The sequence below is a fragment of the Mercenaria mercenaria genome, chromosome 5, assembly GCF_021730395.1.
Source record: "Mercenaria mercenaria strain notata chromosome 5, MADL_Memer_1, whole genome shotgun sequence".
NCBI lineage: Eukaryota > Metazoa > Mollusca > Bivalvia > Venerida > Veneridae > Mercenaria > Mercenaria mercenaria.
Window position 1 is genome coordinate 70,252,103 of NC_069365.1, and position 242,479 is coordinate 70,494,581.

At 34.5% G+C, this 242,479-nt stretch overlaps 8 protein-coding genes and 1 long non-coding RNA gene across 12 annotated transcripts; 3 read left to right on the forward strand and 6 right to left on the reverse strand.

Annotated features, from left to right (window-relative positions):
- Positions 1 to 3,220: 3,220 nt before the first annotated feature.
- LOC128557361 (melanopsin-B-like) lies at positions 3,221 to 12,862 on the forward strand. Its single transcript, XM_053544672.1, has 6 exons — positions 3,221 to 3,413; positions 7,360 to 7,479; positions 8,280 to 8,462; positions 10,023 to 10,130; positions 11,462 to 11,575; positions 12,762 to 12,862. The coding sequence occupies exons 1-6, from the start codon at positions 3,221 to 3,223 to the stop codon at positions 12,860 to 12,862; spliced, it is 819 nt and encodes a 272-aa protein (XP_053400647.1).
- A 2,892-nt stretch (positions 12,863 to 15,754) lies between these two features.
- On the reverse strand, positions 15,755 to 27,216 carry LOC123557545 (uncharacterized). 3 transcript variants are annotated; one of them, XM_045349059.2, is made up of 5 exons: positions 27,086 to 27,212; positions 20,912 to 21,005; positions 19,437 to 19,618; positions 16,983 to 17,207; positions 15,755 to 15,812 (listed from the first exon to the last, which is right to left on the reverse strand). In XM_045349059.2, the coding sequence occupies exons 1-5, from the start codon at positions 27,090 to 27,092 to the stop codon at positions 15,772 to 15,774; spliced, it is 549 nt and encodes a 182-aa protein (XP_045204994.2). In that variant the 5' UTR covers positions 27,093 to 27,212; the 3' UTR covers positions 15,755 to 15,771. The 3 variants fall into 3 exon arrangements, with proteins under 3 accessions (XP_045204994.2, XP_045204992.2, XP_045204996.2); XM_045349057.2 differs by lacking the exon at positions 27,086 to 27,212 and adding an exon at positions 23,375 to 23,511; XM_045349061.2 differs by lacking the exon at positions 20,912 to 21,005 and having other exon boundaries at positions 27,086 to 27,216.
- Positions 27,217 to 32,735: 5,519 nt separating this feature from the next.
- LOC123559111 (SCO-spondin-like) lies at positions 32,736 to 43,185 on the reverse strand. Its single transcript, XM_053544892.1, has 10 exons — positions 43,057 to 43,185; positions 41,793 to 41,834; positions 41,452 to 41,532; positions 40,063 to 40,130; positions 39,400 to 39,529; positions 37,477 to 37,599; positions 36,229 to 36,399; positions 35,481 to 35,651; positions 33,901 to 34,065; positions 32,736 to 33,399 (listed from the first exon to the last, which is right to left on the reverse strand). The coding sequence occupies exons 1-10, from the start codon at positions 43,178 to 43,180 to the stop codon at positions 32,996 to 32,998; spliced, it is 1,479 nt and encodes a 492-aa protein (XP_053400867.1). The 5' UTR covers positions 43,181 to 43,185; the 3' UTR covers positions 32,736 to 32,995.
- Positions 43,186 to 47,458: 4,273 nt separating this feature from the next.
- On the reverse strand, positions 47,459 to 88,391 carry LOC123557547 (serine-rich adhesin for platelets-like). 2 transcript variants are annotated; one of them, XM_053543867.1, is made up of 19 exons: positions 88,250 to 88,391; positions 86,851 to 87,045; positions 83,169 to 83,371; positions 82,064 to 82,156; positions 80,679 to 80,814; positions 77,666 to 77,795; positions 68,658 to 68,745; positions 68,148 to 68,225; positions 67,437 to 67,576; positions 66,688 to 66,737; positions 66,150 to 66,291; positions 62,108 to 62,272; positions 61,592 to 61,730; positions 60,845 to 60,964; positions 59,961 to 60,015; positions 54,002 to 54,169; positions 53,623 to 53,751; positions 49,155 to 49,283; positions 47,459 to 48,447 (listed from the first exon to the last, which is right to left on the reverse strand). In XM_053543867.1, exons 2-19 carry the CDS (start codon positions 86,966 to 86,968, stop codon positions 47,963 to 47,965), a joined length of 2,568 nt encoding a protein of 855 aa, XP_053399842.1. In that variant the 5' UTR covers positions 86,969 to 87,045; positions 88,250 to 88,391; the 3' UTR covers positions 47,459 to 47,962. The 2 variants fall into 2 exon arrangements, with proteins under 2 accessions (XP_053399842.1, XP_053399843.1); XM_053543868.1 differs by lacking the exons at positions 47,459 to 48,447; positions 49,155 to 49,283 and adding an exon at positions 50,167 to 50,514.
- A 14,719-nt stretch (positions 88,392 to 103,110) lies between these two features.
- LOC123557548 (mucin-22-like) lies at positions 103,111 to 150,645 on the forward strand. Its single transcript, XM_053543869.1, has 29 exons — positions 103,111 to 103,536; positions 105,394 to 105,574; positions 110,066 to 110,268; positions 111,300 to 111,392; positions 112,298 to 112,430; positions 117,673 to 117,805; positions 119,377 to 119,464; positions 119,867 to 119,944; positions 120,530 to 120,669; positions 121,383 to 121,432; positions 121,871 to 122,012; positions 124,426 to 124,590; positions 125,003 to 125,141; positions 127,242 to 127,361; positions 127,906 to 127,960; positions 129,514 to 129,681; positions 129,934 to 130,062; positions 135,441 to 135,569; positions 140,745 to 140,873; positions 141,673 to 142,583; positions 142,816 to 143,086; positions 143,972 to 145,947; positions 146,278 to 146,342; positions 146,740 to 146,903; positions 147,336 to 147,450; positions 148,928 to 148,944; positions 149,349 to 149,493; positions 149,850 to 150,073; positions 150,357 to 150,645. The coding sequence occupies exons 2-29, from the start codon at positions 105,457 to 105,459 to the stop codon at positions 150,392 to 150,394; spliced, it is 6,138 nt and encodes a 2,045-aa protein (XP_053399844.1). The 5' UTR covers positions 103,111 to 103,536; positions 105,394 to 105,456; the 3' UTR covers positions 150,395 to 150,645.
- Positions 150,646 to 158,484: 7,839 nt separating this feature from the next.
- LOC128557118 (uncharacterized) lies at positions 158,485 to 159,280 on the reverse strand. The gene is made up of 2 exons (XM_053543870.1): positions 159,070 to 159,280; positions 158,485 to 158,794 (listed from the first exon to the last, which is right to left on the reverse strand). The coding sequence occupies exons 1-2, from the start codon at positions 159,270 to 159,272 to the stop codon at positions 158,602 to 158,604; spliced, it is 396 nt and encodes a 131-aa protein (XP_053399845.1). The 5' UTR covers positions 159,273 to 159,280; the 3' UTR covers positions 158,485 to 158,601.
- Positions 159,281 to 159,629: 349 nt separating this feature from the next.
- Positions 159,630 to 163,789, reverse strand: LOC128557362 (uncharacterized). The gene is made up of 4 exons (XM_053544673.1): positions 163,595 to 163,789; positions 161,921 to 162,032; positions 161,219 to 161,374; positions 159,630 to 159,718 (listed from the first exon to the last, which is right to left on the reverse strand). Exons 1-4 carry the CDS (start codon positions 163,628 to 163,630, stop codon positions 159,630 to 159,632), a joined length of 393 nt encoding a protein of 130 aa, XP_053400648.1. The 5' UTR covers positions 163,631 to 163,789.
- A 1,253-nt stretch (positions 163,790 to 165,042) lies between these two features.
- Positions 165,043 to 186,826, reverse strand: LOC123557551 (potassium voltage-gated channel subfamily H member 6-like). Its single transcript, XM_053544675.1, has 9 exons — positions 186,482 to 186,826; positions 184,308 to 184,426; positions 183,153 to 183,522; positions 178,740 to 178,945; positions 177,644 to 177,888; positions 176,593 to 176,792; positions 170,839 to 170,938; positions 165,670 to 165,822; positions 165,043 to 165,062 (listed from the first exon to the last, which is right to left on the reverse strand). Exons 1-9 carry the CDS (start codon positions 186,533 to 186,535, stop codon positions 165,043 to 165,045), a joined length of 1,467 nt encoding a protein of 488 aa, XP_053400650.1. The 5' UTR covers positions 186,536 to 186,826.
- A 28,042-nt stretch (positions 186,827 to 214,868) lies between these two features.
- LOC128557119 (uncharacterized) lies at positions 214,869 to 219,806 on the forward strand. Its single transcript, XR_008371047.1, has 3 exons — positions 214,869 to 215,227; positions 216,022 to 216,118; positions 217,628 to 219,806. It is a non-coding gene; the product is annotated as an uncharacterized LOC128557119 (long non-coding RNA).
- The last annotated feature ends 22,673 nt before the right edge of the window (positions 219,807 to 242,479 follow it).

Sequence of the window (242,479 nt, forward strand, 5' to 3'; positions counted from 1 at the left end):
ATAAGCCGGGGCTAGGGGATGTGAGAAGTGATGTACATTACATGACCTCTCACAAACACATTTGTTTTTGTTTATGTTCTTATTACTTTGCTCCAAAAGGATCTTTATATACGTTTTACACAATCAGTTAGAGCCATACGGGGGCCTCTGTGGCCGAGTGGTTAAGGTCGCTGACTTCAAATCCCTTGTCCCTCATCGATGTGGATTCGAGCCTCACTCGGGGCGTTGAATTCTTTATGTGAGGAAGCCATCTAGCTGGCTTACGGAAGGCCGGTGGTTCTATCCAGGTGCCCGTTCGTGATGAAATAATGCACTTAGGAACAACTGGGGATTTCCTCCACCATCACAGCTGGAAAGTCGCCATATGACCTGTAACTGTGTCGGTGCGACGTTAAACCCAACAAAATGAATAAATAAATAAATGTCAAAACTGCATAAATGCTTTATTTTCAGTTTATAATGCACTCAAGAAAAGTAAAAACAAAACAATTCTTTTATTGTGATATTCGATACTGGTCTGTATCATGTGTAATTTTCTTACTTTCAGTCCACTAAAATAATTCTTTGCCATTTTCTTTAGCCAGAACAACAATGCAAATATTGAAATGTTCTCATTGTCAGAAAAGGAGTTATGTCGGTCTTTTGGGATATAAGGCCTTCAATTCATGGCATTAAGGCTCATTTGCAGACTCTTTCAAAACTATTCGTCGTATACTATGCCTACATGTTTGGTTGGTACAATTGATATTACGGTGAACATGACTTATTTCATGCATTAACATGTATACGCCATTGTAGTCACTCATGAGATTCTACCAAATTCGTGAGTTTTGTTGAGTTTAACGTCGCATCGACACGATTATAGGTCATAAACCAAATGGATATAATTATAATAACAAGTCAACGTCTCCTTACTAAAGTCAGAGTTATTCCCTCGGATACACTTAAAATGTCGTTGACAGGCTACAAACCGAGGAAAGTAATTAACTATAATTGTAGTCATTAACTCCTATGTGTGATACACAATTTACGTATATGTTTATGCTGTTCGAATATCCCAAACAGGAATAAAAACAATGAAGAGAAACTAGAGAGCTCAACATATGTAAACAGGAGCGAAAAAGGTTTCAAATTTTAATTGTTTTCATGCTTTCAGGCTTTGATCGATTTTCGTTTTCGTAAATTACATTAAATAGAATATAATGGATGTTATGAGAAAACAATATATACTCATCATGCTCATAAAGCCTATATGTCAAAGCAAGTTTTGAATTTCCCGTTGTTAGATGCAAAACAATCGACTTTCCTATAGACTTTTATATAATAGAATGTATTTATTACAACTAAAAACTAGACATGTACGTCTTACGTTGTTGTTGGTAAAAACCTATGAATAATATACATAAAAACAGCATATGTTTTTCTCTGTACACTTTACTTTCAGATGCTATTATTGAAGGTAGCATTGTAAATAAGATCTTTTGTCGTAAAGTGTTACCTTCAAGAAATAGGGTAATTACATGTATTATTATTATTGATATGATTATTATTATTATTTTATTATTATTATTATTATTATTATTATTATTTATGTATGTGCATTAATGTTACGGAAAACATATGAAAAGAGCGATATAAGGATGGAACTTCTGTGCCCTTTTTACTATTATATATATACAAGTGCGTGAAATTTAATGGTAGCCATTGATAGGCGCTGTCTTCTGATACCATCTATAATTGAGCCGTGCCATGAGAAAACCAACATAGTGGGTGTGCGACCAGCATGGATCCAGACCAGCCTGCGCATCCGCGCAGTCTGGTCAGGCTCCATGCTGTTCGCTTTCAAAGCCTATAGTAATTCGAGAAACCGTTAGCGAACAGCAAGGATCCTGACCAGACTGCGCGGATGCGCAGGCTGGTCTGGATCCATGCTGGTCGCAAAGCCACTATGTTGGTCTTCTCATGGCACGGCTCAATTTAGTCCGACCTGGACAAGTAGAATAGCAACCCCCAAAAAACTTTTTTGTCAAACCGGACCATTTGTAACTTTAGAAAGACTTTAATGTTTACACTGAAAACAATATAAGTTAAAACTTTTAATGATCAATTCGTAAAATTGTTCATTGACAAAAATGTATGATTCATACAGCTCTGGTGACTACTTTTTTGACATTTTGAAACAGCTTTTACCTGTGAATACCGTGTGCATTTTTACTCAGTTAAGTTTTTATTAAGCAAAATTATCACTTTAATTAATAATCACTTGATACGTTTAGTGGTGGAACGTTTTTTCAGTCCCTTCAAGTAAAAGCTTTCCAGTTTGACCAATTCATTTTCTTTGTTTTTTTACGTTCTCTTGCAAAACCTAACTAAAGGGCACTTATTAGCTCAATTCAAAAGCAGCAGCAAAAACATATTTCTATACTAATAACAAAAATGTTCCATGTATCTTCTTTTTCTTTTGATTGTTTACCAACCCATCTTTTCAAAACTTCCTGTGAACAGACATTGAGTAGGAAATATATAAACAAATTCGTGAAAAAAATGTAAATGCTGCCTCCAGGAGGAAAGTGTTGTTTTTTTAATGTTCAAGTGCATTTTGTTGTTTATTATTTGATACACCACGGTTCTAAATACAGATGCAACAGAGATGACTCATGAGCAGGGCAAAACAGCCTTAGTAATTACTTACTTCCAGGGTCGATCTTGTGATTCAGGTCCGAACACGAGATATGAGCCGTGCCATGAGAAAGCCAACATAGTTGGTTTGCGACCAGCATTCATCCAGACCAGCCTGCGCATCCGCGCAGTCTGGTCAGGACCCATGCTGTTCGCTAACGGCTTCTCTAATTGCAACCGGCTTTGAAAGCGAACAGCATGGATCCTGACCAGATTGCGCGGATACGCAGGCTGGTCTGGATCCATGCTGGTCGCAAATCCACTATGTTGCTTTTCTCATGGCGCAGCTCATATGAAGATAAGAAGTAAACTCACGAGTGGGCCACTTTAGTTAAGTATTGATAGCTTAACCGGATATGATATAAAAAAATCTAGGCAGACACATACCCATAGGAAAGCGAAACGCTCAACAGAAATATGTCATTTTACTAAATATTTTTATCAGCTATAAATGGAAACAAACAAAGGGGAACATGACAAAACCTATCTTTTCTCCGCCCTTACTTGAGCTTAGGTTTGAAAAAACAAAAAAAAAACAAGGATGTATATACAAGAGGTACCGCCACATTCAGAAACGCAGTCCTCCCTAAAGCGCAACTCACAGCGAGCGGATGTGCAACAGACTAGTATATACAGACAAACACACGCAAACACTGACACAGACAAAGACATAGAAAACACCCTAGGACAAAAAGAACAAAAAAATGAACACAGTGGGACACCGCCTTGGAGCGGTCAGCGGCATATCCACCATTTGGTAGCTTACAGCTGTTTATGGTGCACAACTTACCTAAAGCCTTCCTGAAAAATATCTGCTCTGCTTTTTTACACGTCCATGGACCTTGACCTTGAATTGCAGGGATGTAAACACGTGTGTTGATAACACAAGTCTTAGAAAGAAATGAAAACGTATCAGATTTCTTAAATAATGATGTTTACATCATTTCTGTTCCAGTTACATGTAGTGGATAGTAAAAACAGGATAATTCATGTTTACGTTAGCATTCTCTTCAATTTTTTTCTTTTCAAAATGTAACCTTATTCCATTTGAAACTTACGTGGGTCGGTAATTAGTCAGTTGTTTTCATCATTTACGTTTTCGTAATACAATTCTAGAATTTTCAAGACATTTCCACCGAACTGTCATTTATTGACAGAGAGAACTTAGAAATGTTTATAAGATTTTTAATGTTCTTGTACTACACTCTTATAAAGTTATTAGTAACATTATCAAGTAACATACATGACATTTTCGCTTTTCATAAAGTCTGTTATAGGTTTATTTAAGGAACTTAAATACCCATTACACAGTTTTACATCACTGTTACAAATATAAGTGTTATTGAAGTTTTTATCGAATTTTGCAATTACGCCTCTTTGGTGTGAAATTATTTAAAAAGCTGACTGTTTCTTTTCATTTCAATATAATGTATCTAGCTTTACATTCGCATTTGATAGATGTCGGGATATTTCAACCACCGGAACCAAAACACCAGTTCTAAAGCTTGGTTTAGTTTCAGAATCAATTTATTTCGAGTTTACTCAACCAAAATAGACGGATGGAGGTAATGATGATTTTGGAAACTTGCATTAAATTTTCTTATTAATTGTTAAATGCAAATCTGTTGACAAAAATAATATAGACTTCTAATACTCATATCATTCCTTGGACACCTAGTGGCCTCCGTGACCGAGTGGTTAAGGTATCTGGCTTCAAATCACTTGCCCCCTCACCGATGTTGGTTCGAGTCTCATTCGGGGTGTTGAATTCCTCATGTGAGGAAGCCATCCAGCTGGATAAAGGAAGGTCGGTGGTTCTACCCAGGTGACCGTTCGTGATGAAATAATGCACGGAGGGGTACCTGGGGCCTTTCTCTACCATCAAAGCCGGAAAATCTTCTTTTTTCCTGTAATTGTGTCGGTGCGATGTTAAACCCAACAAAATAAATAAATAAGACACAATTAACGAAAGTCTATCTTGCATTTAATGCTAAAGGAACAGTGTAAATAATCAGATGGAAAAAAATCGTACAGATCCGTTACTTTGCAAAAAATCTAATTAACCACCTTTAAAGTTTTCTCTTTTTGAAATTTAGAATTTTAGACATATTTTATTTTTACTTTTGTTCTATTTTTTGTGAAGTATTTCAACTACGTGGATTTAGATTTGATTTCAGCTCTGGAGAGTCAGATTAACTACTGTAACATTCGTTTTAAAGAAAATATTAATAGGATATTTTACATTATCTCAGCATCGGGGAAAATGCACTTGTTCCTTAGACTATTGCGCTCCTAAAATGACGCAATATTTCCTCTGCAGAACACATGCATATTTCCCAATACAAAGCTAATACCCTATAATTATTTGTATACGCAAGATACATTTTAAATATAGAATTCAAAAACAGTTCAGCGCAACTTAACATTTTTTACAGAAAAGTGGTATTTTTGCTTACACAGATTTGACCTTTGTCTTTCAATATTAGGTTTGCCATATTGCCTCTTCTTTGGTAGTATTGCCGAAGATATAAACATTTATTAAATGAATAAATATCAGTTACATAAAAAAGAGTTATTTTTACACGTAAATGACCACTGACTTATTCTAGCATAAACTAATGATTTTGTCGTATTGAAAGGGTATTTTCCAACCAAACATAAGACCTGTAAATCCCTCGGGATACTGTAAATATAATAACACGAATTCAAAAGAAAAGTGCGATATCCCTACATTCTAGCACGAAACGTTTATAAGGCTAAGAAATGAATATATTTTCCATCAACATCATTATCTTTTTATGAAATTCATTGTTTAAACAGACTGACGCCATTTCCTATGCGTTACAGGGCCGTTATACGCTTTTCACTGTGCAAAGGAAAATGCATACACAAACTTTTATAGAGTGCAATAATTGTGAGAGTTATTAAAATATACATGTATCATAAAAACTTTAACCCTTAGCTTGCTAAATTTCTAAAATGGACTGGTCAATCATTTAATTTGGGCAATACCATTTATTATTCCAAGGGGTGTTCACTGAAAATTTACAGACTGATTAGTGAACAGTGCAGACCATGATGTCTGGTCTTGGTCTTCACTGGTCGAAAAAAGGTTAAAAGAGAATATTAATTGTCATGTCTTTTCTTTTGCAATAATCGTCTTTGTCTTATCCCGTAGTTTTGCGATATTTTAATGATGTTAACTGAAAAGAAATGTAAATTAATTGCTGCCGTAATGTTTACCATGGACACTGAATTAAGATCTGTTTTAAAACAAAAGTGTTAGTATTGCCAATGAGTGCATTGAAATCACAGTTTTTTTTGTTTGTTTTTTGTTTTGTTTTGTTTTTGTCCTTGCTGAAAATTCAAGATTGGATAAAACAATAGCTCTTGATGAAAGGAACCTTGGGATTGACTTTTGGTTTTTAAGTCATTTCTGGCCAAAGGTGAAGGTTTTTTTTTCTTTGAACTGGAAATGCTCATGACAATTCACCATTATAAGTCCCGTATGATGTCACTCCCAATGGTAAGTCATCAAGTTACTCAAATGTGCAGTAGGAGACTGGCTGCTATTGGTTTATTGAGTCTGAAAGACAATATAACAGACTGCTAGGCTAATTCAACATCAGAACATATATTGTTTGGAGTCTGTACGTATAATACCAGTACGTATTGGATTATGATATTTTAACTTTTAATAATTATTTATTTTAATTATTATATCTGTGGACGTATTATATACTAAGATACTATTAACAAATGATACATCAGAATTAAAAAAAAAACAAAAAAAAAAAAAAAAAAAAAAAAAAAAAAAAAAAAAAACATGCTGTATGTACATATTTTTAATAAGAATTTGCTTGATTTTTCGACATTTTGCAGATAGAATGGCAAATACTTTAAGAAGAAATAATATCTACATTTAATCATTTCATCCTGAAATTTGCCAACATTCATTAAGATATGGGTGTTTTTTTCGACATATTCAAACAAAACAAAACAAAATCAAGTAATATAAATCTGGTATAATAATAATAATAATAATAAGTAATTCTCTAATACAACATTTCAAACAGAGACATAGACCTTCTATAATTTGGACAGCTTTTGGAGAATATTTAGGACTGTTTGAAACGTCCGTTATAAAGAGGTATCCGGTTAAGACGGGGCTGCATTTAGAGGAGTGCTACTGTAATTGTAGCCGAATTAAGTCAATCACGATTAAACCTAAATCTGAAGTTATGAACGATTCAGATAAATTTTCGGACTTATTTTAGCAGACATTAAAACTACTTATAAGGGTTTGTGAGATGTAGGTGTACTTGCACACGTCTTGAAATTTCAATCTACTTTTGACTTAAAATGATCTTATTTTCATTTACCACGGAACTTAAATACCGTGATGATTTTAATTAAGAAGAATTTCTTTAATGATAATCGTTTACCGAATAAGCAGTAAAGATCATTTTTACGTCAATTCTATTTTTAATCGTGGCAACTGCGAAATAACACAAATATTTCAAACGGAATTAAGTAAAACAGTAAAAGAAGTCCCAGCATAAATGACGTTGGGTTTTTATGTTTTGTTTATGAAAACTTAGTGTCAATTCAATGTCAAGTTACTCCTCAAGCAAAATTCAAGATTTCTTAGTACAATGTTGCATTTCTTTTTTAATTCAGAAATATACATAAAGTACAAGCAACGTTGTACGATGAATGATTCTCCATTTGATAGTGCATATAAATCTCGCCTTTCTGCCTGGGAGGATCTCGTTGTAGGAGTATATCTCCTTCTAATCGGTAAGTTAAATGCGTAACCCTTACCCTGCTGAATTGCTATAATGAACTTGTCCATCTTCCAATTTGGGCAGTACCATTAACTGCTAAAAGGGATGCTAACCAAACATATACTGACTGAATGGCGAACAGTGCAGTCTGATCATGATCTACACTGGTCGCAAAGGCAGTATCTGTCGTATCCAGCATGACAAGGGTTAAAAATGTGAATTTTGTTTTAAATCTTTACTTTCTTAAACGTCAATATTCTTTTATGTGGACGTCGTTTGTGAAGTCATTTTAATGCAAATCATCACGTTAAAATATTCATTTACGGTGATATGTTCAGTTTTACTCGGCTTAAGAGCAATTTCATGTAATTTATATAGCATTACTATTTCATGTAATTTATATAGCATTACATTCGCTAATGATACAGAGTTCCTAATATTTCCACTACAAAATTCATTTCAACATTGGTTATTTCTCGATCGTATCTTATGACCTAAAATTACTTACTCAGTTCCAAAAATTTACCTGTGAAAGGTTGCAGAATGGTAAGCTAATATACGGCTGGGGAAATACCACGCCTTAAAGCGACACCAACAGTCTGGCATGACTGGTTTGAAATAGAGTGTTGATAAAGCCTTTAAGCCCACCTCTAAATATTTTTTTTTTACATTTGCCTTTTGCCATGAAATCAAACTATAAGATGCAGCTGTCTCTTCATTACACGCGTTAACACAGCTGAATGTATCTTATACTACCAGAAATTTTAAATCTGTCTGCATTCAATTAACTAAATAGTTTACTCTTTTTTTCAGGAATTTTAGCGTTAGGTCTGAATACCCTTGTGATCTACACTTGTTTGAAACACTGGCGATCCCTCGTCTTATCCGACTACTACATTTTAAGTTTGGCGTGCTCAGACGTGATCCTTCCACTGAGCTCTTTCCCTCTTGCGATCATATCATCACTGTATCATGGCTGGATGTTTGGTGATACAGGTAAAAATAATCTTTCTTTCTCATAAGATTATTTTGAGCATGTGCGAAATTCACTCCAAATAATACCAGAAAAACATTGTTTTTACTGTTTCTAGTAAGGTATATACAAACAAAACTACTATGGATTGGATATTCTGAAATTTTTGGATTATATAGAGCCAAGACAACAAATATTTGCAGTAATAGTTTCCGAATTCGTTTTATCAGGTTCCTGCCAGTACAGTCACTGATATTTCGTCTGTTATAGAGCTTGAAACTCGTTATATTCTCTATTATAGAGCTTAACATTTGTGTTATCCTCCGTTAAAGAGCTTGAAATTCGTTTTTTTTTTCTTCTTTTTAACTGTTTTTAAAGCTTGAAACTAGCTTTATCTTCAGTTAAATTGCTCAGTGTTATTGTTATCCTCCGTTTCATTGCGGGTTGTGGGTCTGAAAGTCATGTTTATATCTTCTTCAAGCGTTTGAAATCCATCTTATCGTACATCAAACAGATTGAGACTTGTGTTATCATCTGTTAAAGATAATGAATCTCGAGTTCTTCTCAATTAAGGAGCTTGTTTTAAGTAAATGCGTGCATACGTTTCATAAAGCTCTAACTTCGTTGTAATTTATTAATTTACGTACCTAACACTTAATTTTAACCACCCTTTAGATTAATACCAATGCTCAAATTTCAAATAAGAAATAAGTTATATTGTGCAACTGGATGCAAAAAGCAAAAACGGTTCCAATTGTTGCATGTTACATAATCAGGCTGCCTTATGATGTTACTGACTTAATTTATAGACTTTAATAATGCTTCAAATGCTCGATTTCATCAAGAGTAAGAGGAATTATAATTCAAGAACCAATATTGATTTATCTTTTGCTTGGAATGTGTGATACTTTATTGATAAAGCTTCTTTTATATTACAGTAACTTTAATTTCTTATATATGAGTTTATCCGTGCATTGTCAAATGTTAAAGATATTCTTATCTTATTCTCAAAAATATCTTAGTATGTATATTTACCTATATGCTGAAAATCCTCGTCAGATGTATTTACATTGTAAATCGGCTGAGCATACAAACAAATACTGTGAATGTAAATCTACTTTCATATCTAAAAAACTGGCCGTCTATGTGTAATTTTTTTCATATATTTTTATCTTAACACACACAGCCGTAACATACATGCTTATTTCGTGCCCGTGTAGACAATGTGCAGTAAACTGTCATTTTTTAAGTTTGAAACTTGCACATATTATATCTTTAATAGTATGTAACTTTCCCGAACCATACGTGTTAACAATGCTGTAATAAATTACACAAACAACAAGATAAAGTAATAATTATACTTAAAGGTATGGTTTGGAGTTTGTAAGTATGTATATATGTATGTATTGCTGATGTTGCCCACGCATTGTGGGACTCATGTCAATCTGTAAATAAACGAATTGAATTGAATACAAAAACGGTGTTTACCTTTTCCATTATCACTTTATACACAAACTGTAACTATTTTATTTATATTTTTTTTATATTTGTATTATACGTGTTTTATATCGTACAAATTTCAGGTTGTAAGATGTATGGGTTCTTTGGTTTTTTCCTCGGCATAGGAAGCATAACCACAGTGACGGTTATGGGAATTATGCGTTACATAAGTATCTGCAAGCCTCATATCAGTAAGTACTTATTTCGTGCCTATCATGAACTAATTTAGCATTACCACAGTTACAGTTATGGGAATCATGTGTTACATAAGTATCTGCAAGGCTCATATAAGTAAGAACCGATTTCTTGCATTATATGAATTATTTTTTTAGCGTTACTACTTATTCCGTGTCCCTCATGAACTATTTAAGTATTTCCACAGGTATTGGTACGGAAATCATGTGTTACGAAAGTATCTCAGTATATGTCGGTCTCAGTTCAGTTAATAATTTCTGTCCATTAACTTTATTTCAGCATATATTATAAGAGTTTGTATCGTGCTTGGACCCATTTCCTTTCAAAGTAGGCGCACATCATATGTGTTTTTTCAGTAAAATGCGCTATAAAAGTATATGTTCTTAATCCTGTGCCCAAAGTAAGTATAGATATTATGCACACCATTTAAACTTGTAGGGAGCCTCTGTGACCGGGTGGTTAAGGTCGCTGACATCAAATCACTTGCCCCTCACTATGTGGGTTCGAGTCTCACTCGGGGCGCGTTTAATTCTTCATGTTAGGAAGTCATCCAGCTTGCTTACGGGAGGTCGGTGGTTCTACCAAGGTGCCCACCCCGATGAAATAAAGCACGGAGGGGCACTTGAAGCCTTCATACCACTATCAAAGCATGACCTATAATTATGTTGGTTCGACGTTAAACCCAACAAGTAAACAAACTTAAAACTTGTTTGTCTGGCATCTTAAGTGACATTTGTCCGGCGACCTAAATGGGTTTTAAATGCAATTGAAATGATACATTAACAACATTTTTAACTTAAAATTTGCAAAAACTTCAGATACTTATTAGAATATTTAACACCTTTTTCTGATTTTTGTCAAGTACACATGAAGTTAGGTTAATTTGTTAAACGATTTTAAATATGCAATTTCTGTCATCCCACAATGATGTTATTGTAAACACAATAATTCAAGAAAGGTCTACAAACTTGTTATACATTTTGCACAACCAACATCATGAACATAAACCGTTTAAGATTAGGCGTCCAGCTAAGACTTGATTTTGTGAAACTGTGAGTTTCCATTAAAATGTAATTCGAAAACGTTAATCTGTTTTATACATTAACAAACAAATCTGCTTTCGGTTTCGGATTTCAGTTGACATATATTATGGATAAGAGAAAAAAAAACAATGTGATGACATTTAAATATTTTAACGTAAGGACTGTAATGTGAAGGTAATTCTAAAATGAACAATCAATAATGTTTTATTCACTGTTAATGTCAAGGTTCATTCTTGAGGATAGACAAAGCAAAGTTTCTATACTGTGTATTTTTAATTTTTCAGAAATCACCAGTCGTAGATGTATAATTGCTTCCACAATATTTCCATATTTCTATGCGTTTGCGTGGTCTTTTCTTCGGCTGAAGTGGTTTGGCAGCTACAGGCTTGAGTGGGATGGTACGTCATGCACGGTGAATGGGGACGGATACAGGTCTTTCAATGTTCTCATGTCCATATTCTGCATATGCATCCCTCTGTCGGTGATTCTGTTTGCATACTGGCAGATAATATTTCGATACAGAAAAAGCACTCGCAATCTACGAAAACATGTTTCAAGAAACAGGAAGAAGGCCAAAAAAGATTCGTTTCTGATGAAGGTTCGTAATAAGAACTGTGTAATTTATAGATATTTTTCTAGCTCCAATCATATTCACAATCATCAATTTTTTGTAATGTCCTAAATATTTAATTCGAAGTTTCAACTTTCTGTTGATTTCTTCCATGTTCTATGATAAAAAGGGACTCGAGACATAACCTTAGATCAGCTTTATGCTATACCTTTTCAGCAATAGCCGATATCTATTTTTTTTGCATATAGATAAATATTTACATATCTTTCGAATGTTTAAAGTTTAAGGCGGCCATGTACATAGTACAAAACCGGATCCTGACTCTAAGCCAATACATTAAAGGTCATATGTATTAAGACATATACTTTTCCATATTCCAAAGAACATATTTAGTCCGAAGGAACATTAATATGTATCTATTCCTTCTATATTCTTTATCAACTGTCAGTAAATAGAAATTTAGGGAATGGGAACATTGTTTTACAAATATATGGGTCGTTCTATGAGAACCTGTATCAGTGACAAAAAAATCAAAATTGAGATAATAAAATATTTGCAATTCTTTTACCTTTCAAATCTGAAAAATCAGAAGTAATTATCTTCACTATTGCAATGATTTTAAGTAAGTCATCAAAGGCATTTTGAGACATGACGTTAAAAATGTCATGAAGCAGTATGACGTCATTTTTAGTTTAATCACAGTTCTTTTATCTACACATATCATCTCTATATTTTCATGTTGCATGGGTGCTTTGGAATTTCCGTTGCCATGACAACACAAATAACTTTTTTTCCCTTTGATTACTGAACTACAATTTACTTGTTTCTAGTTTCTGCATAAACATAAGAAAAACAATGATTTTTTTTCAGTATTTTAAACTACTTATTATGCAAAAATAATATCATGTCACTAATACTGGTATTCTCATGGAATTACCCATATGTATAATTTGTGTTTACAAATTCACAGTATATATAGGAATAAGCTGTAATGTGTCTCTTTTATATTTCAGATTACATTTGTCATGTTTTGGAGTTTCGTGTTGTCTTGGATGCCGTATATGATAGCCTCGTTCCATTCAGTATATGCTATGGACGGAAACCAATCTTCTAGATTCGCTGTGTTCGCCGCATTAATGTCAAGAACATCCACCGTGCTAAATCCTATAATATACTTCCTTATGAGTAAGAAATTCAGACCACTATTAAAGAATTCATGTACATTTCATAAATCGCATTTCTTTTCACTACGAAGATGGGATGAAATTCACTCGTGGAAAACGATCACCGAGCTTCTGAATAGACACAACGGGGTCATATCTTTTTCGGCAATTAGTAAATTAGAAAAGAAGTCATCCTCAGGAAAACGAAATGTGGAGATTCTGACAGGTGTAATTGAATCAGTTAAATTATGAAATAAAGATTTTTAATATTTTTCATTAAATTGATGTGTACTTGTTATTTATAAAAAGGCGTTTTTAAATTTCCCATGATAAGTATGTGTGCTGTACTCCTACTAAAATAAAAGGAAAAAGTTACACGATGCAAGATTGTAACGGTATGTTACATTCAGTAACGTTATGAGACGCAGTTGTTATATGACGATAACTGTTTTAAAGGCACATTTGGTAGTGTCCTTCCCCGCCTAAGTTTCTTTCGAAAAATTCCATTTGTGTTTAGATGGACTACTTAATAGTAGGTCAAAACAGTTACTAGTACTTAAGATTTATATCAGGTCAAAAGTAGCTTGTCACATTTTGAAGGTGACAGATTTTTTTTCCATATATTAACAGTAATTTTATAAATGGAAGTAATAATACATTACAACTAAGGTTCTGTTGCTGTTTTTCTGGACTTTCATACGTTGGCGTTATGATGTCATGTTAACTGACGTCATAACGTCATACATATGTTTCTATACGCTGTATGTTTGTCTGAAGAAGTATTTTAAAGGCACTGACTTCCAGATTTGGCTAAAAATAATCTTTCTTTCAAATTGAAGTTTGGTCATATTATGAACATTAGTTTATATATGAGTTTTCGTTCCTAAAATATTTTTAAAAATCCAAATCAAGAAAAGAAGATGACCGCGTAGGGAGTCGAACCCCGGACCGCCGTGGCAATAAAGACATTTTCCCGTCGTCGTAACCAATAGCGCTATAGCAGAAGCAGTGAATTATGACTTCAAAATATAGATATTTATAATGGAGACAGTTTACCTGGAGTAAAACGTGACAAACGCTTTTCGATTTTCATCGTAAAAAGTAGTAAAAACAGCCAATTCGCATGTGTTTCCGTAACATATAGAGTGTCAGTAATTAAGTTTTAAAGCCTTCTTAAGAAATATAGCATTTATTTCCAGATATCTAAAAAAATGCGTTGCAAACTTGGGTTGTCTTCTTCGTTAACCATATAATTAAATTTTAGACATAATTCTAACGAAAATTTTTATCATTATCTTTATATGTTTTAACAGACTGCAATGTTTTTAAATTAGGAGGGGGCCTCCGTGGCCGGGTGGTTATGGTCGCTGACATGAAATCACCGATGTGGGTTCGAGCCTCACTCGGGGGCGTTCAATTCTTCATGTGAGGAAGCCATTAAGCTCGGTGGTTCTACCCAGGTGCCCGCCCGTGATGAAATAATGCACTGAGGGGCACCTGGGGTCTTCCTCCACCAGCAAAGCTGGAAGGTCGCAATATGACATCTAGGGATTTATTCTGAACAAAATCTGTCTATACATTTCGTTAAAACATCAATTTGCAGAAATCATAAATTTGGGCATGCCTTTACTAAGAATGAAATTAAATCATTTTCAGTTAATTCTTTTAACCTCTCTAATTCTTTTCAAATCTGTTTTAGTATCCAGCTAAATTCTACAAAAAAGAAAAAATAAGGCTAAAATTTAAAAACAAGATTGAAACATTTAGGACATTTTTGTATATTTTTGTAGTTTGTGTTTGTAAAACATTATAGCATGCATTGAAGTTAAAACAACTTGATCTTTACTTTTTATTGATTTGGTAATTTGTAATTCGTTCATTGAAGTCAACAAACGAGCAAATTTCAGAAGAACCTGTATAATGGAAGGAAGCTATCAGATGTGATAAAGTATTTTGTATCTAAATCTGTTACACATTAAGCAATGACCTTGACATTTTCTTTCTGACGAATTAATACATATAGAGTATTTTATTTGCAATATTGTATATAAAGCACTGTGTAACTTAAAGGATATTAACATTGGTATCTTTGAATAATGAATTTATTAACCGAGTTGAGTAGAAAAATGCGGGGCTCTGCCTTTTCGCCATCTTATTACACCTTGAAGAACTTGATTTACAGTGGTTTCAATTTTCTACGGAAATTATTGCCATTTTAACTATACTATATGTAATGTTTATAGTCATATTTTATGCCGAAAGTTCGTATTTGAAAAATATGAACAATTAATGACTGCAGCTGTATCTATGTAAACATAAAATGAACACGTTTGTATGTGTAAACATGACTCTGTGTTGAGAGAAACGTATACTCACAATAAATGTATATATAAACACAGTACAAATATGCAATGCTACTATAAAACTGGATGTTTTAACCTTTAGCCTGCTGGCAGCAAGTGATTCTGCCTTTGCGACCAGTGCAGACAAAGATTAGCCTGCACATCCAGACAGACTGATCATAGTCTGCACTGCTCGCTAATCAGTCAGTTAATTTTCAGTGAACACCCAATCAAATAATCAATGGTATTGCCCAAAATGAATGATAGACTGGTCCATTTTACAAATTTAGCAGACTAATTGTTAAATGGTTTTTGACAGATGACGATTGCAGCTTCACATACACACATAAGTTTACATAATTTACCAGATGAGGATCAAATGACAATATATTGCAATGAATGTGGTGCAAATAATAGTGTAACATTTTTTATTGCAAAATGTGTCAACAGTTAGTCTGTCTGTATGCTGCTTATCATATGTCGGCTTAATTCCGCTCTGTATTATCCAGAACTTCAGATCACAGATGGAATGACTGATCATTTCCTACAATTCTCCATGCTGAAATAAAAAAAAACACATAGTTATACTTAACTAAGCATCAGATAATTTAAATAGTTTCCATAATTGTACAAGAAGCGAATTTTAATCGGTCTTTGAATGGGAAATTCACGTGAGCAATTACAAGTAGTTTCTAAAAATAATAACATTTCAAACCATTTCAAACCATTAAATAATTTAAGTATAAAATAAGCCTGGTAAAATGTTTGTGTGTTATTCCATTTATGGTTTATAGCTAAAAATATTCATAGAGGACAAGTTGTTTTAATCTAAAATTTAAAAAAGCCTCTTAACATTAGTCTCATCTATCCCTTTCGTTTACAGATAAATGGGACAATTTGTCATGTTTTTGCTTTGTCACACGTAGGCATAAACACATCCAACAACTTTTATTCTTTATTCAATTTACAATTTACACACTTGAAATGGCTACAACACACACCAGTACACATTTTTTAAATGTTTTTAACTTAAATTTTCTTGAAGAATACTATGAATGCTGAACAAAACTCAAAAGAAAAGTGGGGACCACATTTGATGCAAGTAAAAATTGTTTTTAGTTAAACGAAAACATCGCAAATATTTTAAACAAACTCAAAAACACGAGAACAAAAAATTGTAATGGTGGTGTATGACCTATGTTTCGATGACATGTAGCATTGCAATTTTTTGCTGACGAAGATGCAACTAAAATGCAACGCATAAAAATAACATGGTAGTTCAGAAAAAGAAAAAACTGTGGCATTATGTTTCAGGGAAAATTCACTACAGAAAACTAAAAAGTATTTTAATCAATTAACAATGTATGGGACTATCATTTTTCGCGACTATTTCCTCTTTAGTGTTTGTAAACCTTTAGCTATATAGCCATCTTTATTATGTAATCGATTGCGTAAAAAAGTAAGAATAAATAGATGTCTGACCAGTTCGTGAAAAATACATGAACAACTCCTTTACCAGTATTGAAAGCCACAAAGAGTCACGGTATAGGACTTGAATGTTAAAACGTGTAGAAAATCAGTAGCATCTTTGTTTCTATAAACGTGTAAATGAAACCTTCGAATTCTTTCATTTGGTCTGACGATGTAAAGTACTTCACGTATTTCAAATATAATATAAATAACAACTTAAGGTGCAAAAGAGCCGAAGCAAATTGATATTGCGTGATACCTTTATAATAATCTCCACCAAGATCTACTCCTGCACTTGATCGCATGCTGTCAGCATTTCGTTTCAAATATGCTCCATAAGATTCTCTTTTGCCAGCTGGAACAACGGTAGGGTTAACAACAAATTCAGAAATACCACTTAAGTCACCAATGTCTACGGATTTGCCGGAAATGGTGGAAATGCGCTGTGGCACCTCAATGGTATCATAAAGATGTTCATTGTCACCTTGAAATTTGAAAATATTAGAAAGACATCAGATTGAGAATTATACAGAACAAGATATATAAATTATTTGCCCAGTATATATATACAGTCAAATTTCGTGAGCATGAACTCGACGCGACCAGCAAAAATTGTTCAAGTTATCTGTTGTTCGAGGCATTGAAAAAAACATTACATATGAAATTTGACGGACCCGACGATAGGTTTGAGAGAAGGGCAGTGTTCGAATTATACGAATTCAAACAAACGAAGTTTGACTATATATCATTAAACTGACAACATCAATGAGCAAACATTTACTGCTGTAAGTAATTACTGTGAATCGGAAAAGAAAGACAGTAGCTTTACTATTTCGAGTGCGAGTCGAATATTTAAAACATCCATGAATAGTTCTCAGTATTCTGTATAGGAACATAATTGTAAAGTTATTATAAAACTTATTGCTCAGAAATAGTACCATTTGTCCAGGGAGCTTGAATGGCTGTTGTTTCATTGGTCAAAACTGATAGCATGGATGCATTTTTCTGTTGTTGTCAAAGGGAATGAAATAAAACAGTGTTTATAAAACTCCTCGCTATAATTATCAAATACATTATGCATATATGAAAGTACTGCAAGAGTATGTCAACGAACGCCAAACTCAGCAGGCAGAAAAAGGTGTTGGTGTCCTTAATTGTTCGGCTTAACGTCGCACGGACACACTTATATACAAGAAATATCTTTAAAAATGATGGTCGGCGAATTGAAATAAGGATAGAAGTTTATGAATTTTTCATCTAACATTTTTCAAATTGCTACACTAAACACCGCACTTTAACAATTTAAATGGTTCTATTTTAATTTTTCGCAAAGGTTTCGTAGGGTTGCAATTTTGTTTCGTTTATCCTTAGGCGAATAATTACAGCAGTAGTTTGATGAAGATTCATGATGCGAGGTCATTAAACGTGTTTATATTTTTAGCTAAATTGGCCCCTATCCCCATTTGTAACAAAATAGCAGGAGACCTTACGATATTGTTACACATCGAGTTTGATAAAAATCCATTACATTTTAGTGGTTAATACGAAGAAAGGCATATCTACTTTTAGCTATAGTGGTCCCTAATAGGGCCCAAGTTCCTATATAAATAAATTTGGAAGAGGACCTTATAATGATGATCCAGACCAAGTATGACAAAGATCCACCAAGCTGTTCATGAGATCATGAGACGCTGTATAAAGGCATTTCTAGTTTTAGCTCTAGCAGCCCCTAAAAGGGGTCAAATGTCCCAGCTGAACAAAGTTGGCTACAAATCAATTTTGATTAGAATACATGAGAAAAAAATCAATTAAAGGATTTTTTTATTTATTATTTTTATTTATTTCTAAAATAGGCCAACTGATCCCGCTTTAACAAAAGCATATTCGCTATTCACGAATCTTTGGACAATGACGTCACACCTATAAAAAAGTGAAGGTCAAGCAAAACATACAATTGTAATTATTTCAATATTTCTGTTTCATAAGGAAAGTTTGACCATAGTCATATCACATAGATAAACTGTATGCAGCGTACCTTCATTTCAGTGTAATGAGATTCAGTCATTATATAGCATATATATAATAAAACAGATTTCAACTGAGTTCAATATTTGCATACCGTACTAAAGAAAAATATTCATATATAATAAATCAGTTAAATAATTTATAACAAATATATCAAAGCAAACAAGTACTCATTTTAATATGCAATCTGAATAAGTCACAAAAGCAAGAAACCTTTTCATATACAGACGACAATTGTAACAAGGAAAATCTTTTAAAAAGCACTTCTCTACATAAAAGACTCTTATCACACCCTTATTCATGTGATACGCAGACCGTATTCAGCTCTTTCTTTAATTCGACATATGTTGGTATTTGAACAGGTTTTTATCATATTTATTAAACTTACTTATCATTTTGAGATATATCAATATTCTTGCTAAATAAACTTAGCCAAAGTTAGCTTTAAAACTGTGAACAGCGTCGTTTAGGATAAACGCTTTGTCTACATTTCACTCAGCGTATCACAATCAACAGAGTGAAAGAAATTGACACTCTCGTCCAATCAGGCAGAGTGTTACATAAATCTTCCATTTTGATAAATTATCTATAAAGCGTTATCAAGTAGTTTGATTTGCAAACTGAAGTCACGTGGCATAGGAAACGAAAACGAATTTAGACGGCGTTCGCCGAAAAAAAAAAGATATACCTTGATCATTTACAGGACTATCATCTGATTCGTCAGGAGCCAGATATGAGAACGTATTTGGAAACATATCAGGAAACTGTGTTCTGTTAGTTTGCTCCGGGCGTGTGAAGTCTGTTGTTTGTAATCCTGGACCAAATTCGTAATTGAATTTTAAGTCACGTTCCGCCTTTTCTTTTTGACATCTGTAAAAGAAAAAAAAAACATGTATCCGTGTTTAACCCTTAGCCTGCTAAATTTCTATAATGAACTTGTCCATCTTTCAATTTGGACAGTACCACTAACTGTTTAAAGGGGTGCTTACCAAAAAGATACTGACTGAATGGCGAACAGTGCAGACCATGATCAGACTGCACGGATGTGCAGGCTGATCTTGGTCTGCACTGGTCGCAAAGGCAGAATTACTTGCCGCCAGCAGGCTAAGGGTTAATATAAACTAAGATCTCTGTTCATATTGATGCATGTCCTTTGTCTGATATTTGTTGATCTTACTGTACTCATAACAACAAGAAACTCTTAAGATGAGTTTAGGTATACTAATATACAAGTTTAACAATAGTTAAAGACAGTCAAATATGGTAAACACTCGTGATATTCTGATAGGACTCATTTCTAACTAATTTTCTCGAGCACTGCTTTTTCAATCAATTTTGAACGTTCATAATTATCTGGATGGAATGGACTAACTGTAAATGTTTATCACGCAGGGTTAATCAAACTAAAATAAATTTCTGTCTCAATTTCTTGGCGTTATTTTTCTATATTCTGTTGGAGTTTCTCACATCTTTTGTCGATTTCTTTTGTTATTTTGTATGTTACTTAATTATACTCGTCCTCCTGCCTTTCATGTCATAATTTAAAATCAGATTTGTTTCGTTTAGTTTTGCTTGGTTCGTGCATTTAGACAGTATCACATCCTATGCTTTGTGAATCACTCGTTAGTTGCATTATGTTATTAATAATCAAAAGCCTTTGGTTAAACGCTTTACAACTTTTCTGTCTTTAAACTTATTAAAAGATACCTGTGTAGATTTATGCATAGCACTGGGGGAAATGTTTTTACACAACTTGTAACTGAATTTTGTTACCAAAATTATCCACAAACTGTAAGCGAATCAGGCAAGAGGTAATAATTGAAGCGGTATAGGCCTCCATGAAAGAATTAGTTAAAAACTGGTTAAAGTAATTTTCTCCAAAAACAAATATTTACCACGTTCTAAAAATATGTAACTGCGTTTGAAAGCCCGTGCAGTACACAATCCTAAAATGGATCACTGGCATTAGATTAGGATTGCATTATAGAACTCGGCTCAAAATGTAGATCTAAAGGTTATAAAACTGCGTTTAGAGACCAAATTTCAAGCGTATGATTGGTTGATTCTGAGGTACATTTTTGAAATTGACGAATGGCAATATAGCATTTTGAGACTGGTATCCAAACTCAGTTTCACAATTATCAAGGATCATTCAATACTCACCTGAAAATATGGGCCAATACGGTCAATAAAAAGACTATGAACATCACAACTGCGATAACAACCAGGGTTATCAATACATCCGTTGCATATTTATCTGGAAACAGACACAAACGCATCCGTTGCATTTTTTATGTACAAGCACATACAAGCATTACACATTTTTACATTTGAGCCGTGCTATGAGAAAACCAACATAGTGCGTTTGCGACCAGCATGGATCCGGAAAAGCCTGCGCATCCGTGCAGACTGGTCAGGATCCATGCTGTTCGCTTTCAAAACCTATTGCAATTAGAGAAACCGTTAGCGGAGATTTATTTATTTATTTATAATGGGTTTTACGGCGCACCAGCACAGTATAGGTTATATGGCGCCAAACAGGACTACAAGTTTTGGTTCCATATCTCATTTACATCGAAATAAAAACATGAGGTATGGAATCAAATTTTGCATACCAGCTGGAATTACAGAGTTACTGCAAAACCAAGTGTAAAGACCCTATTAGTCGCCTCTTACGATCATGCAAGGGTAAGGCAGTGGTTCCAATTCTTTTCATACACAGATCGTCCCAGAACCACATGGGGCCTAACCAGACTGAGCGGATGCGCAGGCTGGTCTGAATCAATGCTGGTCGCAAACACACTATGTTGGTTTTCTCATGGCGTGGCTCATTTTCTTTTGTAACAATTTTATAGGACACATTCGTTGCCTTTCATCGCGGAAAATAAAATACAGGAAAAAATCAACACATCCGTGGCCCAAGTTGTCATCTAAAAATTCGATATCTTAATGAATAACACATCCGTGGTCTTTCTAGATTTGAAAAAAAAACATAATATTTGTAGCTGGTTAGCGACACATCAGTTGCCTTTTCATATGATAAAACAACAACAGCAACACAGTATTAGGATAGCCAGCACATCCATTGCACATTCGTATGGAAAAGAACACCACTAGTAGGATAATCCGCATATCAATTCTCTTTTCCTAAGTAAACATACTTGGATAGCCGAAAAAAAATGTTGTATTTTAATTTGGAAACAACAACAAAATAATTAAAAAGTAATCAAATCTGCTGCCTTTCCTTTCTGAAAAACAAAACAACACGACACAAGGATGGTCAGCACATCCGTTGAGTTTTCATCTGGAAAAAAATACACAAAACAAACATATCTCGTTTCATCTGGAAAAACAATATTATGTCAAACAGAAGTAAAACATCCATTGCGGTTTTTTTTTTATATAGAAAAACACATCACACACAAACAGCACACCCATTCATCTAGTAAAACAAAAATCAAAGAGAGACAACTCGTCAAATTCCGTTTCATGGTTATATACCAATAGATGAAATTGTTCTTTGTTTCATATAAAATTCATCTACTTCAGAACAATTTTGATACAGTTTCTAGATTTCACTCCGTCGTAGACCTATTTGCCACAAGATGTCCATACATTTGCTTCAAGAAAACGAAAAGAAAAGGGGTGTTGAATAGTATACAGTGAAATGCCAGTCAACTGAAGTCAGGTACCCTCATATTGCCCCATTTCAGAAAGCGATCCGCAGAATAAACACCCTTCTTTCGTTTTCAAGTTTTTTTCATTTTTTTTTTTACTTTTCATTAGTTTCATTGCACCATTGTCCCCATTCAAAGTATTTGTATGATAGAGTTGGATTTAACTCGATTGCGAAATTGTGTGGGTTACTGTGCAAACTACATGCATCATGCACAGACTCGGTCAAAACGAGACTATATACTGTGACTTGGTTGTTGCCTTCTTAACCTTTATCCTGCTCAATTTCTAAAATGGACTGATCCATCATTCAATTTGGGCAATACCATTTATTATTTGAAGGGGACTTCACAGAAAATTTACTGACTGAATAGCGAACAGTTGCAGACCACGGATGTGCAGGCTGATCTTGGTCTGCACTGGTCACAAACTTTATGTCAGAATCTCTTGCTGCCAGCAGGCTAACAGTTAATACGCTTTCGAACAATTTTCTTAAAGATTTTATTTGTATCAGATATAAAAAGAATAGTACCGAAATAATCATAATAATAACCGAAAAATATAATGCAAATTATTGATTCATTTGTATTATCTATATAAATTATCTATATTAAACTCCAAAGCCACGGGAATTCATATAAAGCCACTTTCATTAATGTTTCCTGGTTATGAATAATAATTATCAGTTACAGGAAATAAATGTTGATCAATCTTTGAAGTTTTAAATCAAGTAAAATAAAATGAATGTTAATCCAGTTTCGAAACTTGAAATTAACAGATTGCAAAACATGACGTGAAGTTAACCCAATATTGGCCGCCTATTGTCTGAACATGAAAATCTAAATAGTTAACATTCTAGCATGAGGTAGAAATGTTATTACATGTGTCCATTACATACGCCTGAATCAAGAATCAAAGTAATTAACGTGAAAGATTAAGAATAAATCATACCGGTCATAATGTTTATCCTTCAGGTTTACTTTATTCGTAAAATAAATGTTTTTATACAAACATCCTGTTTGGTTTGTGCATGTATCTTTAATGTTTTCATAGTGAAATGTAATACCTCTTCCTTTATTGTGTATGTGGAAGATAACATTGAAATATGTGCATCGGATATTATATAGAATTTCACTGTTTTAATATTTAAGAAATACAATAGGGCAATTATTTTGAAATAAAAAATAACAGGAACTTAAAAATAACATACCACGTGTTAATTATGAGGCGGTCTTTCATTCAAATCCTATGCTTCATGTTTGTCATCTGATTATACCAAATTATTTTCTTATTTTCCTATGGACGTCGTACCATGCACAACCGCCCCCCCCCCCCCCCCCCCCCCCACACACACACAAAATATCTCTGTTAAAGATCTTTGTACCAAACTACTTTAACTCTACGGAAACGGTGAGGAACGGCGTCCTAAAATCTCAGTAATTCTCTAGAAGGGGATAAGTGAAAAGTAGTTGTGTTTGACTTTATTTTAGGATCCTGATTGTTGAATGGCCCAAGACTACCAAACACTTACTTACGTTACGATTTAATAGACAAGCCCTTCGTAAAGTTTTCAGTTTTCTTCAGAGAAATTCATTTCGTGTTTCTATATTTCTATATGCACATGCGGGTATCCTGTGCCTCGTCATTAGGAAAGATACCGTTTTGTAGCTAGTAACATGCACATACAAATGGCACCAAGCCAAGGTCTCTGGCGACTAAGTACTAATAAAGTATTTTGCTGCTTATTAAAAGTAATATCGGCCAAGAAAGGAAGGCACTAAAAAGATACTATAATGATAAAATTACATGTATCTATATATAAAGCACAGTACGTAAAACAAAATTTTTTAATGGCTCGATTTGATCGCAGTCAAGGTCTTCCTGTGGTATATCGTTTAATTTACCCTGGTTCTTCGTTCATATGCGTAGGCATTAAACCTTTTACAGTTCCTGCGCATCTAAAATCTGTGCCGTGATAAATCAGGCAGGCCTTGGGCTAACTGGTTGCAAATTTAAGTGGAAAACTTTAACGATAAACTGACAAACAATTTACGCACAATTTATTGTTAGCCTTTCGTAATAAAACATTGTTTCCTTCTTATTTCATACTGAAACATTCTTCTACAATGCACGAAACTGTCATACACTTCACAGAAATGTAATTTCAAAAATGGGATGTAACGGAATATGAGCGATTCATATCTAGTTTAAGAGAAATAAAGTGCTGTGCCCCAACGATAAAACGCACAGATCTCAAGACGTTTGTGCGAAAGCAGAAAACTGTTAATCTTTTTTGTTTGCATAAAAATGTTTATTTCATACTCTTTATGACACAACGAGAGAAACAGCCAATTTGGCAGATGAGAGAAATTTACTATCCTATCGAAGATATTAGTTAAATGCATGTGCTTGAACAGAAGGTGAATAATGAACATTACGCTATATAAAGACATGATTTTTTTATATGTAAATACAAACCATCAAATACAGAAACGAAGAATACGGGAATAGAATTGGAAAGGAGAAAACAAAACAAACAAACAAAAAATAATACACTAGTGTAATAAAGCTTTGACGTCCACGTCGTTTATATAGTAAAGTTGACGTTGGTCAAATTGACTTGTTTATATTATAAAAGAAAGTAGAATTTTTGATGTTTCGACAAGAAAGGCTAACATGTGATAAAACGAATATCACATTTGTGACTTTCCACATTGAATTTATTAACACTCGTTAAATAAAATTAATAAAATGCTCGGCAGAGCCTCGCATTTTATAATATTATTCAACTCGTTTAATAAAATCAACCTTTAAAAAGACTCTCGTGTAATATCCTCTATGAAAAACACATTACACACACACAAACGGAAAACAAAAATCAAGGAGAATCAGCTTGTCCGAGAAAAAGCATAAAACAACGACAGTGAACACACATGTTGCATTTTCATCTAGCAAAGCAGTTGCTTGTCATTCTTTCGCTCTCTCGAACTTTGTTAAATTTCATTTAGAAATTATGTACATTTACACCGCATTTGATATAAGCGTTAAAAGAAAAAGAAAAGAAATCAGCGTCAAAAGTAAATAAAATACCCATTCACTGTCTCAGTATAAGGTAGTATGAAGAAAAACAGAGCAATGTGTGGAGATTTATGCGGGTTTTCTATGACAGATATAACAACGTTTTTTCAACTGCGAAGTTCTGTTTCTATCTCTATTCAAACACTGATCATAAACAAAACATACAGATTTGACGTCGCAGACTTCACGTAGAAAATTACGTCAATGTATACATACAGCGTTAACGTGAATCGTATACTATAAATTGCCGACACATGTAGGCATCTAACATTACAGGAAGTACATATGACTAGCCATTGTGTTTTTATTTGTGAAATCGTTTTCATACATCAAACGTGCAGTTTCTTATGTACATCTGGTATACTATATTACTTTATGCACCGTAAGTATCTCAATATTTCAATATTTCATCAAGAAAGGGAGATTCTAAATCTTACTATCTGCTATTTCAAGTTTTGCGACCGTAAATATATCATGAACTTGGAATCAGTATTATATTTTCTGTTTGTTCTTTTTTTTTTCACCATTGTCCCCATTCAAAGTATTTGTATGATAGAGTTGGATTGAACTCTGTTTCGGAAGTGGGTGCATCATGCACAGACTCGATCAAAACGAGACTACTGTGTCTTGAGTGTTGCCTACGTAACCCTTAAACTGCTAGATTTCTAAAATGGAACGGTCCATCATTCATTTTTGGCAGTACAACTTATTACTCAAAGGGGTGTTCACAGAAAATTTACTGACTAAATAGAGAACAGCGCAGATAATGATCTTGGACTGCACTGGCCGCAAAGGCAGAACCACGTGCCGCCAGCAGGGCGAAGGTTAATATGCTTTCGAAGAATTTCCTTATATAAGCCGCGCCATGAGAAAACCAACATAGTGATTTTGCGACCAGCATGGATCCGCGCAGTCTGGTCAGAAGCCATGCTGTTCGCTTTCAAAGCCTATTGTTATTAGAGAAACCGTTAGCGAACAGCACGGATCCTGACCAGACTGCGCGGATGTGCAGGATGGTCTGGATCCATGCTGGTCGCAAAGCCACTATGTTGGTTTTCTCATGGCACGGCTCATATATTCTATTTTTATCGAATATAAAGAAAATACAGACACAATCATAATAATATCGAAAAATATAATGTAAATTATTAATTTATTTGTATTATCTATGCAACTTATCGATGTTAAACTCCAAACTCATGGGGATCATATAAAGTCAATTTAATTATTGTTTCCTGGTTTTGAATAATAATTATCAGTAACAGAAAATAAATGTTGATCAATGTTTTAAGTTTAAAATGAAGTATTTAAAATAACAAATGTAACTAAATACTAACAAAAAGTATGTGAAACCCAATATGGACCAACCATTGTCTGAACATTAAATCTAAATATAAAATTATCGTGATGTTCACCACTGCTGTATGTCTTGCATGATGGACTTTTAGCCTATATGATTCGCAATAAAATCTGTCTGTCTGTCTGTCTGTCTATTATATAATTATGTTTATACATGATAATAAACGCTTGAATTATAAAACAAAGTAATTAAGGTAAAATATTTTAAATAAAAATAAAACATACCGGTCATAGTGTATATCCGTCAGTTTTATAAAATGTATCGTTTTTAAATGTATCATAAAAACTTCCTGTTTGGTTTGTGCATGTACTTTTAATGTTTTAAAGAGAAATGTAATACATCTTCCTTTATTGTGTATATAAAAGATGACATTGAAATATGTGCATCGGATATATATAGAATTTCACTGTCTTAATATTTTAGAAATACAATCGGGCAATTATTTTGAAATAGAAAATAGCAGGTACATAAAAAATAACATACCACGTGTTAATTATGAGGCGGTCTTCATTCAAATCCTATACTTCATGTCTGTCATCTGATTATACCAAATTGCTTTCTTCATGGACGTCGTACCATGTGATGTTTGGCGCAACCCCCCCCCCCCCCCCCCCCCCCCCCCCCAACACACACACAAAATATCTCTGTTAAAGATCTTTGTTAAAGACTTGCTAGAACTCTATCAGCCAGCAAGAAATTTAAGATCCAAGAACAACTCAAAACAACTAGTTGTTCCAAAAAGCAAAACTGTGAGGTACGGTGATCGTAGATTTTCATCAGCTGCACCGAAGTTACGGAAAGCTCTACCGGCTACCCTAAGAGACGCTAAAAGCTTGCCATGCTTTCAAAAGATCATTAAAAACACACTTTTTCTTTAAGGTCTATTGAAACTAACTTTGCACTGGAAAACAAGCTGTATATGACTTTGCAATAGAAACTATTTACTGTTGTTTATCATTCTTTATAATATCCAGTACAATTTAAATGTAGAGTGAAATCTGATTCAGGCTAAATATCTTTTATTGTTGATATATATGATATATTTTTTGTGTTGTTTTGTATGTCCGTATCATTCTGTGATATGTAGTTTGTACAGCGCTTTTGAACGTTTATTTTATGGATGAAAAGAGCGCTATAAAAATCTGGTAATAATAATAATAATAATCTTTGTACCAAACTACTTTAAATTAACTCCACGGAAACGGCGAGGAACAGCGTCCTAAACTCTCAATATTTCTCTAGAAGGGGATAAATGAATAATAGCTGTTTTTGACCTTATTTTAGGATCCTGTTTGTTGGCCCAAGACTACCAAACACTTACTTACGTTACAATTTAACAGACAAGCCCTTCGTAAAGTCGTCATTTTTCTTCAGAGAAATTTATTTCGTGGTTCTATATTTCTATATGCACATGCGGTTTTCCTGGGCCTTGTCATAAGGAAAGATACCGTATTGTAGCTAGTTACATGCACATACCAATGGTACCAAGCCATTTGACAGGTAACATTGAACTGAGGTTCAGCATAACTACACTGAATATAGTTTCAATAATACGGGCAGTTTCTTAAAACTGTCTACATGTACGTAAAAATTAGCGGTTCTTCATTAAATTTTGGAACCCGACTTTGTTTTCCAAAAGACTCAAAGATGGTCTCTGGTGACTAAGTACTAATAAAGTACTTTGCTGTTTAACCGTAATATCGGCCAGGAAGGCACTAAAAAGATACCACAATGAGAAATTTACATGTATCTACAAAATTTAATAAAGAATAGTACATAGAACAAAATTCTTTAATGGCTCGAATTGATTGCGATCAAGGTCTTCTTGTGGTATATCGTCCAATTTACCATGGTTCTTCGTTCACATGTGTAGGTATTAAACCTTTTCAGTTCCTGTGCATTTAAAATCTGCGCCGTGATAAATCAGGCGGCAAACCACTCGAAGGCCTTGGAAAACTTTAACGACAAACTGACCAACACGCCTCAGTTTACGCGCAATTTAATATTAGCTTTTAGTAATAAAACATTGTTTGCTTCTTATTTCATACTGAAATATTCTTCTACAATTCACAAAACTGTAATACCCTCCATAGAAATGTAATTTCAAAAATGGGTTGTTATTGAATATGAGCAATTCATATTTAGCTTAAGAAAAATAAAGTGCTATGCCCCAACGATAAAACGCACAGATCTTAAGCCGTTTGTGCGACGGCAGTTAATGTTCTTTCCTACTTTTGCATAAGAAAGTTTCTTTTAATTTTCTGTATGACACAACGAGAAAAACAGCCAATACGGCAGATGAGAAAAGTTTGCTATCATATCGAAAATATTAGTTAAATGCATGTGCTAAACATATAAATAGAAAGTGAATAATGAACATATGTTTTATAAACATACAAAACGATTTGATCATTTGCTATAGATATTACATATACCTACAATGTTGTTTTATAACTATACTCCTACTATCTTGTTTCATTACAGTAACTATAATCCTAACTCATACGCAGTGATCTTCCTTGCCGTGATCTTCCTAAGATCACTACGTAGGAGTTTCACTATACTCGTGTGTATGACTTACAAAAATATCATGGTCACCAACAGTTTATCGTTAGAATTATATGGTTTCCTACAAGACCATCCACATTTTATGTGTTCATGTTGTGTTGGATGTACTTTGCACCTACTTGTTGTGTCATTAACCTGTACTGATGTGGCAGAAACCGTCTCATTCATTAGCGTTATATTCTCTTTCCCTCCCACTAAGTCTATGTTTGCCTTTGTAACTTCAGCAGCGGCATCCTCAGTGTCCTCATATTCAACCTCGTAATCTACAATCAGACTTCCACGCCTGCCAGGAAATACAACCATACAACATATTCATCTATAGCTGTAGAATATTTGCATTATTGTTTGTAATTGTTTGTAATGTTAAAGTAGAAATGTGTGAAGTTTTTGTGTGCTCTATTTATAGAATTGTGTAAGAGCATGCATACTACATGCAAGTAGTCCGGAAACAGAAGAAACATTAAGTACAATACGGACTTTTTTCTACTTGTTCATATTTTATTATGAAATACAAGGTGTATATTTGACAGAAGTCAAACAGGTATATAATAAGTAACTTTATAAACAAAAGCGGTGTTTAAAAATCTAGGGTTTTTTTTTTCTTTATTGATGTATGCGTGTCTAGTGAAGAAAAAAGAACACGTGCATACATCTACCTCATTTTGCCTTGGCAAAACAACTTACCGTAGGTTTCTAATATTTATACCCCTGCACCTAAATCCAAAGAAGCGTCGATAGTATATAAAAATCTGAAAATACATGTGGAAAAAGCACGAATAAGCTTAACTGTAATCGTTTGATATATTTTATTACCACCTGTTGACAAGCTAATAATTTTTCATTGACGTTTTATTCATAAGGTGTAAAAAAAGCTTTGCCGGCCATTTTTACATTATGAAAAAAAAAATCATTTTATACTGCAATAGAAGGATACGTGAGGCCACATTTCTTGAAAGAACAGACACTTGACCGGTCTTTTTATTGAAAGTAAAGCATGCCCTTTTATTTCGCAAGATAAGAAGATGTCGTCTCACAACAACTGCTATATTCTGTTGAACATTTGGGTCGTTGAGATCGGTGTTACCCGTACTGATCTGAAATATATGGAACGCCGGGACTGTCTGATGTGATCAACTAAAATTTCATTATGTTATTTACAGAATTAACTTGTCTATAGCCGTGTTATTTTGTCAGTGTGTTGTACTATCTTGTCTTTTGACCATATTTTCTTGTCAAACAGACATGTCATTATGTTAACATACAACTTGTTTAAATCTGTGTTATTTTGTCCATTTGCTATGCTGTCTTGTCTTCTGACAATATTATCCATTCAAAAGGACATGCCATTATGTTTACATACAGTATTAACTTGTTATGTCTCCACTCCTCTGGGGGAGACATATTGTTTTTGCCCTGTCCGTCCGTACGTACGTCACACTTATTTCCGATCAATAACTGGAGAACCATTTGATCTAGAACCTTCAAACTTCATAGGGTTGTAGGGCTGCTGGAGAAGACGACCCCTATTGTTTTTGGGGTCACTCCATCAAAGGTCAAAGTCACAGGGGCCTGAATATTGAAAACCATTTCCGATCAATAACTAGAGAACCACTTGACCCAGAATGTTGAAACTTCAAAGGATGATTGGCCATGTAGAGTAGATGACCTCTACTGTTTTTTGGGTCACTCCGTTAAAGGTCAAGGTCACAGGGGCCTGACCATGGAAAACCATTTCCGATCAATAACTTGAGTACCACTTGACCCAGAATGTTGAAACTTCATAGGATGATTGTACATGCAAAGTAGATGACTCCTATTGATTGTGGGGTTACTCTGTTAAAGGTTAAGGTCACAGGGGCCTGAACATTGAAAACCATTTCCGGTTAGTAACTTGAGAACCACTTGACCCAGAATGTTGAAACTTAATAAGATGATTGGTCATGCTGAGTAGATGACTTCTATTGATTTTGGAGTCACTTTGTTAAAGGTCAAGGTCACAGGGGCCTGAATATGGAAAACCGTTTCCGGTAAATAACTTGAGAACCACTCGACCCAGAATGTTGAAACTTCATAGATAATTTGACATGCAGAGTAAATGACCCCAATTAATTTTGGGGTCACTCTATTACAGGTCAAGATCACAGGGGCCTGAACATGGAAAACCGTTTCTTGTCAGTAACCTGAGAACCACTCGACCCAGAATGTTGAAACTTCATAGGATGATTGGTCATGTAGAGTAAATGACCCCTATTGTGTTTGGGGTCACTCCGTTAATGGTCAAGGTCACAGGGGCCTGAACATGGATAACCATTTCCGATCAATAACTTGAGAATCTCTTGATCTAGAATGTTGAAACTTCATAGGATGATTGAACATGCAGAGTAGATGATCTCTATCGATTTTGGGGTCACTCTGTTAAAGGTCAAGGTCACAGGGGCCTGAGTATGGAAAACAATATCCGATCAATAACTTGAAAACCACTTGACCCAGAATGTTGAAACTTCATAGGATAATTGAACATGCAGAGTAGATGACTCCTATTGATTTTTGGGTCAGTCTTTTAAAGGTCAAGGTCACAGGGGCCTGGTCATGTAAAATCATTTCCGGAAAATAACTTGAGAACCACTTGACCTAGAATGTTGAAACTTTATAGGATGATTGGACATGCAGAGTAGATGACCCCTATTTATTTTGGCGTCACTTGGTCAAAGGTCAAGGTCACAGGAGCCTGAACAGTGAACCACTAGGCCAAGAGTGTTGAAACTTAGCGGGATGACTGGACATTTCAAGTAGATGATCCCTATTGCAGCCAACCATCAGTGTCTCTTTGACTTTCGCTCCTGACCTCTATTGACTTCTTGCCTATACGACTTTGCATTGGGGGAGACATGCGCTTTTTTACAAAAGCATCTTCTAGTTTAAAGCTGTGTTATCTTGTTTGTTTGAACTGAATAACTTTTCTTCATGAAAGTTAATATTCTACTTGAATTGAGGATTGAATTGTATCTGACCTGAACGACAAAAAAATTGAGTCTGGCTTTCCGAAATCTTCTAAAAGAATTATTACACGCTAGCTGGTATCTGGATTAAAGAAGGATTCTTGTAATCTGGTGAAATGCGTTCTAGCTGTTGCCTGTTGGCCAGCTTGGTAGCACAAAAATATGCATAGAACCGTCTACTTTGGTGGAGGGACACCATGATCCAGTAGTGTTAAGCATGTGCAAAGCAACTAAAAAAAATTGCTCTTTGCCTCAGAGCGCTGAACATAATAACAGAGTCAAAGTCCTAACTTGGATAAATGAATGGGTCCTGTTTTAGTGAATTTTATTACGATTTAATATAAAGGTGCATAAAATGTCTATTTATGATTGTGCAGTGAATTTGAACGTATTTGTCTTTACCAAAAGTTTTTCGTTCAAGTATTTCTATAACGTACATGTATTACTAAAATTTGATAAATAAGCTTAACTACTTTTAAAGAATTTGTACTCATGTCTGTGAATATAATATGGACTTGAAAGAAATGGACAGTACAACTTGGAACATTTAACAACCTTCAAAGTAATTTATGCATGGACTAATATTCCCGTAAAGTAGTTCCTTAATGCATCACCACGCACTATATAGTTCCCGGTGTACGTGGTGTGTGTCCACTGCACAATCACTTTCTGGTGCTTCTTTACGGTGGCAACAGCCTGAGCCGTGGAACAAGAAACAGCATTAGCATCAAATGCATATGATGACGCGTATGTGATCTCCCCCACCTTGATGTCAAAGTACAAATTCAGATTGTTAGCAAAACACATTTGTGCACTGAAGGTGTATGTTCCATCCACAGGTGCCCTGAACTCTCCGGTAGAATTATTGTAAGCCCCTCCCTCATTCACTAAGACGCGAGTAAAAACCATAGTCTGGCCTGCAGCAGGACTCAAGTCGTCCACCCAGTAAGCGTTAAAGGCAACGTTAGGCACTGGAAAATATGATAAAAAGGCAATTTTTATCGCTTTTTTCTGAACGGTGTCTGTTAAATTTATTGCATAATGATGTCATCATCGTGTTATTGTAAGGATAAAATGTTTTTGCTTTCCTCGCGAGTGTGGTCTAGCGGGTAAATAGTAATGATAAGGACACATTTGTTTCTAAATGAGTATTTCATGCAAACAATTGTGCAATGATTTTATTCTTATATAGCAATGGTTAAAGGTGAGTCTATAATAGTAATCTAAATTTAAATAAAGTATGCTGAACATTACGACATTTAAACGAAAATGACCATTATTCATGTGTTTCAAGATGCAACATCAAAATGTTAATTTTCAGCCTTCATTGGTCATAAAATCATCTTACTTGAATCGTTCAGAATTCATACATCACACTTATTCTGTTACTAAATCCAACTGAAGCTCAAAAATAAGGCAATATATTCTTTACCCAAGAAACACAAAAATACCTTATTTCATTTCCTACTTACGGCAAACTGCATTGCCACAAGCTGTGACCTGGATGGGATCGCCTTCGCAGTCTTTTCCTTGTTCTGATGGAAGGGGATTCGTACATGTTCTTGACCGGGTCATTGTTCCACCACCACAGGCAACAGTACAGTTGCTCCAGGTACCCCAGCTTGACCAACCGCCATCTAAAATTTAGAAATTGCATTTCAAAATAAATTTGAAGCTTGATAATTGATTTTACTTTCAAAGATTGTTATGAAATTCAAATCGACGGTGTCGATAAAAAATCCTGAATAACGTAAATGCCTATTTTTTCTTCGCCGAATTATGTTCAGCATTTTCTCCATTGCGCACATTCTTTCCAAATCTGGGGAAAATTAGCCAATGGGAAAGGGGTGAAACATAAAAATATATAATACCGAATAATGAGATAGATAGAAAATGCAGAATGAATTTGCTGATTGGAAAAAAGCCGGATAGTGAATTTCAATTATGTTACAAGGTTCTTTTCAATAGTCAAGCATGTAACACATTCAAATATCAATCAGCATTGCAAGTATGGATATTTTGTGTTGTTAACTTTTTCAGTATTTGATCTGAAAAAAAAAAATCATTATTCGGTATTTTATGTTTAATTTGGAAAAGGCGGGAAACACTAAAAATTAGTGTTTTGCTTCTCATGAAAACCACCTTTTTATTTTCCGGGAATTTCGATAGACACCGTCGAAAGGTTTAATCAAAACACAACGCAACAGAATAGCACTGTAATAAAAGACGGTATACCCTATTAATATGTACTTTGATTGACATTTATTGAACATCGATGCAAAAGATTTTTCTTACTTTACAATAAATCAGATGTTATGTCTCCCGAACAATTATATACAATTATTTAAATCCACCTATCTGCCGTTCCTGAAAGTAAATAATTAATTTAAGTATAATATCTCAGAGGTTACTTTATCAAGAGTGATTAAATCTGCGAATAGTACGAAAAGTTTCTACGAACACATGGTCATGGCTTCACAACTTGATATGCTTGTTGCTTCTTGTACGAGTCAAAACAATTTTTATCGTTAATCAGGGGAATTAGACTAATAAATAATACTTTTCATTAACAAATAATCAAGGCCCTCGTGTGGTTTGTCCTCTAATTTATCAAAGTGTGCGGTTCAGATGCGCAGAAATTGGACCATGAGGACATTAGGTTGAGTAGTTTAATATTGAACTTGAACAAAGAACAAGGTAATAAGGCGTTTATATAAAAAAAACAACGAATATTCATTTAGGGCATATTGGCCTAATCAATAATGGTATTATTTTTTTTGCAAGAACGTCCTTTTTGCGCTCAGTGTACGTGCGAAATTAAGACAAATTTTACATTCATTATACATTTGAGTGAATAACGCCATAAAACATAACGCAGCAAAAAGCAGGACCACAGTCCATCGCACTCTGATAAACATGGCACCGGCTTTTACTCCTGGACATTTTTAGACATTTAGAACATACTTTATTTCATGTATGTACCTGTTCAAATTTTGCTTATACCATTTTGCCATGCCTTACACATTATGAACTTTACTTCAAAAAAACATACTTGCACATGGTCCTGGGAAACATAACCCGTCATCCATAGTATCTCCATAACAGTGATCTCCAAACCTTTCTGGCGCAGGATTAGAACAGGTGCGATGACGTCTTTGGATACCTATATCGCAGCTTACGGAACATGCTTCCCATTCTAACCACTCTGCCCATTGTCCATGAACTTAAAATAATCTTACATGATGGTAACCACATATACTAATAAAACCTGTTGACGCCAAGAAGTAGTTAAACATATATTAAGTTGTTTGTCATTTACATCTTGAAAACCAAAGTCAAAAGTATTCTCTTTGCTTAATATATAAGATTAAGATATAAGCTGTAATTGTAACTGGCAGACAATGTTTTTTATCATCTTTATATATGTAGTATTTTCAGCAATTTACCATCGAATTCTGTTAATACACAGACGTGTTTAATCTATGTATACATAGGCATTCTAGAATTATTTCATATAGCTTGTCACCTACTAGGTAGAACCAACCGCCTTCTACATGCTAGCTAGAAAACTTCCTTAAAAAGTAAAAATAAAAAGCCGAAGCAGAGCTGACAATGAATAGACCTTTTGATTTAAATATGGTGAACATACAATTAAACCTCTGGCTGTATGCAGTACATCTTTTAGTTTAACGCATATGACCTATGTCTATTTGAAGTCAAAGTAGACAACACCTACAGACATATTTGAACTTTTCCTCCTTACCGCCAATTTTATCGTAAAATTACAAAATTTAGCAAACCTGGACATAATTGTCTTTCACACATCCGAATTTCGTTGTCAATTCCGGTACAATTTGAACCACCATGTGCTGGAGCCGGATCGGTGCATGTTCTGTATCGAGACTGGGTTCCGTTGTCACATGTCACATCACAGCTTGACCAAGCAGACCAGTCTGCCCATTCTCCATCAACTGTTGATAATGAAATGCAAACTTCTATCCAATGAAAACAAAACACTGCAGTTCAATTCACAGTACCTGTATTGATTTATATTTGTATAGTTATTTGCTAGTCAGACCTTGCAAAAGGCTGTTTTGGGTATGTACCATTTATCTGCTTTTCTGTTGGTCTAACATAACTCTACTATGTGTGATTTATCTCACTTGAAGGCTTTTGTAACAAGTGTTGCAATAACAAGATAATATGCAAATCTTCAGTCATACAGTAGTCAGACGGCTGTAGTTGTCACGCGAAGCGCAAGCTACCATAAAATTATTTAATTTCGTGGGCATGTAATTTCACTGTAAGTTTCAGTCAAAACGGCAATTTCGTGAGGATATGAATTCATGATATTTCAACTCTTGAACATAAAATGAATGGAAGTTTTACTTGTTCGTTGGGATTAATTGTCATGAATTGACTCAATCGTGAAATCCATGAAAATAAGTCCCTCGTGAATATTTCTAATTTAACAGTATACAAATAAAATATACAACCGAAGCGGACAAGCGATTCTCGCAAGATGTATGCTAAATGAGACACGATATACGAGGAGTCGTATGCGAAGGTGAGTTTGTTATATTTCATGTGAGCCATTCCCTATCTGACAACAATTTCACGCCGTTTTTTTTCTTCTTTAGTTTATCTTGCCACAGTTTCTTGATTTGAAAACATTTTTTAATTGATTTACGCACATGTACGGCATGGCTTTTGTTATCTTATACTTGTAAATGTTAATATTTCCCTATATTTGTAGAAGCTGTTGTACGCTACTACAGTTCAGTCCCACCACCGGTATGGTAAGATCAAGTTCAATTCGTCCAAATTGCAAGACATCCTTAGTCCTCATGCTTGTCTGCTAAATGTCAAGGTCGTACAGTGATTTTTATGACAGATCATGGGTTTATTTGCGCCTAGTGAATTTCGTAAAAATTTCTTCCCGATTTTATATGAATGTATCATGAGGAATCTTATGATAACAAAGCTATTTCACGTGTGTAAACGACAGTGCTTACTGGCTGGTTCATTAATGACAAGAAGGACCTTACCAAGATCGCAAAGGTTACAGAAACGTGGACATATGGTTTTCGCATGCTGGATATCTCGACAAATATTTGCAACCGTGTTCAAAAATGCACAGTCGACCTTCTCACTGTCAATACATACAGTTGCTGAAACAAATGACATTATTTGTATATTTGTATGTTTAAGAAATTATAAATTGAAGAACAATATCTAATTTCATTATTAATACTTGCAGAAATTCTGTAAATAAAATCGGCTCGAATTTCACAATAAGATATGAACAGGCAGAAAAAGTGCGTATTATATCATGTAATTTCCTTATTGTACCTTTCGCGTAGTATTCTGCCGGACTACATTCATAAATATGCATGACTTGACACGGTACTATAAATAACGCTAAAAACTTCACTGGGTTCCATTTTGATATCGATAAACAGTTAAGATTTCATTTCATAACAAAACAATAAACAAAATGGTAGCGGTATATGACAAAAGGGTCATTATAACAGTGGCTAGATTTGCGGGCTTCGTAAAACCGATCTGGCAAAATCCACTCGAGTCAAATACAGCATGCAATATCAAGATTCTATTATCATAATCGTAATGTTTAATCGATTTTAAACACTCGCAAAATACTTGTACACCAAGTATGGTTCAGCTATTTTTTTTTTTTATATTCTCTGATGAAAAGAAATGTGGATGAAATTTGAAGTTTCATGACACCAAAAGATAGGTCAATGAGACCCGATTAAAACAGAGATAAATCAATGATGATAATTAAGAAGTATTTAGATTTTACCGATTCAGAGTGTGTAAATTAAGTGAAACATCATTTTGATTTTGAAATATTTTTATCGAAACAAGAACTGTTACCTTTTATCACAAATGCCCCCGAGTAATTTTAAAATTCAATTGTCGATGGCAAAGTTGTGGATGGGTTAAGAAACAGACCATTTTAACCTTTAACCTCTATGTGTGACAATGACCTTAGAGCTAGGGATATTGGTCTTGCTTTTGCAAATGACAGTCATCTCATTGTAGTGAACATTTATGTCAATTTATTTTGAAATTCCTTTATTGGTGGCAGAGTTATGAACAAGACACGAAACAGAACATGTTAACTTTTGACCTCTAAGTAAGACAATGATCTTAGAGATAGGGGATTGGGTCTTGTGCACGACACGTCGTCACATGATGTTGAACATTTAGGCAAAGTGATTTAAATATCCCTTAAGGGATGGAAGAGTTGAGGACCGGAAACGAAACTGACACTCTGTTAAACTTTACAGTCTAAGTGTGACCTTAAACTTGGAGCTAGGAGGTAGGGTCTTACGCGTGACACGTCGCCTCATTATGGAGAACATTTATGCCAGGTAATTTCAAAATCCCTTCATGGATGCTAGAGTTACAGCCCGGTAGAGAATTTCCACGGACGAACGCACGGACGGACGGATGACGAACGGACAATGCGAATTTTATGCTTATCTTCGGGGGCATAGTAAAAAGAAGATCTAAATATGGAAGTTTTCTTTTTGGGAGCCTTAATTCTAGTAATATGGCATCACTATTAGAAGAACCATATAAATATTAAAATTGAATAAACTGAACACATTTAATACGTGAAGGGTTAGACGACTAAGGAAAGACAATGTGCCATGCAGCTACATTGTTGTATCTAATGTTCAAACTCCAAACTTACATTAAATAAATCAATAGATATCTGTGGTTAATCATATTGCTTTATCGTGTTACAGGAATTTAAAAGTTGGTATTATTCACAATGATATGTAAAACTACAATCCTAACACGAACTTCAAATTTTCCTGGCGGGACAAACATTCTTAGAATACAGTTATATATGGTTTCAACACTTAACAAGTATATATATAAACTATGTGTGAACCTGATTTTTTTTTCTGATAAAACTTCGATATGAAATTACATACGTTTTAGATGTTCACAAAGGCCTTTATTACAATTGTCGGTACTGCAGCATTCGTGGCACGTTTTTAATTGTAGTTTATTGACATTTCTTCCAACCATACCAGGAGCAATGTCACCAATTGCCATACATTTCTGAAACATCAAATGCATGGGAATTACTTTCGAAAAATGTAATCACTTGGGCATATCTTATCAGCTTGCACTGGTTCGTAAAATATAATCCTATATGTTTAACTTAATATAAGACAGTATATTGCGAGATATTAAGATTTCTTTTCTACATAACTGCGGTACATCCATGTAGTTCATACATTATTCAATTAATTCTAGAGATACATTAATCAAAGTAACACAACTATGAGAGGCTGTCCTAGATAAAATCACAATTCTCTTTAAATGTGGCGATTTCCTATTTTTAAAATGAAACGATTAAGCAGTTGTCAGTTTCGCTATCACTATCACTACACAATAAACACAAAACTAGTACTGAAATAAGAATGATCTTGTAATTAAATTAATACTGAAAGATGTTATGGGTTTGAGCCAGAACTGAAATGTGTTTCTTGAACAGAAGTTATTGATCTTGAGAGGATAACGTACGAAAAAGACATCTGCTTTTATGGATTTTCACGTTGGAAGTGCTATCAGCAGAGGTTGTTGATTACCTGATTGTCTATGCATCCTAGATTAAAGACGCCTGTCTCTCCGGACGGAACAAAATCAAGGTAACAAGACTGCAAAACAGATGGAAAATAGTTAATTTGAGGAAACTTAATCAAGGTAACGAGACTGTAAAACAGATGGAAAATAATTAAACTAACAAAACTAAATAAAAAAATAAGAAAGAAAAAAAAATCAGATAAGAAAACATGAGGTAAAGACTAGTAAGTTCTTAGAATGACAAAACTAAATCTCGGCAGCATTGCTATACCAACAGATGGACATTTTTTTTGTAAATCTTTGCAGTATTGCGATCAATGTACTAGTATGTTGCACCAAAACGAATCTGAACAGATTATTCAACCGCTAAATTTGAGCGATGAAACAACCCGATTTTAAAAGCTGTCTTCTTTAGTTAACATCAGTTTTCCTCCAACATTATGACATTCTTAAAATATTCCCATGTGTAATAAGCCCTTTTGGAAACCGCAGAATAGATATCCTTCGCTCAATGTTGTACCATGTGTAAATATTGAATTGTGCTGTTGAAAAGACGTGAACGGCGTCTTTCATTTCCACTATCGTCCATGAACAGGCTCAGTCAAATCGAACAATTTCGTTTATATCCTATTACTTGCCTATGTTTTTCAATTTATTTTCTCCATAGTGTTGGCTTTCAAACTTGGAAGATTAGGACTAATCTACCAAGTTTACGGCATTACTTTTCACTGTCTAGCGCAAATTACGGAGAGCCAGTATAAAATGGCCCAATGCACTTGCGAACAAGTAAGTTTTGAAATCCTCTATTGTTACAAATGTCGGAAACGGTTCAATTATTAACTATATAGATATATACACACACACACGTTAAAATGTATTTCGTTCAATTAAAGGAATTTATTGTTTAAGATCTGCCTCGGAATAAGAAGAGTTATTCCGAGCTTCTATTGTCTTCCACCCAAAAGTCGGAGATGTTAGTCACGTGATGAAATTAAAGAAGCGATTCGACATACAAACCTTACAAACTGCGTGACAGAGGAAGAAAAGAAGGAATCCGATACATTTGATCACTTTCCGGTGGACGTCCGTTCGATTGGAATTTTCTTCTAAGCTTTTCTAAAGCTTATCAAAAGCCATTCTCTTGGAGAACGGGGGCAGTTGACAAACACGTCTGTCAGGTGAGTTTCTCGCAAAAATAGTAAAGTGCTAATTTGGCAGCTTTCACCTAGGCAAAGTTCAGTCTACAATCATTGCAGTGGTAGCAGTGTCTATGACCCTAATAGGTCATAGTGACCTGCAACAGGGAAACTGTTTTTCGTATAGCCTGACATGCACTGCACAAGGGATTCGTTTTTGGAACACTCTGTTCTTATCTTTTCCTTATTTCATACGTAACTGTCCATTTCCACATTGCGATATGTTTGTACAGTTGTTCACGTTTTCGATGTTGGTACAGTTGTAACACCCCAAAGATACTGTAAAGACAAAACGGGAACCATTATTTTAAAAAATAGCATTTACTCCAAAGTTATTGTAGGTAAAGTATTAGAGCGTAGCTTTGTTCTGCTGCTGAGTTGAAATAAATGTTATCAAAGATGCACTTTTCATTACCGCAGTATACACAGTGGCACCTCATCAACTCAACACAAGTTTAGCTGATGATGCATTTATTGTCATTAAACATGCCTGTCAGCTAAATCATAAAGAATTTCCTAATAGATTTTGTAATACTCACCCACAAATGATGTGTTGACCAAGCAGAGAAAAATGTTCAAAACTGAAACAAAAAAGTACATAAAATTAGCAATACCGTTAAAAAGTATGTATACATACACATATTAGCAGAGTTATCTCATGCGAGTAAGACTTGCTTCCTTAGACTAGCGTGTAACATGAAACAGTCACTTCGTCTTAATGTGACAAGCATTAAACCAAAGTTTAACAGTATTTATTTTTAGATGTTTACAAGGTAAGGTTTGACATGAAATCCAAGACTTACATTAAAACGTATACAGAAATACACTGTCACGTTATGAGGCAGCGTTTTGCTGTCCCGTCAGACGCCGTATTTCATTTGCGTATGCCGATTTTCAAAGTATTTTTGCGAAAAAAAAAAAAGAAGAAAAAGAAACACCGTGAACACTTACCCCTTTTTTAACGTATTTGATAAACAAAATGTAATACCAAAATATATATATAAAAAACTTTCGCCGTGCCGAAAAACAAATGATATAAGACGAATTATGCGAATTGAGGTGCACTTTTTTTAGTACTTATTTTGGCGTTCTGGCCATATTTACTTAATTTATTGCTTAGATACAGCTTGAAAATGTGTTCTTGAGTGTTTTTGTACTTGCAATATGAAGAAAAAAGAAACCAGGAGTAGTTGCGAAAAAAATTAATACGGACCATGATAAAAGCAGGTACCGCTAGGTAGTGCTGCAAATAAAACATTAAAACATTAAAAAAGGAACTGTGCAAAATAAAGAAGCATTTTCGAAAAATATGATCTTCAATCTCCATTGAGACCAGATTTGCTTAATGTACAATATTTTTTTTTTTACTTTTTTGAGGTATAGATTCACCTTAAAATACAGGAAAATCTTTGTTCTTCTTAAAATGTTTAAGAAGAAACTAGAAACAAGTATATTGTTATGCAGTTATGTAAGGGAAAATCAAATCTATATTTCACAAATAACTCTTACTTGTGTTGTCATGACAACGAAGTTCCAAAGCAATCAGGCATCATGAAAATTTAGAGGTGTTAAGATAAAATGCTCGTGATTATCCAAAAACATACGGTTAAGTTATATTTTAGTGAAATCATTTCAAACGCTTCTTGAAGATACTAATGACTTGTTAGTCATCGCACCCATTTGATGCACAAAACCGTAATAAAATTACAAATATAATAATATGATAAAACAGTTAAGACCTCGGACTTTAATACCATACTCATTATAATATTAACATGAAAGAAACAATATATTTTTACTTACAGAATGTGTACGTTTGTTTTCGAGTCATTTCGAGCCTTATCATACAATAGCTACGCTGAAATGTCCTTAAGATTTCAAAACCAGAAGTCAATTGAATGTCATCAGGGTTATCTGTAAATAGCATACTTCCTTTACAACTACAATTACCCAGCAAAAAATGACTAAATACAAATGTTTAATATATTTTATTTAATTAAAGACTGGCACAAAATTGTCATGACTGGATTAAGATTACTAGTAAATATATAGCTTAATAAATGCAGTTGAGTAAAAACTTGAATTGAAATTATTCAATATGAATCGACATTGTTTCTTGCCCTGTCCACGATCGCAAGAGTTTTATGATATTGAAAACGCTGAAACACAACTTTGTCCCGACACCGGCGACAAATGTTTAAAACAGTCTTTTTGTATTTGTACTTTGTTCGTCATTAGGATTCAAAGCATCTGGTTGTAAACCCAAATGTTTCTCTCTCCAGTCACGACGATGGGTGATATCCTGCAAATATAGAACAAACACGAGAAAAACGGGCAGGGTGGGGAGGGAAGTTTTTAAACTAAAATTTTTGTTTAAAGTATCAATGGCTCTACCTCGTTCAGTGGACTCAGAATTGAAAAGACTGGAATCTGGCGAGACGGGCGTTTATATACCTGACCCAGAATTCCCTGGTCACGTGAAGGTATGGTGTACAAGGGGAGTCATTTTGCCGAGTAAATAGTTTAACCTTAATTCGGTTAAACTGAATATTGTACCTGCAAAACAAAATGTGTAATCTGTCTGTGTCATAAATCATTGTGTCATATATACGAATAATCTGTGTGAGTTGTAACAATTATTTGTTTCGTAATTTTTGTAATAAGCAGAGGTTTAAAGTCGGAAACAGAAAAAACAATATCTTAAATTTGTTCATAACAGAAGATGAAATTGAGCACGTATATCAGGTTCATGATCCTCAGATAATTTTCGCGTCCTCCTAGTTATAGTATTGCTATTTTCTATATTTTTAAAAGTAATTTTTATCTTAATAAATCAAGCAATGTGGATGTAAGAAATTATATATATATATATATATATATATATATATATATATATATATATATATATATATATATATATATATATATATATATATATATATATATATAATCATTTGTTGCCGACGGCACATGGATAGGTCTAACCGATGAAGCTTCAGAGAGGATATTGGAATGATATGACACAACTACCTCCCCTATATTTACAGAATGGAATTCAAGAGAATCAAATTCTAATAGCGGTAACGAAGACTGTGTAGCAACTAAGGCAAAGCAAGACTTCCGATGGTACGAGGAAGTCTGCTTGGACAAGAAAATGCCTTTATAATAAATATGCGGGATCATGTACGTATACTTCCTGGTCATGCGTGGACCCAGGGGTGTAGTCCGGGTGTCCAGACCCCCCCCCCCCCCCCCTGGGATTTTGGAATTTAATGTAAATACCATTAATTTTAATGTTATTTTGTATAAAAGTGTACTAGGACCCCCTCTGGCAGAAAGCATAGAATTTGGACCCCCTCTGACAGAAAATGCTGGATCCGCATATGCTGGTGTTCACTTTCATTGTCTCATTGGTAGGAAAACCAAACTCTTAAGCTGTTCATATCTACGTATTAAAGGTTTTACTGAAATCTGTCAACATTCTATGGGCATTTTTATCAAAATATTTTATTAACTTTAAATACTGAAAAATCTCATCAAATGCAATTAACTAATAATCAATTGTGTCTTTTGTTAAGAACTGCCAATTTTGTAGTTGTTGCATAGATTTATGATATGGCTGGTAATCTATTGCAATCAAAACTTTTCATATCAAACTATTTATTCAACAGACTTGCTTATTTTGTTTGCATACTTGCCATGGAATGATTGGCCATTTATTTAAAAAAAATATTTAGGCATAAGATACTTTTGTTGTATCAATATACGGGCAGACTGAAAAAAAGTACAATAAAAAAACATTAAAGGTGAAATAAAACCCCAGCATAAAGTGCATGTAGGTAACAATGAAGAATATTAATTTTGTACATATCTAAAGGTCATGTGTCACTCATCATTCTTTCAAAACATATGTTGTTTTTTTTTTTTGTACTATACACTGATAAGTTGATTTTTTTTTTGGTTAGTACCAGAATACCGTGAACATCACACACCATTAACCTATGTGTAGAAATTTAAATTCATATCAAAATTGTGTTTAAACCTCTCACTCCTTTGTTTCAATTATAATTCGTGTCTGATAATAAATGCAGACACAAAAGGAGAAAAATGTACATTAGTACTTCATTTAGAGAGCAAACATTCAGTTTCGTTAAACGAAAGATTGGTCCTAAAATAGTGTTACTGGAGCCATGTATAATAAAAAGAAAACAACGAATTCTTACCCAAGTATCATTGGGTATTTGCAATACTTTTTTGAAACTATCACAAAAAAATATTGCTTACAGAGCGAGATATCGAGATTTACAGAAAGCATGTTAACGATCACCGTTGAACGTTCTTGATGTAAGAAATTGATATTTTTGTCACTAAGCAGTGAAATAAAGACCATAGCATTACACAACAGTCTTTAACCTTAAGAATGCCAATATAATTTTCACGGTTGACCGCTGAAAGACATAATAATTTCACATCATTTACTTTGTTATTTTGATATCAGCTGGTGATTGTCTTTGCTAGATCATTTAGTTCTGTTTATGAAAGTAACACTATTTTTGTGTGAGGCGAAACGCCGTCAAGGATAATCTTTGAAGTTTTGTCCATTTAAAATGAATCAACCCTAGGAATTAAAAGTTACCCATATAATCATAATTGAATAAGTATTCATTTTGATACAATTTCATTTACAATATGATGTGCTTTATACTGTGACATTACTTCTGGACCAATTCTCGTATTTTTCAGTAAAATTGTTACGCTTCTATCTTTCAGCGGCGAAACTGATGTGATCGGATGATGTTGTTTGAGCTCATATGTGCTTGGTCTTTTGTAAAATAAAGCATATTAGTTGAATATAATGTTGAGCAGTAGTCTCCTTATGTCTATTAATCCAATAAACTATTTAGCATGTATTTATGTTGACTCCGCTTTCCTGTTCTCAACAAGAATGCCCTTTTTATGTTAATTGCATTTGAAAACGGTTAGATACATTTCTGTTTGGCCGTGTTAACCGATGCAAAAGAGCCATCCGTGTGGCGTAATGCAACTTCTTGTATGCCAATGCCTTGAAGGACTACATTGTCTGAGTTTTTGCATGAGTACCCGTTCGAGATAAAAGAAGCGCATATCAAGCTTTGTCAAATTTGTGTTTCGTGTTGTATTATCAAACAGTAATTTATAATCGTGTTGGCTGACCATTTTCCGCTAATTATATGCTTCCATCGAGAGCCCATGATGGCGGAGAAGTAATAATGTTGAGTGACTCAGACTGACTCTACTGTTCAAAGATAAGTGATAAGTGAATGAGTTTTATTTAACGGCGAATTGGAACACACATGTCATGTATTGCAGAGATTGCCGCCCGCAGTCATACGTTCCTATATCCGAGTCCTCCAAAGTTTTCAAATAAAAATCTAGTTATAATTTGGGCATCACCCATATTGTACCTTTCTAACATTCGCAAAGCAAAATAACAGCGTGTTTAACGTAGCCACCGACTATACGAGGATCACATGAGAAATCTGGCGTATTTTTTTGTCAGATATTTCGGTATTATGTTAATTGTTAGTTGTTTTTTTTTTTAAATCTTAATGTTTTAATTATTTACATGTATCCTACATATCCCGGTAAGGATTAACAATTTTTACTTATGTATATTTATACCACTTATATATAAAACATTCTGGTAAAACATCGGTTTATTAAATGTTGCCCTGAATTAAAAGTATAGACTTGACTGGGTTTGCAAATTAATAATTTTCAAATTATATCTTACAAAATAAAAGGCAAATTGAATGTAAACGCAAAACAAAATATGGACAAAAGTAAAAATATCAATATCCTGTCTTAAGGATGTACGAGCGTTTTTTATTTCGGGATATCCGCTATTTTGAAAAAAATGTTTCTTCGAATATTGCTTTCTAACAAAAGTTTTGCCAAAAAATAATGATAAGAAGTTAAAATATGGCTAATAATATACCATTTAACCAAATAGATTCTACTTCTTGAGAAATAAAAATGTTCACCCTTAGTTTTGACTTGCATTTGCCTAAAATTGACGTAAGACTTACAATTGGGTAGGGGTAGGTAATGTCAAGTTAACACAATTTTAAGCAAGTTAATACTGTATGTTAACATAATGGCGTGTCCGGTTGACGAGATAATATGGTCAGTAGACAAGATGGTATAGCAAATGGACAAAATTACACGATTTTAAACAATTTTATACTGTATGTAAACATACTTACATGTCCGTTTGACATGATAATATAGTCTGTAGACAAGACAGTATAGGAAACGCTCAAAATAACACACCTTTAAACATGTAAACACATCTTTAAACAAGTTAATACTGTATCTTAACATAATGGCATGTCCGCTTGACAAGATAAAATGGTCAGTAAACAAGACAGTAAAACGAACAGACGAAATAACACATCTTTAAATAAGTTAATACTGTATGTAAACATAATGACATGTCCTTTTGACAAGATAATTTGGTCAGTATACGAGACAGTTTAGCAAATGGACAAAACAAAACTAGACAAGACAGTATAGCAAATGGACAAAATAACAGTCACAGATTTAAACAAGTTAATACAAATGTTTACAAAATGAAATCTCTGTTTGACAAGATAATATGGTCAATAGACAAGACAGTAGAGCAAACTGACTGTCACAGCTGTAAACATGTAAATGAAACTATAGTTGATCACATCAGACAATCCCGGTATTCCATAAATATCCATACTACAATTAATGTTCTGAAGTGAATGGATGAGCGTCTAGTTGTTGTTGCTGAACTTTCAGTGGTAGTTGGTGTAGGAGTTGTGGTAGAATTTGTTGTTGTAAGAGTAATAGTTGTTGTTGAACTCGTTGTGGTTGTTGTTGTAGGCGTTGTGGTTATTGCAGGAGTTGTTGTAGTTGTGGTAATTGTTGTAGGACTCGTGGTTGTTGTTGAAGGCGTTGTAGTTGTTGTAGGAGTTGTTGTAGTTGTTGTAGGAGTTGTTGTAGTTGTTGTAGGAGTTGTTGTAGTTGTTGTAGGAGTTGTTGTAGTTGTTGTAGGACTCGTGGTTGTTGTTGGTGTTGCCGTTGTTGTGGAAGTTGTAGAAGGCGCACATGTTTGACAACAATCGACAGGAAATGAGCTGCAGGATAATGTAGCACAATTACTATATCTGTCTCCGTACGGACAACCTGAAATGTGAATTCGTCAAACAATTAACACTAAAACTGCGAAATACTGTCAAGGGTACATAATTCTACCTGATACACGAATTTAGGCCAATATCTTATCTTGGACACATTTTCAATGCATTTTTCCTCATACCTAGATCACGGATGACAAATAACATGTTTGTCAAAGAAGAAGGTATCATGGGGAATCAATCCGGCAGGTATACTCATCAGTCATCAGCCATCTGCTTCCTCTTGTTTTTACTACGGTACTTCCTGTTGTGGTGTCATTTCCTGTTTATGGCGCTTCTTATGTGCTTTCTTTTCTATTAGCTGATTGTTTATTATCTCTTTGTTTGACATGTTTCGCTATTAATGTTATATGTTATGTTGTTTTGGCCCGATACCTCTAAGACACCAAGACTTTCATTAAAATCCAAATCTTTAATACCGCTTTTCATGATTATAGCGTTTTCAGATAATCTTTTTCTATAATAAACGATGGCCTAATAGGTTCACTAGTCTACTGTTGGTAACATCTATATATAGGTTTACTATCGCTTACGTTTATTGCATGAATTCAATGTTGATATCGTACTGTAAACTACGTATTACATGATTCCATTGTGACAACATACCTGATGGTCATAATGATGATCAAAACATTTATTCATGTCTGCAAAGAAACTATCGCATTATGTTTTCTAAACGTTATATGCATACATTACCTGGAATATCTAGGGCTTTATCTGCACATGATTTGCAACAGCCATCTCGAAAATCTGTGTCGTTGCATGCGAAAAGATTTGAGTCTGTTAAATTGTCACAATTGCTGTATCTGTCACCATATTCGCAGTCTATTGAAGCCAGAACATGTGATTTCAAATGCATTTAAATTAATATAATTATTTGTATAATAGACGAAGGTGTAAGAGGTAGTGATGGGCCGACAATCGGCGACAATCGGATAATCGTCGGCGTAGCATTCATGATCACGATCGCCGACTTCACTTTTCCCTGACCTATTAATTACTTGGCAATCTCAACGAATAATTTAGTTGTTCCTGACCTTTTTCTTTCTGGTATGTACGATTCTTTAGGGCAATTATGCCAAGGGAAACTACTCTTCTACAAAAAAATGGCTTTCTCCAACATTTCGAAAGAACTGGATGTCATCTATGATCACCCAGATTTTGGAAGATATATTGCTTATACAAAATATAGCTTGGAAAACCATCATCCCAAACTCTGGACATTAGTATGGCAGTATGCATAGCATGCCGTAAGACTTACGCAAGCAAAAGTATTTTCAATTTTAACTTTGTGGGACTGAAAACATTCCAGTCTTTAACTAAGAATTGATAAATCGTTATTACGCTTTTTGCTCCAAATAATTTTTAATTGTAATAACACAATATCACTGGATTAATACTGTCTGTTTGCACCCTGGTGAAATTAAGAGGTGTACCTGAAGTTTACTATCTTCACAAATATTTTACGTTTATGTTAATAGAGGGATACAATATAAATAGGGTATCTAATCTCTGTGTGGTTCATTTCTTAAGTAATAATATGAAAAATACACTGTGAAGTGAACTTATAGATATGCAACTAAAATAACCGATTATCAGATTATATCCGATTAATCGAATCGGTTTGCTTGTCCGATTATGCCGATTAATCGGTTGGCAAAAACCGATTTGCCCATCACTACTAAGATGTACACGGGTTTACTGTAGACAATTTGACATATACATGTAACTTCGCTATCGCTAACGTTTATTTAAAGAATTGATAACGTACTGCGTGAATTTACTGTAAATAACATGCTACATGATTCCATTGTTACAACATACCACATGATCATAATGTTGATCACTGTTGATAACACACCACATCGATTCATTGCTGCAAATAATTTAAGGCATTATGTCTTGAAATGCTATTTGCATACATTACCTGGAATATCTAAGGCTTTATCTGCACACGATTTACAACAACCAGCTCGAAATTCTGCGTCGTTGCATTGGTAAAGATATGTGTTCGTTAAATCGTCACAATTGCTGTATCTGTCACCATATTCACAGTCTAGTGAAAACAGAAGAAAAAAATCGCAAATAATGATAAGTGTGATAAAGCATTTAAAATAAGATTTAAAGCTTGGATAAGGTTGTCTAAAAAATGGGATGAAGTAAGCCTTCTAAACTTTTCCCCGAAAATGTTAAACCCTAGAACACAACGTTCTAGACTAAATACAATTTATGTACTAAAAGCCTTTCAGATCATTTAAATGCTCCTCTCCACAGAAGGATTTTTTCTCATTATTTTTTGTGTGTGAAAATAAAGTTTTTAAGCCAAAATTTGGGTATGTGTATGTGAGGTTACGGCAGAGAATATTTTGCAACCCCCATTCACAAAATTGTGATATCCAGCGGTCGCCCCCTTTGCACCTTGACCCCACATAGTGTTGAAGACCTACATAAAGAATAACTGTTATAAAAAGTTACGAGTTCAATTTTGAATAGCTATTAAATTTCCTCATATTTTTTATTTCATTAATTATAATTGGTGTAACATGCATATAGCCTTCCTATGGTTAAAAGGGATAACTTATCTGGATATTCAAATTTTACAAACCTATGTCCCGTACACGAACTTAGAGGATTCTTTGAAAAAAAAATATAATATAATAAAAAAATTAGTAATAAAAAAACAAAAAAGAAAACTGATGGAACAGAAATTGAGAAGAAGAAGAAGAAGAAAAAGCACTCTTTTTTTTTATAGTAATATTATCTCATCGGCAGACAGACTTGATTTGCAGTCGCACGTTGTAGACGCAGATGCTTTATGTTTTACTATAAAGAAGGACTGTCAGATTACCGCCAGAACAGTTACCAGGTAGCTGAGTATTCCTATTAGCAACTACAACTAGCCGAATATTCTTTTTGCATGTTTTACAAATTAAAGAACGAATATACAAAACAAGAGGGCCATGATGGCCCTAGGTCGCTCACTGAGTAACACACCATAACAGTGTAAACATGTTTTACCTAGTGACCAATTTTCATTAAGACTGGATAAAAAAGGCCTCTTGTGTGTAAAAAAGCCTTTTCTTTGATTTAAACTAGTGACCTAGTTTTTTTTCTACCCCACATGACCTAGATTTGAAAAATCTAAAAACAAACATTCTGACAAAGGTACAGGAATTAGACTAACTGGATAAAAAAGTCACCTTTAGTGTGTACACAAGCTTTCTCTTTGATTTGACCTAGTGTCCTAGTTTTTGACCCCACGTAAACCAGATTTGAAATTATCAAAGAATTCGTGACAACAAACATTCCTATCTAGTTTTATGAAAATAGAGTAAAAAGATGTGCGACTTAGGGTGTAAACATGCTTATTATTTTATTTAACCTGGTGACCTAGTTTAAGACCCCACATGACTCAAGTTAAGATTTGACCTAGAGATCATCAAGTCAAACATTCTTATCAAGATTCATAAAGACTGAGTCATAACTGTAGCCTCTACAGTGTTCACATTTTTTCCATTTAATATGACCGGGTAACCTTGTTTTTGATCCCACATCAACTAGGTTCAAACCTGACCTAGAAGTCCTCAAGAAAAAGATTCTGACTAAGCTTCATAAAGTTTGGGTCACAACTGTGGCCTCTTAAGTGTTTACAAGTTTTTTCATTGATTTTACCTTGTGGCCTTGTTTTTTATTCTACATGACCCAGATTTAAGCTTGACATAGAGATCATCAACAAAAACATTCTGACCAAAATTTATAGATACTGAGTCAAAAAGTGGCCTCTAGAGCGTTCAAAGACTTTTCCCATTATCTGGCCTACTGACCTAGTTTTTGACCCCATATGACCCAGTTTCTAATTTGATTTAGAAATTATATAGACACACATTCTGACTTAGTTTCATGAAGATCGAGCCGCAACTGTGACCTCTAGAGTGTTCAAAGCTTTAACTTTGATTTGACTTAGTGACCTAGTTTTTAACCCCACATGACCTACTTTCAAAACTAATCCAGAAATCATCAAGACAAACATTCTGACTAAGTTTCATAAAGATTGATTCACAACTGTGGCCTCTAGATTGTTCAATTGCTTTTCATTTGATTTGACCTGGTTATCTAGTTTTTGATCCCACATGATCCAGATTCGATCTTGACCTAGAGATCATCAAAGCAAACACTCTGATTAAGTTTCATATAGATTAGATCACAACTGTGGCCTCTAGAGTGTACACATGCTTTTCTTTGATTTGACCTAATGACCTAGTTTTTTACCAATCTTGACCTAGTTTCGAACTTTACCTAGAGATCATTAAGACAAACATTCTGAGTTTCATATAGATTGGGTCACCTCTGTGGCCTCTAGAGTGTTCACAAGGCAATTGTTGACAGACGACGGACGACGCATGCCGACGGACGCCGGACAATGCCCGGTTACAATACCTCACTTTGAGAATTTTGTGTTCAGGTGAGCTAAACACTGAAAAGCTTGTAACTGTTTTTAACGACGTTGGGATATTAAAAAGTTCTGGTATATATTTACTGTGCGTAGCGAAACCGTATCGTTTTCCTGTAAAATAACGTCTTCTGAATTAAGAATATATACTATAAGCAAACGAGAGAAACTATTAAGGTCTTTGTGTTTCATCTAATCTTACATTAAATGTACCTTATCAAGGCACGAATGTAAGTAAACTCGTCTTTACAAGCACTATAGTCATCGGGAGTTAATTTGACAGATGGGATTTTTTGAAATGGCTAAATTCGCTCGAGTATGCTTTACTCAGGCTGACATGTAAGGTCATTTTTTTTAATCTGCCGTATTAAAATAAAATTGCAAGATTTTCAAATATAATGTAAATGAAAAATTAAAATGTTCTCATACTAGTACATCCATACTTACAAATATCTTACAACACGTTACCTGGAATATCTAAGGCTTTATCCACACATGATTTACAACAGCCTGCTCGAAAGTCTGCGGAGGCGCACGAGAAAAGACTAGTTAAGAAGTTCAATTTTATGATAAATGTCTGAATGTGCTATTGTTAACGTGCTACATGATTCAATTGTGACAACATATCACATGATCATAATGTTGATCACTGTTGATAACACACTACATCGATTCATTCTTGGAAATAAACTACTTTTAATTTGCATACATTACCTGGAATATCTAGGGCTTTATCCACACACGATTTACAACAGCCAGCTCGAAAATCTGTGTCGTTGCATTGGAAAAGATTTGTGTCAGTTAAATCGTCACAATTGCTGTATCTGTCACCATATTCGCAGTCTAGTGAAAGCAGAAAATATAAATTCAAATGCAAAGAATATTTTTGTAAAATACTGAAATATGAAAACATTGCTGGTCTAATGGTCTATTGTCAAAGACCAACAAAACAGCGTCGAAAAAGTCTTTGTTTAATGTTAAGAATTTAAATTTGACTTAAATCCAAACGACTGGTCTCTGTTTAGATGAAAGAAACATATCTTAAAAACAAGTCTTGAATTATGGTCAATTAATTTTAAAAAGATATATTTGCCTGTGTATGCTGTGTTGTTTTGTTTTATCTCCTCACACGTGGCACAACAACTTTCTCTGTAACTGTCTATATAACATTTGTAAGAGGCTGTATCGCTTCCTAATAAGTCTCTACAGTTGGAAGACTGCCCTGGCACATTGTACGGAACATCTCCAAATAGACAAGTTTCTGTAAGCAGAAGACGCGATTTAAAAGTAACAGTTATGGATACGAATTTGCAAAACAACAAAAGTCTGTCAGTGACATAGAAAATAATAATAATAATAATAAACTGTTTATCAAATGTAAAATTCGTTTCAAAAGGTACAAGCTTCCGTAATTCTGTTACATAACAGGCAGATGAAACAGACATGTTGGTAAACAACTGTTATCTGGGAAGTTATCTACGGTGGTATGTTTAAAACATGCAGTTATTTTCTTTAAGACTTTAAGATTAAATTATCACGTACGCACGTTATCTTATCCCGACCACACGACATCTTATTTCGAGCTCTCGACATATTTTTTCGAGCAGTCGACATATGATCTCGAGTGCACAGCATTTTATCTCGTGCGCAAGACATCTTATCTCGTACGGAAGACATCTTATCTCTTGCGCACGACATCTTAACTCGATCGTGCGACATCTTAACACGTGCACACGACATCGTATCTCGAGCTCTCGACATATATATGGTGGACGGATAGCTCAGTGCTTTGCACACTGGCCTTCCAAGCCTGAGGTCGGGGTTCGATCCCTGGCAGCTACTCGGGAATTTTCAGAAACGCTTTTCAGTGTTTCTCACCCAACTAGAGGTGTACTGGTCAGGAACCCAGGTAATCCTTGCGTGTATCAGTGCTATACACTGGGCACGTTAAAGAACCAGGCTGTCTATTCGAAACGAGCTAGGCTAAGTTAGCCGGACACGCCTGTATCTGATTTCTGATCACTCTGTCGTGGGGGCTTTGTCTCACTCTGTCCCTCTGGTCAGATCGCTCTGTGTCTGTACTAGTAGAGGATGAATTATGCGCCCTGTGTGGCTGCATTTGAACTATGTAAAGCGCCTTTGAACGTGAAATTGATCATGAAAAGGGCGCTATAGAAATCTGGTATTATAATTATAATAATAATAATAATAATTTGTGCGCAGGTTATCTTATCTCGTGAGCACGACATATTATCTGCAATATAATAACTTTTCTGACAATGCACCTGGTCCAATTTATACTATCAGTCGAACTACAATTTGTTGCATCATCGTTTATGTTCTTTTAAATTAGAAGATAGGTTTTGTGCAATTGTATGCACTGCTCTACAAAACGATGTGATGAATTTGTACTGATGGCCTAAATACACACAACGGGCCTTAATATTTGTAGAGATGATGTCGTGCGTTCTAAATAAGATGTCGTGCGCTCGAGATAAGGTGACATGCATCCAAGATAAGACGTTGTGCTCACGAGATAAGATGTCTTGCGTACGAGATAAGATGTCAAGCGCACGAAATAAGGTGTCGAGCCCTCGAGAAAAGATGTCGAACGCTCGAGATAAGATGTCGTGCGCTCGAGATAAGATGTTGTGCGCACGAGAGGATTTATTTGAAAATAAATGTCATGTCCTAAATGTACTACCGTTTTACATCAAAGAATGATTCTTTTCTTAACAGATCATGTTATCAAGTATACGGATATCAAACGTTTATGGCATGATGTATAACTAAAATCTGGTTATCACAGTAAACTGAATTTCTGAATGAACAAAATGAAAAAAAAAAAGAAGATCTATCAAAATTTTACGAGCTGCATATTACATTTCTGTTAATTGCATGGTAGATGTCTAACACAGTATAATTGCAGACAATGCTGTACACATTTTCTAAAGAAGATTATATAAAAGAATATGGTACGCTTTGGGTATTCGTCTATCTACTCGGGTAAGCGATACCATCCTCGTGTAATTTATATACATGTAGGTGTACTGGATATTCACACCTAAAACATGTATTAATTCCGTATTTTACATACGATTTGTCATTTTTTTTTTGTATTGAATATGTAAGATTATACCTTAACTATATCATGTCAAATTTCTGTCTCATATTATATTAATAATTGTAAAAGACTTACTATCTATTTTTTTTTATAAATAATGGTATAATTTATGATTTTATTAGGAATTTGTTGTTAAGAAAATAAAAAGCAGGCATTCTGTATGTTAGACAGTGCTTTTGTTTCACAAAACCTGGAAGCACACGCTAAAAAAAGGATACCTCTGACGATGTACCGTATACCATCCTCGTTGTTTCTGTTAGTCGAGCAGATGTCGTCCTCGTTATTGAACATTATATTGACGCAGACCCCTTTTCAACTTTAGCGATAACATGCAATGAACAACCGAGAAAAAGTTAAAAATTGGACTTTCTTTATACCTTCAAATACTGCAAGCAACCTATCCAAAGAAAACTTCTTCTCGCACAAATTCTTCAAAGTTGCTACCAAGATCTATCAATATAGGTTCATTTTTGTGTGTACTTATCAACTGAATTGCGACTTAGGAAGCAGCACTGTCTGTCAGTACGTGTTGTCTTATCTTGCTTAAAATATTCACCCATTAATGAGAAGATACGAATTCTACTGTTCCACTTATATTTCATTGTAGCGGTTTCTACAGATAGAAGCATTGCCTATAGACATAATGACGCCCTCTTATTTGAGCTGTAAATTTGCCTTGGTGGGTTTTCTACCGATTTTGTTAGTGTCTGCTACTCAAATAATCCCTAAAACTGACTTTTGTAGGTACAATTAATATATTTCAGACGCCCGTACCAGTCAGAAGCAGAAATTGAAATTAAAATTAACAGTAACAACAATGTTTCATTGTTATCCCCTCTAGTAAGTTGGCATGTTTGTCGAACAAATTCAAACCTCAAGAAATTTGTTAATTATCAAAATGTTTAAAATCAGACCTAATATGGTGGAAAAGAAAAGAAAACGACGAAAATTTTTTGTGAAACTATGTACTTTTCTTTTTTGCAGTTTTCCTGCCTCCTACCCATGCTTGTTCTATGTAACTTTTTCAACGTTAGAGCTCGTCTGATGCATAAACTTTGTTAAAATATCATATTTTCTGATTTGACGCCTATTGCAAACGGTGATTATAAATCATACGGGAGTTGAATGTATGAAGAAACAAATCTGCTCTGCTCACAGATAACCTCCATTGATGTAGCGTGACGTAACCGTTGTGAGGAGTGTGTGAACAAACACTTAGGGGTCTATTCAAGAAGAGATAGGGTCTGATACCCGCATTTCCATATTTGCTTCTGTTTATTCAATAAATCTTTACTTGTAAGACATTTATATATACAGTGTAGCGTATATTGTATGCACTTGTAAAAAAGTCGCGTAATGAGCACTAGTTACCTTAATGGAGGGTGCGCCTGTAAACAGAGACGAGTACTACCCGAGTCGAAACCTCTTCCTCTACAAATATATGCGCAGATGAGGACAGGGGGTCCAAATTTCCTTTTTGGAAGAAAAGGAAGGTTTTACCACACGCACATGTGCACGGTGCGTCCACAGGTTTTGTCGTTTTTGGAAAGAGACGGAAGGAGAAAAAGAAGACAAACTTCAAGAAGACGAGAGAATAGAATGTGTAGGATTGTGGTAAAATACTGAATGCCAACACGATCTACTCTCACTTCTTTACATTTAAAAAGTAAACATTCTAATCATACAGATCTACTAAAGGTCGGGTCTCACATGGTTTACTCCATCATCTAGCAAGCTCCTGACTCCTTCATTTCGTGTACGATAAGGGGAAATAATTGCTGCGGGGAGTTTTATCAATGTTCATTGACATAACCACGACGGTATCAAACAAATAGGTATCTTTTTTATTTTCATCCATCGTCAGAGTTATCATCAATAACAGCGACAGGATGCATATACTAGTAATTGAAATTTTATTAACAAAAATACATTGCAGGTATAGAATCCATACGCTTTGTAGTTGAGTATGTATAGTTCTAACGAGATTGGCAAATTCAGTTATTTGAACTTTGAACAAAATAAAAATACATCTCAAAACATCAAATACATGAATTTCGATACATTTCTTCAAATTTTGTAGTCATATCGATATTATTGATGACTGATATTTTCACCGGTACGAATTAATGCATTGCCTCGGACGAATCTGTCTATAAAATGTTCAATATCCTTACATACAGAATCTCTATGTTATACGCTGGCACTGTTTTCTTTTACACTGAACTTCTACATGTATATCAATCTCATAAGAACAGAACCGCTCACACGAGTAGGTAGCCGAATACCAAGTGTTTACATGTAAAACCCACGCTGGAAGAATATTACATGTCTTTGTCGTTACTAGTTTGGAACACAGATGAATGTATATGTAAATGACGTCAGATGTTTCATGACATAACAAAGGCACATAAGACGTAACTTTCCTCATAACGTCATCGTCTGCCGGGGCGAAAAACTCAGTTAATCTAAATCTAAATTTTCGGGGGAAATAGAACAGCCTTTTAAGCCCTAATGCCACATGATCTAGATCTACGAAAAAACTGGATTTTCTTTCAGAAAGCTGCAAAGTTGTCATGTGATAAATTAGTATGGATCACACATTTTTTTTTTTTAAATTTTCAAATATCGTGTAGCTCTAGACCTATTCTATTGTGATCTCGGACAGGCTTAAGATCACCCAAGAAAAAAAAGTTATTTAAGTTGGAAAATCGCTGTAGATGTATCCCGAAATAAATCGTTTCTATCGTCTTAAACATTGCTATAGGTAAAGGAACATTCTTAAACTACTTAAATCAAAGCAGTCAAATGAGCCGCGCCATGAGGAAACCAACATATTGGGTTTGCGACCAGCACGGATCCAATGCAGTCTGGTCAGGATCCATGCTGTGTGCTAACAGTTTCTGTAATTGCAATAAGCTTTGAAAGCGAACAGCATTGATCCTGACCAGACTGCGCGGATGCGAAACTTATTTTTTATGTTGGTTTTCATAGTATTGGGCATTTTACCTCTTTTTTTTTCTCAAATTAATTAATGTGAAGTTTTTAAATTTTGTTTAGATAACAGTTTAAAGACAGGCAATCAGAAACAGGGTTTATACTGATTATACATGAAAATAGTTTTTAATGCTTAAGAACAAATAATATGCACTTTTTTAAAGACGAGTTTTTGAATATTGATTGGGATAATTATAATAAAACAAGAAATGTACTGACAGGCACAAATGTTTCATCTTTAAAACATAAAAAAAATGTAAAACTATATGGTAAGTGTATTTTTTATTGCTGATATCCTACTATCTAAAGTCGAAGAAAATTATTTTAATGGGAGAAAAGAATCTATCACGATTGTCTTTAACTTTCATCTGCCAACTTGTTTCACAGATAGGGTCTATTGCGATTCAAACCTTGTTCCACAGTTGATGGTATGACATTGTGCAAGGATATAATATTAGTGACCTTAATCACTTAACATATAAAGGTAATGGGCTAAAGACGGATTTGAACCAGTATCTACTCTGCACCAACTGCTAAGCAATTACAAGCCCTCTTGAATAAATTTTTTATATAAGAACAATAAAAATGTATATTTCGAACATGTTGAGAACAGGTGAGCACAAGGTACACCTGGTTAGCTTATGTGATCAGTCACTGTCTGTCCCTTGGCTGTCAGCGTTTGCCTTGTGAACAGGGATGTGGCTATAGTTTGATTCAATAATCATTATTTCATTTGGTGAGAGTGTTGCCTTGTTGGTAGTTTCAGTTCAGGTTGAACAGGGCTGCGTTTGAGATTTTTCAAAACTACTTTACCAGCTAAGACACTTCTTTTCTTTTACCTCCTCCTGCCCTACATTTTTTTCCCAAACAAAATCGGTAAAACTAATAATAAAAAAACTGGCCTTAGCATATATAAGATTTTGTTTCAACTTACCGTTGCCTTCTTGTGGGGCTGACGGAGACTCGACACACAATCCTGACTGACAAACCTGAAGTTACGGTACTATCAGAGAATATAATCAAAAGGTATTCATCCTTTTTTTGATTATGGCATACCTTACGTCATAATTACTCTCAGGCCATTTTGAAACTAGGTGTATCATTATGACTATAGGCACAACCAGCCGATTAATGACTTTTTTAATCTGACATATTTTGAATCATTTTTATTGCTTTTTCATTTATGATGGCATTATTATGTACACTATTCTTTTACAACTGATGTGAAAATGATTTATCACGTCAACGACAGAATGCACAAACGTTTGATTTTGTTACTAGAGTCTTTCAACAATAAGATATATAATATATAAAGCATATAAATAATAGAATTTCGTTCCAGAAAATATTTGAAATGTCAAGATTTTTCTCTGATTTACTTCGGAAAACGAAATATATTTTACCAAAAGTCGCACCATGATAAACTACTTCATGGTACTCCTGCCAGTACAACGTAACGAAAGTACAACTAAATGTTAATTCTTTTGGTCCTCGTGTTGTCACGTGGTGTCTCCTAAAGCACTAGACATTGACAGTTTATGACTACAACACAACAGAAACATGTGTCGTTCTGTCACGTGTTTGGTTCGTTCCATAATGTTATCCTAATGTCGCTCTCGCAGAGGAAAGGTGGGAATGGGGGAGAGTTGTGGACTGAACTAACATGATAGCACGTCAAAAATATGCAACCATACATTAAAGCGTAATCGGAAATTTTTTGTATTTGTCTGATGTATAGTTTTGTGAAAATTGAACTTCTGCTCCTTCTAAAGGCCTAGTCAAATACTTAAAGAAAATTTAATACCTTCAGGCTCTTACCTTACCAACCCCACACGTTGTACCTTCCCAGGGTATTTGAAAGAAAACTGATCCATCGTTAGCTGTAGCTGAACACGGCATTTTAGCACACAAGTTGGAATAATCATTGTCGAGGTAGCTCTTTAATTTAGAATGAAACATACAACAGAAGGCTGGATACTAAATTGTATGTAACGTTATATTTCAAAGTTTTGCCTAGACTAAAAAAGTTAACACATAGTGACATTACTTTCGGAACTGAATTCATCATTATGTAAGAATTATAGAATGTGAAAAAATAAAGATAAATGAATAATGTACTATTCTTAGCCTAAAATCTGTGTAAAATAATGCGATGTGCACCACCAGCAATATGATGTGATTCTGTTTTATTCAAAAGCATTCTCGTCCCAAATAACGTATTTAGTTCTGCAAATTCTAAATACTTTAGTTTCAAAAGTAGGATGAGGCCATGAAATGGATAAAATTGTATAAAAAAATGTACGTTGGCATAGCTTGATTTTCGTGAAATTGCGATGTTTAATAACAACATAGTGTTAAAGTGTTGGCTAAATAACAATAAAAATAATTTTTCAAAATAGTTTTTATAGTAAAAATGTGTCTGCATTACTAAAAATAATACCTAAAACACAATGAAATTGGCTGGTAATGTATTAAAATATTGTTATGTCAATCGTATGCTTGAACCTAGAGTATACACAATGTACCCACGGATAAAGCTGACGACAAATGTATGTGTAAACTTACCCTAGACAAATATGACCCTTGCCCCTCCATCCTTTCGCACTGAACATCAGGGCCATATATTTGACCAGCAGTGTCATTCACGTAAGGGTCAAGGTCGTTAGCATTGGTTGCCTGTCGACTTGTCATACAGTTTTCTAGACTAAAGGGTAAAGCATTTAGCTTTTGTATGTAATATTTAGCGGCTACTAAAATCCTTATCTTGAAAAAAATACTACACAGAGTCTTTCAAACAAACACGAGTTTTGTGTTTACTGATTTATAATGTACATTCGACTTGACTTCTACATTTTGAAATTACTGTCAATTTAAAAATGATAACGTCTGATAGGAAGAAAGATTCGACTTGTCGTCTGAATAATCATGGCAGTGTCGACATATCATCCAATGCATTCATACTAAATGTCGTGTCAACATATCGTATGATGCAGTCATAAAAAGGAAATGTCGATATTTCGTCTGATGCAGTCATAATAAAGAAAGTGTCGACATGTTGTATGCTGAAATCATACTACTTACGCGCCATTCAAGTCGTTGATATACACATCAAAAGAGTCCTGGGAGCATGACGAAAATATCCACAAAAGAAGGTTGTCGGCGGTATCATTGCTCACACCACCAGACGCTGACATTACATATCCACCACTGCAATCATTTGATGAACCGTCGTGAGATGACCCAAGACTGGAATGGAACTAACCACATTTAGTTTTGTTGAACCATGTACCAATAAAACCTTGACACGGCCAGTCGAATCGACCATCCGTAAGCTTCAAAATTAAATCACGCGTTTCCAGTGCTTTGTCCGAATACTTTATATTGAAAATGATTTATAACATTTATCCTAGTTTTAATTTATTGCGACTTACCCACATATTGTGATGACAAATTTAAATATTCAAACTTTTGCAGTTTCCCGTGTATGCTGCATATTCGATGTTCTTACAATGTATCTTTCATCAAATTCTGTTTAAAATCGTTGTTTTCCTAACAAATTTAAGATAATCAAAGCCCTGGAGGACTGATGTGAGCAGCGGTTGACAGATTCTGGTAATGGGCAAGAACAGTTAGCTTAAGTTTGGTGATTCTAGTTAAACGACTTTTGATTCATAAGCACTTCCAACTTTCTTTTACCAAACTCAATGGGTAAAACCCTGCTTTTACTCTGTCAAAGAAGATAAAATAATATATAAGCAAGACTCCTGTGCTTAACGAAATTTTGTGAGGTTTGGTTAATCTTGCTCAAAATCTTTCTTTGGAATTTAAGCATTTTTTAACAAATCAATGGGTAAAACTTTGCTTTTACTGGAACAGTGAATGTGAGCAAGGTCATGACTAATTGATAATTATATGATGTCTGGAGATTCTTGTTATAACAGGAGCTTGTATAACACTTGCATGAAGTAACTGATAAGGAACAGACACAATTTGGTAAATGCGCACTTGACATTTTACATATTGACCTTAAATCAATAATTTTTATTTTGGGTCATTTACCAGTCTTCAATGACTTCCGTATCAAATATGATCTTAGACCAAAACATTATCTTGTTTTCTCACAAGAAAGTTCTGTGGTCAATGTGATCTTGATCTTTGACCCACTAAACTCAATATCAATAGGGGTCACCTGCTGGTCATGTCTCTCCCGGTCAACATTAATGATCCTCGTCCCAAGCGCTCTCCAGTTACCATCCGGAAACCGAATGGTCTACACAATGACAGACATCCATCATCAAACAATAATATTCACAATATACCCCTCCTCATCCGAAGGAGGGCTGTTCATTTTCTAACCAGAAGATGTCCTGACCATGTGTTTCCCAATGCATGGTAGTAATAGGCAAGAAGTCAATGGAGGATAGGAGCGAAAGACAAAGAGACACTACTGGTTGCCGGCCTTGGCATGTCCAATTACCCTATGAAGTTTCAAGATTCTGGGACAAGTGGTTCTCAAGAAAACCGTTTTTCATGTTCAGGCCCATCTGACCTTGACTTTCAGTCGAGTGAGCTCAAAATCAGTAAGAGTCATCTACTCTACATGTCAAATCATCCTATGAAGTTTCGACATTCTGGGTCAAGTGATTCTGAAGTTATTTTTTAGAAAGAGTTTTTCTATCTTCAGGCAGGCCTCTGTGTTTTTCCCCTTATGTCAAGTGACCCCAAACATACCAAGGGTCATCTACTCTGTAATTCCTATCATCTTGATTGATGGTTCTGAATCAAATGATTATAAAGTTATTAATTGGAAATGTTCTAGTTCCCGTGGCCTTAAATTTTGATCAAGTGATTCAAAAAGCAATAGGTCATTTACTCCGCATGTCCAGTCATTCTATGAAGTTTCAACATTCTTGGTCAAGTGGTTCTCAAGTTATTGATCAGAAACGGGGTTTCATGTTTAGGCCACTGTGATCTTGACACGTGGTTTTTATTTTGTTTTTCAAATGAGATCTCATCTTGGTAAAAGCAGGCTATGAATATGTTATACATAAATTACATAGATAAAACACACTTCAGCTGAAAGCAGCCATAAAAGAATATTTACAAGTTTATTGTTTTAACTGAATTTATTTTCAAACAACCGAAACAAATAACGAGGTCCAATATCAGCAAGCAAAAAGATCTTGCATTAAGTCATTTTCCAGCTGTAGAATAATGTAATAAACCTGGCAATACGACATGCATGTTACAGTGTTCTTATGTTCTCTTTTCTTATTAGTCCATTCAACACACGCTTCGCTGCCCCCAAAATGAATCGTCTACAATTTCTGAAAATGGTTTCTCAGTTTATAAAAAAAAGAATAAACAAAATTCATTCCCGTCAGAAAACGTCAGCGCACACGTATAGGTATCGCACACTATTATAAGTTTGAAATAAAAACAACAAAACAATTACATAAATTAAGTCGTACACTTCGTTTCGTTACGATGAGTCTTTTTCTTTGTTAGCCCAGGCAGTTCGATATAGTATTTCTATTTTGTCTGAGTTGATTCCAGATCCGTTAATTTTGTCTTAATTTTCTTATTAATCAATGAAGCAAAACGAGTTGCACATGTTGAACGAGGAATCACTGACTACGCCGTTAAGTGTATCAACAAATCTGACTAAATTACTTGATCTTGTCAACAAAGATCTGAGAATGACCCATTCAAATTCGTCTTCTGCACATCTTGTATTTCCAATATTGCTATAATTTTTATTTTTGCTAATCAGTTTTAATTTGAACCTATCAGACGACTTGTTTCAACAAGTATTTGGCTGAAGGATCAAAATTGCGTCGAATGTCAAAGACTAAAAATATGCAGTCCGTCCGGGGCTCGAACCCGTGAACCCTTGCTTATACCGACTGAGCTAACCGGCTATCTGACACTTTAAGTGACCAAGTCCGTACCATGATATATGATTTCTCTCAAAACACGAGGGCGTAGTCGCGATGTGGTCGTCGTAAGAATTGTAAATATGAAAATTCCAGGCTACATATAGATATTTTAAACTTACTAAATGTTGTAAGTAAGCCTTCTGATTGGCTGGTGGAAGGGTCGTCAGAACAAGACTATTAATAGCACGTCTTCAGATCCTAAGCGTAGCGTAATAGGAGATGTACTTTAGTCAGATTGGTGTATCAATTGATTTTTATTTCACTTCTAAACGCCATAATACTGTGTGTTCAGTTTTGCAGTGTACTTTTAATAATGGAACGGTCCGTTTCTTAGGTAATGTTATTGTTCTTTCTAGTCTAGAGGTTCTTTCCTAAATAGTGCAAAATCATGCTGACTTCCCTAATCGGTAGAGGAGTATATAACATGACCCATCGAACTACATGCGCACTTTAGGTTTGCTGTCTACATAATGATAGAGTCTAAAAATAATGTCGCGTCTCGTCCTATATTCATCAATGTTTACAGAATAAAGCGTTGTAACGGTTTACAAAAGCTCATGAGAAAAACTGCCAAAATTATAATGTTCCAATAATTCTGGAAAATATTAACTGGGCAACCATCATGTTCCATGTATATATATGAAACAGTGGCCGCGGCAGTTTAACGTTCGGAGATAAATTATTTCAAAAATTACAATTCACATTGTGTGGGTTAATCGCTTTAAACCTAAAAGCGTTGCAGTGTGACATCAAAAATAACAGAAGTGACAACCAATTGTTTACTTGTATTCAAACCTAAAAATCTGAAATGTGCAAAGCAAATATGCAACCTCTTACAGTCTCTCCAAATGATGTCTTTTGTGTGTCTGATTTTTGTTACAAAAGATGACAAAATCTCTAGTCAATGATTAAACATTGCAATTCTGTAGACATGAGACAGTATTGAGAAAATTCAGTAAGATACTACCCAGTTTACGAAAGCAAGAACATACGTATCTTTCAAACATAATTATTCATTTTTGTTCACTGTGATCCTAATCTAATTTTGTTTCCGAACTTTTAAAAGATTAGCCAGCATGCCTGAAATGAAAGAAGCCATTGAAGCAATTACAGTTACCCTTAAGATATAAGATGAAGATAAGGCGTGATGTGTAATAAATAATGAAAAAGTAACATCAACGTACTTGTGACCAAGTTCATGTGCTCCAACAGTCGCCATGAATGGATTTAAGCCTCCACCTTCGTTGATAGAATATCTTAAGCTTCCACACACTCCGGGTTCGTCTAGTCCGCCTCCTTCGTTATATGATGGATAGTATGCCAGTCCTTAAACGTAAAGTAATGTTTTTCGGTCATAACACAAATTGACAAGTTCAAAACTAATACAATACTTTTATGTTCAAAAAACGTAATTTCTTCAAGTTTGGCAGCGCATACATGTACACAAATGTTAGTCTTCTTGTCTAAAGCTTTTAAAGTACTGTTTAGATTTTTAAAATTTTTACATTAAACATGTTTTGTAATGCATTGCATATGTCTTGGGAAAATCATTACCATACCTAAGGTAGTGTACCCGTAAGCTGCAAGTTACGTATCCTGCGTACGTGATTCCGGTATTTACGGAAAGCCATGTGCGCGTTGCCCGAAGTATGCCGAGTTAAACTAAAATATACGAAAATTGCCGAGGGTCATTACGGGTCCAATAGGTTATATCTATCATACCTGCTGTGGCATTATCAAATACTCCAGTATTATTTCTACCCATCTCATACCTGTTCAAAGGAAATAAAAAATGTAAAATTAGTAGATAAACAAAATGAGAATCTACGCAGGAAGCTACCTTATAATTATGAAGCTTTTTACTTATAAAACACCATGAACTGACCTATCACCCAAACAGAGGTTGTCAGTAAATTACGATACAACATGGAGTGACATATAGTCCAAAACAATTGCGGCTATTTAAGTAGACTAATACGCGGAAGTGACATTCGGTCCGAAACAAATGTGTCTACCTAGGTAGAAAAACACATTTGAGTGAAACTAAGTCTGTGGCTTTCAGTTTCGAAGCAACCTGGGGCGACATTTAGTCCAAAAGTAATTGACTTTTTCGCTACAAACTAGAGTTACATTCAGTCATTCAGTAAGCAAGAAAAAACATTTTGGATCTTAAAGAAGTACTGTTGTAATTTGAGTTGTCAATTACATTGCACGTAAAACAATACGGAAACAAAGTCGGTGTAACACAACTGTTTAGCAATTCATTACCTTTCTATCTTCTTTTTGCTCTAGTTGAATGCTTTTCTTTAGCAATAAGCAATACAAAAGTATTATTTCAACTCTGTTTTATACAGTAATTACAGACACAAGAAAAATGATTCAATAATGACTGTATTTATATACAGGAAATTCTAGCCTTGATAAGTACTAGATATATGATTACATACATCAGTGTGGAAAAAACCACTCACCCGGAAAAGAACATTGCATGGTCGTAGTTAGCAGTTACTAAGTTGGTCTCTCCCCACTCTTTGAATGCGGCTAGAACTTCGTCCGCAACAAACCCAAAAGGGTATAAATTATTTTCGACAAAGGGTGCTCTATCTGGAGTCTGCAATAATTCATATAACAGTAATCAATGCGAGATAATTAAAACTGAAAACACGTGCTAAATGAGTTTTATTTGTTTTGTGGATTTTTAAGTCGCAGTCTATGTTAAACACAGGCAACTTTTAGGCTTTATCGCGGAAGAAGATCTCAGACGCCCCTTCGATTATTATTTCAGACATGGGCGAGCACCATGGTAAAACACCGAGGTGTGTCTCTTCATTCCTTTTAAGGTCTCGAACCTTCAGCGGTTTTAAGTGATTCGAAATTAATCTAATTATAGTCCTCGACCTCCCACCTGTCAGTAGCGTTAGCAGGTGGTGATTTTATAATCAGACTGATTTGAAATCGGCGTCCTTCATCACATGTTAAACAAATATGTTACTGTATTACTTTTGTAGTAACGGCATAGATATTTCGAATAAAATTATCATGTGCTAAAAATCATACTGAGGTCGGTTATATGTGTTTAAAACTGGCCATTTATGAATTATAACCTGCTGTTGTTGGGATAAATTCCCCGATATGCAAGTAAAGAAAGAACTATTATCACTAAATATGTAGAAGAAACTTGCATCTGCGATGTAAATCCCGGCAAAAAGGCATCTGATGGTATAACCATAGTTAGTGACAGTTTGATATCGGAGATTGATCTGAAATATAGTCAACATTTTTTTGTAGAAAGGTTTTTAGTAAAATATTGAAATAGTTTAAGTTCAAATCATTGGAATGGCATGAAATAAAATGTGTTTCTTTGAAACAAAATGAGTTTGATTCATAGCGTAAATATGTATCCGTCGTATAAAGGCAACGGCAAACCGAACAGTCCGGACGGATTGATACGCTTGCACTAGCAAATATTTATGGAAGCAATAACAATGTTTCTAAAGAAATACTTATACAAGCAGTGCTCCCAACAGAGATATATCATTTATCAATTTTAGTATTCTATTCAGAAATATTTACATCGCCGAGTAAACTCTGTATATAGCATTGTGAAATTTTAATAGAATAAGGACGGTAAAAATGAAACTTTCGTTTAACAGGAAATTTTTAAAGTAATAGATATTTAAAGAACCACATACTGCATTTAATAGGAAAGCGGTAAACTGTGTCATGTATTCTATAGTTGCTGATTCTCTGTCTGCCTGACCTTCTGTTGTGGCATACCATCTGGAAAATAAAACGTTAAATATATATCTGCAAGTCATTCAAAAAGTATATGTATTGTAAACCTGTATGCATTCTGTAAGAAAAAGTATGGATTGTATTCCAGAAAAAATACGAACAGAATGTAAAAATGTTTCATTAGTTGAAGATGGAAATCTCTGGGATTCGGGTAACTGTTTACACGGTAACGATGATCTGCCAAGTTAACGTGAAAAAGTTACCAGAGAGCCAGATTATAAGAATCTTTACTTGGGTGAAGATGCAAAGGGGAATACCGAGGCTCTGCCATATTATCGCAAAACAGTTACCCAAGAGTCACACATTAAGATAGATTCCTTTTTTGCATGCCGTTTTTCAATGTGTAGAAGATATAAGATAAAATGGAGGTTTTCTTTGAATTACTGTCTTAATATAGTAAGGTACGAATTTACGCATTCATTCATGAATTGCAGCATGTGAATCGTCTTTCACTACCCCTGGGTGTAAGGTGAGTGTTTATAGCACCGGAAAAGCACGAGAAAACCTATCTGGAATACAAGAAATTTCCATCTGCGCCTTCAGCTGGTGATAGACTATTTTCTTGCATACCGTTTTCTTTCAGTTATTAATATAAGCGCGTGAGTAATCTTCCTACAAGGGGCGTAGGTTGAGGTTTCCAGCGCCTGCCAAAACAAAAAAAATCACATAAAACTCCGGTCTGGCATGCAAGAAAACAAAAGGTAGAGGCGTGTAATTAAAATGCCATTATGTTGATTGATCCGTTATGTTGTATTAGCTAGAGATAATTTTGCCAATCCGAAATACACGATGCACTTGAGCCTGGTGTGATCCGGCCTAGCAAAATCCACTCGAGCCAAACACAATATCCTACATCAAGTTACTTTTATGATAACCCTAGTATTCTTAATAGACTTTCTAACTCCACAGTTTTTAATCCATATTTGACAGTTGTTATTATTCACTCTGCAAATACTCTCAAGAGTTGCAAGAGACTGTAATGTCCATTTGTTAAAAAAAAAAAAATTATAATAGTCTTAAACACATATTATCTTACATTTTACAATTAATCTAAAATATCTGTTTGCTCATGATTAAAATTATTGTATTATTTTCTTTTTCACATTTATAAAACTTCAATGTTTCCAATATTTACCGTAAGACCACTTGTCAAGCATATGGGCAGAGAAGTGTCTCCCACGCTAATCCAATGTACAACCTCTGTCTTATCTGCTGCTTATCAGCGATTATGTAATAGTCGCTAATTGATGGGCACTTTTGTACAACAGGGGTCCCTATTAGACCATGAAGATTTGTGGAGTAGGAATTAATTTTCCTTTAATGAATGTAGAATAATAATAATATAATTATAACAATAAAAAACAGATATAGTGTAAACTAAGAAATGTCTTTGTAATATATCATGATAATGAAAAAGGTCATATACCGGTGAAAGTGTTTATCGTATTTAATGAATATATACTTGTGTGTATGGTTTTTCTTTTTTATTATTTTTATTTAATAATAAGTTGCATAAAGTGCGCCCTTTTTCATCTTCTACTTTATAACACTGAAATGCACGCACGAGTAAATTAATCACATTATCATAACAATTAAAAGCACCACCATTCATTAATTTGTAATTCATACTTTTACATTCATGCAGTGATCAGAGAACGTAAAGAAGCTATGGTTGTATGTAACATTTTAGGCACATTATGTGAATCGAACACAAAATTTTCATGAAATGTTTCAGTTAAACGAAGTATGTTTTATTGTAACATCATCAAAAATCATACCGGCACACAGTTTGTGTACAGCAATTACATAGAATTAATTCTAATTGCTTTTTTAATTTTATGCGGTCTTTTTAAGACTTAAAGTTTGTCAATTCAAAAAAGTATTACCTTTAATCATAATATCAAACAGAATATATAATTGGCACTACAGACGGATAAATAGATAAATAAATAAATAAATCGCTCGAACGGGTATGCAACACATTGGTACACCTTGCCTTGTACCGCCGTACCGTCAAGTAAATGTACTAGTACGTGAAAACGTGCTCAAGATTGCGATTACTTCATTTTCAAATTAAAATGGAAGCAATCTGTCATTCTTCAATTTTAAAATAAAACATACCTTGACAATGTTCAGACAATGGAGAATACTTCACGGGGTTATAAAATAATGTCATTTTGACAGAAAATAATTTTAAAGCCTTTTAAAACCTGACATATACGGTATTTTCCACATTGTTACATAGAAATACATAGAAACCATAGTCATCAACTTCAAACAAATATGGAAGCAATAAGTTTTTGTACCACATCGATAAAAAATACATCGAAATAAAGGACGAAAAATGAAGATTACTTCACGAGGTTATAAAATCTCGTTAAATAACGATAAAAATACGTTTTTAACGTTTGAAAAATATTTTCCTATACAAATCTATGGTAAAACTGTTTATCGATAAACGTTATGTGTATATTCAAGGGAGACTACTTTTGTCTGGTCAGTGTATTGGAATGTTGGCCATGCATGGTAAAGAATATTTTTTTTTACTGACATAGATACTTTCAATAAATTCATTTTTAATCTCACGGACTGCTTTAATATAAACACGTACATTATATTTACAAACATCGTCGAATTGCCTTTACTATTGTGCATACGATAATGGAATTTCTGTAAGATAGAGTACTACGCGTCTTAACAGTTCGATCCTTTATTCAATTCTGCATAAACAACTCAACAACATGACGTCAATATCTGACGTCCGACGTATACATAAATTGGCGGCAACGTTAACGTTATCACGACATCCTGGGGGCCGCTAAATGATATATTTTGCAAAACACCATGACATAATGATATCTCTAGTGTCTTTTCGTAAAATGAATGCTCAGATAAAGGAAATATCTAAAAATTTACAAAAAAAATCACATTTAATATCCTGCAGAATGCACCAGTCACGGTTTCGTATTAAGGAATAGTACAACTCTAAACATGCTTGAATTAAAATAAACTTCAAATTAGCGTGTCTTTTTAACTGTCACAGTATATTCGCGAATTTATGAAAATGAACCACTTCGCAATAATAACTAACTATGATTAATGAATCTGACATCTCTTCACATTACACTCGTAATGTTTAAGTGTTTCTATAGTTCACACATTCTAGTGGGTATAATTTCACTATTGGTCTGGTTGTAGTTCCGTTCGCAGTTCTAATTGTAGCAGCTCGGGTACGATCGTCTCTTCCGGTAATTAACTGCTCAACAACGCCTAGTTTCCATTGGTTCCGTGGACATTCATCGTGGATTTGTACTACGTCACCCACGGCTATCATCTGTTCATTCGTTCCTGATTTACGGTGAGATTCACGTAATGCTGTTAAGTACTCCATTCTCCACCGTTTCCAGAAATGGTCAAGGAGCTTTGATTGTAATTTTGCCTGTTTTGTAACCGCAGAATGTTCGTCAAATTTGGATGAATTTTCAAAGTCTAAGGTAGTTGTGTTATACGGAAGTGACGTCAGTCTCCGGCCGTAGAGAAGGTGTGACGGTGTTAGTGGGTCCATGTCATCGACACTTGATGACATCTGAGTTAACGGTCTGTCGTTCAGCATGGCTTCGATCTCCGTAACTACCGTTTGAAGTGTTTCCATGGTAACAAGGGAGCATCCTACAACTTTCTTCAGCGCTATTTTTGTGAGACCTATTAGTCGCTCCCACCATCCTCCATACCATGGTGCTCGTTTGGGAATGAATTTCCATTCTGTGCCTTTTCTGCTTAATGTTTCTCTGACTTGAGTTGACTGGAAAATATGTTTCAAGCTTTCTGAAGCACTTGTAAACGTTGTAGCATTGTCTGACATCATGACCCTCGGAACTGATCTCCGGCTTACGAAACGCCTAAAAGCTAGTAGGAATGACTCTTTGGACAGGTCTGGTACAACCTCTAAATGTAAGGCTCGAGAATTGGCACATGTGAATAAACATATATATACTTTTATTACGCTTCCGGAATGGTCTCTTACGTATAACGCACCTGTGTAATCAACTCCAGTCACAGTGAAAGGTGGAGACTCTTCTACTCTTACTTTTGGTAATGGTGGTGGATCTGGCGCTCTATACGGCTTTCCTTGTACTCGTCTGCATATTGTACATTTCCTGAGGATAGATTTTACGCACTGCCTGGTAGCTGGGATCCAGTACTTCTGCCTTAACTGGGTAGCAGTAGCGTTCGTTCCTGCATGTAACTGGTTCTCATGTGTGTCTAGTACAATCAGGCGTGTAAGTGGATGTCTCTTCGGTAACAAATAGGGGAATTTGGTGACGTCGGATAATGGCGCGTTATGTATACGTCCTTCACAACGAATAATACCGCTTTTATCTACGAATAAACGCAATTGTTTGACAAGTGGTAATCTTTTGGTGGTATTGGACTTCAAACTGGACATCTCATCTGGGTAAGTACTTTCTTGGCAACATTTTAGCCACCTTATCTCTGCTCTTTCGATTTCTGCTGTCGTTAATTCATCGGTAAGTTTTGTCTGTGTATTTCGGCAATTGCTTATGAATCGTAATAAGTAGGCAGTTACACGTAACAGTTTGAAGTATTTGCTGTATTTCTCTATGTTGATTACTTGATGGATGCCTTCATTTGTGCTACACTTTATACTGCATACTACGCTCATCTTTGTGGCATCGGAGGGCAACGAGATATCCGAAACTGTCGTCTGCGTTTTTGTTGTCGTCTGCATTTCATTCTCTGTTGGTTTCCAAACAGGCCAGTTGGACTGGTTTTGTATCCATGACGGCCCACTGTTCCATAGGTCGTTCTGTAAGAGCTGGTCAGCAGGAATACCACGAGTTAGAAGGTCTGAAGGATTATCATATGTTGGACAATAGTGCCATGGGTAATTTTTAGTAAGTGTTTGTATTTCTATCACTCTGTTCTGCACGAACCGTTTCAGTGGTTTAGATGTTGATAACCAATGAAGCACAATCTGGCTATCGGACCAGCAGATGACGTCGGAAATGTTCAAGGATTCTTGTACGTGTTGAACTAATCTGGCGCCGACTACTGCGGCCATAAGTTCGAGCTGTGGTAATGTCATGGGTTTCACGGGAGCTACCCGATTTTTCGCGATCACCAATCTGAATCCATCTGCGTTCACTATGTATACTGCTGCTCCATATGATTTGAGACTGGAATCGACAAATACATGGAGAGTACTTTTTGTTCTTGAATTATTTATGGTCTGTTTATGCTTTGACTGCCGTATGTACTGTCTGGAAAACTCTGTATCTGTAACTGTGTTCAGATCTTCAGCCAGCTTGTTCCATTTATCTTGCACCTCTAGTGGTAACGGTACATCCCAATCAAACTTATCTTTCCATAATTGCTGAAGAAGTAATTTTGCCCTTACTGTTACCGGGCTTAACAGACCTAGTGGATCATAAATTCGTGATGAATATCTTAGAATGTCCCTCTTGGTTACAGAGTCTAACTTTGGTATCTTGTGATGTCTGTATGCCATGGAATCTGTTTCCGGTTTCCAGCACATACCTAGTACCTTGGTTACTTCATCTCTATCTATGACTCCTTCTCGTGTGGCGATAGCTTTTAGTTCGGAGTTGTTAGAAGACCACGATCTTAAGTTCATACTGGCACATTTCATCAGATCACGTGCATCACGGAAATAGGTGAGTAGATCTCTTTTTTCTTCAAAACTAGAGAGTATATTGTCAACATATAAATCTCTCTTTATAATCTCGGCTGCTTTGTTTGTTTTGTTCAATTCCAGGTGTTTGAGAATAGTGGCGTTAAGAATGAACGGTGAGCACGTCGCGCCGAACAACACTGCTTTGAATCGGTATGTGCAAAGTTGAGATTTAGGATCACTAGGATCAGTGAGCCACAAAAACCGGGTAACATCCCTGTCTTTTTCTTGTAGTCCCACATGTAGGAAAGCTTTTTCTATGTCAGTGGTTACAGCGTACTTTTTCAATCGAAATCGCATCAATATAGACGTTAATTCATTCAGCACAGGTGCTGTAGACTCCAGGCAGTCGTTCAGGCTAGGTTGACTAGATGACTGTTTACAACTACAGTCATACACGATACGAATAGGAGTGGTAGATGATTCCTTTCGCACAGGGTGGTGGGGAATATAGTGGACTGCATTTGAAGTTTGTGCAACATCGTTAATCTTTTCTATAAATCCCCGTCTCTCTTGCTCTGATATAATTTCACCATATTTCTTTAGCATATCAGGTTCCTGGCTAAGTCTGCGAATCGTGCTCTCAGTTCTTTTCTTTGTGATGTTGTAATTTGTTGGAAGTGGGTCGTGGTCTAATTTCCATGGAAGGGCTGCAGTGTACTTATCGTCTGTAAATTCAATTGACGTCTGCTGATACTGCACCAAGTAATCCGTCTTCTCATGCTCGTCTTTGCACGGAGTGATACCTATGCTCTCGAGCGACCAGAAACGTTCTATAGCGTTTTCATCTCGTGCACGTGTGGTCATAACGTTAAATATGTGGTTCATCTTACTAGTAGTATTGTTGCAGTATGCATTCACAGGTCCCGACAAAAGATATCCGATCTTGGACTTCACTGCAGTTGGTCCACATCCGCGTATAATATGATCTTCAATGACGTCCCAGTAATGGTCAGCTCCTATCAGCAGAGAAATTGTAAATACCTCATCGCCGCTAACCGGATGTGCCAGGTTCAGTCCTCTCAGGTAAGGTAAATGGGACGCTGTGTTGTGTAGACTGGTACTAATAGGTACTGATATAGTAGGCACTATTAATACATTGATCGGTATTCTCTTTTTCTGGTTTGTAATGAGGTACACCGTTGCGGAATCAACATGTTTTAGTTGTTGTTCTTGGTTACCAAACGTTGCTAAGTGTAAGGTTTCTGTACCGGATGTGGATAGTTGCAATTCTTGTGCTAGCGTCTCGGTGATAAATGACTTCTGTGCTCCTTCGTCAAACAGGATATGAGTATCCCTTGTTATGTTACCGGAAGTCACCTTGCTAATGGCTGTTTTCAGTAAAACACCATGGGAAGTTTCTTGGGTAGATGAATGTAGAACTGCCGTTTCCGGTTTTGATGGCTGTACATCCGGAACATTCCCGCCACTGTTGTGTTCTTTACTCTTGTTGTTACATATGCTAGTATGATGTTTCTTTTTACAGACCAGACATCTTCTTTGTGACGTGCAGTTTATGACCCGGTGTTTTCTTAAACAATTAAAGCACAATTGTTTTTCTTTCACTTTCTGCATTCTTAACAGCGTATCAGGAAACCTTGTACAGTCAATAGATTTATGTGATTCTTCACAGAATGCACAAATGATATCATTTGATTTATTTTTTCTGTTTGTATTGAAATCTATCTCTGTTTTGTCTTTATTTTGCTTTCTTCTTTGCTTTGATAACGCTCCAGTGTAAAAAGACGATGTCGGTATGAAATCGTTTATTTCCGGTGTATAGCTTTGAATTCCGACTTCAAGTATCCGGACTTCTTTCCTCAGGGCACTCCTAAGTTCTTCTAACTTCCAGTCATTGTCGCCGTGTTCTCGTGCAAGATTTTTTCTGACCTCTTGTGGCATTTTGTCTAAAATTATTGGCACTAACAGGCTTCCGTAACTTTCTTGATTCTGCCCCATTGATTCTAACCCTCGAATGTACGTTTCCATTTTGTCATGGAACGCTTGTAAACTGCTAAGCGTGTTCAATGGCGCCGGTAGTTGTATCAAGGCCTGCATGGTGGTATGTACAATCTTATGCTGTTGTCCGAACCTCTCTCTAAGTAAACTAATGGCTCTCAAATAATTGGAATTTGTTAAGGCAAAACCGTCTATAGTACGTGCTGCAACGCCCTCTAGCTGAGACTGTAAATATGTAAACTTCTGTACGTCTGTGAGATTGGTATTCAGGTGAATGGTTGATTCAAAGGAATCCCAGAAACCTTGCCATTTAAGAATATCACCGTTAAATTTTGGTAGAGACAACTTTGGCAGTCTATGAAATTGAAATGAATTGTTACTTACATTCTGACTGACGAAAGGATGTGCATTTACATTCAACTGTGCTTGTTGAAAACCGGAAGTGCTCTGTGACGATCTGTCAGTTGTGGACTGCGAAAATTCAGAGGAAAATGTCTGCTGCGACTCCACATGAAGAGTTGACTGACCATCAGTGGGGAAAAACTGCGGTTGTTGTACATCTGTACGAATCTGTTTATCTCTAAAGTCACTAAGGTGTCTCATTTTAAGGTCTAAGTCCAACATATACTTTTCGGTTTGTATAATTTCTTCGTTAATTTCTTCGCTGTCCGTAAGATTTGCAATCTTCTCGTTCATTTCTTCCATTTGTTTCACTTTTAACGCGAGTTTTTCAAATATTCCGTTGAAATCGATCAGTGAAATGTTCTCGGCGCTTTTGGCGTCTTCTATTCTCGCTAAATAATAGTCTATAACATTCTTCTGAGCATTTCTCTGTGCTATATGTTTCTGTAAATTCATCTTTGTTGTTTGGTCACGGCACCAGAAAAATGTGCATACGATAATGGAATTTCTGTAAGATAGAGTACTACGCGTCTTAACAGTTCGATCCTTTATTCAATTCTGCATAAACAACTCAACAACATGACGTCAATATCTGACGTCCGACGTATACATAAATTGGCGGCAACGTTAACGTTATCACGACAACTATAAATGAAATGAGTCAGTACTCCTTGCAAAGGAGTAAAATTAGGCCCTTCATGTACTAAGCCCATTTGAACTCAAATTCATCTGATAACTTCAGACAGATAAAACCATGTTTGTGACTTTAAAATGCAATGTGTCTCTATAAATTTATGTTTGACTGTGTTAAATAGAATATTGTCAACATACTCTTGATATATAGCATAGTCTAGAACAAAGAATATTTCTATTTCATAAGTTGTTGTCTGCCTTCTTTCTCTTTTTGTAGGATTGTTAGCATTTCTACGGTTGTCCACTTTGTCTTGCATTATCTTGACATCTGGAAATTAAATACGAAAAATAAACATTTGAATGAATACAAAAAGGGTAAGTTTCATAAATAAATGCTTGGTGTGAATCTAAATAGTCCACCGATAAACAAATTGCAAATAATTCTATCTTTCTCTGCACTATTAATAATAATAATACCTTGTCTTTTCACTTTTACTTAAATACATTCATAATCACCTTCGCTTGCCCAATATGGACGATCCTTCCGGAAAAAGTCCCTCCAGGTCACAGTTTGAAAGACAATGTTAAATATATGAAAAAATGATCCATCTACACGGCTGTTCAATTTAGAGTCATGTATATTTAATACTATTTGTATAGTATGTATGAAGTCTGCGTTCGGGTTTGGATCAAGCGTACTAATAACTGAGCGACGTGTCTTTTTGGTCACGCATTTACCGCTGTTATTGTTATGCTGTGTACTTTTTATTGTTTTTTTATCATAAAAACTGCTATATTACCTGAAAGCAGGATTGAAAAATAGGCCAGAATGTAAAACGTGTTATTGATGCGAACTCATTGACTATTGAATATAAGTTTCTCCAATAGCAAGTCATCCATAAAATACCATTACAATACAATACCTATCTACGAAGCCGAAAATGAAATACCTATACCCGAATTGCGCGAATACGGCTTTAAGATGAAATCGTTTTGTGGGAAATGACAATTCGAAATAGATTAAATGCTCCATCATTGAAACATGACTTTCCTATTTGAAGATGCGGTGACTAATAAAGTGTGAGACTCCATGATGCTTTTCTCCTAAACCCTACATACAACGGACGAAGGGAGTTAAATTTTCTCTTGCAGCTTTCTTAGTCGTGCCCTTAAAAGTTAGGCTCTCGGTGCTCTGACTTCAGACAAGTTGTTGAGTACATTGGTGTAATTATACATTAGATTTACCTTAGTTTTATGTTTTACTTAATTAATCTGGTACTTTTCGCTAATGTTAGAGACTATCTCAGCAGGTTTTTTTTTATTTACACTAAGTTGTCTAACTTGTTGCAAATAGGGCAAGTGTGAGGTTGGCATGCCCTAAACATGTTTATACCCCCAGTTTCCTTTATATAGGTTACTGACCGTTCTATGGCGGTGCCCCTATTTTCAACTGGTTTTCTTTCTGTCTTGTATTGTCTGTTACGTATGTTTTCTTGTTTGTTGTAAGCGTTGTTTCCTCCTCATTCCCTCTATCACCCCATTCCTTTCCCCTTGCATTTGCACTCCTTTTGCATCACCTTTCCCCTTTACTGTGAGTTAGTTTTCGTGACCCCTTTTATTTTGGTTGCCAGAATCCTAAGGCGATACACGGTTGTTTATCCTGTCCTGCTTATAGGGGTGCGTTTGTGTGCTTGTGATTCTAGAGCGGTGCCCTATTGTGTTCTTGTATCTTATTTGTTTGTTTTCCTATGTTAGTTAGTTGGGTGTGGTTGTGTGTTTATCTTTTGTACATGAGTGTCTGCGCTATTGTGGTTTACGTTGTAGTGTATCTCTGATTAAGGAACGTAGCATTCCCCTTGTATATTCATCCTTGCTCTACTTTCCCCTTCAACTTCCTCCCCCATCCCCCACCTATCCACCACCGCCACCATATTTTGCCTATTACCACTTCAGTCCCCTCTTTCTTTATTTGACATAGATCTATATGTACTTGAAGTAACCTGTCTGTAATATTTTTCCATTACAGCTTCTTTTTTTGTGGGCCTACTTTGCAAATGCTTGGCTCTGGAACTGTGTTTTTGGCGTTCTATGCTTCCGAGAAATCTACCCTTACCTATTATCTTGTGAATAAAAATCACTCAATATGCTCCATGACATTTTACAGCTATAGTGGTAAACACATAGCGTTGTTACGAATATAAATTGCTTAAGCATAAAGAAATAACCAAGTACGAACTCACATCAGCATGGTTAAGTCGTACAATAAAAAAATGTGTTACACATTAAGCCAGATGAAATATTGAACGTAATTTTCACAAAAAGACAAAAACATGTTTTAATTGCATACAACAATTTAACCAACCGGAAAACGCCGATCTATAACAATTATAATCAAACTGAAAATGATTTACCAAGAATATAGATACAATTCGAATAAATTTGTTTGTTTGTTTTGGGGTTAAAGCCGTTTTTCAACAGTATTTCAGTCGTTTAACCTTACCAGTGTTCCTGTATTTTATACCAGTACAAACCTGTTCTCCGCAAGTAACTGCCAGCTTCCCAGCATGCATTATCAAAGAGGGAGGACGAATGATTTCAGACACATTGTCTTTTATCAAATCGTCTCAGAGAACATACCCCCGCCCGGGGATCGAACTTGCGACCCTGAGATCAATAGACCAAAGCTCTACGTACCGAGCGGGCGGGCTCAATTTAAATAGATACTCGTTTTCAAAATCCGTTTATTTTTTTACAATGGAACCGCGAATGCGTGAAGCCATTTAATAACCTGTTCTCCTTCCCAACTAGCCCCAAACACTCTAATTCCCTTATCCATGCAGCGGCTTATTCTGGACTCATTTATGCTGAAAAGTTTAACAGATGTCATAATAGTAACAAAAACGCTGAGTCTATTTCATTTTTATATGTCACAAAAAAGTATACAACGAAATCTGCAGATTTCAACAGAACAATACAAATATAGAAAAGGTTAGACAGTATCCTTGATACAGCGGACAAATTGTGCGCAAAGAACCTAACGGTGGTAGATCCGTAATGAAACTCGGCAATTTCCGTATAATTTACGTATTCGGCCTTCTAACTCAACGCGCGCATGACTTTCCGTAAAGGACGGAAAATGCCGGAATCATATACGGAGTGTACGTTATTTACCGACTGTCATTACGGACTCACTATTTCAAACTGAACTTACCAGTATGTAATAACGTGACATAGTCCGAAACTGTTGTCTTCTTCTCAGAAATCTTCAAGACTGTATACGAACTTTGCTTATCTTTTGGTGGCTGGACAAAATATTCTTCATTGTTATCGGAGATAAACGTTCCATACTGAAATATAGCGTTGGTGAAACATTATATTTTATGAGATCACCTGGCACAAATAACAAGGATATGATTCCAGAATATTTTTTCTTGCATACCAGACGGGGATTTCTGGTATATTTACCGGTGCTGGAAAAATCCATCTTACACCCCGGGGTGTAAGATGACTCTCGTGCTGTAAATGACGTATAACGAACTACATATATGTAGAAGATTTATGTAGTAATTTATATTTTATTTTAAAAAACGGAATAAAAATTCAATACCTTGACAATTCCTATTGGTCCCAGATAGTATATTTCTCGATTCAAATCATGTTATTTTATCAAAAATTCATAACGTTACGCTGTAACTGATAAAACAAAACCGGAACTAAACATTTTTGTTTGTTTTGAAGCGTCATGACGTCTTTCCTGTTTACGGACGTTGGTTTCCCGCGCTTTGTTTAAATACACTGCAATAAGAAATAGTTCTAAAAAGAAAGCCGTCCGATTGATTTTATTTTTATTAATATTTCTTGAAATCGGTATGCAAGAAAAAGATTCTGTCACTGGTTATAGGTGCAGATGGAAATATCCGGCTCTCGGGTAACTGTTTAGGCGGTAACTCGGTAGGAACCTCGTTACCGCCTAAACAGTTACCCTCGAGGCCGGATATTGCCATCTGCACCTACAACCAGTGAAAGATTCTTATAGTCTAAACAGTAACTAGGGCGCAGAATCACTGAATATGGTTGAAAATGAAACATTTTGCCCAAGCAAAGAGTGCTCTATTATGCAGTCTTTTGACCAACCCTAACAAAATGCATCACGCATATCAACACTTCATGGTGATTATGTGACATTTTATTATAATATTTTTTAAACTGTGAAAACAGTTTGTGCCACATGCATTTCAGTTAGATGACTCCTACACTTAGGTGGCTACGAAATAACTGATGCTGATGACAAAACGTATTACGAAAGAGATTATGATGATGATGAATATGACGACTACGAAATACCTGATGCTGATGACAAAACGTATTACGAAAGAGATTATGATGATGATGAAAATGACGGCTACGAAGTAACTGATGGTGATGACAAAACGTATAACGAAAGATATTATGATGATGATGAATATGACGATGACGATAATCATGATGATGATGATGATTACGAAAGAGATGATAATAATAAACTCATGAAGAAGGAAAAGACCACGATATTAATGATTATGTCGGGATCATATATTCCAACTTAACTGTACTCACAAGATCAAATTCCTCAGCAGTCCCGTTCTGTTCAGATTTAGGCCATGCCATAAAAGCGGCACCAGATGTAGTATCGAAATAATAAGCAACTTTCTGGAAAAGAGATTATTAATATACGAATCAAAGTCTTGAAAATATGACAGTCATTGTATTACTGGTGGGTAGCGTTAAACGGTTGCCCATTTAAACTTTAACAGACTGACGTTTACGATGACATTTAGCAATGGTTGTTGGCACTTTATGAAAAATAAATCTTCCAATGTGACTGTAACCGCTGAAAACAGAAAAAAAACACGTTTACAGTCTACACATTTTATAATTGCTTAAAACCAGAATGAACAATACCCGGTGCTTAATATACTTGTGGACAGTAATAATTTGAAAGCAATGTCTGACATTGCAGTTATATGATAAAACATTTAACCGATTAGGTATGAAGGTGAACTTATTCCTGGTAAACAGCGATCACTTCATTATTTTTACGACTAAGGTAACAGGATATGGATATTAGTTCTGACTGGCTATTTAAAAACGTTAACATTTAATCAAAAATCATGATAATATTACGTTTAGGGATTGTATATATGATTGTATCTCGATTTCCATATAAATATCTAGATTGAAATTGAAATTTGCATAATTATCTCAATGTTTTAAAAAGATATTTGACATCTCCATTTATATATATAATACAATATTCTTCCTGAGTAAGACGGTTCAGTTCTGTTTCTTAAATATATGAACGAGCAAACAAAAATATTGGTATGTATATATTGAATTTTCACTAGTAAATGGTCTAATATCAAATAAGATCTACATTCGAAACAAACATATGACAGGACAAATATGTAGCTTTGTTTTGATCGAACTTTTCCAGCCCGCTGGTTTGTAAATTCATTATCGCGACTTTCTAAACAACCGCGCCATATTCGCGTTCTTTACTGTTAGTGTTACTAAAAGCAAAAGAAAAAAAAAGAATAAAAAAAAAAACGAGACAATCAACAATAAAGATTTAGTAGATCTTGACGGTACTTTTGATCATCATTTGTTTGCCACACACTGGTCTTCGCAAAGTTATTACATAATACAAGTAATGTATACTTACCCGTTTACTCTCGAAGCTGTATTGCTTCACTTCACCATTCCTCATAAGGTGGACGGGAAATTCATTAGGAATATCAAAATTTCTTTTTAAATGATGTAAACTTATATGCATTTCATCTGTTGACAATTCAACGTCGAGTTCATCCGGAAATGCGTCCACAGACCGTCTTTGCCTTGCGCCAGTGTCGATGGTCTTTACCTCAACTGAAAACAGAAAGTCACAGATAAATCAGCAATGACTTTTAAATATTTTTTTCAATAAACTATACACTATATTGGTTAATATTATCAATCATTATCATACTAGTAAGGTTCCTTCCGACACGTATCAGCGTTGATCTCTCTCTCTCTCTCTCTCTCTCTCTCTCTCTCCTTTCAGGGTAACTGCGAACCGTTAAAAAGGGAATTCGCGAATGACGCTTTTTCTACAATAAACCACCTTGCAGCAATAACTATGAAAAGGAGTGATTGTGTCAACACAATTTGCCTTTATAAAAATGACACTGATCACAAACAAGAGAAGCTGAAATTATTCAAATAAATATATGTTTATGAAGAACAAAGTGCTTTGTCAGTGTACGCCTCGAAACTGTGATATTAAAAAAAATGCGTTGATGCAATTTTGTTAATATTAACGTTCTAGAATAATTTTGACATTTTTCTGAATGTTTGTGCATTTTAGATATTTTTGTTAACCCTTTCCCTGCTAAGTTTTTTTTATAATGAACCTGTCCATTTTTCAAGTTGGACAGCACGCTATTCGGAGCTTTTCATGTAATATATCAGTAAGTACATTAGCTTTGTAAAAGCCGGTCGCACGTGGGACAAGGTACATCAAACTAGATTATTTAATGTTTGATGTACCTAGTCACACGTGCGACCGAGTTTTACAAAGCTAATGTAATGACTGATATTTCAACTGCGTACAAATTAATATAACAAATATTGATTTTGAAATGATAAAAACTGTAGCTATTGTGCACTGATTTTATCTAATTAGTAAAATGTATACACCGGTTCACGCGTATACTTGAAACATTATACAGGTCGAATGAAATAGCATAATGCTGTAACCTAAACAGAATACACCCACACTTGATTCAGTTATTAAAAGAGGAGACAGAGTGGTTATGGTGTCTTTTTACGAATCAATCTGGAATAATTTACTAACTTCAAATAATATCACATTATTATAAATGACATACCAAGCAGGATGGTGAACATAATTTAAAAAGTACCAATTGGACATGAACTTATTTCGTTTCAGTCATTTTACATGGTATAATCCCGACTTCCCACAGTTCCATAATTATGACCAGGGTAAGAGCCCAGCTAAACAACTGACTGAGAAACGGTGGTAGGATTCGAGCACATTTTTAATCAATTTAGTACTTAAACTTTATCTTAGATGTCATCCATTCCTTGAACTATTAAGTGCTTTCATTTTTTCATTTATATTTCTAAAAATATTACAGTAAGTCTCTGTTATCTCATTCTTGATGAGTTTAACATCACACCTATATTCTATCTGTAAAGTCAAGACTTTCTTCAGAATAAAGACTGGAATAATTTAGAACTGCTTCAGAATATTTATGTATGTTGTAAACTAATCTATTTTATTTAATTTGGATGTCGCAATGTTTTTAGTACGACAAATGCGTCATTAAATCGGGTCAGAATGCAGCACACGCCATTAAGGTGTTAATATGATCGTTTTATCGCTGTATCTATATCAGTAAATAAAATGAGTTACGCAAATTGGTCTTTTGATGTTTACAATTTAAACTGACATTGGTATTGAGATATGATTTTATAAATTATTGTCCCACGACATTCGTGCCAGGCAATGTGTGACCACATACTGTACCATTCTGATTTAGATTTAAGGAGGCCATAAAGACCCCAATTACCTTGACCTATTTGTTTTCGCAAAGAAATCTGAAAGCTTGACAAAAAAAATTAATAACGTAATCATTTTGAGGTAATTTACCCTGCCACACTTAATTTACCCTTTTTGTGGGAGTTTTTATCTTAATTTTATCCATATGTACAGATACATATATACATATAAAGATTTATGTATAATACATAATGATTCTATGTTTTCAATGAATTATTGAAGTATTAGAATGAAATAGAATGATGATTTCAAATACTTTGAAAAGTATCAAATACACGAAATTTGTAATGAAAAATCATTTATGAAAACTAAAGCGAAAGAAAACTTGTTTGTTTCACAAGCAAGACAGAAATTCACTCACTCGCATCTAGCGCTTTGTACAGGGCTTTCTCACAGAGAAAGAAACAAATATCATCTATATGTAAACCGACCAGAAGGAATATTGTATTGAAAATATTAGCGGACGAAGTAGTCCGGGGACTTATAAACTAGTCGTCGTGAGTTCAGGCACCCGTCCCCATGTCCTCCCAAGAGCGTCTTCTGTATCTTGCACTATATCCTCCAACTTAAAATTACTAGCAAGCCTCAGGAGGAGTCACCGACATAGACTACCCGTGGCGACTCTAAAACAATTTGAATTACATACAATATTGAAAACAGTATCGTCACCTACCAAAAGCCACTAAAAAACTGTTGGATAAAATTTGAATGCAGTCATTGAAATGGAAACTAGTGTAACTTGCTGTCTCGAATACATAGTACCCGAAAAAAATTAAATACAAATGTAACACAATTAATTGTATGGTGTGGTTCTTGCGGTTTACACAATTGTTTTGTCTATAAATGGAACAATAAAAGAATTATAGGCTCTCACTTCATTTAACGTTAACTATTTTGATAAAAGAGAAAAGTAAAACAGTCCAAAAACTTTTTGATATTTAATTTCTTTGCCCTGACTGAATTGTATATATACATGAATATTTCAATCCGCACGTTGTTCAAGCCCTTAAACACTGTTGATTTGTATAGCAACTTTCATTCAGAGAAACATGGACATTTTTGTTTAATAAAGAGATCCTTTGAAACTCGAACCATCAGAATTTTACCCGTGAATTTAGAATGTAAATATTCTTTCTTGGTACATATCTGTAACATTTTGAAATGTTTCAAAAAAATATATATTAATCTATTCGTTGATTGACAATTGAATCTCATTCTTGCATATGCATTTATGCAGTCACATTCATACAATAAAAAAAACATTCTAAGAAACTGTAACTTCTACAACAAAATTAATAAGCATATATAATTTAAGGTTCAAACTTGAGCTGTTAGTGTTAATCCTGACTTAAATTGTTTGTCATAGGTAAGCCTAAAGTCTACTATAAATACGAAAAGTAGATAAATTATGACAGAAAATAGCAAAAAGGTGTGTGATTTAAGGAAAGGTTCTGAAAGATCTGATATAAACTGTTTAGTACTAATTTTCAAACTATAAATATAGTATTTCAGTTTTTATTGATGTTGGTCGACGAAAAACTGCGTCCTCAATTTTGAAACCTGGAAGCGAGTTTCTCAGAGTGACGTCCCTATTTTGGTAAGAATTTTTAAATTAAGAACTAAACATACATGTTTTCCCCGAAAACGCACAAATGACAATATGATTTGCATATTTTATTTTCAATCTTTGTTATCCTTATTTTTTTTTCAAAATATTTACGCTGAAAAGTTCTAATATAATGTGTCATGAATTAATAATCTGGACAAAAAATAAACTTCCAACCTGTACCAGGTTTTGCATTTTCCGTTGCATAATGAGGAAAAGCAGTCGCTGTCCTTATATTGAAACCAACCACAGAAATCAAGGCAATCAGACATAGTATATTCAACAGAATCTCCATCCCTTTAACATGTGTAGAAATTGTGACTTGTCTACATTCTGCGACAACCTACTTTCGAAAGTGTTCTCCTTTTTACTCTGTAAAACAGTTATTATTATTATTATTATTATTATTATTATTATTATTATATATTTCAGTGATATATGAGGTTATTCTTCAATATGTATGGTGGTATATTTCTGCCACAAGGTAGCTAGGTAGCTATCGCGATAATATTGTAAACTTTTTCAGGAAATATGTGAATTTTTCTGAAAAAAAGTCATGAAAAAATTATTTTTTTCTGGATATTCTATTCATTTCCTGAAAATGTCTTAACGCAAACTTTCGCGTTAATGCTTGAAACTGCCACATAGACGTCCGAGGGTAGAAATTGGAACACATTTTTAGTAGAATTAATATACGTTTCATCCGAAATTTAATACTATCATTTAGCAAAATCTATATAACTTGTTATTTCTACATAGACTGTCATCCGATACAGTAAGACTTTACTTTTTGAGTTGATATATGTGAATTTAAAAACACTGAAGCTCACACTGACACAAAATGAGGAAAGTGAAACCCTAATGCGCTATAATTTGAGATACAATATCTCATAGAAATTTGGAGAGTACGGAATTTTCTATCTCTCTCAATATTTGAAAGAGTGAAAAATTCTACAAATAAGTAACAATTACAAAATTACGTACTGCAATTTTAAATCCGACTGTGCGTATTGTACTACATACATTTTATTTTGGTTTATTCGTTAACAAACACAACATAAAGCATTTGATGCCATAGCCGTTTGTTCACTTTGTAAAAGAAAAACAAAACAAAAAAAAAAACATTTATACTGCAAATGTAATGCCATATATATCCGATATTGTTCGACTAAATTTCGAAGTGTTATAAAAAAAATGAGTAACCTGCCTTAGTGAAACATTGATAGAACTACGAACATTATTTATACAGTATAATACATCACATTATTTGACATTTTCCATTTTGAATACTAAATTGATTTGGCATTATAATCATAATTTGCAAAGCAAAATGTTATCAATGTATACACATTACAAAACTATGCAGAATGTGCAGTGAATTTAAAAACTATAACCCATAATTAAAACAAATACGTCCGTATTTATTTTTAAGACAACTTCAAATCCGACTGGCAACAGTTCATTTCCATAAACTTGCCTGTTTCCGGATATTCCTAACCGATATAAAGTGTAAATTAACTTAATCTAGATATTTGCTTAAAATTTGTTTTTCTTGAAATAGAATTAAATATACAACCAATAACTTGAAATTTCAACGATGGCTTTAGAATTTTTCCATGGTTTGAGAAACACTTAATGAGACAAAATTATTCTAATTTTCTCCACTATGTCCTTTCCATGTCAACTTCACTTGAAACTTTTTCAACTGTTCCGTTGAAGCCAATGTCAAAGAATAACAATAAAAATAACTACCAGGTACTTTAAATATTAATTACACCGGTGATTTATCAGTGTTCTAAAAAGGTACAGAAGTCGTGATCTGTATTTTGTTTGACGTTTATTTGTGTCATCGATTAGAGTTAATTGTTATACCGCTCTTACCCAGCCACCCGTAAAATAATAAATACACAATAAGCGCGTTACAACAAATACTCAAAAAACCATATTGGCATCGTAGTGATAAGACGTTATTTTTATCGGTGCGTTGACCGTACGTATAGAATAGCAAAGGCCGTAGGCTATATAAGGTTAACTGATCGCAAAGGTACAATAGGATTATCTAACATCACTGCACAGTCACACATACGGCGCGGATAGCTACGTCTATCTAAGGACAGAAACGTAGTTATCCGTATCGATCCGTACCTGAGCCGTACCTCAGAGTAGTCATTCGTATTAATCCGTGCCAAAACGTGGTCAAAACGTATTCCAAACTTATTCCAAACTTGCAAGTTTCTCCAACTTTTGAACATGCACAAAAGTTTGAGCGAACCGTAGCCATTTGAGCGTGACTTTATACCACAGTCACACGTTCGGCGCGGATAGCTACGTTTAGCTACGGATAGAAACGTAGTAAACGGTATCGATCCGTACTTGAGCCGTACGGACTGGTACGGATTGATACGGGTTACTACTTTAAGGTACGGCTTAGGTACGGATCGATACGGATTACTACGTTTCTGTCCGTGGCTAGACGTAGCTATCCGCGCCGTATGTGTGACTGGGGTATTAGTCCAACTTGGCTGAAACGTATTCATCCGTAGTTAAACGTACTTAAACGTCATACAGTTATACGCTATTTTAACCAAATTTTGTACAAAGTAGATACAACGAGCTGGGTACAAAACGGGAGGGTACAATCGTAGTTTGCAGATAAAGTTGTGAAAAGAGCCTAAATGTTCAACCTGGATACTTGTAGTATAGCTGTATATTTACCTATATTATAAGAATTGATTTTCATGAAGTTTTTGTGGGCGAAATAAAAGGTCACTATGTCGTGGTGGGTCTTTAAAGACCCACCATGACCCAGTGACCTACTTTACACAACTTTATCTCCAAACTTTATCTTTATCAACAGCTTTGAAAATATAGATTAATAACCGTCTTACACTGTAGAAACAAACTGTGATTGAAATTTAACTAAACACACTGGTTTATTAGTCCCCCGCCGTGGCGGAGGGATTATAGGAATGGTCTGCGTCTGTCCTTCCGTCCGTCCTTCCGTCCTTCCGTCCGTAACAAAATCGTGTCCGGTCCATATCGCCTAAACCCCTTGAAGGATTTTCATGAAACTTGGGTCAAATGATCACCTCATCAAGACGATGTGCAGAACCCATGAGTCAGCCTTGTCGGTTCAAGGTCAAGGTCACAACTCAAGGTCAAATGTTTGAGCCTGCCATTTTGTGTCCGCTCTATATCTCCTAAACCCCTTGAAGGAATTTTATAAAACTTGGGTCAAATGATCACCTCATCAAGACAATGTGCAGAACCCATGAGTCAGCCATACCGGCTCAAGGTCAAGGTCCCAACTTAGGGTCAAAGGTTTGAACCTTCCATTTTGTGTCCGCTCTATATCTCCTAAACTCCTTGAAGGATTTCCATCAAACTTGGGTCAAACGATCACCTCATCAAGGCGATGTGCAGAACTTATGAGTCAGCCATGTCGGCTCAAGGTCAAGGTCACAACTGAAGGTCAAAGGTTTGAGCCTTCCATATCGTGTCCGCTCTATATCTTCTAAACCCCTAGAAGGAATTTTATAAAACTTGGGTCAAATTATTACCTCATCAGAACAATGAGCAAAAATTATGAGTCAACCATGCCAGCTCAAGGTCAAGGTCACAACTAAGGGTCGAAGGTTTGAGCCTTCCATTTGGTGTCCACTCTGTATCTCCTTAACCCCTTGAAGTATTTTCATCAAACTTGGGTCAAATGATCACCTCATCAAGAACTCATGAGTCAGCCATGTCAACTCAAGGTCAAGGTCACAACTGAAAGTCAAAGGTTTCAGCTCTGTATCTCCTAAACCCCTTGAAGGATTTTCATGAAACTTTGGTCAAATGATCACCTCATCAAGACGTTGTGCAGAATTCATGAGTCAGCCATGTCAGTTCAAGGTCAAGGTCACAGCAGAAATCAAAGGTTTTACCCTTTTACTATCCATAGCAGTGGCGGGGGATTTAGCTGTCTTTCAGACTGCCTTGTTGTACATATTACTACATTAATTCATTCAAATGTTAAGACATTAAACACATTGTCATGACCTATTAAAATATCACTGTCAATTTGAAACTAAATTCTTGTTTATCTCATCTTTTTCATGCAATTCATGTATAACTACCATCATGGAAATACAAAAGAATACAGTTAATTTTTGGTGCCTCTTTAAGATTAAAGTACCATATTTACAGTCAGGAACACTATCGTATCAGTTAATTAATTTAGACTTAGGTTTGAAATTTTATAATCTGATGACATCACTGATCTTAATGTCCCTGCTGTTTTGTTTGAATAACTTTGAATGATCGGTATCATAAGCATTAATTGAAATTCATTTGAATTCATTCTGAAAAAAATATATTTTGCCTACATACATGAGAAAATCAAGTATAAGTAATAGGTTCGTTCAACAATATTTAACCGCTAAATGCATATTTGCTATATACAAATATGTAATAAGTTTCTCATGATGGAGGAGAAGTAATAACGTTGTATTAAAAACTCCTTCTTTGTATGCATTCGGACCAGTGTGACCAATTGTAATGTGGATTCTGTTAGTAGCTACCACCTTCCCCACATGAATCAGATGTGAAGGACGGATGATTTCAGACACAAAGTATTTTATCAAATCATCACGGAGAACATACGGCCCGTCCGAGGATCGAACGCAAGACCAAATGATCCGTAGATCGGCGCTCTTCTTATTGAGCTAAGTGGGCGGGTTTTTATTTTGATATAGTGACACAATAGCATTTATGCAGCAAAGATCATGTACCGAATCCTTTGACTCAAGGAACCTACACATAATAAAATTAACCAAGACCTTGATAGAAGAATTAAAAGGTCTGACAATCAAACAATCTTAAGGGAATACTGGAATACAATCGCATAAAATGTCAATATTAATCGATGTGCTGGTATATAGGTTGGTATAAACAATATTCATTTTCCCAATTTGTATCATACAAACATTTAATTAATATGATAGGATTGAGAAGTAAGCTGCTAAAAGCTTGCATTAAAACCTCTTTCCTGTAGATTGAGAATAATACGCATTTAATTAACAATAAAATTTTCAAACTAATTGCAACATAGTATACGTATGATGGGTAAGCAGTAGCTCTAACCATGTAATATAGTACAGTAACAAAAAATGTAGAAAATATTAATATACATAATTATATAAATCAGTACGCTAATGAAAGAAGAGAACGATACTTAGTCTAATTGTTGCACGAGGGACAATGTAAATATTATGCCAGATATATGTAGGTATAAATCTTAAATGTCATTTATTATTAAGAACATGGACAAAAGGCTTATGATGCATAGAAGGATTGACTGTTGAAAATTAGAACTTCCATAAAAATAAATGCCTTACTTGACATGTTTTCATTGTAATGACATGCAATAGTTTCAAAGCAAAACAATTAACCTGGTTTATTCTGTGCCAAGGGTATATTTAGATATTTTGTAATTATATCGCAACTTTTTTTAGTCGTTGTTAAATGTTTAGCTACCGACGCTTGCCATTTGTATTCTCGGAGACATGAACAGAAATCTTAAAGCATACTACCCGGCGAATTCTTTTTATGTTGGACAAAACTGGCTCGCGTGTCGGAAATACGCAATATCTTATTATATGATAATATTACAGCCTTAAACAAATAGTGCAAAAAATCATTCAGATCACATGGACATAATTATGATGTTTTTATTTTTTTTTTTTTTTTTTTTTTGTTTGTTTGTTTTGTTTTTTATATCAAATTACAAGGGCACAGGAAAGACACTGATAAACTTGTTTTTTTTAAATCACTAACCACGTGTTTCATCAAGGCAGGTACAAAAGCAATAGAAGATAAATATCTACATTCGACCTGCGTTTTAAAAACAGTTTCGCCAATGAAAAGCATTGTACAGTGCCCAACTATTTCAGGTCAAAGTAGCATAACCGTGGATATGAATGAGTGTTGCGTCACCATTTTATATAATGAATGGTGGGTATCAGATAATAGAGAGTTTGAGATTTCAACCTTCGCCTTCCCCTTCAACGTCTCTCATATATATATTTTGCGTAAAACGTCACCAATATGCGTGTATTTTATTTATATCAGACGTTGCTACTAAAGTTTTCCATGTAATTTCAAGTAAACCTAAGACTTCGTTTTATTACTATGTGAAATAAAAAGCTTAGTTTCAGGATTTCTGCTTATTATGTTATTCGATTATCCATATGTATAATTGGACTAAATTTGATGCGAAACACTATCAATTAGTATAAGAATATTTAAGTTTTGTTTGGCTAATGATTTTAACTAAATACATTGAACTGAACCTGGAAGTATGAAGTTATCGACTGATTTTGAGAAACTTTGAGATTTTGTTCAAACTTTAACTTCTACGTGATATTTGTGTCCTCAGGCGGTATTGATTATACCAGATGGGCCTTTTTGTCGTAAGAAGTGAAGTTTTGAACGTCCGAAGATGTGATATCACGAAAGTCAAAACTTCAGTCTTTGTACATCTACTCTGTCCACATACACGGCATCAAAGACTGAACTCTGGATGGAGGCACATGGCATGACAGTCATTTTACTTGAAAAATGAATTATCATTTGGTGGAACATTTTATTTTAACTTCCAAATAGAATCAATCCGTTTCTGCCGGACACTTAATAAGACAATTGCGTTTTAATTATAAAAATAAAATGGTACTAGTAACTTTAAAGACGGATTTTTTTTTGTAGTATCAGATAATTTTAGATCTATGATATCATGGTGCGAGAGGTTTCCTGTTACCCGTATGGGATATCTCCATTCTTTACATGCACGGACCCAGAACATGGCAGAGGGGCATTTGGGTCAATCCCCCTTTGGTTCTTACATTTTACAAAGAAAATCGGTCTTGAAACTCGGTGTACCGATTCAAAGTAAAAAAAAAAACTTTAAGAAAAACTATGAAATACTAGTCAACAACCTTTTGTGTTTGCTTTATCTCATATATTTAACTTCAAAGTATATCGAGAAATGCATTTGTTGTAGTTGATGTCTCATGTTTTTGTTTAAAAAAATATTAACTGTAATATCTTTCAAGAACACCATCAACAATAGAATACGTTGATATGATTATCATTTTTATTTCCTCTCATGTATGATTTACAATCATGCATTGTATACTGACAATCATTATATATAAATGTGTTTTTTTTTTTATTTTTTTTTGTTTTTGTTTTTGTTTTTTTGTAATCGCACAAATAATGCGATGATTATGTTAATTGAAATGTTTTTATTTAATTTTCATTTCTAAAACCTCTTGTAAAAGTCCTGCACTTTCGGACAATTTATATCTAAATGCACGAGAAAAACGATCATAATTACAGATAAATTGAATGGGCGGATTAAAAGAAGTAAGGTTCATTCTAAAGTTTGAAATCTCAAGGAATTTTAATCGAACTTCAACTTCATACGTTAACTTCGCAAGAGACGTTGAAGGGGAAGGCGAAGGTTGAAATCTCAAACTCTCTAATATCCGTTTCGTACAAACGCGTTAATTGTTTCAGGATGAAGGGGCAAACTGTAAACTTGTATTAAACTAGAGCTAACACTTAATGAGATTTATACCCCAAAATACCGCTTTGTCAAAAAAAAAATGAAGACATTTTGTCGCAAAAAAATTGTAATATTTTCATGGGTATGAAGGTAGCAAATATGGAGGCTTTCATCGCTGCCTGCCCCAGATAAATATGTTACAAATCTTCCTGGTGATCATATGTGTGAACGTCATTTGTAATTCCTTTAAAACCACACTACAAGCCTGACGGGTGAAAGGCGATGGGTACAAACCACCTATTATATCCCAAAAGAATGTTTTCGAAAAGAACAGCTACGTTTCATGTTGATTATATGAAGGATGTTGCATTAGAATTCCTTGCAAAATCTGGAAGTATTTAGCTCAGTAAACGTTTCGCAGATTGGGGATGGTGGCTTCAGGGTCCAACGTATGTCTATTAAAAAACAAAAGTATGTCTCGCATATTTGCACTTCATGGTGATCTTTTGTAATCACTTTATACAATGTGAAAGAAGTTCCCTCCAAAACATTTTTGCAGAGTTGAAGTTAGTTCCATGGCGGTCCCCTTTGTACAAACACATCTTCACTTTAGGGTGATAAAGTGTATGAAGTCTTATTGGAATCCCTATAAAATTAGGAAATAGTTCATTCCACAACGACATTTTGCAGAGGGATGGAATCATTTTTGTTTGAAAGGGCCTTAGGGTTATTAACCTTTGTCCATTTTCGACAAAATTACGTCAGGTGCATCTATAGTTCATGATGATCAAGTGTTAAACAAGTTTCGTTGGAAATCCTTTAAAATGGGGAAATAATTCATTACAAATATATTATAGAGGGGGTAGGGGCCCAATGGCGCTCACTCACCCTTTTCCATCCGAGAAAAAATATGTCAAGCGCATCTACATTTCATGGTGAGTAGGGATAAAAAGTTCCATTGGAGCCTCTTTTAAAACTTGGAAGTAGTTTGCTGTACAAAATATTTTGCATAGAGGAATGGAAGCTGCAGGCTCCTCACCTTAGTCCGTCCAAAAATGTATGTCACACATATCTACACAGGATGATCATTTTTAAGAAGATTCTCTGGCATCTTTTTCTGAATGTGAAAATATTTCGCTTCACATCATTTTTGCAGAAAGGGATAGAACCCCCAGCTACACCTATCCCCATCAAGTCCGAGAATAAATACTGCTTCATTTTGATCACGTGTATGAAGTTTCATTGGAATACCAAAAATGTTAAAGTAGTTTGCTCAACAAATGTTTTGTAAATGATTTATAAACCAACGAGTTATTCTTAAAAGTATCTCAATTTAAGTCAAGTTCAATGTGGGTAAAATTGATAAAGTTAAGAGTTCCGCTTGAGCTAGTGCTCGGTTGCGGGGATTTTTCACAATTAAACCGAGTCTACTATACTTGTTTTTGTTAAGTTGCATTTTTATTAGCTCACCTGAGCAATGCTCAGGTGAGTTTTTCTGATCGCTCAATGTCCGGCGTCCGTCGTCTGTCTGTCGTCTGTCGTCTGTCTGTCAACATTTAGCTTGTGTATGCGATAGAGGCTGTATTTTTCAACTGATCTTCATGAAACTTGGTCAGAAAAATAACTTTGATGGAATCTAGGCTGAGTTCGAAATTGGGCCATCTCGGGTCAAAAACTAGGTCACTAGGTCAAATCAAAGAAAAACCTTTTGTATCCGATAGAGGCTGTATTTTTCAACTGATCTTCATGAAACTTAATCAGATTAATAATCTTGATAAAATCTAGGCCAAGTTTGAAAATTGGTCATCTCGAGACGAAAACTAGGTCACTAGGTCAAATCAAAGAAAAACCTTGTGTATGCGATAGAGGCTGTATTTTTCAATTAATGTTCACGAATATTGGTCAGAATGATAACCTTAATAAAATCTAGGCCGAGTTTGAAAATGGGTCATCTCAGATCAAAAACTAGGTCACTAGATCAAATCAAAGAAAAACCTTGTGTATGCGATAGAGGCTGTATTTTTCAATTGATCTTTATGAATATTGGTCAGAATGATTGCCTTGATAAAATCTAGATCGAGTTCGAAAATGGGTCATCTTGAATCAAAAACTAGGTCACTAGGTCAAATCAAAGAAAAACCTTGTGTATTTGATAGAGGCGGTATTTTTCAATTAATCTTCATGAATTTTGGTCAGAATGATAATTTTGATAAAATCTAGGCCGAGTTTGAAAATGGGTCATCTCCGGTTAAAAACTAGGTCACTAGGTCAAATCAAAGAAAAACCTTGTGTATGCGATAGAGGCTGTATTTTTCAATTGGTCTTCATGAAAATTGGTCAGAATGATTGACTTGATAAAATCTAGGTTAGTTTCGAATATGGGTCATTTTGGGTCAAAAAGTAGGTCACTAGGTCAAACAAAGGAAAAGCTTGTATATGCGATAGAGGCTATATTTTCCAACTGATCTTCCTGAAATTAAGCCAGAATGTTTGTCTTGATGAAATCTAGGTCAAATTTGAATATATGTCATCTAAGATCAAAAAGCAGGTCACTAGGTCAAATCAAAGAAAAACTTGTGTATGCGACACAGGCAAATTTTTTTCAACAGTTACTGATCTTCATGATATTTTGTCTGAATATTTGCCTTGATGAAATCTAGGTGAAGTTCGAATATGGGTCATCAAAGATCAAAAAGCAGGTCACTAGGTCAAATCAAAGAAAAACCTTGTGTATGCGACAGAGGCAAAATGTTTTCAACTGATCTTCATGAATTTTTTTCTGAATGTTTGCCTTGATGAAATCTATGTCAAGTTCGAATATGGATCATCTGGGGTCAAAACATAGGTCACTATATCAAATCAAAGAAAATACTTATTTATACCCAATATTTTTGCTCCAGTTTTAATGATTATTGGTCAAGATATAGTTTTCCATGAAATCACTAGGTCAAAGATGTTTATACTGTTATAGTGTGTTATGTGGTGTTTCTCAGGTGAGCGACCTAGGGCCATCTTGGCCCTCTAGTATGCATTTAAATGATCTTCTTTTAGACTTTATTATAACAAAATTTTATCATAATCATCAAACATGATAGGTAATCAAGACATTGATCCTTACAATGACAACAGAAGAATGCCGACCTATTTGATCACTCGAATGACTTTTATCAAAAAATATATCTGGACGATTATATTATTATTATTATACAAGATTTATATAGCGCCCTTTTCATGTTAAACATGTTCAAAGGCTCTTTACATATAGCAAACGCAGCCACACAGGGCGCGAAATTCATCCTCTACCAGTACAGACATAGAGCGATCTGACCAGAAGGACAGAGTGAGATAAAGCCCCCAGAGCAGATAGAGAGAAATCCTTTTTAGATACAGACTTGTCTGGCTAACTTAGCCTAGCTCTTTGCGAATAGACAGTCTGGTTTTTTAACTTGCCCGGTGTATAGCACCGATACACGTGAAGCCATCTTTCCTGGGAAGAACCAGTACAGGCCTCTAAGTTAGGTGGGAGACACTCAAGAGCATCTCAGAAATTTCCAGTGCCTGGACCAGGATTTGAACCCCGGACCTCTGGATTGACAGTCAAGTGTATTACCACTAGACCACCGGGCCACCTAGGAAGGGGAAAGAACTATATCACTGAAGCAATTGTAAGACATTGTTTATTATCTAACCTTATTGTACTAAACAAGCAAGATAAGTTGTACTATATAATCATCAGTATTAAAAAAATATATAAACTTATATGAGTATGTAACAGATAAATTCGGCATTTCAACGTCCTCAACTTAGTTTGCCTGACAACATCCAGATTGGTAATTTGCTGAAAAAAAAAGAATTAATCCTGAATGAAATTTAGTACATCTGTCTTATTTTACTGACAAGAAAACTTAAAAACTGTATGCTAAACAGAATAATTATCAAATTCATGTACTGTGTCCTTCGTACTTGGACATTTACCTGTATAATAGAACGTTGGGTAGGCCTGTAATATGGGCACGAGGTGTGTTGCACTTTTCCTTAGCTCTCGTGGACAGACTTAATAAAACAAAGTCTTGTACTTGCTTGCTTGCAAATGTTATTTGCTTACAAAGTATCTTCTTATATACGATGGGTTGTATGGTCTTAATTCATCGCTTCAAAAGGAACCTTAAATCTGGTTTGATCTATCAAGATATCGTTGTTGATTTCTAATAGGCCTACAGTAAATAGTTATATACTGAAATATTTAAATGCATGATCAAATTATTATTTTATATTTGCATGTATATTGTTTTCCAAAAAAAAAAAATATTGAAACACCGGCATATCCTTAGGACAACAGGCACATTGTGGCGTGTTTTTGAGAAATTACAGTTGAGTTCCAGTATGAATGCATTGTCAGGACCTCATGATAGGGTCAACTGTCAAGGTCAAACGTATTGGTCAAATATATAGTAACTCAGATTTGAACTGAAGGTTTAATGTGAGCTATTAGTACAGGATGATGGTGTGCCCTCCAAAATTACGAGACTGCCGTCCTTCGCTCATGGTCCGTCTTTCATAAACATTGAACCAACTGGTCAGATGTTTGTCTCAAATTTGTTCTAATAAGGGCTTTTGGACCCTTTTACGAGCCACTGGAGTTAAAATTTAACAAAAAAATTAAACAACTTCTCCTCATGAACCGCTTAATAGATCTTCATCAAACATATTCTGTAGCATCGCTGTAAGGTTATATCCCAAATAATTCAATTAGAATGTCAAACCCTTTTTAGGGGCCACTGGAGGTAAAGATAGAAAAAAATCAACGACCTCTCCTCATGAACCGCTTATGCATCTTCATCAAACTTGGTATTACATAGTTTTTAGGTCCTCTCCCAGTTTTAGGCAGAAAGGGCGCTTTTGCCCTTTTAACGGCAGCTAGAGCTAAATATAAAAAAACTACATTAAACCACTTTTTATCTTTAAGTGCTTAATGGGTCTTCAACAAACTTGGTTTTTAATATTATTATAACGTCTTCTCCCAATTTATTCAAAATTGGGCTCTCGGTCTCTTTAAGGGGCTGCTAAAGAAAAAATAGAAAACAATTCTTGTGTTCAAGAAGCTGATGGATCTTCATTTAACTTAGTCCGTTGCATCACTGTAAAGTCCTCTGTCAAATTCAAAGCAGACTCCACTTAATAGTGTTTGTTCTTTAGTTGTGAATACCTTGTCACTTTTACATTTCCTGTTTAAGTCATCGTAGTCGAAAAGTTTATCATAGCGTTCCTGTATGACATTGTTTGGAGCTTTAAACATCTGGGTCATCTGACCGAGTGGTAATACCACCAGCTCATCTACCTCATTTTTTGCAAATATAAGACTTACTGTGACCATCCCTTCCCCTTACTGTAATTAGAATGGTCTTACCAAATGTGGAGAGACTGTGTTTGGTCTTATCTTCTTTGTTTGTTTTGTCTGCCTTGATTTAGTTTAGTTTTGCCAACCGTATTCCAGTTATAAATGTAATAGTGACAGTTAAACAATGGTCCTGAATTCAGTGTATCCACACTTGGGGATTTAACTTATGACCAAACAATCAACAGATCTTCCCTACTGAGCTAAGTGGACAGCCTTCTTGCATCTTTTTATAATAATAAATAAACCTTTTTTATCAAATCTTTGTCCTTTTTGACTTCTATGAAAATTATTGATATAAATATTGCAAATAACTGTTACAGCTAAACCATTTCCGTATTGATAAAAAATAAAAAATACTAACCACCGCAGCGAATAATGGGTCTAAAGCGAAATTCTAAATTTTGGCGGCCCTCATGGATTCTGAAAAACACGCCATGATTTCAGCCAATCACCTGGTAGATTCTAACACTTCAACCCTTTCTCTATACATTTTTGGTGAAATTAAGAGGGGACTTTTTTTGCACACAAACTTCCCCAGACACTAGACTATTTTAGGGGTGTACTATCAAATTATCCCATATGTGACATTCAAATTTAAAAACCTTCCTGACACTTTGTTTTCCAATAAAACTCTAGTCTCTAAAGATAAATGCTCTCCCCACCCAACTCCTGTACCATTTTAACCCCTTCCCAAGAGAAAACAATACGACTTTATTTAAACATAATTATATAAAGTTACTTGTGTAGAATGTTGTTGTGAGGTACCTTATTTGTATATTACAGAACCTTGTTACCTGCCAGGGATTTATTACGACACTTCTACCAAACTTTGTAAGTAATTGTATCTTTCTAGTTTGTTTGTTGTTTTTAAGATGTACAAGGTTGTAATTACTTCATCATTGGAATTTGCTTTGCTTAACGTTACTAGCCCACAGTTTGGCTGAATCTTTTTCAACATGTTAATTTCCACCAAGTTTGGCATAGATTGAATACATAGCAATGAAAAATAATAATGTTGGTAAAATCAAGAGTAAATTGTAAGAAAAATGTAAACTTTCTTCTTTATTTCAAAAGCGTTGCAATAGCTTACTACCTTCTGCACTTGGTTATTTATAAGGATATCTTGCAAAAATTATATGTCAGTCACTTTATACTATTTTTCACTATCAAAGTACTCGCTTCTTACTAACTTTCAGAGGAGAAATATTTTCGTCGTAAATGGCTGGGCGAATCCCATTAAGGTTTTTGCTAGGTCCACCTTTCTTGAAAACTATAAGTCATGTAGGTTTGTAGAGGGGTCAGGAAAAATAGCAGTTTGGGGTCGAAACCTCGGAACCCGATTTTTGGCATACAGTTGATGCTAGGACGGTCCTAGATGCCCAAGCACCAATTTACTTTTCGATATAGGCAGTGAAACTGAAGATAATAGGACACTCCCAAATCGGCAAATTTACCTACCAGGGGGGGTCAGGAAAAATAGCAGTTTGGGGTCGAAATTTCGGACCCCTATTTTCGGCATACAGTTGATGCTAGGGTGGTCCTAGATGCCCATGCCCCAATTAACTTTTCGATATAGACATTTAAACTGACGGGAATAGGACCCGGCCAAATCGACGAATTTTCCTACCAGGAAAAATAGCAGTTTGGGGTCGAAATTTCGGACCCCGATTTTTGGCATGCAATTGATGCTAGGATGGTCCTACATGCTCAAGCACCAATTAATTTTACGAGGATGGTCAGCGAAAATGACGGGAATAGGCCCCTCCCTAATTGTCTACCAGGGGGATAAGGAAAAATAGCCGTTTGGGGTCGAAATTTTGGACCCCGATTTTTTGGCATACAGTTGATGCTAGTATGGTCCTAGATGCCCAAGCACCAATTCGGTTTTCGATATAGGCAGTGAAACTGACGGGAATAGGAACCTTCCTAAATGGCGAATTTTCCTACCAGGGGCATCAATCACCAATTAGGTTTTCGATAAAGGCAGGGTGGTCAGGAAAATTAGCAGCTTAGGTTCGAAATTTCGGACACCGATTTTTGGCATGCAATTGATGCTAGGAAGGTCCTAGATGCCCAAGCACCAATTAACTGTTCGATATAGGCAGTGAAACTGACGGGAATAGGATTCCCCCCCCCCCCCCCCCCAACCAAATCGGGGAATTTTCCTACCAGGGACGTCAATCACCAATTAGGTTTTCGATAAAGGCAGTGAAACTGACGGGAATAGGAAACTCCTTAATCGGCGAATTTTCCAACCAGGCTGGTCAGAAAAAATAGCACTTTTGGAGTCGAAATTTCGGACCCCTATTTTTGGCATGCAAATGATGCTAGGATGGTCCTAGATGCCCAAGCACCAATTTACTTTTTGACATAGGTAGTGAGACTGACGGGAATAGGACCCTCCTAAATTGGCGAAGTTTCCTACGAGTTGGGGGTTGGGGAGGTGGGGGTCAGGCAAAATTGCAGTTTTGGGGCTAAATTCCAGACCCCGATTTTGTCACTTTATCGTTCTATAAGAACAACAACGGTAAAAAGACTCCTAGTATACATAGTATATGGAATGGTACGGTGTGAATTGCCATTGACTTTGTGTATTGTGGCGTTTTCACATTTCTGTTGGAAATTTAGACGCACAACCAGTTTAAAGATCTCGTTTATTATAATCTAATTAATTATTTGATCTAAACCATGCTGGAAGGAATTTATCCAAGCCAATACTACTTTGCTGGTCAAGGAATCGTGTTTAACAGTATCAAGCAAGTGCGTAAAAAATTATAAATGAGCAAAAATCGGTGTGGATTATTTTTGTATTGGAAAACATTTTCTAAACAAATATATGTTATACACAGATTTTATTGACTGCATGATAAATAAAATATTAGGTTAATGTCTTGGTATAGTTTATCCGCCTTGCCTGCGAAAAAAAAGTGTATCCCACTCGGCAAGCCTCGGGTGGATAAACGTTTCTCCAACTTGACGGATAAACTTAAGTTAAGAAAGACAGTAACCTAGTATTCTCTATTAATAATCCCTGTGTCTGTTGACCATCTGCTGAAATGTTTTCTATATAATTTAACAATCTCTTAAGTTTGGAATTTCAAAGCATTACCTTTTGACCCCTCTAATTTGCATAAAACATTGTTATATATTTGATACAGCTATAAAGGTTACCGGAAAGGTGCAAGCTCGTCTCCGGGCTTTAACATGACGGGTCTCATCGGATGGTTTCTAGTGATATGCATAATACTTACAAAAAAGAAGCAAAGTGAATTTCGGCAGCTTTATGCATAGAAATAAAATTCCGTTTCCCTAGCCTATGTATGCTACTTTGGTTGGAGAACCGGTTCCGAATGAATAAGTTCGCTGTCTAGGGAACCGATTCAGGTTCTCTAGCCACTGCCTATTTTATTAGAGTGTAGACGGTAGAAAAGAAATTATCAGTATTTGTTGTAACGCGCTTTATTATGTATTTATTATTATTTTACGGGTAGATGCGTAAGAGCGATATAACTATCAACACGAATCGATGATACAACTAAACAACAAACAAAATGCAGATCACGATTTCTGTACATTTTAAGAACACTATTAGATGAATTAATGGTGTAATTAATATTTAAAGTACCCGGTAGTTAATTTAATTGTAATTCTTTGATACTGGATTTGAAGGAACGGTTGAAAAAGTATTAACCGGAACATTTCAAGTGAAGTTGACTAGGAAAGAACATATTGGGGAATATAAGAACAATTTTGTCTCATTAACTGTTTCGCAAACCCTGGATAAAAGCCATCGGTGAAATATCAAGTGATTAGTTTTATATTTTATTCTGTTTCAAGAAAAACAAACGCAGATATCTGTATTAATTTTGTTAATATACGCACGTTACACTTAATATCTGTTAGGCGTATCCGGATACAGGCAAGTTTATTTAAATCAATTGTTGCTATTCAGATTTGAAATTGTCATAAAAATCATACGTACGTATTTGTTTTAATCTTGGCTTATATACAATATAACTTAAACACTTTAAATATTCTTCATTTGTACTCATCTTGCAATATTTTTGTATTGTATATATATGCATAAATTGTCTACAGACTAAAATTATAATACAAAACAAATTTATTACTCGAAATGGAAAAAAAGTCACACATTGACATAAATGAGCCGCGCCATGGGAAAACCAACATAGTGGGTTTACGACCAGCATGGATCCAGACCAGCCTGCGCATCCGCGCAGTCTGGTCAGGCTCCATGCTGTTCGCTTTTAAAGCCTATTGGAATTGGAGAAACTGTTAGCGAACAGCATGGATCCTGACCAGACTGCGCGGATGCGCAGGCTGGTCTGGATCCATGCTGGTCGCACACCCACTATGTTGGTTTTCCCATGGCACGGCTCAAATGATACTGTACCAATAATCTTCGTAGTTTCTGTTAATGCAGGACTACGGCACAATTAGACCTTTTTTAACCCATCGAAATTTAATTGAACATCCTCGGATACATATGACATCACACTTGCAGTATACACGGATCTCTTTTTCTTTTTCAAAGCGAAAAAAAAGACGTCTATGGCAGCAAATACTATATATGCTGTGCTTGTTAACGAATAAACCAAAATAAAATTTATGTAACACAATTCGCACAGTAGAATTTTAAACTGCAGAACGAAAGTTTGTAATTGTTACTTATCGGTAGAATTTTTCACTCTTTCAAATATTGAGAGAGAGAGAAATTTCCTTTCTCCAAATTTCTATGGGATATTGAATTTAAAAGTATAGCGCTCTGGGGTTTCGATTTTATTCTGATACTTTCCTCATTTTGTGTCAACGTGAGCTTCAGTGTTTTTGAATTCACATATATCAATTTTAAAATTAAAGTTTTAAGTGTATCGGCTGACAATCTATGTAGAAATAACAAGTTTTATAAATTTTGCTAAATGGTAGTATTAACTTTATTAATTTAACTGAAAATGTGTTCCAGTTTTAATTTTGCATGACTGTTAAAAGATATTGTGCAGCATATTTAAGGTGGCATATTTCTGCCATTATATAGTTACGTAGCCATTGAGGTACCTTAAAAATATTTTCAGAAAGCAATCTTTCCTGAAAAGATTATCTCAATAATTGAAAGTTTCCGGGAAATATTATTGCGATGATTTACATATTATATCGATACGGTTTGCGTACTGTCCAACAACTGCTGTGTATATTTGTAATCGCGATACGGCAATCTCGATACTTTCAGAAGTTATCTTAATATTTCGAGAGTTTCCTGCAAATAAAAATTATCTCTAGAAAACATGATTTATTGCGATGTTTTCAGAAAAATGCACAACTTTGTTGGAAAGTTAATCTTTAGACTGCTGGCGGCAACTAATTCCGCCTTTGCGATCAGTGCAAACCAAGATCAGCCTGATCATCAAGGTCTACACTGTTCGCTATTCATTCAGTTAATTTTCAGTGAACACCCCTTCGAATAATATGTAGTACTGCCTAAATTGAATGATGGAACATTATCGTATCTCGTCGCAGTTTCAAGCATTAACGCGACAGTTTTCGCTGAAACATTTTTAGGAAATAAATATGATATCTATAGAAAAAATATTTATTCATGAAATTTTTTCAGAACAATGCATACATTTCCTAAAAATGTTTACAATATTATCGCGATAGCTACCTAACTATCTTGTGGCAGAAATATGCCACCATACATATTGAAGAATAACAACTTGAGAAGCTTATATCATTGATATCTTGTATAATTGTTTTACAGAGAACAAGGGAGAACACTGTCGTAGAAAGTAGACAAGTCGCAATTCCTACTCATATTAAAGGGATGGAGATTTCGTTGAATATATTATACCTGATTGCCTTGATTTCTGTGGTGATTTTCAATATAAGGACAGCGAATGCTTTTCCTCATTATGAAACGGGACATGAAAAACCTGGAAAAGGTAGGAAGTTAATTGGTTGTCTAGATTATAAATTCATACCACATACTATTAGAACTTACCAGCGTAAATACTTCAAAAGAAAGATAACGATAACAAAGATTGAAAAAAGCACTTAGTATTTCAAAATATACAAATCATGTTGTCATATGTGCGTTTTCGGGAAAGCAGGAATGTTTAATTCCTTGTTTAAAGGTTGACGTTACCTCATTGGAGACACTCGCTTCTACTTTTCAAAATTAAAGACGCACTTTTTCGTCGGCCATCATCAATAAAAACTAAAATATACATGAGTGTCATATATAATTTAAATAAGGATATACAGTTTAGTGTATGCATACACTTCAGTACATATACAATACCAACCTCCCTGGGTTAGGTCCCATAACTCTGACATGTATTTTGGCCAAACTATGCCCCCTTTTGGACTTAAAAAATCCTGGTTAAAGTTTTACATGCAAGTTACTATCTCCAAAACTAATGCAGGTATTGAATTGAAGCTTCACATGTGTCTTTGGGATTATGAAACTTGCCAAATTATGCCACCTTTAGGACTTAGAAAATCCTGGTAAGTTTTATGTGCAAGTATATTATAGCTATTACTTAAAGGCATATAGATTTGAAACTTATTTTTTTCTTGTTCTTGATCAGTTTTCAACCTCAATGGGTCAATTCCCATACTTTTGACATGTATTTTGGGCACATTATGCCATCTTTTGAACTAGGAAAATTCTTGTTAAAGTTTTGTACGCAAGTTACTATCTCCAAAGCAAAGCAGATATTAAATTGAAACTTCACAAGTGTACTCACGGTTATGAAACTAGATGATTGCATTAAGTCCCATAACTCTGACATGCATTTTGGCTAAATCATGTCCCCTTTTGAACTGAAAATTTACTAAAAAAGTTACTATCTCCAAAACTAATGCAGATGCTGGATAGAAACTCTATAGATATTTTAACATTTAAGGTAATATTATTGTTTCTGGGACAACGATTCGAAAAGCCGAGCACTGGCTGTCTTACGGACAGCTCTTGTTCATCAGACTAGTTAAACGTTAAATGAAGTGATAGTCTACAATATTTTATTATTATAAAAAAACAACAATATTTTATTATTCCATTTATCGATAAAAAGGGTACATCGCAAGGACCACGCGTTTACAATTATATACACAGTAGATCTATTTGACACAGTAAATCGCACTAGTTTCCATTTCTATGACGGCATTCAAATTTTTGTCCCATCGTTTTGGAGTGGTCAGCGACATAGTGTATATAGTTTTAAAGATTAGGTATAAAATATCAATAATAGTCGTTAATTGCTTATTGAACCTACAGAGTTGTTTTGGCAGGTGTTTTCAATATTGTGTATCTACTGTAAGCTTTTTTATAGTCGCCACGGGTAGTCAATGTCGGTGACACTTCCAGAAGCTTGCTAGTAATTTAAAGTTGGAGGATATAGTGCAAGATACAGAAGGCGCTCTTGGGGGGACGAGGGGCGGGCGCTCAAACTCATGACTATTGGTTTAGTAGTCAGACCGTGTTACCGCCGGACTACTTCGTCCGCTAATATTTTCATGAATATTCATCCTGGTCTATTTATATATAATAGATGTTATTTGTTTCTTTCACTGGGAGAAAGCCATGGAGAAAATCCTGGATGTGAGTGGAAGAATTTCTATCATGCTTGTAAAACAAACAAGTTTTCTTTCGCTTCAAGTTGTATAAATGTTTTTCTTTTTAAATTTCGTGTAGATTGATATTTTCAAAAAAATTCAAAATATTTGAAATTATCATACTTTTTTTCTCATTCTAATACTTCAATAATTCATTGTAAACAGATGATCATTGTATATTAAACATAAATCTATATGTAAATGTAGATATGAATAAAATTAGAATAAATACTCCCATAAAATAAATAAATTAAATGTGGCAGGGTAAAATGCATCGAAATGAAAATGTTTTTATTCTTTTTGCCAAGCTTTTAAATTTTAAATTTTGTGGTCACACATTGCTTGGCACGAATGTCTAGAGGTACATTAGCGTTTCAACAATATGAAATCATATCGCAATATAATCAATGTCAGTTTGTCAGCTTTAAAATCCCAGTTTGCATAGCTTATTTTATATACTGATATAGATACAGCTATAAAACAATTATATTACAATCCCTTAAAAACGTATGCTGCATTCTGAGCTGATTTAATGATGCATTTGTCGCACTGAAAATATTGCGACATCCAAATTAAAGAGAATTGATCATTTACAACATAATAAATATTCTAAACTAGCTCTTAATTATTCCAGTGTTTATTTTCAAGAAAATATTGACTACAGATAAAGTGTTGCTGTGATATTAAAGTCATCGAGTAAAAATAATAGAGACAAAATGTAATATTTTCAGAAATATATATGAAGAAATGAAAATTCTATAATAGTTCAAGATATAGATGACATCTAAGATAAAGCTGAAATACTAAACTGCTAAAAACTGTATACGCGAAAGTCGGGATTATATCATGTAAAATGACTGAAACGAAATCATTTCAAGTCCAATGGGTACTTTTTAAATAATTTTCACCGTCCTGCTTGGTATGTTATTTATAATAATGTAACATTATTTGGAATAGTAAATTATTCCAGATTGATTCATAAAAGACACCAAATAACTTTGTCTACTCTTTTTAATGACTGAATCAAGTATGGGTGTATTCTGTTTAAGTTGTAACATAATGCAATTTCATGTGATCTGTATAATGTATCGAGTATACGTGTGAACCGGCGCATACATTTTACTAATTAGATAAATTCGATGCACAACAACTCCAGCTTTTATCATTTCAAAATCAAAATTTGAAATATTAATTCGCACGCAATTGAAATTTCAGGACATTTTTAAAACAAAAAATCAGTCACACGTGTGAAGGTACATCAAAAAGTAAATGATCTAGTTTAATAAGATATATTTTTCTTAAATGAAAAACTCCAAACAATTTTAATTAGGATTGAGTTACAGGTTAAAAAGTGTCCGTGGAATTGAACTTTATCCCAACTTAAATACATTTACTATTCATTAATGAAAAAAAATCAGAAACCGTACAAATATTATATGATTTGAACATCTAGGACGAAAGTATGAACAAGTATACGATAATCCTTTGCATCAACATGGCCATAATAATTCATTTTGAAATGATTTGAAACTATGAAGAAGGTAATCATGTATTTGTTGTTTCTTAAATAAGAGTAATACACACGGGTAGACACGTAATTCAATTCCCACGCTTAAAATGGGTAGCGCGACGTCCGGTGATGGTGTTGCGCGTTAAAAAGACGAAACTCAGGTAGGTGAAGTGATATTTTTGCTCAATATGACACAATTACGAATGTTCTCGCAAAAAGCAAAATGCTATTCGACACAAATATGATAAAACGTCATACTTGTGAAATATCTTGTTTTAAATTTATTCTTCGGCCCTGTTATCACAAAAACTCTGGCGACATGAAGCGTGAGAATAGTTTGAAAATGACAAAAATGCTAGTTTCTGACCTCATGTGCCATATTTGAGGACATCTGACGCTTCTAATGATAAATCAACTGTAATACTGTGTAGCAAATATCACATTTACTTGCTCCCAATCCTGCTTATGGGGAGGTAATTGACAAAAAGAATCATCGGAAATGGGGTTGCGCCCCGGAAATGATCAAGATCTGCACTCTTCGCCATTTAGTCAGTATCTTTTTTAGTAAGCACTCCTTTTAACAGATAATATTTTAATGGTACTGTCCTAACTGAAAAATGGACAAGTTCATTATAAACATTTAGCAGGAAAAGGGCTTACAACTATATCTGAAATGCAAAAACAATCAGAAAAAAAAATGTCAAAATTATTCCAGGTTCCAGAAATTTTAAATTAAAACAACAAAATTGCATCAACGCAACTTTGTGGTGACTATCACACTTTTGAGGTGTACAGTAACAAAACACTAGCATGTTCCTTATAAACATATATTTTTTTTAACATTTTGTTTTAAACATTTTATTGTAACAGGTCTTTTCATCTGTCTGCTTTTATTCCAGTGTAGATATATTTCAGCGTCTCTTGTTCGTGATCAGTGTCGTTTTCATAAACTTAAGGCAAATTGTGTCGACACTTTCACTCCTTTTTATGGTGCGCTATCCTGTTTGCTATATTGCTGCAAAGTGGTGAATTGAAGAGAAAAAACACGAATTCGCGAATTCCCTTTTTAACGGTTCGCAGTTATCTTGAGAGGAGAGAGAAAGAAAGAGAGACAGAGACAGAGACAGAGAGAGAGAGAGAGAGAGAGAGAGAGAGAGAGAGATATCAATGCTGGTAAGTATCAAGAGGAACCTAGCTAGTATGATAACGATTGATATGATTAAAATGAAGTGTATTAAGTGTATTATTTTTTGTAAAAAAATATTTAAAAGTAATTGCTGAAATATCTGTGACTTTCTGTTTTCAGTTAAAGTAAAGACCATTGACACTGGCGTAAGGCAAAGACGTTCCCTGGACGCATTTCCGGACGAACTCGACGTTGACTTGTCAACAGAAGAAATAAGTATAAGTTTACATCATGTAAGAAGAAATTTTGATATTCCAAATGAATTTCCCGTCCACCTTATGAGGAATGGTGAAGTAAAGAAATACAGCTTCGAGAGTAAACGGGTAAGTGTACATTACTTGTATTGTGTAATAACTTTGTGAAGATAAATATGTGGCAAACAGATACAATGATGATCCAAAGTACCGTCAAGTTCCGTTAATATTTGCTGTTGATTGTCGCGGTGTTTTTTGTTGTTGTTTTTTTTATTCGCGAATAGTAACACTAACAGTAAGGAACGTGATTATTGCGCGGTTGATTATAAATACCGCGAAAAAGAATTTAAAAACGAGCGGATAAGGCAGGAAAAGTTTAAGCAATTCAAAGCTACTTGTTTGTCCTGTCATTTGTTTGTAACGAATGTAGATCTGATTTGATATTAGATCATGTACTAATGAAAATTAATATATACACACCCATATTTTTATTTGCCCGTTAAGTGTTTTAAGAACAAAATTGAACCGTTTTACTCAAGAAGAATAATTTATCATGTAAATAAATGGAGATGTCAAATATCTATATAAAACATTGAGATAATTATGCAAATTTCAGTTTCAATCTAGATATTTAAATGGAAATCGAGATACAATCATAAATACCGCCCCAAACGTGATATTACATACATCATGAATTTTAATTAAATGTTTACTCCCTGTTTTGAAACAACCGATCAGAACTAATATCCACATCTTGTTATGTTTAACGTTTTATGTTTTATCATACAATTGCAATGTCATTAAATGCGTAATGCGTGTTCTTTTTTTTCTTTCTTTTTTTTTTTTGCTGTTGTTTAATACAGACATTGCTTTACAATGCTTACTGTGTATAGGTATGTTAAGTACCACGTATTGCTCGCACCTATAAAATGTGTAGACTGTAAACGTGATTTTTTTTTCGATTTTGAACCGTCACCTTAAAAATGGGAAGAATTTTGTTTGCTTATTTTTCATAAAATGCTCGCAACTATAGCTAAATGTCATCATAATGGTTAGTTTGTTAAAGTGTAAGTGGACAACCTTTTAACACTACGCACCAGTAATACAATGACTGTCATAGTTTAAAGACTCTGATTTTATATTAATAATCTCTTTTCCAGAAAGTTGCTTATTATTTCGATACTACATCTGGTGCCGCCTTTATGGCATGGCCTAAATCTGAACAGAACGGTACTGCTGAGGACTTTGATGTTGTAAGTACAAATTTAGAGGTAATATACAATACCCACATAATCATTAGCATCGTGAGCATTTGTTATCATCATCATTGTCGTCGTCATCATCATCATCAATATTATCATCATTATCATCATCTCTTTTGTAATATGGTATGTTATCAGCATTAGTTATTTCAGCATTGTCATCTTCTCATTGTCACTTCAGCTCTTTTGTAATTACTTTTTATCACCTTAATAATTATCTTCGTAATCACTTGTCATCATTATCTCTTTTGCAATTACTTCCTCATCATCGTCTCTCTTGTTATCACTTTTATCAAGAACATCTATTTTGTGCTCATCTTTTTTCGTCATCATTATCGCTTTCATACTTATTTTTGCAACCATCTTCATTTCATAATCACTTATATCATTAGCTTCTTCTTATTATTCATGATTTATTCATCTACATCGAGTATTAAATCTGTTTAAGGCATCTCTACAAAGATAGATACATTCTTTCCTATTAAACGGAATCCTTACGAGATTAATATCTCCAGAACAGCAGCCTCTGTTCAACACACATAATTCGGCCATCATGCCAAGTACAGTTCGCTCAAGAGAGGTTGCGTTGTTTTTCAAATAGTCTTAAGAGCTTGAAACAAATAACACCCATGCCCGTGATTCCAGTATTTTACACCAGAAAAAAGAAATTAAATAGGTATATATGAGTCATCTTACGGAAGGTTATTTGTAAAAATGCATGTTGCGCAAACTGCTTTCACAGTTTTAAATGGATTCCAATATAAGGTCATATAATCACCATGAAGTGTAGATATGCTTGACATATTTTTAGGGGCCAAAAGCTGGAGAGTAATGTGCCAAGCGTTATAAGGCAGGTGATCTCATAAACTAACATTTTCACCAACGATTTATTTCAGTACGGAACGTTCATATCAGGTATATCAGAATATTTTGTCCAGCCACCAAAAGATAAGCAAAGTTCTTTTACAGTCTCGAAACTTTCTGAGAAAGAGAAAACACTTTCGGATTATGTCACCTTATCAGATACTGGTAAGTTCAGTTTGAAACAGTGAGTCCGTAAGTCCATACTATCCGTGTATGATTCCGGCATTTTCCGTCCTTTTTGAAAAGTCAGGCGCGTGTTAAGTTACCTATACGTCGGAAGAAGACCGAATTGCCTAAAGAGAATACGTAAGTTATACGGCAATTGGCGAGTGTCAATACGGATCTACTACCGTCACGTTCTTGATGCACAATCTGTCCGTTGTAAGAGTACTGTCTAGCATTTTTATATTTGTATTATTCTTTTGAAATCTGCCATTTTCGGTGGTTAATCTTTTGTGTGGCATATAAATGAAATAGTCTCGGTGTTTTTGTTAATATCATGAAGTCTGTTCAATTTATCTGAATAAATGAGTCCGTCATAAGCCGCTAATGGGAGAAGGCGAGTAGAGAGTTTGGGGCTTATTGGGGAGGAGGACAGCTTGAGCGAAATGGCGTCACACATTGGCGTCCATTGTAAATAAATGGATTTAAAATAAATGACTGTTCATTTACTTTATATCTTTATTCTTGGTAGATGAGTTTTCAGTTTGATTGCTCATAAGATTGTTATAGATCGGCATTTTACGGTGTGGTATGCAATCAAAACTTGTTTTGTCTCTCTGTGAAAATTGCGTTCAATATTTCATCTGGCTAAAGGTGCAAGACATTTTTTGTAGTACGACTTCACCGTACCGATGTGGGATTGTACTTGACTCTTTCTCGGTGCTAAAGCAAATTATTCGTAACAATACTATTGGTGCACCAGTAGATTAAGAATTGGACTCTATTTATGGCGTGACGCAAACTTAGGGTCTTGTTCTGGAAGTGACGTCCTTTATGGATTCACTTTACAAATAAATGAGCACCGAAAATACAGTTACGGTACAGTACATATAAATTGAAACTTGACATTGATGTTACATGTCTACATACTGTATTGAACAGAACACCCGTAAAAGCATGAAGCATGCCGAGTGAATTTTATTCACAAGTCATATTTCAATGATGGTTCATTTAACCTCATATTCCACGAAACGATTGTATCTTAAATCCGCCCAGTCCGGGTATAGGTATTTTATTTTCGGCGTTGTACAAGGAAGATAGATATTTATTTTACGGATGACTTGCTATTTGAGCATAGTCAAAGAATTCGCAGCTATTACACATATTTTTAATTTATTCTGGGCGTTTTGTCAATTCTGTTTTTAGATAATTTAGCAGTTAAAAAGCGAAAAAGTACACAGAATAACAATAGCAGCGTTAAATGCGTGATTGAAAAAATGCAGAAGTGTATGGTGTACCATTTGTGTCGAAACTCTGCTTTGCATGCGCGGACATTTCAAAATATACCAGCACGTATAAAAATATGCGTGCATGCGTAAATATATATACGTCTACCTGTATATTGTTACACGTGCACGTGTAAATATATAGATGTACGCTTATATGTACGTGTGCGTGCATATATATATATATATATGTGCACTTGTAATTACGCTTGCACGTATAAATTTACGCGTGCACGTCCATATATGCGTGCACGCGTATATATACGTGCACCTATAATTACGCGTGTACCTATAATTACGCGTGCACGCCGAAATATGCGTACAGGCGTATATATACGAGCTTGGTCTGAAGATTGGTGTGTCTCGATCAATACAGAGAAATCGTCCACCACAATATTCTCCCTGTCGTCAAAGCAGAGGGCGGGTAAAATCAAGAAGGGAAATACTTCGCTGATTGAAGCAGACGAGGCAAAATACCTTGGAGTGACCTTTGACAAACGGCTAACCTGGAAGCCCCTCATTAGTCATGCAGAAGGGAAGGCCCGTAGGAAGCTTGCCATGATGCAAACACTTGCTGGAACAACGTGGGGAGCAAATGAGCAAATACTCAAGACAGTATATCAGGGAACATTGAGACCCCATTTGGAGTATAGCCTAACTGCCTGGTCCACTACTGCTAAAACTAACAAAGAGGTTATAGACAAGGTTCAAAACCAAGCATTGCGGATCATGACAGGTGCTTCAAAGTCTACAACAATCTCCTTCATGGAGAAGCTAACAGGCACACAGCCGTTAAAAGACAGGAGACATGCAAATGTCCTGCTTCAAGCAGAGAAGTTCGTGTCTTTTCAAGACCATCCCATGAAAGCAAAGTTGGATGGCTACGCCAAAAAAATCGGCTCAAACGTAGCAGCTTCGTTCATGAGGCAAAGAAAACTCAATCGAGAGTTCAAAACTGAGCTGAACATACCAACGACTCCTCTAGGTAGTGAAGACATTATAAACCCACTAGCGAATGATCTGTCCTCAGTGACTGTGAGGCTTGCTGTTCCTCGTCTTGACCGCGGGAAGCAAGAGGATGAAGGTATTCGGAAGAGCCTCACACTTTCTATGATTAATAAAGACTATCCTCCGGAATCATGGACTCATGTCTACACAGACGGATCAGCCACATGCGCCGTCAAAGATGGAGGAGCAGGAGATTTCATTCAATACCCATCTGGCATGAGAGAAACACTACATGCAGCCACAGGAAAACACTGCAGCAATTACAAGGCAGAGACTGAAGCACTCATGAAGGCCGTCTCAATGGTTGAAGACTTGACAGAAGAAAGCTCCTCAGTCGTTTTTCTCACAGATGCACTGTCTGTCATGGAAGCTCTGAGCAACAATAAAGCTCCGCAGCTAGCCAGGAGAATGTAGAGCCTGAGTATAACCTGCAAAGTAGCACTTCAGTGGATTCCATCCCATTGTGGACTTGCAGGCAATAAAGAAGCAGAAAAACTGGCTAAGCTAGGAGCTCCGTCACAACAACCAACAAAATCTGTGAGTTACAAGGAGAAAGTCACCATCATGAAAGCACTAACGAGACCAAGGATAGAAGAAGATGCTTTTCATCTCCTTGATCGGTCTGAACAAGTGATGCTTGTCATTCTTCGCTCAGGGCACAACAAGCTCAATGCTCACATGTACAAGAAATACAGACTGGCACCATCGCCAACTTGTCCATGTGGTGAGGAAGATCAGACTGCGGAGCATATACTTCAGAGATGTAAAAGGCATGACAAGGAGTGAGCTGCGACTTGGCCGATAGATACCTCAATCCACCAGAACCTGTATGGAGGCATTGAGAATCTGCGGCAAACCACAAGTGTTATCGAGGCTACTGGTCTGACAGTGTAGTTGCGAACGAGAAGAAGAAGAAGATACGGGCACCAAGAATTACGCGAGCATGCATAAAATTATACGTCCACGTATATATTTACGCGTACACTGGTAAATATAAAGGCGCACGCGTATATATACGAGCATCCAGAATTACGAGTGCATGCGTAATATTATACGTCCACGTATATATTCAGGCGTAAACTTATAGGTGCACGGGTTAATTTAGGTGCGACTAGAATGTGCGTGAACACGTTAATATATACGTCCACGTGTATATTTTCATACGCGCACACGTAAATATGTATATGCACGCATATATGGACGTACACGCGTAAATTTATAAGTGCAAGCGTAATAACAAGTACACAGATATATACATCTATATAAGCGTGCACTTACATAATTAAGCGTGCGTGTATAAAATATAAACGTGGACCTATATATTTAAGCGCGCACGCATATTTTTAAATGTGCACGTATATTTTGAAATGTGCGCACACGTGAAGCAAACTTTCGACCCAATGGTACACCATAGAGTCCTCTATAGCTCAGTTATTATTACGCTGGTTTCTCAAGCTTGCGGAATGTCTTTGTTCAAACAGGAACGAAGACTGTACGCTTCATAAGGTTTTATACTAATAGTATTGAATAGGCATGACTTAAAATCGAAGCCCGTGTAGATGGTTCTATTTTTTTTTCATATATTTTAAACTGTCTTTCAAAACCTGAAGGGACTTTTTTCTCGAGGGATCGTCCATATGGGTCAAACGATGGCGACTATGAATGAATTTAAGAACAAGTGAAAAGACAAGGTGTTAATATGAATAGTTTAGACATTCCGACTAAAGAGCGGTATATATGTTTATATGATGTTTTCTGTCTAGTCTGTAATCTCCTATCCGTGAAGGGATTTAAATATCACTTGGCACAAATGTACCTCATAATAAGACAATGTATCATGCACAACTTTCAGACCCCTAGCTCAAAGGTCAAGGTCACACTTAGCAGTCAAATTTTAACATGGCATGAACAGGGTCCGTTTTGTGTCCGGTCCATAACGCTGTCAATCATTAAGGGATTTTAATATAATTTGGCACAGATGTTCCCCATGATAAGACAACGTGTCATGTGCAAATTCCGGACCCCTTGCTCAAAGGTCAAGGTCACAATTGGGGGTCAAAGGTCAATGCGACCCAAATGGTACACCATAGAGTAATATCAGTTGGCACAAATATTCCCCTGGATGAGACAACATGTCAAGCGCAAAACCCCGGCCCTAGGTTTAAGGTCAAGGTCATACTTAAAGGTCAAAAGTCAAATTCAAGAATGACTTTGTCCGGCGCATTTTTTCTTTATGCATGGAGGGATTTATATATAACTAGGCTCAAATGTTTACCACCATGAGACAAATTGTCGTGCGCAAGAAACTGGTCCCTAGGTCTAAGGGCAAGGTCGTACTTCGAAGTCAAAGTTCAAATTCAAGAATGACTTTGTCCGGAGCATTTCTTCTTCATGCATGGAGGGAGTTCGATGTAACTTGGCACAAATGTTCACCACTATGAGGCACCCTTGTTTCTAGAATAATGTCCGTATGTTTTTACTATAAATAGATTGTATTGTAACGTTTTTATTACTGGCCGTAGGGAAAACTCGAGACCACTTTTCTGTGGTACAACATGTACAACATGCATGTTATATCCAATTTTGAGTTGTATTTGACCTTTCTTTACCTGCAAAAAGAGTTTCTTATAGACTTACATTATATAGAATTTTTGGTAGGATTAATTTCCCTTTGTTGTTACTATAAATAACTTTAATGGTAACTTTTTTTATAATCGGCCAAACAAAATCCATATGAAAACAACTGTAGGTTTTTATATATGCAAATTTTAATCCAAGTGTTTTGTTATTACATATTGTATAAATAGTACAATATTGTTTATACATCATTGACAGATATCAGTTCATTATGTTATACTGCAGTAGAGAAAATTAGGTGCCTTCCAGTGAGGGACTTTGTATTGCATGGCAATACTTCATTCACTTATTCATTTTTCCTATTTGATTTCCAGATGCCATGATAATGCAAGACAAAGTGGAAAACCTTAGAAATGCTAACAATCCTACCAAAAGAGAAAGAAGACAGACAACAACAGCTTACGAAATAGAAATATTCTTTGTTCTAGACTATGCTATGTATCAAGAGTATGTTGTCAATATCCTATTTAACACAGATATATATATATGTATAAAGACACAATCATTGCTTTTGAAAGCCATAAAAATGGTCTTAGAAACTGTTGAAAGTAATCAGATGAAGTTGAGTTCTAATGGGCTTAGTACATGTACATGATTGGCCCAGTTGCACTCATTTGCAAGACGTAATGAAACTCATTACATATTAAAGCAAAGACAATTCGTTGTGGGACGGTATTTGTAGATATATATATATCTGATTCAGTAATGAAATAAAGAAAAACAATTCTTTGCCGTGAGAATATTTCTAAAGTGCAGAGCTTGAATGAATTATAAAAACTATTGAACATAATCTGATGAATATGGATTAAAAAATGTGGGGTTAGAAAAGTTATTAAGAATACTAGGGTTATCATAATAGAAGCTTGATCTGCGATGTTGTGTTGGCTCGAGTTGATTTCACACGAGGCGCTCATTTGGCCTGACAAATTCCACAAGAACCGAAAAAAAGTCCATTATTAAGCAACATACTGGCAATCTTATAGCATGCTTCCACCTTTTGTTTATTGTTTTGTTTTTGACCATAAACCTCGAGCTAAATCTGAAGTATTATCAATGTTTAAATGGTTTTATGTGATTGTGCTTTTTTTATAGAATTGAGTCAAGTCAATACATGTAGTAATCAGTGAAAGTAGTCCGGCAACATGCACAAAACATGATTTACAGTACAATACAGAATTTGTTTTCTTGCATGCCAGACCGGATTTTCCGTGTTTTTTTTGTTGTTTTTTTTTGCCGGCGCTGAAAAGACATAACTTGCAACCCTGGGTATAAGATTACTCAAACGATGAAATTTATGAATGAATGCATAAATTCATACGCTACTGTAATAAAATAGTGCTTGGAAGAAAAGCATCTGTTTTAATTTATTTCTTCTATTGATAATTGAAGAAAACGGTATGCAAGAAAAAGAATCTATCACTAGCTGAAAGTGCAGATAGAAATTTCTTGCAAGCCAGACAGGATTTTCTCGTGCTTTCCCGGTGCTATAAAAATTCATCTTACACCCATGGGTGTAAGACGACTCACGTGCTGCAATTCATGAATGAATGCGTAAATTCTTACGCTACTGTTATAAGACAGTCATTCAAAGAAAACCTCCGTTTTACTTTATATGTTCTACAAATTGAAAAATATGGCATGCAAGAAAAACAATCTACCTAAATGCTTGACTCTCGGATAACTGTTTTGCGATAACTCGGCAGAGCCTCGTTACCGCGTAAACAATTACCTTCGAGCCAGATATTCCCCTTTGCACCTTCACCCAAAGAAAAATTCTTATAATCTGGCTCTCGGGTTACCTTCTCACGGTAACTCGACAGAGCCCTCGTTACCGCCTAAACAGTTACGCTCGAACCAGATACTTCCATCTGCACCTTCAGCCAGTGACACATTCTTACATTTTGTTCATATTTTCTTCTGAAATACAATCCGTACTTTTTCTTACAGAATTTATACAGGTATACAATACATTTACTTATTGAATAACTTGCCGATATATATTCACTGTTTCTTTTCAGATGGTATGCCACGACAGAAGGTCAGGCAGACAGAAAATCTGCAACTATAGAATACATGACACAGTTTACCGCTTTTATATTAAATGCAGTATGTGGTTCTTTAAATATTACTTACTTTAAACATTTCTTCTTTTACCATCTTTATTTTATTAAAATTCCACAATGCTATATACAGATTTTACACCGCGACGTAAATATTTCTGAATGTAATTCAAACATGGGTAAATAATATCTCTGTTAGGAGCATTACTTGTACACGTATTGTTTTTGAAACATTATACTACTATCATAAATATTTTCAAGTTTAAGTGTATCAATCCGCCCGGCTGCTGTTGCCTTTATACGACGGAAAGATTTTTACAATGTGAAACAAACTCATTTTGTTTTCAACAAACATATTTTAGGTCATTATATTTCAATGATTTTTACTTAAACCATTTCAATATTTCACTAAAAAAACATTTCTACAAAAGAGTTGACTATATTTCAGATCGATCTTCGATATCAAACTGTCACTAACTATGGTTATACTATCAAATGCCTTTTTGCAGGGATTTACATCGCAGATGTAAGTTTCTTCAACATAATTAGCGATGATAGTTCTTTCTTTTCTTGCATATCGGTGATATTTTCGCCAACAACACCAGGGTATAACTTATACATGGCCAGTTTTAAACACAGATACTGTAAACGATCTCAATATGATTTTTAGCACAAGTTATTCTTATTCAATAGATCTATGCCGTTTCTACAAATGTAATACAGTAACATATTTGTTAAACATGTGATGAAGGACGCCGATTTCGAATCAGTCTAATTATAAAATCACCACCTATTAACGCTACTGACAGTTGGGAAGTCGAGGACTATAGTTAGATTAATTTCGAATCACTTAACACCGCTGAAGGTTCGAAACCTTGGCAGGAATGAAGACACACACCTCGGTGTTTTTACCATCGTTCCCGCCCATGTCTGAAATAATGTTCGAAGAGGCATCTGGGATCTTCTTTCACTATAATAGATGGCCTAGAAGTTGCCTGTGTATAACATGGGTTGCGGCTTAAAAACCCACAAAACAAACAAAACAATCGTCTAAAGCGTGTTTTCATTTTCAATTGTTTCTCATTGTTTACTGTTAAATGAACTATTGCAGACTCCAGATAGAGCACCTTTTGTGGAAAATAATTTATACTCTTATGGTTTTGTTGCGGACGAAGTTCTAGACGCATTCAGAGTTTGGGGAGAGGCCAACTTAGGAACTGCTAACTACGACCATGCGATGCTGTTTTCTGGGTGAGCGGTTTTTTCAGACTGATGTATGTACACATAATTCTTGTACTTCCCAACGCTAGAATTTCCTATATTTAAATACAGTCGTAACTGAATCATTTTTTCTTGTGTCTGTCATTGCTTTGTGAAATAGAGTTAAAAGCATTAATTTTATATTGTTTATTGCTAAAGAAAAGAAAACAATTACAACAAAGCGAAGATAGAAAGGTATTTTATTGCTTAACAGTTTTGTATTGCTTAACAGTTGTGTTCCACCGACTTTTTTATCCGTATTGTTTTTAACGTGCAATGAAATTGAAAACTCAAATTACAACGGTACTTCTTTAAGATCTATACAATGCTTTTTGTTGCTTAATGTATTACTAAATGTCACTCCAGTTTGTTTTGTAGCGAATAAGTCACTTTCTTTTGGACTAAATGTCGCCCAATGTTGCTTTATAGCTGTGTAGCCACATACTTTGTCACTTCAATGTGTTTTTCTAGCTAGGTAGACACATTTGTTTTGGACTAAGTGTCACTTTCGCGTATTTTTGTACTTAAGTAGCCGCAATTGTTTTGGACTATATGTCACTCCATGTTGTATTATAGATTACTGACAACCTTTGTTTTTGGTGATAAGTCAGGTTTTATAGGTAATATGCTTAGCTTCCTGTTTAGATTCTCCTTTTATTAATCCACTAATTTCTTTTTTTTTTTTTTTCGTGCCTTCTGCACAGGTATGAGATGGGCAGAAATTTTAACGGAGTATTTGATCCTGTTACAGCAGGTATGATAGATATAAGCTATTAGACCCGTAAGGACACTTGGTAACTTCCGTGTAATTACGTATTCTCGTAAGACAATTCGGAATACTTCGGGCTTTAATATACTATATTAGCTCAACGCTCCACATCTTTTCCGTACAAAAACTGAATCATATACGGAGAAACACGTAATTTGCCGATTGTCATTACGAGTACACTTCTTTTAAATATTGTAACGATTTTCCCAAGACATATGCAATGCGTAACAAAATATATTTGATGGCATTTAGAAATTTTAAAAATTCAAACAGTACTTTAAAAGCTTTGGACAAGAAGACCGACACTTGTGTACATGCGCTAGCAAACTTTTAAAAGTTACGTTTTGGAAACATAAAAGTCTAGTATTAGTTTTGAACTTGTCCATTTGTAATATGACCGCAAGACATTATTTTATATTAAAGGTTTTGCATACTATCCAACATATAACGACGGAGGTGGACTAGAAGAACCCGGAGTGTGTGGAAGCAACAAATATTCTATCAACGAAGGTGGCGGCTTTGATCCGAAGATGGCGACTGTTGGAGCACACGAACTTGGTCACAAGTACGTGGATGTTATTTTCAGCTCATATTTGACAGGGTGAGCTTTTGTGATCGCCATTCATCCGTCGTCCGTCCACAATTTCTTGCGAACACGATAGAGACCACATTTTTGAATCAATTTTAATAAAACATGCACACAACTTGTATTGGCATAATACATCGGTTCTTTACAAAAACTGACCAGATCCCATCATGGGTTACAGAGTTATGGTCCAAAATTTGCTATTTTTGGCTTGTGAACACGATATATACCAAATTTTTCGATTGTTTTAAACTTGCATTTTGGAATCACATAATATCTCGGTTCGTTCAAAAACTGGCCAGATCCCATCATGGTTTCTAGAGTTATGGCCTCTTAAAGGGCCAAAATTTGCTATTTTGGGCTTGTGAACGGGATAGAGACCATATTTTACGTTTGTTTTTATTTAAACTTGCACTAACTTGTATTGCTATAATATCTCGTTTCCTTTCGAACACTGGCCAGATCCCATCATGGGTTCTGATGCTATTTTGTTTTTTTTGCAGCCATATCTATATAGAGGCTTCAATTATGGTTTGATATGATACAAACTTGCAAAATATCTTTAACAACAATAGCTTTAGGATTCCATGATGAATCCGGCAGATCCAAATACAGAGTCCGGCAATACGGCCCTTGATTGGCCCCTGAAAGAGCCACAATTTATTAATTTTACCTTGTGATCACGACAAAAGTGACATTTTACACTGAATGTTAACTACACTTAGTTTAACTACACTTAAAGCTTAAGGCACAACCATATCTCGGTTCATTTCGAAAACCGGCTAGATTCCGTAATGGGTTTTAGAGATACTGCGCCTAAAAGGGGTGTGGGGAAATATTTTCTATATTGGCCCTTTCCGTCATATAGAGGTTTCATTTATGCTTTGATTTGAAATCAAAGAATAAGCTTGTTTAGACTCAGGGGACAAATTTTTGATTCTGTCTTCATAAAACGTGGTCAGACGTTTTTTGTTATTATAAAGTCTTAGATGATTTCAAATCTGGATCACGTGGGATAAAAAATAGGTCACTATGCTAAATCAAAGGAAAAGCTTGTATACACTCTAGAGGCCACATTTTTGCTTTGATTTTCTCGAACCTTTGACAGAATATTTGTTTAAATGAAGTCTCGGACACGTTTGAATCTGTGTTATGTGGGATAAATAATTAGGTCACTAGGTCAAATAAATAAAATGCGTGTGTACACTCAAGAGGCCACATTTTGGGTCCAATCTTGATGAAAATTGGCCAGAACATTTGTCTCCATGAAATCACTGGGGAAAACATGTTTACACTGTTATGGTGTGTTACTCAGGAGAGCGACCTAGGGCCATCTTGGACCTCTTGTTTCATTATTCATTACACACTGCGCTTTATTTATTACTCACCGCGCTTTATAGTCATCTTATATCGTCAGCGTACTTGTTTCGCTGACTGTCCTGTTCAATGACTTTCATTTCAGGCGTGCAGGCCTATCTTTAAAGAGTTTGGAAACAAAATCAGTTTCAGATCACGGTGAACAAAAATAAATAATTATGCCTGAAAGATGCGTATGCCCTTGCTTTTGTAAATTGTGTAGTATCTATTATTAACTGAATTTTCTTAATACCGTCTCATGTCTACAGAATTGCAGTGTTTAATCAGTGACTAGAGTTTTTGTCATCTTTTGTAACAAAATCACATGCACAAAAGACGTCACTCGAATTTTGTTATTTGGAGAGACTGTCAGATGTTTTATGCTTGCTTTACAAATTTCAGACTTCAGGTTTAAATAGAAATAAACAAGACGGTTAATGTTGTCACTTCTGTTATTTTCGAAGTCACAATACAACGCTTATATATTTAACTCTAACAAGATCCGATTCATTTTCCTATTAAACAAAGAAGGCTGAAAACAGTGAATTATACAATAATTCATTTTTCTGACGTCCCAATTATTACGTCATAGCGTCAAACGGCCTAGCGGCGCGCTGCCAAAAAAGAAACCAATTGAAAACGGGCAAATATTTAATGAATGTCGTCAAGGTTGTACTTTAAAATCCTTGGTAACGTTTTAGAATCGAAATAATATATCTCATTTACTGATTTGCTCTTGAATAAAATCATTGTTTTTCGTTCAGATGCGTAGATCTATTACTATGTCCTCGTGATATAATTCCTTCGCATCTGAACTCCAAACAATGATTTATTCAGCGACAAGTCACTAAACGAGATATAGTATTTCTTAAATCAAAACTAGGATAAATGTTATAAACCATTGTCAATATATGATATTCGGACAAAGCACTGGAAACACATGATTTAATTTTGGAGATCAGATTACGGATTATCGATTCGACTGGCCGTGTCAAGGTTTTATGGATACATTGTTCTACATTTTTTTCCATTTCAGTCTTGGGTCATTTCATGACGGTTCATCAAATAATTGTAGTGGTGGATATGTAATGGAACCGTCCTCCGGTGTAAGCATTGATCCCGTCGACAACCTTCTTTTGTGGATATTTTCGTCATGCTCCCAGGACTATTTTGATGTGTATATCAACGACTTGAATGGCGCGTAAGTAGTATGGATTCAGCAGACGACATGTCGACACTTCCTTTAGTATGACTACATCAGACGATATATCGACATTTCCTTTTGTATGACTGCATCATACGATATGTTAATTGACACGACCTTTAGTGTGAATGCATCAGACTTTTTGTCGACACTTCCTTTAGTATAATTGCATCAGATGATATGTAGATACTTCCTTTAGTTTTATTGCATCAGACGACATGTCGATTCTTATTTTTTATCGGCACTTTAGCAATTTTAATTGAAAGTACTTTTAAAATGAAGAAGTCAAGTCGGACGTATATTATAATCAGTAAAATCTATGTGTGAAAGACTCAGTGTAGCATTTTGAAAGGTTATGATTTTTATAGTCACAAAATGTTACATAAAAACTAAATGCTTTACTCTTTAGGCAAGCAAACTGTATGACAAGTCGGCAGGCAAACAATGCTAGCGACCTTGACCCTTACGTGAATGACACTGCAGGTCAAGTTTATGGCCCTGATGTTCAGTGCGAAAGGATACAGGGGCAAGGTTCATACTTGGCTAGGGTAAGTTTACAGATAGATTTGTCGTCAGCTTTGTACGTGGGTATATTGTGTATACTCGAGATTCAAGCAGGCGATTACAACAATATTTTAATACATTACTAGGCAATTCAATTTTTACGTGTTTACTATATAATTTTTTTTTTAACTATTTTGAATAATTACCATTTGTTATTTTGCCAATACCTTAACAATATTTGTTAATAACACTTCCAAATTTCAAGAAAGTCAAGCTATATCGTCATACAATTTTATTGATTATATGACTTCAGCCTATTTTTTAAACTAAAATGTGTAGAATTTACAAAACTTAAGAGAAACGTTATTTGGGACGAGAATGATATTAATAAACAAATACTCGTGGCAGTGCTGAAAAGAAATTTATAATGATATCAACAAATTATAAGAACAAATTGTATTTCCTAATTATTTTTCACTCGTTTTCTAACAGCACTACTTTTATGTGTGTTTGTTGTTTTTTTTTTTTCTGTGACTTTTCTACGAAATGGGTGAGGTAGCAAAATCTTTGCGATTTTTTGTTTTTGTTTTTTGTGACTTGAATATATCATTAACAACGCTTTCTTCTAAGGTTGTTAAGTAATTTTGAAGAGATTGGCAAAATAGTTCATGTGGTGTTAGCTGTTTTTTTTTAGTATGTCATAAATGAATTCTGATCGGAATGAATTGCACAAAAAAAAAAATCACACGATGTTGTGTATCACTTTGGTAAGACAGTGCATGAAAGTGTGATATTGCAAAGTTACTAAATTAGTCAGCCATATCACAATCACACAAACCGCAAAGGGATTCTGCGAACTTAGAAATGCAATATGTGTTTTTATGAGTTTTATGTGTTGGCTTTGAGTGTGTGTGTGTGTGTGTGTTGTTCGTTTTGTCCTGATGTGTAAGCTTTGAGTGTGTGTGTGTGTGTGTGTGTGTGTGTGTGTGGTGCACGCGTTTGCGTGCTTGGGGGTACGTTTTGGGGAGGCTGCGCTTTTGGTGCGTGGCATTCCCTGTTTGATATTTTTCTTTGTTTTTTTTTTTTTTTGGTACATGAAAAGACGATAGTATGGAAACTATGCACATAATTTTGATTGCTGCTATGTCAGCAGATATTGTTTCTATGGCAACAAATAGTCAAAACATATGACAAAAAAGTGGATTCAACTGTAACTTAAAAAGTACAAGGATTTTTTTTCGTCAAATTTGGTAACTTAACGTTATGATAGAAGACAAAGCAGTAAACATGCAAATTATTTTGTTATCTTCATTTGTCCATCCGTTGGTCCATCTGCCTGTCATTCTGTCTGTCCGAACTGTAAAAGTGTAAGAGATTTTTTACACTGGAACTTAGAAATTCAAATGTGGAATGTCTTTGTTATTATGGATTGTAGGCTGTTAGGAGAATTTGCTGGTTCTTCAATTAAATTTCAATATAAAAATCTGATCCCCACGGAAGCACGTATGGCAAATGTCCATTCTGGTAGGAGTCTTTTATTGCTGGACAATAGTCTAAGACTTGTTTTTTTTCTGGTGTATATCACATTATAATACACAGTTTAAAGGTCCATTACTAAGGGAAAGTGAGTTGGCATTTTTTTTCATAGCCAGGGCATAGACTTCTGCAAGTCACTAAATATGAAATTGTCAGGTCAAACTTTACAGAAGTTCTTTGGAACTCAGAAATGTATGTGTTTTGTTGAAATTTTAATGAATCGACAGATGACCCAGGTCTTTTTAACTTTCTTCATACTTATAGAAAAATATTGTCATATACTGCGATTATTTCGAATTTCTACATACCAACTTTCATTTTCCAATAAAATGAAATAGTTTCTGTGCTTTTTAAAAGAAATTAAAATGTTCACTTTCCTTAGTATTGGACCTTTAAAGGCCAACAATTGTACAATATTCATTTTTTTCTAAAATACATTCTATAACTCTTACATGATGATGTATCCAAGTCCGAAAGTAATGCAACTTTGTGATAACCTTTTCAGTCTGAGCAAATCCTTAAAATATTATATCGTTACATACAATATCGTTACATACAATTTACTAGTAGTATCCAGCCTACTGTATTATGTTAATTTTAAATTGAAGGGCTACCTCAACAATGATTATTCCAACTTGTGTGCTTTAATGCCGTGTTCAGCAACTGCCAACAATGGATCAGTATTCTTTAGAATACCCTGGGAAGGTACAACGTGTGGGGTTGGTAAGGTAAGAGCTTGAAGGTATTACAGTTTCTATAAGTATTTGACTAGGCCTTTGAGAAACTATAAATGAGACAAATATATATTTCCCGATTACACTTTTATGTATGGTTGCTCATTTTTATCATGTTAGTTCAAACCACCCTCCCCCTCCTCTGCCAGTGCGACATTTGGATAACAAACATCTTTCTGGAATTAAAATTCCATTATCAATAATCTTTATATGTTATATATCTTAATGTAAATAGACTCTAGTAACAAAAAAGCCGTTGGTGCACTCTGGCGTTGACGTCATGTAGCAAGGTCATTATGGCGGGTGAAAAGGCGCTGAATCATTTTCACATCGATAGTTAAATGATAAATTAATGTCATTGTTAATAAAAAGCTATACAAATGATGAAAAACATGTAAGATAAAAAAGTCAGTAATGATACACCTAGTTTCAAAATGGCTCCAGGGTAATTATGAATTTATGACGTAATGGAAAGAATGTACAGCTAAGCCGTATTTTTACATCTTAATTATATGTTCTGATAATACCATATTTTCAGGTTTGTCAGTCTGGATCCTGTGTCGAGTCTCCATCAGCCCCACAAGCAGGCAACGGTAAGTTGAAACAAAATCTTATATATGAGAACGTTATTTGAATGTTTTTCGGTGAAATATGGGAATTATTAGTGAGATATAATCCAGACACTCTGGGAGTGATAGCTTTGCCAATGTATCGTAGTATGTATTTTTTTTTCGCGTAAAACTGTAAAACTGGATGAAAATTGCAGTCTGAATTAAATAAAGACATGCACGAGATATCCAGGCGTCGAAAACTAGGCCTGTATATAGTATGTGATTTTTTTGTAAATTTTAAAGGGAAAGAAAATTCTGTTTATTGTTATAGAAAATGAAGGATTCAGACAACTTCTTGCACGCGTGTTGAGTTGAAAAAGCGTTATCGATTACACTTTACGTGACACATCTCAGATTTCTTGGTTATTTCTGAATTAATAGATTTTAGAATGACAGTACCGCAAGAGGTTGGAAATACGTGTTATATATTTTATTGTTTTGAATAAAAAAGTTGAGGAATATTTTTTTACCTGTAGCAATGTTTCAAGAACTACGATGGAAAATGGTTTATTTTTGGGATACATCTACAGTGGCTGTTTTCAACTTTAATACTTTTTTTTTACTCCTGTTTGGTGATCCTAGGCCTGTCAGAGACTACAAGGGAATGTATAAGATTTTAAAAGTACAAAAAAAATGGTCCCATGTATTTCTACGAATTTGTCACATTACTATTTTGCAGTTTTCCGTTGGAAAGTATCCAGTATTATCGTAGGATTAGCCTCGGATCAAGCGGCATTAGGGCCTATGATTAAATTCTAAAACGCTGTTCTATTTTTTACCGAAAAATTGAATCTAGATCTAGTTTACAAACTTATGTCGTGTTTGCCTTTGTTACGTCATAAAACATCTGACGTCATTTACATTTACATTCATCTGTGTCCAAAAACAGTAACGACAAAGACATAATTTTCACTACCAGCGTCGGTTTTAACTATAGCTTGTCAAGATGTTTTGTTTTAAATATATATTCTAATCATACTCGTTTGTATCTTCTTCTCTAGAAGGTTTATAGCTCTGTCTGCAATTATGATATGTTAGAAATGAAGAATTTTGTAGAAGATTACCATGGAAATATCAGAAATAGAAATGCAGCACATAGAATCTTGATAGATCTAGTTTGTTTTTGTTCATTCAGAAATTAAATTTCAGTTTAACCAGCTTTAACTTTTAAAAAGAATAATTATACACGCCATAAACGTTTAATATCCGTCTTTTGGATTAACATGGCCGAGGGCTGAACGCAATACTGTAGTAGATCTAACTCCTATTAAATAAAGGACTTACGACAGTATTGCGTTCAATCCTCGGTGCTCTGTTCAGAAAATAATAATTCGTTGATGTTTCCATGATATAGTTAGTCTGTTTCATCTGCCTGTTATGTAACAGAATTACAGAAGCTTGTACCTTCCGAAACGACTTTTACGTTTGATTAACATATTTCTCTTTTTTCTTATCTATGTTGCTGACAGACATTTGTTGTTTTGCAATTTTCCTATCCATAACTGTTACTTTGAAATTACGTCTTCTGCTAACAGAAACTTGTCTATTTGGAGATGTTCCGTACAATGTGCCCGGTCAGTCCTCCAACTGTAGAGAATTCTTGGGAAGTGATGCCACGTCTTACAGATGTTACCAAGAAAGCTACAGAGAAAGTTGTTGTGCCACTTGTGAGGAGATAAAACAAACCAACACAGCATACACAGGCAAATATACCGTTTAAATTAGTTAAACGTAATTCAAGAATTGATTGAAAGATATGTGTCTTATTTCTGAATAGAGACCAGTCGTTTAGATTTCAGTCAAATTTCATTTTAAACATTAAACAATGGCTTCTTCGACGCTGTATTGCTGGCGTATGACATCAGTAAAATCTTTGAACCAGCAATAATTTCTGCTTTTCAGTATTTTGAAAAATATGATTTTAGATTTGCAGTAATATTTTCTGGTTTCACTAGACTGCGAGTATGGTGACAGATTCAGCAATTGTGACGATTTAACAAACGCAAATCTTTACTCATGCAGCGACGAAGGTTTTCGAGGCAATTGTTGTAAAACATGTGTGCATAAAGCCTTAGATATTCCAGGTAACACGTGGAAACATAATTATTTTGACTTAATGATGTATGAGCAATTTTTGATTTTTGATTTACAGTATCCTTGAAAATGCCGCAATATAATTTTAATTATTTCTACGGCGGGCAAGAGAAACGACCTAACATGTCTGTCTTTTTCTCAACCCTCATGACAGCGTGGATAGAAAACGTGGTCAGCGCTCGAGCACACACTGTCCCTTAGGAAAACCCTTTCTTACACGGGAAGGCATAAAAGATTCTTATACTCCAATGATTTTACCCATGTCGGCAAATCCCGTCTGGCAACCCTGTTCCAGATGACTATAATGCCTGTAATGACGAGTTTCATTCGTGCCTGCGCGGATTACATACATTTTTATGGAAAATTATATGAAAATCAATTACCAGAATAGTTTTTCTTGTTTGCTTGTAGTATATTTCTAAATTTAGAAGAAGTTATTTTACAGGAAAACGATACCGTTACGCTACACACAGTGGAAATAAACCATGAGTTTTCAGTATCTCCCGCGCAAGTGTGATTGATACAAAAGAAAACTTTTTGTTTCGGTAAATTCATACTATAATTTGTAAAATATGCAAAAAAAAATCTTCCACTAGTTGTAGGTGCAAAAAGGAATATCCGGCTTTCTGGTAACTGTTCTTGCGGTATTTTGACAGAGCCTCTTTACAGTCAAAACATTAGCATTTGCGTCTACAGCGTGTGACTGATTTATAATCAAGTCTGTCTACCGATTTGATAATATTACTTTTTCAAACATGTTTTTCTTAATTTCTGTTTCATCACTTTTTATCTCAGCGAATCCTCTCCGATTACGGGGCAAAATTGTACAGAATTTAAATATCTTGAGGAGTTATCCCGTTTAACTATAGGAAGGCTATATGTTAACACCATCTATTATCATATAAAAATTATAAGGTCAAGTTCGTCGCTTGCGTCTTATAGTGAGCTAAGTGCCGTTGTTGAAGATACTAAGATATATATACCGTTGGATTTGTCTCAGAGAGAGCTATCTCCTGGTGCACTTTATATTAAGATTGAAAATCCCGTTAAAAAGTTTTTTAGTCACACCTTGCGCTATCTCCACATATCGAAAACATGTTCACCTGTGATAGTGAGCTAAGTCCTGTAGTTAAAGCAATATGACAGTTAAAAACAAAGGCCCACGTAAACCCAAGTTTTATCCAATCACAGTACGATTTCCAGTCATGAGATAAGTTCTTGCTTTATCACATAGTGAGCTAACTCTTTGCACTTGTGCATTATAGTCAGCTATGTCCAGTTCAACCAATAAAATCACTGTGTGTAACAGCATGCTCCCGCCGTAGTTTTGCATAACATAGAAACATCTGTGTTTTTGCAGTATTATAAAGGGAAATATGAGTATTTGACAATGGCTTTTTGCTCCGTATTCTACCTATTTTTCCTTGCATAAATATTCCAAAAACGTTTGCTAAATGACTTGAAAATTCTATGATTATTAGGTGAATTAAGATTCGGATATAACAGTTTCGGTTACTGAATTCCATCCAACCTAATCATGCCAGCAGATTTATAGCGTTAAGTACCCTATATTTCATACATCCGTCTGTCCGTCCGTGCAAACGCAAGCTACCTTAGATGGCAGGAGGTGTGGGCTAATAAAAAGAAATCTATTTTACGACCATTTTTGCATAACCACTAACTCCTTTGTCGTAAGTGGTCACTGTTTTGTTTGAGAACAATGGAAATACCGCCAAAGGTACTAAACATTGGGATTTCCGTCCGTCCGTTAGCACTTTCTTTCATGTAAAGTCTTTTGAAATGGTTCAAAATGGTTCAAAACAGGAATTTTGACCCCCCCCGCCCCCCCCCCCCAACACCCCTCCCAATTTTAGCACTTTATTAACAAACTAGCCACATATTTTATAAACAATATTGTTCAGGAAAAGTAGTAGAAGCTTTATACAGTAAATATATGGTCTGAAAACATTTTCTTTGTCTGGTGCATCGGACAAAGGAGTGACTGGAAGGTCATTAAATTAATGCAGAAAACTTCAAATTCCTTTATTCAAAGTATTTTTTCTCAAAATTTAATACATTTGTACTATCGTGTGTGCAAAATACCAATCCAGGTACTCCAACTAAGGAATGGCATGCAAAATGTAAATAAATTCTTTTGTTGATGCCATTTCAAGCACATTGATGTGGCATTTTTTCGAACACACTTTGTGAAAATCTGTGTTCATAACAATTACTGCAATATCAACAACACAGATGAGTCATTTTCCAAAATGTTTATACCTACATTAAACTGCTGCCTCTTGAGTTTCAGTTGACCTACTTAAGAAACTCCACAAATACGGTCCTTCAGTATTAACCATGGTAAGGCTGTATACCGTTTATATATCAACATGAGAACTATTTATCATACAGCCTAATTCAAGCTTCACGTCAACATTGGTATTTTATAGTAGATTGGCTAGACTAAGTGCTAAATGAAAGCAAAGTATGGGGCTAGTATAACTGTTATTAGGAAGGGTATAGGTAGGTGTCGGTCGGCTAAACACCCCTCCCATCCTAGTCACTACCACGTGGTAAAAAGAGCTACTAGCGCGCTTGGGCGTTTTGACTACGAAGCCGAGATCAGTCCACTTCCATTTGTTGAAAAACAATGGCGAGTGCCCAGCCTTGTAGTATTAGTAATAGGTTATCAATATTTTAAAGCAGCATTTAAATCAAAAGTTTCGTGTTATTTCGCGACTTCATTTTTTTGAAAATACCGATAAATATCGGTATGGTTTCGTTTGTTTGTTTTGGGTTTAACGCCGATTTTCAACAGTTTTTCAGTCATGCAACGGCGGGCAGTTAGCCTAACCAGTGTTTCTGGATTCTGTACCAGTACAAACTTGTACTCCGCAAGTAACTGCCAACTTCCCCACATGAATCAGAGGTGGAGGACAAATGATTTCAGAAACAATGTCTTTCATTAAATCGTCACGGAGAACATGCGCCCCGCCCGCGGTCTGTAGACCAACGCTCTCCCTATTGAGCTAAGCACAAAATACATCCGAAGATTTATCAGTGTCAGTTAAATTTAGACTGCTTATTGACAGTAATAGAGAAAGCAACACTGATATTGCCCCTAGCCCCTGGTTTGCGCGGGAAATTGTGTACCAGGTAATGGCAAACTGTGTTACCTGCCCGAAACGGTATGTGCTGAACTAACCGCCTTGATATGGCTGAAAGATTGTTGAAACAGGGCGTTAAACTCCAAAAAAAACAAACAAACATACAAAATGCTGGTAGTATGGTCTTCCGGGAGAACAAAGTATATCCAAATATGAACGTCTGGATATACCTAGTTCTGGAAAACGGTTTAAGTCGGTTAAGTCTGCAATGGAACCTTGTGAGTTGGTTAAATGGGGGAAGCGTTCTGAGCCAGGGGTTGAGCTCCGGACTCCGTCTCCAAAGGTTGTTGGTTCGAAACCCGCCAGAGACAAGTTTCTTCCACTGACTCTCCAATCCCTACATAGGTGCGAGTACTGGAAACCAAGAAAGCAGCATCGAGCGTGATTAATATAAACCTTGTTTCCTGATCTATGTTAAATAAATAAATCTAAGCTAATACCGCCGTGTTTAGCTGTAAGATTGCTGAACACAACAACAACAACATCACCATTTGAAATAATTCATTGGTAATATGTAAAGTACATTCAATGGTTTATTATTTAGTATCTATTTATTCAGTATTATTTAGTAAACATCCACTGGAGATAGATCATTTAAAAAAAACAACAGAAAACTTAGAAGCAATTGTTTTAACTTCATATTGCGCCATGATCACTTAGTGCACTATAATAAGCAGAAATATCGATAGACACTTTTCATTTTTGAGACATCTCCAGTTTAAAAGATCAAATTGCCATTTTATGTTTTAAAATAATTTCCTTATACTTAATACGTCAAGACAGAATAATAAACACCTTCTTCCTGCCATTTTAATTTTTCAAAAAGACCAACTATAATAAAAAATAAGGGATGTTGAAACTTTGAAGCCATTTTTCTCAAAATTGAAAAAAGGGCAAAACAAGCGATGAAATGTACTATATTAAAAATTGCCTCAGGTAGTAGCTAATCAATACTGAACTCGTAAAATTGTGCATTATCAACAGTGATCTCTTCAAGTAGATCTTCAATCCCTTAACATTAGGTTAGGTCGAGGTGCAAAGGCGGCGGCCGCTGGACCCCACAATTTTGTGGATGGGGGTTACATGAACTTTTATTCGAAATATGTGCGAAAAACATTTCCTTAACAGAAGGAAAGTTTGACAGTTCTAAACAAGCATTGTATCGCTTGCAATGGTTGCTGGTGAAAGCAAGGACTGAGTTCAAGATACTTTCATTCATGTATAGCTGTTACATTGGCAGAGCACCTCTGTATTTAACAGAATTTCTTACATAGTACCGGTATACTCCTAGTAAGCAAGGTTTGAGACCGTCAGAAAATTCTGAATGTCGTTATGATGTTCCATACAACAATTGCAAAACATTCAATGAAAGAAGTTTCTGTACTATTGGTCCAAAACTGTGGAATGAACTGCCTATAGAACTACGCAAAAGTACATCAATTGACACGTTAAAAAGTTCGTAAGACAATGTATTTCAAAGACTTCGTGTCATTGTTCTAAATTTTTTTTATAACTGTCTTATATGCAGGTGATAGGTTTCAAATGTTTGTAAAATGTTTCACATTTCAACATTTATATTTTCAAGGTTTGTTTAAGTAAACGTAATTGTTGGTGCAGGGTTGTGTGTAGTATTTCCTTTTTTCAAATAGTCTGTGATGGCACCATTAACCTGGGGGTTTGGACCTGTATATGCAGCCCGTCTGTGCATACCATGTAAGTCTTTAAGCACTGATATTCGCAAAAGGGGTAAAACAACCTCAGTGGGAAGGATGCGGTCATGACTGCTGTGATTGTTATTATTATTGTCGTTATTATTACTGTTATTTTTATTATGTACAATGCAATTGAATATGCCACTGTATAAACATAGGCGTTTAATCATGTTAATCAAATTAGTCAGTTTCAGTTTCCAAAATATACTCTGCCGTAGACTTCTCCCCCGCCCTCCGCCCTTAACTCATATACACCAACCAATAGATACCATAGATGATTGATCTGAAAGGCTTTTCGTACGTAGACTGTATTTTGTATGTTGTTACTTGAAAGAACGTTGGTGTTTAGGGTTTATCATTTTCGGGCAAAAGCTAAGAAGGTTTGCTTGATCACTTGTTTTACAGAACGTGTTCCAAGCTATAAATTCTACTTTTAATGCTATAATACACTTATCATATTTGCGAATTTTTTTCTTCTGTTTTCCCTAGACTGCAACTATGGTGACAGATTCAGCAATTGTGACAATTTAACAGACTCAAATCTTTATTCATGCAACGACGCAGATTTTCGAGCTGGCTGCTGTAAATCATGTGCGGATAAAGCCTTAGATATTCCAGGTAATATATGCAAATAGTCCTTAGATATTCCAGGTAATATATGCAAATAGTGTTTAGAAGACATAATGCGGTAGGTTATTTGCTGGAATAAATTGATGTAGTGTGTTATCAACAGTGATCAACATTATGATCACGTGGTGTGTTGTCACACTGGAATCATATGGCACGTGATTTACAGTAAATTCACGCACTACGTTATCAATTCATGCAATAAACGTTAGCGATGGTGAACTTATAAAGCACGTTATCTACAGTAAACTCATGTACTTCTTAAGCCTTCGTCTATTATACACTTGACTAGTGCTTACACGATAGTAAGCCAAACACCGGTACTTTCCAATATGGCGGGTGATACGTGCTCAGAAGGTGTTTTCATTTTTACATGTGCGAGGATATATGAGCCGTTTAAGAGTTTTCTTTTATTTCGCACAGTAATACATCTTTAAGTTAGATTTAAGTTGATATTGATAAAGTTATAATTAATTAGCAAAAAGTGAAACATGAAGTGAAATTTCAAAAATTCATCCAGTCTCCAGTGGGGGGTTCCCTCCCATAACGAATATGGGAGTTTTTTTTCAAAAGTCGTTTTTAAACGCGAAATAATGTCAGAACAGTTTTTTATTGTATAAATTATTAATATGAGTTAAAATATTTTGATTTGAAAATTTTAGAAAAATCCCACGTTAATTGGTAAAGTGGAAGAAAATTACCCGCGGGACCTCCCATGGGTTAGCAAAAACCCCATGGGAGGAAAAAATACTCACATTAGTTCATTTTTTAAGATATAAGGAACAAAACGGTAAGTATAACTCTATGGGACTTGAATTATTGTTTAATGTCAAAAAATCAGAGAAAACTCAAAAGCAAAAGGCAGCTGAGTTTCCGAAAATTCCGCATTTGCAAACTAAATCCGGATATTGTTAATTTTGCGTCTACAGCGTGTGACTGATTTATAATCAAGTCTGGCTACCGATTTGATAATACTTTTTTTAAAAATGTTTTTCTTAATTTCTGTTTCATCACTTTATCTCAGCGAATCCTCTTAGCTCCGAGTAAGAAGCAAAATTGTACAGAATTTAAATATCCTGAGGAGTTATCCCGTTTAACTATAGGAAGGCTATATGTTAACACCAACTATTATCAAATAAAAATTTTAAGGTCAAGTTCGTCGCTTGCGTCTTATAATGAGCTAAGTGCCATTTTTGAAGATATTAAGATATATATACCGTTGGATTTGTCTCAGAGAGAGCTATCTCCTGGCGCCCTATCTCCACATATCGAAAACATGTTCACCTATGATAGTGAGCTTTGTCCTGGAGTTAAAGCAATATGACAGTAAACCCACGTTTTATCCAATCACAGTACGATTTCCAGTCATGAGATAAGTTTTTGCTTCGTCACATAGTGAGCTAACTCCTTTGCACTTGTGCATTATAGTGAACTATGTCGAGTTCAGCCAATAAAATCACTGTTTGTAACAGCATGCTTCCGCCGTAGTTTTGCATGATGCATACAGATAATATAAAATCTTCATTTTTTTGCAGTATTATTAAGGGAAATATGAGTATTTGACAATGGCTTTTTGCTCCGTATTCAACATATTTTTCCTTGCATAAATATTCCAAAAGCGTTTGCTAAATGACTTGAAAATTCTGTGATCATAAGGTGAAATAAGAGTGCCAAGATTCTGATATAACAGTTTCGGTTACTGAATTCCACCCAACCTAATCATGCCAGCAGATCTATATCGTTAAGTACCCTATATTTCACACATCCGTCTGTTCGTCCGTGCAAACGCAAGATACCTTAGATGGCAGGAGGTGTGGGCTAATAAAAAGAGATCTATTGTACGACCATTTTCGCATAATCACTAATTCCTTTGTCGTAAGTGGTCATTGTTTTGTTTGAGAACAATGGAAATACCGCCAAAGATACTAAACATTGGGATTTCCGTCCGTCCGTTAGCACTTTCTTTCATGTAAAGTATTTTGAAATGGTTCAAAATGGAAATGGTTTAAAACAGGAATTTTGATCCCCCCACCCCCCAATTTTAGCACTTTATAAACAAACTAGCCACATATTTTATAAACAATATTGTTTAGTAGAAGTAGTAGTAGCTTTATACAGTGAATATATGGTCTGAAAACATTTTCTTTGTTTGGTACATCGGAAAAAAGGAGTGACTGGAAGGTCATTAAATTAATGCAGAAAACTTCAAATTCCTTTATTCAAAGTATTTTTCTCAACATTTAATACATTTGTACTATCGTGTGTGCAAAATACCAATCCAGGTACCCCCACTAAGGAGTGACATGCAAAATGTAAATAAATTCTTTTGTTTTTGACACTTTAACTTACACTTTCATTTTCGATTGTTTGCAGTATCTTCAACCCTTAGATGAAATTTTCATTTTCAATACTTGGACTACCTTAATACGCTCCTTCACTCAGGAAAAACAGAAATCTTGAGAAAAAAATATTTTGAATAAAGAAGTTTGATCTTTTATACATCTGCAATTGCCCTTTGGCAATGGAATAGTCCTGAATCAAATGGCCATTGTAGGAAGCTTCTACTGCTTCATATGAACAATTTTGTGCTTGCGATCTGTGACTTATTTTTGAATTTCATTAATTTTCTTTAGAAACAAAAGCGTTATGACCCTTTGAAAATTTTCTTTGCAGTTACTGTTTGATGCCATTTCAAGCACATTGATGTGGCATTTTTTCGAACACACTTTGTGAAAATCTTTGTTCATAGCAGTTACTGCCATATCAAAAACACAGATGAGTCATTTTCCAAAATGTTTTACCTACATTAAACTGATGCCTCTTGAGTTTCAGTTGAACTACTTAAGAAACTCCACAGATACGGTTCTTCAGTATTAACCATGGTAAGGCTGTATACCTTTTATATATCAACATGAGAACTATTTATCATACAGCCTAATTCAAGCTTCACATCAACATTGGTATTTTATAGTAGATTGATTAGTGCTAAATGAAATTAAGGTATGGGGCTAGTATAACTATTATAAGGAAGGGTATAGGTAGGTGTCGGTCGGCTAAACACCCCTCCCATCCTAGTCACTACCACGTGGTAAAAAGAGCTACTAGCGCGCTTGGGCGTTTGAACTACGAAGCCGAGATCAGTCCACTTCCATTTGTTGAAAAAAAATGGCGAGTGTCAAGTCTTGTAGTATTTGTAATATATTATGAATATTTTAAAGCAGCATTTAAATCAAAAGTTTTGTGTTATTTGGCGACTACATATTTTGAAAATACCGATAAATATCGGTATGGTTTTGTTTGTTTGTTCTGGGTTTAACGCCGTTTTTCATTAGTTTTTCAGTCATGCAAAGGCGGGCAGTTAACCTAACCAGTGTTTTTGGATTCTGTACCAGTACAAACTTGTACTCCGCAAGAAACTGTCAACTTCCCCACATGAATCAGAGGTGGAGGATGAATGATTTCAGAAACAATGTCTTTCATCAAATCGTCACGGAGAACATACGCCCCGCCCGGGTATCAAACTCACGACCCCTCGGTCCGTAGACCAACGCTCTCCCTATTGAGCTCAGCGGGCGGGCCTGTAGTCATGGTGTTTTGCGTTCAGTGTTATAACAAAGTTTACTTTCAAATCATGCGTGTTTGATTATTTCGTCTCCAAAGGTCGTTGGTTCGAAACCCGCCAGAGACGAGTTTCTTCCACTGCCTCTCCAATCCCTACATAGGTGCGAGTACTGGAAACCAAGAAAGCAGCATCGAGCGTGATGAATATAAACCTTGTTTCCTGATCGATGTAAAATAAATAAATATAAGCTAAAACCGCCGTGTTTAGCTGTAAGATTGCTGAAAATGGCGTTAAAATCAACACAACAACAACATTCGTAATCACCATTTGAAGTAATTCATTGCTAAAATCAAAAGTACATTCAAAAGTTTATTATTTAGTATTTATTTATTTAGTATTATTTAGTAAACATCCACTGGAGATAGATATTTTTTTTAAAACAGAAAACTTAGAAGCAATTGTTTTAACTTCATATTGTGCTATGATCACTTAGCGCACTATAATAGGCAGACATTTCTATAGACATTTTTCATTTTTGAGCTATCTCCAAATTAAAAAATCAAATTGCCATTTTATGTTTTAAAAATTTCCTTATACTTAATACGTCAAGACAGAATAATAAACACTCTACTTGCAGCCCGTCTGCGCATACCATGTAAGCCTTTAAGCACTGGTATTCGCATTCCCTATCTTTCCGGCAAATTCAAACACCCTGTAATTATTACAAGTTCTCTTTCTACCCGGCTACCATCATTCTCTGGAATTCTTTGCCGGCTGACATTGCTCAAGCACCTACCCTGGACCAGTTTAGGCAAGGGGTAACCAAACTGGGCCAGGACTTCTGAGTGACCAGGCTGTTTTTAATCCTTTTACTGTACATTTCGCTTTTTTATTAGCACTATCAGCTTTGTCTCAAATTCTCACAAATACTTTATGTATTACTTTATTTCTCCTGTACATTCCTGCTTTTAAACTCTTATGCACTGACGCGCACCTGCATAAAGTACTCGCAAGGGTGTCATGCAGTATTTATAGATAGATAGAATAAGGGTAAAACAACCTCAGGGGTAGGGGTGCGGTCATGACTGCAATGATTGTTATTATTATTATTATTATGAATTATTGTCGTTATTATTACATAACTGTTATTTTTATTATTATTATGTACAACGCAATTGAATATGCAACTGTATAAACATAGGCGTTTAATCATGTTAATCAAATTATTCAATTTCAGTTTCCAAAATATACTCTGCCGTAAACCCCCCCCCCCCCCCCCCCCCACACACACACACACAACTCACATACACATACCCAACTTTGGCCCAAAAGCTGTAGTTTTCACGAAAACAAATAAAAAATGAGAAAAATCCCTATATGGCGAGGAGCATTTAGATGATCTGAAAGGCTTTTCGTACATAGATTGTATTTTGTATGTTGTCACTTGAACGAACGTTGGTGTTTAGGGTTTATCATTTTTGGGGAGCTAAGAAGGTTTGCTTGATCACTTGTTTTAGAGAACGTGTTCCAAGCTATAAATTGTACTTTTAATGCTATAACACACTTATCAAACTTGCAAATTTGTTTTCTTCTATTTTCTCTAGACTGCACATATGGTGACAGATACAGCAATTGTGACTCGGAAACAGACTCAAATCTTTACTCATGCAACGACACAGATTTTCGAGCAGGCTGTTGTAAATCATGTGCGGATAAAGCCTTAGATATTCCAGGTAATGTATGCAAATAGTGTTTAGAAGACATAATGTGGTAGTTTATTTGCAAGAATGAATTGATGTACTAATAAGCTTTGATAATGTGGCAGTTGAGTCCAGTAAGTCCAGGGGTGTTCAAAGATAATCCGTCACAGATCTATTGTAAAGCAATTACTGGTTTTACCTGTATTGGAAAAAAAACAGTGTCAATTGTATTGAGGTCAACTGCCACAAGTTTATTAGTAGTGTGTTATCAACAGTGATCAACATTATAATCACGTGGTATGTTGTCACAATGGAATCATGTAGCACGTTATTTACAGTAAATTCATGCAGTACGTTATCAATTTATGCAATAAACGTTAGCGACAGTGAACTTTAATAGGACGTTATCTACAGTAAACCCATGTACTTCTTAGGCCTTCGTCTATTATACAAAAATATTAATGTAAAATGCTATAAACATAAAAAATGATATTAAATGCGAAGCGCTATAAACAGGAAATGACGCCAAAATAGGAAGTGGTGTAGTAAACAAACAAAAAATGGCAGCACAAACGCGATGGCTGATGAGAATACCTGCCGGATTGATTCCTCTTGTTACCTGCTTCTTTGACAATCAGGTTATTTGTCATCCTGGTTCTAGTGCTTGGAATCCAGGCATGAGGAAGAATGCATTGAAAGTGAGTCCGTGATAAGGTATTGACTTAAATTCGTGATAAGATATTGACCTAAATTCGCATATCACGTAGAATTCTGTACCCTTGAGAGTATTTCTTAGTTTGAGTGTTTATTGTTTGACGATTTTACATTTCAGGTTGTCCGTATGGAGACAAATATACTAATTGTGCAGACTTATCCTGCAGTTCAAATCCTGACGATTGCTGTGAAACATGTGCACCTTCCACTACTTCCACAACAACCACAACGTCAACAACAACCACGAGTCCTACAACAACAACCACAACTCCTACAATAACAACAACACCTACAACGACAACCACAACGCCTTCAACAACAACCACAACACCTATAACCACAACGCCTACAACAACAGCAACCACGACGCCTACAACAACAACCATAACTCCTACAACCACAACCACAAAGCCTACAATAACAACAACTACTACAACGCCTTCAACAACAACCACAACTCCTACAACGACAACCACAACGCCTACAAAAACAACAACAACCACAACGCCTACAACAACAACCACAACTCCTACAACCACAACGCATACAACAACAATAACAACTACAACACCTTCAACAACATCTCCTACAACATCAACAACTGCCACCCCTCCAACAACAACTACAACGCCTTCAACAACAACCACAACTCCTACAATGATAACAACTACTACCACTCCTGCAACAACAACGCCTACAACAACTACCACAACAACAACTATCACTTCAACAACAACAACCACAACTCCTACAACAACTACAACTCCTACAACCACAACTACAACTCCTACATCGACAACAACTACTACCACTCCTACAACCACACAAACAACTACCACTCCTACAACAACAACCACATCGCCTACAACAACTACCACTCCTACAACCACAACTACAACTCCTACATCGACAACAACTACTTCCACTCCTACAACCACAACAACAACTCCTACAACGACAACAACAACTACCACTCCTACAACAACAACCACAACTCCTACAACCACAACCACAACGCCTACAACAACAATAACAACTGCAACGTATTCAGCAACAACTCCTACAACAACAACAACAACTGCCACTCCTACAACAACAACTACAACGCCTTCAACAACAACCACTTCAACGTCTTCAACAACAACCACAATTCCTACAATAAACATAAACAACAACAACTACAAGCCTTCACAACAACCACAACCACAACACATCCTACAAAACAACATACCACTCCAACAACGCCACAACTCCCATAAACAACACTACCACTTCAACAATAACAACCACTACTCCTACAACAACTACCATTCCTACAACCACAACTACAACTCCTACATTGACAACAACTACTACCACTCCTACAACCACAACAACAACTACCACTCCAGCAACAACAACCACAACTTCTACAACTACTACCACTCCTACAACCACAACATCAACTCCTACAACGACAACAACAACTACCACTCCTACAGCCACAACTACAACGCCTTCGACAACAACCACAACTCCTACAACCACAACCACAACGCCTAAAACAACAACCACAACTCCTTCGACAACCACTACCACTCCTACAATCACTACCACAACGCCTTCAACAACAATCACAACTCCTACAACGACAACCACAACACCTACAACAACAACCATAACTCCAACAACTGCCACTCCTACAACAACAACGCCTTCAACAACAACCACAACTCCTACAACCACAACACCTACAACAACAACCATAACTCCAACAACTGCCACTCCTACAACTACAACGCCTAAAACAACAACCACGACTCCTTCGACAACAACTACCACTCCTAAAACCACAACCACAACTCCTACAACCACAACCACAACACCTACAACAACAACCATAACTCCAACAACTGCCACTCCTACAACTACAACGCCTAAAACAACAAGCACAACTCCTTCGACAACCACTACCACTCCTACAATCACTAACACAACGCCTTCAACAACAACCACAACCCCCACAACGACAACCACAACACCTACAACAACAACCATAACTCCTACAACAACAGCAACGCCTACAACAACAACTACAAAGGCTACAACAACAACTACAACGCCTTCAACAACAACCACAACTCCTACAACCACAACCACAAAACCTGCAACAACAACCATAACTCCAACAATTGCCACTCCTACAACTAGAACGCCTAAAACAACAACCACAACTCCTTCGACAACCTCTACCACTCCTAAAATCACAACTACAACGCCTTCAACAACAACCACAACTCCTACAACCACAACCACAACACCTACAACAACAATCATAACTCCAACAACTGCCACTCCTACAACTACAACGCCTAAAACAACAACCACGACTCCTTGGACAACAACTACCACTCCTACAATCACTAACACAACGCCTTCAACAACAACCACAACTCCTACAACGACAACCACAACACCTACAACCACAACCATAACTCCAACAACTGCCGCTCAACACTCAACCACAACTACAACGCCTTCAACAACAACCACAACTTCTACAACCACAACTACAACACCTACAACAACAACCATAACTCCTACAACGACAACAACAACTACCACTCCTACAACGCCTACAACAACAACTACAAAGGCTACAACAACAACTACAACGCCTTCAACAACAACCACAACTTCTACAACCACAACCACAACACCTTCAACAACAACCATAACTCCAACAATTGCCACTCCTACAACTACAATGCCTAAAACAACAACCACAACTCCTTCGACAACCACTACCACTTCTAAAATCACAACTACAACGCCTTCAACAACAACCACAACTCCTACAACCACAACCACAACACCTACAACAACAATAATAACTCCAACAACTGCCACTCCTACAACTACAACGCCTAAAACAACAACCACAACTCCTTCTACATCCACTACCACTCCTACAATCACTACCACAACGCCTTCAACAACAACCACAACTCCTACAACGACAACAACTACTACCACTCCTACAACCACCACCACAACTCCTACAACAACAACCACAACCTCTACAACCACAACAAGAACTCCTACAACAACAACTGTAACTCCAACAGCAACTACAACAACAACCACTACTCCTTCATCAGCAACAACTACTATTCCTACAACAACAATCATTACTCCTTCAGCAACTAGAGCAACAACCACTACTCCTTCATCAGCAACAACTACCACTCCAACAACAAGAAACACAACTCGTTCAACAAGGACTACTTCCACTCCTACAACCACCACCAGAACTCCTACAACAACAACCACCACCACTCCTGAAACAACAACAACAACTACAACTCCTACAACCACAACCACAACTTCTTCGACAACAACCACCACTCCTACAACCACAACCACAACTCCTTCGACAACAACCACCACTCCTACAACCACAATCACAACTCCTACATCAACAGCTACCACTTCTACAACAACAACAACCACAACTCCTTCAACAACATCAACTACCACTCCTACATCAACAATCACACCTCCTTCGACAACAACAACTACCACTCCGACAACAACAACAACGACAACTCCTTCGACAACAACCACAACAACTCCTTCAACAACTGCCACTCCTACAACAACAACCACATCGCCTACAACAACAACTACAGCTCCTTCACCAAAATCTACCATTACATCTTCTACAACGACAACCACCACCACAACTCCTTCAATAACCACTACAAGTCCTACAACAACAACCTCCACTCCTACAACAAAAACTGTCACTCCTAAAGTAGCAACTGCCACTCCTACAACAACAACCACAACTCCTACAACAAAAACTACAACTCCTACACCAACATCTACCACTACAACTTCTACAACGACAACTACCACCACAACTCCTTCAACAATCACTATAAGTCCTACAACAACAACTTCCACTCCTACAACAACAACTGTCACTCCTACAACAACAACTACAACTCCTACACCAACATCTACCACTACAACTTCTACAACGACAACTACCACCACAACTCCTTCAACAATCACTATAAGTCCTACAACAACAACTTCCACTCCTACAACAACAACTGTCACTCCTACAACAACAACTACAACTCCTACAACGACAACCACCATTACAAGTCCTACAACAACAACTACCCCACCTCTTACAACATCATCTAGCACTCCTACAACAACTACCACTCCTACAACAACAACTACCACTACAAGTCCTACAACAACAACTACAACTCCTACAACAACAACTAGACGTTCTTCCATTACACTCAGAATTTTAATTGTGATATGGATATTTCCAATCAGTACGGGTAACACCGACCTCAGTGACCCAGATGTTCAACAGAATATAGCAATTGTGGTGAGTCTTCATCATCCAATCATCTAAACTAGCAAAATAAAAAGGCATACTTTACTTTCTATAAAAAGACCGGAGAAACGGTCACGTGTCTGTTCGTTCAAGAAATGTTGCCTCTCGTACCCTTCCATTGCAGAGTAAAATGATTTTTTTTTTTCGTACTGTAGAAATGGTAGGCAAAGCATTTTTACACCTTAGGCTACGAATAAAACGCCCGAAAATTAACTTAAATGATCTTTAATAAAATACTTAGAGTCTGAACAACCGGTAATAAAATATATCAAACGATTACAGTTAAGCTGATTCGTGTGTTTTTTCCACGTGTATTTTCAGATATTCATATACTATCGACGCTTCCTTGGAAGTAGATGCAGGGGTGTAAAGATCAGAAATTTACGGTAAGTTGTTTTTGCCAAGGCAGAACTAGGTAGATTTATGCGTGTATTCTTTTTTTTTAAAGACACGTATACATCAACATTCTTTATGAAAAAAACAACAACAGATTTTTAAACACTTCGCCTTTGTTTAGGTATACTATTATATTCCTATATGAACTCTGTCAAAAATACAGCTTGTATTTCACAAGTAAATATGAGCATGTAGAACAAAATTCAGTATTGTACCTTTTGTATTGTATGTTGCCGGACTACTTTCATTTAGTATGCATGCACTTACACAGTTCTATAAAAAGCGCACACAAAAAACTTCCCTTATTTCTTCTTTAACTTTACAAACAATAATGCAAATATTCTACAGCTCTACATAAATATGTTGTATGGTTGTATTTTCTGGCAGGCGTGGAAGTCTGATTGTAGATTACGAAGTTGAATATGAGGACACTGAGGACGCCGCTGCTGAAGTTACAAAGGCAAACATAGACATAGTGGGAGGAAAAGAGAATATAACGCTACTGAATGAGACGGTTTCTGCCACATCAGTTCAGGTTAATGACACAATAGGTAGGTGCATAGTACATCCAACACAACATGAGCACATAAAATGTGGATGATCTTCTAGGAAACCTTTTTTATGTATGTCATACACAAGTGAGTATAGTTACAAAACAGTACAGTAGGTACATAAGTAAATTAAACACAGTACAGTTATATAATTAATGTAAAACTTCTAGTAAATCGTCGACATTATTTGTGCAGTTACATTACACTGACCTCTTTTTTTTGGTAAATTATACACAACTGCACAGTTATATAACAATATATGTGAATTTTGTAATGAAAAATACAAATTCTAGAAGTATGATGCCGTAAGTACGGTATGTACCTGGAACATACAAACTTTATAAGTTTATTATTTTCACATACTTCATTCTTAAAGGTAGTAAGTAGTTTTAATTTATTATACAGAATTATTATGATTTAATCCTATTTCAGTAACCATGGAAACAGTTGGGAGTTCAGAGACAGTATGTGAGCTTTTCGTTTTGAGTAATGGCCCTTGTGACGAAAACTATTCCTGCTTTGTTGAAGATGGAACTCCTACGTGTATGTAAGTATAGGTTTTTGCCCAGAGTAAGACTGTAACCTGTTTGTTGCGATATCACTTTAATCCTTACGATGCTGGACACGATTCGTTTTGCCTTTGCGACCAGTGTAGATCATGATCAGCCTGCACATCCGGGCAGTCTGATCACGATCTGCACTGTTCGCCATTCAGTCAGTATCTTTATGATAAGCACCCCTTTTTACAGTTAATGGTACTGTCAAAATTGAAAGATGGACAAGTTCATTATAGAAACTTAGCAGGGTAAGAGTTAAATGTGAGCCTTTTCAGACCAGCCCCGATTTCACGAAAAAACTTAAGTAATTAATTAGTTAAGTCTGTTATTTCAAAATTATGCTAGTTCAGTCAAGCAAATATCATATTTCTACTTAAGCACGATATAACGAACTTAAGTATTTTCTTAACTATATTTCTTATTTTTATACTAAAGTCTTCGTTTTCTTTAACATTCAGAATTGTTGTGTTTTAATTTATGAAATAGTTCTGTTATAGATGAAAAGGTCAACATTAAAGACACATAAAGAGCTAATAAAGGCATTTGAAATAACAGACTTAGCTAAGTAATTACTTAAGTTTTTAAGTGAAATTGGGACAGACGTTTTAGTCCTGATAATGTGTTTCCTGCATGCCATTTGTTTCTCCCTTTTGAATGGATGATCTTTTAGCCTATTAACATCGTGTTCATTATGAGCTAGATAATTTTTGTTACTATTTTTGTGTTTATAGCGAAATGTTACAAAAGATAAAACAAGAATGAATAAACAAAGAGAACAACGAAAAAACACAAAAGTCCAACTTTTTACGACTTCAGTCTATTATTTGCTGAAACATGGTAAACTTGTGTATTGGGTTATTTATGATACTTTGGTGCAGGGACGAGTAATGTAAACATTTTAACATTGCAGTGGTTGATAAATAGTGTTCAAAGTCATATTATTTTTACTTCAAAATGTCATGACGTATCAGCCGAAGGTCAATACAATGCTTAAGGCTACATTAAACGAACAAAGTAATTGACCATAAAGATTTAATATTAGATTTTTCTAAATGAAATTTATTTAAATAAACTTATAAACATACGGCATTCTGTATGTAATTTTGCCAACTGGTTGATTACTGATGAAGTCTTGTTAGAGAGTATATAGATCTACTCTTCAATCAAAATTCGAAATCAAAAGAAAAGAAATAAGATATTATCTTTAAGCTTATTAAGCGAACCATTTTGTACTCTTGTATCAAGAGTGCCATTTGGTAGACCACTGATCAATCAAATAATAGCATTGAGATATATGGGAAAGAAACGGGGAGTTTCAATAATTGATAAAAATATTACTTATGTTCAGCCAAGCTGCACACTTTCATTCCTTTAGTGTCTTTTATTTGTTAAAACACATTTGGATGAATTTTGATGAGAAATAAATCGATGTTAATAATTGTTCTTATATTTCTTCTGCTATTTCAGACCAGAGGAAAGTCATTGTAAGTATTTTCACTATTTTATTATGTATATATCAATATAGAATATAAAATTTCCACCTTGTTGTAAGATTCCTATTGTCTTAATGATATGGATCACACGAAACATACGCAAATGAACATTTCATTTACTGACGTTGGTATTAATAGAAATTATTAATCGTAACATTTCCGACTATACTGCTAAATCATATATTTTCGCGATGCTAAACTTTCCCTAAATGTGAAACTGGAACTGAATGGTGTGGAGGATATCTGCAATAAATAAGACTTTTACGACATACAGGACTATTTTTAACAATCACATCATAATAGCATATTCGCGCTTAATCATTCTCACATTATTATAATTAATATAGGAAACGTCGAAATAGGAAAAAAATCACCTTTTAAAATTTATATTTCAGTTGGAATATCCGTGTTGATTGCAGTCACTGTCTCAGTGTTTGTATTCCTCGTCTTCATTTCAATACTCTTATGCTTGTCTATCCGAGCATATAGGCTTCGGAAGTTTAAACATAGCCCAGATTCCTTGACAACGGACTTTACTTAGTGAGTGTTTTTATTAAAAGCATTTAACGTATCACCTAAAGCCTTCCTTTTTTTGGTTTCTAGATTGATGATATCTGGCTCACAATGTAGTGCTTCAAGATATTCTTTATAATGGTGCACTTATTGCATGTAAATATCCAAATATCTGTAGCTAAATTGCTAAAATTATATATTTGTTATTTAATACAGTTTCTGAAAAGATATATTATTTAATATTCATTGTGACAAATAAGACATCAGACTAACCAATATAGGTCACTTTTAGATAGCTTTCGAGAGCGTATTTTTGGTAGTTTTAAATTTAGTTTTAGTATGTTTTTTATCATTATCACATATATTTTCTGTTTTTTAATCAGTATTTACGAACAAAATTGGCCATACAAACGCAATATAGTCCCATACGGTTCAATCGGTGGGTGGCAAGACATGCCAGTAGGTTATCTTCCTTATTCATGGGAAATAATTGGGCATGGCAAATATCACTCAGACAGCCAAGGGCATAGAACTAACTACAGAAGTGATCGAGACAGAAACTACAATCATGATGAAAAGAACAACAGAAAACAATTGCATAACTATGGTAGGTATCATTATTACTCGCTGAACTTTTGGCCTGATTCTAACATGGTTTGATTTGTCTATCAGTTAAACAAAGGGTGTATAGTCTGCTTTGTATCATGATTTACCTGCAGTATCATTATAACTGTTAACTTCTATCTCTAATATTATTCGACTGAGGTAGAGGCGTGGCTATAAGCCGTTCTCTAACTAGAGAACAGGTTAGAGAACATGTTTTAGGTCCCGCCTACATATAGAATTTTGTAGGGAAATGTTGAACTTTCTGAAACCGTTCTCTGTTTCAGTTAGAGTACGCTTGTCACGTGATAGTACCAACGCTTAAAATGGAATGTTAACTTGTCAATCAAAATTAGTATCCGAAAGGGTTGTTCATATTGGCGGACCATGATACAACACAGACAGCGTAGGGGCCACTCGGATAATGAGGGTATTTTCGTTGACCACTACTCTTTCTATTACATAAACAAAGGTTGATGCGCGTACCACTGATGTAGCTATTTTTCACGCCATATTACAACATGACGTCCAGTTTTTTTTTGTGTGTGTATGCCTTATATTTCTTAGTTGTAGGTCATATAGATCTAGCTTTATAATCTTTTATATTTATAAACATATCTATATATTTTCAGGTTATGATAATCGTGTCGTATGATCAAATTTTATAAGCAAGCTACATCTCCAAAATGGTAATCTTCATTTTTTTTTTGCCTTTGCCGTTTCCTATTTGTATCTAGAAATTTGTAATGTATTTTGTCAAAGTATCTATTAACTTTGACAGACGTATAAGTGCAAACAATTTGCCATTTTTTGTAAAATATTTTCGTACAAATCTTCTTTCGTGTTTTAAAAAATCATTTTAGCATATTATTCTTTGAATGTAACCATATAGATGTAGATTCTAGTTTTACAGTTTGTAATAAAGTTACTGTACAAGCTTCTGAATGAATAATTGTCTTAATTTTGCTGAAAACTATTTTTCAAGGATCTGCATGATCGAGTGGTTAAAGTCGCTTGCTTTCAGATCACTTGCTAAGTTGCTGGTAGCCACTATGTGTTCGAACCGCACTTGGGATGTAGAATTCCTCATGTGAGGAAGTCAACCAGCTTAACTGCAGAAGGTCGCTGGTTTTGTTCAGGTACCCAACCATGTGGAGGAGCAACTCGGATCTTCCTCGATCAAAAGGCGGAAATGTCGCCATATGACCTTAAATGTGTCAATATGTGACTCTGAACCCAACAAAATCTAAAAAAGACGACATGTTTAAAACTTTCACCATTATTTGCAGTAAAGTTTGCAAAAATACAATACTTCTGACCACATATTGATAATATGTCAAATAACTTAAAAGAAAAAGATAAGTTGGCATTTAAATGCATTATTCTTACTTATTTTGATTTCAGAGTTTTGAACAAAGATAAAGCCCATTGCACAAAAGGTGCCAACATTTCAAGATTTTACATTTTTGTTCAAGAGATAGTAAATGCTGTTCACAAAAAAAAGGAACTCACCACAAAAATTGTGATAGCCAAGGCAACTTTTGACTACAACATACAAGAAGAACTGACAGCCCTGCAGATGGATAATCAAAATAAGCTAAATCAAACCAAGTCACAATAATGCTCAAATATTTTTATATATGCATGAAATTGTTATAGGTTATGTTCAACAACACAAAGTCCCGAAAATGGTGCTCAATTTGTTTGCAATATGTGCCTTAAATATTCATATGTAATCATTGACATAAAGTCCCGACAATGGTGCTCAATTTGTTTACAATATGTGCCTTAAATGTTCATATGTAATCATTGACATCAAGTCCTGACAATGGTTCTCAATTTGTTTACAATATGTGCCTTAAATATTCATATGTAATCATTGACATAAAGTCCTACAATGGTGCTCAGTTTGTTTACAATATGTGCCTTAAATATTCATATGTAATCATTGACATAAAGTCCTACAATTGTGCTCAGTTTGTTTACAATATGTGCCGTAAATATTCATATGTAATCATTGACATAAAGGCCTACAATGGTGCTCAATTTGTTTACAATATGTGCCTTAAATAGTCATATGTAATCATTGACATAAAGTCCCGACAATGGTTCTCAATTTGTTTACAATATGTGCCTTAAATATTCATATGTAATCATTGACATACATGTAAAGTCCCGACAATGGTTCTCAATTTGTTTATAATATGTGCCTTAAATGTTCATATGTAATCATTGACATAAAGTTCCGACAATGGTTCTCAATTTGTTTACAATATGTGCCTTAAATGTTCATATATAATCATTGACATAAAGTCCCGACAATGGTTCTCAATTTGTTTACCATATGTGCCTTAAATGTTCATATGTAATCATTGACATAAAGTGCTGACAATGGTTCTCAATTTGTTTACAAAATGTGCCTTAAATGTTCATATGTAATCATTGACATAAAGTCCCGACAATGGTTCTCTTTTATTTTATAAAATGTGATAATGTAAACATCAAAGTGGTGCTCTTTTTAAAATACGAGATGTATGTATGTACCAGATACGCTCATGTGAATATATAATCATCAAAGTCCCGACAATGATGCCAAAATATTTCAAACTATGTGCATAACATATTCTAATGCACATATCAACAAAATAAACTTTTTGAGAAATGTGTATAGATTGAATTACATATTCCTAAAATAAGTATTATTAGGATATCAAAATGTACAAATTCCATACCAGAAAACGGCCATATTGATATTAAGGGTAATGCATTAATAAACAATTTTTTCTGTATAGATTGTAATTCCTAATTTAAACTCATTTCAAAATAACTAAACTCAAACTTTTTAAAAGATAAATACAAATCCACCGACAATTTTTGACAGTGACGTAATTTTGTCAACGAACTATAAATAACCACGGTATATCCCCAAACGGATGTATACTTATAATATAATGTTATTAATCAAGCAATTTCATATTGGCCTTGTTATTTGTCCAAAGGTTGTCGTATTGGCCCGAGGCCGTAGGCCGAGGGCCAATACGACTGCCCGAGGACAAATAACTAGGCCAATATGAAATCGCTTGATTAATGATAATATTATTATTAAACTTTCAACTGTTGGCAGTAACAGCATAAGAACTCTGTGAGTTACCTTATGACAGCTATGCACACTCAGGTGAAAAATCTTGACAAGTTGTTTCCTTTTAGGCTGCAAGCAACGAGACACAAAATTATACACATATGTGTTGATCAAGATAATACAACCAACCAAGCACATATTATATAGTCCCATGCCTCGTTTAATTCTTATCCGAAATTGTCTGCAGTTCACAACTGACACTCTTGTTCGCCAATTTATTTATCCACTTTCCAGCACTTGAATCGCTATTTATCAATGCACAAATAGTCCACACTATCAAAATGTCTGTTAAAAATAAGTCTCATCCTTTTAATAAATCTGAGTTTCCATAGTTTCTTATTATTTTCCTTGACAACTGCCAGAATTTCTGACAGGAAACACTTGCATTTTACACAATACCGAATAAGCGAAAGTACCGTTGTAATCTCTGAAGACGTACACCCCGCTCAGTCATACTTGGTTATTAAATGAACATGTTGGATGTTGTTTTTTTTTTGTCAAAATGTGAAAAAAATGTAATCTATAACTCTGATGTAAAACAAAATGGCGTAATTTGAAAATCTAACGGAAGTGGCTTCTCCGTATTGGCCCTCTTTTTTGAACCAATCAAAATGCTTGAATTCCGTATTGGCCCTGTTTTTCTCGTATTGGCCCTGTTTTTCTCATATTGGCTCAGTTATGTTTTGTATTAGCTCTGTCTGTTTCATATGATGTTTGCAATTGATCTAATACAGTGTGTAATATTGTAAAGTTGAATAATAATAGATAGAAATATGTTCTTATCGTATGAGAAACTCTAAGTAAGGTATGGCCCAGTGGATGTGATGGCTACTTGTCTCGCAGGCGATGTAAGTTCGAAACCATGATAGGCGAGGTATATTTTATGTATTTCTTGTAGCAAAAATATATATTGTTTGAAAGACCAGTTTGATTTGGAAAATGTTGTTTTTACATTTTTTTCTTGTTAGTTTTTTTTTAATTATCAATCATTTATTTTATTATGCCAAATGTTAATGCAAGATAGGCCTGTCTCACCGTCAGTCCATTGTGCTTTAGAATAGATATTGCTTCCTCGCTATTCTCCAAAGGCTCGTTAATTACAGTTAAAAACGTGTTCATTGCCATTTAAGCCATTTTACGTGGAGTGAAATTACGGACGTTTTCTTCACAATTTGTTCTGTACGCATAGTTCGTGAAGCACTAGAAAATCAAGATAATTATATAGTTGAATAAGAAAATATCGTGCTGGAAAAAAGTTCCACCGACCGGATTCGAACTTGGTATTTTTCGGTTACTACTACAGCGCCGTTATCCTCTGGGCTACGTATCTATGCAAGTTATAGGTAAAGAAACATTATGATAATCCAGTACAATATAAGGTAAACATTGGAAAGTAAACATAATATGACGTCACTGTCAGGTTTCCCTGGTCGGATAGTAGCTTTGATTGAATAATAGAAGTGCTCGCCTGTCTTGTATTCTAATATTCATTTGTTACAAGTTATTTATTGTTTTATTGTGAAGTGGTGTAGCGTAACACAACACGATACAACACGAAACGAGTCTGAACGTTTTTGATGTTTATTTGCACAATGGAATATTTCGTACATACTTTCATAATTTATTTCGTAACTTCTTAAGCCTTAACAAATGTCTTATCTAAAGCCTAACTTAATATCCGCGAGACCCATTACTAGGTCTCGCCTGGTCTCTCTAGACCCTTCTTCCCAACCGAAATATCTAACCATCAATATATAAGCAGTTCTCTAACATCAGTCTGACAACTTGACGTATAAAACGTGTGGATTTGATATAATAAACAACTACATAAATGCATCAACAATATATCAACTTGACAGGTGTGTAGCTGGTGTACTGTCTAACCCAACTGATTATTTTACACTGGTTGCTCATGTGAGATTTACATTATATGTTTTTAAAATCATTTGCACGCTGGTCGTCATGTGAAATACTAGTATATTTTGATCTTGTAGTGATTTAAATTAGCTTTTACAATGTAATATCAAGAATAATTTATTTATAGAATGGTAAGTGTTTTGTCTTGATATTTGTCTTTTATACGGCAGAACTAAAGTTTTTCTTTGTAATATGTTTGGTCTTGGAAGACGTCTGTTGCAGCTACAAGATGCTCATACTCTTTTCTAAAGTGTCAAACGCCACAGGCAGTATGCTAATTCACATATTATATCTAGATGCGTTGTACCCTCACGTCTAACTGATTTGGCGGTTATAAACGTGTTTTCTTGCAAAACAATTTTACGTTGCCATTTATTGACTAGACTTCAAAATCTGCATATTAAATAATCACTTATTTTTAACTCGTCGATCATTGTGTTCGTTTTTATTTCGTTTAAAAAGGGCTTTGAATAGCTGATCCCTATCTCGCCTATATTTAGATGCCCGATAGTGGGCATCTGATATATGCGTTCAATCGGTATCCTATTAGCGGGCAAAATATATGATGTCTATTCTAGAAGCCGTCCATGTAGAAACTGAATAAATCACCGACGTTATTAAACTGAGAGACCAGTCTGAAGAATCTGATATAAAACTGAAAATCCAGTCTGAGTTTATAAAACTGAAAGCCTTAGACCAGACAGAGACTGTAAAACTGTTAGACCAGTCGGAGGTCATAAATCTGGAAGACTAGTTTGAGACAATAAAACTAAAAGACCAGTTTGGTGTTATAAAATCTAAACACTAGACCGCGATTGTAAAACTGAGCGACCAGTCCGAGGTTATAGAATTAGAAGACTACTCCGAGAATATAAGATTGAAAGACCAGTTTGAGGTGATGAAATCTAGACACAAGTCCGAGATCATAAAACAGAGACCATTCTAGAGTTATAAAACTTAAAGACCAGTTCGAGATAATTAAACTGAGAGACTGGTCCGAGATTATAAAACTGAAAGGCCACTCCGAGACTGTAAAACTGAGAAACCAGTCTGAAGTTACAAATCTAAAAGACCAGTCCGAGGTAATAAAACTAAAAGACCAGTCTGAGACTATAAAACTGAGGGTGAAGTTAACGGTTATAAAACTTAGAGACCAAATTTAGACTTGGTCAGATCCGATGCAGTGGGTCATATTTTCAGTAAAAATATGAAGCCACAGCCACAAACTCTGATTTTCATAAAATACTTGTTCGGGCGTTCAAAGCCTCACATTTTATTATTTTATTCAGGTGCAAAAATACCTAATAAATATAAGAAGCATATATATACTAAGGAAAAGTTCAGCACTCAAGTCATCAATTATATAAAAAGATAATTGACACAGACCGGAACCGTCGACACGAGAAAACACAGAAATCGAATGGGGAATATACGCCATACCAGGGCGTCGAAAATTCCCCTGTCAACAAAAGGTAACAAAAAGTATTCAACCCGTGTAATAAATCCAATATGACAAGACACTCGTGTAACATCCTTTATATAAGTACATGTGTATTTTGAAATGTGCGCGCAAGCAAAGCAGATTTCGACCCAAATGGTACACCTTAATGTACGGGCAGTCTGTTAACCCAGCTATCCCGTCTTGTTGCAAGACGGACAGATAAAAGGCAAATGACGAAATATTATATATATATATATATATATAAATGGAAAAAAAAAACATCCAATGGGTTTCCTCTATCTGTATTTCTGTCTACCTACCGGTTTCATATCATAATCATCAGGGCAGACATATAAAAAAAAATTCTGTCTACCTACCGGTTCCATATCATAATCATCAGGGCAGACATATAATCTTTTTTATATGTCTGCCCTGATGATTTTGATATGAAACCGGTAGGTAGACAGAAATACAGATAGAGGAAACCCATTGGATGTTTTTCTTTTTTATTTATCATATACTTGTCCAGGAGTAACTTTTAATATTTTCTATTATATATATTATATATATGACCTGTATTGCTGGCATATATGCCTATGTCATCAACTTTCTTTCAATTTTCACTAGTTTATGTGGCTAGTTTTATGAATACAATGAGTGCACGGATGTTACTGGCGAGCACTCTAGAAAAATACAATTTGGATTATGTATATGTTTATTTAACGGGAATCATGCAAAACTATATTTAAATTTTCGTAAATAAAAGTCGTGCATAAAATGAGATAATAATTTCATGAAATCGTCAACAAATGTAGAAATTCTACATATACCCCTAAATTTGTATCTTTTAGATTCAACGAGTTGGATTTTTAGCGAGCTTAAATTGATGTATCATTTAGCGTTAGTTTCGTATCTTTTAGCGAGCCTCGATTTTGTATCATTTAGCGTTGGCTGTATCGTCAGTCATTTAGCGAAGTTGTGTATGATTAAGCGTTCCCTCACCCCTACAGTACGTCCACAGTCCTTAGTCCGCAGTACGCGTCGACGTAAGCTGAAAATCTCTAATAGCTTCGGTGTTATGTGATTTATAGTGTGTAATATTTTTTTTTAAATCTTGTATTTGTCTCCTTTTTTATGTATGCATAACAGAATTTGTTGTATAAACTTCGAAATCTTGGAAATAATTAAGTTAATACTTCATCATATGATTAGAAATACGGCTTAATTTCTTTTACTTTAAATTTTATTTGTTCTGTGAAAAAAATCGCAGCAGCTAGCATTTCTACGTATTTTACACACTACAGCAAAGTTCTTTTTATATAACGACTGGAAACAGACTCACTTAAAGAATCCAAGTATTTTATGTAAACTGTTGAACCGTATTGGTTACTACTGGCAACTAAATTAAAATAAGTATGTTGATTGAACTTTAACGCCACTGTATAGCAATGTTATCCAGCTGTCTGTATGATTGGGATACATGTATTTGCCACAAGTTATTACCTCAAACTATGATTTGTCCAAAAAGGAGACAACAGTAATGATTGATCTGTTTTGATGTTTGTACAGAAAAAAAGTCGACAAAACATTTTATATCTATTTTATGACATGTAATACATATATATAATACAACTTTAACTAGGCGGCAACACAAATATGCCAGAAATGTAATGTAAATTCATTCATAACTAATGAGATTTAGAAACTGTCATTTAATTTCAAGTTCTCATTTATTTTCAGACACCTTAACTGAACGGAAATGCCTGTTCATCATCATGGAACACACACCGGTGAACATTTTCTATTTTAGTTTAGAGCAATGAAGCAATAAAGACAGATGGGCAATACGTTTTGACTGTCTATATAAGCTAATGCTGGACATTCAAAGCGTTACAATTTCTTTAGAAGTATTGCGAGATGATTTGGAGATTTGACTATAGATCATTTATGATGGAGATGAACACTTGCACGCTGCACATTTCTAAAACAACGTTTTCAGCGGTCAATGAAAAAACATGCACATTTGTATGTGGAGTCACATTTTATCGAGAAGTCTCGCGAGATCATTAGGAGATTTGACAAGTCGAGGACCTCGCCTTATGGAATGCGTTGTGGGAGGGCGAACCAGTTCCGGCACTTTCTCTCTAGGCATGGTTGGTTTCTGCCCAAGCAACAGCAGTATCTTGTCTACAGTATCACAGAGCTGGTTTTCGAAATTCTGCATTCGCCTGAAAAAAAAAGGAAATCACGCTCAGTTGAAAGTTAAATCCGCTGACATACTGTTCATAGAAATGACACTAGTAAATGAAATATACATGCATTTGTAAGATGTATTTGAGAAATAAATGCTAAAAATGAGAAAGCACATTTTATCTGTAAACATCAACTTAACAGATTATATATTAAAGAGTTGGACAATAGCAACAAGTTACATGAATCTCTATAACAACATGAAGGGAAAGGGGACTCGTAGATTGAAAAACTGCAAGTTATTTTCGTGTACTTTGCTAAATGGTTGAGCTTGCCGTCGATTTCCTCGAGGTTTGACTGTGACGGTTGTCTCACTTTTCCGGGTTGCGCTGTATCACCAGCTCCGGGTTGTGCTGCATCACCAGTTTCCCAGGAATGCGGACGACTACTAGAGGGCGCATTGTCTGTTTTGTCCAAGGATAACCTGTTACTTCCGCTGGAAACGGACTGTGGCATTGACGTACTTGCTGAAATTTCAACATTAGGTTTCTGACTTTTAGTTTTTAAAAACAATATTTTTTTAAGTTTCTACCGTCTCGCTTCTACTATAATATCAGCAGAATTCCCCTTTCATACGCTAAGCTCTGTCCTATGTTTTGAGAAGAAATGGGGCATAATTATACATAATTTGACCGTGACAGCCTCTGGAGTTTTCTCCTATGAACAAAACATAGGGTCTGGATACAGACAAGTAAACCAGTATCATATAATATGAGAATGAACATCATATGTCTTAATTATACATGCATGAAAGAAACTGGTATATACATTTTTTCACGAATGTTTGCCGTTGTGTTCTATAAGCAGACGACATCACTTACTTGTACCGGCTGACGTCGTGCGACTGTGCCCAGGTGAAGGCCCGGAATGTTTGTTGTCATTTCGCATTTTTACACTTGTACCTGAATAAATTCAATTCAGATTTAAAAATTAAATGTCAAAGCCTGAATATCATACAATATTTCAGCGAACAAAACAATCCATCAAAAAGAAACGATGTTCCGAAACTGCCGTCTCCAGGAAACTAAAAAACTAAACACACCTCTAGTGTACAAAATTCACAAGGACACAGAAAAGCGATAACAAAGACAAAACAAATAATGAAAGTAGCACAATGTCACATCACCATGGAACAGTCAGAGGTAAAACAACTTCTGGAGTGTTAATACCAATTAACTGTGCGCATTAAACCTTACACAGTGCGTACCAGACCCAACGTAGTGCGCATCAGACCTTACGAAGTGCCGCAAACAATCTCGCACAGTGTGCACCAGATCTAACTGAGTGCAATCACCACCTCGCACAATGCCCACCAGACCTTGCACAGTGCGAACACAATCTCGCACAGTGTGCACCAGACCTAACGCAGTGCGCACCAGACCTATTGCAGTGCGTACCAGACCTTGCACAATGCGAACCAAACCTAATGCAGTGCGCACCAGACATAATGCTGTGCGCACCAGACTTTGCATAGTGCAAACCAATTCTAACGCAGTGCACACCAGACATAACGCAATGTGCACCAAACCTAACGCAATGCGCTCCAGACCTAACGCAGGGCGCACAAGACCTAACGCATGCGCACCAGACCTAACGCAATGCGCATCAAACCTAACGCAATGCGCACCAGACCTAACGCAAGGCGCACAAGACCTAACGCAGTGCGCACCAGACCTAACGCATGCGCACCGGACCTAACGTACTGCAAAACAGACCTTGCACAGCGCGAATCAAACCAAACGTAATTATTCAAACTAAATCACTGTCTGACAGCTTACAGGATATCTTGGGGTAAAAGACCCGTAACGAAAATCGGCAAATTATGTATTTTCCGTATGTGATTTCGCCTTTCTTCGGTTTTTACGGAAAACCACTATTGAGCTACAAATACATCCGAAGAAAGCCTAATTGCATAACAACAATACGTATGTACACGGAAACTCCCGAGTGTAATTACGGTTTCACTAACTGCTTCGGTGAATAATCATAAAGACAACCCAAAGAACCACATACACATGTGTTCTACTCTCTTTAAATAACATGTCTTTTATATACGTATTATAATGTTTTATAATATTACTACACACAGCGGTTGTCATTTCCCCAAATTTAAAGGTTGTCTTAGAAGATGTTTCAAAAGGGATTTTCATCTTACCCAGTTGGTCCTATCAAACGATATTGTTCCTATGACAATTTTGTCAGCGTAAGAATGGTAGGCCTTACAGGGACCCAGTCAAATAAAGAATTTCTACATTGAAAGCAAACAATTATCTGCAAATTCCGAGGTACTTTCAAAATTCTATACAGTTTGCTTACAAGCAACATTTCCAACTAACACTATAATATCATGTCTCATTTAAATATTTTGAGATATAAATTGTTTTAATCCAGAAAGTCTATACTTTTCACTGATCTGTCTTTGAACGCTGTATCTATGTCGCTATACGCTTGCTGCGGAGAAATTTCGAATGCCTTACACGTCGGCTCATCTTCTCCCATCTGCGGTCCCGTGCTAGTCATTCGTCTGCGCCAGTTGGATCGCCCGCTTCGTCGAGCTACTGTCAAAAGAGAACATAATTAAACTTCTTGAATAAATGAAACGTATCTTAATGCGTTTAATAATTAAGTCGGAAATTTTAACGGAATTAGATGACGTAATTGTAATCTCTTAATCAATTGAAACTTGAAATCTTATCTGAATTTCTGTTGTTATAGGCATAATGTCACACAAGTTACAACTGTATTATCACACTTGATTTGTTCATTTTAACAAATTCTGCATTTAGAAGAAAGACAATCAATAAAACAAATTAACCTTCAGCCTGCTAAATTTCTAAAACGGACTGGTCCATCTTTCAATTCGGACAATACCATTTAATATTTGAAGGGGTGTTCACTGAAAATTTACTGACTGAATAGCGAACAGTGCAGACCATGATCAGACTGCACGGATGTGCAGGCTGATCTTGGTCTGCACTGGTCGCAAAGGCAAAACCAGTTGCCGCCAGCAAGCTAAAGGTTAAGCAGATAGAAACACAGGTGTAAAACATTGGGAGATAATATCAATTGTAACTTGAAATTTAATGATGTAAAACTAAACGAACCCTCTGTATCAGTTTTTCGTCCTTTCGATTGCATATGTGGCCTCTTCTGACGTATAAACCTTAACGTCTCGTCATCCATTTTAGACGTCTTCCTTCTTTCAATCAGAGTTCCCTGTTAGGTAACATAGAATACTTGCTATGGTGTTTTTGTACATATCTATATGTTCACTATGGCCTATGCCTACTGAATCTGAAATAAAATCTTTTTCTTTTACTTTACTTCTTCAAATAATACAAATTGGAAGTTACAAAATCTGGATAAACTCACATACAAATTTGAAGTGACAAAACTGGATAAACTTTGTCGTGAGTTTTCGAAATATTTCAATTTTAATCTCGAATAAAACCAAGATAAATGAGCCATGCCATGAGAAAACCAACATAGTGGGTTTGCGACCAGCATGAATCCAGACCAGCCTGCGCATCCATGCAGTCTGGTCAGGATCCATGCTGTTCGCTTTCAAAGCCTATTGGAATTGGAGAAACTGTTAGCGAACAGCATGGATCCTGACCAGACTGCGCGGATGCGCAGGCTGGTCTGGATCCATGCTGGTCGCAAACCCACTATGTTGATTTTCTCATGGCACGGCTCAAATATCATTTATTTATCATGTTGTCTTTAACGTCACACCGACCTACTTATATGTCTAATGGCGCCTTTGCAGCTTTTTGGAGAAGGAATTCCAAAGTGCCCCACCGTGCATTATTTCAGCTACAGGCGGACACAGGAGAAGAACCACCGACCTTAAGCCTTTATCTTCACTGGAGACCATACGGCGCTTTTCATGGAATTGCACTCTGTGCATCATTGAAGGTTCCATATGTACCGCCGTATGAATACATCTGCAGATGTCTCTAAATTATATTCTTGTACCTATAACATGTGTAAATGTTGAGTTCTGCTAAACCCGGGGCTAGAGGACGTGGACGGTAGCTTACATTTCCACTACCGTACATGAACAGGTTCAAACAAACCGAGCCTGCAACATGTGGTTTTCCACTTTTTCTATTTCCGTATCATTTGGAAGAATATCACAAAGCTGGTCAACAATAAAGCAGACTCGGTTTAATTGAATGTTCATAGGAGGCAATTAAATATAAATAATCACTCACGCACCTAGCAGTGGCTATAGAAAAGCTCTGTCTTTACACATGTACATTAAATGTGTTCCATGGTCTAAAAGGACTCACAATATAACAACACAGGGTTCCAAGTATGGGCTGACAGCCTTGGATGTGCAGTGTTACGGGAATATAATAATGACTGGTTCACTCGACAATAACAATTTTATGTGAGGAAAAGGAAGAGGATTTTAATTGATTTAAAACCCCAAAGTAAAGATATATGAGCATTCGGCCCCCTTTTTAAGTGAAATCAAAACAGAATTTCACTTTTAGACGTAAATTACTTTATTGTGTCAAGTAATGGTCAGAAATTTTGTCTAGAAAATGTCAAGTACAACATACCAAAACAGTTCCAAAAATGCCTTTTGAACAAAATATCTATGACAGCGATAAAAACGACTAACTGACTGAATACGTTTGTTATATCTGCGGTATCTTTTTCATTTCAGAATAAACAAGCCTTGTACATTTTTTTGAAAGTTTGGAACAATTTTGAAATGAGATTATTTCACGGATATGATGGATTTGGTCGTAAAATTTTATACTTACCCGCTTAAGATTAAATGTCACTTGTATTTTGTCCATGAATTCTTTTGAAAATTCTGGGTATGTATTCAGAGTTTCTTTCAGTACGTGTAACTCTATCTTGTTAATATCACAATAACTAAGGGCACGTACAAAGTAGAACGATTTTCCCGAGCATTCCAGGTCATTGAGATCACCGCCAAATATATCATCTTTACCTGAAATGAAACGAAACAGGCATGAGATAAGAATCTAGGTACGCCGTTGTGCATTAATTCTTTCAGAAGGATCAAGTAGCTTCTCGCAAACTACACCCAGACACCAACCCCCTATCAATCGACCCCACCCCTACACATCCGCCACCACGCCTTAGCCGTACGCCACAATTTATCAAATCAATATACACGAACAAAAATTATGGGGAAAACAACACTACAAAATCAATCTTACAAAATACATAAACATACACTGTGGTTCACGCATTATGACTGAATGCCTGTTTAACCGTGAAAGTCTTTTCGGCGTAGCTGTCTAAGCCCACCTTTGACCTACTTAAAAAACCAAGAAAAGCTGTAAATTTATAATTCTTCAAACAACAAATTTTAAAGCAGCTGGACTGGACAGAAATGAATACATGCATACTTTTAATTGGCTGAAATAAATATACTGTTTCAAAAAATGTTTCGTTTCATTCAAACAGAATATTACGTAGATATAGTAGATATTGTCTCTAATGATGTTTATGAGAGAAGCACAAAAGATTTCTGCAGACACATGTACCTGAATGAGGCGTTAAAAATTGTTTGTTTCCGGTATCCCGACCTACCCTAAATTTTTGGCCCAACCCTAAATGTTTTTATGGCATTGGAGAATAATTTTTTTCAACTTTTTGACAAAAAGTTGCAAAACTGTACTTTTTATGCTTTAAAAGTGATGTTAGAATTCAACTTACTGATGCTCTAAAAGCATAACTCCATGATTTGTATTCATACATTTTTCTACACAAAAATAATTTCCGAAAAGTCTCCCTTATTAAAAAAAATCCAAAACAAATTTCGACCTACCTACCCTATATTTTTTGAGCATGATACCGGAAACAATTTTTTTCTTTTAGGCCTGATGATAGGTTTTTAGTGACATGAATCTTAGAACTTTAAATACTATTTATGTATAGTGTAGTCGACGGTCATGGTGAGTTCGGCTGTCTCTGTAAACTGGAATGTAATTGCGGACTGATTTCCACCGCTTGGTTAAACTAACAGACGTAATAAATGAAGTGTCGATTGATTTGGAATACAGACCGTTTTATTAATTTCGAACAGTGTCAAAAATGATTATTTTTCACGATTCACACGAAATACTTCTGTGCTAGAGTGAAGTTACGTAAACAACGCCAAGACAATTTTAGTGATTTTATTTAAATTTACATGGTTAAATTGACAGGAAACCTGACAAAATATATTTTAAGAAGTCTATTGTCCGCTTTCAAACGCTGAAAATTTTTAAATAATGGACATATTTAAAAGAGTATGCAGTTTATAAGAAAATTCAGAGCCATTTTTGTCGAAATACTATTACAATGCAATTATTTATTTGAAAATGAACAAAAATAGATTTATTTCACGAAGAAATAAAGGGTTTCTAGGAAAGCTAAATGAATGTAAATTTTCGCAGGATGAAGTTTGTGATTTATTATAACATGTTAAAGTGCAGGTAATACCTACAAACAAAAAATTGAGTTGTAGTTGTGTTATGGTAGAAAAGGGGTGGGGGCGGAGGCAGCCAGTGTGTTATGCGTCACATGCTGATATTATCAGAATGAACAAATAGATTAGATTTCATTTAACGTAAGCTGTGATAGGATAGCCTTTGATTTAATTTCGATTGAATTGATTATTTATAAACCTATCGCTAAATCTAACAAAAAATGGTGGGTAGTGAGGGGGGGGGGGGGTAAGGGGGGCGTGGGAGACGTGTAATGAAATAATCGGTATAATTTCTTGAATTGTCCAAACGTACTGGTGCATATTGACTAATTTATTTGAATATCATATTATTGTGAAAGAACACTTAAATCTAAATTAAACATTAAAACTTACCTAGTATTGCCATTACATTATCTTCTGTCACAATCTCCAAGGAACCCCGTGCAATAAAATAGAGTGCGGTCAGTATATCACCCGGATGTATCAATGTGTCGCCAGGGGGCGCATGTGTTGTTTTAAACTGCGTGGATAAGGCACGAAGGCATCCTAAAAAGAATATCTTTTACTTTCAGTGGTATTTGATTTTATTTGTTAATGTAAGAAATATAAAAAGTAAGCTGTTCATATGTAAAGTTCATAAAAATTAAAAGCAACTTACAGCGAATCAAATTTTGATTTTTTTTCTTTACAAATATAACATGGCAAAACCGCTTTAATTTTATAGTTCAGTTTCTGCTTAACACTGAGATTTGTCTGTATAATATTTTGTATGAAAACCTAATATTTGTCGTTCCAAGTTAGAGTTGTGTGTTTTTATTACTTTGATATCAACATAAACTAGTATGCTCCGTTTTATAAATGCTTATATAAAAAGAGCCTCCGTGGCTGAGTGGCTACGGTTGCTGACTTCAAATCACTTGCAACTCACCGCTAAAGGTTCGAAACCTCGTTTGGGAGTGAAACTCTTTTATATCTATGGGTTAGGGCCATAAGTAGTTATCTGCAATTTTCATTATTTTGAGAAAACGAAGGTTAAAGTTAGAAGGACTCTGTATTATCAAATTAGCATTTAATTTGTTTGTAATGGAATTAAATATAATTAACCTTATTTGTTCTAGTGGTAAATGTTGCAAAATCATCTTAAATTTAGAAGTTATTATAGCTCCTTTTTCTAGCGATTAGTTTTAGCTCTACAAATTAAGTTGTTTTGTCAATATACCAAAATGCCAGTACTGATTAAATACAGATAAGCAACTGTGGCAGCCTGGTAAATTTTCAAACGACACTTATCTGTTGGGCCAGATATACATATCTACCTTTATTCTCTTATTGCAGTTACTATTTACAAGGTTAGTCAAGAGACCAGAATGGCAGAATTGACTACTTAAAAATAACTGCGAATGTTTTTCATTTATGAGTCATCTTTTTAAAGAAATATCATGCGATACGCAAATAGCTTCGGATGTACATTAATGGTTTTGTGCAATATCCTACAAATCAACGGCGCAAGTGTGCTAAAAGTGTATAACTTATATTATAACAGAGATTTGAACAAAATTCTTGAAAATGTTTGAAGAAAACCTTCATTATAGAATAATAATATGATGCTTAAACTGGGAAAATTATCAGTTTTAAATAGATTGTATAATGTTAGAACGAAAAACATGTTATTTTAAAGCATATTTGATACACTGTTTACTAGTATTAGTTATTTTATGTATGTATATAAAATCATAGCATAATTTCGTTTTAATTGCGATTACTTAAATGATTGAATGTTTTCTAATGGGGCAGTTTTATTTGAAACAAATAAAACAAAACACCAGTGCCACAACTGTAGATGTCAAACAAATACTTAAGATTCTTGAAAAAACATTTAAGGTTTTTACATTTTATTTAAGAAAACCTAGAACAAATAATGTCATCACATGACGCACATGTCAAATTCTTTATTACTACAGAAATATAAGCTAGACTAATATGTTTGCTCACTTTAATTAATCCGATCCATAACACAATCATTGCACTGTTGTCACCTGTGTCATGTTTTCCAGTCTTATCAAAATTAATCCTATTTTCACTGTGCATTGTTAGCATTAACGCTTTTGTTGTTATTATTTAAGATATCGGTTCAATATTGAACATTCTATATTCAAACTTTAAAGTAGGAAATACAGGCTACTATGAAAAAACTTCTATAAATTAAATGTTTTATAGATCCTTTTTGAAAGAGTACAAATTCTGTGCATGTAAATATTTACAATAAAATAGATTTTAAAGGTGAACCTTTAATTATTATTTATCAAGAATTTAATATATGGTTTAGTTTCGCCTTCCTGGCATAATGACACACTTAGTACCAGAACTGTTTCGGGTTATTATAAAACTTCGTGTCATTATGACAAGAAGGCACAAATAATCCCTGTATAGACATTTTCATTCTGGATATTTATGTTTTCACTTATCTTTTACCTGTATTAAGTATTTATTGATATTTTCCACAAACTTACAATGATATTTTTTTTATTATTTGTACCACTAGTATTTGAGAATTTATCTGAGAGCAAACCCGTTATGATACAACGTCGGTGTCAGAACTACGTGAACATTACGCATTGACAGGGCCCTTGTGATTATGACGAATGAGGTACATTGACCGCTTATGGATCCGCCAACAGTAACTTAACAGTAACTTATATAATAATGTAAAATGAAATGTGTTTAACTGAATGCAAAATTATCTGTTATGAAACATCATTATAAATTATACCGGAAATGTTAAAATATTTTTAAGTTTCCACGTAAACAACTTTAATAACCGTGACAGGATCAACTTTTATAATAATAATAAGGTACCCTATATAGTTAAAATTCAAATAATGCAGCTTATTTATGCATGTTTTTTTTTTCTTTTGGTGAACTTTCTGTTGATTTGATTTGATTAAGGTTTCACAACATACAAACAAAGTGCAAGTTATATGATACCAAACTGGATGAAAAATGTTTGTTTCATATCTCATTATAATCGAAATAAAAATGTGATATAGAAGAAACATTTTATATCAGTTGGAATTATAGAGAAACAGAAAAAAAAAATCGGACTCAATTAGTTGTCTCCTACTATGAATCAAGGGTAAGACGGTTATTCCAACTGTTTCCATTCGTTTCGCTTATAAAATATAATTATGTAAAACACATTGTTACAACATATTTTCTAGTTATTTGGTATCATGGAATTTATTCACTGTCTTTGAATTAGAGAGTCTCACTTCAAACGGTGCTATTGGGTGTAAAAGTTGCTACACATTACGTTACCTCTCATAAACAGATCTGCTATTGTTATTCTTATGATTTATTGTGTTCTATGCCAGGGGATCTACTTCTAGACATTCCGTAATGTTTTTCACATAGACGGAAGAGATCGAAAAGTTTCAAAGTTGACAGATTTCATCATCTTTTTTCAATTATTTTCTGCTATGTACGCCAAAATATTCATACTTGGGATAACGTGAAGACATTTTTGGGTCATATTAATGCCTTAATTGTCATGTTTAGTCATTTACAGACACTTAGATATGCAGTTTAGTATCCAATCAACATGAAATTCCTCTTTGACTTTTTTTCCTATCTGAAAAAAGTTTGATTTAGATCAAAGTCACGCGTACATTTGTACTTCCCGTATATGTATTCAATGCGCCATGCCACAACAGTTTGTATCATTACTGGCAAAAAAGGAAATGACTGATCTTTTATGAATTTATTCTAAGGATGTAATCTACAAGCATTTTTGGGGATATCTACTATTGTGTAAAATGTTTCTTTGAATGTTTATTTTCAAATTGTATGCCCAAAGTAAATGCTAAATCATCAAACGAGGCGATGACCTATGCTTTTTTCTCTTATATGGTTTAGAAACTAATGTTGTTCAAGCTTCAAAAGTATGAACAAAAATCTTAACTGCAGAAAAATATTCGATCATATATCCTCAAGTTATTTCGACAACATTACAGCTGAATGTATTTTTAGTTTATTCGTTACTGGTTATTCGTCAGCACTTGTGGACTGTCATATGTCTTACGCGAACTTACACTGCCCAGTAATGTAACAACGCGTAATATTTTCATTCAGTTTCTCTGCTACTCTTGTTCTGTTAACATTATGTACAATTTTATTGTAAGTGCTGCTTTTGTTCTTTATATTTTATGAAGTTTTATCTTTGCTAAATTTGTGCCCGGGGTCCTTTTTCTCCAGCAGTGTATTTGTAAACTTTAGGAATGTAAATATAGATTATTTCTTTTTATTTTATGTTTTTCGGTGGTTTATCGAAATATAACGGTGAATTATATCCTGATAAACTCACTGGCCACTCAGTGAAAATTATCAAATCTGATACCCGGATTAACGTCAAAAAGTTTACCGAGCGTACTGAAAGCCGGAAACAATATGACGATGACGTCGTTAAAATGACGTCATCTTTGCGATGCTTCCTGATAAAGTTTCCCGCAAATTTCGACATTTTATTGAAATAAACACAACAAAAGTAGAGTTTTAGACATAAAATAAACAGAAAAATTGTTGGTATCGATGTAATATCACGGTAATTTCACTCGTCAACACCAAAAGTTGTTATTTTCACTCGTGGCTGCGCCACTCGTGAAAATATCACTTTTGGTGCCCACTCGGTTAAATTATAACGTGATATTACACCGAAACCAACAATTATCCTCTATATAAGTATTTTTATAGTATACAGTAGCCATAAAGATTATTGTTTACGACTGCTTTTAATGTTTACGTATAAAAAATACGAAATATATACATATATCTATGTTTGGCTCTCGCTTTGTAGATATAAATCTGTTAACAATATAGATTAACGGAAGATGTAGATGTAGATGTATGGCCCTAAATTCTTGCAAACAAACTGTGTTAGACTTGAAGCTTAAATGCTGATATTCAGGTCTGGCAGGAATAAAATGAAACAAGATCTTACATATTACAGTGCCACAGCTTATCAACGGTAGCTAAACAGTTTTGGCTAAGTAGATTCTGCTATTATACTTGTTTATCTGAATTTATTGATATCTGGCTCGCCAGATTTTGTGAGATACGCGCTAACTTGTTTGAGTTCTGGTAGATATCTATTTAGTAAACAAGTATTAAAAAATATGACCCTAAAATTTTGACATAATAAAACATGATACAAGACAAAGTGAAATATGCCAAAAAAAAAGTGAAAATTGAAAAAAAAAAGTCAGATATTCACTTATGGCTCTAACCCAACGATATGAAAAAGACATTTAGCTGACTTTCTGATGGTCTGTGGTTCTACCAAGGTGCCCATCCATGCCTGAAATACTGCTCGAGGGGAAAACTGGGGTCTTCCGTCATTAAACGAAGGAAACTTTATATGACCTATAATTTTGTTGTAGTGACGTTACACCCAACAATAAAGGCACTTCATGGCTTGCTAAATAATGTTTGAAATAAATAATCGTACAGTTAATGAAAATTTCTATCATTAAAATTGAGCGCAATGCATCATAAAAAATACTGACATACCTGTAGATGCCTTCTGGAAGGCTGGACAATTATTCAGCAGGTTTCTGTTCAAATGAAGGCATATATCTGCTTGTAGGCACTCAGGGAAACTCTTTAAAACCTAGAACATATGTTTGTATCATACTAATTTCACGCATTCACATACATAACACATAAATCTGCATCAAAATGAAATACATCTGCTGGGCATAAAAGAAAATACTACTTTAAATAAACAATTTCAAAGAGATGAGGGAAAACGCTTTTATGTCAACTAAGTACTAGTATACAAAATGATTTGGACACGCATGCAGTATTCAGATCTCAAAATTAACATTTATTTTTTATGTCGTGTTTCTTTTTCTGAGACTAGTTCTTAACGGCGGGACCTCCTTAGCCGAGAGATTAATGTCGTTGACTTCAATCACTCGCCCCTCACCGATGCTAGTTCCAAACATCGCTCAGGGTGTACAATTCTTCATGTGAGGAAATGATCTAGTTGGCTAACGGAAGATCGGTGGTTATACAAAGGTGCTAGCCCATGCCTGCATCAATGTCTTGAGGGACACCTGGGGACTTCCTCCACCATCAAGTCTCATATGACCTAAATTGTGTCAGTGTGACTTTAAACCGAATAAAATAAAATAAATGTCGTGTCAGGAACCAATATAAATTATGGAAAAGCGTTTTGAAACAAATTTTGGAATATTTCCACCAAGATTAAATAATGCTTGATGAACATGCATTCTAACACGACCAGCAAATAACCTACATACATGTAGAGCAAAATCTATCTCGGGTTATTCTGCAATAAACCACTCGCGTGCAATGACGTCATCCGATCCAGATGCGTAGCGCGGTCGTAAAAAGTAGTTACCATTTTGTCTAACACTGTTGATGCTAGTATGTCGTGTTAGAATAGAAATAATATGTTCCCAAGTGTGATTCTACGGCCTTCGTGATATATTCTTACGCATAAGAATGAAAAACTCGGGTTATTCTACGATAAACTACGTTTGGGAACTTATCATTTCTTAATTAGACTACAAACGTGCGTGCTTAATAAAGTGCATTTTATTGGAATCATTTATTTCTATTTCTATGTATAAATTTGATAATATTACTGGTAACAAAGCATTACATATAATAAATCTTGTTCATGGAAAACGAAAGGCTTAGTACATAATTTTTCAGCAGACAAATTGCAGAAACAAACAAGACAAAACAAGAAAGATAAACCTGAACATACATTTACAGACACTAACGCCGGAATCATTCTATATGTTAATTGAGCGATAAAAACACGAGAAATTTGATGCGATGGTACAACCAAATGTTAACACTTAATTAAGCTTGATTTGAAGCATATCTTCTGACGATCGGCAATTTCCGTGTGGTTACGTATCCCGATATGCTATTTCGGCATCCTTCGGCCATGATAGAAAATTGCTATTTCACAATTAGCGGAGAATGCCGAAATTGCATTCTATCCAATTACAAATTTAAAGCTGAGAAAAATATCTTCTACAGCCAAATAAGCCATTTACTGTTTCATTTAAGATAAAAACGAATAATTTTGTTCACAATGGAACTGAACATGTGTAGATCAATTCGTTTTTAATTATGTCTTTTGTCTATAAGTTAATGCGTAGATCAATTCGTTTTGAATTACATATTTAGTAAATAAGTTACTGTGTAGATCAATTTGTTTTAAATTAAGGTCTTTGGTCTATAAGTTACTGAGTAGATCAATTCGTTTTGAAATACGTATTTGGTCTAAAAGTTACTGCGTACATCAGTTAGTTTTTATTGATGTCTTTGGTCTTAACGTTACTGCATAGATCAATTCGTTTTTAGGCTGGCGATATTCGCCAGACTATTATAACCATATATCGAGTTTCTGTAAAGTTCAACAGGTGCTGAGACTGACAACACAAAATATAATTTCATGCGCAATTCAAATAGTCCGCCACGTTAATCAGTTTCGCCATAGAGTTGTATAAAGATTGTTAAACTTACCTGTTTCAATAGATCTACTTGCGCAAACATGTTATAATAATGTTTTATTTTTCCAACGGTAAATACTTGAAAGATAACATTAGAAAATATTACATAATGATGGTAAATTAATTCGCCTCCATGAATGAAATGTCCGTATGAATGGAACTAACTCAACGGTGGCCGCTTCGTTATAGATTATGACCTCGGTCTATAAGGAGCTAAGTAAACAAACGCTGCTTCCGAGAAACAATCGTCGATATGAATTATACTGCACATTATTCGACGACCTGACATAACGTGGATAATAAGAAATATGAAATATCAATTAAAATGAACTTATAGTGATATGAGTTATATCAGGTCTTATATTTAGGGCTTAAGTTTTAAGAATCTATTCTTTCAGATCATTTGTTATAGGTACTGAGGGACGTAATCACTGCGTGATTGCCACAGTAACGTGATAAGAAACAAATGACCACATTATACCTGTTTTTATGTTATTTTTATACTAAATTCGTTTTAAACATTCTGACGAATACTGAAAGATATAATGTAAAAAGCGCTTTGTCACCAATTTGCTTTAAGGGTGGGTAGATGTAGCGAGTTTTGTTTAAACACACGTTTTCAACTTTTTTTCAGGTTATATTAAGATAGTGGACCCGTATTGGTAATGTGTAACAATTGCACTAACTTGATACAGTCCTGAAGTTAACATATTTCGCACTGTGATTCATCTTTAAATGACTTTCACCGTGTCGTTGTTGTTTGTTTGTTTGTTCTTTATTTGTAAATTTTGTTTAAGTCATGTCTTTTTTTCCTCCAGCTGAAACAGAGACAAATTTCAAAGTGATAGCCGTTGTGCAAAACGATCACAGAGAATTCATTTTACCAAATATTTTTCTAAATGAAACCTCAAAATATAGCGTAACAATTATAAAACACAAAATAAAATTGGCGATAACACTTTTTCTGGGGAGTCTCGAGTAAAAGGATTTAATCGGAAAAAAAATAAGCTCCAACTTTTGAAAATTATGGCCTTGCTCTATGCATTCATAAAGAACCATAGGGCAGAAGTAGAACCAACCTACCTACATTTATTCAAAACTTTGTAAAAATAAATGCAAAATCAAGAACTTTTACAAATGTAATTAAGTATTTTTCAAAGATGTCTAAACATTCACCCTTCAGGTCAAATTCATTTGAAACAGCAAGAAATGACTAAGAAATGGCTAATCAAATAAAACATTTCCGCTTTTGTACGAGAGATCAATGATAATATGTATTAAAAAAACAACAGTTTATCTTACTCGAAAAAAGAAAAATAATGAACAAAGTTTGGTCCTAGTAGGGGTTGAACCTACGCCCTCCTGAAAAAATAGTTAAAGTAATCTCATAGTAGGAATTGAATACTCTTCAAAAAATACATTATTACGGGTACGTCAATTTTCCTAACCACCGTATTAAGGAAGCAACATGACTAGACAATAATCATTAACAGTCCGGTTTATAGCGGGGTTCGAGCCCAAAATTTCCCTCATATCGACAAGAAAATCGCCCCATTTGATCAATGTTCATACATTCACACATAATGTGTGTGTTGGGTGGGGGGATTGCATATCGAAATATAGATCTTGTGTTTGTTACCTTTATATTTTATCTGATATTATCTCCCTCAATGTTTATTATCGCTTCGTAAGAAACATATATAAACTGTTATGGCACGCCAGTTGTCCAATAATAGCGTTAACCCAGGTTTACGGTAAAAAAAGTAGAATTAACAATTACAGATAAACAAGGGTTTTCGAACGTAAAACCAGGTTTTTCTAATACTTACCCATATTTTCGGGCGGAAACACGCCCGTGAACCCAGGTTTCAACTAGGTTTTTCAATTGAACTTTGAATTTCGGCCGTTATTTTAAGTTCACGAGCGTGAACCTACGTTTACGGGAGTATACCAGGGTTCTCGGGTGTAAACCATAACTTACGAACGTGAACATATGTTAACGATCGAGAACTTCGGTTTACGACCGTGAACATGGGTTTACAACCGTAAACATAGGTTAACGCTGGTGAACATAGGATAATGACCAAAAACCATAGTCTTGTTCGAGAAACCACGTTTTTCGAACTTAAACCTACGTTCACGTTCATAAACTATGGTTCACGCTCATAAACCCAAGTTCATGGTCGTAAACATAGGTCCACGTCCGTATACAATGGTTCTCGGCAAACAAATTATCCAACAATTACATTCTTTGTCGAAAACATTTGATTATCGAATACTAACATAAATTTTTGAGCGAACACACAGTATAACGGGCTTAAACTATAGTTTACTCTCTTGGACCCATGTTTACATCCAATAAACTAGGTTTCTCGATTGAACTTTAACTTGGATGCACAAGCTAATCAAGATCACAACAATACCCTATGCTCGCCTTAGTTTCATATGGAAAACCCATAATATCTAAGATTTTGCAAACATCTTTCCCGCACAGTTTTCATTCAGTGTTTTGTGGTAGCCAGCCTTTCTGTACTTTCAGTACTTTGATTAATTATGTCTTTGGTCTATAGGTTAACGTATTTGGTCTAAAAGTTAATGCGTCGGCCAATTTGTTTTGAATTAAGTATTTGGTCTAAATATTACTGCGTTGATCATTTTTTTTAATTAGGTCTTTTGTTTATAAGTTAATGCGTCGGTCAATTCGTTTTGAATTACGTCTTTGCCCTAAAAGTCACTTGGTTCGTTTTGAATTACGTATTTGGTTAACAAGTTACTGCGTAGATCAATTTGTTTTGAATTAGGTCTTTGGTTTAAAAGTTACTGCGTAGATCAAATCGTTTTGAATTATGTATTTTGTCTAAAAGTTACTACATAATTTAATATTCAGATTGAGTGGAAAATTGAGTGAATTGTATCAGGTTTAAGCAATATTATTCATGTGAAGTTGTTTTTTGAGAGAATAGTTTGACATTGGCCCTATTTCAAACGTTTGTCAGTATCATATATTGATCGTGACTACCGTTTATGAATGGTAATGGAGTAATTAAATCACAGCTTTTACAATGCTATTTTATAACATTTGATAGAATCCATTCATTGTTCTTATCATATCTAATTGCCGCATCTTTTGTCATATCTGATTGCCGCAATATGAATATATGACAAAACAAGTTTAAACAATATTAGCACAGAGAGTAGATCAAAGGATAAACTGATTTAGTAACGTACAAACCAAGTTATCCGAATGAAATAGCACGAGAATGGATGTCATAATAGCTCTGTCCTTTTACGGGATACTATCTAGGAAAACGTATCTTTCCTGCTAGCCACACGCAGCTAAACAATTATAGTTAAAATATTTTTCTGTCACATTATATCATTAATAAGATCTTTTATGAATTTCCTCTATGTACGTTAGATATAGGGTTGAATAAATCCAAAGAGGTCAAAAGAAAGCATTGAACAAAACGGCATACATTTGTGTATTTTGGAAAGTGTACCGTGCAATAATAAGTGTAGGAAAAGCGACGCTCTACAAAGATACGTAAAGACGATCTGAAGTTGTCGATTTTATATGAAACAAAGAAGGATTTGAATTATTGACCTTGAACCTGAAAAGCAATTTCCTATCATGACAGATGTATGCCGAAATCACACACGAAGTTTACGTAATCCCACGAAAATTGCCGATTGTCATTGCGGGTCACAGCCTTCAGTTAAAATTGGGACTAAACGCACTAGGTTCATGAAAAGTCTTTGTATACTGTACCGTGTTCATGTCAATTCCATTAGTGTATGACCAGGTGTGTTGGAAGGACTCTTGCAATCGGTTTGCAAGATTCTTTGGAAGATGATGGAAGTTAATGAACTCTTTAATGCTCTGCATTTTCTCATGGTACTCATCCGTGCCCTGATACACTCGCATCATTATAGAAGAGACGTTACCAAAGATTGCAGCACTCAGCAGCGCTGTAAAATATATAGACAAACATATAACTCTTTCCAAATAATTCTAATGTAGATAGAATAGTCACGTGACAAATACGATAATGGAAGGCACGTCTTAGTTCCGATCCACTATGGATATTTTCAGGTGGACTGAGTATACTGTTTTATTCCTTTGACAATGATTTGAAGACTACTCTAGAACTTCTGGGACAGTGTTCATAGTAACCAAAATACTTTAACCATGGTTTGGTAACACTGTGCATTTATAATTTCATTAATTTGCTTTAGTCGTGAGCAAAGTATAGTTAGTGTTCCAATTTACAACTGGATGTGTTTAAACGAACAAGACAATTTACCCCAGAAATTCATATCAAATTTAAATCTTGAAATTCCAGTGTAAATGACATATTTTACCTGTACAATTAAGGAGAACATTTATAATTACCACAGCTGAATTTATTTAAATAGAGAAAAGTCTTTATGATTGTCAAGCCACATACAGATAAAATTAGGGGGAAAATAGTCACGTTCCCGTTTCTATACAATAATTTAGCTATATTTCCGCTTTTATTCAATGATTTAGCTACTATCCCGGGTTTACTCAATAATTAGGCTAAAGTTCCGAATTTATTTAAAGCCATATGCCTCATTTTATTCACTGATTAAGCCTAATCATTGGTTTTATTCATTACTTTGCTACATTTCTAGTTTTACCCAATACTCTGGCTACTTTCCCGGTTTTATTCAACATTTAAGTGTACGTTTTCGGTTTTATTCAATAACGTGTAGCTATATTCTCGATTTTATTCAATATCGGGGTTTAACTTATTGATTTAGGTAAATTCAATAACAACAAATCGAATGCTACTTACAACCAAGCAACATAGCAAATATTGAGAATATTTTTTCGGCATTAGTATTTGGTGACACGTTTCCGAATCCTATTGACGTCAGCGACGTAAACGTAAAATATAACGCTGTGATGTAATACGTCTTTATGCTAGGCCCACTCTCTGTGACGTTGGCGACATAAGGCTCGTTAATACTTGTGGCTACAGTATCTAACCATCCTATAAGAAACGAGTTATCCATATAAATGTATACAAAGACAATTTTCCTTTCAATATTTTGATAAAAACGCTCATTTTGAAAAAGAATTCGCCACTTTACATACTTTTTGAATGACAGAATGTGAATCTTATATAATCCAATAATGAAATATTCACCTTACAGTACTAACTACAATTCAAAAGTCACAGTATCCAACCTACGTTTCATCTCAAATTATGACTTGTAGAAAACATTTACGCCTTAAAATTAAAACAGAAAATGATTTATTCTATAGCATGTTGCCATGTGACCTATAACTATGTCAGTGTGTCGCTATAAACCCAACAAAATATACTAAGGAAAAAAAATATCTTTGATAAAAGTACATTTTTTCCAACCAATCGTTTGTCAGAAAACTAACATACTGCATGGCGTTTACATTTTATGAGGTTTTATACATCCTATTCCAATGTATTTAAGATACTTACTTATTATGTAAAAGATATTAGATTCCTATAGTTAATGTAATGGACCGTAATGACACTCGGCGGTTTCCGTCTAATTATTGGCCGATTATTATAATATTAACAGGTCCTACTACCTTAAATTCTAAATGTCTTATTCTCATTCTTCGAGAAAGGTGACCATCAAAACGTGAACGATTCTAAGAACGTGATAAATTTAAAACATTCTATAGTTTATAAAGGACAATTATTACTCCATAGCGTATTATATTGTGATTTTGAACATTCAGTAACAATAAATCTGATAAATATTCATGAAAGCTTTATAAGGAACATTTGCATAAATTAGATAATACATGAGAAAAATATATAGAAGACCCATGTTTTAATATATTTAAACACGACGGAGATGTTATAGGCCTGCGGAATGATTTAATAAAATATGAATAATTACTTGCCTATTGCATTCTCCAAGTGAGGTCGCTCCCAGTACGCAATGGCATAAAACACACAAGCTAGCCAATGTCCTACCAGAGAGAACGTAACCATTAACAAAAGTAGTACGGCAGCACCATACTCTGCAAATTGTTCAATGCGCCTTATCACACGAAGTAAGCGTAGTAATCTGGCTGTCTTTAAAATACCTGCTATCGTCATTGTCTGAAAGAAAAGTAGCAAATACTTATTAGTTTTAGATAGAAGTATTTGTTTAAACACGAATCTTAACGACAAATAGAACATCCCTTAGGAGGACATTTGGATCGTTTGGAAATTCTTGTAACTTTTGCAATGCAGTTTTCGTTTAACTTTGATTCGAGATAAAATTGCAACAATTTTTAGTGTCTCAGCGTTTCTTTTTATTGACTGTGCAAAACTCATATAGAATACTGTAACGCTCATGTTAAATGTTTGGTAATACAGTGTAGTCATACAAACTGCCACATGTATGTGCAAGTATAAATCTTTTTAAGGAGGAAATTGACATATTAAATCTTAATATTTTGTCTTTCAACCTGGCGCAGAATGTTGTGTTTGAAGTGACGTAACTATTTACTATTTTCTAGAGTCTCAAATATGTTTCGTAATGATTGTTTACGAAGACGCTCCTTAAAAATGTCTTTATTTTGTTCAAAACAGAGTTTACTAGAAATTTATCAAATAAACGGGTTACAAGAAAGTGATGAACAAACGGAACCACTGGTATGATCGACATGTTATATTCTACAATTATTGACTGCTTTGCCGGTCAGCAGTCAAAACTATTGCCCGACGTCCGTTTGCTATCTTTCCGAGTACAGTGTCACTGGATTTGTGTTTCAAATTGACTCTTACTCTACTCAACGCTCCCCTATGTTTATTTTCAATTGCGGCCTGTTACTTCATACGCCAATGTTATTTTGTGATTTTGGTATTAGGCCCATAATAGAGTACCTCCTTTTTAAAGAGTATTCAATTCCTACTATAAACCTACTTTGACTGCAATTTTCAGGGGGCGTAGGTTCATGCCCTACTGGGACCAAAATTTTTTTCTCGATATTTTTCTTTTTTCTAGTAAGTTTTTCATTCTTTCAAGACTTATTATTAATTTATTGTACAAAAGTGAAAAAAAAAACATTTGATAAGCGATTTCTTGCTGTTCAAAGTGAATTTACCTCTGAATAAGGAGGGGTAGAGTTAGACATCTTTAAAAATACTGAGTTACATGTGGTAAAAGTTCTCTATTTTGCGTTTATTCTTTAAATCACATATTGTGGAAGAAATGTAGGTAGGTTTTAGTTCTGCCCCAAGGTTATGTTTTAATGAAGTGAGACAAATTCAAAAAAGACCCGTAGGATTCGACCTTAATTTTTCAATGTTGGAGTTAGAATTCTGTCTCACTGAATCCTTTTACATGAGGCACCCTAGAAAAAAAATGATATTGACAGTTTTATTTTAAGTTTTATAATTGTTTACCAATAGTTTGATGTTTCTTTTATAAAAAATAATGGTATAATGAATTCTCTGCAAATGTTTTGGATAAAAGCCATCACTTTGAAATTTGTCTCTACTTGAGCTTGAGGAAATACCATAAATTATACAAAATTTATATAAAAAAAAAAACGGCACCGTAGAAGTTTTTAAAAATTTGCAACAAAGTGCGAAGCACGGGCAACTGTAATAATATACCAAGCAAATGCCATTTTCTAAATATTGCTATTAGGGGTGTAATACCTTATCAGAAGTTAAAAACTGACTTCATGATTTAATATTCAATGTCATGCACCTACTTTAAATCATATATGATGTCAAAAGTCACAAAGAATCCGATTTAATGTAAATTATTCCTATCCATTTAATCTCTGTCTGCCATTCAACGTGTAAAACATGACATATCCTAAACAGAGATAGCCGATGATACTGATTATTGACTTCGTCGCCTTTCTGCTCAGAAATATATAAGCTGTTCTTGAGAAACGGACATTCAAGACCCGATTTTGTCATCCTTTATTAATTCACTTTATCATTTTCATAGAAAAGTGAACTAGAACATTATTCTTATAAATATTAATAAAGCTTCAATCAAAATCAAGATCACGTTATTAGCATATACGTTATAAAAGAAATGTCATTTGAGCATTCCTTTGATCCATTGCAGTGACAGAAGTGTCTATTCAATCCTCATAAAACACCGTGAAGGTGACGGTTTACAACGTGGACAGTCAATTAAGTCAAGGAAAAATCTCTGTATCGCAGAATGTCGTATTGCTGTCGTTTTTTAGTCATTCGAGCCAAATGCAGCATTGCAAATCTACATATGGTAATAATCCTTTATTGAACTTTTAATTTTAGTGGTTATAATCTCTGAGATGATTTTTGTTTCATCCGTATAGGTTTAGGCCTATATAGATCTCTACTTTCTAGTAAGTACAAAAAAATATACAAATCTTTGAAGTTTACAGCGAATAAATAAGTCATAGTAGATCTAGCTTTCTTTTTGATTGGGGTAATCAGCAAAAGCCTTCCCAAACTCACATAACTATCAATTAGCACATGACCCATGCAAAAATGTTCCCCTTGACCCAGTAAAAGTAGACTTTACTCCTTTGCTAACAGCAGCAAAAAGAAAAAAAAAAGAAAATGAAAAAAAAAAATAAATAAATAGAGAGTTTATTTTTTAGACTTATCTAAGTAACATATCTATGGATCTGCATAAAAACCGATTAAAATGTAGATCACTACAAGGTGGTGGTGGAAGAGCAATTTTCATAGGAATAGCTTTAGTAATGTTAGAGAAATTGTCTTTTAGTTCTTTCACAATAAAATAATTCTCACATCTGAAAGTAATCCGCCGACAGATCTCCATGAAATTTAACACAAATATCTCAGATATCTCAAGGGCAGCGGTGCATGCATATCTCTTCATTTACGGTATAACTGCAGAGTTACTGGTCAATTAAGAGTTTTTAAATCCTTAAATATATATTAAATATATATCTGAAATTCAAATTTCCTCCAAAATATTCTCCCTTCATTTACAAAACAACCTATTCGGTGGGTGATATAAATTCACTGAATTGTCCTGATTTTGATAAAACTATAACTTATTTCAAACAGATGAAAGAATAATTCTTTCATAAAGTTAAACCCTCGGCGACAGTTTGCGATTCTGTGAAGTTGAGACAGTTTATACATTCAGTTATCCTAAGTAACAAAATGAACGGGAAAACAGCACGATTGAAAAATCAGTCGCGCTTAGTTTGAGACGAAAAATTCATAAACGGAGTATGGCTATCCATAACATGTAAATTTGTAAATTAGCGTCTGATTAATGAACTTGTTATTCTCTGAAAAATGTTTACGATATATCATGAAAACTCTTGACAGCTTTCTAGTAATTGTCTCATGAATATTGATCAATCTCCAATCAGAATAACAACATTGTTATTAGCATATAAGTTGTGATAGAGATCTTGATTCGATGGCGGTTGGACATGTTGAATATTTTTTGTGATGGAGGGTCATAAAAATCAGTTCAAGCATTTTATGCCCCAGAGACGTTAACATTAGATTAGAGTAAGAGTTGTTTGTTACCTTATTCAGGCAACAGAAAGATTGTCTGTGTCATGCCATAGCGCTGCTCGCTCATCTTCCATTTGCAGCTGTTGACAGTTGTTTCCGGATTTTTTTCTTAAAAATGTAACTAACTATTTCCAGACAGAAAAAAAAAACAGTTAAAATCTGCAACCGTGTATTCGTCTTTTTCCCTACATGAACCATGCTAAAACGGATTATTGTATACTGCGGTGTATGTCTATTCACTGAACGATAAACAGCGGTGAGTTAGACAATAACCCGGGAAAAGACCTTGATTGTTTCCATACTTACATTATTTTGAAATATATTGAAGAAGATTTATGCTGGACTTAATATATCCGAGAAGTAATGAACCGGTCGTCATGTAGAAATTTTATGTCATAATTGACGTCAAGTTATGTTTTCGTAATAGCAAAATATAAAGCTTATCTTATTCATTTCACTGGCAATCAAAGCAAGTCATGTTAGAATTTGACACAGCATTGTATACATTAACTATATACTAGGGTTTTCCTCTTTCATGCTACATGTTGCTGGATTCGGCAACAACGAGAATGACATTTCGTTCATGGACAGAAATAGAAATGCTTTTGTTCATTTTGATTTAATTTTAATATTTATGAAGCTGCTAAATCCAGGTAGTTAGTTAAAAAAGAGAAGTTATCATATCTCAGTATAATTTGTTAAAACCTACCTTGTTATTATATCTTCTACAAAGAGCAGATGAAACAAACAAAACGTCGCTACATGTTCTAGTAGCTATAATCACTTTCTCTAATTAAAAATTACTCACGTCACTCGTTCCGGATCCGAAGAGAAGAAGATCAAAGGGCACAGCGGCTATAGTGTCAATGACAAACCACCCTTTCACGTAATTAATTGCAATTTTCTTTTGATTGGTAACCACTTCTCCGTTGTGGAGATACGTCGTCCGAAAATTGATTAGAATGTCCGCAATGAACATCAGGTCAACTATCAAGTCTATAATCACAAGGGGGCTGGCTGTGGAGGATTCTGGACTTTCAGTCCGGGTTACAGCGTCTCGGTTTCGTTTCATGGTGGCGTCTTCCTCGTTTAGTAGGAAGGCTGTCTGGTAGGGTGTGAAGACCGCGGTGTACAATACAAGAATAAGAACTACCCAGTCCCATACTGCCTTAAATGGGCTGGAAAAAAAGAATAACTGTCTAAAAAGACTGGTAAATAATTTACGCAATAAAGGGAAATGTCATTAATGCGTATTATCCAACAGCAAGATTAGTTTTAAAGGCATAGATCATAACCTCACGAAACAACTGCGAACTATTTTAGATTGAGGTGACCAAAAATCTCTCTACAAATTTACAATACAGACAGAAACATTTATGTTGTAAACAATAATAAGACAAAAGCTTTCTATTATTTATCCATATTGAATATGCAACATCATGAAACAACATTTTTATTCGAGGACAACTGAATTTCACATGTACTCACTGAGGTTTTCACTGCCCATAAAAACGAACATGCGCTGAATGACTGCGTAATTACATATACAATAAGGGAATTCCTGTGAAAGGGAAAGATGATCAAATCATTTGTATTTTGTGGTATGATGCAGCCACCCAAGGAAGCGACACAATCTGTCTGCTTAAGGCGGGAGATGCCTGCTTAAGTTAGGGGACCCGTAATGACAATCGGCAAATTAGGTATTATCCACATATGTTGTCGCATTCACCGTTTTTTTATGAACATTCACATGTGCTTTGAGCTACAGTTATGTCCGAAGAATACCGAATTACCTTGTAGTCACATTGAAGTAGCCGAGTATCATTACCGATCCACCACTTTAATTAAGACAAGTGAAAATGAGATGCTCTTTGTGCAAGTAGCTGCTTTATGTCAGCGACTGCTTTATGCATGTGGCCGCCAAAACAGGTTCAACTGAATTTGGTTGTAGCATTTCAATTACCTATAGTGAAGTATGATAAACTCTGGTTGTTGTCTCTTATATGATGCACTAAAATTCTGCACTGGGTCAAATATTGAAGGAGATTCTGAACCTCCGGAATGATCCTCGGCTTTTGTGTCCTGAAAGTATAGGTTTGGCACATAGATTAGAGATAGGGTTACTCTTCCTGGATACTTCACCCGTAATTAAGCATTATAAATACCAAAATTAAAACATACCAAAGCTTTCTTAATTCTTTAAAATACTGCCACTGCATTGATAGCAATAAACCACAAAAATAACAATACCATTGTAGAATCTATCAGACCAGCCAATTTTACCCGTCAAGGAACTCATTGTTTAAACTGTACGGTTTAATTTGCAACAGACGACAAAAAAAAAACGCATAAAATGTGTATATATAATTAACTACAACTTTTCAGTTGTATAACAAATTCACAATTAAGAATTCAACGAAACAAATCTAGCGCATTTTCTATTCTGTAAATATGAGGCTCATTTCAATCCATGTATAAAAATGGCTATATTCTAGCAGAGACAAATTGTTCATTTTTCATCATCAGCTGATAAATGATTCTCTAAGCCATTCTCGCTTTATCTTTATTTTAATACGTGTAACACAATTAAGTGTCCAGCGGATACGAAGCGTCAATAGATATCATTCGAATGCCTTGATTTATTGCTGGTAAAGTCTCTTGTAAGCTTGACTTAATTAATGCAGCTCTAGAGCAACAGATTTTTGAAAATACCCCAACGCAAAGAAAATGCTTTTAAGTTGACAGAGATGGGTGCGTTGTGGTGTCCTTGTGTGTAAACCAACTGACGACCATTTTTATTCGAACATTTACACTAAACTAAGCAGCAAAATAAATTATTAAAGTCGAATTCCATGACGACAACCGTTAACGAAGAAAGCTATCTAATGAAATCATCTGAAATATAAGTAAACTCATCTAGCGAATAACATGTAATAAATTTATCTTATGTAAGAATCCTTGTATCCTCAAATGATTTATCTTTGTCGATTCACTTACAAAGTTAGAACCATATTTTAAGATTATAATTAACAATGAGTTTTCAATTTTATGAATATATAACTGTTCGTTCAAAGTAGGTCTGTCCTTTTTACTGCAGATGAAAATATGTAACAGGTCCTTATGTAAAAGGTATTTAATCGTCAGAAAGTATGGTTCCTTTTACAGTTCTGTCCATTTCTGGAAATCAATGTATACATTTATATCAGGAGGCATGTTTTATATCCTGTTGAATTTGCATGTAAAACAACACTTCTTTTTTCATTAATTTGGTGTTTGGAATTTCTTTTTTTGCAAATATGGAACAGACCGTTACTGTTATGAATCAACACACATACGCTTAACTTATATCTATAAGTTAACCCTATTTTGGGTATGGAATGAAAGATAGTGAAAGCAATATCAACTTATAACGTACATTTGAACAGCTGTAGGCTTATCTTCTAATACTGCGCTGAAAATAACATGCATGCATAATTTGGATATATATTTGTTTATTACATGCTTTCATAGAATTATGTTAAATTTGGAGTAATTTTACTGTTAGACGTTAATAATTGTGTTTCGTACAACAAATAACAATTATACGTAGAAAATAAGAAATTTTGATGTTTCAACTTGAAAAGCTTGCATGTGATAAAATCAACATTACATCCTTGTATTTCCATGTAAAATTTATTAAAATCGATGAATAAAATTGATAAAATGCTCTACTATGCTTTATTATCTTTATTCAACTTCTTTAATAAATTCAATATGAAACGACACTTATCTAATTCTCCTCTATTTTCCAGATTGTTTTGTGTTTTGATTTACTTTTGATTCATTCAATTACTCAACATATTTAAAATAAAGAGTGCTTACTTAAAGTTTGTACTTTTGGTTCACATGCCTATCTATCGTGTACGCCACCAATAAAGTGATTCGAGAATGAACTGAATCAAGGTACTAATTTCATTAAAAACATTAAGATATTGTTTTTAACTTAACTTTCCGATGTCTTTAAGATGACGTACAAATTATTTTGTCCGTCAAGCATTTAAATGAAACAATCCAGACAAAATCAGGCGAATCATTTTGTAGTAAATTTAAGTATTTAAAATGGAAAAAAATGTCAATCAAACTTTAGTAAAATCTTACCTTTCTGCTAAGAAAGTTGTAGACGCTTACAAACAGCGTTTCTGACTTCTGCATTACAACTTTTGTAAAGGTCACGTCGCTTTTATGGTCAGCAATTGTGCACTTTTACGTCAATTTACTAATGTCTTTCTGCAGCATTATAATTACATCTAATTTAAATACCAATGAAATATTAGAATTTATTTCGACTATATAATAGCTTTGTGTACTCATCAAATAAATTCTTAACATAATAAATGAAAGAAGATACAGTTTTAAGTCATCCTAGTTTTTACGTTCCAATACGAAATCCTGTTATTTCCAACTGAAGCTTAAGCACGTTCAACAGATAAAAGAAAAAAAAGATATTTCGCCGCGGCACAGTCAGTCGTTGCACTCGGCTAAGATTTCAATAATTTTTGTCTGTAGAGGAAGCCAGTAAAGAGCGTCAGTAACAGCAGATTAATTCAGAACAATTCCAATATTCTTATTCATTTATGCCATTTTTATAAGTTTTTTCTCCAGCAACGCATCTTCAATCACTTAATATTAGTCAAGTGAAATATACTTAGCTTGCTAATTAAAATATTTGAAAACTATCTTAAGTGCTTTTATGCAATTTGATTGGTTGAAATAGCAGTATATTTAATTGGTTTGGTATTTCGCATGCAAGCGTTTAAACAGTAAAAAAGGGGTGAAGTAAAACACACAGCCTCTAAACATTGCAACTCACAGCATGTGAACGTGTACAAGACATACAGACACACAAATAAACACACAGACAAAGTAAACACGACAAACCGAACAACTGCAGACACAATACGGGGCACGCTTGAAACGATCAATTGCAAAAACACCACTGGGGAGCTTAACACGGGTTATTGGGCCAGAGAGCTAATGGGTGTTGGTGTACATGTCTGTTCTTGACTTAGCAACATTCATCACATAAATTCACAGTCTGTTGAATTCAGCATGCATACTTTTCTTCAAGATCTTAAAATCTGTCGCTTATATAGAAATTCTTATCTCTTGATGTCAAGCGTAGTTTTGTTGACTTATACAATATATGTAATGTTAATGATAACTTTTCAAAAACAAACTTCCGTCTTATACGATGGAACTGCAAGTGAAAAAAAAAACTTTGCATTGTCTAAGAATGTTCTATTTATGTTTAACGGAAATCAATTAAAATCAAATTAGAAAAATAATGTTAGCAACTTTCGTTACAGTAAAACACTATAAATTGTTTTGAAGAACTTAAGGTAAATCTCAGTCAAAGGATAAACGCGTTAGTCTTAATTCTAGTTTAAAGACTCCAGCATCTAACAACTGCTTTTTGGTGATAGTTTTCGTATGACAACTTTAAAGACTGGGCCCTAAAGTCAGTTTTATAACCCTAGAACCCTGTGTAAAATATCTACGCTTAGACTATGACATGAAATGTCTGAAACAGCTTAGCCGTTAGAAACTATTGATGGTGTTGCTATTGCTTTAAACAAAGTATCAGAGAAAGACAAAATCTGATAGAAGTTTGTCTGTAGTTGTTCGTCCTGTTATAAATAAATCTTAGCTAGTCCATAATCTCAGTTAATCCTTTAATTGCTTGATCTAGGCATCGAGATAATATTACATTTGACAGAATTCTTTATGAAACATAACTGAAATGTACTTATTGTCTGTCAGATAAATGTGTAATTAAGTTTGATTTACTGATTTGATTAATCGCCTTTACAACAATATTTCCATCTGTCGGTTGGAATCGAACTCGCTAACTCTCCGTTTGGATCGAACTCGCCACCTCTCATTTTGAGAGTGGATCTTTGTTCAAAATGTCAACACATTTAGACATGGACGTTTAGACATACGTCATAATTTAGTTGCGTGCCAAGACATTAGTTGTTAACACATTATTTTTCTACTGGAAGCCTTTAGATATCAAGATACTAACAGAATGATTTGCCATGGAACGATGATTTATTTCTAGTTGGTTTGTGATATTTTGGCATAACAGGGACAGATAAAAAGCAAATATTTATTCAAATCCTTGCTATAAGAGATTAGATTAAGTCTTAGACGTTCCTACATTTTACATAAAAAAAACAACAATGCCTATAAAACATAAGCAAATAAACCATATGATTTTGGATTTTATATGGTAAAGCTTCATATATCAGGACTAACAGTTACTTAATAAACAGTATAACCCATTATGATGTAGTCTGTATATATCAATACAGCGTTTTGAACACACTTATTTGACAAAAGTTGTTTCAGAGAAAAAGATCTAAGTATTTATGTATAGGAAGCAAGCAGTAGAAGTGTGAAGTAGCAGTAGCAAAATTAGAAAATGAAAAACTAGCAGTAGTAGTAGCAGCAGTAGAAGTAGCAAAACTGTGAAATCGGCACTAGTAGTAGAAAAAAACGTCCTTTTGACAGTAGCAGTAGCAAAAACGTAAAATCCGCAGTAGCAGTAGCAGCAATAGCAGAAGCAGCAGAAGTAGAAGCAGCAGTAGCAGTATAAGCAGAGTCAGCAATAGTAGCAGTAACAGTAGTAGTAGCAGCAGTAGTCCAACCTGTTGCGTAATTATCATTTTCATTTTATTTCTGTTTGATATCTGTGGACGGACCGTCAGGGGAGGTAACTATAGTCACGGATTTGGACCATACCATAGCAGCAGTAGCAGCGGCAGTAGCAGCAGCAGCAGTAGCAACAGCAGCAGCACTTGCAGTAGTAGTAGCAGTAGAAACAGTAGCAGCAGCTGCATAAGAAGTTGTAGTAGCAGAGTAGCAGTAACTATAGCAGCAGCAGAAGCAGTAGCAAACAGCAGCAGCAGTAGCAACAGCAGCAGTAGTGGCAGTAGCACTAGCTGCACCTGCAGTAGCAGTTGCAGCAGTCACAGCAGCAGAAACATTAGTAGTACTAGCAGCAGTAGCAGTAGTAGCAGAAGCAGTAATAGAAGCAGCAGTAGTAGCAGCAATAAAAGTAATAGCAGTAGCAGTAGTAGCATTGGCAGCAGTAACAGTAGCAACAGTAGCAGAAGTAGCAGTTATAGCAGTAGTAAACAGTAGAAGCAGTAAAAGTAGTAGCAGTAGCAGCAGTACCAGTAGTAGCAGTAGCAGCTGTAGCAGAAATAACAGTAGTAATAGTGCATGTACCAATAGCAACAGTAGCAGAAGCAGCAGTATCAGTAGTTATAGCAGCAGCAGAAGCAGAAGCAGTAGCAGCAGTAGCAGCAGTAGCAGTAGTAGTAGCAGCAGTTACAAAAACGTGAAATTAGCAGTAGTAGAAGTATAAAAACGTGAAATCAACCGTAGCACTAGCAGCAGTAGCGAAAACGTGAAACTGGCAGTAGCAGAAGCAGCAGTAGCTGTAACAGAGACGTGAAATTTGCAGTTGCAGTAGTAGCAGCACTAGAAGCACCAAAAACGTGAAATTGGCAGTAGCAGTAGCAGCAGTAGTAGTAACATATTTTTCCTTTTGCTACTGCTACTTATGCTACTGCTATTTTCACGAGTTTGCTGCTGCTACTGCAAGTTTCACGTCTTTGCTACTGCTGCTATTACTACAGAAGATTTCACTTTTTTGCTATTGCTACCACTGCTATTGCCAATTTCACAGTTTTGCTACTGCTGCCTTTGCTGCTGCTGCTTCTGGATTTGCTTAAAGCGGCTACTGCTATTGCTACTGCTGCTATTTCCACTGCTACTGCTGCTACAGCTACTGCCAGTTTTACGTGTTTTTTTACTGCTTCTATTGCTGCTGCTGCTATTGCCAATGTTGCGTTTTTGCTACTGCTTGTGCTGCTACTGAACATTGCTACTGCCACGTGCCACGTACAGACTATGTTATTTACTCATGGTAATTTACAGCCGATCGTTCAATCATACATCGTCAATTAATACAATCGTCTCCATTTCATTTTTATTTGTTTGAACATAAAGAAACGACGTGGCATTCAGATGTTTGGTGTCTCTAGAGACAGGCTGCGACTGCGTGTCTCCTTCTTTTGATATAATGAAATAGAGTTTTCAACACTACGTTAATCAAAATGTTCACAGCAGATGGGTGCGATAGGGAAGAAAAATGTATTTAATTAAAAGAATCAAATATTACTAAAACCAAATGTCATTAGAACAACTATAGGGGAAACGTCATCGCAACAACCAATGCATTGTTCCTTACGTTGATGTACGGAATACCTGGAGATATGTCAATGATACAAATATTGAATATAGAAGAAAATTTCATTATATCATGGTTATGTCCTCCATATTATTATTACTTATTCCTTTAAGACAGATAAGTGTATCTCCAATGATGCAATGTCGTATCTTGTAGTATAAAGAAATGTAATTGGTGCTGTAGGGCAACAAAGATAAAATAAAATAAGTAAAAACACGATAGATTATATTACATTTAGGTTGAAGATTAAAATATGGTTAGAACAGTAAAGAAGTTTTCTTTCTTGTAACAGATGTTATCAGTCTTAATTCTATTATCATTACTCCTACCACGAGTAAAATGACGTTTTGTCATTATTAACATAATCAGCATTACCATGTTGTTTAGCAAAATAGTCAACATTTTCCTTATTGCCGAGCAAGTATATAATGAAAACTATTTTCTTTTTAGTTTAAGGGAAAATTTCAACTTGTATATCTAATCAAGCTTACTCTATTATATTACCCTAACATTATAATATGAGTGATAATATTACAGTGTTTACGACAAAATTGTAGGTTTTCATGTTTTCTTTTCCGAAAATGGACCTTTAAAGACACTCGGCAATTCAAATTTGATCCCGTATTCTTTAAATGCCTTTTCGACATTTTCCGACTGCTAATATGGTTTGTGCCGCAATAAAAGACGGAAAATGCCGAACTTGCTTACGGAGAATACCGAATCGTACGGAAATTGCCGAATGTCATTGCAGGTTTGCTGCCATAGGTGTGACAATTTTCTTTGAATAATTAATAAAATCTGTAAGAAGATCCTTTGCAAGCAAAGAATGCAACCAAGAAGAATAAAAGCAGACTCGATTTGAATGAGTCTGTTCATGAGAGGTAATAATCCTCTCAAACATATTTTGGTTTTTTGTTTTGAATATATAAAATATGTAGGCTATTTTTGTATTTGTAAAGACGTGAATCGTAAGAAAAATAAGTGCGGTCAAAATAGCGGTATTGTCTGACCATTATATATTTATCATCAAAAGACGGGAAATACGAATATATGTATTACTAACAGCCACCCACATCCTACTACAAGTATATAAAATATTGCATTTCAAACAGAGCAATAGTTTTCTCCCTATCAATAAATACATTTACTGTTATATCACGTGATGCTAATCAGCTTTCTTAAATTATTTGTCACAGAAACTAGTAAAAGTATTGCTTTATATGTTACCTTCCTACGAAGAAAATTGTCAACACTAGCAAAGACATGTTCTGACTTCTGCGTTACAATCTCGATTCACGGTGATCTCCTTACATCTTTCATCATCTATTTTTATTTTATCTACACATGATTGCAGAATTTGAAATGACGATATTGCATCCCGAAACACAAATATTTGTTCAAACAAAATACGATGTTGAATATTTAATAAGGAGATAGATCAAATGTGCGAAAATGTCTTTTTTGTCTGGTTAGAAATTTTAAGAAATTACAAGAAAAAGTTAAGAAATTCTACTAAACTGAGTGACAGTAAAAGTACTGTGGATATTACAGAAATGTTGCATTTACGTCATAATATAAATAAGTCAGTTTATGTCCAAATTTCCAATCTAAAATTGCAGAGCATAAAACTTTTGTTCAAAATGCACATATCTTACACTTTAAAATAAATTGTATATTGATCTTTCAGAACTGATATTTAATCACTACTTGTCACTACTTTTAAAAGGAACATTCTTACTTAATTCGGGACTTAACTGTACAATAAAACTAGACCTTTCTGGTAAGGTTATTTCATTTAATAGATCAGACCACAGTACCTAACACTGTATGACAATAGCTTGTATATTTTTTCCTTTACTCTACTTTTTGCTTTCCTTTGCAAATGAAGTTTATAATGCGATTACTGTAAAAGTTACCGTAATTTAATGTCGTATATTTCAACATCACTTGAAACAAACAGTCCGTTTTAAGAACAGAGAAAAAATAGTATCACAGCAAGTCAACTTCTTAGGTTTCATGACTTTTCCGTGATGAGGAAAGTTGATATTGCAGAGAGACCATCAGTATTGCCGTTAGCTTTACATTTGGTCAATATATGTCGAACTCATTATCAAATTGTGTTTTAGATAAATATAGTCTGTCATGCTAATGATTTTGATTCAAGACACAAAATGTTATCTCATGCCTCCGTTCGACACTGAATTTCAAGCGATGACCAACACAATATGCCTACCAAACATTTAAATGATATCACATTTAAAATTTGACATAATTGGTGTATTGTTTACATTTCACGATTATATTCAACCAATTTGAGAGAAGGAAGCTTGAGAAATAGGTACTTTGCAAGTAATGATTTTGCAAATGCAAAACAGAAAAAGGGACAACATGTACACTGGGCTGGTTGACGTCACATTAAATTGCCATTTGGGCTAGCATTTACTTATTATTTGTCCAAAGAAAATATGATTTAGACATATCAACTAAGTGTTCCCTGATCTACAATATATAACATATTTACTTTTTGGTGATAAATAAAGAAAAGAGAGCACTTTTGGAGTTTTTATTGAACATTTCTCCTGAAGCAAACTGTAGATTGAAATACGTCTTGGTATATTAGCGTCGAGCAAAAATGCTGCATTTTGTAGTCTACAATATTGATGATATCATAAAAATAAATATATTTATCAAAAGATGTAATAATTACAGTGTATATGATTAATGAAATAATTTCTTTTTTCCAGACAAAATTCTGATTTTCAAGGATATGCAAGTGGATGATGTACGTTCATAGCTCTGCTAGAAAACGTATAATCTTTAACTTGAGAATCGTCAATTGACAAAATGTCAAAATCCTACCTCAATCTGTCTATAATATTAAAAGCATCGTCTGATCGAAACTGTAACGGGGTTAATTGAGGTCAGACATTCTATCAATTGCTTCTGTAGTGATAACGCATGTTTTTTCGTGTTATAACATCTGTAGAATTCCGAGGGATTGGTTGGTACCCGAACCCGTTAGGCTCATTAGTAAATGGATATATTATCCCACAACGTCATTAAATTTCCATGAAATGCGCAGTAAAGTCTACGTTGTTTTTCCACGTTGATGTCATTTTCTTTTGAATTATCCGTTTTTGGGCCGTAATACGTTTACGCTTTGCCACGGAACGCGCATATATAAAAAGGTGTTATAACAGCACCTGAGCGCGAGAATTTCCCTGTTAACACACGTTTTCTCTCCTGTTAAAACACCCCCGAAAAGTGATAATAACAGCAGTTTTATGCTAGAATGTCTGGTAAAAATCGATTCAAAAAACAGGTTTGTATGTGTTATACGTTATATTACTTGCCTGCAAACCAAACGTATTGTGCATACAACCTTAAAATGTCTTTCTTTTTCTGCTATTATATGCTTCCAAATGGTCTTCATATACTTCATATAGATTTTATTAAGTATCGTAATCTTTTAGTGCCGTGTGGCGGCTGTAAAAAGTCTCCCCGTATAATGAGTCAGTGTTGTTATATTTTCTAACACTTTGGTATAATGGAGTCCGTTTCATATCTGTGTAACATTACTGCACTTAAGCCGATTCTAGCGGGATGTGAGGGGTGTTGCACTTTCCATTACTTTTAATGAACAAACTCAGCTATTGTCTTGTTTGGTTGTGTTATACGCTTCCAAAGGAGCTTCCAACAGATTTTATTCATAGAAGATCTTTTTAATTGAGTCTGTAATACTGCTGTTCTAATCATTGCCATTAAATACGAATGAAGATGTTTCGATCTGACAGACTATGATAAATGTTCTAGACATACACGCTTTGACAATATGTCATCTTATTAGTGTTGCGTGCCATGGCATTTGATAATGACACATAACAACGTCACACAATAATCTCTTGTTGCTATGCTCGCATGTTTCTTGACGAAAACAGTCAGTAAAGTGTGAAAGCATGGGGGTTATTATGCAAAATAGATTATAATGATATTTGTCGTTAAATCAGATTTATGACTTATTGGGGCATGAAAGGTTTCAAAATTGAAGACAGTGTTTCTTTCTTGAATTTCAATGAAAGGAGATAGAAAATTTATATACAAAAACACCCGTAGTGTAGTCTGTAAAATATATAGTATGGCTCTTCAAAGTGTTACTAACGCAAGAGAAATAACTACAAGAAAATGAAAAGATTTTATTTTTACTTAAAAAAAATACTGATATGTTAGGTTTGGTACCCGTCAGGTTTGTTTTAACATCTAGTTAATTTTGCTACAGACTGATGCGTGTTTGTGGGTCGTTATGTGACAGTTTGTGTGCTCTGATTTTTTTTCTGAAAATGTTTATTGTTATTCTTCGTCTTCCTCCACCACTATAAGTAGCTAGATGACCTTAATTGCGTCGGCGTGACTGTAACCTAAACACAACAAAATTATAAACAAACTCTTAGGGGCATTCACACAAAAATCAAACGTAATCATATAAATTATACCCTATAGACTGTTTGGTTTTTATCTTCCTTTTATTCATGGTGATCATATTTAAATGACATAAGATGTTAGACATATGTTAGTCCCTTGAGGATGGTTGTGACATTATGTCGTATAGTTTCTTGTAGAGATATAAAATATGATATAACAAAGCAGAAAAACAGATATCCTACTCGTATTAATCGTATAAAATATAAAGAGTTCATATTTGATTAGTTCTGAATAGGTTCCCTGTATACATAGATACGTTATGTATTTGTCAAAAGATACCTGTGAAAGTTTCTATAATATCCTCCCTGATGACAATAAATTCTCAATCAAAGTCTAAGGTTTGACAGTTGAAACTGTTTCTGGTGCTATATTTATACGTCATATGTCGAGAAGATTCCAAAAGAAACTTGTATTCAATGTCTGTTCAATAATTTAGTTTTCAATGTAACGTGTACTTACAATATTTCCTAAATTTTGGGTTTACTCAAACTAGTAAAACATCGTTTTACTTTATTTCAGTTGGCATGCTGATGTAAAATGCAGTACAAAGTTTGCAAGAGATTGTTTTCGCAAATTTGTCGGAAATACAATTTTATACTAGATGTAAAAATAATACGTCATGTGTTCACATTTCCAGGCTTTTATTTCTAATTAATGATCGTTCTTATAGTCTGTGTTACACTGCATAGAAAGATGCAACTGAGAATTAATTATTTACTTCTTTAGAATGACTATTCTATGATGCTGCCTAAATTAACGGCTATATTACTGGATTTGTCACTGATAGAATATGCATTTTTCAAGTAACCACGATAATGTTTAGTTGGTTTTTTTATATGTTTTGTCAATTATGGGAAAATTGCTGTACAGATCTATCTGGAACGAAGTGATATTCATGACATCGTGGCTAGTTAAACTGTGACTGAAACTACATAATATTAAAATCTGTAAAAACTCCTTTGGAAGCAAAACATGCAACCAAGCGGAATAAGAGCAGACTTGGTTTGATTGAGTCTGTTCATTAGAGGTAATGAAATGTGCAACACCTCTCACGACCCATACCACCGGCTAAAGCGGAACTCTATTACACCTATGTTGAATGGACCACATGATCCCAAAGGACCTGAAAATATAACAACACTGAATCCAAGTATATAAAACACAGGAGATTTATCAGACTAATGCATTTGAGATAATAAGCAAAGAGAAACTTCTTATTGCTGTATATTTCATTGATGCATTGAAATTTTTGGAGGATAGTATCTGTCTGGCAAGGAAATGCGTTACCGGCAATAGGCCAATGGTAAATCTATTTTCTTGAAAGTTATTATAATTATTCTGAAGTACGCCATTGAAAAAGCGTTAATCGGATCGATAACAAAAAGTATAATGTAAGCGACATTTGATTCTATTTAATCAAATTTCTCAAATTTTCTTGTATGTTTATTAAGAACACATTAAAGCGGATAAAAGAAGGTAGATTCTCTAAATAATGATAACATTCTTTTATTGAAACAGATTCTTTATTTTTAGTGTCACTTTGGGGACAAAATCCTTTCGTTACTAAAGAGTTACAGAGAAACGTTGTGTTTTAGCTTGTATCTTCTTTCCTTCCTGTGAACCTGTATATCCTGGTTTATATAGAGCTTCTAAAAAGTGAGTATATTTCCAGAAAAACAGATTTACTCATATTCTTTTTACACAAATAGTATTTCGTTATTACGATAACTCAATAATGATTTGTAAACAACGAAATATTATTGCGTTTTACGATCTGTATCTGTATTTTATGTATAACATGTTTTTCTCGTAAATTTGAAATGTTACTCCGTACAAATGATATATATTTGTAATTTACTAAATAAAGAAACGATATAGAATATAAAATTAAAGTTCTACATGTCTCTTTGGGCGATCCGTGCATTTGAAACTACAAAATGTCTCATTTGTAATTTGGATACTATGTAATTATAATTTTCATTTGTTCCCCGAACCACCAGATTTATATTCATTGCAACAATATATAGTCTAAGCAAAACAACTGGATCATGCCACGTTACCACCATGACATTCAAACTATGTTTCTATGAAAGCGTGGACGTTATTCTTAACTGTCGAAATTTGGCGTAATGTGAACTGTTCTATGTTTTCCTATCTGAATTGAATCTGAGGTGACCTTCTCTAGCTTATAGATTAGTTATACCTTAATATCCACGGCTGAGGAAATCGTTAATAAGATTGCCCTGTTTTAAATTCTAAATAACAAGAATTGTGTAATGTACTAGCATTCATACTTTTTTCAGAAACGAACCAGACCTGAACATATATTTGAATAGCCAAATGACCAAGGGATGAAGATGTTAAGAAAGCATACAAACTATTCAACAATTTCTTTATGTACACTTCAAAATCAAACACTGCTAATGCCAAGAAACTACTTTAAATCATTCAACTGAATTGCATTTTATAAGTTTTTGAAGTATGCGTTCTTTTGTGCCAAAACATGCAGCAGCCATTATTGATGTGTAGTTTCCAAAATGCCATTGATTTCTTCTTCAAGTTTTACGAGTCTCAAAGACGTTGCTATATAGCATATTTTTACAGAAGTGAAGTTAATGTTTTCGAAGTTGATGCAAAATGAACGGCAGGATATGATTGATATGATTGATTTGACGATCATATTCTGTCTTTCCTTTCAACTTCGAAGAAATTATTTTCCTATTTTATATTTATATTATATTTTCCTTTCCATTTATTTAAACGTTAATATTGCAAATTACATATAAATTGTTGTATTTAACATTAGAATCTGCTTCCCGGTTATTGTGACAGAACAACTACCGGTATCTGTCTGGTGTAATTCTAATTGAAAAACATATTTTTTCAGGTAATTCTTATTGAAAACGCATAATATTTCAGACGTTTTTAGTGTCTTAAAGATAGGTGCGACTATCTCTCAACATATTTCTTGTAGCTACTTCAAATACAACGAAAGTGGTTGTTCTCAGATGTACCAATATAAGGCTTAAACAAGAAATTCCCTGATGAGGGGCTGGAACGTTAACCTCTAAACCATCGTTCTATTCAATGGGCGTGAAGATTTTCAATTAAAATTCCTTCTTTGAGAGTATAGAATAGTTACGCACTTTCTATTCTATCATAATAACAATTGAATATTCTTTATGATCCAGGTACACAAATCTAAGTCGTATATTTAAGATTGAATTATATTCGCGATGCTAATATTAAATATTAGCGTTATGTCCTCAACACTAAAACACAAACACTCACGTTTTGCAAATTCTTAACACTGTGATTAAGACTGTTAAACAAACAAAAAAATACTTCATACGGGAAAACTACAGTATAAAAAAGCATTAACCAGTCTAATGTATTTGATATATTAAGCAAATTGGAGATATCTTCATCGGAGATAACTGTCTGACAATGAAATGAGTTACCGGCAATAGATCACCAGTAATATCATTTTCTTGAAAACCGAATAACAGTGATCAAACCTCAGCCTTCGCTTTCACGCACATAACGTATCAATATCATGTACATTTTCCACCGCATAAAATATGTTATCAGAATAGCGGATGATTAGTGAACGTGTAAATGATAGCCATTAGCAATGCATTTATAAGAAAACACTTACACATGCACTTAAAAGGCGACGGAAGACATCTGCACGCCTTTTGAAGCCTTGATATCAAACATTTCGCTACCTCCGTTTTTAAGAATAAGAAATCAAGTCGGCTACATATGACCATCTTCTGTCGCTCCGCTGTAAAGCCAAACTCACTCACTGACTAGGGATCTAGTACTGATTATTATGATTATATACATAGCAAATAAATCAAATACTGAGATGATACATCTACAGGAAATGTTTACTTGTGTCACAATACACTGGACGCCTTCTGACGCTTTTTCTACACATCATTTGAACTTAAGTCATACATCAATGTATTTCTATAATATATCCTTATGTATTTCCAAGGCAAAAAAAAAGAAACTATATATATCTACAGATAGGTCATATTTGACAATTTGATATTACTACAAGAAATCGGCGAAACGAAGCTAGTGAAAATCTGCAATAAATATCTTGGTTCGGGCGTATTAATGGCATCTTTCATCTCACTGCGAACAATAACTATGTAATATTAATTTGTACAGCAACAAGACACAGTGATTTATTTCATTTTTCGGGGTTGTAAAGTTCTGTTACAAATGAATGGAGAAGCATCAATAATAGGGAGTATTCAATTCAGAACAACACTTCTGAGACCAATAAAGCAATCTGAAATATTAAGCTCTTCTATGTGGTTTGATAAAAATTCCCAACTGACAAAATATATGTGAAGTCTTTGCAAGACTGTGATAAATATCTAACACATGTCTTTAGTTATATGTGTTTAGTGAACATAATTCCAAAAATCTAAACTTTAAATTTAGGTTTTTCAAGAATATTTTCAAAGTTACCTTACTGCAGATATTGACACATTTATTAAATATTTAAATGATGCACCTGCCTTTATCTGTACTAATATGACGTCTCTCAAACAAGCTATATAAGTAAATTTGTTGAACTTTCAAGTGTTACAGAACAAAAGAAAGAGTATAATTGTGCTGCACTCGACAAAGAAATGTTTAGTCAAGTTAATTTTAACATTAAAACATCATTCGATTTTTAAGCGCTTTAAAACAGTCTCCATCACATGTTCAATAGCAAAATGTTTCCATGATAATTAAAACTCTTTGAAAATAAAATAAATGTTATTTACTCGTACAACTTTTATGATAAGTCAATTCGTCCAATAAACATACATGTTTCCTTATTGAAAATGGGTGGAGTCTATACAGTACCTTCCTGTATCGGTATACAGTATCAAATAGAAAAAAGTGAAAAACCCACCCGTGTAAACATTTTGTTTTCTTTGATCAATTCATTTCAAATCTACCATATAAAAATAATTTAACGAAAGAGATAAAAAAATATTTTAACATGTATAAAGATGTTTCGAAAGTAACTTGCCAAGCGTGAGTATTTTTGTATTGCAAAATGGCAACCGATATTGTTGTATTATCTGAGGGGTTTCCAATATTTTTGGCTCCCGATTAGGGAGGTTTAACCGTTTTAAAATCAATGTAAATTATTTAATGAATTTAGTCATCAAACTCGTTTCACACAAAGGTTTTAATGATTTTTATGATGAAGGCATTAAATATACGCGTCTATTGATGGTTTGGCTTACTTTTGATTTAAACTTACTAAAGCATACAATTGTTAACTCGTATAACAAATGTTAGGAAAGAATATAAAAATAATAGGCATGCATACTCGAACTACAATAATGCGTAAAAACTGTTATAAAAATGAAACACTTAAGCTTAGAAAAGATATCTGGATTAACTGTGTATTACCTTTATTATATATTGCTTTGAAAAGTTTAATTTATTGCTACCAAACAGCTGCACAAGCACTACATTCTCAATCCCCTAAGTATATAATCGTGCATGATCTGCAATATCCTATATAAATGTATACCTACAAATGCTACAAAATAACACTTTGCATTGAAGTGTGTAACTTTAGAAGATACATGTAATGGTTTCATGGTTTCATTACAATTTCTTAGTTTAACAATGACGTCAGTGTTATGTTAAGAATTAGAACATTTTTTAATTGTTTGCAGACATAAAAATGATATAATTTCGGGACAAATATACGCTAAATGAGATATTTAGAAAAATAATTATTTTCATGAAGGCTGGTAAAATGAAACAAATGTGCAGTTTTGAATATGAGAAATAAATGCTAGTCGTTCGGAAAAGTGTTTTATGAAAAGGTACTTAGCAGTATGTTCAAAATAAAACAAAAGTCGTCTTATTGAAAAAAGTAAATGTAATGATACATTCATTTGAACATATGACATATTTACATATAAATGCAAAAATGAATTAGAAATTATATATCACATGATATTGAGAAAAGAATATTTAATGAAATGACAAATTATGACGGCCTCCTCAATCCGTAACGCTATAGGCATTAACGTATTAAATATTATTAAATGGCCTTTTTTTAATATGTATTAAGTTAAAAAGATTTCCAGTGGTTGCAGAACACAGCAGGACCCACTTTAAATGTCTGCAATTTATATTATCTCAAGGAATATTGTCAGTACTAGATAAAAATCGAAAGAAAAGTGGGGGCCACGTTTAATGGAAGCGTAAGTGTTTGCACTGTAAAATCAGCTGACCTTAACGGAACACCGTATACAATGGATTAAGACTGATAATATATGATGCAATATGACCTGTTATCAGAGGGCTTTGTTGACATTTCACAATGCAAGAATTGACCTCTTTTTAAACGCTTTCTGTCATATGAAATGCATTAAGCTTTTCACGATAATGAATCTGCCTTTAAATGTGATATTAAGACATATTTCTGTAATATGTTTTAGTATAGCAGAAGACATTTAAAAGTCTGCAGGCATATAACGACACGGATCAGGCAAGAAATGTGTCTATAGTGGACAATATGTCAATTTGCGAAATACTTCATGTTTATATAATGATAATGGTTTGATAAATAAATCTCATAACGTAAAAAGGCGAAAGCTGTGAATATTGATATATGATCCAAATTAATTGCATTGTATGTGTACACATTTTACTGCGAAAAACTGAAAGCATTCTTATAACTTAAAGCCAATCTTCTCAACGCCTTTTTCGACTGGTGTCACCGACTATGCAAATTAATTTGAACGTGAGAAGAAATAAAAGTCTTTAAAACACTAGAAAAAAAATATTGTGATAAAACACGTTTCTTGTTCCAAGCAGTATGGATCATTTAATTTCACTTTACATGCTTTAGAGCGTGATAACTGTTGCAAGTAAAACCCAATACAATAAATTGATGCGGCGAATAATTGTTAGGACTTATTACAGTATCCATCCAATTGGAATCAATACATCTTACAATATTAGTTTCGTTCTGTATGACAGCTTCTTCATCCAGTAGCATTTTATAAATACTTGGCTAATGTAGTGGGAACTGCAATTCGAATTCTCCTCTATATATATTCGCATGAGATGAGCAGTTACAGTCGTAACTGGGGTTGACGCTAAACAAGTTTATAGACCCATATTTCTGAGAACGACAAACACGTTTTACAGTACTATCATATTTCACAAAACGAGCTCCCTACAAGGTCGAATTCATATGTTTGTATCCAAATAAATGCCGATTTGACAGTTCTTTAGAATTCATAAGGCAATGTAAAAGAGTAGGGAAAAAGAAATACCAAGCTCATCTTTTTGAAACAATATGTTATCAATAGAAATTGATTTTGAATTAAATGTATAAAGTAGCATCCGTGGCAGAGTGGTTAAGGTCGCTGACTTCGACTCGATCGCTTGCCCTCACCAATGAGGGTTCTAAACTCGCTAACCAGCTGGCTTACGGAAGGTCGTTGGTACCACCAAGGAGAGTGCTCGTTCTTGCATTAAAAAAGCTTAAGTCAGTGTTTGGGGCATGAAAGGTATTTCACATATCATTACCTCTCATCAACAAGTTAAAAAGGTAGGTCGGCTGTTAATTTTCAATTGCAGTTAAAACTTTCTACCTCCACGAATATTAATACAACAAAGGAAACATAAACATTTCACACTTTCATCAATAATTCTTGCTGAAATATTTCAATATATTTTAGTATAGTTGACTATTTTATATGTCTATCAATGCTTTACTTATAACCACATAGAGGTAAATCAATGTATGTGTCTAGGTGTAAAGGACTGTATAAAACGTATACAGGCAAACACTGTCATTCGTATACACTAATTGTTTTATACATGGGTAACACATTCGTTTTATTATTTAAAGAATGATAGACAAGACCACATTGAAAAAACTATATGACGAATGAATGAGTTACTGAGCACGCGATATCCTGTTTGAATGATCAACAACTACAAACTAAAACCAGTTTTGAGTTTTCAGTCTGATATTTAAATCATAAACAGTTCGCAAATAAGTACACATGTTTGATTTGTTCTGAATATGTTCCCTGTATACAGAACTACGTTATGTATTTGTCAAAAGATACCTGTGAAAGTTTCTATAATATCCTCTCTGATGACAACAACCTCTCAAAAATGTTTAAGGTTTGACAGTTGAAATTGTGTCTAGTGCTCATTTATACGTCAAATGTCGAGAAGATTCCAATAAAAACTTATACTCAATGTCTATTCAATAATTTGGTTTTCAATTTAACGTGTACTTACAATATTTCTTAAAGGTTTGGTTTCACTCAAACTAGTAAAACATCGTTTTACTTTATTTCAGTTGACAAGCCGATGTAAAATGCAGTACAAAGTTTGCACGTGATTGTTTTCGCAATATTGTCTGAAATACAATCTTATACTAGATGGAAAGATAATACGTGTATCCATATACACTTACAGAAACAACAGCAGTATTGTTTGAAATTTAAATAACTATATCGTAAATTTGTTAGGTGTGTCGTCGAGTTTATGAATTGTTTGTGATGTAGTATGTGTATTGTTAGTGTTTTATATATTTTAGTGTGTTCGACATATCGTATCGCTTGGTGTAAAACCAAAATGTCCTATTTTATTGTGTAATATATTACATGATTTTATGCCTGTAATACCAGACACATCATTTGCACTGTTTCTGGTACTGAAATGAATAAATTGCGGTTGTAATAATAACGTATTTAATATGTACTAAGCGTGACCTTGATTATTTACTTATTTAAAATGACTGTTCTCTAATGTTGCCTAAATTAAAGGCTATAATACTGGATTATTATCTCAGATATGTCACTGATAGAATATGCAGATTTTAACCCTTACTTTGCTAAATTTCTATAATGAACTTATCCATTGACAGTACCATTAACTGTTAGAAGGTGTGCTTACAAAAAAGATACTGACTGAATGGCGAACAGTGCAGACCATTATAAACGTGCACGGATGTGTAGGCACTGGTCGCAAAAGCAGAATCACTTGCCGCCAGCAGGCTAAGGTAAGTAATAACGGTACTGAGTATTTGGTCTTTTCAATTTTTGTCAACTATGGGAAAATTGTTTTACAGATCTTTTGGAACGAAGAAATATTCATGGCATCGTTGTTAGTCAAACTGTGACTGAAATTACATAAAACACAGGAGATGTATCAGACTAATGCATTTGACATGATAAGGCCATACCAAATTGAGATGTCGTTCGTCGGAACTACCGCATCAATAATTTCATTCCAGAGAAAAAATAATTACCCGCCCGCACGTACATAAAAATTTCCGAAAAAAAATTTTTTTTTTTCGATTACGCGGTCCGGAATAATAACGTCAGAACAGGTTTTATCGCTGTTTTAATGCGTCTCGGATTTCATGCGTCCGTAATACATGTAGCTGATGATCCAAACTCAAAAAGTCAGGAATTATGGTGTTGTTCATCATTTGTTTTAAATCTGGAGTGTCGGTGCTAGTGCCACACATGGCCTTCGATGTGCCGGTAGGGAATGAAATAGGCACATTCTACTTTTGTTCAATACAGTGAAAAGAACGAAGCCCGACTTGTAAGACGTGCACGGGGATGCAGTTAAAACTATTTGGAAATATTGTTCAGATACAAAGTTTTCAAACCATTTGTTATCAGTTGTTTAATTCAGCATGTTAGATCTAGAGCCCAAAGCTGAGGCCAACTACTATCTTAAAAAATATTTGTTCACAGATCCTGACCGACCTATCACATTGTCTCGGCCCAAATCTTTTTGAACGTAACTTCTTTCGTACAGCAGTCAGATATTCTATCAAAACGCATTTAGTCAATTTAAAAATTATTTAGCTTTTCAAATAAGTAGTGTTGATATGAAAATAATTTCTAACAAAATCTGTCCTTTTGTAACCCCAGTTTTGCCTGTTTGTACATATGACGCCAGGATATATTTAAAATTGGCTGTAAATTGATTGAACGAAAGAAACTGAAAAAAAAAACAGACTTCCCCAACCCTAAATTTCTAGTTCAGTCAAAGCACAACAAACAACACTTTTAAGGGTGGCCATATTGGGATCATTCTTTGTCCGTCTGTTATTATTTTGCCTGAAATGAGTCTCTACCACAAAAGCTTAAGCTAGCCTGATCATGATCTGTTAAGAAATTATTCCAAAGGGATTCGAGCAATGTTGAAGCATCTGTATGCCCAACACCGTTTGGTCTCACTGGTCAAGTGGTTTATTACTTCCCCTCACCTCTATGGGTTGGAGTTCCACTAGGGGCACAAAATTGTTCATGTGTCAAAGCCATGTAACTGTGTTTCAGAAGAAATGTTCTTCCACACAATCATGTGCCTGTTTTGTCTTAAATATTTCTCATCCTGTGCCATTAAATAGGCACGTCTTCAGATTAATGTAGAAAAATCAAAATTAAAAATAAGACACTCATTCCTTAGTAATAAAAATTACAAAATAAAAAAAATAAAGTGATTCAGTGAGTTTTGGCAAGAATTTATTTGCAAAATCATTCATGTAGTTTTTAAAACATATAGAAAAGCTATATACTGTGTTACCCACACTGTAAATGTTTGATTTCTGTGTTATTTCTAAAGAAATGTTAACTTTATATATAATCATAACCGCCTCCTCAAGGGTTCAAGCTGGGAAAAAATATAAAAAAGCCCGCTCGCTCCATGTAAAATCTACCCGCCTCTGAAAAAAAAAATCAAAAAAATAAATAAATAAAAATTTCGCTCGCTCGCTCCTTTTTTTTTTGAAAATGTTCCGAAGACCTATTAATCAATTTGGTATGGCCTAAGCAAAGAGAAACGTCTTATTGGTGTATATTTTATTGATGCACTGAAATTTATGGAGAATAGTGTCTGTCTCGCAAGAAAATGTGTTACCGGCAATAGATCAAAAGTTATTTTCTTGAAAATCTATTAATAGACTTAGTGTTTTTATAATGATTCTGAAGTAGGCCAAGGCAAATGCGTTAATAGAATCAATAACAAAAAGTACCATGTAAGCAACAAACTGATTCCGTTTAATCAAGTTTCCCCAATTTTCTTGTATGTTTATTAAGAACACATAAAAACTAATACAAGAAGGTAAATTCTCAAAATAATGATAAAATTATATTATTGCAACAGATTATTTAATTCAAATGTCACGTTGAGGACAAAATCTTTGATTTGAGAAAATAAGATTGTCCTGTTTTGAATTCTAAATAATATGTGTAATATATCAACATTCATGCATTTTTCAGAAACGAAACAGACCTGAACATACATTTGAATATTAACCAAATGACCTAGGGATATAGACGTAAAGCAAACATACATAATTCTTAACTCTTCAACGATGTATAATTTCTATTATTTATATACACTTCAAAAATCAAACACTGCTAATGCCCCAAGAAACCATTTTGCATCATTCATTTGATTACATTTTATATTGTGAGAACACTTTTTGAAGTATTCGTTTCTTTTGTGCCAAAACAAGCAGCAGCAATTATTGCTGGGTAGTTTCTTCAAGTTTTACGAGTCTCAAAGACGTTGATATATATAATATTTTTAAAGACCTGAAGTCTTTTTTTTGGGGTGGTGCAATATAAACGATATGATATGGCCGCTGGTGATTCATGGTTAATTTGACAATCATATTCTGTCTTTCCTTTCAAGCTCGAAGAAATTAATTTCCTATCCTATATTTACATTATATTTTCCTTTCCATCTATCTAAACGTTATTTTGATTAATTACATACAAATTGTTAAATTTAACACTAGAGTCTGTTTTCCGGTTATTTTGTTCACCAGACAGAACAACTGTCTGTCTGATGTAATTCTTATTGAAAAGACATGTTTTTCAGACGTTTTTTTGTGTCATAAGGAGAGCAACTCTCTCAACATATTTCTTGTATCTACCTCAAATACAACGAAAGTGGTTGTTCTCAAAGTTACCAATATAGGGCTTAAACACGAACTTCCATTATGAGTGACTAGAACGTTAACCTCTATATAGACCATTGTTCTATTCAATGGACGTAAAGATTTTTCAATTAAAATTCCTTCTTTGGGTGTTTAGAACACGCACTATCTATTTATTTATATTAACAATTGAATATACATTATAATCCAGGTACATAAATCTAACTCGTACGATTGTATTATATTCGCAATGGTTTAACATTAAGCCTGCTGGCGGCAAATGGTTTTGCCTTTGCGACCAGTGCAGGCTGATCATGGTCTGTACTGTTCGCTTTTCAGCCAGTAAATTCTCAGTAAACTCCACCTTGAATAGGAAGTGGTACTGTCCAAATTTGAATGATGGACCAGTCAGTTTTGGAAATTTAGCAGGGTGAAGGTTAATTTTTCACTAATATTCGCGAACAACGCCACTTGCTAATTCAACATAATCGCGCATAATTATCTGCATTATATCCTAAACACTAATGCACAAACACTCGCATTTTGCAAATACTTAACACTGTGATTGAGAGTGCTAAACAAGAAATTGCTTAATACGGGAAAACTGCAGTATAAAAATGCATTAACCAGTCTAATGTATTTGACGTATTACGGACATTGGAGATATCTTCATTGGAGATATGTGTCTGACACGGAAATGCGTTACCGGCAATAGATCACCGGTAATATCATTTTCTTGAAAACAGAACCTCATTCTACGCCTTCACGCTCATAACGTATCAATACCATGTACTTTTTCCACCGTATGTCACGCCTTTTGAAGCCTTGATATTACACATTTTGCAGAACAAGTCGGCGATATATTACCCTTTTTCGTCGCTCCGCCGTAAAGCCAAACTTATTCACTGACTAGAGATTTAGTACTGATTATTATGATTATATACATAGCAAATAAATCAAATACTGAGATGATGCAGCTATAGGAAATGTTTACTTGCATCACAATACACTGCTTTTTCTATGCATCATTTGAACTAAAGCCATACATCAATGTATTTCTATAATATATCCGACAACAAAAAAAGCTACATTTATTCATACATCATTTTGGACAATTTGATATTACTACAAGAAATCGGCGCATCTAAGCCAATGAAAATCTGCAATAAACATCACGGTTATTAATGGCTTCTTTCATCTCACTGCGAACAATAACTATGTAATATTAATTTGTATAGCAACAAGACACAGTGATTTATCTTATTTTTCGAGGTTGTAAAGTTCTGTTACAACTGAATGGAGAAGCATCAATAATAGGGAGTATTCAAATCAGTAAAAAATGCTTTCGAGACCAATAAAACAATCTGAAATATTGCGCTCTTTTCTGTGGTTTGATATAAAACCCTAACAGACAGAATATATGTGAAGTCTATGCAAGACTGTGATATTAAAGATCTAACACATGCCTTTAGTTATATGTGTTTACTGAACATTATTCCAAATTCTAAACTTTAAATTTAGGTTTTTCAAGAACATATTTAAAGTTACCTTACTGCATATATTGACACATTTATTAAATGATTAAATGATACACCTACCTTTATCTGTACTAATGTGACTAACATGACATATCTCAAACAAGCTGTATAAGTAAATTTGTTGAGTGTTACAGAACAAAAAAAAAGAGTTTAATTGTGCTGCATTGGACAAAGAAATGTTTAGCCAAGTTAATTGTAACATGAAAACATCATTCGATTTTTAAACGCTAAGGGCCCTCCCATGCCTGAAGCCAAAAAGCTGATAAAGTCGCCGTAAGACTTCAGCTGTGTCGATGTGCTTCTAAACGATACAAAAATATTAGGCATGCATACTCGAATTACAAAAAATGCGTAAAACTGTCATAAAAATGAAACACTTCAGCTTAGAAAAGATGTCTGGATTAACTGTGTATTACCTGTATTATATATTGCTTTGAAAAGTTTAATTTATTGCTACCAAACAGCTGCACAAGCACTACTTTCTCAATCCCCTAAGTATATAATAGCGTGCATGATCTGCAATATCCTATATACATGTAAATGTATACCTACAAATGCTACAAAGTAACACTTTGCATTGAAGTGTGTAACTTTAGAAGATAAATTTAATTAATTCGTTAAAATAACTTTTTTATCAATGACGTCAATGCTACGTTAGGAATTAGAAGATTTATCTATAGTTTGCAGACGTAAAAATGATTACACTGTAATTGAGATATTTAGTAAAATAAGTATTTTTATGAAGGCTGGTATTGAATATGAGACATAAATGCTAGTTGTTGAGAAAAGTGTTTTGTGAAGAGGTACATTCAAAATAAAACAAAAATACTCTTATTGAAAAAAATAAATGTAATGATACATTCATATGAACATATTACATATTTACATATAAATGCAAAAATAAATTAGAAATTATATAGCACATGATATGGAGAAAATGGGATGTTTAATGAAATGACAAATTACTACGGCCTCCTCAATCCGCAATAGAAATTAACATACTAAATAAATGTTTTTTTCTCAATATGTATCAAGTTAAAAAACTTCCAGTGGTTGCAGAACACAGCAGGGCCATTTTAAATGTCTGTAACTTATATTGTCTCTCTCTAAAAGCTTTCTGCCATATGAAAGGTATTTGGCTTTTCGCGACAATGAATCTGCCTTAAATAAGATAATCAGATATATTTCTGTAATATGTTTAGTATAGCAGAAGCCATTTAAAAGTCTGCAGGCATATAAAATGCATCAGGTAAGAAATGTGTCTATAGAGGACAATATTTCAATTTGCGAAATACTTTATATCAATGATAATAATTTGATACAATCAATCTCATAACGTAAAACGGCGGAAACTGTGAATAATGATAATATGATCCAAATTAATTCCATTGTATGTGTACACACTGTACTGCGAAAAACTGAAAGCTTTCTTATAAGCCAATCTCTTCAGCGCCTTTTTTCGACTGTTGTTACCGACTATGAAAATTTCAACGCGAGAAGAAATGTTTAAAACACCAGAAAAAATCTCGTAATAAAGCACGCTTCTTGTTCCAAGCAGTATGGATCACTTAATTTCACTTGAGAGCATGATAACTGTTGCAAGTAAAACTCAATACAAAAAATTGATACGGCGAATTATTGTTAGGATTTATTACAGTATCCATCATATTGTACAATATCAGTTTCGTTCTCTATGACACGTACTTCATCCAACAGCATTTTATAGATACTTCGGCTAATGTGGTGAGAACTGCAATTCGAATTCTCCTCTATATAAATGCGCATTGACTTCTTGACAACCCAATAAAATAGAGTACGGAAAAAGAAGTACCAAGCGTATCTTTTACTAAAAAATGTCATGTTTAGAAATTGATTTTGAATTCAATGTACAAAGGGGCATCCGTGTGATTAAGATCGCTGACTTCGACTCGTTTGTTTGCCCTGTAAACTCGCTTATCTGCTGGCTTACGGAAGGTCTTTGGTACCATCTAGGTGCATGCTAGTTCATGCATTATACAAGGCCATGAGGGGTACATTAGAGCAACTTCACTATTAAAAACAGGAACAGATTTCTCATGACCTCATCAAATATAATGTAATTCGGCTAAAAGGAGCTGTAATCACATTTAGATGCCACACTTTAACAGCCGTGACTTAAATAGTATCCCTCTTTTGTGACATTACATATAAATACTGTATTTACGTAAATGTTAACTAGTTTGTAGTATATTATTGGCGGGGATGGAGGGAGGACAAAGTATATCTTTAATGACATATATTATGATCTAAATACATGGAAGAAACCCAGTACTTACTTTTTTAAATAATTATACAGAGAAAAAATGCTAGAACCATATGAATGTATCGTATTACAGCGAATGTCGTTCCTAGCAGATGTCGGTGGAACCGGTCCATTCTGTGTCGTATATTTAACTTTATTTTTAAATTAGCAGTACTTTCTTCATGCAAAAAAAACCCTGATGCACTGTAATTGATTTTGCTCTTCCATGCCAAAATTTAAACCATTCGTCTGATAAAGACTGACATGTAAGTACAGGTTAAAAGGTTACTTTGAGGTCTCCTGTATTTAATCTCAAACTGACCTCCTCTTTTATCATTTACAATCGGACTGTTAAACATGACTCTACTATACGTTGCTGTACTTTTTGCTCTGTGTGCCATATGCAGATCGGTTGATCTAACTACTGTAGGCTTACTTATTTTAGCGGTGTACTAATAACAGCGCTTTTAGCGCTATCGCACGTGCGCTAATTCATGTCCGCGCATTAATTTGTCCAAGCATTTTCATATACATTTTCATTTGATAATGTTTTCTTTAAACTTTTGCAAATAAAAACTCTTGAGAGTTTGCACTAGTTACACTTCTTGCTAATATTTTAAGGTTCGTATGATATTCCTGTTTATTGTTCATATTATTATAATTTTAAATATATGATCATGCAAAATAAAATATTTAAGCTTGTAGTTTGTGTTTTTTCTCATTTGGTCAAGTTATTATCGATTTCCGTATCACCTTCGGGCATGTCCGTTGTTGCAATCGCTCGTTTACGGAAAGGTGTGAACGTTTGAATTAAGACACAATGCATGTAGGACAAAGGGGATTCAATGATTAAAATGTGTGACAATCCCGTTTTATTTCAGCAATTATAACTAGTATACAGAATATAAAACACGCAGATTATTGTAATTAAATACAAGAAGACAATACAGTTACGTAGGCAATATTATACTGGGAGCGCGACAAAACATCGACAGACAAAACATCGACACGACAAAACGCCGACGCGACAAAAGATCGACAAAAAACATCGACACAAACATCGACAAAACATTGACATATAATTTATTTACCCTTTTGCTTCATTTTCAGGGGTTAAATTATCTTGAAATTTTTACACAGATCTGAAAGGTTCAGTCTAAATCTTCAGACAGTCAAGATTAAGACTCGAACATTTACGGTTAATGTTCAGTTAATGGGTGGTGGTATTAAAATGTGCAGTTGTGAAAATTGTTGTCAGGTACTGACCTAACTTACACAGCTGACACAAAATTTAATACCAGTTCTATTAAGTGCAACACTGATATCTTTTATGTGACAACAACTCAATTTTGATGACAAAGAGCTTAGTTTTGACATACTAGGACATACTACACAAGTTTCGTGTCAAATAATATCATTCTATGTCACAGATAACAGCTCATTTCTGCATTTCTGTATATTCATATTCGTAAGATAATATCTGTTATTTAGTCAATGATGAAAAAAAGTTAGCAATATGGTTTAAATTCATTCAAATTAATTGAAGTATGACAAGAAATGATATACGTTCCCTTACACTGCAAAACTAAAGACATTATTTCGGTAAGGTTTAAGAGATTGGCAAAACAACAAAACAACGTCCTTTAAGTGGATTATATATGTCAGTATCGACTCAAGTTATGCGATTTCCTTTGATCATAGCAAACTTTATATAAACCGATTGGTTTTCATTGTACCGTTAAAACCGATGTATATGTCATTCATAAGTTGTTGAACTGTATACATTTAGTAATTATGAACAAAAGCATAAAACAATAAAACAGAGATAATTTGACAGCCCTGTATACAATACTATCGCTTTAACTTTTTGATTATTTAGAAGGAAACACTAGCCTAAGAGTTATTGTTATAAATCAACGCCATAACGTTTTTTTACGAGTTGTCAAAAAATAACCACTCAATACTTACTGTAGTTAAACTATAGAATTTCACTAACGCCACGCCACATTGTCTCAAACGTCGTTAATTTTGATCATCATATCATGATGGATAGATAGCCTTCAAGTAACGTATAAGACATTTGGACCTTGTCATGGCGTAATAACACCTGTTTTGATCTCCTAGGAAGGTATTCATTTCATAATAATCGACGTAGTCTTTTATCAAGTGCAGTTATATATATATATATGTGTGTTCTTTGATAGCTTGTTCAGCGCAAAGTTTGCAATGTTTTTATTTCAGTCTACGAACACAAATCTCACAGGTAAAAACTTTCAGCAGATGTAATTCAGTTAGTGCACTTATTAAAATATTATGTATTCAGAAAAGATCGTCCATGTATTTTGATGTTTATGATCAATTTAATCGAAAAATATATAATACACATTTAAAAAACTAATATTCGCTCATGTTCAGTTATTTATGGTGGTACAAGGCTGAAACAGATCGCGTGTAAAAATTACAATAATAACGTGCTTATTGCCACTATGATTTACTTCCAGAGTAAGTTCTTGCTTTCCTTTTCAGTTTGTTTATTAGATATTGGTAATTCTAAGGGCCTCTATGATGCTGTAGCGTTTTGTTCCTCGGGCATCTTCGGTATTCGGTGGTTCCCCCGATGGTTACAGCTCGACCTGAACATTCTTGTATGACACATCGCCAATACGTTTTTACTACTTTATCCTCACGACTTCTGTCCTTGTTAAAAATGTATCCATCAAACATAAGTTGTATCTTTCCTTTTTGTGAAGTAACGAACTCCATCACTATGGACGAAGATGAAAGGGTTTTCACTCTTTTTGTACATGTATTCAATTATATTCATTCTATTGTGACGATAAAGAAAGTCAATACTTGGAGCATTTCATCGTTCGATTATACATACTCTTAGACTACTTAAAAATTATGAATTATTAATTATGATCATAAAATTATTTTCGGTCAATTTATTGTAAAGATGTTCAATACTCGGATCATTTAGGGCATTTAGAGCACGTAAATGCTTATGAATGATAATCGTATGATCAAAATCATGATCGTATGATCAAAATCATTTTCGACCATAAATGCGACAAAACGCCGAAACGACACTATGCAACATGTCGATCTTTTGTCGCATCGATCAATTGTCGCGTAGGCGTTTTGTCGTGTCGATGTTTTGTCTGTCGATGTTTTGCCATAGGCCCATTATACTTTATATACTGTACGCAAACATAAAGCTACATCACAGTTGAAAGTATCATTGAAAAAATACAAGTATCATCACGGCACACTATCTTAAAGTCATACTTGGCACATGTTCAGGTTGTATAGGGTCGACAGTCAGATTCGTATTACAATAATTACAGCAGAAACACATTACATAAAAATTGCCGACGGTTAAGTTTATTTCTGAAAATCTTCGTGAATCTCCGTTAATCTCCGAGAGCCTCATCTCGGACAGCGCTAAAATTAGAAATTAGCGGTCTCGCGAGAGCGCTAATTCATGTCCACGCATTAATTAGATATTTCATCAAAAATTGCGTTTGCGCTAAATTTTTGCAGCGCTAATAAATGTACGCCTACAGTATTGTAGGCACAAAGACAGTTGTGTATGCAGAGATGTATAAAAGGTTCGTTTCTTTTCGTTTTTTTTTTTTTTTTTGCTTTTTTTTGTGTCAATGTCACATTTACACAGTTATAGGTCATATGGTGATTTTGTTTTATTTCATGGTGGAAAAATAATCTCATGTTACCTTCTGGGCATTAGTACAGGCCCGTATGGGTTGTGTAGAACAAACGACCTTCTGTAGGACAACTGGATGATTTCCTCAAACGAGAAAATTATACACCCCATGCGCGGTTTCAGTGAAACTGCCGTGAGTCACAAGTCATTTAAAGTCACCGGCCTTAACCACTCAGCCACGAATACCTTGATAATTGAAATACTTAGAATAAACATATAACGTATGTGTATATGTGACGCACCATGACATTTTGGGTCCAAATTCGGCGTTACGTCATTTGAGAAAACATCGATTAAAGTTACGTCACAAAAAAAATGGTGGACGTTACCACGTGTTCGCGGCAATTAATGCATTTCTTGTTTTCAATAATACTCTACCTTGCCACAAGAAAAAAATGAAGTGACATTTATAAACATTTCCGTGTTTTGCAATTCCGTTTCTTTAAAAAATTTAAATGATTGATAATTTATCGCCCTTTGAATCGACACGCCATTTGTAAACATGGAAGGTCGCGGAGAAAATGAAACTACCAAAAACAATTATTTGATGATTTATTTCGATTGTATAAAGAATGACAGTTAGCGAATCTCAAGGTAAGTAAGTATTTAAGCGATATGTAGTGTTAAAAATATTATTTGAGTTCATATCGACAGTTTTGTCCGATATCTTTTCCAAAAATAGCCCGGATTTGACACTAATGACAGATTCAAGGATTTAGCGCAGTTCACATTTTATTTACAGGTGTCAATATATTGTAGACTATATTTTATTTACTAAATCTGCCATGAATTCAACTTTTTTTAAATCGGTTTTGACTCTTATTCAGTAGAATCTGTATGCAAGACAATTGCAAGAAGACCTTGTGACTCTGGTGCCATGGTGCCAGACAAAATTACAACAGTCAGTCATAATGTTTAGTTACATATTAAAGTTAAAGCCCTGAACATTTTATAAATATAGCCATGCCATGAAAGTGACTGATAAGGAATAGTTGAAACACACCTGTTGTCAGCTTCAACCACTAATTTCTTACATGTATGTAATGTCAAATCAGTCTGTAAAACTTCTACAAGGTATAAATATTGTTTTTACTTGGAAAGAGGCAGTTTTTTCCAAAGCTCTGAAGTCATGTTAAATTTGCATACTGTTCACTTGGCCATTATTTCTGGATTCCTCACCATTTTGTACTGTTCTTGGCAAGTGACTAAAAATCACTTAGTAAAATAAATAAAGTTTAGATACATTTTGTTTTGAAAGACTTTGCCAGGAATTCAAACCTATTACTCTTTTTATAGAAGTCTTTGTGTTAAATATGTACTGAGCTAACTGCCCAGGGAATTTTTATCTCACATTTCAGCCTTTTTCAGTATTTTATTTCATTTTACAGATCAGCCACTGAGGATTGTTTGGCTTGATGCAATGACCTTAAACAGTGAAATGATTTTCCAGGAAAGTCTATACACAACAAGCTGGATTTTATGGGGGTTTGTAAATTTCTTCATACATTTTTACAGTTACTATACTGCTATTCTAAGAAAGATAAAGACATTAAAGTAGCATAAACATAAATGATCTATTTCATTCATAACATTTTAAGAGAAATGATTTTGATTATAGACCCATTCAACAAATATGTGTAATATATTAAGAAGTGAATAAGTAATGACATACAATAATTGAATATATCATATATCCCGGCACAACCAGTTTTCAACCGCTTAACAAGTTTTCTGTGCAGTTTTGTACAAATGCAAGTCCAAATCTTTGGTTTATTGTCTAACACTTTCTATCAGCATAAGTGCTATAAAAGCATACCATTTAAGTTTCAAGTTTCTAACTGATCGAATCCCTGGCAGGATGATTTTGAAAGCCATCAGTAGGAAGTCATGCTGAAAATTTACAACCTAAATTCGACCACAAGTGGTATTTTCCTTCCAGCAAAATGAAACAGCACTAAACTTTTACTGTAGTTTTATTACAACATGGCAAACATAATACACCCAAAATTCAAGTCTGGCAACAAACACTAAAACCAACATGGCAGATCAATATACTGTAGGTACACTTGCCTAAATTGGCACCTAAATTACAGGGGGTAGGGTTAAGTAAATGGCAGCCAGAAGTTAGTGCATTATCTAAAGAACTATATCATGTGCTCAATTACTCAAGAGAACCAGGGTGTCACATCTGCTACATTGATAGCTGTCACATATGACAATGTATTATATAATTGCTAAGCTTTTGACACTCCAAATATTTCAAATTGCTTAGAAAATGAAAAAAAATGTTGCAAGGACAGACATCATGATTGCATTGTCAAAATAATTTAATAATAATATGCTTCACAATTCTGGCAGTAAGCATGTGTTAAGCAATAAACATTTAGTGCAAAAGATATATAAATACTGATATTGGCTTAAGCAAGAATAGGTAGTAGACAAGGAAAGATGCAGGTTTTTTAGTAATAAGAAAAACCTCATGAAAACATAGTACTGCTACATAAATGGAATTTATATAATTTTCTAAGTACCAAAACTGAAGGTGAATAGGTTCCTAACATGTTCTGCCTCTGCTGTAAACAATGAAACAATCACAACTGATAAATTTGGCTTGTAAAGATTTTTATCATACAAAGTCCTAGGCGGTTGAAAATAGGTTGTGTTTGAAAATAGGCTGTGTGGGGATATGTATTTTTTCATATTTTCAAAATTATTTTTACAGTATTTGTGTTTACATTAAGTTTGATTGCATGAATTGTGTATGTCTAGTCTGTAGGAATCTTAGCTAGTTTATGTATGCTTAAAAAGCTACTTTTTCTGCATGAATACTATAAGATTCATGGGTGAGTTTATACTTATCAAATCTGCTTTCAGTCAGCTTTTAACAAAAATACTCTCTTAAGCTTAAAAAGATGCTTTACAGTCTTATATTCTGTAACCTTATACTAATCTTATCAAAATGAAGTTTAATGTTGATGAATTTTTGTTTTGCAGTGATGAAAGAACTATGAATATGTAAATGGGAATGAAACAGAAGGAATTAATATGTTCTACTGATCATCCAGCTGAAATCATGCCTGTGGAATAGAGTGCATGACACAAATACTGATACGAGCAAATAACTCCATATTGCACAAATAATGTCATGTTTCCTGCCCTCATGACATGAAAAAGTTAAAAAAAAATTCTAGTTCAAATTACAAATGTGTTTCAAGAAAAAGTAAAACTTAGTCAGCTGTGAGAAATATTGGATAAAAGTAGTGTTTTGATGTCATGACAGCTGTGAAGTTGTTTGAAAAGCACTATCCTAATTGTTCTAACAATACAGAATTTAACTTATAAATTTTCCAAAACTGCATGCATGAAATACTAAGACATGTCTGTTGAATGAATCCTAGTTGTTTCAAAACTGCAACATGTGTGACATTAAAGCACAACCTTTGGAGGAAACATTTTTACAATAAAAACTGCCTTGCCAGTGTGAGTGTAGGAAGGATTTTTCCAGAAATAGCATAAAAACTACCAATATAGCAGAAAATATTTGTTAGTGGCTGAATATAATATATTTTATTTCAAGAATTAATCATGTTAATCCATGGTTATAATTGTGTTAAAAGATATTTTTACATGACATGACCTTTGCAGAAATAGCTATTTTTTGCAAAACATTGTGAGTTGCCATGGTAAAACAAATTTGACTTAAATTTAGATTTGTTTGATTATGTAGAGAGCATGTGTCTTGTTTATATTCTGCTAATCAGACTATGTTCTGCAAGAAAATATCTTTTATGTGTAACCATCAACAAAACATGTCATAACACAATGGCAGAGCTGTAATGCAGGTAGGCATATCAGGAAAGTATGTAGTTCTGAAAGACAAGTTATATTACATAAAATGATGTTTGTTTTTTATAAATGATCATAACTGACCATTTGTGGTGTAAAACAAATGTATACTGAACAGATGCTAAATGAATGTTCTGATTCTTTCTGGAAAATTTACAAAAAACTACTATTTTAAGAAAAATAGTGCATTGTTGCCATGGTAACATTAATTTAACTTTTAAATTATTTTGGATATCATCATATGTAAACAACATCTTTCTTGTTTATATGTTATATATGTTAAGCTGTATTATGTTAGTGAATATATTTTCATATGTAATAATTGCATCAACAAAGCACTATGTTATTACACAAGCCTGCCTTAAAATGGCAATAGTTGTAACTGAGAGAGGTGTATCTGAATATTATGTATTTCTCAAACCATATTACATTAATTTTCACGGAATGATGTCTACTCTCTTACTTTTAAATAAGAAAACAGACAGCTTTTGATGTAAATATATGGAATAACACTTCCAATATTCAATTTATTACAAAGAAATTGCCAAAAATGTTAGTATTTTTGTAAGAAAATACCACATTGTTGCCATGGTAATGTTAGTATTTTTGTAAGAAAATACCACATCGTTGCCATGGTAATGATTCACTTATCAGTATATCTAAGTCTTTTGAAATTTTAGCAAACTCACAGTTGATAATAACAATCTAATAATTATATCTTCTTGCCGGATTTTCTTTCTTACTGTTTAATAGATAAGGTGTCTGTAATAATAAGATTAATGTCCTAGTTTTTGGGATGTTGTCTAATTTGATATCAAATAAATTCTGTATCTTGTTCAAAAGAATGTCATAAAACAGTAGTCTGTAAACTGTTAGCACACTAGAAAAAGTTAATTGTGTATTTATTTCACATTCTATGTAATTTATTGCTAGATTCACCAAGAGACTGTTAAAAAAGAGGTTAAACAACAGTGTTGCTATAGAAACGATTTTTAGAACATAAATATTTTTATACTACATGAAAGAAAGAGACAAAAAGAAATACATTCCGTTAATTGCATGTTGCTTTTGTTATTTTATCATGTATTTTATCTTGATATTATATAAATATGGTGTCATTATTAAGATATACTGCCTCAATTTCGATACAGTTAGACAAAAACATGGTGTCCGAAAAGTGGTAATATCTCCATGACAACGACTGATTTTTGTTGTCAAATTGAAGATTTTTACTCAGAACGGGTCAGTCTGTCAGATTAGCCCAAAACCCCATTTTTGACCAAAATTGCATTTGGACCCAAAATCTCATGCTCTGTCACATATCAGAATTAAAAGAATTAAAAGCTGAAAGTCTTAATTTCCTGTCAAATCACACCATTTGCAACAGTTTGAGAGGACTATTTTATCTTGAAATATTTTATTTACTCCTTAATCCCAAATGATAAGAAACAAAAAAAGTCACAAGTTGCAATTAAGAGGAGATAATCTACGCTTGCCACACATCATTTACAAAACTGCTCTTGATACAGTTAATAGAATATGTTTTGTTTTCTGAATGACGTTTTTTTATCAATACGTGAAATACGTTACTAAAGTAACGATGTTAAACAGTAACCATTGTTAATTTTGTTTCTATTTTATTTTTGCAGACCTATGGGAAGCTCAGTTACTGGATTTGGCTTTGACTTTGGCAGCGAAAGTAGTGTCAGCGGAAGCGGAAGTAGCAGTAACACCGACAGTAGCAGCAGAAGCAGCAGCAACACCGACAGTAGTAGCAGTAGCAGCAGTGGCAGCAGCAGCAGTAGTAGTAGTAGCAGCAGCAGCAGTAGTAGTAGCAGCAGCAGCAGTAGCAATAGCAGCAGCAACAGTAGCAGTGGTGTTTTCGGGAAAAGAGAATGGCGGTATAACCACTATGGTGTCGTTGTCACAACGAATGATAACCAGAAGTGGCTTGTTTACAACACAAACGATTATGGACATGCCATGGATACTGCCATTATTGAAGCAAGCCGTATGTCCTCGTCGAAGGTACCTATTTCCTACGGTCCATGATTATTTTGATTTTTTCCAAATATGATAGCTCGGAGGCATATTCTTCTATATTGACTCGAAGATTATGATTTCTAATATATGTGAAATCGAGTAACTTAATTTGTTTATCCGATGTTCACACATTTGTAATTCCAGTACATATAAATTTAAGTAACTTGATTGCTTTAAACCAGATGAACATACTTTGATGTTGTGTTTATACACGTCCTTAAGCGTTGCATTTTGTTGGAGTTGACAGCAGTAAAATAAAAAAAAAATGGCGATAACATTCATATTTCTAAATCAGCATACAGAGCAGTTACCTCATATTTAGATGATCTCTTTCGACGATCATTTTTGTTTTGTTTAATGATCAGTTGTACTGGAGAATAAAATGATCTAAATGTAAATAATTGGTGTGGAATTACATTTTTTCTGATGGACATGCATGCATTATCCTACCTTATAACGCACACATTTTGGATGCAAACGGTTTGGGGCTTTTGTGCGTTATTCGACAGAGTTAACACATTCATAAATACTGAAAAGAACCTGTATTGTAAACAAATGACTTATCTCTGTTAGGAGATTCAACTATTAACTTATGGTATTTGATCGTTGGTTGCAAGTGGAATTTTTAATATTTCAGTATTCACAAATAATGTGCCAAAATACCACACGAGAATCGCACGAAAATTGCCGATTATATACATATAACAACCTTAAGCATAGTTCAAGAAGCTGTAATCATTTTTTTACAGTTCTTATCCCAAACTTTATTCTAATTTATTTTAGGTAGATTGTAAAGCAAGTTCTACAACTTATATTAATCACTCTTGACACCTCATTCCTGATGGAATTTATCGCCACGAGGATATGGGAGAAGAGAAGCCAGCTTCCTTTTTAATGCTGAACGCCAAGCAAGGGAGCTACTGGTATCATTTTTCAAGTCTTTGATATGACGCGGCCGGCGATCGAACCCATGACCTCCCGCACACGAATATCCCTAACTGATATTACGAACTGCATTAAAACTTTTTTTTTAAATTTAGATTTGAAAAAGAAAGCATTTTATATATTCCTGATTTAAATCATATTTCCATGTTTCTTTTCAAAATTACAGATGGTCAAGATCCAAATGCGGGACCGTACACTCTCATACCGTCAATGACTTCATTGCTGCCGGGAGAATAACGTGCACATACAGTATGCTGTTTTGCAGTGACGAAACTGCTTCACAAGCAATGTGGAAGCTTGTTTCTGATACACGTTGTTGAGTCACGTGAAAAGTCGTTCATAAAAACTAAATCTGAATCTTATGTCTTTTGTCTGTTTGTTTCTTTGTTTTATTGAGTTTAACGTCGCACCGACACAATTATAGGTCATATGGCGACTTTCAAGCTTTGATGTTGGAGAAAGGCCCGTGCACTATTTCATTACGGGCGGGTACCTGACTTTAATGTAATCAAGTTTGCTTGATACTTGGCATTTGTTCGTAAGGCAATGGACTCGTAACGACTTTCTGCAATTTTCGTGCGATAACGTATTCGACCTATCTTACTATTTCTTGATTTGAGATGGCGACTTCACACATAGTCATAGAGGGACTTCCACAGCAAGAACTTGTTCCATCAAAACAACCATTCCCTGTTTTATTTGATTTATTAGGTAAAATTGAATATTAGATAAATCATAGATTTATTTCATGATGAAATATCCGTCTTGTTAAAATATATTTCTCGTTAATAAGCTTCTTCAGTTGACAAACAATATATAATTATGTTTTGTATATGTTGAATACAAATTTAACAGTAGGAAACAAGGCAATGACACCGGCGTATATTCATGTATGTTCAGATGTGTATATAATTAAACAATGGTTTTATTATTATTGTGCAATGTGAAAAAAATTGCACAAGTTAAAATTTTAGATAATGCACAATATACTCTTAATTAATATGTTTGACCAAATAATGCATAAACTCTCACAGAGACTGTTCCAGAAAAATGATATTAAAACAAAAGTGAAAGTAATAGTTCTTTACTATAGTTAAAATATCTTGCGTCTTTTCAGATGGAAAACACAATTCTGTCATTACGCCTGATATCATTGAGGAAGGCTTTCCCTATCAGTCCTATTGCGTGACATTTCCAAACTGCCAACAAGCTGCTAAAAAGATTCGGAAAGCTGTCACAGACAAATGTCGTGCTCCCAGGATATAAACACCTTTTTTATTTATTTTTTTATAGAAATGTTCGTTTTCCACCGATTACAGATACCAGAAGGTCTGAAAGCATGTCATATGACTTAACATCATGTTCTTATTGCAGCAGATAGGAATGACTGATGACGTTGTAGTGCCGACATTGATCCAAGAAAAACGCCATTCCTAAAACTAAATTTTTGACACAAGGCACCCTCACTTTCATTATGCATTTTCAACGTATTGTATTTACTACTTTATTTCAGAAAAGCACAGGACGTGTTTGACTTTATCTAAATGTAGATAACCTACCGGACAGTATTACATGTATTAGAAAGGGTTGGCCACTGTAAATATCACCTTCGTGAGGACATAAACTTGGATATTCAGCGATATACTATTAAAATAAATGTTTAATTTTATGACTGCACTTAGAAAAAAAAAGCAGTGTGGTTAATATCTCAGTTAGATTATTCATAAGAAACAATGTTTGCAGACAGTAACGCAACGTATTGAGGCAGATGATTGGATAACACGTTTATAGAAAGCAGATATAATTGGCTCGTGTTTGACAGATCTATATTTAGTATAGCGCATGAGTTTGTACTTAAAATAGTTGCTTGTTAAAGTCTGTTTATTAAAAAAAGAGTACCGCTTTTAGCGATGAATATCACTTTTTTATGGATCTCCATGTGACCAGTTATCGACCAATAAGATAAGCGGAATTTACGAGTCAATAAATACGATCATGTACATGTATCACATCTTTATTTTTTGACAACTTTTGCAGCTCATTTTATAGGCTTTTTTAAAGTATTTATTGATGAAAGTAGGTAATAAAAACAAATGCTTGCATTGAAATGATTATTTTACATGAACGTCTTAAACGTAATAATGTTGATCAGCCATATATATTGTTTGCTTTTTATTCATATACATTCAAATAAAACTATGAATCATAACTGACAGATTTGATTTCATTTAAATCATTAATACCACCTACTATCATTTACATACTTTAGGACATTGTATCGAAAATGACCCAGCACTACATACAGCGGGGATAATTTGTCTATAGATAAGATCAAAGTGTAAGGTGAATACCAACAAAAAAAATAGTTGAACTAATCAATTTTGAAAACAGTCAATTGTTAAAGATACCACTAACAGCTGCTGGTTGAAAAATGTATTTTGTCAAACACATTGAAATAAGTAATAGATATAGATGTTACGATAAATACATTAAAAGTAATTCACACACACATACACATGTTGCGATAAACGCATGAATTTTATACAGGTAATGATATTAAAAGATCGAAACACAATTTTACATTTTATTTTATCGTCCTTTCGGCGCAATACGCCAGGAAACGCAACGTTGAATAGCTGACTGATACATGTGATTAGTGCATATCTCTGCATACCTATTTTACTGACAAATCAAAAGCGAAAATAAAATTGTATGAACACAACATAACCCAACTTCTCAAGAACAGTGTCGATAATAAAGTATCACGAACGAAGCAATTTATACTCCAGTAAAATAATTAAAAGATTTGTGTTAAAAACATGTATTCTGTTACGACATGACTTATTTTGGACTTCTTTTTTCAACCAAAAAAGTCTGAAATTATGTGTCATTATGCATCACTTTAAGTACATGTACGTCATATTTATTACGTCATAGAGTAAAATGTCATTGCAGTGCGCTGGAAAAGAAATACAAACATAATCGGCAAATATTTGGCGCTTGTCGTCAAGTATGTAGATACCAATTAGTGGTATCATGTTAGAATCGAAATAGTATTTTTATTAATATTATCTTAGTTATTTGCACTTGAATAAAGTAATTGTTTGGGTTTCAGATGCATAGTATTGGTTGCGTTCCATGCATCCAAGGCTCTTCTGACAGATCGAATACGAACTTATTATAGGCTAGTATTTTGTGAGGTAAAGCCACATTCACGACGCTGAAACAAGACACAGTGAACAAATCTGTACATTACAGAACCAATATCCAAGAATAAGAATTTGAATACCACACCTACCACTATAAAACTATCTTTAGTGAAGGGAAACTATATGCTATGGAGACAAGGTGTTCAGTGTCACATTCACATGTAATGATCAGAATGCATGCTCGAAGAATATTCGTACGGCTGCAGTTAAACATTTTAAATAGCAATTAATAAAAGTAAGTAACTTCGTTTAAACATGTCACTGACGTCATTTGTCATTATACCTAATTTTCACAAATCATTCTTGCTAAACGATGCCGTTTTCTACAAACGATGAAAAATTTCAATCAATTTCAAACTAATTTGTGAGAGAAAATCGCAACAACAAAACAAACTTTGAAATTGCACGCATTGAATGTAACATTTATGCATGGAATCTCTATAAATCATTTACAGCTGACAGATTTCTAGATTTAGATTTATTGGAGGGTTTTTAGAGATTTATTGCCTCTTTTAAGAAATGACAACAAAACAAAAATCAATCTTAATTCCTATCAGTTTGTAGCAACAGGCGGTTAGCATACAAACGGCTTCTGAAATAGACTGCAATGCAAAATCATAGATAGTTATTTTTGTGGATTGCAAAATATTGCTGCATTTTTTTTATTCTTGTCTATGGGGAACATTAGTCAGTTACTTCCCCTGATTATGTGCAAGATGTAGATTGGTCCTTCCTTGGTTTTTATTGTTGACTTCTTTGTAATTTTCAAAAGCAATATCTATACTAAATTTCATTGGATTGGAAAATGATTAAGGACAGGTTTTCTTTTAGTGGCCCTCTGTTAAATTTAGGTTGGATTAATCATTTCATTTAGAAACCTACTCATAAAAAGCATATTAATTTTCACCAACCGCAACATCTTGGATAAAGGTTATAACGAAAAAGTCAGAGGAATCCAACTGAAAGGGACCAATATAACATTTGGTTATCCTTGCGCTTTATCATACAACAATTCAAGGGAAGTAACAAGCTAATGTACCTCATTTTCAATCAGTTTATCGCAATCTCAAAAAATATTACCTGTTTCAAACTTCCAGTATTGATAAATATTACTGAAGTTGAGGCAGAGGAACACAAAAGACGAAACTATAGTTAAACGTTGTTTCCGTGCAAAAGAGTTTTGAAGATTTGGCAGTATTTTGAGTAACCACTTAATCTACTTTGATCCCAGAAAGTAAATATAAAACAACAATCAAATGTTACCACTATCTGTTATATAGACATCTATTCATACTAGATTTGTCATAAATTTCAAAAGTCTTTTATATCAGCGTTTATTTTTATCCATTAAAATGGACTATAATATATAACAATTAAATATACATGTTAAAGATTATTTTATATAGAATATAAGGTTTTATTATACAGATATATCGTAAGACATATTTATATTTTGCATAAACTACTCTGCGTAATTGTTTACAAGAAATAGGCTTTCATCTGCCATAGAGTTGATGTAGTTTTTTTTTAACGGAAATGCATAAGCTACAGAAGCGTTCAAAATTACTACTAGTATATTTACTACGCTAGAGTTATAATCATTTCAAAAAAGATAATATGTAAATACTTTTTATAGTGTATATTAACGTGAGAAAAGAATTTTTCCACTCTGTACACAACAATGTAAATCTTATAAAATGGTGACGATTATTTTTTTGTTTCTTTTACACGATTAAATTTTTTCTTTATATGGATTTGAAAAGTTTAATATACAAGAAATTCAATTAGTTTCTCAATTCTGTACTTTTTGTTGGTCTAATCAGATCTCAAAACCAAAGACATACATTATTCATGAAGACAATTAATAAATGGTTATCTAATTCGGCGGCATTTAACGTTCATTTCATTTACATCTTTCTAAAGACGACAGAAAATTGCATTTGAGACTACATTAACAGAGACAATATCCTCCGATTGCAGACACTTTTTTTCACATCATCAGTGGCCATTTCTCGTTCTTTCAATAATACAAAGAATTCACTTTTTGTGACAAACAAACAATACTCCAGTCAGTACTTTACTAGTAACATCATTCAACAAACTGCAACAACAACAACAAAATGTATTAGGCATTTAACACATGAAAGGTGTATATGACCGATCATTTACATACAAAAACAAATGTGAACTTGAAATGATGCCGTAACATCATTCAAATAAGAGAAGTCAGAGAAGTATAAATCATAACATACATTGTATATCATATAAATTCTTATTTATTTATTTTTATTTTTTTTATTTTTTATTTTTTTTTTTTGCAAAGAGTATAAAATACTGTACTTTATGTTTGGACATAAAGGTTTCAAATTTAAACATACTCGGCCAAGTATCTTTTTAAATATTTCAGTCTCAAATTTCTTTACTTTGGACACACTGATAAAATGATTTTCTTCTTCTGATACTTTCATGTTACAATTGTAACAAAATCTGTTTATCCTGTTTATCCTATCCTTTGTTTTATCTACCAGTGTCGATATTTTGACTGTGCGAAGACGTTCTGAACCAGTCCTACAATACAATTTTGAAACGCTTGTCTGATATAAAATTCAAATAGTTTTCAAAAAACAAAATCATGTTATCTGTATACCATTTCTACTTATAAATAGGTATTTAGTGGTGAGATGTTTGCAGCTAAATACTACACGCGTGCCCCTTTTAAAGCCTTTAAGTCTATAATGTCACAGATAATAATTCGTGCCTTATTGAGTTCTATAATAGGTTAATCTTTTGTGTCAGAAAAAAATGTTTAGTCTTTACATTGTGCATTTGATTTTTCTTTATATTAACATTCTAAAACAATAATAATTATGATAATATTAATAATAATAACAATACAATACTGTTTTCTGTCGCTATCATTATCTTTCCGGAACAATCAAGGGACCCGGACTTTAACTCCAACAGACACTCGATAATTCCATAGCAAGTCTGCAATTTGAATCATTTTTTATTTCCAGACAAAATCGGACATTACATTTCCTTGCATCATCATTAATTGGTTTGAAGTTATAATGTGCAATAATGAAGCGGGGATTATGTGAAATAATGGCAGCAACTGTCACATTAAATTATCATTTGCTAGACACGATGTCTTGTAGCATGATGTAGCCACTAATGATGTAAGGATGTCCTGCTGTATGCATTTAAAGGCGTATCTGAAAGTTTTTATTGCGAATATTTTGGGACAATGAGATTTTGTATTATAATCATACTTTAATGCCACTGTGGACAGCGCAGATCTACGGATCGCAGGGTTGTGGTTTCGATCCCCTGACGAGTCGTCTGTTCTCCGAGACAATTTGATAAAAGACATTATGTCTGAAATCAAATCATTCGTCCTCCATTTCTGATTCGTGGCTAGCAATTAATTGTGGAGAAAAGGTTTGTACTGGTACAGAATCGAGGAATACTGGTTAGGTTAACTGTCCGCTTTATATTCTTGCAATATTGTTGAAAAATGGCGTTAATTAAAAAAAAAAAGTAAGTGTACTTTAACTGGCAGTAAATCTCAATGCCTAAGAAGATGTAGTCTGAACCAGTTTCTTAAAAGGAATGGCAAGCGGAAAACCCAGAGTTGCAAAGTTGGAACGCAGTAGTGACAATATGTTTAATCTTTACAGTCTGTGTGTTTTTTACTTGATGTGCTTAATAAAACACTTTAAGTGATTCGGCTATTTCAAGTTCTGTTGGTATTAGTTTTATGATAAAAGAAGTCAACAGCAAAAAATATTCGACTGTTTGTGTCATTTTGTTTTCGAACAAGTTCTGTTTTACTTACATAAAATCTTTAAAATATCATTGAAATTGTTCTTATTTTCTTCTTAATGTTTGAGTACATCTTTAATGACTATTGTTTGACTGGTTTTTAACATTTGAAAAACAGATTTTATTCAGATTGGGAGCCCGGGTGGACATGCAGTTCTGTGGACACACATCTCGAGACTATTTTAGGATATAATAATCTAACAACAATTTTTTTTTAATACGACCTATGCAAAGATCCATTAGAAGCATAGAACCAGAAAAAAACAACATACCCTTTAAAATGATAGTAGAATAGGTTTGAGTAAATCATGATCCAGGATGATGATTCAGGACTCGAAAATATAACAACACTAACTTCAAATTTTAGCAGGCGTTCTACAAATGCAGCATGGTACTTGAACTTTAGCTTGCTGGCGGCAAGTGATTCTGCCTTTGCGACCAGTACAGACCGGGATCAGCCTGCACGGTCTGCACTGTTCGCTATTCAGTCAGTAATTTTTCAGTGAACAACCCTTGGAAAAATAAATGGTATTGCCCAAATAGAATGATGGACCTGTCCATTATAGAAATTTAACAGTGTTAAAGACTGCTAATGAGATATTAACTAAAATCTACAGGAACATCCTTTGCATATAACATTTCTAATAAAAAAGTAGCTTCGATCAAAATTTGTCTGTGCGTGAGAGAAAATGAAATGCGCACACAGACAAAGCGCAATTTTATAAAATTTGGTGTTAGATGAAATTTAGCAAATCTGTAATGAAAATTGTTCAAAACCGTTTAAAAACTTATTAAATCATTTTAACTTTAAATACAACTTGAGTATTGTTTGTTAATTTACTAAAATTTATCAAATTTAAAGTATTTGAAACAGAACAGTGATGCCGAAATACCTTATTATAGAAATCACATGTAAATCATGTTCACTGTCCCTTTCCTGATATTTATAAAGAATTTAGACTTCAGATACTTCGCAAATGCGCATGCTTTGCCTTAATAAAAAGAGATATGTCTTTTTACTGTTACAACAGTCCAAAACATTTTTGCTTATTTGAGCAACATAGGAAGGCTAATACTGAGACAGAACAAACATATTTCACTTTCAAAATAGACTTCTTAAAATGTATTATGTATGCATGAAATCTCCATGAATCATTTACATTTGACATGTTCCTACATTATTGTAGTGGTTTATTGCCACTGTTAAAAGATGCCAGTGGGAGAGAGTTATTGAAAATATCTTAAGGTGAGTGATCAATCACAATTAAGAGCAGACTATATTAGAAGGAATCAAATTATGTGCATTTGGAATTTTACACGAAATACATACTGTAGAACTTCACAAAATGGAAACTCTTTATAAGACAAAAATTTATTGTTTAGAAACGTTAAATTCTGTTTTCGGAATTAAAAAAAAATGTTTTAATACATAAAAGTGTAATTTATCCTTGGTAAGTAGTCTCTCTTTGTCAAAGAATCGCCATCTGCGAAAAAAGAAAACATGCTTCGATAAGTTTGTTCTTACGGGTACATATCTTCGCTTCTTTGTTTCGGCGTTTGTAGCACATTTCGTTGTGTCGTCCTTGAAAGTTTTGGGAGTCATTTTCCTACGCGCGCCAATGTGACAAACAAAAAAACCCGCAATCTATCGAAAAGAAAGAACGCGACAAAACGAAACATTTTAAGACAGATTTCATTTTTTTGCGTGTTGGCGCGCGTGCCAAGACGAATTATAATGTTTCATTATGTCGCGTTGGCGAGCGCGCGGCCATGAACATCATTTCGTAGTGTCGTCCTGGCTATTTTTGCTTTGTCTGTAATAATACATAGCCAAGGTAAACGATACACAAACGAAACAAAAAAAAAAACAAACAGAAAAAAAAACACAAAAAAACCCCAGAATACCCTGGCATAGTATGATACCACCTTATAATTGGCAAAATCGCCTTACACTTTATCTTCATGTTTTAACTCTTACACCGTTAAAATCGAAGAAAAACATTGAATTTTTAAATCAAATTAAACAACATACCATTTTATGGAGATTTCTTCCTGCAGCGTCAGTAGAGTGCTATTATAAACAAAGTTATCTGCAAAAAGAGTGGCGTCGCCTAGAAACGTAACATACTAAACTGTTTATTAAAGTAAAGTGCCAACATACTCATTCTCCGTAAAACTTTGTTGATAAGTGTGCGCGCGCAAGAACGACATAAAATGTTTCGATCTGTCTCGTTCTATGTTACGTTATGTCGCGTTGTTAGTTTCGTTTCTTCGCGTTAATGTTGTAGAAAGCTTTTACTTCCTTTGTGTTGTAGAGTTAAACATGGAGATAAAGAGTAAGGTGATTTTGCCAGTTGTAAAGTGGTATGACAGGGTATGTCAGTCATGTATTCCTGTATTGTCAGTCATAGCCTATGTGGCAGATACAAGAAACGTTATCCGTCGCTATTGACAGAGGCAAAACTTATTGCCGGCGATATAAGTACGTACATTTTGACGACAACCGTTTACAAACACACACTTCGCTCAATTTTTCATCTCATATTTCCATTATTTATTATACATGCAATTAACACTTAGATAAGAATAGCCATTGTCTTATGATAATATCTTCAGGAAATAGAGAGTGCATATTACAGGATAGTCAGTGTTTGCATGTAATTGTCAGAATGCATTTGCAAAGAGCTGCAGCAGCTTGTTTTTAATGACTTGAACATCATTTTACACAAAATGTGTCTTTGACATAACGCGCATATGTTACATTACTCATTCTTGTTCCAACGATTTCCTTCTCTGCAAACGTTGAAATATTTCTATAAATTCTGGGCTAATGTGCGCAACATGGGAAAGTTTCGAGAGGAAATCAACAAATTTAACTTTCAAATTGAATGCATCCAGAGTAACATTTATGCATAGAATCGCTATAAATCAGGTACGGCTGACAGATTTTTAGATTTATTGGAGAACTCTAAGAGGTTTATTGCCTTCTTTCAGAAATGACAACAGAATGAAGTACCGATCATTGGTAATTGACTAGTTCGTCTACCGACTAGATAAATATTTTAATTTTTTAAATAATTTCTCTTATATATTCTGATCAATTTTTCCTGGCTCTGATTATCTAGTGTTTTGAGAAGAAAATGGGCATAATTATACAAAAATTGGATAGCCTCAGGAGTTATCTCCTATGAACAAAACACAGGGTCTGAATACAGACTAGAAATTGCCCAAAGAATAATCAATAGGTTACATTATCGAAATGTATCACAACATATAGTAACATATATTGTATAATTTAGTACAACATAACAATATACAATATCAGTTATCAATGACTATTAAGAACTATAATTAAGCAATAATAGATCTGTTCCGATATTTTATCAGTTAATAAAATATGGGCATGAGTTTGGATGCGTAATAATTAAACCACGAGTGAATAAGATAAAATTATTGGAACATGTTTATTATTTCGATTCTAACAACGCAAACAATTCGTATTTTACAGTACTACTTTCCCAGCGTAATACGTCATTCGGATCATATGCAGTTACAATTTACCCCTATGGTTAGAAAATGTTGCATAGCCAATGGAACGTATAGATATTTGTTCCTTTTTTATTGAATTTTGAGAAGTATTCATAAACTAGTTATCTAACAGCTCGCAAATTATTTATGAACAGAATACTCAAATTAGGTAAGTTGACCCTGTGTTACGAGTAACAAGCATAACATTTATACGACGTCACATCATTATGACGTCATACTTTATGAAATACATTTATGACGTCACCGCTGAATCATAATTGAGCTAATTAAAATCAAAACGTGTTTTACGGTCCTACACATAAGTCAGTTTGACTTTGTATCATAATTGTGTTTTTGAAATGTTGTTTTCAACCATTTGGCCCTGAAATGATTTGTATGTAATGGAACAGAAGTAGAATTTCTTATGTCACAATCGTAGGGGATGAAATGTAACAGCCAATCATATTTTATCGTAAATTCATGTATAGGCGATTTCGCTTTAATATGTTTATATAGCAATTGCTGCGGATCGTGTTAGAATCAACCTTATTACACATTGTGAATTACTTCTTGTTTTGTTGTTGCTGTAGTTACTGTGTCAGTACAAAATGGTAAACTCTGTTTATACCTGGAGTGCTAAAAAAACAACAAAAAACAAACAAACAAAAGTTTGGGTTGATTTCACATCAATACAGAGCACCCTAAACACGGCCGGATTCTAATACGTTTTTGTACTTTTGATTCTGTTTAGGAAAACTTTGAACGTGATTTGGGATATGATAGAACGGTATGAAAATATTAAGTCTGTTTTGCGTATAAAGGACGTCAACTAACAAATCTTACACAATAAAAATAATGCATATAGAAGTTTGTTTCCCTGCACCGAGGGCATATGTTATTCGTGAAGATAATTAATGAATACGAAGCAACATTTAAAATATTTCAAATCGTTCTGGAGACGACAGAAAATCATAAATGACTAAATTCACAACGGCATTATGCTCTGATTGCGAACACATTATTTCATATTGTCTGAAGTCTGCCAATTTGTTTAGTAATCTCCTTTATAACACAACAAATCCGTTCTTATCGCGACATATACATGTACGCTGATGCACATTCCGTCAAATAAAGGTTTGACTATACATCCGTTACGAAATTTTATGTACGAGACAAATATTTCTGTCTGCAGATTGTCAGACAAACTCAGACATAACGACAATTCCTTCCATCCGTAATTGGTTTGAAGCTTGCAGTAATGAAGTGGCTATTGCGTGTAATGTTGACAGCAAATGTCACATTTAATTCCAATTTGTTAGACAAAATGTGTAGGACTAACGTTGTGAGGACGTCTTGATTTATATAATAATGATTTATCGTATTTCCAAAACAAAAAACCCACAAACCAAACAAACCAGAAAGTACAAACAATTGATTAAAATGTTATTGTAAAGATATACATTTTATCAACTTAAGGCAACAATTAGAACGTTTCAGCAATTTCTGTTGTTTTGCTTTGTCTATGTAGCCGTTATGTACACATCTATACAGATTCTGTTGTTGAAATTAATTCATTCTTAGCCTGCTGGCAGCAAGTGTGTTTGCCTTTGCGGTCAGTGCAGACCAATATCAGCCTGCACATCAGTGATCATGGTCTACACTGTTCGCCATTCAGTCAGTATCTTTTGGTAAGCACCCCTTTTAACAGTTAATGGTACTGTCCAAATTGAAAGACGGACACGTTCATTATAGAAATTCAGCAAGGTAAGGGTAAGGCGAGACATGGCTATGTCTCTGCATCTGTGTCTTTATCTGTATTGGTAAAACTTCCTTTGCCAATTAGTCATATTCGCAAATGTTCTTCTGGTGTATTATTGGTGTATATTATGATATATTCAGTGTTCTTTACTAATATTTTACATTCACAGACACAATCATACTGCTTTGTCATCGGTTTTAAAATTATAAAAGAAGCATACATTTGTAAAACATTTCTAATATACATTTTTACATACCAGAAGTATTCAAAATAAAATTTCTACATCGGTATACAGAAAACCGTTAGGATAGCACAGTTACTGCTAGTTTGCCAGATTGCTGCCAGTGCTAGATCGAGGGTAGGTTAATAATAAAAGACAAATGAGATAAATTAAAGTAATGACATCTATAAAAGACTGACAAGGTATTTTACTACAATTTTGCAGCGTAATGTCCGATCTGTCCAATAATGTAACGACGACTTGACAGTGTCGCTCACAATAATTCCCAATTAGTAGAAACGATGTCTCGTCGCGTGATGTCATTTTTCATGTTGTCTCGATGTGGGAGTTCTACCTTGTGTGATTGCGATGCAGTTTATGAGCAAATGAAGCTTACATACAAGTTAAAGCATAGCAAAAGTTCCTTCTAGGGCATATCTATATAAATATATAATGATCATCTTGTAAACTTTAGTTGCAATGTCTGTTTAAAATATCGGTCATCAGTGTGCGGAACCTCAGGATCGGACACAACGACAAGACCATTCTACCTTATTGACATCCGTATCCTCACGTTTAATCAGGGAGCCAGTGGCTTAGCAGTTTGGACTACAACACCAGCAATCTGCGTTCGATTACCGGCCCCGGATCGATTCCCGGTTGCCCGACTAGTGATCAGTGCTTGGTGATTTACTTTAATTCGGTACTGTTTCCAACAGTATCGGTCTAGACTGGATGCTTGGGGGGTAAATTATGCCTGCCGTGAGCTCGGCTGGAAATACGTTGTTTCATCAATTCTAGGTGGGGACTGTCACCGATAAGAAACTTTACTTATTTTTAAGCGCCCCTATTGTTTTATACTGCCTAAAAATGTCAAGTATGTATTTATGCTAATATAAATTGTTAAATCCAACAACAAAGTAAATACATTGCCACTTTCATTTGCGTAAATACGGTAATAAGAATACACTGGCTATACACATTTGACCCGGTCAATCCATTTCCACATGTTGCGTGAATTTGTTGCGCATATTTAGAGGGTCGCAATGGGGTTTGTTTTCACATATTGTCCATGCATTCGAAGGTAACGTTAATATTTATTTTGTTGTTTACATGTAAGTTTGCTGATATATGTCGATCTGTCTGTACATATTTTATGCTCTTCAAGAATGGAGGAAATAAAAGAATCAATCAATCATCCTATGTACTCCGCGGAGGGCGTCAGAGAGTCGCCTCAATTAGGAAATACTAAGTGTAACGTCAGAGGTTATTTCTAAAGTCACGGTGTTTGATTGGCCAGCTTGTAATTACAACAGCTTTCGATGTCAGTTGCTCAGTCAAGTGTGACTTACCGGCCCTAAGTGTTCCTTAAGGAACGATAACAATCCTGATTAAAAATTAAAATGGAATGTTTAATGTTTCTGAGTGCATATGTCACAGTTGAAAAGTGATATAAAAATGTACTTGATCTAGCGCGCATGTATGTGTGAAAATGTCTCACGTGTATCAGTAAACTACCTGACAGTCCACGATATAAATACTCAAATCCAATTCTGTCTAATTTGAGAATCATATATTGCAACAAATTAATCTGTCAGATTGCACTTTTCCAATGTAGAACGTGTGCATGAATTTGGTATTAATTATTTCATAATAATGCTATGTTTGAATGTTCGTGAATGTTATTGCCTCTGTTACGAAATGTCAATCAGATTGAAGTTTAAAAAAGCACTGAGCGCGCATCCATCTCAGTTATCTTAATATGAGTCTGGATGGAAAGATTTATGCATTTTTTTAATTTTAAACAAAATAAACATGATAAATGTTCATGAAGCTCTAAATTCAAACACTGTTGAAAGAGTTGTTGATGGGTGTCAATATATTAATTTTATAGAGATTTAGTTTTAATCAAAGAACTATAAAAATATATACATCGGCAACTTGGAAGACATAAAGAGCAAATCTCCCCCACATCACGTGGCAACTGAATGAGATCTCGTTTTACCGGTGTATGAAACAGACAGCAGAAGGATAAATATTTGTGTCGTAAAAACCTTTCTATCAGATCGTTTGTTTATAATGATAATTGTGACTTTTTAAATGTTATTTATAATTTAGTATTTTCTACACGGGGAAGGAAGGAATTTATGTTTGAAAGTCTGATAAATCAACAGTTGTCGTTTGAAAATTTAAAAGTTTATTACGTGCCGGTCGTATCGCCAGTGTAATAATTTGATAAGCGTCTGTTGATTTGTTCACGATTGATCAAGTCGGCAAACGCTTCAATAAGATAACGCGCTGTTACGAGCTCACCCGATATTATCTCCTGTTGCCATTTTGTGTATTTTATACTTCTTTGGTTTAATTCAATGTAGTGGACCCGTAGTCTGGTTCCTGACTGGTTGTGAGACTACCGCTGTACAATCAAGTAGAGAGTAAACACGGGTACCAGTCTAGTGGACCCGTAATGAAATTCGGATATTTCCGTTATATTACGTATTTTCCGTATCCGAATTCAGAATATCTCGGCTGATTGCTCGAGCTATGTTAATGGCCGAGTTATACCGAAGTATAATAGAAGACTTCATAATCACATGGAAAGTTCCGAGCGCCATTATGGTTTCCATACCTGATATAAGTTTGTAACCTACGTCCTGATATATTACAAACCGTCCAATTTACATGTACCTGTTCATCGCAATGGTTACTGAAATGCATTCGTCATGTATTATTCAACTATCGGTAGTTTATAGTACAAGTACAGAGAAAAGATAAAAGATTTTTTGTAGGGTAACCGTAAAGTCAATCGGAAATTTTCAAACGATTGTGAATTCTCATGTCAAATTTTTTCAGCATCTTTCGGCTTTGAAAAAAAAAATGTTTTTAAATAAACCCCGTGATAATACGGAGAATACGGAATTCGATGACTGACATTTTACTGGTCTATCTAGTTCAACATGTGATGCTACTGGTGATTGAAATCTGGTACATTAAAGAGGTTGGGTTTCAAATTTTTATTGTACGCCTACATTTATTCCCAGAACTAAACAATAACCGTTTGTTACAATTGTCCGGAAGCTGGTCTAAAATTGTCCGGAAACTGGACTAAAATTGATCGAAAGGCTAACGATATGTAAATGCACAAGGTTTTAGACCTAAGTAAAAGGATCGATGTTCTGGGTTTTATATTCTTTTCATAGAAAATACAAAAAAAAATCAGTTTTTAGGAGCAAACGTTTTGCCAATTTTCAACGTTTCTTTCATTTCATGATTTTTTTTAAATATGTTTAATTTTTAATTTAAGCTTTCCCGGCCAGCGACGTATAATGCCACCCTTCCTTTTTTAATTTTGTACCTTATATTGTAGTTTAAAGATTTTTTTATTGTGTCTTTTGTAAATTGATTTCTTATTCTTAAGATGAAAGAATAAATTGTTGTGCATATATTGAATAATCTGAGTAAATAAAAATGTCCGTCAGATATTTGACATGTTTCCCTCTTTATCGAGTCTGAAATAAATCTGGGAGGAAAACAAACGAAAGAAAACTCAGACAAAATAATATAATGGTAAAATGAACGATGCAAGACAACAAAGGAATCTAGTATAATAAATACATTTACATGAAAATGATACAAGACAAATTTTCTTCCCGAAAACTTATTTTTTTCATTATCAGTCTAAAAATGGGTAAAGATGTTTGTTATTTTCTGACATTGAACAATCATTATATATTTTCTCAAGCGACAGATAATCACATCTGAGATTAAATTCCGAATAACAATATCCCATGATTGGAATTTTATTACAAGCGTAATAAAAGCAAATTTGCAGGAGCCATTGCCTTTTTATTCAGTAACCCGCGTTGCGCAGATATAACAAATCTACTTCTAAAAATAATATGGTCACTTGCCCTTCGTGAATTATTTTCGGGGTCTCCGTGGCCGCTGACTTTGATCAAATTGCCTATCGCCGCTGTGGGTTCCAAAACTTGTTGACAATATACTATTGCTTGAATTTCATTACGGACAATTTAAATGTAAATTTGCAGAAGTATTCACCAAAATAAGCCAGCAATTTCCTGTGCTTAAATAAAAGTAGCCCTTTCTGCAAGATGTGTTTTAACAGTTTCACGTACGACTATGTGTGTTAGTCAAGTTATAAAGGTTACTAGCTTCTTAAAACACTTATGATTAGAAAATATTTTTTATTACACGATATCAAAGTCGAAAAAAATGCAAATTTCAAAATCTCAGATCTCAATCTTACTAGACTATCAACGAAACTCCATTCGAAGAGCGAACTACATCAATGCATTAAAATTCTAAGATCAGACAGGACCGCAGTCTCGTGAATCTTAAATTTGGTTTGAAGTTTGACTTTTCCAATCAAGAAACAACAAATGGGTGACATATTCACAGCCCATTTCTAAGTAATTCCAAATTTGTTAGAAAAGTTTTCTAGTGGTATAATGTGATATGTCTGGTTCAACTGATGTGATAACAAAACGAATCCGAAGTTGTTGTAAAATCTAGTTCGACAATCTCACTAAATCTAAATTTAAATGAAAGACTTCCGATTTTTGATCTTTCAAATTTCATACCTGACGGCGGCATTTGTTTCTCTGTCCTATTGTTTTACGCAGTCACGATCAATGTTCAAAACGAACTGTCTTGACTTGTATGTGTAATCAATGTATGTACAAATATCTCGTACACGTAAAAAAATCAACAAAGTGGAACACTAGAGGGTGCTTGGATACACCTTTTTTTTAGCAGAAGCAACGCATGTAACCGGTTTTTTGCTAATTTGAATAAACACTACCGGACTTCATAACAAAAACAATAAATATATTTTTCAAATTCCGCGTTTTGAAATAAATTGCAGTCAATAAACATCATTTCTTGCCAGTAGAAAATTATTCTAAACGAAGAAAAACGTCCCTTATTACAAGACTTAGTAAAATGTGTTCACCTTGTAATATTGTACTTCACCAAAACTGCAATCCAGTAAATGAGAAAGCTGATGTGTTAAATTGTTCAAATAAAATCCCGGCGCTATACAACGATGGATTAAACTGACCGTGTCTTGTTCCCAGTCAACATTTATAGGTTATTAGCTTTGTATCGGGAAATATGCATGAGTTCTTCAGCGGAAATATTGAGCGACTTTCGGAGCTCAATGTTCCTCTGCTGAAGAACGAGTGCATATTTCCCGATGAAAAGATAATAACTTTTTTATTGCATACGCATCTACACGTATAAATATTATGTGAATATCATAAATATGTTCAATAGCCTTAATAAGATTGACAATACTGAACTAAATAGAAAAAAAATACTGCAACAACACACAGTGAATTACGTCAAGCACCCGATATGAAATTCAGGCGTCAGTGTATGGAAAAATATTGACGTTTCCGGTACCAGTGTAACTTAACAGGGAATAGAAACGAGCATGTAATAAAATATATATAGTAAATCGTCCATGTAGCGTACTGTGTTGTATTGTAAATTCCCAAAATGCAGAATTATTGCTTATATGTGGTTACAACACATCTTGTCTGAACAAAATTTCGTAACTCCCAGAAAAACACTTTTAGGGAGAAAGGAATGGAAAATCTTTGTTGTGTTTATCTGCTATCTCTCGGAACGTATTCATACCATAAAAGCCTTTATGCGGATCCATAAGAAGTAAGAAGAGGATTTTGTACATCAAATAATTGATTTGAAGTTTAAATTATGCATTCTAATATGTTTTTCTGTGTTAAAACACACTTACTTTAGAATGACGACGCGTTAACGTGCGGTAACGTTAATGTTTTTGTTGCGACCAAGAAAGAGCGCTGCTATATTTTATCTACTGTTTTAGATTAAGGGCATATTAGCATCGAAATAATTTATACCAAAATCGAATCTTAACACTATTTATACACGGTAAAACGTCGTACAAATAATTTCACTCGGGCTGCGCCCTCGTGAAATTATTACGCCCGACGAATAACCACTTACCGTGCATAAATAAGTGTTAAAACACCCCTTTGCTATAAATTATTTCTTAAATAATGAAACGGCAAATGCAAAAATTACTGGCAGCCTTTGACGATATATGTCAAGGAACGATGACTAGGAAAACGGCGTAACGTATTATCTTATACGGTAACAGAATTAATGTATGTAAGTAAACACGACGTATAAACAATATTATATTATAGACAGGAAATAGTGCGTTTCATTTGACCTGGCGGGGCGGAGTTAATCTCTGACTTATGCAAATAATGGTCATCTCAAAAAACGAGCAAAACTGGTAGAGCAATATAATTGTTTAATTCCCTTATCTTCGGTAACCAACGTTTTAATTCAACGCTACATTGGTTACATGTACTACATACCCTGCACAATAATGTAGTGGACCGTCGCGTCCCGCCAGTTCAAATAAAATGCACCATAGACACAGTCGTTGTTTAACGAAGTTTATCCTTGGTATACAAAATACAAAGTGAATTGAAGAAAACAGAACAAAAGAAGTAAAGTCTTTTATAAGGAATATCCAATTAAGTGACAAACTAACCAGTTAATAATTTGACTCATCACAAGTACATTGAAAATCATAAAATATTGACAGCCTCTGTCACTATATGAGGAGCATGTGAGGATATAAAGTATGCTCGATCAAGCCAAGAATGGTATAAGTATTTCCTAGTATTTTAAAAGTAATAAATTATCCGATTACTTTGAATGACTTTACTATTTCTTTTCCCTTTGAACATATCTAACCGAAAAACACGTTTACATGGCCTCGACACCACAATGCTGTTACCCGATATTAATTTCGTATTGTTGACCGCGAAAGCACGACATGGTGATGCAACAATACCACAACATAATTCGATAGCACGACAACATGACGGAACAGCACGATAATACGATGCGACAACGCGGTAGTAATATCGTGCTGTTACATCTGGAAGTAGCGTTATTGGGCTGTCATATTGTGTCGCTGTGTTGTCGTATTGAGCTACCGTGCTATCGAAACTTGTCGTGCTGTCGCATAATGTTATCGTAATATAGCCTCTACAGTGGATTTTGTTTGTTTGTTTGTTTGTTTTGGGTTTAACGCCGTTTTTCAACAGTATTTCAGTCATGTAATGGCGGGCAGTTAACCTAACTAGTGTTCCTGGGTTCTGTACCAGTACAAACCTGTTCTCCGCAAGTAACTGCCAACTTCCCCACATGAATTATCAGAGGTGGAGGACTAATGATTTCAGACACAATGTCGTTTATCAAATAGTCACGGAGAACATACGCCCCGCCTTTTACTTTCCGTTAAGTAAGAATGGAATCGGAAACGTCTATATTTTTCAATATATTTATCACAGACATGACGACAGATTTCGTCTGCGCCGTATATAGGTGTGTCGTTAGATTTGTTCAATAATGAAATGAAATATTGGCAGCTTCTGTCACAATAATCCCCAATTTGTATAAGACGTTGTCTAGCAGCACGTAGTAACTTGTCATGTTAACCGGATATAAGAACAATGTTCTGTGTTTAAAACACGATATTTTTGATGTAAACAAATCAGCTGGTTTGTAAACTAATCTAAATAGCATTAGTGGTTCAGTAACTTCAAAAATTATTTGACCAATAACACAATGATAAACGGAAACAAGGTTTACAAAGATTTAGTGATTCGATGTACTGTGAGGTAGATATGACGGATGAATCTGTATTTTACAAAAATGTTCCATACACTTAAATAAGGGATGACATGGTTCGTTGCCAAATACAGACAACTACGTTCTGGGCAATCTTTAAGATATGAACTACACGTGCATGTCACTTACCTGTTCTGAGTACGTGCTGTTGAAAGGTATTCTTTCTTCTAGTTCTTGGTCTGAAATATCCATTCTGTGTTGTATCAACAGTCCACTACCCTTAACAGTTTTCAAAGTCTTTAACATTTTTGTTTCATTCAGCAAGCTAAAATATAATTATCAATAAGTAAAGGTAACATCTTCTAAAAATATACTGAAATAACAGCTAACCCGTAATTTACCTTTTTGCAAATATCCTAAAAATTTATATAAAAAAAATACTCCTTTGAAAGTAAGCAGACATTTAGAACAACATGTCAATGTCATGTCAAATTTTCAAATATGTCGAATAACGTCAGAATACTAGTATAAATTTATTCATTTTACTACCTAGCCCGATTTTATGAAGTCACAAATGTACAATACAAAGTATAATAACGAGCGGATATCTCTATAAATTTTCATAAACTGAACAAAAAACGGATAAAAAACCCAACAACATAAGAATTAATACTTGACCATTTATATGGGAAAAGTAAAATCTAGCCTACACGTCTGCAACCTTAAACATGTAAATGATAGGCATCTGTATGTTTGTGACATTTGAAAAATGGGTAGAGGTCAAACGATCTTCGCAATTGTTTATTTTGTTATGT

Bases quoted from the DNA above. Each gene is read 5' to 3' on its own strand.
- LOC128557361 (XM_053544672.1), top strand. From the start codon at position 3,221: ATGTATATACAAGAGGTACCGCCACATTCAGAAACGCAGTCCTCCCTA. The intron at 3,414-7,359 runs GTCAGCGGCATA...TTTTTAATTCAG, and splicing joins TGGGACACCGCCTTGGAGCG to AAATATACATAAAGTACAAG. The intron at 8,463-10,022 runs GTAAAAATAATC...TACAAATTTCAG, and splicing joins CTGGATGTTTGGTGATACAG to GTTGTAAGATGTATGGGTTC.
- LOC123557545 (XM_045349059.2), bottom strand. The intron at 19,619-20,911 runs GTGAGTATTGAA...TTTCTTTTACAG, and splicing joins GTATTGGCCCATATTTTCAG to ATGTCAAAAAGAAAAGGCGG. The intron at 15,813-16,982 runs GTATCACGCAAT...TTTTTATTTCAG, and splicing joins TGGTGGAGATTATTATAAAG to CATGGAGAATTGTAGGAAAT.
- LOC123559111 (XM_053544892.1), bottom strand. From the start codon at position 43,180: ATGCTATTTACAGATAACCCTGATGACATTCAATTGACTTCTGGTTTT. The intron at 41,835-43,056 runs GTAAGTAAAAAT...TTTTTGTTTCAG, and splicing joins AAAACAAACGTACACATTCT to TTTTGAACATTTTTCTCTGC. The intron at 34,066-35,480 runs GTATGTTTTTTT...TCTAAATTTTAG, and splicing joins TTTCCCAGGACCATGTGCAA to ATGGCGGTTGGTCAAGCTGG.
- LOC123557547 (XM_053543867.1), bottom strand. From the start codon at position 86,968: ATGGAGATTCTGTTGAATATACTATGTCTGATTGCCTTGATTTCTGTG. The intron at 67,577-68,147 runs GCAAGTTTCTTC...GAATTATTGCAG, and splicing joins CCGGGATTTACATCGCAGAT to ACTCCAGATAGAGCACCCTT. The intron at 60,965-61,591 runs GTAAGTTTACAC...TCTAAATTAAAG, and splicing joins AAGGGTCATATTTGTCTAGG to AGCTACCTCGACAATGATTA.
- LOC123557548 (XM_053543869.1), top strand. From the start codon at position 105,457: ATGGAGATTTCGTTGAATATATTATACCTGATTGCCTTGATTTCTGTG. The intron at 121,433-121,870 runs GTATGATAGATA...TTTATATTAAAG, and splicing joins ATTTGATCCTGTTACAGCAG to GTTTTGCATACTATCCAACA. The intron at 127,362-127,905 runs GTAAGAGCTTGA...CCATATTTTCAG, and splicing joins CAACGTGTGGGGTTGGTAAG to GTTTGTCAGTCTGGATCCTG.
- LOC128557118 (XM_053543870.1), bottom strand. From the start codon at position 159,272: ATGCCACAGTCCGTTTCCAGCGGAAGTAACAGGTTATCCTTGGACAAA. The intron at 158,795-159,069 runs GTACACGAAAAT...TTTTTTTTTCAG, and splicing joins AAGCTCAACCATTTAGCAAA to GCGAATGCAGAATTTCGAAA.
- LOC128557362 (XM_053544673.1), bottom strand. From the start codon at position 163,630: ATGGACAAAATACAAGTGACATTTAATCTTAAGCGG. The intron at 162,033-163,594 runs GTAAGTATAAAA...GTTACCTAACAG, and splicing joins TGACATTTAATCTTAAGCGG to GGAACTCTGATTGAAAGAAG. The intron at 161,375-161,920 runs GTTCGTTTAGTT...CTCTTTTGACAG, and splicing joins ACGAAAAACTGATACAGAGG to TAGCTCGACGAAGCGGGCGA.
- LOC123557551 (XM_053544675.1), bottom strand. From the start codon at position 186,535: ATGCAGAAGTCAGAAACGCTGTTTGTAAGCGTCTACAACTTTCTTAGC. The intron at 183,523-184,307 runs GTAATTGAAATG...CTTTTTTTCCAG, and splicing joins TTTATCATACTTCACTATAG to CCCATTTAAGGCAGTATGGG. The intron at 165,823-170,838 runs GTATGTCAGTAT...TATTCTTTTTAG, and splicing joins CTTCCAGAAGGCATCTACAG to GATGCCTTCGTGCCTTATCC.